The sequence below is a fragment of the Carassius carassius genome, chromosome 2 (assembly GCF_963082965.1).
Source record: "Carassius carassius chromosome 2, fCarCar2.1, whole genome shotgun sequence".
NCBI classification, from domain to species: Eukaryota; Metazoa; Chordata; class Actinopteri; order Cypriniformes; family Cyprinidae; genus Carassius; species Carassius carassius.
In genome coordinates, this window is record NC_081756.1 from 4,140,923 (window position 1) to 4,429,280 (window position 288,358).

Below are 288,358 nucleotides of genomic sequence, written 5' to 3' on the forward strand. Positions count from 1 at the left end.
GCGGCGCGACCTTCCCGCTCAGAGAATTTCAGAAGATGCTAGGTTTCATGGCCTCAGCATCACCAGTTCTTCAGTTGGGCCTGCTACACATGCACCCCTTGCAGTTCTGGCTGAAAGCGTGAGTACCGCGCAGAGTGTGGATATCCGGTCAGTTGCGTCTCAAGGTCAATCAGAGCTGTGTTACAGCCTTGAAACCCTGGACAGCGAGCGGCTGGTACCAATCAGGTGTAAGCCTGGGGACTTCCTCGAAAGTGAAAATGGTGTCGACGGACGCCTCCACTTCGGGATGGGGAGCGCTGCTCGAGGGCAGATCGTTCTTTGGCCTGTGGTCAGAACGGGAAAAGCTCCAACATATCAACTGTCTGGAAATGCTGGCAGTAGAGAACGCGCTGACGCGCTTTTTTCCCCGAATCAAGGGCCACCACGTCTTCGGACAATATGTCTGTGGTGTCCTACATAAATCGCCAGGGCGGTCTCAGGTCCTGAAACCTATACAGGCTGGCGGAACGCCTCCTGGTTTGGTCTCAGCACAACTTGCGCTCGCTGAGAGCAGTTCATGTGCCTGGGCTACAGAATCTGGGTCCAGACAGACTGTCCAGAAACAACATTCCCACGGGCGAATGGTCTCTACACCCACAGACAGTCCAGCTGCTGTGGGAGAGATTTGGCAGGGCGGAAGTGGACCTCTTCGCGTCCCACGAAAACGCTCACTGCCCCGCGTTCTTTTCCAAGAACGAAAGCGCGCTGTCTCAAAGGTGGCCGCGCTGCCCGCTCTATGCTTTTCCCCCTGTCTCCCTCCTTCCGCAGGTGATAGAACGGGTGAGGGAAACAAGATGCTCAGTACTGTTTGTAGCACCACTTTGGAAGAACCAACCATGGTTTCCAGATTTGATGCAGTTATCAGGCACTGCCCCGTGGCCAGTGCAGTTGAGGAGGAACCTCCTCTCGCAGGCCAGGGGCTCGATTTGGCACCCTTAAACCGGTGTTGTGGTCCCTCCATGTGTAGGCGCTCAACGGTTACCCGCTGATCTTTCAGTTGGAGTGCTAAATACTATCACTCAGCACAACTTGCGCTCGCTGAGAGCAGTTCATGTGCCTGGGCTACAGAATCTGGGTCCAGACAGACTGTCCAGAAACAACATTCCAACGGGCGAATGGTCTCTACACCCACAGACAGTCCAGCTGCTGTGGGAGAGATTTGGCAGGGCGGAAGTGGACCTCTTCGCGTCCCACGAAAACGCTCACTGCCCCGCGTTCTTTTCCAAGAACGAAAGCGCGCTGTCTCAAAGGTGGCCGCGCTGCCCGCTCTATGCTTTTCCCCCTGTCTCCCTCCTTCCGCAGGTGATAGAACGGGTGAGGGAAACAAGATGCTCAGTACTGTTTGTAGCACCACTTTGGAAGAACCAACCATGGTTTCCAGATTTGATGCAGTTATCAGGCACTGCCCCGTGGCCAGTGCAGTTGAGGAGGAACCTCCTCTCGCAGGCCAGGGGCTCGATTTGGCACCCTTAAACCGGTGTTGTGGTCCCTCCATGTGTAGGCGCTCAACGGTTACCCGCTGATCTTTCAGTTGGAGTGCTAAATACTATCACTCAGGCTAGAGCTCCGTCGACTCGACGGCTATATGCCTCGAAGTGGTCAGTATTCTCCAGCTGGTGCACAGCTCGGGGAAGTTCACCCCTTAGTTGTGAGGTGACGGAGGTTCTCTCCTTCCTACAGGAGCTGTTGGATAAGGGCAGAGCCCCCTCTTCGCTCAAAGTTTACGTGGCGGCTATCGCAGCGTTTTCTGAGACAACGCTCGGTCAGTCAAAAGGAAGGAACGATTTGGTCATCCGCTTCCTTAGAGGAGCTAGGAGGCTGAATCCTCCCAGACCTCCGTCAGTCCCTGTATGGGACCTCTCGACAGTTTTGGAGGCCATGAAAGGTTCCCCTTTCGAGCCTATCCAAACGATTAGCCTCAAATATCTGTCATTCAAGACAGTGTTCTTGTTGGCTCTCGCTTCAGTGAAGCATGTGGGTGACCTGCACACGCTCTCGGTGAGCCCGACGTGCTTGGAGTTTGGGCCTAATGACTCAAGGGTCATACTCAAACCTAGGCACGGTTATGTGCCGAAATCCCTCAACACGCCGTTTCGGGCTCAGGTTATTTCCCTGTCTGCCCTGTCAGGAGAGGATGGAGACTCGAGTCCTCTTTGCCCCGTTAGGGCTTTAAGAGCTTATGTGTCTCGCTCCGCTGTCTTCAGACAGACTGAGCTGCTGTTTGTCTTGTTCAGTGGACGTTCCAAGGGAATGGCTGTTTCGAGGCAGAGCCTATCCAGATGGATAGTTGATGCTATAGCGTTAGCATATGCTTCCAGGGGCCTTCAGTGCCCACTGGGCGTCAGAGCACACTCCACAAGAGGCGTCGCCTCATCGTGGGCGTGGTCTAGTGGGATCTCCTCACGGGATATATGTATGGCGGCAGGATGGGCCTCGCCGTCTACATTTATCAGGTTCTATAACCTGGAGGTTCCCGCCCTGCAAGCAAAGCTGCTGTCGGTATAGTTGAATCAGGGTCCTGATTGGAACTCTGAGATCGCAAGCGCTATGCGCTGCCGACTGTTATATGGGCAGTATTGCGTAAGACCCACATTACCACATTGGTCAGGCCTTGCCTTGATTATGTGATGTCATATTGCCGCGTCTAAAGACGCTGCTAGATATGGGACGGAGGGTCCCCCCCTCCTGTTCTAGGACTCTCTGTGAGTAAATCCTGGGCGTCGCTTCCAGGTTTATTGGTGTGTGATCCCTGCACTTAGCTAAGCATCTTGTAGCATCTTAGCTAAGACGCAGTACAAGAGAACTCTCGTAAGAGAACTAACGTAACCTCGGTTCTCTTTAGAAGAGGGAACGAGTACTGCGTTCTCTGCCGTGCGTACGATTCACTCTGGTTTGCTTCGGCGATGAAATAAATCAAGTGAGTCAGCCTTTTCGAGCTCCCTTTATAGGGCTAGTCCACACCCGTTTCGGCGGGAAGTGGCATGGAGGGCGCGAAGCACCCTCATTGGTCTGATGTTGCATCAGCCTGCGCTCGATAGGCTTATGCAGTTGCCGCAGAGCAGCCAATAAGCGAGCGAGCCGTCTCGCCTATGGCTGTGTGCTGCGTCAAATGCGCTTTGCAATAATTCTAAATTAAGGATAATTTTTTGCTTCAGTGTATCGTGAAAAGAGACTTTTCCCGTAGCGTCTTAGCTAAGACGCAGTACTCGTTCCCTCTTCTAGAGAGAACCGAGGTTACGTTAGTAACCGAGTACGTTTTACTGTATTGGGGGGGGGCTGATTGTCCAAAAACCAGTCAGTATCTGGTGTGACCCCCATTTCCCTCACACAGTGCAACACATCTCCTTCACATAGAGTCCTGTGGGATGTTGGTCCACTCCTCTTCAATGGCTGTGTGAAGTTGCTGGATATTGGTAGGAACTGGAACACACTGTCATATACGCCAATCCAGAGCATCCCAAACATGCTCAATGGATGACATGTCTAGTGAGTATGCTGGGCATGCAAGAACTGGGATGTTTTCAGCTTCCAGTGATTGTGTACAGATCCTTGCAACATGGGGCCATGCATTATAATGCTGCAACATGAGGTGATGGTCGTGGATGAATGGTACAACAATGGGCCTCAGGATCTCCTCACAGTATCTCTGTGCATTCAAAATGCCATCAATAAAATGCACCTGTGTTCACTGTCCATAACATAAGCCTGCCCATACCATAACCCCATCGCAACCATGGGCCACTCGATTCACAATGTTGACATCAGCAAAACAAGATGCATTAAGAGAAATTTGAAGATCAAAGTAAATTGTACTTAATTTGTGTTTGGGGAAACATACAAGTATCTTCTGTTGCTTATGAAGGGCAGAACTTAATGGAAAAAAATTATATTTCAACAAAATAAGAAAACTTCATTGTTTTCAACTCTTAATGCATCTTGTTTCCTTCTGGAGCATCAGTGAATTTAAAAAATGTATGGTTAAATACTTTTTTTCAAGATGCCATACATTAACATGATACTAACATGAGGATGATGTCATTATTGGGTTTTACTAATAGAGTGAAATTATATTTTAAGATAGGCTGTTTTAAATTTGACTGATTTGGATAACTGTACTGTTATGTTTCTATGGTGTGTGTTTGAATGTAAAAATGCCCAAAATGTTCTGTCGTCATGAAAATTGTATTCTTATAATATCAGGGACCACAATGGAAAAGAGTCTTGTTACTTTATTGTGTTATCCTTGACAAAGAAGTGCAATGCATTTCTATTGTCACTTTTTATGTCTAATAAACTCAAACTCATAACTCAGACATCACTGTTTTCTCTACTAAAGCTGCTTTATAACCAAATTAAAATAATAATTAAATGATGATCTTTACAACGGAACTGAATCAACAAAGACACTATTTTTTCTTGAACTCTATTTGCATTATTGAATCATATTTTCCTGTTGATTACCATATGGGTTAAGGCTTGTACTGTAAATTACAGAGTACAGCTCAATGACTTTTGATACTTTTGGTCGTACAAATATTTTTGATTCATTTGGTCTGCGTAATTTAACATATTTATCTGCTTTTACATGGTGAACATTCTCAATCAAATTTATTGCCATCTCAAAGTTGCAAACGATTGTCCTGATCAAGGCATCATACACCGAATGAGCTTCTTGTGCGGCGTCCAATCCAATGACAAACCCTACAGCTGCTCCTACAAATGGAAACAGTAGAAGAAAGAGAACCAGGAAAACTGGCCCGGCAGCTAATGCTGCTGCTCCTGTAACAAGTGTTCCCATGAAAACACAGATGTTCACACTTTGTGATTTGGATCCACAAATAGAAACCAGAGTTGAAAACAACAGAACTGTAAAGGCCAGACTTCCACCGATCACCATCCCTGCCATCGCTCCTACAGTGTCATGAGATGGTTTGGCTGTTAAAAGAAGACACATGTTATTAGCCAATTGCTAATGTTCCCCATTCATCCTGAGTTTTTACGTATTGATAATGTAACAGCAGACTCAGTATATAGGTGACACTTCACCATACCTGCCATTGTCCTTGTCTGATGGTTATAGACCCTATTCAGCAACCATAAAAATGTAAATGTAAGCCGACAACATCTCATTCTTCTGCTGTCATGTGTTAAATATCAAGAGACTGCGGTGAGGGGAGTTAGACAAGTTTACTTATATACATTTTGTCAACACTTTCACAAACATGCTGTGGAACTGGTGGAAACTGTCCTGGGCAGGTTTTCCAGAAAGCAGTTTACGTGCCATAGGTGAAGTTTAGGTAAATGTGCAGATGCAGATAACTGTAACTTTTAGCTTTTTTACCTTTATTTGGCAAATACGGTAAATATAGTGGCCAAAAGTGATGTACGGAGGGGATTTTTGCTTTTAATGAGACTAGGTTCAGTTAAACAATCAAAAAATACGGAGTAGGAGTATGTTATATTAGGAAAAAAGAAGACACTACATTTGGTTTAAATGACTGGATATTTGGCAATAAAGCAATTTCCAACATATCATGGAATATGGGTTTTATTGCAACAACAAAAAAATGCATAGTATAACAAAGAGCTTACTGAAAATGTAAATGCATTAATATTAATACAATTTAATAAATGTAACTAGCTATTAATATTTAGTTTGTTTCGCCATTGTTTTTGATTACAGCAGCCATTCTTCTAGCTGATATGTCATGATTAACTTCTTTCAGTCCTCCTGAAGTTCTTCCCAAAGTTGAGCATCATTAGAAGACCTGCATGACTTACAACAGTTCAGCTTTAAAATGCCCCACAAGTCTATTAATCTACAACATGTTGGCCATTTTAATATTAATTTTGTCTGTTATGTTGTGACATTAATTTCCAGGCACTTCTCCTAGTGTCTACTATCTGCAAATGCTGACTCTAAAAGTCATAAAACTAAGTAAATCAGTGATATCAGGCCTGTAATATGATCTTTATGTCTTTATCTATAATGCATCTGTGTGATTTGTCAGAGAGGAAAAACCCCTTTCACACATCTGATGCTCAGTAATCAAAAAGGTTGTCCATAGGTTTACTACAGCAGAATTTGTTTAGTATTTAATCTAAAGTTCAAGTATTTTTATGTTATTGTGACATGTATAAAAGAGATTAATTTATTTTTTATTAATAAATATTTCCATTAAGTTCCACCTGGTGATGGCTTTATATCGAAAGTGCATTAGTAATATTTATCTTGATGCTCCCTCTTGTGGCCTTTTCTTCACCCTACTGAAATTATGCATTTTAAATGCGAATGTTAGTACAAAATACAATTTTAGTTTTTCAGCCGTTTCATACACATGCAAAAGAGACAAATTCAAAATGGCCATGTTGTTGTGGTCCAATTCCACACATTCAATTTAAAGACTTTTGGCCCTGTCTGCCTTCCACAACACTTACAGGTAACAAACATGTGCTTCAAGTCACATGAACAGCACAGAGATGTACAGTAGTTTAATACAGCGATGCAGACGTGATACTCCATCATAAGGCAGCAGTGGCACAATCAGAAAATGCACTAATCACATTAAAGATACAATCAATGGTGCACTCAGGTCCTCCTGGGGAGTTCGTATTTATGAGCTAGGAATCATAATTCTGATGTCAGGTGAGTTCAGATCACTTGACAAGATATTGATGATGTTTTCTATGAAAAACAACTCTACCAATGTTTCCAGTACATAAGAAAGATTCTTAATCAGGGAAAATTAAAATTTGAATACCACTTAAAATTGCGTAAATCTGTTTTATTTATTTATTTATTTATTTATTTTTTGTGTGTGAGAGAGAGATAGTTCTACAAAATTAAAAATTAAGAATTTGCATTATTTTATTTTTTTTAATAATTTCATTATATTTCCAATTGCTGTAAAATGAATTGTTAAATATTATATCATAAATGAACAATAAAATACAAGTATTTTGTTCATGCAGCATGACTAGGTTTAATTTAATATAATAGTGTATATATATATATATATATATATATATATATATATATATATATATATATATATATATATATATATATATATATATATATATATATATATATATATATATATATATATATATATATATATATATATATATATATATATATATCAACAAATTTATCATCAATACAGATGCTGCAAATATTGTGTCTGCCATGTCGGAAACTCTTAAAAAATACAGCTTCAAAAAAAATAGCATTTACTAAAACTTAGACTAAATTTGAGAGTTTTTAACTCATAGGATCGTTCTGGCTTGAACACAACATTAATCACTGAAGATTTTCTTTCTGCTCAAGAAACTTGAAATGAAAGCTTGAATTCATTAAAAGCACAGACTGAAAAATCTGTCAGAGATTTCATTAAAGATGCACTGAAAGGATTTTTTTGGGACCGATACCAAACAAGTGTTTTAACAAACACTTATTGACTGATTCTGATACCGATACCGATTCAGGTATAGAAATAAAGTAGACAAATGTAAAATAACACTTCACTGTATAAATAAATACATATTAATCATTCTTTACTGTAACAGACTTTATAATGATTAATCTTCTAATTTGTTTTTTATACATTTTAATATCTTAATATCTGTAAGTTTAAATCTGTATGAGATCTCAGGACTCTTATTTTGATGTGTTTTCTAGTCTACGGCGATATATGGGTAATGAAAGCACACTGTTCTTCAGATTTAAAGTTTGTCAGTTTATTAAGCACCCCCCGAAAAGGCACGAGATCTGTATATATTTGTTAACTCTTAGTTGCAATAAGTGTTTGGTGTAATTCACTGTATGTTGATGATAATGCAACTGAGAGAGCAAGTTTAATGTGCACTTCTCATACTGAGAAGTGTTTAGCTCTTATGCTTTTTTTTTGAGTATAAAGGATGCAATAAACTTAAAACATCAGTAAAGGCAGTAAAACATCATTCAGGTGAGGTCCATTACACTTATGAAAGTTACAAAAGTTATTTAATCAACAATAGTGTGCAATCTTTTGTCTTTTGCTATTTGATTAACATTAAAGTGCAGACAGCAGTGTTAGGATTACACAACAGACATTATACAGCTCAGTGCCTTCAGTTAATTCATAAACCATATGTTTGTTATATCAGCCTTTTCCTTATATAGCCGATATGTCGATGGTTGTATATTGAGGAAAAATCGGCCGATAATTATCGGTGGCCGATACATCGGTGCATCGCTACACTCTCAGAAATAAAGGTACAAAAGCTGCCACTGGGGCATTACCTTTTCAAAAGGCACATTTTGTACCTAATGGGTCCATAAAATGTACATATTAGTACCTAATAGGAACAAAAGTGTGCCTTTTGAAAAGGTAACACCCCAGTGACTGCTTTTGTACCTTTATTTCTGAGAGTGTAGATTTCATCAATGTCTGGGAAATGATGACTGCTTACTCTCTCACTCCTTGACAAACAGCAGTCGGGCAGAATACACCAGGTCTGCCAGGTAGATCAGGAAGTTAAGAGCGGTGAGAACGGCCACGGTGACCAGTTTATTCCATGGACACAAACCATGACTGTTTCAGAAAATTGAAGATTGGCCAAATGATAGTGGCAGTGAGGTACATGACGACCGCCAACAGGCTGTAGGAAGAGAGGAAGCGGTTGAACGACATCCACCCAGTGCATCCAGCGACGCACATCACCACGATGGCTGCCGAAATCATGAAACAGATGCAGTAGACAGCCCTACACCACTTCAGAGCCCAGTGACTGTCATATGAGACGGGGTCGCTGACAAACACGAATATGACACTGGCCACGGGTGGAGAATTCAGCCGGTTGTGCTCGTGTCAGACTCACTTCGATGAAATAAGTCACGGTGGCTATCCGGTGGTCTCGCACCTCGTTCTGCCGCACCTCGTTCTGCCGCACTTCATCCTTCAGGAAATACTCTGCTCTTGATTGTGTTATTAAGACCACATGCTCAAGAGCATCGTTTCAGCCGTTTGTTTGAACATGTGGCCCATTTAAGAGGTCCAATACTTTTACGAGGAGCTATGTGGCCTGTTTGCTGCACTGCATTGGTTTTATTAACGTGTGCAGTGTGCATTCATGCCTTCGTTACAAAAATATTACGTACTGATCCAGAAAACAAGACAAAACATGAAAGATGTGCACTGAGTGGTTTTATTTACTCAGCCGCATGTTGTTCCAAACCTGTAGAAATGCCTTTCTTTTCTGCTGAACTCAAGAGAAAATATTTTGAATGTTGTTAACCAAACATCTCCTGGTAGCCATTTACTTATATTGTTTTTTCCATACTATTGCAGTCAATGGCTACCAGCAACTATTTGGCAAATAAATTAGTACAAATTGAGGGTGAGTAAATGACGACAGAATATTAATTTCAGGGTTAACTATCCCATTAATGTAGCTCAGAAGCAACACAGGTCTGAAAATACTTACTGTAACAAACTCTTTCTCTGATTTAATGAACAAGACGACTTTTAAAGCAAAAGCTCACAAAACAAATCATTATTTACTTAACCTCTTATTGTTTCTAACTCATCCAACTTTAGTCTGTGGAACCCAGTGGAGTTAAGTGTTATTCACACTGAAGGTAACAACTAAATATACAGTTTTAATAATTGTTTTAATAATTGTTTTGATTCTATGACAATCACACAGTTCACAGCTCAGCTAACTGCTCTCAATGGATCTTGGCTGTAAAGGACCAAATTTTAATTGTACAAGTTAATCATGTGCTCTTCCCATCTAAAATAACTCTCAAATCTGATTCAAAATAGTGTGCATGAGCGATTAGTTCAGCAAATGACTTTCTAAATGTAGGTCTACAAAAGTCAGCCAGGACATTCTGCCTATGATCTCCTTTTTAACTTTAAGATCAGTTTGGGTTTGAGTTTAAATTTTTTCACAGGTCACAGTGTTATGGATCAACTGAGAATCGAGATGAGGAATGTGCATGTGAGCTATTTGACGTTTAATTCAAGCAGATTCGTCAAAAGCGACTGTAATGAAAAGACGTTGGCGCATTCTTTATGTTCTTAATAAATGTTGGTGAAATTATTACGCTGTGTTGTTTCTTCAAAAACTGTTTTAATGCATGAGACAGTTTAAGTGTCATTTTAACATGATTTGACGTGGTGATATTGTTCACAAACCACGCACACGTTATCATGGCACATTCACTTCTATGGAAAATGAGAATCACTCAAATAAACTTGTATTTAATGTGTAATGTGTTGTTTGCACTGTGCAAATAGCGATATATTTTATTCACGTTATTTATAAATAGAATTATGTTTGCATTTAAGTGTTGATAGGCAGATAGGCTATATAAAAAGTATGCAGTAGTTGGCGGAAAGAAATCTCATTAATGTCATTTTTGAATTTGCATTAATAATAATAATAATAATAATATATTATATATATATATATATATATATATATATATATATATATATATATATATATATATATATATATATATATATATATATATATATATATATATATTAAACATTAAAAATGTACCAACATATTTTTTCATTACAGCTTTGCTCTGTCGCTTTTGCCGAATCTGCTGGAATGGGACGTAAAACTGCTAGCTCACATGCACGCGCACGTCCCCAGTTGATCCATAACACTGGTCGTGGAGTTGGTGTGATAGTTGTGTTTTATGGCTCTGATGAGATTGAGATTAACTCAAAAGTCATCCTTTATGGGGTTGTGAGGTCCCCTTCATAGCGACGCGATCTCTGAAGTAAACGCATTTAACAGATTCATCACAGAACTTGCGCTTAAAAGTTGCCTGATGTTCAGCTAACTACGAAATATACAAATAGATTTATATCCAGCGCAGACTGAAACTGAGCGGTTTTATTGAATTGAGGCGCATTCCTCAGACTGACGCTTCCTGTCTACAACAATAAACCAATTTTTCTTAATTACTAAATCAAGACCAAAGCAAAGGCAGACCGAACCAACAGAAAATAAGAAATCAATCGAGACTTACTCTGTAATAATTTTTTCCCGCTTTATTCCAGTTGAATGTATGATAAAGGAGATTCGAGCCCCTCTTTGACTCACTTCAGTACTCCACACCCATGTACCCAAATTCACTGCCTTTCTTTCCTTCTCCATCTGACCTCTCCAAGCAGTCTAGAGAAGGGGGTGTAAGAATGTTAATGTGATCAAACTGTTTAAAATAGCTGGATTAAGATACATAACTTGAGATATGTTATGTTGAGATATGTATATGTTTCACAACCCCCCCCCCCCCCCCCCCCCCCAAAAAAAAAAAAAAGATTGATTGTTTCAACGGCTTACTAATGACATATCATTTGGATATTTTCATGACCGGGACGAAATTTGGGATAAAACCAGTTACGTAAGTAGCGTTAAATATTGAGGGCATGGAGCTAAACAATTTGGACAACAATAATAGGACTGTGCACTGACATATAACGAGAATAAAGGGGAGAACTCTCCATTTAGACAATCTAATGATATAAGAGTAGCCGAATCATGGTCACTGGTCGTCTATTCAGTTATGACACGTGCAGACAGCGCTCCCTGGTGGTCTAGTGGTTAGGATTCGGCGCTCTCACCGCCGCGGCCCGGGTTCGATTCCCGGTCAGGGAACAGTTGTTTTTTTTTTACAGTCGATAGAAAGCAAAATATCTGTTTCTTCTTGTCTTATGTATCAAGGGTTACTGAAATGGATTAGCGTGAATACATTGATTTGATTTGTCACTTTGCTAATTACGAACACACAGCACGACACAACATTTGGATATTTTCATGTCCAGGACGAAATTTGTGATTAAACCGGTTACGTAAATAACGTTACATATTGAGGGCATGGCGCTAAACAACTTGGACAACAATAATAGGACTGTGCACTGACATATAATGATAATAAAGGGGAGAATACTCCATTTAGACAATCTAATGAGTATCATAATCATGGTAGGATTTACACAATCAATTTCTTGCGCCTGTAAGTCAAGAGTGTCAGGTCATCTTGAGTTCTAGCGCACAATCACACAGCGCTCCCTGGTGGTCTAGTGGTTAGGATTCGGCGCTCTCACCGCCGCGGCCCGGGTTCGATTCCCGGTCAGGGAACAGTTGCTTTTTAGTCGCTGGAAAACAAAATATCTATTTCTTCTTGTCATATGTATCAAGGGTTACTGAAATGGATTCGCGTGAAATTGAATACATTGATTTTATTCGTCACTGTGATAATTACGAACACACAGCCAAAATAGAAGCAACATGTGTTAAATAGCTGGGCTAAGATATATAACATTTTTTTATGACTGCAGAAATATGTTATTTCTTTAGCCTATACTCATATTATCCTGACCGTAAAATGTTCACCCCCTACCCCCCAAAACAAAAAATAATAATTGATTGATTGTTTTAACGGCTTACTAATGACACATCATTTGGATATTTTCATGTCCTGGACGAAATAAGGGATTAAACCGGTTACATAAATAACGTTACATATTGAGGGCATAGAGCTAAACAACTTAATAAAGGGCAGAATACTCCATTTAGACAATCTAATGACATAAGAGTAGCCAAATCATGGTAAAAACAGGATGTATCCTGCGCCCGTAAGTCAAGTGTGACTGGTCATTTGTTCAGTTATGGCACGCGCACACAGCGCTCCCTGGTGGTCTAGTGGTTAGGATTCGGCGCTCTCACCGCCGGGGCCAGTCGCGGATAGGTGTAGAGCGCTGACTAGCCAATAGCAACGAAGGAAATTCCAGGGAGGCGGGACGAAAAAAATACACAGAATTAGAGGTTCGAATCCCGTCTCGGCCACAAATACCATAAAATGAGTTTGTATTCGTTTTTTCATCTAGATACACTTTAAGTGCGCTTAACATATAATAGACGAACTTTGTGAACAAAGATAAAAATAAATCTTGTAATAATTGTTCTTTTGTATGGTGTACAAAATGTGCAACGATCTTAAGAAACATATACATTATAATAGGGAATAGTTATTTTTAATATAGAAAAAATGTGAATAATTAAAAAGAACACTTTGATAATGTTTCAGGCCTTTATTTATAAAGATACGTCTATTTATATGTGTATAACTGTACAGAAAACCCATATATATGAAATATAACTAAAACTCACAAAAAAGTAAGTTTTTCATTTTATTTATAGTAAAGTAATATACTTATAAAAATTAAAAGAAAAAATAACAAAAATATATAATAATTAAATAAATATACATAAAATAATCATAGGTTATTAAACAACAGCAACAGATATAATAAAAATTAAGATGTGGAGAACAGAAAAAACAATACAAATATGTTTTATATTAAATAATTATGTATGTTTAATGGTAACAGTTATTAACATTCAGTGTTTACATATCTGAGCAAGTAAATAAAATGTAATATCAATTTAAAAGAAAATCAACAAAATGTATACATTTTTTAATCAATAAAACTTAACACACAGTTCAATACAGTTCAAACAAGGCCACATACTTACAGTATTTTAATTAACAAATTGAAATACATGAAAATATTTAAATGTATAGATTCAACAACAACAACAATAATAAAATCTAAAGTTGTGGAGAACACAGAAAAAAAATATATTACACTACCACTTAAATGTTTTTGAACAGTAAGATTTTTAATTCTCACCAAGCCTGCCTTTATTTGGTCCAAAATACAGTAAAAGCAATTATATTGTTGAAATATTTTTACTATTTAAAATAACTGCTTTCAATTTGAACATATAGTAAAATGTATTTTATTTCTGTGATGAGCCGCTGTATTTTCAGCATCATTTCTCCAGTCTTCAGTGTCACATGATCTTCAGAAATCAGAATAATCTGATGATTTACTGATCAAGAAAAAATATTATTATTATCAATATTTTAAACCCCCCAGGGATTCTTTAAATAGAAAGATCCAAAGATCTGCATTTATTTGAAATAAAAAGCTTTCTTAACAATATAGATTGTACCATTATTTTGGGGGGAAAGAAATGACAGAAATTAATGCCTTTTTTTTTAGCAAGGATGATTTAAATTGATTAAAAGTGATGATAAAGATGAAAAATGTTGATGATGAAAATGTAAAAAAAAAAAAATATATATATATATATATATATATATATATATATATATATTTCAGATAAATGCTGTTCTTCTGAACTTTCTATTCATATAAGAAACTGAAAAGATTGTACTCGGCTGTTTTCAACATAACATAACAACAACAGTAATAATAATAATAATAAATTTTTCTTGAGCAGTAAATCATCATATTATTCTGATTTCTGAAGATCGTGTGACACTGAAGACTGGAGGAATGATGCTGAAAATACAGCGGAGCATCACAGAAATACATTACAGTATATATTCAGATATATAGCCTTCCTGATAATGTTCGGGGTTCAGACACACTCTCTCTGTTTAAATCTAGATTAAAAACGCATCTCTTTCGCCAAGCATTCGAATAATGCATCTCTTAAATTGTGAGTGTAGTTGTATCTGATCAAATGTGCATTCTTATTCTTTAGCTTGTGTTAAACTAATTTTACTTTGTTGGAACAGCAGCTATGCTAATGATGTCTCTATATGTGTCTCTGTTTCTGCTGGGATCTTCATCCCGTGGTAACTAGGATTTACACAAGCTCCAGTCTGGATCCAGAACACCTGAGAAGAGATGATGCTGACCCTCAGAGGACCTCAGATGATGCTAACCCTGAATCAACAAACAGAACTAACAAATATTGCTACAAGTGTGACTGCATCATATAATAATTATTAATTATAAATAAAATTAATAATGTTCATCGTCTGGCTGACTACGTCTTGTATGAATTTTTCTACAAATCCTGTCGAACGTGCACAAACTGACAGTCACCACTTATAAGCTACTACTAAATATTGTAGAAACATAATTTTCTGTAAAGTTGCTTTGTAACAATTTGTATTGTAAAAAGCGCTATACAAATAAACTTGAATTGAATTGAAATAGAAAGCAGCTGATTTAAAATAGTAAGAATATTTAAAATGCTACAGTTTTTGCTGTACTTTGGATAAAATAAAGGCAGGCTTGGTGAGCAGAAGAAATTCTCAAAAAACATTAAAAATCTTACTGCTGAAAAACATTTGACTGGTAAGATTATTTTAAATAAAATATTTATTTACGGAGTTTAATAATAGCCGTTACTAACATTTAGTGTTTACAAAACTGAGCAAGATAAAATAAAGCAAGTCAATACAATTAATTAACACACTAAAGTACAGTGTAAACAAGGCCAATACTTCTGATGTTTTATTTAACAAATGGAAATCAATTAAATAATTTAAAATTGTAGATTAAACAACAACAGCTACAATAATATTAATAATAATACAATTTGTGGAAGACACAGAAAAAAAAACAAGCCTTCAACCTGTTTAAGAAGATCCTTGCTCCTATGTTGCGTTGCCAAGAGATGTTCAAGAGAGGCAGTTCTCAACAGATCTGTCCATCTATGGTCCAACACGAAGACCAGCCGTTCTGAGGGGTCCAGTGTGAGCTGAACGAGGGACGCAGTTATGGCAGATGGTGTGGTGTTCTACAGAAGATTAACAGCATTACTTTATTAAAATATTTGTCTTGGTGTTGTGTGCACATATGAGACAGACAGTTTACACACATAAGTGCCTGTATGAATTATTTATTTACCTGCATCCGGAAGAAACCCTTCCCTTCAGTGTCTGGTGTGATGTTATGGTGGAGTGAGACGGGTGGATGGGTCTTGACACAGCATGCATCATCTTAACATTCCTGAAATATAGATTCAAATTAAATATATCAAATGTATTTTATAATTCATTATATATATATATATATATATATGTATGTGTGTGTGTGTGTCTTTATTTTTACAATTTCTTTTTTATATTTGAATATATTTTCTAATCATTGTAATTTATTCCTGTTATGAAAAGCTGAATTTTCTGAATTATTACTCCAGTCTTCAGCATCACGTCAACCTTCCGAAAATAATGTGCTTTCATCATTGTAGTGACAATGATAATATCAACATTGATTACAATAAGAAATGTTTTGTGAGCAAATAATCATATAAATAATGATTTCTGGATCATATGACACACTGAAGAATATATATATAGGAAATAGTTATTTTGAAATTGTACCACAAAGTACATGTTGACAATTATATATATCTATATATATTTATATATTTGCACTAAAGTCTTGAAAATCACATAACATTCAAAACAGTTGCTATAATTAATCACATAAGTATGATTATATGATAATATAATAAGTAATTAATTTTGGTTTAGTTTTTTTAAAAGAAACACAGAATTCACTTTACCTGCTTGTTGGGAGTTTGGCAGCGTATGTTGTTCAAACAAAACAATTTCGTGAAGAAATCTCCGATCGTAAAACGCGTCTCCTCTCCTTCAGAGCGAATGATTGACAGATGAGTATCTGCTGTTTGAATTCCCCGCCACGGAAGAAGCGAAACAGCGCCAGGAAATCTACGTGTGGCCACAAATATATTGCATCCGTAGTGTTAAGCACTACCATAGAGAATGAATGGGAAAAGTTAAGAGACTATTAACTATTTTCGGCTCCCGCGCCGCCGCGGCCCGGGTTCGATTCCCGGTCAGGGAACAGTTGTTGTTTTTTACAGTCGATAGAAAGCAAAATATCTGTTTCTTCTTGTCTTATGTATCAAGGGTTACTGAAATGGATTAGCATGAATACATTGATTTGATTTGTCACTTTGCTATTTACGAACACACAGCACGACACAACATTTGGATATTTTCATGTCCAGGACGAAATTTGTGATTAAACCGGTTACGTAAATAACGTTACATATTGAGGGCATGGAGCTAAACAACTTGGACAACAATAATAGGACTGTGCACTGACATATAATGAGAATAAAGGGAAGAATACTCCATTTAGACAATCTAATGAGTATCATAATCATAGTAGGATTTACACAATCAATTTCTTGCGCCTGTAAGTCAAGAGTGTCAGGTCATGTTGAGTTCTAGCGCACAATCACACAGCGCTCCCTGGTGGTCTAGTGGTTAGGATTCGGCGCTCTCACCGCCGCGGCCCGGGTTCGATTCCCGGTCAGGGAACAGTTGCTTTTTAGTCGCTGGAAAACAAAATATCTATTTCTTCTTGTCATATGTATCAAGGGTTACTGAAATGGATTCGCGTGAAATTGAATACATTGATTTTATTCGTCACTGTGATAATTACGAACACACAGCCAAAATAGAAGCAACATGTGTTAAATAGCTGGGCTAAGATATATAACATTTTTTTATGACTGCAGAAATATGTTATTTCTTTAGCCTATACTCATATTATCCTGACCGTAAAATGTTCACCCCCTACCCTCCAAAACAAAAAATAATAATTGATTGATTGTTTTAACGGCTTACTAATGACACATCATTTGGATATTTTCATGTCCTGGACGAAATAAGGGATTAAACCGGTTACGTAAATAACGTTACATATTGAGGGCATAGAGCTAAACAACTTAATAAAGGGCAGAATACTCCATTTAGACAATCTAATGACATAAGAGTAGCCAAATCATGGTACATTTGTTCAGTTATGGCACGCGCACACAGCGCTCCCTGGTGGTCTAGTGGTTAGGATTCGGCGCTCTCACCGCCGCGGCCCGGGTTCGATTCCCGGTCAGGGAACATTAGCCTTTTACAGTCGATAGAACACTAAATATCTATTTCTTCTTGTCTTATGTTACATTAGCGTGAAATTGAATACATTGATTTGATTGGTCACTGTGAGATTTACGAACACACATTCAAAATAGAAGCTAAATGTGTTTACTGAAAAATACAAACAGTCAGAATTTGTATTATTTCTTTTTACCATGTACAACTACTACAAATGTATGCATATAGCAAGAGGAGTTACCAAAAAGGAACGAAAAACAAATACAATACAGTAAAATAGGTAAATTTAGAATTTACGAGTTGTGTTCTTTAGTATCACTGAGAGATAATATTGTTTTTGTCCATATTTTTAATTAGATGATTCTCTGATTTCATGTTTAAATTTAGTTTCACTGAGAGATAATATTGTTTTTGTCCATATTTTTAATTAGATGATTCTCTGATTTCATGTTTAAATTTAGTTGGTAATTTTATGCTTTTGTCATTATTGTTTTTAGTTTTAGTAGTTTTTAATTATGTTTAGAACTAAATTAAAATTAAAATTGTAGAATTGAAAAACTAATAATTAATTAAATCATACAAATGTTAACATCTTAAAAAACGCTTAAAAATTATATATATATATATATATATATATATATATATATATATATATATATATATATATATATATATATATATAATTAATAACCTATCTTAATTTAATTAATAACCTATCTTACAATCTCAGAGTTATCAAGTAAATAAATTAGTTGGAAATGCATTACATGTAAATAAATGATAATATTAATTTATGCATGATAAAAAATGTCAAAAGTCTACCAAAGACAGTGTATGTACGTCTGCGAGACGTAATTTTCACAATCTGACGTAATACATATCAGATGTAATCAGTCATTGATCTAAAAACCTGATTCTCCTTGTTCATCCAGTTTGACCTGTGCACGAGGTTTACACGCAGTAGCACAATCCAACCGATTGAGGACGAGCGCGAGTCTGTTTGCCTTCCCAGTCGAACATAAACCCGGGATGATGGTGTTATTCCGGAATGGCGAACGCTCGCGCGTTGGGATTACACCACCAATAAAGACCATCAGAGCACACATTTTTGGGAAGCAGTGAGAGGACATCAACGCTAAGCGTGCATACACCGAGATACGGACGCGAGAGACGCGGATCCAAGAGCCTGCGGATCAAATGAATGTCTCTGGCCGCCAAACGAGCGTGTGCGAGTCGCCGAGACACGGACAATAATTGCGCCGCGAAAAGAGAACGTTCCGAGGCGGCTTTGTCGTGCCACGCGTGCAGAAGATCGCGAGCGGATCGAGCGGCTCGCCAGTGTTCTACCGCGCGCGCGTGAAGGTGAACGGCCGTCGGAGTCGCGCTCTGCGTGCGGCGCTTGTCCGGTACGCGGCGGCGGGGATGCGCGCCGTGCGGGCCTCGCGTGCACTGGACCGGCGGATTGTCTCGCTGAAAGCACGGGATCGTGTGTGTTTGCGCGTCGCACGGTATTGTTCAGTGAGTGCGTTGAGCGTCAGATGGTGCATGCATGCTGTCACTTCTGGGAACCTCGCTGCTGATTAATCATTTCTATGCACTTTATTTGCGTCCTATCACTGTGTGTTGAGTAGCTGCTCAGCCTTTGGATCTGCTCCTCTTGCATTGCACTGAACTCAGTAGCTCTAAAGTCCTCGCTAAAAACACAAGCAGCAACTGACTGTGAATCACCCCGAGTCCCAAAACACTGCAGTGAACCCCCAGGATCTCACTCGGACTGATCGAATGGTTTTAAAGCGATCCTAAAGTGGGACGATGACTCAGTCCGCAGGAATCTCTGTACTGAAGCTCCAGAGATTAAACAGAAGTGTGGTGTATTGATCCTGCATGCTCCCCTGAGAGAGTCTAGCTCTTATGAAGCTAACAAACACTACGAAGTGACCTTCACTCGGTGTATGTGCACATTTGGAGCTTGTTTATTAAATGGGACGATGCTGGTAAGGAGGATCACTGTGTTTCCCCGAAAGGAACTTTGACCCCTAAAGAACTGAAAGGACTAAACTCATCTCGAGAAGTGGGAAGAGGAAATAATACTCACTCCACACTAATGAAATGATCTCAGACTGACCGAGAAAACACTAGACTAGTAATCAGACAAACCTGACAGCCATGAGTGTTCGACAGCCGACCTCCACGCTGGATAGGTGAGGCTTTCTGACAATGACCTTTAGACCCACACCGATTCCCCGATAGAACAGAAACATCTCGGAGACGTCTATTTGACGTCTGCAAGACTTATTTTGTAGAGTGTTTGCTCATCTTCTATACGTCTACAGCACGTTTCCTATCAGATGTCAAATAGACGTTTATAAGATGTCTTTAAGATGTTTATGAGTTAGAATGCATGTAAAACTGACATCTTAAAGAGGTCTATCAGATGTTTGTACACCGCAGATCTTGCAGATGCGTGTGTGTGTATTTTCTCTGTGATACCTGACTTTAGTCTATTCCACAATGCAGAATCACTTAAAAACAACTGTTTTCAGTTACCATGCTTTATTTCCCACTAGCCACACAATTTATTTGTTTAGCTAGTGAAATTAGGACTGTAGTGAGTGTGTAGTATCCAGCTGATCACGTCACATCAACATGATGACGGCCCTCGCGAAAAATAATAGGCTACATCAGAAAAAAGTTCTTGGTAGAGCAGTGCCACATTCAACAATTTTAGCATGCATCCCAGTATAATAAAGGGAGAAATATTAAGATTTGAAACATTTTAAATAAGGAGAATTTTACCAAGTTTATGATTACGTTTGAGGATGGTTCTCGCAAAATTATATTTTTGTTTTTAAGATAAATGAAAACGTTTAATTTTTGAAAATGGAGGGAAAAAATTTAATTTATAGTGTTTTTATGCATGTGTAAATAACAAATCAAGCTGCAGTGCCAAACCAGACCACACGGGGGTGCCAACAGAGCACAATACTAGTCACCTTAACCTGACTATATATGGATCCATTCAGAATTATTAAAGTAAAAAACGAATAAAAAAGTAAATATAAACATTCAGAATTTGTTGAATGTGGTGACAGAACAAACGATATCGACTGATATGAGTTTTTCAGTGCCGATTATTACAGAACAAGTAGATTGATATTTCTGGTGTAAAAATATAATTAATATCAAAAGTTAGAGGAACAAATGCTCTGACAAACTTTTTTTAAAATCATATTATCAGCAAATCGATTTTGAAAATGACCGATAACCATAAAAAGCTTAATATCGGTGGCGATAATCGGTCGACCTCTGTTGAGAACGATTGAGAAAAAAGACACCAGATTTATCGGTAGACCTGATATTTGAGTATAAATGTGAGATTATCACAGTTATTGTGCCTCTAGACTATATTTCCCAGACTTTACTGTAGATTTTAGTCGATAGAAGAGGACACACTGGTAAAATCATTGTTTACAGTTAAAACACAGGCTAAATTCAAGGCTTTGTGGGCTTGCAAGGGTAACATTAAGTTCAGACGGTTACTGCCTCCTCAGATCACTGTCTCGTGTCCTCTGTCTAACAATACAGGTTTTTCCATTCGTCCAGTGTGCCTTCGTTTCCTCGTTGCTATTTTTACCGTCTCAGTGCATCAGTTTCTGTCCCAGCTGTGTGTTTGTGTTTAACTGATGAGTTGCTCTGGAGAAGATCACCCATCAGAAGATGCACTTCTTTAATGTCCACTTGTCTGTGTGTGTATTTCTGTTTTGTTCTGTCTCAAGATCTTTTGTTTCTCTTTCCCACTGACTTGTTTTTCCTGTGCATCCACTTCCTGTTTGTGTCATGTGACTGCAGGGCAGCCATTAAGAAACAAACACACCTGCCCAGGTATGACGAGTCAAAGTCAAACCCAACACAAGACATCTGTCAGTCATTAACACAGGTTTCCGCTTGAGTAGTGATGATGATGTTTAACTGTCAATCACACGAGCCTCTTCCACTATGTGCTTATTTGGGAGGAGTTACACGAGCTCTGAACTCTCTCACACGTCTTTCACTTTCTCACTCAGTTTTACAGTCCACCTCATGTTGAGTATTTGCTCTTTGTTTGTATTTCTCGCTCTCTTTCTTCCATCTGTCTCACTGTAATGTCTTCCTTCTCTCTTTCACGCTTCCTTTTAGTCCTTTTGCTGCTTGGTGAGTTTTACGGTTTATTTTCATGCTATAAATAGTGGCATACCGGGATGAAGTCTGTAGATTATGTATGTTTTTTTATTTATTTATTTTTTTTCCCAGTTGTGTAAAAGCAGTTTAAGTAATACTGTATGTGTAAAATGCATTTTTTTTGTCGCTCGATATTTGAGTTCCCTATTGAAAACACAATATTGGTCAACCACTGTTTTCTAATGCCAGCGCTGATGTGAAACTCTGGAACACGTCTGAAGTCTTTTACTTTTTGTTCAGTCTTCAGTCTGGTTAAATTCACCTACTTTCAGTTTTATTTTGCATCATGCATCAATTATGTTGCATGCATCCTTCCCTATTTTGTATTTTTTCTGGTTCTCTGTTCTTTTCTCCTGCTCTCTGGTGCCGTAGTTGTCCATTTCTCGTCTCATTGATTTTAATATGTCGTTGTCTCAGGTTGAGCAGTTTGACGTTGGGAGACTCGGAGCGCAGGTCTTCTCCCGGCCAGCAGAGGGAGACACTGTCTGATCTCCCCTCGGACAGCGCAGGTGAAGCACAGCTCTCGTATGCAAATGACCACGATCACATGACTTGATGTTATTGAAAGGTCCTCTGTTTTTGGTTCATAGGGACGGGTTTAGTCCAAAGATGTGTGGTTGTGCAGAGGGACAATCTGGGGTTTGGCTTCACCGTGTGTGGCGAGAGAATCAAACTAGTGCAGAATGTCCGGCCAGGTAATTAATACCTGTAATCAAGCCCGAGGGTAATGCACCTGTAAATGATAAACCACTTCCAGAATCAAACCTGCTGTCTTTGTCCTCGCAGGTGGAGCAGCGGTCAAGGCTGGAGTCCAGGAAGGAGACCGAATCATTAAGGTACGCTTTGCCATCGTAAAACAAAAGCGATTGTAATTGAATTAATAACTAATCTCATAATTGTCATCTCTGTTTGCGTTTCAGGTCAATGGTTCATTGGTTTCGTCGATGTCTCATCAGGAAGTGGTGAAAATGATCAAATGTGAGTCTGGCAGCTGTGTGTTTAGTTTGTTGTAGTTGTGAGGAGTGTCTTCACTGACGTTTGTTCTCGTCCTCGTACAGCTGGGACGTATGTGGCGTTGACTCTTCAGGGCCCGCCTCCTTCAGCCGCATCCATCCCGCTTCAGCCCCTCCCCACTGACCTCTTGCCCAATCACAGGACAGCTCCTGGCGACGCCCCGCCTCCTCCACAAACTCCACCCACAGGAAGCAGCACCCCGACTCAGAGAATCACAGGACCCAAACCCTTACAGGTGTGCCATGTTTTGAAGCTGTTATTGACTATATTATAGTTTAATAGGGGTCCAATCTGCCTTATGGAGTATTACCAGTGAGTATTAATAGACTCCAGAGCTGTCCTGTGAGTCATTTCACCAGCATTTCATCTTTACATGCGCACAGAAACTTAAAGATCTTCTACAACCCGCCAAAATAAAAGTTTGGTTTTACTTGAAGAAATTATGACAGAAATATATTGTTATTCTACAGCAGAATGTGTTTAAAGTAATAATACATTATTTTTGAAGAAGTATCACACACAATTGTTGTAGCTCTCTTTGCTAATTAAAGGATTGTTAAAATGTTATTTGATTTGAAGTTTTTATTCATTAACGCGCAGAATCCAGATAAAAATAAAACCGACAGCACAGGTTTTGAGAAATGATTGACACCTTTTATTATTAACTGTTTCACTACAGTTTTGATATATGATTAAATTGTTAGTAAAAAAAAAATAAACTGAATATAATTATTAAAACTGAATTTAATTAAACCTTTAATATAGATACCAAAAAATGAAAACAAAACAAAAAGAATAAAAATTAAAAATAAAAACTTAGTATTACATAGGAGTATAGAGTTTTTGTATTGTTCAAATGATTTTTATTTTTATTTTATATAAATTGAGTTGCATTAAACCATTAAAATATAATTTGTATTATTTTTAATATATTTATTTTAATATAATTTTATTATTAATTTCTATGAATTTAAACAGTAAGGCATTCATGTTGATTATTAAAATAATTAAAATGGAATCTAAAAATAAATAAAACAATCAACACAGATTTTGTCAGGGAAAACTATAATTAAAATATAAAAAAATAATAATTATAAAACATTTCATAGGGTACTACTATTGTTAATATTGTAATAAGTGGTTATATTGTCAAAGGTTTATATATTTAATTATCTACAGTTAAATAAAGGGGACGTAACTCACAGTTTCTGACAATCTGATGTAAATCTAGAGTTATACTCTTAACAGTGTAAATAAGTCAGAATGCATGACGGAAAACAGAGAATCTGTGAAATATAAAACAGTTTTTTAAAGAAATGAAATGGAGCAGGTCCCTGATAAGTGAAGTCCATCATTCAGATGTGTCTCTCCTGTTGTCAGGACCCTGAGGTGCAGAAACACGCCACAGAAATCCTGCGGAGGATGCTGGAGCAGGAGGAGGCAGAGCTGCAGGTATCAGTGATGCAGGACCAGCGCTTCTCAGGTGTGTTCAGACACTTCATTAATGATGTTCACCGCTCTCTCTGTGCAGAACCTCCTGGAGGAGCACTCCCGAAACCCCTCGTCTTCATTAGAGGAGCGGATAGAAAGAGCCAGACGAAGAGCCAGCCAAGTCCGAGTGAAGATCCGGCAGGATGTGGTACGAGTGCTGCTTCATACAATCTAACTCACTCACCCTCACATCGTCTAAGATGGAGAAATGGGGACCAGTAGTTGCATGTGTGTCCTTTCTGTGGTGCTTTTTGAGCTTCCTGATGTGATCAGGTACTCTTATAGTCGATCAGTTGAAATCTCTTCTCTGTTTCAGGACGGCACTCGATCAGAAGCGGTCGCTAGCTATCTCACAGCTGGAGAAGGTCACTATACCTTCATTAACTCGTGTCTGAAGAGCTGATGAGATCTTTATGATTCATCGGTGCTCGTGGTGTAATGCTGGTGTGATTTCTCTCTTTGAGCAGGTCGGTTATCGGTGGACTCCAGCGAAGGAGACGTCGAGGTGAGTTACGTTCATTACACCAAAATAAAAGTTGAGAAGGCAAGAACTGTTATAAATTTTCTTTAAATGTTAGTATTGTGATTGTACTGTTGTTCTGTAAAATAAGACAATAATAATAATTACAACCACTTTGTCGATGCATTTATTATAAAGTTCACACATAGTGTTCAAATCAGGATTTTTAAACAGTTTTGAAAGAAGTCTGATTTAACGGTCTCCTGTGTGTCTGTGTTCAGGCATGTGAGAGCCCCTTCTCGTCCCCCTCCATCTTCAGGAACCCTCTGCTCCGCTGGCAGGGGTCCGACACGCTCCCCTTGGACTCGGTAAGACCCTCAGAGGATCTCTGTAGCTCTCTCCTGTGCTCTGTGTTCAGCCTGAGGTCTGAGTGTCCTGTGTCCCGTCAGGGAGGGAAGAGCCAGATCATCGGCCCAGAGGAAGAGGAGGAGGAGGAGGATGGGTACTCCATCAATGAGGTCAGACCGTTCACATTTATCACTGTCTCTCAGAGCTAGTAATTAATTGAATGTAAAAAATTAAAATAAGGGATTTAAAATAGACACATTTGAATACGGTAAATAGTTCACCTGTATGCCGCCTTCAGAAGCATGCAGATGTGTTGTTAAATTATTAAAATAATTGTATAATATATAAATTATATATGTCAACGTTAACGCGTTAACGCATGCGATTAATTTTTGTCTGGTTTAACGTGTCAAAATATTTAACGCAATTAACGCAGCATCCGTATTTTCTGCCATCCGTTGGCTAGCTTTACATTATATGATCACGCTCTTATTCATTTAAATGCTTTTAAACATTTCAAGCGCGGCAAGACAAAAGAGAATGCGCTGTCTGTGAATGCCCTTATGTGACACACACACACAATGCATAGACAGGGCGCCAGAATCCAGTTCTCTTAAGCGCTTGAACTAACAATAAACATCCCAAAGTGCCAGTTTGTCGATTATCCTCATAAGAGCAATCTTAAATGATTTATATAAAGTCTAAAATGAACAAAAAGAGTTGTGAGAGAATGAGGGGAGATCAATAGACAGTGTATAAACGGTGAGATCCGCGTGTCTGTCTGCTCTTAAAGGGACAGCAGCCAATAAAGCTTCCTGTCAGTAAAGTTAAAGAACAAAGGGAACAGAGAAAATGACTCGCTGCTCTTGACTAAATAACTTTTGTAGCTTTAATAAGGATTAACTATTTAATTTATAGTTTATGCAGTGCAGACTGCATATAACTTTGATAACTTTATTAAATTTCTGTATATTTCCTAACTGTTAAGACTGGAAGGGCAGGAGTAAACATGACATTTATTATGGGTTTATGTTAGCATTGTTTTAAGTTTACTTAAATTAAAAACTGTTATATTTTTAAAAGCCTAATAATAAATGTAAAAAATAAAAAAAAATCAGTAGCTGTATTAATATCAGTAATACTGGCCTTCATTCATAAAAAGATGCCATTTAAACAAGTATTTAAAATATACTGTCTTTATGTTGTTTCTACATTAATTTGATTAACTGAAATTATTACATTAAAAAATATATTAAAAACGTACAAAAACATTTCTTTTTTTATTGCGATTAATTGCGATTAATCACAGGAAAATGTGTGATTAATCTAGTTAAAGTTTTTAATCGATTGACAGCACTAATATATATATATATATATATATATATATATATATATATATATATATGTATATATATTAGTAATTGAGTCAGTTGTTTTCTCTGAAATAAATATTTTACACATTCATTTGTATTTCATTTCTGAGTAAAACTATGTTAAATATCTCGGCGAGTGAAGTTGAGCGATGCTTATCTGTTGAGATTGTCTCTTTATAACCAAGACCCTTTCGATTTCTTGCTCTTATTTTATTGATCAGAGATTTGGATATGCACAATTATGCAAAGCGTAGTCATCAGAGTTTTTAATTTAATTTTCATATGCATCTTAAATGCATGCATTAAAGACAATCTGGGCTGAGTTTGGAATAGCATACTACTCTTACTGTTTCTGCCATATCTTTAGTGTGCTGTTCCTAATTCAGTGTTTAAATTCATGTCTTAAAGTTGATTTGGTCGACCTTTGGTATAATAGCACATGTAACTCTTCCTCACTGTTCATGACAGACGGACGGGCCGTTTCAGGACATCGAGCTGCTGAAGAGTCGTCCGGCTCACATGACGGTCTTCATGAGATACGTGTTCAGTCAACTACTGGATCCAAACCCGCTGGTCAGCCCTGCTTTCTCATATGATACAGGGGTGTAATAATAATAATAATAATAATAATTAAGCTATTAACCCCTTGAAGCTGTGGCTTACAGTGAATATATAACAGCTAGGGGGCATTGTTAGGCACAAAGGGAAGCTTTTATATATTCACTGCAAACCACAGCTTCAAGGGGATTATTGCTTTTATAAAACGGTTATTCCATATACGTAGTAAGGTTTCACAAAATAAAACCCAGCTAATAAAGTGTAATGCTATTAATAAGAACAGTATTCTTCTGCCAAACAATGTAGTTCCTCAGAAACAGGTGTGGTTCCAACAAAGTGGTTGCCGAGCAACACACCGAAGTAAACAAAGGTGTGTGTTTGTAGAGTAACAGTTTGGAACTTGGCTCAACCAATCAGAATCAAGGATGGAACTCTGTTTAATTAATTGTTACTTTTGATAAGAAACAAAGTCTCATCTTTCAAATAATGTTTTTTTTTTCAGGAAATTCAAAACCTAAATGCTAAATAGTTTTTGATGTGTCCAAAGATCGCTTTATAAACACCTCAGTTTGCGATCATGCCTCACTCTTTACTACTAGTTACAACACAAAATAAACATGAATGAACATATCCTCAAAATCGCTCAATCAGAGTTTCAACTGCGAAAAGACGGCAATAAAACAGTGAAAATAGTCATAAATAGTAGTTGAATTTAAGTTTGGTCTCTGTGGTTAATTGTAACGTTATAGTAATGTAAAAGGGCTACTGTAAGCCAAGGTAGATTTTTATCCCTAAGAAAAGTTTAATTGTAATTAAATTAATTTAAGGAAAGAGCAGTTTGTTCGGTACATCAGTTTAACTCCTTAACTCTCATCACCCTTTTTGAAACATAAACATGAAAGTGCGCTATTTAAAGTTACATTATTATAATTCATGAACACTTTTGAATACAAAGTTGGTCTCTTTCTAAACAAGACAATCAGCAGATTATTGCAAAAGTGAATCATTAAAAAAATAAATGAAAGTATAAAATAAGTTATAGAAGATTAAATTTACTGTAAAGAAATTTTTCTTTTTTTAACTTTATATAAAATATTTATGAAATCGTTTTTTAATCCAGAATTGCTATAAAGTGTTTCAAGTTTGAAATGTTTGAAGTTGATATCTAAAAATGATGATGTTCCTATGCGATTTAGTGTAGGCGTTATACAAAACCTGGCCACCAGGTGACACCCAAAGTTTTTTGAGATGCATTTTTCTGCCACAAACATTTCAATTTCTCTCTCAATATTACTTCTATCACAAATTGAACCACCAAATATGAACTCTTGAGACTCAGACCTTTCCAATAATGTGTATTTTGTCAAGATTATGCTCAGTACACCAGTTTAATATAAAAAAAGCCTTTTTCCCTTCCTGCTGTACCAAACCGTGATGAAAACCGGGGTACCCTCATGTTTGTGTACCGTTACACTCCTAATCTGAAATCTTAAAGGCCAGTCCGGTGAGCATCAGTGGCTGCCTGAGCACAGATGTGTGTGTGACGTGTGTGTTTGTGTTGATGCAGCTGTTTTATCTGTCTGTGGAGGCGTATCTGGGCTCGAGCCCTAAAGACGCCCGATCGCTCGCCCCTCAGATCTGCTCACACTTCCTGGACCCCGATGCGGTGAGTGTCTGATCTACAGTCCAGCAGCGCTGCATCTCTCACTCGCTCTCTGTGTGACTGTTCTTCTGTGATTCGTTTCAGCCTGTGAAGATTAAAGTCCGGGAGGAGATCCTGACAGACATAGGTGAGCTCTCGTGAACAGAAACCCCGTCTGGAGCGGCTGATAGAGCGGTGGTTAACCGTGTGTGTGGTTTGTTGTGGTGTAGAGGGTCGTCTGCACGCTCAGGAGGACATCAGAGGACCTCTGTCTGAGCTCCAGCAGCAGGTGCTCCCAGACATTCAGGAGCAGCTCCAGGACTACAGGTGCGCCTCCAGATTCACTGCACTATTCATAGTGGAGCAGGTTCATCTGACACTGCTCAGGTGGGATGGAACCATTCACTCAACTCACGAATCGATTCATGTTGTTTTTTTATTGGTTTTTTTTTTTACAAAATTTGATTTAAGACGGATTATTAATTAAATGTGAAATTAAAATATAACACTATAATAATACACTAATATAGCACTTGCTTTTTTGTCGGTTTTGATTGCTTCTATTGTCATCATTTGGATAAAAGCGCTTGCTAAATGACAAAATTGAAATATAATGTAAATGTAAATAACACAACTAAATGTACATATTAAAACAAGCCCCAAATCAAATAAATAAGTAACACAAATAAATGAAATCTCTTCATATAAACAAAGGCTTTGTCTGAGCTCTTTCCATCTAAAACGAGAGGCAACCTCTGCAAATCCTGATCCGAACAAAGATGCTGCATACATGCAACATGAGCAGTTATTAATTTAAATCACCAAAAGCAGAATGATTTGACTTCAGCTGTGTGAAACTATACATAAGAAATATCAGCCTGAAACAGAAACAGCAGACGAGCTGAGCGAGACGCAGATTGACTCTCTGCCAGCAGGTGGAGCTTTAAGCATTTCCCTGGTTTCTGTACTTATGAACTTTAACTAGTGACAATAAAGGGCTACTACTACTTAATATGACATACAGATGGACTCCTACCTCTAACTAAATCGTGGTTTGTTTAGCATCTCAACCGATTTTAATCTTCACATATTGGATGTTTTTTTCAACGGTCTTGTGGTTAACCACACACACACACACACACACACACACACACACCGTTGACGGCCGTCTGTGTGCTGCAGGAGTAAGCAGACGATGGGGCTGGGCTCTCTGTAACACACACACACACACACACACACAAACACACACACTGATGTCTGTGTGCTGCAGGAGTAAGCAGACGATGGGGCTGGACTCTCTGTAACACACACACACACACACACACACACACACACTGATGTCTGTGTGCTGCAGGAGTAAGCAGACGATGGGGCTGGACTCTCTGTAACACACACACACACACACACACACACTGATGTCTGGTGTCTGTGTGCTGCAGGAGTAAGCAGACGATGGGGCTGGACTCTCTGTAACACACACACACACACACACACACACTGATGTCTGGTGTCTGTGTGCTGCAGGAGTAAGCAGACGATGGGGCTGGACTCTCTGTAACACACACACACACACACACACACACTGATGTCTGGTGTCTGTGTGCTGCAGGAGTAAGCAGACGATGGGGCTGGGCTCTCTGTAACACACACACACACACACACACACACACACACTGATGTCTGTGTGCTGCAGGAGTAAGCAGACGATGGGGCTGGACTCTCTGTAACACACACACACACACACACACACACACACACACACTGATGTCTGTGTGCTGCAGGAGTAAGCAGACGATGGGGCTGGGCTCTCTGTAACACACACACACACACACACACACACACACACTGATGTCTGTGTGCTGCAGGAGTAAGCAGACGATGGGGCTGGGCTCTCTGTAACACACACACACACACACACACACACACACACTGATGTCTGTGTGCTGCAGGAGTAAGCAGACGATGGGGCTGGACTCTCTGTAACACACACACACACACACACACACACTGATGTCTGTGTGCTGCAGGAGTAAGCAGACGATGGGGCTGGGGTCTCTGTTTGGAGAGGGTGACCTGCAGCAGTTAGATGGAGACCCAGTGAAGGAGCGGACGGTGGTGGACAGACAGGTGCTGGCGCTCTGGGACATCCTGTGAGTGGAGAAGACCTGCACACACACACACACACACTAATGTGTGACGCATCATTGCACCCGAGTTACTGTCTTTATGATATTACATCAGAAATCTGCTTCTCATTACTTTCTTCTTTGGGGAAAAAAAACAATTAATAGCATTGCAATATTTCTGTTCTTTTTTTTTATACTTATTCTTATTAATCAGTTATTAGTATTATTATATTTACTAAAATTAATAAACACTATTACTATAGTAATACATTTATTTATTAGTTTTGACTTTTAAAAGTTGATAGTAACAACATTTTTAATTAAAACATTTCTTTAAAGGTATTATAATGTTTGCTATTATTTTCTTAATTGTATAATATTATATTATGATTATTAAATACTCAAGTTTTATAATACAACTAAACAGTAGCAGTACAACACTGATAATGATAGTAATAGTTATCATTCATTTATATATATATATATATATATATATATATATACTATTGTAGTGATACTTTTGTAATAAGAATGTTTTTATTATTAATATAATAATTTTGTGCAATAAAATAAAACAGTATAGTAGTATTATCACGATAGTAATGCATATGGATAGTATTCCATTTTATAATTTAATAAACTATTATAGTTATGATTATTTTATAGTACAAAGGCATTACAGTAGCAATACAGTTGTTCATTGGTGTAATTTTTATAATTGAATTACTACACTAGTACTGTTACTCTTTAAATACTAATATTAATTTTACTGTTAAGGTTTAATAAGTTAGAATGGGTTTCATTAAAAAAAAAAAAAAAAAAAAAACATGGATCCTCATGTTAAAATTAACTTATCTTAACTATTTCAAATTCTATTTGAAAACACTTCTTGCCAGGGAAAGTGAAGAGAAAAGGCACACATTATACCCCGTCTGGTTAATATGCTGTAAAACCAACGGGAGAATCTACCATAAACCTGCAGCACGGGTTATAAAGCCGTCAGGTGACAGAAATAAACTGAAAGTGAGCTTGCATGAGATACAAAGGTCCCGGGACACGCCTGGACGCGGAGCAGTCACATGACCCACAGACAGGTCACATGACCGCTGTACACACAGCATGAGGCGTCCGTCACGGGACCCTGTCTCTCTTCAGGTGTGTGTCTGTGTAAATCCAGTCATCTAACACCAGCTTCCTCTCCTTACAGCTCCAAACATGAGGAGGACCGAAGGTATGAGCTTCAATCCTGTGGCTAGCGCTGATTTCTGTGATTATATTAGATTGGATGAGGATAGTGACCGTTGTTCTGCTGTCAGCTCTCCGCTAGCGTCTGCGGTTCATCTCTATCTCAGACACTCGGGCATTAAACTCAGAGACTCCAAAGTGTTCCCCGGCTTGATGTCCGAGAAGGAAAAGTGGCTTCCGTTCTTTCCTAAAGCGAAGAAGGTAATGTGTGATGTGCTGTGATTGGAGCAGCTCTGCTTCTGACTGGATCCTCATGATGCGCTTCACATGTCACACACAGCTGAGCAGCGCCAGACGAGAGAAGGACGGAGACGACAAGAAACGCAATCCCATCCTGAAGTACATCGGCAAACCCAGAAGCACGTCCCAGTCCAGTAAACACACACACAGCACGTGTTTGAGTCGTTCAGTGTTTATTTTCTTTTCTTTATTTTAGTTTGAAATGCTGTCGTTTGTATCATTTTCTGTTCATATTTCTCATGGTTCGTTTATTTCTCCAGCGTTCCATGTTCCTTTGTCCCCGGCTGAAGGTACACATCCTTTACTTTGCATCTTCATTTGTTTGCTACTTTTACAGACCTGATGAAATCACTTTCCTGTCTTTTAGTATTTAATAAAAATATTTCATTTATTATTTGTACATTACATAATTTTTGTGTATATATCCATTTTTTATCATATATATATTTTATTATTATTATTATTTTTGATATACAGGATTTTTGCGGGTCTTAAATAGACTTAATTCACCTTTCCATAAATTAATGCTGTAAATGTCTTAAATCAGAGTAGATAGTCTAGAAGGCATTAAATGTTGTATGCATTGCAAAAAAATAAATCATCTTTAGTGCTTTGTCTTGTTTTCTAATTTAAAAATCTATTCGATTTATTTCTTAACATTTCTTTACTTGGTCTTAAAAACTGTATATTTCCCTTCATAAAACCTGCAGAAACCCTCTATATATCTGACTGAATGATTGTATTTGTAGAGCTCAAGGACACAGTGTCACACAATACACAAGTGTGTTGTTCCTGTTATGGGGAAAAAATTGGAGCAGGAATATTAATGACTCTTTATTTGTGTCCACAGTTCGTCCTGGCAGCGTGAGAAACATCATTCAGCAGTTTGAGAATAATTCAGACTCGGTTGAAGAAGGGGATAGTGAGGGACAGACCCTGTCTTCCAGCAGTTTTGGAGAGGACAGCATGGAAAGGTCACAGATGTTATAAACACAGTTACACGTCATCCAAGACGTGCAGCTTTAATGAGTTGATGCTGATGGCGCTGGTTTATTCTCCTCCTCAGTCCGACCATATCGGTGCGATTGGCTCGCAGCGAGTCTCTGAAGGCTCAGGGGGAGGGGCGTCGGCGAGGAGGCGGGGCGGGGGCGGAGTCTGTCCCTCGTTCTCGTAGTGATGTGGACATGGAGGACGTTGAGGAGAGGGAGGGGCCTGGACTGAGGCTGTTACATCACAGCGCTTCGTCTTCAGCCTCCAGCAGCTCGGCACGGTACACACACACACACACACACACGGGACACAAATACAGCTAGGGCTGCAGCCATCCAAAACAAACTGCATGTTATGAACACACACTGTATGATTAATATACCTCTGTGCTACACATTAATGGTAAAAAAGCATTATAAAGCACAGTTTAAACAGTCAGTTTAATTCCCCATATTAAAAATGGAAATAATAATGGAGGCGGTAAAGAAAAACACAAACTAAAAGTGTTAAAAGATGGGAGGAACATTCTGCATCATTTTACTATCTGTCAGGTGCTAGCTTCATGTCTCAGTGGCTTGTTTTGTTTTGCCCATATTTAAAAAAGGCAGATAGGGATAGATTCCATTTACACTGTTAAAATTGCCATTATTTGCAATAAATTGTATAAAATCTCACTGTTATCTGCACCGCAGTATTGTAGTACATTATAAAACAGTATGCAGTAATAACGTATTGAGGGAAAATTATAATTTTAATTCAAATTATTAAATGGGTGCCACCTTATTGGAACTATAAAGCCCTCTCTACATCTAACCTAACCTTACCTGATACTTTATTTTCAACTGTTTGATTATTTCCTTAATTTTTACTGAAAAGAAATGCATTTCAATGTGATATGAGATTTGAAAAGGGAGAGGAAAAAAAGTGGATTCGAACCCGGGCCAATCGCGTCAAAAAGACTACGGTGTACGCTAGCATCTACGCCACTGAAGCTAATGATTGTTGGCCATCTTTAATAGTGTTGACCCTCCCTTTCACACGTTTGTGGGAGGAGCAAGTGTAAATAGACCATCCATTAAAATAACGTCTAAATATCGGCCGATATATCGGTCGACCACTATTTTCATTAGCGATTTTTATCGATTAGTTGTTGCAGCCCAAGCAACATTCAATAAATAAATCCATTAAATTAAATTACATTTTCTTTTGTGTTGAGTTTCTAACTTTATTAGTATTGTTCTTTCAGATCACTGGAGAACCCGACGCCGCCGTACACGCCTCGCTCTCAGCGCAGGTGAGGTTTATCTGCTCTCGCTCTGCTCTGGTCTGTCTCTGCTCGTGCGTCTCACTCTCTCTCTCCGTCCTCAGGATGGTGGACGCTCCGGTGGCTCTGTTACCGGACGCTCCGGCCCTGGACGAGGACGTGGTTGACTCACACAACTGGCAGGAGACGGTGGAGCCACACGTCCTGACGTCTCTCAGCTCACGAGAGATCGACCGACAGGCCGTCATCTACGGTATACACTTACACAGACACACACTGAAGTCAGGTCTCATCACACACGGTTGCCTGAGCAAAGGCAGGAGACTTGGAAACCTGTTTGAAAACAGTCATTTTGTGGTTACAGTTTGTGGTACAGAAACGACTCGCTTCTATTTAAACATCTGCTTTAAAAGAAACATTTCTAAAATAAATATTTCCGGTTCAGTTCAACTTTACAGCATCTGTGACACGACGTCAGTCACTGCAGCTCATTTTAAGACACTTATAATGGGAAATATTACAGTAAGCACTGATTTAAAGTACCGAGGCATCCTAGGTGTATATGACTTTCTTCTTTCAGACGAATCCAGTCGGAGTTATATTAAAAACGGTCTTTGATCTTTCAAGCTGTTTCATGATGGGTGTTGCATTCCTTCAGTCAAAAAAGAAGAGAAATAAAAAGCACCCTTCTGTAAAGATGTTTTTAAAAAAAGTCTCACTTTTTCCCGGGTGAACAAATGCCTCCTGTAGCAAATTTATGCATTTTTGTAAGAAAAATGTCCACATTCAAATCACTTTAATCTAGTTGGTGTTCACTGCTGTAAACGAAGCAGTTTAAGACTAGGTTGCTGTTGGGAGAGGTGTTAGTGCGGCCAGCAGGGGGCAGGATTGTGAAGCGCTTTATAATATCACATCAACTATCAACAGTTTAATACACTGACTGTGTGTCTGCCACACACTGGACATCTTTAATAAGTGATATTAAGCATGTAAATATGTCATTAGGAATATTAACTGTCCGTTTACAGTGTGAAATCTCAGTGCATGACTTCCTCCAAGTAATAACCAGCTCAGGGTGAAGCATGAACAGTGTAATACGAGAGAGCAGGGTTGTGTTTCATCAGATCCGTCAGGCGTCTGTGTGTCTGTAATGAGCAGTGTTTCTCCTCAGGACGGAGAAATGAGCTTCCTGACAATCTCAGACACGCTGGAGATGTTTAGTTTGTTTTAAGATGATACGTCTGTGAAAATTAATATAATGATTTCACATAGCCTCGAGCCTCAGACTTCAGTGGGTTTATGGGTTATATGGAAGAACATGAACAATTTTAAGAAGATGTAACCCAAATCTCAGGATGTTTTGAGACGCACTCAGCACGGACCGTGAGAACAAACTCAGACAGATCTGAGGAGATTACACTGTCAGAGCCTCGTCAGGTTTGGTGTGTTTTACGTGGAGCCTAGTTAAACATCTTTAACTGTAGCTCAGTGGTTTAACGCTGTTCTGCAGAGCTGTTCACCACGGAGGCGTCTCACCTGCGGACGCTCAGGGTCCTGGACCAGGTGTTTTATCAGAAGATGCAGAGCGTCCTCAGTCCTGAAGAGCTGTCCTGCATCTTCCTGAACCTGCGGCACGTCTACGAGCTCCACGGTCAGTGCTGGTTAAACACAGAGACACTGGGATCGGTTTCTACTGTTGTGTTTGTGCTGAATGCTGTATATTTTGTCTTGTAAGACACTTGTATTCATGCAGGATGGACATGAGACTTAACAAACCTATGAACTGAATGCAGTGCTCTGATGAATGCATGCATGTAGATGTAATACTCGAGGTCTGATGATGTTTTTCTATCCCAGCGAGCTTATGTGAGGCCATGAAGAAGCGCAGGGAATCGCCGGTCGTTCAGGGCATCGGAGACATCATGCTGGCTAGAGTGAGTGCCTCGCTCCTCTTGTCTTAGATGAGTTCAAGGAAAAGGTCATCAAAAAAAATGACATTTTCTGTAAATCTGCTCTCTCTTGGGCCTTCCAAGATGTTTGTTTCTTCATCAGGTTTGGAGAAATGTAGCATTGCATCAGTGTCTCATCAATGGATGCTCTGCAGTGAATGGGTGCCGTCAGAATGAGAGTCCAAACAGCTGATAAAAACATCACAATAATCCACAGCTCTCCAGTCCATCAGTTAATGCCTTCAGAAGACAAAAGCTGCAACAGATCCATTATTAAGTTTTTAACCTTAAACTGCAGCTTCCATAATAACGCTTCCTCTCTTGAAAAGTCATTGTCTGAATCAGGAGAGAAATCTGCACAGATCAAGCCACGTTTACAAGCCAACACAGATAAAGAACTTTTATACTGGAGGAAGCATTATTATGAAGTATAATATCAGCCTTAAACAATTAATTTGGTTAAACGCATCTCGATTATGGATTTGTTTCTCATAAACATGCAGTTTTTCACTTCTCAAGACATTAATTGATGCACTGCATTACTTGTGGATTATTGTGATGTTTTTATCAGCTGTTTGGACTCTCATTCTGACGGCACCCATTCACTGCAGAGCATCCTGAACAAGTGATGCAATGCTACATTTCTCCAAATCTGATGCAGAAACAAACTCGTCCTAATCTTAGATGGCTTGAGGGAGAGGAAACTGTCAGAAATTTTTATTTTTGGGTGAGCTGTTCCTTCAAAAGTGATGGTTTTGCTGTGTGTGTGTGTGTGTGTGTGTGTGTGTGTGTGTGTGTGTGCTGCAGCTGGAGGGAGAGGCTGGAGATCAGTTCGAGGAGCAGGTGTCTCATCTGTGCAGTCAGCAGAGTCAAGCGCTGGAGCTCATCAAGAGCAAACAGCGTAAAGACCCTCGCTTCGCTCACCTCATACAGGTAAGGCCTGCTCCACGGCCCTGTGCTGCTGCTCCAGCCGCCCGTGACTCGTGTGTGTGTGTGTGTGTGTGTGTGTGTGGCAGGAGTGTGAGGCCAGTCCTCACTGCCGCAGGTTACAGCTGAAGGACCTGCTGGTGGCTGAGATGCAGCGCTTGACTAAATACCCTCTTCTGCTGGACAACATCATCAAACACAGCGAGAGTGAGTCGACACACACACACGTCAGGAGCAGGAGAACGTGAAAAGACTCGCACTAATCTTCCTATGTGTGTTATATCTGTGTGCAGCGTCGTCTCCGGACCTGCCGCTGCTTCAGAGAGCTCAGGCCCGCTGTCGTGGTATACTGCAGGCGGTCAATGAGGTGGTCAGAGAGACAGAGCACCGGCATCGGCTCGGACAGTACCAGCGCAGGCTGGACCTGACGCCTCTGGAGCGGCTGGCCAATCCCCTCGCAGCACAGTTCAAGGTAAGAGCGGTTCTCAGTGCTCCACGAGCCCCATCCCATCACTCACTCACAGTCAGTGAGATCTTCATGCTGTCGCTTCTCTCTCAGAGCCTGGATCTCACCACGAAGAGGATGATCCACGAGGGGTCGCTCACCTGGAGGGTCAGCAAGGACAAGGCCATCGGTACAGATGTGTGACGCACACAGACACAGCAGAACAGAAACAAAATTAAACTAACTCAAAATCACCCTTTACCATAGTGTCTGCTAAGATGCATTACTCCATATAGGAGCTTTTGGTACAATCCAGTAATGCACATATTGATTTGCTTTAAGAGTAAAAATGATATTTGTTAGGATTAGTTATTATTTGCTTCTTTAGCCCTTAGCACATATCACATGCCTGATTATTATATTATATAAATTATATTGTATTATATTAAAAAGAAAATATTTGATTGTTAAATTTTAATTAAATGTAATATTAAATACATTTTCTGAATATAATTTAATTATTTTAATATTTTCTTTTTAAGTTTTTTAAATGTACATTTTATTTAAATAATATAATATATTTTTTTAGTTTTTATTAGTGTAGGCAATGCTTTAGTAATTTTGTGGGTTTTTCTTTTTTTTTAAGGTATTTGTTTTATTAATTTTATTAATAAAATCTATTGATTATGAATACATAATTAGTAGTTTAACAATTCATTTTTATTGATAAAATCTCTGTTTCAGGGGTATTTATTTTAGTACATCAAGTGTTGCCTTGGGAAAAAGCTGAAATAAAATAAGTTGTTTCTCATATTTTATTTCAGTTAACATTTATTTTAAGGAAAGTGTTTAATGGTTTGAGTTAAGTGTAATAGCACATATCTGAGCTCAGAGCTTGTAGACGTGAGATAACGTGTGTGATGTTTGGGCCGTCCCAGAGGTGCAGGCGCTGCTGCTCTCAGATCTGCTGGTGCTCCTTCAGAGGGGTGCAGACGAGCGCCTCGTCCTGCGCTGTCCGTCACGCTCGCTGGGCGGAGCTCCAGACCTCAAGATCCCCTTCTGCCCAATCCTGCGCCTCGACTCCGCCCTCGTCCGATTGGTTGCCACCGGTGAGAGTGGAATCTTCATGAGCTTCTTCATGTTTTACGCTCACTGAGTGTAACTCTGAATCTTCTCAATACACCCTTATTATTTAAAGTATTTGATGAACTTATTTCCGTCTTGCAGACAATAAAGCGCTGTACGTGATCAGCACGTCTGAGAGTCAGATCTACGAGCTGGTGGCCGGGACGTCGTCAGAGAAGAACACGTGAGTCTCCGCTCGGCCCTCATTGGCTGCTCATGTGATTGACAGGATTGCAGCCAATCAGGGAGCTTTATTTATTCCTTCATGTTTCCTCACAGTTGGAAAGATCTTCTGGAGAAGACGATCGCTGCTGCCAGTCTAAGAGCAGGATCGAGCAAACAAGGATCGCCACCGCCGTACGTCACACCATCAGCACACAAACACTGACATACACACATATCAACACTAGATCTGATGAACTCACGTCTGCTCTGTTTCAGGTCCTCAGGTGCGCGCTCATCTGCCAATGCTTTAGGTGAGAGCAGTGTGTGAAGTGTGTGTTGTAACTGCCAAAATCAGGAAATTGAAAATATAATGCCAGCATATATACTACCATTCAAATGTTTGCTATCGAGGAAGCATTAAATTTATCAAGTGACATTTATAACACTGTATGTTTCAAATTAATGCTGCTCTTTTAAATGTTCTATTCATTAAAAAATATTGGATGCTCAAATACAATGCATCACCATTTCCACAGAAATGAGAATCAGTGCGTTTTCAACACTGATGATGATCAGAAATGTTTGTTGAGCAGCAAATCAGTATGTTAGAATGATTTCTGAAGATCATGTGACTCTGAAGACTGTGGTCGACCGATATATCGACCGATATTTGTCATTTTTCAAATAATGGCATCAGCCGATAACTTTTTCTGCTTGGGCGACGTGTTCGAGGTGGGATTTTATTTTGACCGAGCTGAGAGCGGAGGTGCCAGACACTTTCGAACAGTAGTACATAATGCAATTTAATACATTCAATAAAAACAACCAATTCCACATGTGCAAATCTGCTGAAATTAAGTTATTTTACATTCAGTTATTCAGTCAAAAGGCTGAAGATTTTAGACACAAGTGATTTTCTTGGAAAGTGCACATTAATCTGAAGGTGTTTGTAATATTTCATGCAGTAATTAGCACAGCTAAGCTCAGACGTTTCCTGTGCTGTTTGATGTAAAATGCCTCAGAGGGTCATGACATGATTTCCCCCGTGTCTGTCAGATGTGCTGGAGTCGTCCGTGTCTCTGGAGCAGGATTCTGTCAGTGATGATGAAGCCGCTCTCACACCGACAGACGGATCGGACACACAACATCATCAGGATGGAGACGGGTTCCCCCAAACCAAAGCTGCTGTCGCCGAAGCTGCTCTCCAGGACGGTGAGCCGTGTTCGCTTCGGAGTTTATCGTAAATTTCATTGTCAAATTTAATGGTACAAGAAAGTCTTAATTATGATTTCAGCAGGTTTTAAATTTGAGGACAGGAAGATGAGAATTATTATGGCTTAATGTGTGATTTCATGAAATAAACATGAGTGCTGCACATTTCAAAGTCAGGGAAAACCGCTGTGTTCACTAAATGTCTGCTGTTCCAAACGCGCCACCTGCTGATAGAGAATGGACTTGCCTTTTCAGTATTTGTTCAGACCGATTGAAAATCAATGTTTTTTAATTAATATAATAATTGATACTTTGATTAATTTTCTTATTAATGGTTTAAAGGCTGAAATGTTAAGTTTATAACACCTGTAGTTTGAAAACTTGCGTATCTGAACTATAAATCATGCTTTACAGTTTAAACGCACAGTATGGAATTTTTGGCCACCAGGGGTCATCAATCAAAATAATAACATAAGACGTACTTTGATGACGTCGGGAAAGAGCGTAGGCTCATGGGAGTTGTTGTTCATTGGAACACGCGCTCTGTCGCTCCCCACATTCCTCACTCATTTTAACTGAGGCCGGCGACACACTGGATGCGTGGCGCAAGCGTCTCAGCTGCGTGGCGTGTCAGTTTAATTCGGCTCCCATGTTAATAGGTTAGAGCTTGCAGACTGCCTGCGTGAGACGCGTGTCTCAGGCGCGGCTCAAGGCGCGCGGAAAACGCGTGCTTGCTAGAAATAGAACCGACGCCTATTTTTCACGCGACACGCACGCGTGTTGGAAGCGTTTCCAGGCAAAATATGTTTATATGTAATTTTGTACACAAATACATATTATTTCATGACATTTTGATGTTTGAAGTCTATAGGTTGACATAAATTCAGATATAAATGTAATTTAAACAATAAATAAATAATTATCGATTTTCAAATATTGCACCTGTCAAACATCGTCTATTTTGCCGTCAATACTGTTGACGGTGTCCTTTATCAGTAGGCTTTATATTTATGTTCAACATGAAGTATAGATATTGTTGTCATGAAGACAAGAGCCTGGTCTGTCAGCGGTCTCCCTTCACCTACAGCAGCAGCAGCAGCCTAGTATTTTGACAATCACGTCTTTTCGAACGGAGAGATATATGAATTATCAGACCCCTATCAAATCAATATTCCATCTAGCTTGTAGTAATATATGTGTAAAACACAATATATGTTATAAAAGCTACTTTATCCAGCTAGATATAGAACACATGTAGATTTACATTATACTCTACATGAGAGCTAGTCCGTCTGCGTTTTACACAAGACATCATCGTTTCACAAAATATACAGATAGATACAGTTAGCTGAATGGATGCATACCTGTTTATTAGAATGCAAGCATCTCTCTGTAGTTTCAGCTTGTCACGAAGCTCTCTCTATCTTGGAAATGCAACTCCAATATTTACCCGTGTCTTGTTTGTTCTCTTGTTATTACAATTACATATTGCGCCTTTAATATGTAACTATACACATTGCCATACTCCACTCATATGGTATTGATTTTATTTGTGCAGGTCTTAGAAATAGTGTTAAAAAGTGTTAAATTTGAAACGCTTGTATGTCAATCTGAAATTGAGTGAGCCCTGAATCAAATCTTTTCATCTAAAGCAAGTTTTTGTCTGAAGGAAACATTAAATGGGTTTCTAAATGGATCTTTTATGCTGTTTCAACTTGTTTCTCGCCATGAAAAGAGCCAAGAAAGCTGGACCCAAACACCTGTTAAATAAATAATAAATAAAAAATAAATTATTAATAATTAAATAAATGTTGACACAAAAACTATTATAAATATATATTTTTAACCGAAATAAAGCTTAAAGTACTAAATGTACATATTAAGCGGAAATGTTGTTTTGCCAACTAACTTAAAATAAGTTGAAGTACTGAAATGACTAGAACTGAAAAATATATTAAAGCTAAATTATTTTAAAAAAGGACTAATTGTAAAACACTTGATGAGAGGAGTTATAATAGTTTTGTGAAGTCCATCCAAAAGTCAGTACAAACTATTTTGCACATATATCTGATAAAAAAAACACACAACACAGTTCAGCTCTTCAATATCTTGTTTACTGGCAACTTACAATGTTTTTCTTGTTTTCTCAGTGGAAACCCTCCGGCAGCTGATCTTCAGAGACCTTGAGGATGGGTGGAGTCAGGATTCAGATGACACGCCCACAAATGAGACGGCCAATGAAAGGAGTCCTTTGACCGACGGAGCGGGGGCGGAGTTCTCTGATCCCGCCCCCAGTGAGAGGCCCAGCCAAGGGGGGGAGGAGTCTGTAGAAGCTCCGCCTGTAGAGGTGCTGCAGTCGCCCATTAAGGTGGTGAGGAAAGGTAAACACAGCGCACCATATTACATGATGATCATAGTTCTGCAGCAAAATACCATACAGTGATTAAAATCATATTTATCATCCAGTGTTTAGATTTAAAGGCATAGTTCACCCAAAAATTTGAATTACCCCATGATTTACTCACCCTCAAGCCATCCTAGGTGTGTATGACATTCCTCTTTCAGACAATTCCACTAGGAGTTTTATGTAAAAAAAATGCCCTGGCTCTTCCAAGCTACATTATGGCAGTGAATGGGTGTTATTTTTCAATGGTCCAAAAGACGTCAAATAAAGCGCATCCATCTATAGTATAAGCACCTCACACAGCTCCGGTTTGTTTACAGGAGTTTGTTTACACTTAAACTATGGATGGATGCGCTTTATTTGATGTCTTTTGGACGATTGAAAAATAACACCCATTCACTTCCATTATAAAGTTTGGAAGAGCCAGAGTGTTTTTTAATATAACTCATATTGGATTCATCTGAAAGAAGAAAATCATACACCCCTAGGATGGCCTGAGTGTGAGTTAATCATGGGTTAATTTTTATTTTTAGGTGAACTGTCCCTTTAAATATTCATTTCAGCTTTATTTTGAATAATGAAAATGTTTTTTGATTTCTCTCTCTCTCTATTTTCAGAGAATTGAAGCGTTTGTCTCCTCTCTCCTCTGTCTCTGTCTGTCTCTCTGCATGTGCTCAGATCTCACTGTGATGAAGCTTATGTGATTTAATACTTCTCTCATCTCTCTTTCTCTCTCTCTCTGCTACTTCTCAACAACACACACTTTCTCTCTCTCTTTCTCTCTCCCATGTACTGCTGCTGTGGTTTCTTTTATTTGTCTGTTTTCTAACTACACGCACACTTCTTTCTGCACTCCTCTCTCTCACACACACACACACACACACACACACACGTCCTCTCGCTGTCTTTCACACACAGTTGTGGGTGCGGGCTGTTCTCTTCCTGATGACATCACCGATGATGTCACTGCTGGCCAGTCCTCTCGGGACGGAGGTGGGGCTAATGTTTATCATGTAATACTCCTGACAGATGCATTCTGGGCCGGTTTCCTGCAAACAATTGTGACTGGTCTCTAACTTCGTGGCTTGTTTTCAGTCTCGGCCGACTGTGAAATATTGAGAAATACTGTGAAATTTTAATGAAATTATTTTATTAGGTTTGACTAGTAGTCGACTAATGTTTTTCATACATTAAATGATATATATGTTAGGGCTGGGCAATATGGCCTAAAAAATAATCTCGTAATTCTTTGACTGAAATGCCATATATGGTATTTGTATAAAAAAAATAATAATTATTATTTTTTTTTCAGTTTGAGTAATTTTACAGGCACCATTTCTAATTAACATTTACTCTGTTTTCAGCTGATATTAAGATTCAGTTTTATAAATTTCTATCAATATTATTTTTCTCCACTTTATTCCAGTTTGATTTCTTTGTACGTTTGTGTTTTAAGTGTTTTGTTGCTGTGCTGCTTCCAGGGAACATGTTTTATCTGGTCATGCCCAAAGAGGCGTCCAGCGCTCTCTCAGACGAGAGCAGCACAGACGAGCTCAAAGACTCTGACGCGTCTCACAGCATCCATCAGACTCCGGACACGTCCTTCATCAACGAGGAAGAGGAGCAGGAGACGCCCTGTCTCTCTCCAGCTGACCAATCACTGACCGAGACCCTGAGTCACAGGGACAGACCCGGCCAATCACCACCGAGCCTCCAGCGTCATGTGATCAGAAACGTGGACGAGATCTTCAGCACCATGGAGGAGTTGATGAGGAAACTGCAGCACCTGCGGGTAACACACACACACACACTGTACGGTCCTTCTGTTGTCTGTTTGTGTGTTTCTATATCTGTATCTCTCTATCTGATATTGCAGGACATTGAAGCTGATCACTATAAACTCCTGAAGAAGTTAAGAAAGCCCCTTCCTGTGGATAAAATGTCCAGTGATTTTGTCTACAAGTCTCCCACAGCGGCCCGAATGCCGTCACTGGACCGCGGAGCTGGAGACGGTGAGGAGAACAGCCTCAAAACTGATGTTTAAAGGCCTTTTCACACTGAACGTGAAAATTCAGCGCGATAACGGTTTGAATCAAACATTAGATCCCTGCTCACACCAGGCATGATCAAAGATTTATTTTTTCAAACCCGTGTTGATTTTTTTTCCCCTGTAGGCATTCAATCCATTATAAAACATACAAAGAGTGCATGTCGGACAATTATAGAACCATTTTTAAACAAATGCATTAATTATAACATACATGTGGCTAATTATACCTCTATTTCTATTTTAAGATATATTCTTGTATATAGATAGTTTGTGTTTCTGGTGTGGAAACAAACTTTATTTGTCTTAATTTATTGTTGGTGAGCAGCAGATGATGTTAAATCCATACAAGCTATGGGTCAAAGGTTTGGGATCAGTAAGACTTGTAATGTTTTTAAAGAAGTCTCATCTGCTCATCAAGGCTGCATTTGATCAAAAATACAGAAAAAAACTGTAATATTTGCAAAATGTTATTACAATATAAAATAATGGTTTCTGTTTAAATATCCTTTAATATAGAATTTATTTCTGCTATGCAAAGCTGAATTTCCATCATCAGTACTGCAGTATAAAGTGTCACATGATCCTTCAGAAATCATTGTATTATGATGATTTAATATTAGATTTATCCATGTTGGCTGCATTTGTGCTTCCAATTTTTTTTTCAGGATTCTTTGATGAATTAAAATTTAAAAAAGAACAGCATTTATTCAAAATGAAATTTAACACATCCTTGCTGAATAACAGTGAAAAGAATTCACTGAACCCAATCTTTTGAACGGTAGCGTATATTGATTATTTGAAATAAATGTTTTTTTCTTTTTATTCATCAAAGAATCCTGAAAAAAAGTATTACAGCTTCCAAATAAATATTAAGCAACACAACAGTTTCAACAGTGATAATAAATCAGCATATTATCATGATTTCTTCAGATCATCTGACACTGCAGTCTGAAGTAATGAAGCTGAAAATTCTGATTTTAATGTATATAAAATTTAAAAAAAAATTATATTACATAATAATATTTCACAATATACATTTTTTTCTGTATTTTTGATCAAATAAACGCAGCATTGATGAGCAGAAGAAACCCCTGTAATAAAACATTAAAAATCGTTGTGATCTCAAAAAAAAAAAAAAAAAAAGGATTGTTAAAGTGTGAATTGGCAGAAAGCGATCAAGCGTTTCGCACTCAGTGTGAATCAGCCTTAAGAGTTAAGTGCAGTTTTTAATGCACTTTAGCATGTTTAAATCAATTTCCCAGAGCAAAAAAATGTTCATAAAGTCTGCAGATTCTGTGTTTAATATTTCTGTGTTGTTCGTTCAGGTAAAGAGGGCGTCTCGACAGAACGAGCTCAGCCCGAAATCCAGTCCACTGGTTTCTGATGGTTTACACTGGACCTGAAAGAGGACTTTCATCTCACACACACAGACTCGCGCAAACACACACACCGCACTCTATGATGTAGCCCCTTCCCAGCATGCCTTGCGCCTGGAAGCACCATCCAGGCTAAATTATGTGTTGTTTGTGTCAATCAGAAATTTGTGTCTGGGGACGGACGACACTTCGGCCAGCGCTGAGAAAAGAAAGGACGAAAAAGAAAGTGAGGATTGAAGTAGCGCATTCGAAAGGGAGAATGAGATGTTTTTGCCGAAGAACGAAATCGTGAAGAGATGCGCGAAGAACAGGAAAAATGCAAGTGGAAAGTGTAATAGTGCGGCTAAAGACATGACTCTGTCCTATGAAGGAAACCGAGCACTTTACCTGCTGTTCGTCTGTTCCTCGTCAGGAAACTCTTGAATCCAAACGGGCGACGTTTTGTCCGCATATATCGCGAGTCGCGTCTGTTTAGGGATAAACTGCGTTGACAGATTCAGGTTCTTTTGCACTGGGACCCCTGTGGAAATACACATGGGTGGGAGGAATAAGGACTTCTCATGAAATTACTGTTCGTTCGTTAATATCGTAGCTTGTTTTTCATTGCGTAACACTATGCGAAGAAAAAAAAAAGGAAGGAAAACGAAAAAAGATGGTTTTATTTTGAAGATTTGTGCTCCAATATTAAACGAACGTACGTTTGTTCGGTTTCTACGCACAGTTTAACACTATCGCACAGTTCGTAACTGGACTCCTGTTTGTATCGCAACGGAAAAAAGGGGCGTGTCTGTGAATTCTGACATCATGTCATGTGACCTGCAAGCTGACACATCTGTATTACGTGTAAATACTGTGAACTTTTGTCGCTCTTTGTTTGCGGTAGTTCATTCGTAGCTCAACGGGTGCTTGAAACACAAATGAAGGGATTGGGAACTCTAACAAAATAAAAAATTACGCGACTTTGCGTTTGAAACACAAGCGTCTTTATAAGTATTTAACTTGTACACCTAACCTGCCAAAGGAGGATTGTTACCTCACCTCCTTTAAAGTTTGTTTCTCTTTCTTATTTTTTATTTTAATTGTTTTTGCGAGTTTATGTGTGAGTGCAGAACGTGTTTAACACGGATTGAATTCGGCGACGGTTGCTTGTACCGATAACTACTGTTAACTCAGGTGGAGAAATGTAGACGTGATTTCTCTCGTTAGCTTTAACTCTTTCCCATCGTGACTTTGGTTCTTCGTTTCATTCCTTCATCGTTCTACATTAATTCATGCGGATTGACTATTTTTACGCTGCACAACGAAGAAACCCATACTCGTGCGAACTACTGAACGTAAAGGTTTGTTTTTATTTTTATTGACATTGACTCATGTAATATAGTTGACGGCCTGTTTTATGTGTTCATTTTCTGTAAAGCTCTAGTCATTTCTTTAATTTTTTTTTTTTTTTGTAGATACGACAAACGAAAAGATGTGTAAATTATTTTCTCTTCCTCTTTTTAAAAATGGCGCGATTGTTAGATGCACAGAAGGAAAATGGAAACCCATGTTAAAACTCATTTGTTTTGTGGAATTAAAAATGTAAAAAAAAAACAAAAAAAAAACAATAAAAATAAATTGTGCAGTGTGTTTTTTGGTGGTGAATTTTAAGAGGTTTCTGGTATTCAAAACCTGTCCGGACCGATTTTCTTCTCACATTCCAGTAACTTTATCTCTTAATGGGGAATGAAAGGCTGCTTTGGAATTTGATATTGCTTTTGAAAACAGATTGAAAGCATGAAAATTGATATCCGTCAATATTGTTGTGACCACTAATGAGATATAGCATGAAAACTTAGCATTTCAGAAGCATTATTTTTTCTTTTCGTTTTTTTTTTTTTTTTTTTATTTTTTTTTTTTTGATAAAGGTTAGTACAGGAATGCAGTTTCTATTAAATTTTCTTGTTTTCCATTTTTGGTGTATGGATATTTTATATAGTATTATTTTTTAAAAGGCTTATGTCAAGACTGGAATTATTTGAGGATTAATTGATATTTTTGAACGGATTTGTTCTCAGGAAGAGAGTCATAAATGTCAGATCAGGGCAAGCCATCGCTTGTTTTATTACAACCTGTAATTTTATACCGTGAATTAATTACTATTTCAGTTGGCCAAAGCACACTTTATATGTTACCTTTTAGATTTTTGCTCTTTCGAGAATCACATTTTGCTTAATTTGTGAAGCTGCTGTTTATATTCTGCTGAGAAGTCTGTGACAGCCCATTATAGGAATAGTATGTTAAATTCATAGAATATATATATACAGTCTACAAATAGCAAAACAATTGACTGGTCAAATCTCGGAGATTTCAAAAGTAAACAAACCCATTTGTTCAAACAAATAACAAATTCTAAATAAAGTTCCAAAAGTGAGGTCATTCCTACATGTTTTCCCAGTAATCTCAGTAATTAATGTGGTTCCCATGACTAAAGTATAGTGTGTGTGTGTGTGTGTGTGTGTGTGTGTGTGTGTGTGTGTGTGTGTGTGTGTGTGTGTGTGAAGGCGGAGCAGGATCGTGGGGGAGGTCGGGTGAGTAGGGCGTCCATTCGGGGCGTGTATCAGCTCAGGTTTGAATGGAGACGGAAATATGTGAGTTTCTGTGAGAGAGAAAAAAAAAAGAAGAAAAAAAGTAAAGCCCGGACGCGGAGTAGAGCCGCAGTCAGAGAACATTTCACATTCACAGATCCGAAGAGATTCAAGAAGAGGATTTACTCACCTGCAAACTGTGAGTTTACGAAGAGAAGAGGGTTGTTTCTTCTTGTTTTGTATCTTGTGGATTATTACTCATGGAAAAGAGATCGAAAGAGGCGAGTGGAAGCGGCTGGTGCATGTATCATTCACGGGATGCAGAGAGTATCATTATACTTCCGTTTTAAATCATGTTCTCATTAATATCTCTTTTGGCTTGGTTTCTACTATAGTCAGTTTAGTGTTGCATGAGAGGTTTAAAGTAAAACAGTTGGCCGTGAATCTATCGTGTACTTTGCATGTAAATGCACGTTGAAGGATCCTGTTTCATTGTTGTGTGCGCTTCTGATGAAGGTTTTCTGGAGCGTTTTGTTTCGTTTATTTCGGACTCTTCTTTGTGTTCAGAGATCCGCAAATTCAGCCGTTTGGAAGAAAATGTACAGCCGGTTGTGGCCTGATACGTGTTGTGTGTTAAATCTCTTTTTGTAACCACAATCGATAGTTTGAAACTGCATGAAAGTAATGTTTTTTTTCTTTTGGGTTGAGTCTCAGTAAAGTGATATTTAGCATAATGATTCATTTTAGTGAATCGATTCGTTCCAGTAACCGCTTCGTTCGGACTCCCTCCTAGAAGTCTTCTTGCGTTTGATTTGTGTTTTTGTGGTTTATCTATATTTAACTAGTTATTTTAACACGTGTTTGTTTGTGATTCCAGCACACCACATATCACGCATTCTAGGGATTTACGAATGTGGAGCTAATCGGTTCATCTGAATGATCACTTTGAATCGGTTCAATAGAATGAATCGTTGTCCAATCAGGCATCGCTGATGATAATTATTCACTGGATGCTGTTAACTTAATGATTCTAGATAGTGTGACTAAAAGGTATAAAACATTCATACAATCACTATTTATAACTTTTTAGATTTTATTTTTTTAATCGTTAGTGTTTTCCTCGAAACTAAACTAATTGCATAGTTTCTCCATCTGAACTTAGTGATTTTCACATTTTGAGTGCATAATCATATAACATAAAACAAAATCGCAAGTTTTAAGTTATTTTTTTGCTTATTGTTTGTATTTCGCTTTCTAAAGCGGTATCGAGACCTCAATAAGAAATGCTCGTTCTACTTAATATGTAATTGCGGGTTTTGTTGTAAATTGTTTTTTATTATTTACGTGCAGAACGTACACAAACTCGACATATTTGTTTCTTAGTTTTGTTTGGTTTCGTTGTATCTAGGTGACGGTGTCACGTCAAGTATGGTCGCATGAAGGCCCGACAGCCTCGGACTCTCGTAGGCGCAGTCGGCGGAGGTGTCGCGCATGTCACGCGGCTGTGATTGACACCGCCAGTCCGAGGCTTTGAGGCCCGCGCGGAGCGATGAGCTCAGATGTCTCATGTGTCGTCTCCCTGGAGACTGTAACCCGAGCACTGCATCGAAACACTCAATGGACGCTCATTTAAAAACAGTTAGACATTCACCATATGCTTTCCATTCTTCATAAACGAAAGTAGAGTGTAGGTGATTTGTTTTAGGCTTAATTTGGTGCTTGCAATGTGTCTTGTGACACTTGAACATGTGTTTGTTCAACTGTGTTGTTGGTTAAATAGGTCAGAGGAGATCAGGAATAACGGGTAACTGTATACGCAGGCCTTATCCACACCTGGGACCGTTGTGTGTTCATAAATCACATCTGCCACGCCTCACCTCTCCTCAACACCCATCACTGCAGCTGCCGAACACGTCCACAGCGAATACCAGATCAACTTCTGCTCCTCTACAGTAAAACTGTCCAGGAGTCATATCACTGAGAGCACACGCACATCTATCTGATGTCTGCATTACATCAAGACAGATTTTGTTTGAATATATCAGGACATTTCCTATCATATGTCAAATAGACATTTAGAAAATGTCTAGATGTTTATGATTTATAATGCATGTAAAACAGACATCTTAAAGACGTCTATCAGATGTTTGTACACCGCAGATGTTTTCCAGATGAAGCGATCTTTAACAGACGTCTTGTATCTGGGAAAGCCCTTTTCTTTTCTAGAACTGGAATAATGTCCATCGTATTACTTATTGGTCATACACAGAGTCATATAGATTTAAGTTTAGCGGACGAGTGTGTGCTTCGAATAAACAGACGATATCTGTGGCATTTTGAGCAGTTTAATGAGTCAACTTTAGGAAGTGTTACCCAATAATTGCCATATTTTCCAAAAGTCACACGTGAATAAGTTGCACGGCTCAAAATTGCATTGAGGAAAAATGTTTATGAAATATTTAAGTTCCCCTCACTTCACAAAATCCTTTCAATTTAATGGTAAGCGGAACAAAATTATAGTTGTTCCTTAATATCCTCATTTACTGTACATGCCAAGTCTAAACGAATTTAAAGTGTGTGCATGTGGAAACTGCACTATATGAATGAATTAAGTGAATTAACGTCGTCAACCAAACTGATTTGTGTTAGTAGTGCAAGAGCTGATATGTTGTGTGTGTGCTACTTCATGCTAATGAGTTCTGAGATAAGTTATAGCATGTTTAAGATGATTAAAATCCTGGCTTGTAGTCTAAAAAGTGTATCGGGAATTCCAGCGGCGCTTGAGGGTCTCCTCAGACTGATGGGTGACACATGTTCAGGATCCGTCCGTCCGGGACAGATGGTGTCTTCAGCTCTGTAAACACCTCCTGACGGCCCACACACACACACACACACACGAGAGACGCGTCTGTCTGTTTCCGTCTCACATGAGTCCTGTTAGGAGACAGACGTGTGAGTGCTGGCTCTTATTTAGATAATCAGATCGAGCTGTTACCTGTTTGCTGATGAAAATAATGCAGAAATAGACCCAAAAACAGTTATTTCTTCACACTGGTGTGCGTTTCATGCATTCATATTCGGTGGATGTGTAAAGGTTAGGGGGCCATAACCCCCCCCCCCGACCCATCACACATTCATTCCCATAGCAACAGCCAAGCTCAGTTGCCGTGGAGATGACAGGCGATGGCTGGGGAATGTGTGTGTGAGTGTAATGGGGTTTTTATGGGGATGCTGAAGTCTTTGTGCGGGACGCTCGGCTGAGATTAGTTAAAAAGTTGTTTTTTATGTTCTTAAAGTGTTTCAGAAATCCCTGTCCAGCTCAACAGCGATCTCTGAAGTTATTTCAGACTGATGAGTGCTGATCGTGTGTGTTTGTGAGGTGTCTGAACACAACGGCCGTCGTTCATTCACACGAGCAGAGCCAGGGTTGTGATGTTTATGTGATTAACTGAATGAGATGGTTTACGTGAGCGTGATTTAAACACATCTTCTGTTTCACAAATGAAGGCCGTGTTTTTACATGGAGGTCAAGTGTTGGGTTTCGGCTGTGAATATGAATGGAAATTAGGGCTGCATTATTACCTACATGCTCGATTTTCAAACTGCTCGAAATACTGGTTGAACTATTCATTTCTCCTTGAAATTTGGTGATTATGTCTGAATTCGGGTCATGAATGTGCATGCAGAGTTTCAACAACCGAGCCGTGTTGGTTTGCATGCAGTTTCACAAAAACCAGTGCTTTAGAAAACACTGAAGAGTCCGGTAAAGCAAACAGAAAACTGGAACTAGACAAACACTAAAATATGAAATGCAAACGTAAGACAGAAAGTTTCCTCAAAACTGAGACTTCTCAATCGTCCAAGAAAAGTTGAGTTTTAAATTTCACAGTCAGAAACAGTATCTGTCAAATGGTTTTGGATCTCAAATAATCTGTTGCAGCAACCGAAAAGTGTCTGAAATGAACGAGAAAAAGAGGAAGTAGAAATATCAATGAATACTAACATAATGCACTGGATATTTGACTTCAGTGTAGATTTCTGGCAAATTACATGGAAACCAGTTTGGATAAATTTGACCCCAAAAGTCTCAGTACTCAATTGTTTGAGTGTAACAGGAAGGTTAAGTCATGGTATATGCAACTCGGTAATGCTTAAGTGTGCAAAATCAATTTAGATTATATTTGAGTTACATTGAGGTTAGATACAAACCATTTTTGAAGCTGTTGCGATGTGCATATTGCAATTTTGTGAAGCGGCGTGTGTTGTGTTCATGCTGAAGCCGTGTGAGATGTTGACGTGTTGAGTGTTGTCCTCACAGGGCCGTCCTCTTCCTCTCCGTCAGCCTCCAAGATAGATTCTCTCAGGAGTAAAGTGGAGCTGCTGAAGCTGCCCTTGAGTCTGTCGTCCAAATCCATCTCGGAGCGCAAGACTCGGCTGGGCGGAGCCTCAGAGCGCTCCAGGGGCGGAGCTGGGGCCCACAAACCCCGCCCACCGGCCCCAGACATGGACAACGAGTCGCAGTACTCGGGCTACTCCTACAAGTCTTCACATTCACGCAGCTCTCGCAAACACAGGTGCATACTGAGCACACACTCAGACCAAATCACAAACACACAGTACACCGATACAGTGAACCCGTGAAATATTATTACAGATTAAATTAATTATTTTCTATGTGAATATCTGTTAAAAAGTGATAAATTTGTGATTTTCAGCATCATTACTCCAGTCTTCAGTGTCACATGATCTTGTCAGAAATCATAATAATATGCCTATTTGGCACTCAAGAAATTATCGAAGTAGATTTTTTATATAATTATTATAGAGAATTATTATATGTTATTATTTCTGATCATTATCAATGTTGAAAACTGTTGAGCTGATTCATATTCCTGTGGAAACGGTGATGCATTTGATTTTTTTCAGGAATTTTTAATGAATAGAAAGTTCTAAAAACAAAAGACCGGAGAGTTTTAGCTCAGTCGTTTAAATGTGTCGTGTGTGTGTGTCTTGTGTGTGTGTGTGTGTGTGTGTGTGGTTCAGGGACCGGAGGGACCGGCATCGCTCTAAGAGCAGAGACGGTAGCAGCAGAGGAGATAAGTCTGTGACCATCCAGGCCCCCGGAGAGCCACTGCTGGACGCCGAGAGCACACGAGGAGATGAGCGGGTCAGTAACACACCACACACTGACCGTGGACCTGAAGGAGAATCACCTCTGACAATAATCAGAAGTACCAAATAAATGATATTCTCAAAGCACTTGGTCAATATCTTGTTTTTAATGGTGCTGTGCATAGATACAGTGTAAAACATCACTGCACACAGATATTGTTTCCTTAGACTTCATTTTATGCTTCAGAATACAATGTTTGGAAGGAAATGTCTTGATGAACAGAAAGGACCAAATCAATATAAAGTACAATTAAAGTGCCATAACATCAGTCCACGTGACCAGTGCTGATTTGATCATGTTTATATAACTTATATTTTTACTTGGCTTTTATTTTTGTTTTTTGAGCTGTAGATATGTGCTTATTTTATTTCAGCTCTTTCAGTTATTTTTAATTATATTTTTTATTTATTTATTTTTTTAGAGGGTGTTTCACTCATTTTATGTTTGTTTTGTTTTTATTTTTTATTTAGCCGTTTTATTAATTTTAGTAATCTAACTTAAAACACTTGCCTGAAACAAGTGCTGTTGTTGTTGTTGTTTTCCTTTAATTTTCTTTTTTTTTCTATGTTATCTGTTTTAGTATTCCATAGTTTTTCATCTAATGTTTTTTTTTTTTATTATTATTTTAGTGGACGTTTCACTCATTTGATATTGTTTTGCCATTGTTGTATTCTTTTTTTCTTTCTTTAAATTTGTAATTAGTTTAGTGATATAACTTAAAGAATAGAAATGTTGCTTTGGTGAGTTTAATCCTCATGTAATCTATCAGGATGATAACTGGGGCGAGACCACGACGGTGGTGACGGGGACGTCGGAGCACAGCGTGTCTAACGAGGACCTGACGCGGGCGTCTAAGGAGCTGGAGGACTCGTCTCCGCTGGAGTGCGGGCGGTTCGTGGGGCCGGTCCTGAGCGGTGTTCTGGGTGTGTTTGCGCTCCTGACGCCCCTGGCCTTCCTGCTGCTGCCCCAGCTGCTGTGGCGGGACGCTCTGGAGCCCTGCGGGACCCCGTGCGAGGGCCTGTACGTCTCTCTGGCCTTCAAGCTGCTGGTGCTGCTCATCTCGTCCTGGGCTCTGTTCCTGCGGCCGCCTCGCTCCACGCTCCCGCGCTTCTTCGTCTTCCGCTGCCTGCTGATGGCGCTGGTCTTCCTCTTCGTGGCCTCGTACTGGCTCTTCTACGGCGTGCGGGTGCTGGAGCCCCGCGAGCGAGACTACAGGGGCATCGTGGGATACGCCGTGTCTCTGGTGGACGCGCTGCTGTTCATCCAGTATCTGGCGCTCGTGCTGCTGGAGGTCAGGCACCTCAGACCTGCCTTCTGCCTCAAAGTGGTGCGCAGCACTGATGGAGCCAGCCGCTTCTACAGCGTGGGACACCTCAGGTACAGAGGGACTGAGCTCACATGTGTGCACCCCTGTAATAAAGCAGAGAGTGATGTGATGACCTGTGTGTGTGTGTGTGTGTGTGTGTGTGTGTCAGCATCCAGCGGGCAGCGGTGTGGCTCCTGGATCACTACTACACTGATTTCCCGGTCTACAACCCTGCTTTACTCAACCTGCCCAAGTCCATCCTGTCCAAGAAGATGTCTGGGTTCAAGGTGTACTCTCTGGGAGAAGGTACTCCTCGTGTTCATCGGGTCAGAGCCGCTCTGGGCGAGTGAGATGTGTTCATGTCCTTTGCTCTCTTCTCCAGAGACCAGCACTAATAACTCGACGGGTCAGTCTCGGGCGATGATCGCCGCCGCCGCACGCAGACGGGACAACTCTCATAACGAGTATTACTACGAGGAGGCCGAGATGGAGCGCAGGGTGCGGAAACGCAAGGCCAGGTCAGAGTCCTGACCACAAACGAAAGAGATCCTGGGTGAATCGCACTGAACTCAAACTGTGAACTATTACTGCTACCTTACTGACAGTCTAATCAAAATAGTCCATGCTGAAAATCTTACATATGCATGTTATTTAATTGTTGTTGTTTTTTTTGTTTTTTTTGTATTTATTCATTTATTCATGAATTTATAAAAAAAATATATATATTAAAAAATAGTTAAAAATATTTTTTTTAATGTTATTGTATTTATTTTGTATTATTTGTTTTCTTAAATTAATATATATTATTTTCAGCTTAATTCACTATTTAATATCAGTATAATCATTAAATATTCATTAAATCATAAACACATTTATCTGCATGATCAACTGATCTGATCTGTTAAAAAATCTTTTTTATGTTTTGTCTTACTTTTTAATTTTTTATATTTGACCAAGTAAGCATTTGTGTATATGGGTAAATAACATTAAAAACATGTGCAAAGTTTTTTTTTTGTAAATAATAATTTAATAATATTTTTTTGATAATAAATTATTTTAAATAATTAGTGTTTTAATAATCAATGCAGAAAAACTGGTGTATAAATATTTTTTTAAGTTTTATTATTTTTGAATTATTTCATTTTTATTTGTATTTATTCAACCTATTTTATTTAATATTATTATTATTTTTTTTTATAAATGTTCCTTTTCTCTTTTCTCTGAACTGTGACCAGCACGTGTTTCCCTGAAGCTCTTCTGTTGTCCTAGACTCTTGTATCCTGCGGTGTTCGTTTGCTCAGAGTTGTGTTTCCTTCTCCAGGCTGGTGGTGGCAGTAGAGGAGGCCTTCACTCACATCAAGAGGCTCCAGGAGGACGAGGCGTCGTCGCCCAAACACCCGCGTGAGGTGATGGACCCTCGAGAGGCGGCCCAGGCCATCTTCGCCCCCATGGCTCGGGCCATGCAGAAGTACCTGCGCACCACGCGCCAGCAGCCGTACCACAGCATGGAGAGCATCATCACACACCTGCAGTTCTGCATCACTCACAACATGACGCCCAAGGTCTGCAGACACAGCCCCCCGAGTGTGTGTGTGTGTGTGTGTGTGTGCTGAGGATCAGTGCAATGCTCCATCTACCCATCACATACTGTACATGCACTTTAAGTAGATCTTATATCCCACAGTGCAGTGTGCTCTGCATGACCTGACATGATTAGGATCGATCTCTTTCTTGACTCAACTGCTGAAACGTAAGATTATTTTTGTCACAGAATTGGATTAAACGAGTAGACCCCTCACGCTGAGTCAGATGTGCAGCAGAGTGAGCTCAAGAGACACAAATACTACATACTGTTCTGTAGGGAATTGTTTTATTTGACTAACATTTTTTTTACAATTCTTTTTGACCTTTAGTTTTTAGCAAAAAAAAAAAAGTTTTTAAAAGTACAAAAATTAATAGTTACAATAAGCACTTTTTGTTATTGCATTTATTTTTTTTGTATTAATATTCTTTAATATAAATGTATAAATATAGAAGCTATGTTTCATTTATTTTTTGTATATGGGTAAATTATGTGTAACATTGATAGCATAACTGTAATTAGCATTAATCATTTTATTTCATATATATTATAATAATCTAATTATTTTAACCTTATTTTCATTGTCACAAACAAACCATTCAGGCCTTTTCTTTAATTGTGTTCATGTCTTTATGATAATGATATATATAGATAATGCATAACGTGGCCAGAGACCTGTTGTAGTTTCTGAATGCATGCTGAAGTGTATATTTTACATCCTTCTCCTGGTCAATATTTCATTTTTTCTCACAAGTTTTAATCCGCTCAGTTCAGTGTAAATGGTCCTGTGGTGTAAAAGAGTCATTTTTCAAGGGGTCATATGATGTGATTTTCAAGTTTTCCTTTCTGTCTGGATTAGCTTCATCTCTTGGTGCATAAAGAAGATCTGTGAAGCTGCAAAGATTAAAGTCTAAAACCCAAAGAGTTATCCTTGATCAAAGTTAAGTCTCCACACCCTCCTAAAACAGCTCATCATATGAGAAAATATCTGCGAAGTGTCGCCCAAATGTTGACACAGAGAGCAGGCGTTGTTTCAGTAACACAGTTAGTGTTGAAACAGTCATGTCAGAGAGATGTGTGTGGATCTAGGAGAAAGAAAAAGCACTTTATTTGTTCTTTCTTCTGAAAGTTGTTGCATTTAGGAATCTTTAAGATTACTTACAACAGAACAGAAACACATTTTATGGACGACCTTTTCATGAACCTCAGAGAGGAGGTCATTCTGACTTTGCTACGACAATCTGAATCAACTACTGAAAGTGTGTTTGGTTATTAGTTTAAGTATTTGCTATTGAATCTTCAAATGTGGAGGTGTGTGTGTGTGTGTGTGTGTGTGTGTGTGTGTGTGTGTGTGTGTGTGTGTGTGTGTGAGAGACAGGGTCACACAGTGTTGTCAGCTGTCTTAACCGTCTGTGGCTTGTGTACCACAAACACATACGAGCTCCATCATCGTGTCAGTGTGTGACTCAGTTTCACCATCAGCTCAAGCTGAAAGAGGAACAAAGGACATTATTAACTGTCTTTACACTTATTTTGAAAGATGAAGCTCATGATTATGGAAAGGGGCGTTACATTCACAATCACAATGCACTGGGTCAGCTGGCCAATCAGAGCAGGCTGAGCTTGTCAGAAGGAGGGGCTTAGTAGAGAGGCGGGGCATAGAGGACCTACAATAATGTACAGTATTTGAAAAATAATGTCTTTTGAACATTAACGCACGTCAACATATTCTGTTACACCAAATAATCACATCATATGACCCCCTTTAAAAACACTTCTACAAGAAGTCCAGTGTAAAGTGCTTTTAGGCAGAGCATAGCATGCAAATAATCAAGCGTGTGACCTCAGGAACACCGATGCAGTCTCTCTGTGTGTCATTCAGGCGTTCCTGGAGCGTTACCTGGCCCCGGGGCCCACCATGCAGTACCAGCGAGAGAAAGCCAGCAGGGGGCGTCAGTGGACGCTGGTGAGCGAGGAGCCCGTGACCTCAGCGCTGCGGCAGGGTCAGGTGTTCTCCCTCCGACGCCTCGACTTCTCTCTGGTGGTCACCGTCACCCCCCTCCCGTTCCTCACCCTGGGGGAGGAGTTCATCGACCCCAAGAGCCACAAGTTCGTGATGCGGCTCCAGTCAGAGACCTCAGTGTGAGAGCACCACGAGAGACGCCGTCACAAGGACCCAACCACTCGACTTCTGTCAGACATCACCGTTTGGATGGTTTGTGTTACACTACTTCGATCTCGAGACGGTCTGGAGGACTCTGGACTGACTAACTCTTATAACACTTGTCTGGATGACTTCAGTGCTGCACAGTATATAAATACAGATGATTTACCAGCAGTCATTTACACTTCAAAACCCCTGACACATTACTCGAAAGTGATGCAAACACTACAAGGATGTAGCTGAGCGATCAAGTGCTTTACTCTTTATAAGAGCTCACGAGAAGCATGTCTGTAACTCGAGCTCTGTATCCGTCGTGAATGTTTTTAAGATGTGGTATGTATCTTTGTTTGAATGGATCGAGGGGCCTTTATATATCATCCGTTTACGTTGTGTTGAAACTCATTCTGTACACCAGCACACTCGCTGTTTTTTGATTTGTGAGTCTGTCATAGATGACCAATCAAATGTGAGCTTTACAGAAAATGCACAAACATGAATGTGTTAGATGTGCCTCAGGACGATGAATCCTTCCTGGTTTGGGTGACTGTTGTCCCCTCCCACTCACTTCTTGTACAGAACTCATTCTTCTTGTATACAGGAGGGATATGAAGCGATGTGGCTCTCTGAGCGTTTCACCTTTAGGCCTGATGCATGTGTGCGATGCAGTTTTGTACTTTTTTTTTTTTTTTTTACTTTTTATCACTTTTGTATGGAAGCTAATCTTTTAACATTTTTTTTTCTCAAGAAATGGTTTGTTGTAAAGAGATTTGTAGATTTTTGGTTATTGTGTGAAGACTTTTTTTGGCATCTGATAATTTTTAGAACTAAAAATGTTGCAGCTTTTTGTAATAAATGATCAACTCGACTCTACTTTTGGAGAGTTTGGCTCGTGTTTATAGACGTATGTATGAAGCTGAGTGTCTGATAACAGGATGTGGGTGGACATGCAGCATGTCTGAGTAGTGTTCTCTGTTTTTCTGGACACCAATTTCCAAAGGCCCCTTCAAATAACAATAGATTTTAAAAACCGTGCTATTAAGGATAAAAAAAAATCCAGTTTCTATCCAGTTAGATATTTGAGAAAGTGCTTGGCATACATTCATTATAAAAAGCCCTTTGTCAAAGTTGATGGGGGTTGAAATTAAATTGAGAAATGTCTTGATTTTTCATTTTAGCTGATTAACCGTCTGGTGCCATTCAGTCTTTTTTGATCCTTTTTTATTTAGTTTTTTTAAGAATTTGTTAATGGTACAAACATTGTTTTTAGCACTTGTGTGAATGAACACACACACACACACACACACAAACATCAACATGATTCAAAAAGGTTAAATAGTAGGCTAAAAAAAAAAAAAAACTTTTTTTATGATATCAACCTCAAATTTGGTACTAATTTGAGATATGTATATATATATATATAATAGATTTGTAATGGATTTAATAGTAAAGCATGTATTTCATATATAACTTGAAAATAATAATTTATTACTATTATTCATTAATTTCACTTATTGAAGTATAGGATTTTTTTTTTACAGCCACCTGAGGAGCCCTAGACGGGTTAAAGCTTGTTTTAAATTATTTTAATCATATTTCTTAGGACTTTTTTTTTTATCTTTTGCTTTTATGGTTGAGCCATCTTATTTTATTTTAACTGGTTTTATTGCCACAGATATGTTTGCTCTGCATCCAAATATAGTTCCTCAAACCAGAATGGCACTGACCTTAATGCCATTCAACATCATGTTTATTTATCACTGACCACATGACGTGATGCTAGAGAAAAGAGGAAGAGTGCTAGAGAACCGCTCATTGTATGATCATGACAGATTAACAATTACTTTGTATGTAGCAAAGCAGCAAACATTCTACAAAACACAGTTTGTGTTCCACAGGTTTGGGTCAACTTTGGGGTGATTCCTTCATAATTTCAATAAAAACTGATCAGGACTTATGCGATGGATGAAGCTCCAGATTCAATCAGAAGTGGGCGGTTGTCGCATAAAATCATCGTGGGTGATAGAGGAAGTGTCTCATGTCTGAGAGGATGTTCATGCGGCCTTTTTATAACTTTTACAGAAATGCTAGCGTCATGACAGACAGTGGCCATCACATTGATTGGGAAGGTCTCTTTATTAGCTTCCCTTGGATCGTTTGCTCAAAAACACAGAAGCTATTTCTTGTACTTTCCACAATTGGCGAAACGTTTATCACAAGATACATGCATGTGTGGCTTTACTTCCTGTTCTCGAACAAGTGAAGTGTTAGTAGCATGACTCTAGAGGAGTCAGAAGGCAAGTAACTTCAAGGACCTCGATGATTTACGCCGGCAAGCCCACGAGCAATGAGTCTGTGTGGAATTGTGCTGCTTTGCGTCGTGTGCATCCATCAAGGTGAGTTTACCAGAATTCACTTTTACATCACGCAGTTTGTTGAGCTAATGTTCTAGAGTTTGGTCTCGTTGGCGAGATTACTGGACAGTTTTTGAGAAGAGAAGAAACTGTCAGTGAGAATCAAATAAAGTTAACCTACATTCTGCATTAGTGGGTATTTCCCTTTCTTGTGAAGCAACAGAAATATTTCCTCTCGCATGTTGGGGTGTTTCATGCAAACCAATGGGTGTTTGTTTAATTTTTCAGTACTTGCCAACGAGGACGTATATATTTTTGGTTACAGTGGCCAATCAGTCGTCCTGGAATCTGGAGCGGACCGCTCATGGAAACTCACCAGAGTTCAGTGGTCCATTTATCAGAACACCACATTCATTGCGAGTCTAAAGGAAGGCCAAGTGATTATATACAAGTTTTGGAGACACCAGGGTCGACTTCAGCTCGACCCCAGTACAGGAGATTTAACAATCTTTAATGTGACGGTGGATGATGGTATGATATATAACGTGGCTTTGGTCACATCAGACCACACACGGAAACAAGTTAAAGTTCATCTCTCAATTCAAGGTAAGCAGTCTTCAGTATAGTCACAATCTACGTAAGTCTTGCTCAATGACTGTCTGAGTAATTTATGTAACGTCCTGCAGAACCTCTCCAGAAACCAGTCATCAAGAAGATGCTTCATTCTCTCAATGACAGCCAATGCTGCGTTGGCCTTGAGTGCACTGCATCTGGCCAAAGTGTCAGTTTGTCCTGGATGCCTGATGGCGAGTTCAACGGATCGTATATTTCAGGAATCCCAAACTCTGTCGACTCATCGCTGGTTCTTTTCGCATCGATTAATGGGAAAATAAGCGTGACGTTCAACTGCACTGCCTCCAGTGATCAACAGACAGTGACCAGACAAATCACAGTGCAATGTTCAGGTGGGTCTCAACAACACTTTACATTGACTTCCACTTCCAAACACTAGCCAGACTCCAATCATTCAGTCCATTTAAACTCCAACCCTGCGGTCAAACTCAAATTTAAATCATTGCCCACATTTCAACCAATTCATACAACCATGATCCCACTCTATATTTTTTTCTTTTTCTATCAAGCTCAAAGTATATTTTAGTTTACGCTAAAAGCACATACACATCTCGGAGATGTATATACAGCATGACATCTGCATTTCCATCTTTTATGTAAGTGTTTACCTATCTGCAATACGGCTATAAGACGTTTCCTTTCAGATGTCAAATAGACATTTATAAGATGTCTATGATTTAGAATGAATGTAAAAATGACATCTTAAAGACGTCTATCAAATGTTTGTACACAGCAGATGCTTTGAAGATCAAGAGATTTTTAACAGACGTCTTGCAGATGTACGTGCACTCTCTGGGAAGTTTTAGATTTTTCTAACCGCTTGTACTCTTGTTGCGTTCAAGTCCATGATAGCACACGTACATCTTAGAGACGTCTATTTGACGTGTGCATTTACATCTGCAAGACGTATTTTTTTTTAGAGTGTTTGCTCATCTGCAATACGTCTGTAGGACGTTTCCTTTTAGATGTCAATTAGATGTCTATAAGATGTTTATGATTTGGAATGTATGCAAAACTGACATCTGAAAGACGTCTGTCAGATGTTTGTAGAGAGCGGATGCTTTCCAGATCAAGAGATCTTTAACAGACTCTTCCAGACGTACGTGTGCTATCTGCGGTCCTCCTGATAACTTTGTATTAACAAGTATATCACATATTCGTCTATTTGACATCTGCAAGATGTCTATGATTTAGAATGAACGTAAAACTGACATCTGAAAGACGTCTGTCAGACGTTTGTAGGTAGCAGATGCTTTCCAGATCAAGAGATCTTTGACAGATGTCTTGCAGATGTACGTGCACTATCTGGGAATAGATTTTCCAACCGCTTGTGCTTTTGTTGCGTTCAAGTCCTCCTGAGAACTTTGTATTAACAAGTTATCCTGATAGCACACATATATCGTGTATGCGTCTATTTGACGTCTGCATTACATCTGCAAGACGTATTTTTTAGAGTGCATCTGCAAAATGTCTATAGAACGTTTCCTACCAAATGTCAAATAGATGTTTATAAGATGTCTTTCAGATGTCAGTTTTACTTGCATTCTAAATCATAAACATCTTAAAGACGTTTGTAGACAGCAGATGCTTTCCAGATGAAGCTATCTTTAACAGACGTGCATGTGCTATCTGGGTAATGTCATAAAAGTTGCATTTAATTTTACATTTATCAGATGCTTTTATCCACAGCGACTTACAGTGCATTCAGGCTATAATTTTATTTTTTTTTTTTTATCAGTATTTGCTTGGGAATTTCCCTGGGAATTGAACCCACAATCTTTTGTGGTTCTAACGCAATGCTCTACCACTAAGCCAAAGGAACACTGTCATGTCAGGCGTATTCAAGTCACTCTGGTCGGAACAAGATGGCAATGTACAAAAAAAAATCATCATGATAAATCTACTTCTCAAACATTATAAATAAAAATGGGCTTAGAGTAGGGGTCGGCAAGTAAGCTTGGCATCAGGCCAAAAAAAAATTTTGCCACTAGATGGTGGGCCAGAACACAGTCAAAAGATAATTGAAGAAATTAATTGATAAAAAATGCAACTAGAATCACCTGTAAGTGGTAGTGAGCTGTTACTCCAGTTAAATCCCGTAGTAGGAAAGTCATAAAACAAAAAGCCAGATTTGTTTGGCGTAATCCTGGTTTTACACTGGATAAATTAATAAAGCAGAGTACTGACACACAACCTTGCAAGTATCTTCATTCACCAATTTGCTACACAGACCGCCTTGCTAAGATAAACATATGTTAGAGATGTGGAATTGATAAAAATAACTCAAAATATAAAAGAGGACTTGAATAAACCTAATAATGGCATCTTTGAGTCATGCTCTTATGTTTTATTTCCTCTTTTCATACGTAAGCGGGGTATTCTGCGTTGTTGTTTTTTATGGAAAGACCAAGCAGACATCAGATGACGGCTCGACTCTTAACATAATATTATTTTAGACTGTGTGGATTCGCCCTTTTTTTTATGTAAGGTGAATTCAGAGTGCAATGAAATAAGCACGTGCTTAAGAGTTCACATCTAACAGAAAAGTGATCAAACTTGATGAAAATATGAAAATAATCAAATACAAAAGTACATTAAAAACAAAAAGATGTAATTAGATTAATCAGAGCTCTTTAGAAACCCACCTCTCACATGCAGAGACAGAGCAGAAAGGGAAGAGGAGGGGCAAAGACAGGAAATTAGGATCAACACTTCAGTCAGAAATTTAAAGGGGAATGTACACACACAGTGAGACAGGCATATCAGGTACACATTTGGACCCTAACTTATTGTAATAATTATTTGGCATAGCCTACTTTTACTCTCAGAATTATTCTTTGGCATCCTCACGTACTAAACTTCATTTTTAATTGTTTGTGTGCTGGAGATACAGGGCATACAAAGAAGAATAGAAAGACAGCTATGCTTTCATCCTACCTAGTTTTGTGAATGTGACATATAAAACAAAGTTGTCACTGTTCGCAAAGAATATAATATTGGGCACGGCAAATTAAAAGCTTTTCAAAATAAAAGCTCTCAATTCATCTCAAAATGTAACATTGCTACAAAAAAGTTATTTTGAAATCACTAAAGATGAAGTGATTGAGTAACTGTTGCTGTCATGATCTATTTCAGAACCAGCTGCTATAAAAATAATCTGACTCCAGATATTATTGCCGGCGGGACAGTTTTGGGGCCGCCTGTTGCTGACCACTGGCTTAGAGTTATATTTTTATGTTTTAAGATTATTTTATTCTTATATTGTATTGTAATATGTTTCCTTTCATAATTATCCACCATTCTGTACATGCAACTTTGTTTTATTGTAAATGAAGAAAAAATATTAAATTTCATTAATTTTAACAAATTTACCAATGCAATTTCCCAAGTATCCCACTCGTAATTACATCTTTGTAGTGGCATTCATGTGCGTTCAAGACATAAATACGATCTATCCGACATGACACTGACCAAGTGTGCAGCACACGGCCTGAAAAGGGAAGCCAATACATTACAAACTTTTGGCTTAACTTTTCTTTAATGGAAGGAAGTGGAGATGCATCTTGCATATGTCTTTTTACAAAATCACATACTTCCTATATAGGCGAAAAACAGTATGTGAGGGTGAAAAAAAAGTCTGTCCAAATTCACTGTACTCATAAAAGTAACTTGACTTACTTCCAGACACTTTAGTAGAAAGGTCATGAATATATTTTGGGGTTGAGGTGTGAAATGTAAACAGTGAAAATAATGAATGCAAAAGATAGCAGAGACTTTGTTTGAGCTAAAAACACATAAAACCTAGGCTTTACGTGTTCCGAAAACTGTTTTTTTTTTTTAATGAACTAAAAAGTAAGGGAGACCAGTTATATATGATTTTTTTTTCTTTGTCCTAAATAGGTTTTAAATTTAACTAGTGGTTTAGTGGTTGAGCAATGCATTAGCAGTGCAAAAGGTTGTGGGTTTGAGTCCCAGGCGAACACTTGTTAGGGTAAAAAAAAAAAGAAAAAACACATTTTAGCCTGATTGTAAGTCGCTTTGGATAAAAGCGTCTGATAAATGTAATGCAATGCATAAATGTAACTTCATAAAGCCTGCAGAAACTGTGATCATATGAAAAGGGCCTCCACTGACAGCAGAGACATTGTTCGTGACAGAAACAGCCTGTAACTTCACCGCACTGGACTCTTGTGACACACGTGTGGATATGAAGAGTTGTTTGATGCTTCTCTTTTTTTTCTAGAGGAGAAGCTGATGTGTGAAGTCTGCATCATCTTCTGCTCATGTGTTTCGTCTGTGATGCTGAGTATCGTGTTTACAGCTGCAGTCGTTTTGTTTTTAGCATATGCATTCAAAAATAAAGGTACAAACATATCTCATAATCCTCTTTACAATACAACTTTTACATGAGTCCTGTTGTGTTAATGAACTGTGCTTGATGTTTTCTAGACACAATTTTTGCTGCCTGCCCTGAAGGCCTCCTCAAGTTTCCTACAATATATACTGTCACACCACGGACAGAGACGTAAAGGACTCAGTTTACCGCAGTACTTGTCCTGGACATTTGTTTTTTTGAAGCACCAGTTTCAGTCCATTTTCCTGTTGAGTTCAAGGGAAAGCAGATGTGGTGTAAGAAAAAGAAAACTTCATTTGCAACCATTACCTGATGGAAAAGAACATATGATGTTATCTTTGACATTTATTTTTTTTTCGCTCTGTTTGACTTTTTTCTTTTTCTGAAGTAGTTTCCTTTGAAAGCAAATAATGAGCGTAGGATGTGACTGTTGGTTTGACCTCATTGGATGCGGTCTATGAAATGTGTCATCAGTCACCTGTGTAAATGATTGTTTCTGCTAATTCAGGCAACCTTTTCAAAGATCTTCAAAATCTGAGTCAAGGATCTCAAGGCTTGAGCTCCTTCAGTTTGAACTAGGGGTTGCACGACTACTGATTTCTACTAGTCGATTTTTTATTTAAAAAATACTCTAGTTACTCGACTACTCATTGTACATGCTACTGTAAATGAATTTTTTTTTTTTTTTTTTTACAATAAATGTTTATTTATTCATAGCCTTATGCAACAATTACATATATAAATTGTCAAAACTATTATGACATTACATATTTAAATTTTCATGTAACAGCCAGTATTTGTATCTGTAACAATCACAACATTTTTCGTATGCATTCAGATACAACGTCGTACAGTACTTGATAAGACCGTTATGGCTATCTTATTTTTCATAGTTATCACTGAACAAGTATGCCGTGTTAAACTAAAATAATTATTAATTTCTAAAATAATATTTATCATGCAAGCAGAGAGATGTCATGACAAACATTCAGTGATCATTTGAACACGACTATCAATTCAATGTGCACATTTTCATTACATTAACTCTTTAAGCGAGTCTTAAAGTTTAGTGAACTTCACTAAACAAATGTGTGTACGCCGCGCAAACCAGGAAAAGATAAAGATGCAAACATGTAGAACAAATAGACAATGTATCCATATCTAAGTTGATTATTAGCCTGCAGTTTTTGAGAGACTGAGACGCGCAGCGTTTGATTGGTGAGCGCGCTGTGCTTATTCCATTAATTTGTATCATATCGTAGTAGCCCAAGGTTTAAAGCATTGCATTTTAAATATTTACAATAGAACGTGTATGATGTATTATTAAAGGTGATATTATTCTTGCCAAGCTCTGATATCTGAGAGATGCATGGAGAGGAACACCAATGCTGTGTTTGATTTGCGCTCTTTTCACTCATAAAGTTTGCATTCATTCACTTCACACTCGTGACTTTAGAGGTCTGTGTATAATATTGCGCTGATCCCCTGACTCACCTGCTATCTAGCAAACTCCTGACTGTGCCAGCTTCAGCCGAGTATTCAGGCAGAATTATTTCTTGTCTGTGATTTGTTTTTGAAGCCATTATCCGTGCCGTTCAGAATAAGGTATTCGGCTTCAGGCACACCCCTATTTACATATTTTAATTTTACATGAAACATAGATAAGGTCATAGAAAGTAACAGCTACACGCAATTTTGTAATCCTAAAATTCACGTCGTACTTGCAAACTCTTTGTAATTATTGCTAATGCATGCTCGAGTAGTCGATTGTTTCCGACAGCGCTTACTAGTGGTTGAAGCAGTCGATCACTCGACTAATCGTCTATGCAAGCCCTAGTTTGAACGGACATGATGCTTCTGGTACTAATGGCCTTTAAATCTTGACTCAGCATGGCAGCTTTTTATTGAACAAATTGTCTAGCTTCTTTGCTCAAAACGTGTGTTAAATATGTTTTCTTTGTGATTTCTGGGTTGTTATCATGAATTGTAGCAGTGTCACTGTATTCTGAGTAATGAAACTTCTGTTTCCGTCTCATCAATGGGAAGTGGTCAACTTATGCAGACATCACATCTATTTCAGCAGAACTGAATTTGAGAAAATACTTCAGAAATGGGTTGCATTAAAAGACATTGCAATTAATCATATTCACACTTGTCCAAAATGCCCAGTGGCTTTACTTCAGAAGCTTTTCTTTGGCTCATTCACAGAAAGAACATAAAAATATAAAAAATTATAAAAATATATAATTAAACAAACAAAATACAAGGGATATCAGAGTAACACGCACACACATACATATACATATATATTGCCCTGTGTCTCATCACCTTTAACCTTGCACTTGTCAGTGAATCATAGCAAATAGCCTTAAACAGTTTGTGCATAGCACTTTACCTTTCATAACATGGCAATTTGGCCAAATGACAGACAAATCTAAGTGCTAACATAGCTCCAGAAAACTTTATAACCATTAAGTTTAAGAAAATGTAATGCAATGCAGTTACTGTCTCAGATGTTTCTGATGGACAAAACACACAGATGTCTGACATTCGCTGGTCAAAACCTTTTAACTCCACTTGAGCTTCACCTGATATGATGTTAATAAAATAAGGCACATGCAAGAGTCTGACCATATATTCAGTCACAATATTAACTGACACCTCAGTGTTTATTTAGTGATTTTTAAAATGCAATGTTTTACCATTTCCTGAAAAGTAGCGGTTTTGTACCTGGTTTCCGTGATGATTTGTGTATTCTGCTGCATAATGCATTATTAACAAGCAGAAAGATACAGCATCATGATACACACAGTCGCATTGTGAATTTGACCTTTTACAGTATTTCAAAGGACAAAAACCATGAACTGTGAAACTATTGGCTTTACATCATCAGGTCAGCTGTTACTGTATTTTGAGTCTTGAAATATCAAGTCCATATATTCTACTTATGAATGTCACCTATAACCACAGCAAAAAATGTATATGTAGTCTTATGACATTAAAAGTTAAATGGAAGTGGGCGTGGCTTATGATTAAGGTGTGCTGAAAGGTAGGGGGCGTGGCTAACAGTCTTTCTAATTGGTTAGATTTAGAGCCGTCACTTATATCTGCATCTCCATAGCAAAACCACACATGAAAACTAGCAACACGCATTTAAAACGTGTCAGACAACTAAATATGTTCACACATCACACAGCATTTTTTTTTTTGTTTGGTCAACACTGCTGAATACTTAAACTGCTGTCTGTCACTCTTGTAAATAATGTGTTTGAACTTAAATACAGGACTGACAGCTTTAATTTGGGGTTAAACCTGGCTTCTCAGTCAGGTTCGCACCACATTTCATTTTTGACAGGAATGAAAACGATTCTGTGACGGACAGAAGTGCCTTCAATACTGTTATAAGATGATGCAAAGAACGAGCACACATGCTTGTGTATCCCATCATGCATCTTGTTCTGGAATTAAATTGTGAGACTTTTTGCAGAGATCTCGTAAAAAGTTACAGAAACCTTTCCAATGCATGTTAAAATTTATCAATAATTTGATATTACATATAATTTGGTAGTAAAACACAGAGTTGCATGTTTTATTGGTGCAAATGAGCAGTGGTGATATTTATTTTGTACAACATTTGCAACTGCTTTTTATCACTTAATTAGAAGCACTTACAAAATTAAAGGTGCCATAGAATGGAAAACTGTATTCAACTTGGCACAGTTGAATAGTGAGAGTTCTGTACATGGAAATGACGCACCGTGAGCCTCAAACATTATTGTTTCCTCTTTTTTATGTCAATCTAATGCATGCAAAAGACCACTGAAAAATAAGCGAATCAGCATCTGATCTTGTAAAAGTGTGTGGTACTGTAAGGACTGCTGCTGTAGTTTACACAGAGCATGTGAGATCGCAAATCTTGAAAGTGAAAAGCGACCTTGCATTTGGAGTTTCAATTCCCCAGATATTAATAGCAGCTTCCTGATGCCCACATTTTTATATAACTGCGAGAGACGATATTGAAAATATAAATTTTACCTATATTTCCTTCCCGCTGTCTGAACTACGGAAATGAGTCGCACTGTGAAACAGCCAATCAGAGCAGAGCTCAACTTAATTATTCATGACCAATTCCATTCCAAATAAGGTAAAAACAGACTGTTTGATTCTAGGGACAAATCCTAGGGTTGTAAATGGACATGTAAAACAGTTTCGGGAGATTTTTTGCTCTTACCTAAACCACATACGGTCTATGCAGATATCTGAGATCAATTTAAAATATCGTACCAGTATGTTCTTCTGTCATAGGGACTACTAAACAAATAATTAGAAGCTGATTTTAAAATAAAAACAAAGCTTTGTAAGAACTTACATTTTAACAACACCATAAGTGGGTCCTATCAGATGAAGAAAAGTTCTACACACACTTGTGGTCTTTAAGCTCTCTTGAGCACTTGGACCAAATACAGGAAATACGTCATAGAAGTAGTCAAGTGGTCAAGTGCAAAGACCACAAGTGTGTGTATTTGGACAAGACAATAAAGGGAACAGACAGTGCTCTGTTTGCACGCAGAATGAGATTACCGTAAAACATCTACTCTGAGCCAAACACGACATTCTGACACAGGTGACACATTTACACACATCAGATAAATATCTAAAGTCATATGATACAATGTCTCTGGTCCCTAAAGAAGGTGCATGGATGTGAAGTTGTGAACGTTTGACACAAACTTGAAAACATGTGATCATCCCCTCCAGGTTCACAAACACAGCAGCCACTCAGAGAGCATTTCCCATTAATGATGTCACAGAATTTACTGCTATTTAGAGACTGATGTGTGAAAGGTACTTTACTGGTTAAAAATAGGGAGTGCATTGCCTGTGTAAACATTGCATCTTTGCATTTACTGGTAGTCGCTCTGGTAATTTCACAGCAATTTACTGGTTTCACTGTTGTTTAAAGTGGTTTTAAGGAAGTAGGTGCGTAAGGTCAAGCGTCAGGCTGATAATTTGGAAGTATTACTCATCTCAGATGGATGGGTGGCAACAACTTGAGGAAGAGAAATAATGGTGCTGATGAAGCAGAGATACTATGTTGAGCTATTAAGTGACCAAGCAGTAAATTCCTGACAGTGTAAATATAAAAAGGAGAAATGACTTTGATTCTACATTCTGCAATCTGAAATCTGAGATCAGCTGACCGATAGCAAAGGCTACATACGCCTACACAGACAGATTATCTATACATGATGAGATGAATGATAGCTGTGGACATGCTAAACGTGTTTAAATATCATTAATAAGCATGCAGAAACAATACATGCTTGGGCCATTGTGTCTTTGGTCTCAATATTATTGCGTCACTTTTGATGCATATCAATAAGTTTAACACATTTTAAGTATTTATTATATACAGACATGTTTGAAGAAAAATACATACATTACCTTTCAAACTTTTGTATTCAACAATGATTTTTAAAGAAATCCTAACTTTTGTTCAGTGAGGATGCATTAAACTGATCAAAAGTCACAGTTAAGATTTAAAATGTTACATTTCTATTTTAAATAAATAGAATGTTCAAAAGAACAGCATTTATCAAATAATCATGAAAAATAAAATGTAGCGCAGATTCCACAAAAATATAATAACGGTTTCCAACATTGATGTTTTTTGATCAGGAATGATTTCTGAAGATCATGTGACACTGAAGACTGGAGTAATGATGCTGAAAATATTTACATTTACATTTACATTTATTCATTTAGCTGACGCTTTTATCCAAAGCGACTTACAATTGCTATATATGTCAGAGGTCGCACGCCTCTGGAGCAACTAGGGGTTAAGTGTCTTGCTCAGGGACACACTGGCAGTTCACAGTGGATTCGAACCCGGGTCTCCCACACCACAGGCATGCGTCTTATCCACTGCGCTAACACCACCCCAGGTGTTAGCAATAAATAACATGACATTGCAAAAATATTTCTCAAAATTTACTGTATTTGTGATCAAATAAATGCAACCTTGCTGAGAAAAATAATCGGAGCCCAATTCAACTTTTGAATGCTAGTGTGCATGAGGTAATACTGAGCTGCATTGTGAATTGTGCATATGCAAAAAAAAAAAATGTGTTAACATGATACACAGCACTTTTAATGCTGTGTTCGAAGGACAAGCGATGCAGCCAGTAATAAATACTGACATCCAGAGTTGAGAGGACGTCTGACTGTCTCACTCACTCACTCACTCACAGGACTTCCTGGTAAGAGTTGGCTGTGCTGGTGCTGGTGTTGCCCGCTGGCTGACGCTGATAGTTGATTTTGTCATACAGGGTTTGAGGCTGCAGGGAAGAGTACGTGAGGTTACCACAGTTACCAGGCAAATGCATCGCAACAGAGCCCCCAACTTCTCCAAACATGCAACAAGGCTCTTACTCTCACAGATTCACTGCACATGATGACTGTGACTGCCATATTCACTTAGCCTACTGTGGTATGTGCAATAAATAGGATAATGGTAGTAAATGCATGATATGAGCCTAGTTTATAAGAAAACAAACGGATGACAGCAATAATGGGTGTGTTTATGAAGCATGCATGCAAGTACTCACCAAGTTTTGTGAGAGTTTTGCATCATCCACCGTTTCATAGATGGTCATGCCGTTTACAACACTTTCAGATCGCTTCTGTAATATAGATTAAATCTTGTTAGCTAGAAGTTTATCACCATTGCTAATCCACAAATGAGGTGTGTCTAGGAAGTAGTGTCGTACACTGTAAAAAAGGTTATATTTTTATTTATTTATTGCAATAGTGGTATATTTTACATGAAAATACAACTGGCATCTTTCTCATTCAAAATCTCATGTTTAATTAATTATTTGTGAAACTTAATAGCACTTTTTAAGAGAAAATATTTAGTACCATTTTTTTCGCTTAGTAAATTACACAACAAATGACAAAGAAACGGCAAACAACACATTGCGTAAAACATGAAAATACTATTTCTATCCCTCTAAATTTCATGGAAAACTTACTCCAGTAATCTTTACTTTAATCACAGCTTCAGAAATGTATTTGAAATCTTTTTGCAGAGCCACAGGAACCTTAAAAAGCTGATTTAACCATTTAGACAGAAACGAGCCGCTCACCTTTGCAGGGGCATCAATGTTCACGTCTTCATACACTGTAATCCCAGCTTCACTCTCTCCTTGTCCTGAACGTGTGAAAACAGCTGTGAGCTTGTGAATGAAACGCTGTATAACTTCAGTAGTGTTTGTGACATTCACACTTATTGAACGCACCTCTGTTCCTCCTCCACCTGCAGCACACAGCGACTGTTCCACCCAGTATGACCACTGCGACGATACCCACGCCAGCCGCGATCAGCACATAATCTGGAACAAAACCGGCTTGTTTGAACAAAGTTGCATATTTCTTAGTGATCTTTATAGATTTCAGAGTAGGCTATAACATGTTTAAATCAGTAGAGAATTTAAGAAATGTTATATTTGATTGCAGAACTGTACCTGATGTCTCTGTGCACACTACAGTCTCAGTAGTGTACTTGATGCTGATGGTGTTGTTGGCTGAGCAGTTGAGTGTAGATTTCTCTCCTAAACGGAGACTGATGTTCAGCTGTGATCCTTGAGTCGTCTGAGGACTGATCCAGCTGTAGGAGGGATTCGGATCACCAGACGCCACACACCAGAGATGAAACATGCAGATGTTTTCTGATGGCAGCCACAAATACTTGTCCTCAATTTTTACATCTCTGATGAGCTCTGTTGGAAAATAATATGGAAATATGAATTATATAAGCATAATAATTCCTTCAATAAGTAGCCATTTATCTTCTTATATATAACCACAAAATATTCAGTATCAGTAATTAAATGTGGTGTTTTAGAATTTGCTATTTACATTCTGACAGAATAAATATCAAATAATTAAACTCACCATGAACACGAAGTACAAAGCCTTTTGTCTTAAGTTGTACAGAAGTGGTTTTATTTTCTGCAACAATAAAGAATCTTCCAGAATCCTGGAGGTTAAGGTCTGTTACTGTTACACTAATACTGTCCTTATTCATCTTTAACCTGTTTTTAAATAATTCAGGTTTCACTTTTTGGAAATCATCATTTCGATAGTCAGCAAATACACTCTGATTATATTTCCACAGCACTTCAAGATCTTTTTTTGGATAATCAGTGATTAATTCCAGCGAGTCTCCCACAGCTCTGTGCAGCTCAACATCTGGATCATCACAGGACCCTACAATACAGAACAAACAACAACACATGATACTGTCACTAATACATGCCATATACAATGGCTGCCGAGTCTGTTCTCACCGGAGCTTATGCTACGTCTACGTCTATGTCATCTGTTGGACGGCATTAGACTCGTTTGAGACGCACCTAGCCTCGGCTGATATATAGACAAGAATACACTGCTGCAGTGAGAGGACAGGTGAAATAAGCCTAAGCACAGTCAAGACGGACAACAGACTAAAAACACTTGCTATTTATTCCATTCGAAAGATGTATTTATCATCCATTTTAACTTTAAAACAAACAGGTATTGTAATATTTGTCAGAAATATGAGAACAATCACATATTTTACTCATCGTGAGATCGTTTGAGAATATTCATGCAGAATTTAAAAACACAATCATGTGATATCAGATAAAAAATAAACCATTCTAGAAGGGAAGGAAACATCACGGCTGTTTGAACCAATGATCATTGTTTCCATCAGCTGTGTATTAACATGGACGTTGTGTTTCTGAAGAGCATTTCTGAATCCTAATGTGAGTGGAGCTGGCCGTCACCATCTTGGCAGCCTTTTAACATGGGGGTCTATGGGATCGCCTCCCTTTTGGAGCCAGTCATCTCAAACGAGCCTACTCTCTCGTGTCCGCTCGTACCAGTCAGCGGAAGCTAGAGATGACCGTTTATAAAGTTTAAATATTAATATTTGTCTTACAAAATCACATAATTTCATGTCAGGAGGCGCTTATTAATTTCCAGAACTGTGCTGAGCACTTTTTTTAAAATTATGGATTGGCGCAGTTTATTGGACTTTTGTTGGACTATTGAATAACACCCATTCACTGCCATTATACACTTAAGAATGACTATGACATTTTTGAATATGACTCTGACTGGATTCATTTGAAACTTCCTACACTCTTAGGATGGCACGAGGGTGAGTAAATTATGGAGTAATTTACATTTTTGGGTGAACTGTCCCTTTAAATTTTCTTCCTTGAAAGCGCAGTTTTCTAACATATTTACTTGAACTTCTTTGGTAATATCAATGGTATGACATTTCAGAACCACACACACTATATATATATATATACACACACACACACACACACACACACACATACACACACACACACACACACACATATCAGGACCATCAGGATGAAGAATAACTTGATTCCTACCAAATCTGGATGATCTGGATACACATGGTCTTTAATGGCATTGATCATTTGTGTTTTTTGGTTATTTGTGCTCATTCGCTCTCTGTAAGGAAGTGTTTTACAGCCGCACTTCCACCCACCACACTGCACTGTTTTTCTTCGTGTGACGCTTTTCATTTTAACATCTTAATTTTATTTTCTCCTGTCCACTTATTTACTTTTCACCACATCCCCTCAACAGCTGCATGTCATGTGTTCATACCAAATGACAAGTCAACATTAAACCATGTTTTTATTTATTTATTTAATCATGGTGAATTCAGGTAAATTGGGACACTTTTTGCCACTGAGATGTCCCAATTAACCTGATTTTAGACTGTAATACTGGTTGCAACATAAAAATGTTCTATTACAACTGGCCACATTCTCTAAAGATAAGGCTTGAGGTTTCCTGAGCCGAACTGCCTTTTTCTCACAGATGAAACACTGATATTACTTAAACGTGCAAGATCATTTCCCTCAAAAAATAAAGTTCAAATACAGTCAAGTAAAATAGCTTTGCATATGCATTGCATTAAACACAATTAGTTTTGCATTTATTAAACACAAACATTTAACTTCATTTACTATGTCATAATGGAATCAAGAGCATTGTAAGTATTAGCATTGCATGTATGGAAGCTAGATGCACATTCATTTCCCATTCATATAAGCGTCTTACAACCTGTGGGTTAAAAGCTCCTTTGACTGCTGTATTTCTGGAGTCACTCACCTTGGAGAAGGAAAACCAGGAGAACTCCTAAGATGGAGCAGCGGGAATCTAGAAAGATGTTCATGTCCAAACGTTTAGACGACAGACTGAGGCATTCGTGACAGCAGATACAGTGAAACAGAAGAGACAGAAACAGACTTCCTCACACCGACTGCTCTGCGTCTCTCAGTTTTTGCATATCTGCACAAATAACAACACACAAAGCACTTTGGTGACGAGACCTTTAAGATGCACCTCCTGAAAGTAGTGCTTGAGGTTTAGGGGCTTTTTTCTGGTCTAAATTCGTTTGCACCTCCCACTAAGTTCTAGTGTAAGAGTGCAGGCATTACATCCACTGTCATGCGGGAAGTGAAGGTTAAGCACTTAGATATGTGCTACTATAAATGACCCAAAGTACTGGCAGTTCATCGGGGAGTTAAAGTGAAGTGAAATCCCAGATGGAATAAGGAAGTTTTACTTAGAAAAGAGACTCTCTTTGTTAAAGGTCCTGATCTGTGAGAGTCCCTGTTCCTGTTTGAGTTAAACGGCAAGATGAATTGGCTGATGGTGCAGTGAAAGTACAACATTAGTTTTTATATGGTGCTTAGGTGAACCACAGCGTACAGACTCATGTAACCACACATCCACAGCGAGCCAGAGCATCATCTCACATCTCATCCAAAATGAGAATGTGTAAAAAAAGTACATTTATTCAGATCACATGCACAAAGACACACTCTCTGTTGCTTCTACATCAGAATCAGTTATTTTAGACTGTGCCGGACATTGCAATGCAACAACAGCAAGTCCATCAGAGGAAGTGAAACTCAGTACACTGAGGTTTTAGTTCTAACCGAAAGTATGAGTCAGACGGTCAACAGAAAAGTCAGAACTGTCAGGAAAAATAACTAAATACAGTACACAAAGCAGTGCAAAACAGGTTTATTCTAGTAACTGTTCAGCAGGCTTTTTTCATAAGTATTACATTTTACTAATTTAAATAATTAATTCATAATAGGTCAATTCTAAACCTTTATTCACACAGCTTAAAAAGCGAAGTGTCATGACTTGTGGCCAATATGGTAACCCAAACTCTGAGCTCACAGCAGTGGGAAGCCATTTTTGCCACAGCTCCCAGGGAGCAGTTGGGTGTTTGTTGTCTTGCTCACGGACACTTCAGATGGGGGAGTGAACGGTTCAATAACATTTCCTGCCAGTACTGAGAATCAAACCTGTGACCTTCGGGTTATGAATCCAACTCTCTAACCAGTAGGCCATAGCTGCCCATTCAATTGGGGTAAACCATTACACCTTTCACATGTGAGTTTAAAATATTCTAGCTGAGCTCGTATGGTGAGTTGTTTTTAGGTGACCGTTATTTTAGAATGTATTGCATTATTGTTTTCATTGTCATGTGCCAATGCAGCCACAATAGCACTGTCTGACACATGGATTGCTTTTATTTAGATTTCCTTTTTATTATTAATATTCATAAACAAACTCACTATATTATGGAATATCTTATATTCCGATTCTGAAATATGTGCATGTATTTGGTAATTAAAACATTTTATATCGACCGTGTTAGTTGATCTATTGCATGATGGGCACAGCTGTGGGATTTTCAACACGCAGATTCATTTTATTTCATCCAAGTAAGTCTCCGGTAACCTAGGAGGAGAGCAGATTAAACTTTATAGTGCACCAATCTGTACATGATATTATTAAAACATATCGTCAGATTATATTTGTAAGAATCGTTATTGATACCATAGACATCAGCTCTATTTTACAAACTATAAATTAGTGATGTGTCATTCGTGAACGAATCATTCTTTTTGAACGAATCTTTTAGGTGAATTAATCGTTCTCGTTCACGTAATCCACTGACTCATATTTCACGTTCACTGAAGTTCCTCCCTCCACAGCAGCATGGCGCTATTAGCAGCGCATGCACAGCTCAGTGAACCGGGTAGCTCTGTGAACTGTTTCATCCTGTCAAAGAGTTACTCATGATAATGAGACAAGCGCTCAGTGTGTCCAATCTGGGACTGCACCAGCAAAAGCAGATTTGAAATCAGCAGTTGATCAAGTGATGCTCTGTACCTTCTAATCACACTGGTGTGATCGTATGCGTCAAAGGGTTAAAGGGCACCTGTTATGCCCCTTTATTGTAATATTGGTCTTGAGTGTCCACAGAATGTGTCTGTGAAGTTTCAGCTCAAAAATTAAATATTGAGGATGTGTCTGAAAGAGCTGTTTTGGTGTGTATCAATTTAAATGCAAATAAGATGCGTTTATTTGCATCAAGGTGTGGCGTATACATCTCTGTGTTTAGCCAAACATGTTTGAATGTCTGACACGGAGACAAACCAGCCATGCCTTTAATTATGAATTTGCTTTATTTTTGCATGCCAAAGTAAATTTCTGCATAGAAATATTAGAATACAATTCAGAGAAGAATCAGAATCAGAAAGAGCTTTATTGCCAAGTATGCTTGCGCATACAAGGAATTTGTTTTAGTGACATAAGCTTCCAGTAAACAGACACACAACAACACAAAAAAAAAAAAAAAAAAAAAAAAAAAAAAAAAAAAAAAAATTACGGGAGAATTACAAATTGGCAAATAAATAAGTGTATAAACAATTGTGCTATAAATGATAATGGAATAGGATTGAGTGAGATGCAGGAATGTTCTAGGATGGAGGGGTAACAAATAAATATAAGGATATTGCACATTTTTGCATAAGCATAAGTTTAAGTGGGAAACATTTAACTGTTCATGAGGTAGATTGCCTGGGGGAAGAAACTATTCTTGTGCCTTGCTGTTCTTGTATTTGCAGCTCTGAGGCGCCGGCCAGATGGCAAAAGTTCAAAGATGGGGTGACTTGGATGTGAGGGATCCAGAGTGATTTTCTGAGTCCTTTTCCTCACTCTGGATGTGTACAGTTCTTGGAGGGTGGGCAGGGGAGCACCAATAATCCTTTCAGCAGTCCGAACAGTTCTCTGTAGTCTTCTGATATCTGATTTTGTAGCTGAACCAAACCAGACAGTAATTGAAGTACACAGGACTGACTCAATGACGGCTGAGTAGAACTGTTTCAGCAGCTCCTGTGGCAGGTTAAACTTCCTCAGCTGGCGAAGGAAGTACAACCTTTGTTGGGCTTTTTTCACAATGGAGCCAATGTGATTGTCCCACTTCAGGTCCTGAGAGATGGTGGTTCCCAGGAATCTGAATGACTCCACTGCAGCCACAGTGCTGTTCATGATGGTGAGTGGGGAAAGTGCAGGGGGGTTTCTCCTAAAGTCCACAGTCATCTCCACTGTTTTGAGCGTGTTCAGCTCCAGGTTGTTAAGACTGCACCAGACAGCCAGCTGCTCAACCTCCTGTCTGTAAGCAGACTCGTCACCGTCCTGGATGAGGCCGATGACTGTAGTGTCGTCTGCAAACTTCAGGAGCTTGACAGAGGGGTCTTTAGAGGTGCAGTCGTTGGTGTACAGGGAGAAGAGCAGAGGGGAGAGAACACATCCCTGAGGGGCACCAGTGTTGGTGGAGCAGCTGTTTGACATGAATTTCCCCAGTCTCACTAACTGTTGCCTATCTGTCAGAAAGCTGGTGATCCACTGACAGATAGAGCTAGGAACAGAGAGCTGGGTCAGTTTGGTCTGGAGGGTTGTTGGGATGATGGTGTTGAAAGCCGAACTAAAGTCCACAAACAGGATCCTCACATAAGTCCCTGTTTTGTCCAGATGTTGCAGGATGAAGTGCAATGCCATGTTGATTGCATCATCCACGGACCTGTTTGCTCGGTACGCAAACTGCAGGGGGTCCAGTAAGGGTCCAGTGATGTCCTTCAGAGAAGCCAGAACCAGTTTTTCAAACGACTTCATGACGACAGACGTTAGAGCCACAGGTCTGTAGTCGTTAAGTCCTGTTATCTTGGGTTTCTTTGGAATGGGGATTATGGTGGAGCGTTTGAAGCAGGAAGGCACTTCACACAACTCCAGAGATCTGTTGAAGATCTGTGAAAAGATGGGGGCCAGCTGGTCAGCACAGGTTTTCAGACAGGCTGGTGTAACGCCATCTGGGCCTGGTGCTTTTCTTCTTTTGTTTTTCTTGAAGACCTGGCGCACATCATCTTCACAGATTTGAAGAGCAGGAGGTATGGAGAGGGGGATTGCAGGAGGTGTTAATGGTTGTGTAGGGAGATGGTCAGAGTGGGTGTTGGGGGTTTCAAATCTACAATAAAACTCATTCAGGTCGTTAGCAAGTCGTTGATTAGCCTCAGTGCAAGGGGATGGTGTCTTGTAGTTTGTGATGGCTCTCAGTCCTCTCCAAACTGAAGTAGAGTCGTTGGAAGTAAACTGGTCTTCCAACTTTTTAGCATAGGTCTTTTTAGCCGCTCTAATCTCTTTGTTCAGTGTGTTCCTGGCCTGATTGTACAAGACCCTGTCCCCATTTCTGTAGGCATCCTCTTTGGCCTGACGAAGGTGTCTGAGTTTTACTGTAAACCATGGCTTATCATTGTTGAATGTTAAATAAGTCCTGGTAGGAATGCATATATCCTCACAGAAACTAATATAGGATGTTACAGTCTCTGTGAGTTCGTCCAGATCGGTGGTAGCAGCTTCAAAAACGCTCCAGTCTGTGATGTCAAAACAAGATTGTAAATCCTGCTCTGTTTCGCTGGTCCATCTCTTCACAGTCTTTACTACAGGTTTAGCAGATTTAAGTTTCTGCTTGTAGGTCGGTATAAGATGAACCAGACAGTGATCAGAACGTCCCAAAGCTGCTCGTGGAACAGAGTGATATGCATCCTTTATTGTGGTGTAACAGTGATCCAGTATATTACTGTCTCTGGTGGGACAGGTAACATGCTGTCTGTATTTTGGCAGTTCACGGGAGAGATTGGCTTTATTAAAGTCCCCAAGAATGATTAAAACAGAGTCCGGGTGTTGTTGTTCTGTGTCTGTGATCTGATCAGCGAGTTTCTGTAAAGCCAGACTTACTTGCGCTTGAGGAGGGATGTAAACACTAACCAGAATGAACGAGTGAAACTCCCGCGGCGAATAGAACGGCTTGCAGTTGATAAACTGCGTTTCTAGATCAGGACAGCACATCTTCTTTAATACAGTTACATCTGTACACCACCGTTCATTGATGTAAAAGCATGTCCCGCCGCCGCGCGATTTCCCCGTTGATTCTGCGTCGCGATCCGCTCTAAACAGCTGAAAGTCCGGCAGATGGAGTGCGCTGTCCGGTATGGCGTCATTCAGCCAGGTTTCCGTGAAACACAGAGCAGCAGAGTGAGAGAAATCCTTATTTGTCCGAGAGAGCAGAAGAAGTTCGTCCGTTTTGTTGGGTAGAGAGCGGAGATTTGCGAGATGGATGCTAGGCAACGGCGTTCGAAATCCGCGCTTCCTGAGTCTGACGAGCACTCCCGCTCGCTTTCCCCGTCTGCGCGTCCTGAAGCGCTTGATCAGCGCCGCTGCTCCTCCGATAACAATGTTCAGTAAAACGTCTGTATAATAGAAATCCGGAAAAATATCATGTGGTGTGTTCTGCCGAATGTTCAGCAGTTCATCCCTGGTGAAACTGATCGTGTTTGTTAAACAAAAAACAGGAAAAACGAACAAAAACAGTACAAACACTGGAGAGCCAAGCACTGAAGCAGCCATGTGCGGCGCCATCTTGGATTTTATTCCAATAGAATTCTAATAGAAGCAGAAAATCATGCTATATGCACTTTCATGAGATCGGGTTAGCCTACAACAATTAATTTGTTGGCTATTTTCGAAATGGGAATACAACAAATTCATGACATGGGATTAAAAAATAATAATAACAAAAAAAAAAAGAAATATGCACAACAGAACAGAAAAAGCAGCTCTACTCTTATAGGGCAAAGTTTTACATAGCCTATATTATATGCCGTTATAATAATAAAATACAATGCTAATTATAATCGTACCTGTTTTAGGCTTTTCCTTATTTTTAGATATCCATCAATGAAAAAAATGACTCCTCATCTTATTGGACGTGCCTTTGAAGAGAAATGCATGGATTACAAAAGAGTTTTTATTTTTATTTTGAATAATTTTGTTTTAAAGAAGGCTAGTAATTTAAGGCTTTCTATATATATTTTTTATCAGGTCTGTGAGCGAATTCACTGTGTTTAGGTTCGTCATTGTGAATCGTTCCTGTTCAAACCCCAGACAGCAGAAAACATGTTTTCTTTATTTTATAAAAGCACAACATTTTGTTGCACACAAATAAAACTAGCCCATTAACAGTTTAGAAATTAGATATTACTTTTACCTTTATGGGCAAAAATGACTGCATATTAAGTTGTTTCCACTGTTAGAAAAAAACTGCCAGTGATCGCGGTGATGTGTCCATGTCCTGCAGAACATGTTTGAATGTCTATATGTAATATGGGCTAGGGCCTATATTTGAGGCCTATGCAGAGCTCTACTCCACTTCATCAAATGCTGTTTTGTGAGCATGCTCTTGTATTTAAAGCCATTTAACTTAACATAAAAAATGTAGAAACATTGTACACAACTATGGGGCACCATTGTGCAGCAGCAAGCATCAAAAGAAAAAAAAGGAACCTCGAGGTTGATCTAAGAAAATGTATAGGGCTCCTTTCCTACATTTTGTCTGGGGCACCCAACTTACTAAATCCGCCCGTCTCTAAGACAACAATAGCTTTAGCCACATTTGTTGTGGAACTGACTAATAGGCACATCGACAGAAATTGTGATTTACAATAAAAACATCATAAAAAATAAACAGTGTAGCACTTACTTCTTCTGGAAGTAAAGCTGGATCACGAACAGTTGGTACAGATCCATGCTTGATTAACAAGCCTGCCGTGTATTGCCCCTCATTCACAAAGCAATCTCCAGTAAAATGATTTGTGAAGACATAAAAAAAAAACAATGGGTTGTCTTTTCAAATCTTCTGTCGCTGGCTTGTGTGGTTTAGCATGTTTAGCACTTTAGATGCTGACGTACTTTCCAGTAAGGGAGCATAGTGCTCTCTACATGTTGCAGTGCATCGTGGGATTCTTTCAGGGAGCAAATGTTCCAGTGCACTGGAAGGATTTTACGATTATGATCAGTGCCCTAACTATGGAGCATATTGAGACGCATCAGTGTCTCAACAGAAGATAGTGTCTACAGCTGAATCATCCATCCATTTAACAAACCACTGATCCAATGAGAGTTAGATCAGCGGTGATATCCTTCAGATATAAATGTATTTTAATTGATTATTAAATAGTTTAATCAGTTTATGCTAGTTTCCATGACAGAGTTCAACATAAATCTTCTCATTGCTACTTGAGCTTCCTATTTGATAATTTTTCAAATGATTACCAAAAAGCACAAACTATACAAAAGCAGCAGCTCTTCCAATTCACTCAGTGTCTTGGACTAATTTAGGGAATAGTGAATGAGGAGGTGGTTTCAAACATAGCAGAAGTAAAATGCGGGAACATCAGAGTTGAAACATCCCACTATAAACCTCATGAGTTTCAACCGATCACACATCACCTTCACATGTTAACCAAATGACGCCAAGGGGGCCAGTGGCTAGAGTGGTCTGTTACCGCTCCGCCAAAAGCTGTGCAGTTTCATAAAACATAAGAAACAGACACTGATCGGAGCTTAGCTTGAACACATCTTAACTGCGCAATTGCAAATTATAACATTCAACATTAGAGTGTGCAAATGCAGAATGGTTTCTTTTTAGTTACTGACTCAATGCACAACAATTCCTCCCCTCCAGCCTTGATATACTCACTTCAAGGTGCACATAATTACATTGAACACAAAGAACATGAAGAACATTGGCATACAAAACAGTCTCTTACTTTTCTTTTAAAAAACAGCGAACAGCTTATTGAGCTATGTCAACAACTATGACCATTATTTTCATATAACTTCACTTGTTTTGTTCATGGCATCTGTCACCGTATATACAATTACAAGTCCAGCATGTTAGGTGGTCTACGGATGCACTCAGGATAACGTCTCGCCTGAGACTCGACATTTTGAGGAAGAGATAGTGTGCTGGACGGTTCAACAATTTCTGTTCTAGTCACCTCAGTGGCTGTTGATGGAGCCTCTGCTGTCATAAGGGAATACTCCTCCGAGCATTGTGAGGTTTCCGCACTCTCTATGGTTTTGTGAGGAAAGTTAACCTGTATTGTTGTTGCATCCAATAGCTGATCAATGTGTCTACGCCAAACCATGATAGTACCCAGTGTACAGTGTAAGTGAGAGGACTAGTCTTAGACAATATTGTACCGGTTGCCACTTTGGGTGTGATTGTGTATAATCTCTAGCAAGCACATTTTGACCAACTTGCAGGGTCCTAATCACAGATCGTTTTAGATTTTGGCTACACTGCTTGAATTGTACATGTCGGCGTAAGACAGGCTTAATTAAGTCTAGACGTGGGCGAAGACTTCTTCCCATAGAGAGTGTGGCTGGAGACTGACCTGTGTTTGAGTGAACTGAGTTCATATAGGCCAAGAGAAAGTTTGCTACTGTTACTCTCTCTCCTCCCATGGCTTTCAGAGACTCTTTCAGGGACTAAATAAAGCGTTCAGCCAGGCCATTCACTGCAGGGTGGTAAGGAGTAGATGTAGTGTGCTTAATTTCATTGCCCTTAACAAATGACTGAAATTTGTCTGAGATAAACTGTTTACCATTATCGCTGACCAAATGCTCTGGTAGGCCAGCCCAGGAGAACAATGTGCGAAGCAGTTCAACAGTCTTTGTGGACATAGCATTTTGATAATACCTAGAATATCAAAATCACCATAAACTGCGGGCGGCAGATCCTTTTCCTTTACGGAGGTCACTGTAGCCACCAGATCCAGTCTGCATCCAGATCAGAGGGTCACTGCAGTCACCCGGATCCAGTACGTATCCAGACCAGATGGTGGATCAGCACCTAGAAAGGACCTCTACATCCCTGAAAGACAGCGGAGACCAGGACAACTAGAGCCCCAGATACAGATCCCCTGTAAAGACCTTGTCTCAGAGGAGCACCAGGACAAGACCACAGGAAACAGATGATTCTTCTGCACAATCTGACTTTGCTGCAGCCTGGAATTAAACTACTGGTTTCGTCTGGTCAGAGGAGAACTGGCCCCCCAACTGAGCCTGGTTTCTCCCAAGGTTTTTTTCTCCATTCTGTCACCGATGGAGTTTCGGTTCCTTGCCGCTGCCGCCTCTGTCTTGCTTAGTTGGGGTCACTTCATCTACAGTGATATCGTTGACTTGATTGCAAATGAATGCACAGACACTATTTAAACTGAACAGAGATGACATCACTGAATTCAAAGATGAACTGCCTTTAACTGTCATTTTGCATTATTGACACACTGTTTTCCTAATGAATGTTGTTCAGTTGCTTTGACACAATGTATTTTGTTTAAAGCGCTATATAAATAAAGGTGACTTGACTTGACTTTTGACAAGAAATATCTCTGGCCATTTTGAATATGCATCCACTAATACAAGGAACATTTTGTCAAGGAAATGACCTGCATAGTCAATGTGTACTCACTGCCAGGGAATATTGGGAAATTCCTACACATGCAAAGGTGCTACTTGTGGCTGTCATTGAATTTGTTCACACCCACAACATGTTTTAGCTAGATCTTCAATTTGGTGGTCTAGGCCAGGCCACCAGACATAGCTTCTAGCCAGGATTTTCATTTTAATGACACCTAAATGTCCTTCATGTAGGGCAGATAGTACCCTGGCACTTAGCTCGGGTGGCATGATCACTCGGGAACCCCACATAATGGTTTGAATAGTTAGGAAGCTGTGGATCACCTTTTTCTGATCAAACACCTTGGCCAATACAGGATCTCGATTTGTCTCCCGTTGAATTTGAGCACTCGTGACAGGCAAGGGCTCCATTTGAGTGATGTGAAACATCTGTGTCATCCTCGACCTCCTCTGGTTTCTGCTGAGGAAGGCGTGACAATCCATCTGCATTGCCATGGTACTTTGTGCCTTTGAACTCAATTGAATAATCATGACCATTAACGCCCAACGCTGTAGTCGTACTGCTGCCATCACTGGAACACTTTTACTAGGGTTAAAAATAGCCACTAAAGGCTGATGATCAGTAATAAGAGTGAAGTGTTTCCCGTACAGGTAATGATTAAACTTCTTCACCCCCGTATCAAGCTTAGAGCCTCTCGATCAATCTGGGCATAGTTGCGTTCTGCAGCAGTCAAGGGCCTAGAAGCAAATGCGATCGGTCTCTAAGATCCATCATTCATTTTGTGAGACAATACAGCGCCTATTCACATTTGCTTTTGTTTGCTCTCAGTCCATACTATTTCAAGAACAGCACTCAAATTTGGTAGGTGGGTATCATCGTCATGGCCAGTGACTATAATATCATCTAAATAGCACTGTGTGCCTGGAATCCCTTGCAAAATTTGATCTATGGCTCTTTGCCACAGCGCTGGTGCTGATGACACCCCAAAAATGAGTCTGTTGTAGCAGAAGAGACCCTTATGCGTATTTAGTGTCAGGTAATGACAATTACAACTAAACAATTGGAACTAGAGGTGTGGCTCATCCAGTCCAGGTTACTTTAGACAGGATTCCTTGGTCTTCAAGTCGCTTTAGCTCAGTGTCCACCTGTGGGCGTAACGAATATGGCACAGGGCTTGCCTTGTGAAATTTGAGCTGCACATCGCTCTCAATAGTGACGTGACATTCAGCCAAGTATGGTGACCCGTACTCGGAATTTGTGCTCTGCATTTAACCCATCCGAAATGCACACACACAGAGCAGTGAACACACACACACACTGTGAGCACACACCCGGAGCAGTGGGCAGCCATTTATGCTGCGGCGCCCGGGGAGCAGTTGGGGGTTCGATGCCTTGCTCAAGGGCACCTAAGTCGTGGTATTGAGGGTGGAGAGAGAACTGTACATGCACTCCCCCCACCCACAATTCCTGCCGGCCCGGGACTCGAACTCACAACCTTTCAATTGGGAGTCCGACTCTCTAACCATTAGGCCACGACTTCCCCTTGCCTTTATGTGCTTCAATGTTCCAAAGCCATCTTGGAAGACCTGTGCAGATTGCTCTAGCACATGCTCTAATTTGTCTTGTACAGAGCACACGGTTACCTTGGGGGTAACTTGCATGGCTTTTATGGACTGCCAATTGAGCTCAATGCTTCTAAACAATTCACGTTCAAATAAGGGTACTCCACCCTTTTTCAGCACATAAATGTCCAGATTGTGCTTTTTGGTTTTCACATTGGATCAATTTTCTCTTCTGTGTAGGTCTTAATCATTATGGAGTGCGCCTCAATTTCAGTTTGCCAAAATGGCCTTTGTAGTCTTTGAATCCTATTAAATTATTGACAGCGCTGATCCTGTGTCAAGTCCCATCTTCAATTTTACTCCTTTAATAATAGGAGTCACCCAGATAACTTTGCGATCTGTCTGTCTAAGAGAATGCAGCTCTATTTATGAAAACGCCTGCCATATCAGAGTTGTCTGAGTCAGGTTCATCCAGTTCATTTATCTTTGCATTTGTTTTTGCAAACGTCCTTCTCTTCTTCTCAGTTGGTTTTAAACATTTTCTGTATGTGTCCCATTCTGTTACATTGTCTGCACTCCTCTTTAAAGCAGCATTCAGCATGGTCATGTGACTTTTTTACCACATCTAAAACATATTTTGTCACATTGCTTTGTTGCAAATTTGTTTACGCAATATCCAGTTGATTATGCTTATGGAAGCGAAAACGCTCCATAACATTGGAACGTTACATAACATTGGAAACAAACACTCTGATCGGAGTGTAACTTGAACACGTCTGTGCAATTGCAGTTATTACATTCAACACTAGAGTGTGCAGATGCAGAATGCTTTCTTTTTAGTTATTGACTCAATACACAACAGTGAGAGAGGTTCAAATATGGCCCTTGGCACAGTCTTGTCACCAAAGATAGTCTACAATAATTTTCTGTCAGTTTCAGAAATCCAGCGTGTTCATCGCACAGTGTGTTTGAAATCACACATGAAATCAATGCGACATGGCACTAAAACATAAAACTGCTTACCTCAAACTATTATTTCTACACATAAAAACTACAATTGTCAAAGTTTGAACTAAGTGTGAGCCGGTTGAAAAACGCTTAAAATATGTGACAAGAGGTTGAGAGGTTAAACAAAGGGAGATTCTATGAATATAAGACTTTATATGAATGCATGTTTGAGGGAAACTTACTGTCTTTAGAGAAGTTTTGATGGTATTTTTTTATTCTCATCTAGCCTCTGAAAAAAAGGGAAGCGCTGTTTTGTTTACAACAGAAACCAGGGAAAGGCTTCAGGCGCCATCTGCTGCATGGTCCGCTGTTTAATGCAGATATTTTCATCTATAGTCAAACCATTCTGTTTTTGCTTCAAAATTTCGAAATTATACAATCTAATTTAGATTAAAAACTGCTTATGTTGCATGCAGCATTTTTGTTTGGATCATGATTAAATTGCAGTGTTTGCCTCTCATTTTAAATGGAAAGAATACAGACAAAGCCTTATTTTGTTTATATGAAGCACTATATATTATTATAGTTATATATCACAAAGAAATGTGCAGCATTTTGTCAAAGCAATAAAAAATGACATATTTAATTTATAATTTACCTTAAATCTATTTTTGTTTAAAATAAAATAAAATCGTGAATTGAATCGAATCATTAGTTGAGTGAATCGTTTCATTAGATTAGATTAGATGTCACTGCACATGTAAGATACAAGGCAACGAAATGCAGTTAGCATCTAACCAGAAGTGCAATAAGCAGTAAGTACAGAATATACAAGGTCTATAATATGTACAATAACTATACAGATAAGTATTATGGACATAATTTACAGATTTTAAATACTATAAGCATGATATACAGGTAGGTGTGCTATGAACATACTATACAGATGGATTATGTAAAAGTGTATGTACACTATAGGCAGAACTATGAACATATGAACATAATTTACACTAGTGCAATGGACAGTAAAGTGCATAGAAAATATTTCAGTGTGCAAATTGATTACTCAGTGTCTCTGGATGAGTAGTGCAAGTAATAACAAGTTTACTGTTTTTTGTTTGTTGTAAATAAATAAATAAATCAGTCAGATGCAGTGGTGAAGAGGGGGAGGAGTCTGTGTGTGTGGTGTGGGGTGGTGTCAGAGGGCAGAGTTCAGTAAGGAGACATTTGTAGGGAAAAAGCTGTTCCTGAGTCTTGTGGTCCTTGTCCGGAGGCTCCTGAAGCGCCTCCCGGAGGGCAGGAGGTTAAACAGTCCATGGTCAGGGTGAGAGGAGTCCTTGAGAATGCTGCAAGCTCGACGTAGACAGCGTTTCCTCTGGATGTCCTCAATAGCAGGAAGTGGTGTCCCTGTGATGCGCTGGGCAGTTTTCACCACCCTCTGCAGTGCCTTGCGGTCAGCCACTGAGCAGTTCCCAAACCAGACTGTGATGCAACTGGTCAGGATGCTCTCGATCGCACACCGGTAGAAGTTCACCAGGATGGCTGAAGACAGCTGGTTTTTCTTCAGTGTCCTGAGGAAGAAGAGGCGCTGGTGAGCCTTCTTGACCAGGCTGGAGGTGTGTGTAGTCCAGGACAGTTCCTCCGAGATGGTGGTTTCCAGGAACTTGAAAGTGGGAGACACGTTCAACAACCATACCATTAATGTGGATGGGGTCATGCGTGCCTCCTTTTTTCTACCTGAAGTCCACAATGAGCTCCTTTGTTTTAGTGGTGTTAAGGAGCAGGTTATTGTCAGCGCACCATGTGGCCAGGTGCTGTACCTCCTCCCTGTAGGCAGTCTCATCGTTGTCTGTGATGAGGCCAATCACCGTGGTGTCGTCTGCAAACTTGATGGAGTTGGATCCATGCACAGGCTTGTAGTCGTGGGTGTAGAGTGAGTAAAGGAATGCGCTCAGCACACAGCCCTGTGGTACGCCAGTGTTAAGTGTGATGGTGGTGGAGCAGGTGTGGCCTGACCTAACATGCTGAGGTCTGTTGGTCAGAAAGTCCATAATCTAGTTGCAGAGGGAGGTGTTAATGTCCAGGTCTCCAAGTTTTGTGGTCAGCTTGGAGGGAATGACGGTGTTAAATGCTGAACTGAAGTCAACAAACAACATCTGTACATATGTGTTGTTATTGTCCAAGTGTGTGAGTGCAGAGTGCAGCACTGCGCATACTGCATCCTCTGTACTCCTATTCCTACGGTAGGCAAATTGGTGTGGGTCCTGTGTGGGTGGGAGGCAGTCTTTGAGGTGTGCTAGGACCAGCCGCTCAAAGCACTTCATGATGATGGGTGTGAGTGCTACGGGGCGATAGTCATTCAGGCACATTGGGGAGGAGTTTTTTGGTACTGGCACAATGGATGTGGACTTAAAACATGTTGGCACAGTTGCTTGGGTGAGGGACAGGTTGAAAATGTCTGTGAAGACCCCTGCAAGCTGCTCAGCACATGCCCTAAGCACACGTCCAGGAATGCCATCCGGGCCAGCAGCTTTGTGTGCTTTGATCTGGCTCAATGCAGTGTGGACATCTGTGGAGGTGAGTTTGAGAGGGTGAGAGGGTCTGCTGAGGGTGAGATTTTGGTGGCCATCTCCTTGCTGTCGCTGTTGAAGCGAGCATAAAAGTCATTTAGCTCGTTCAGGAAGGAGATGTCCGTGACCGTTGGAGCGGAGTTGCTTGACTTGTAGTCACTGATGACCTGGATGCCCTGCCACATGCGTCGGGGGTCAGAGTTAGAAAAATGTTCCTCTTCCTTCAGCTTGTAGCAGTACTTGGCCTTTTTGATGCCCCTTTTCAGGTTAGCCCTGGATTTACTGTAGGCCTGAGCGTCATCTGACCTGAAGGCAGTGTTGCGGGCTTTCAGCAGAAGTCGCACCTCCTTGTTCATCCATGGCTTCTGATTAGAATATGTTGTTATCTGTTTCTCTGTTGTAACACTGTCAATGGTGGTGTTGATGTGATCCAGTACAGAGGAGGTGTAGATATCAATGTCCGTGTGAGAGCCACAAGCAGCCTGAGAAGCAAACAAACTCCAGTCGGTGTGTTGAAACCTGTCCTGAAGTAAAGAGTCTGCTCCAGTTGGCCACACTTTCATCCCACACTCATCCCTAGTGATTCATTATGCTCTTTTTGTTTAGCACTACTAGTGCATGCCAGTGACATTTTATTCTTCGTGCATCATCAATAGGTGTATGCATGTCATACCCAAGTTTATTATGTAGTGTTTTGAGTTTGACCATTCCAGCAAACTTAAAATTTTCCAAGAAATTATTTTTTATTTTTATTTTCATGTTTCACCATACATGTCACTATTAACAAACTTGTAGGACTATACGGAAACTGTGTATTTTGGTTTAAAAATAATGTATAGTATTTTATGTTGTGTGATGTCAGTTCGTTTGGCGTTATTTTTTAGTATATTGTGAGTTTTGTGTTAATGAGCTGTTAATGAGTTGATTCAAGTTACCGCCCGCGCCATTTTTATTGGCGGTATTTTTATGATAACTTTGGTTCTTAAATAAAATAATAAAAGTGGATTATGTTCTTAAAACGTCATGTAAATCTTTCCAGCAATGTAGACACTAGTGAGTATTACTGCCCTCCACAGGTCAAAGTTTGAACTCAATTATTTTATACAATTCTTTATCATGCAATAACTTCCTCAAAGATCAGTTCATGCTCATCACTGTGTCCAAACAAAGAAATAACAGAAAACAATTTAACTTTAACACTTTAATTTGTCAAAAAGTGCTTTTCTTTCTGCATTATACTTAAAAAAAAACAAAAAAACAAATACAAAACATGCCCTACTGTTCCCATATTCTGGCAGCGGTTCTTAACTCTGGACCTCAAGCTCCACTTTCCTTCAGAGTTTATCTCCAACTCTAATCAAACACACCTGAACAAACTAATCAAGCTCTTCAGGATCATTACAGACAGGTGAGTTTGATCAGGTTTGGAGGTAAACTCAGAGCTGAGAGCCCCTGATGTAGATCATACTGCTACTTCAGTATTAAACAATTGCACCTGATGTGACTGCTGTGCCATATTGTAGTTAAAAGTAGTTTGTGGTTTGATGATGAGCACAAAAGTGTTTTAGATTCACTGAGCAGCATGTGACACATGACAAGGTGTTTGCAAGTTCATTTAATCAGAAATAAACAAGTAAATAAGATAAGAGATTTGATATTTAATCATGTCCATGTTGTTTAAATGTACAGATCCTAAAATTGCTTGTGTATATATCATGATGAATTATAATCTAACAAGATCATTTAAGAGCAAATCAACAAATACATATACATCTCCATTCAAATGGATCTCCAAAAATGAGCGGCCCGTTTCTAAGTTTGTCTTTATTTCAAAGAAATCTTTCTGTAAATTGTATAATCCTTTAGCGAAATGAATCATTTAAGTTTTTACACAGAAGCGCTGACCCTCAGATATCTCTGTGCACACTACAGTCTCAGTAGTGTACTTGATGCTGATGGTGTTTTTGGCTGAGCAGTTGAGTGTAGATTTCTCTCCTAAACGGAGACTGATGTTCAGCTGTGATCCTTGAGTCGTCTGAGGACTGATCCAGCTGTAGGAGGGATTCGGATCACCAGACGCCACACACCAGAGATGAAACATGCAGATGTTTTCTGACTGCAGCCAGACATAATTGTACACAATCTGTACATCTCTGATGAGCTCTGTTGGAAATAAATATACAAATGTTAATTAAATAAGTAATTAAGCATACTAGTACCTTCTTTAAGAAACAATTTAACTTCATTTAAATGAACATAAACATATTCAGTATCATTTCTTAAATTTGTTGTTTTAGAATTTGTGATTTACATCCTAACAACATTAACACAATAAATATCAAACAATTAAACTCACCATGAACACGAAGTACAAAGTGTTTTGTCTTAAGTTGTACAGAAGTGGTTTTATTTTCTGCAACAATAACAAATCTTCCAGAATCATGGAGGTTAAGGTCTGTTACTGTTACACTAATATTATTCTTATTCATCTTTAACCTGTTTTTAAATAATTCAGGTTTCACGTTTTGGAAATCATCATTTCGATAGTCAGCAAATACACTCTGATTATATTTCCACAGCACTTCAAGATCTTTTTTTGGATATTCAGTGATTAATTCCAGCGAGTCTCCCACAGCTTTGTGCAGCTCAACATCTGGATCATCACAGGACCCTACAATACAGAACAAACAACAACACATGATACAGTCACTAATACATGCCATATGTTTTCACATTCAACAAATGATTACATGCATCGATTAACACATTTCATTAAATAAATAAATATAATTAAATCAGACATCTGCCCTCGGCTGGCTGGTTATAGACACTAAGTTAGGAGAGACCTGACACTTTGTCAATGTCAAGGTCAACTTTAAAATCACCAAGAGGGCAATTAGTTCCAACTTTAAACAACAAAATAACAGGCTACTTTCATTTGAATTAGTCTAAAGCTGGCTGCAACTGACATAACCGTTGAAAATGACCTCATTCTCTAAAGATGAAGCTTGAGGTTTCCTGAGCTGAACTCTTCTCACAGACGAAACACTGATGTGACATAACTGTTCATGATCATTTGTTTCCATCAGTAAAAAATAAACACACAATACATTTTAATTTTAAAACCCTTTTAAGTATGGATTGCATTAAACACTTTTAGTAATTTAATAAACATAAACATATCCCCAATCTGGACAGTAATAGTTTCTCAGAGTTTTGTGATCAAACACACATGATCACATGACTGTCTGCTGTAAATAACATGTCAAATGCTTTGAATAATAATAGATTCATATTAAATAATATCCTATTCATTAATTATTTAAACTTCCTGTTTTAATATAGGAAGAAAGACGCACTATAGTGGTTTAATTATACAGGATGTAGTTACTGTATATAATAAGGTTACATGTTTTAAAGTTGTATTGCACACACACCTGTTAATAATGACACATTTCAAATATATATTTTAATGCTGTTAAGTAAGCTGTTTACTGGAACAATATTTGATAACTGCTCCACAGCGAGCAGGAGCTGTTAAGAACAAGAAGAAAAGTATGTAAACATTTGAAATGTGTCATTATTAACAGGTGTGTGTGTGCATGTATCTATGTACATTCAGACATCAGTGGAATCACACATCTACACTAACTTTCTGTCTGGATAGGGCTATATTTAATTGATTTAACATTCATATTCATTCCCCATACAGGAATAACTGCTGTATTTCTGGAGTCACTCACCTTGGAGAAGGAAAACCAGGAGAACTCCTAAGATGGAGCGGCGGGATTCTAGAAAGATGTTCATGTCCAGACGTTTAGACGACAGACTGAGGCATTCGTGACAGCAGATACAGTGAAACAGAAGTGACAGAAACAGACTTCCTCAAACTAGCATCACGTGTGAGAGCACAAGCGTTTCATCAACCAGCACAAGTGAAGCTTTTAGACACATGTTGATGCAGATGAGAATCAGAACAACTCTGTGATGATTTACTTGCATTTAGAGGTCTAGATATATGATTTCTTCATATTTGTTATGCACATGCAGTATGGCCAGTTCTCAGTTACTCTTGAAACTCACAAACTGACACAATATTCAGGCCATTTCACTATATATAATATAGTTTATTAATGTTGCTGTGTCATCTGGAAGAAATGGCAGGTTGGTTTTGGCTGAGTATAATTAATAAACACAGATTTCTGAGAAGATGAGAGTAATGTTCATCAGCTTGCACTCATGAAATCTGTTGTTGAAGTTTACTTAAATAAGAAATGTGTAATACAGATGTTTGCTCTGTCCTCCGTCCTTTGTGGAGCAATTTTTCAGATTTCCAGGATTGGAACGTGGAAGTTAACTGTTACAGGATAAACTTGTGCATGAGAGACCACAGATATCAGTTTTGAGTTCCCACAAAATCTTTGGACCTTCTGATGTACCTAATATTTTATTTCAGAGCTGAAAGACTGTGATTATTAAATCTGCTCTCTGCTGGCTGGTGATAGACACTAAGCATGAGAGACCTGACACTTTGTGTCAACTTTACTTTTACCAAGAAGACAATTTGTTTCTCAGCCAGCAGTAAACCATAAAATCAACAAAACCAGCACACACTCCACAACACACAGACACAAACAAAGACTTCCATTAATCATTGACACAAACGTATTTATAATTATTACTGCTGCTGGTATAAAATCTTTTTTAAAATCTATTAGTCCTACATAAAGGCAGGTAATATCTACTAGTCAAATGAAGCATCTGAAAAACATTCTGTGAGGAATCATTCATAATAAACTCAGGCTTCTTTAAGTACACATACCAGCACTAAAAAAATAAATAAAAAATTGACCGATGACAGATTCAATACAAGAAGTATAACACTTTTCATGAAGGTACTGTCTACACTAAAACGCTGATGGGTTATCCTAGTGTAGTGTATCAGAGTGAATCAGACAATTTAAGAATCGATCAGAACATTGCTGAAACACAAAGAGCCAAAGTCCACAAAGAGACCCAAGACAACATGTATGATCGTAAATCAGATCCTAGTGTCAGCGAGTCTGAAGCAAGCCCAGCCAACCAACTCTTTCACAGCTTTGAACAACTTACAGCATTAAAGCAACATATCATTTATCACGCATCAGCATCATGACCATCTCGACTGAAATCACAAGATAAAATCTTCATTACCCACTCAGGACAAAGACCAGACTCATACTCCTTCTAGATCTTTTGATCTTTGTTCCTCACTGAACCTGTCCTCATGTTCCCAGAGCGGCACAGAGAATGCCTTCACACACACACACACACACATTTATATATATGTAAATACTCCAAAATGATCTCAAACAGACTTATGAGCAAATATCAGTCCGTGGCATGACTTGACTTCATGTATGTAAGCCACATATTTGACTATCATGTCATAATCACTCATTGTTTATGTCTTTTTGAATAACTATTGAATGGTTTATAGGTTTATACTCATGTTTGTTATGTAAGAATTTGAAAATATTAACCTTAAAATGTTTCTATAAATCTTCTGAATTCTGAATTCTAAAAATTCTTTGTAAACTGTATCATATTCTGCAAGAGCGTGACAATTTGGCCAATTTATGTTAGCGTGTTGATTTATGTGTTGAGATGAGAAACATAGCAACACCCTGAGCTAATAAATAGTGTTTTCACTATACTTCAGATAGAAATATTCATTGCAGAGTTTATCTTATACGGTCCGTTCAGTAGATCGCTGGCCAGTTCAGCTGATCAGCCATGAAACAGGTGAATCTGTCCAAATTAGCTTTAAAATCATAAATAATTCCCTTTTCCTTAAATTTACCTGTTTTCCTTACACTAGGAACCAAACCCACATGTTTGAGAGACATATATGCCTGCTACAGTGCAGTGAGGCTATATCATTTTCACATTTTCAATTCATTCAGTTAGTATCCTTTTTTTTTGCCTCAGATGTCTCTGAACTCACTTATAGTTTAATCTTGGTAAAGTACAACAAATCTGAAAATAAAACAATGACTGAATTATGATTGCTATCGGTTTCATACTCATAATGTGTATAACTGCTTTCTTTTTACTTATGACATTAAAGAAGAATCTGGAAATACTCAGAAAACACCAGAGAGATGCAGTGAATTATCCAAAATATGGTTGTTTTATTCATAACAATAACTGCATAATCAACAACAACAAAAAAAGGTTGACTAGTTTAGAGCTGATAACCTGGAATAACTTTTACCTTAAGAGGCAGAAGATTAACAATTGTGAAAAACTCAGGCAAATAAAACTTTAAACATAAAACTTTACATTTTTATTTAATATAAATCTCACATTTCATTAATGAAAAAAAATATATTAATGTAAAAAGCAGTAAGTGGATAAGAGAAATCTTTATCCATCCTAATGACTTGGCAAAAAGACAACCATTATTTTATAAGACAATAAACATTTAACTATCAACCAAGTGTCTAACTATACTTTACTATTTTATAATATTTATTCAATATTTTTTGATTATTCATTTAACGGTTGTTCATTACCAATAGAATAATGTATTAATTGTTAGGACAATTAACACTGAATTGTGTCAGACATGAGTGCTCACTGGTAAAACTGTTTTACTATATGTGTAGATAGATTTGATTGCTTGCAATTGTACATATAATACAGTGCATAAATATCTGTAAAGTATTTCAGTCAAGCATGTTCATAATCAGTTCACTCATTATCATTTCTGAAGCAATGCAAGCGTTACTGTGTCTGCTGCTGTGAATCTTTTAGTCGTCTGGTGTCTTCTCTGAACTCAGGGACCTTTAAACAGATCAAAGATGATGATTTATGCAGCTGATGTGAATAATGAACTTATTCATTTGACATTTTATAGTCATCACAAACAACTGAACCAAATAACTTAAAGTTTAAAATGTATAAGAACCAATTCATGCCACGATCTGCAGGAACGAGTGTAAATTATGAGCGTGTTGTCAGTTATTTAAAAATTATTATACAGTTTAACAATTCTTACGCGTTTTATTCTTCTTCCTAATAAGTTGAGCATACGTTGCATCACCAACTCCAGCATCAGCATCTGAAGAACACAACTGATCAATAACAAAAAAATTATAAAATGTCAGATTTATACATTTCTTCAATGAGCCACGTGACTTTAGGAGTCATTCTGATCTGATCTGTAGCAGAACCGGTGCATGATGGTTAATACTATAGTTTACCACCCAAAATGAAAATTATCATAATTTTGCATACGTTTTCTGTTGCATTTCTTTATATTTGCGTGATTTCTGAGTATGTCACATTATTTGACTCTGCCATGGTATCATCTGCCAATTTTTTTTTTTAATTATATATATATATATATATATATATATATATATATATATATATATATATATATATATATATATATAATTTTTTTATTTTTATATATATATATATATATATATATATATATATATAATTTTTTTATTTATATATATATATATATATATATATATATATATATATATATATATATATATAATATTATGCAACATACATAGACACAGCATCAAAGTTACAGGTTAATGATTGATAAGTGAAGAGGGTTTTTTAACCTTTATCCACGGATATATTTTTCTTAAAAATGACTTCTGAATATGTGACCTCCAAAAATGGCTCTGGATCATCTAAAACAAAGTCGACATGAGTGAATGATATTTGCTAATTTTGAACTGTATGTGTTTAGATGATTTAATACTCAACCTTTGTCTCTTTTATTCACTTCAGTCACATCGTCATAAATGTGATCAGAATCTGCTGGACAGCAAACATTTGAGACATTTGAGGAAAAGAGGTAAAAAGCAAAGCAGGCTTGAAGAAGAAGAAACAATATTATGAAGATTAAAGGGATGGTTCAAAAATATATTTTTTATACTTACTGTATATATATATATATATATATATATATATATATATATATGTGTGTGTGTGTGTGTGTGTACTATCCCTTTTAATAATTAGTTACTGAGGCTGACCAGACTGTAGAGGAAAGTTCTCCAGTTGAGATTGTGCAGATTTATTTGGGACTGATGTCTGGTTAATGTTACGCCGCTGATCTATAACAGAAACAAAGAGCATTATGATCACTCGAGAGGATCTGCAGTGACTCTTTAGTCTGATATTTAGATCTTCTCATGATTCTTTACTCAGAAACTTTATTGCTGCTGTTCAGTTGTATTAATCATGTTCTGAAGTGCTCCACACCTTTGTTCTTCTTGTATCTCCACATCAGCAGCAGTGAGAGGAAGAACAACAGACAAACACTCGATCCCACAACCACACCAGTGACCAGAAGAGAAGATGAAGCTGCTGAGACTGGAGAACATGACAAACATGTAAATACAGTTGCATATTAACATATTTTCATAAGCCTCTATTTCAAGGCTTCTAACTTTACCCCCCATGCTCCTGCTGGGTATAACATTAATTTGAACAATTATAGCATTAATATGTACTCAAGTAGAACATCTTTAATAAACGTTATTCCTCCTATTGGTCAAACCTTTAAGCCACACAAAACTGATAATTACTTAATTGTAAATGCATCAGTTCATATATTGTAGTGTCTGGTAATGTTGAAGAACAGCTGAGTGTTTATCACAGTATTTACTCACCATTAACAGATAGATTTATTCGTTCACTCTCCTGTGATGAGTTTGGTCTTTCATCTCTCTGTCCTCTACACGTGTACTGACCCTCATCAGACTCACTAGCTCCTCTGATAGTGAGAGTGTCTCTGTTTACAGTGTAATGCTCAGACGACTGTAACTTTACACTGTTGTTTGCTCTTTTATACCACTCATATCTCCACTCAGTATGATTAGACTCAATCACACACTTCAGTTTGACCCTCTCTCCAGTGAAGACAGGACTGTCTGGAGTCACAGTCAGTTTAGATCTGGGGAAATCTGTAAAACATAAAAGCAGACAAAGATAAAAGAGACTTGCAATGAAGTATTAACAACACAGTAATTGTGTGTTATCTATATTATTTTATATATATAATTAAATTGTTTAAGAATCGACCATTAAAACCCCATAATGGTTGATTTTTAAGTTGAATGTCTATTACATCTCTGGTACTTTGGATCTAAGGGAAAGTGTCATTTTTTGTTTTAAGTTAATCTGTTTCTTACCTTGTGACATTTTTCAGGCAAAAATAGGTGCTTGTTACAGTACATAGGGACCGGAGGCATAGAATGACAGGGAATGATGTTTATTTGACACAAGCAGAGGTAACGGGGAACAATGGTGAGTAAGATTGGAGGTGAAGAGTGAGTAATGGGTGCAGATACTGTCTTGATGTCTTGGAGGAGTGATGATCCGAGAAGTGGAAGCTTGAGACGATGGAGGACGAAGACACACACACACACAAAATGGGAACAGGAGGTAACTGGAGATCGTTGGAAGTAGTAAAGTATAGAACACGGTTAGTCCTTGAAGTTAGCAGGTAGGCTTGACCTAGTTGCTAATGAGACTGGACAGTGACTGCGTGTGTGAGAATGTCTTTTGAGTGCTGGAAGATTGGCAAGTTAATGAGGGGCAGGTGAGTGTGATCAGCACTCTGGTGATGGCGTGCACTGTGATTGGGTGGTGTTCGAGCCTGGCATGTCTGTGACAGTACCCCCCTCCCCACTGCCCGCTCCTGAGGGCCGAGGACCCCGATGTCTTGGTGGTCTTCCTCTTCCCCGCAGGGCAGGTCTGTTGAGGTGATTCGTGTGGAAGGTGTCCAGCAGGTTCGGGTCCAGGATGTTGTAGCATGGAACCCATGAGCGTTCCTCTGGACTGTAACCTTCCCAGTCCACTAGGTACTCAAGTTGTCCACCACGGCGTCGGGAATCCAAGATCTCGCGAACCTCTTAGGCAGCACCATCATCCAGGATGAGTGGAAGGGGGGCTTCGGATGCAGCTACGCCAGGCTCTGTGGAGAGGGAGACAGAAGGGTGGTGAGGTTTGAGGAGTGACTCATGGAATGTGGGGTGGATACGATACTCAGGTGGGAGTTGTAGCTTGTAGGTGACCAGGTTGATCTGCTCTGTGATGGTGAATGGGCCAATGGATCTGGGCACTCATTTTGCGGCATGGTAGACGCAGGCGAATGTCCCTGGTTGACAGCCAGACCTTCTGTCCTGGTTGGTAGGCTGGAGCTTCGGAACGGTGAAGGTCTGCTGTCATCCTGCATCTACGTTTGGCTCGTTGTAGCTGGTGGTGGGCTGAGTCCCAGACCCTCTTGCTCTTTCGGAACCAGTAATCAACGGATGGTACGTCCGAGGGTTCTCCTGACCAGGGAAAGAGCAGGGGCTGGTAGCCAAGCACACACTGTAATGGTGTGAGTCCTGTGGAAGATTGGCGCAGGCAGTTCTGTGTGTACTCGGCCCACCCCAGGAACCTGTTCCAAGAGTCCTGGTTGCCATGACAAAAGGTACGGTGGAAGCGACCGATCTCTTGGATCTTCCTCTCTGTCTGCCCGTTCGAGTGCTATCCTGATGACAGGCTGACGGCCACACCTAGGAGGGAGTGGAAGGCTTTCCAGACTCGGGAGATGAATTGGGGACCTCTGTCGGAAACGATATCCTGAAGGATGGTAGAGTACCGGAAGACGTGGTTGAACATAAGCTCCAAGGTTTCCATGGCCGTGGGTAGTCCCTTTAAAGGAATCAGACGACATGATTTCAAAAATCTATCAGCAATTACAAGAATACAGGTACAGTCTTTAGAAAGTTGCAGGTCCGTGATGAAATCCACCCCTAGGTGTGATGGTTAGGAATGGGCAGAGGAAGGAGTTTGCCGGATGGTGGATGATGTGGACTCTTCGAGATGGCGCATTCCCTGCATCCTTGCACGTACCTTCTGATGTCAGATGCCATGTTGGGCCACCAGAAGCGTTCCTTCAGCAGCGAGAGGGTTTCATTGACCCCTGGGTGGCCAGTGCCAAGTGAGCTGTGAGCAGAGTGAATGAGTGGAGTGCGCCGTGTCCTGGTTATGTATTGCAGGCCTGGTGGGCAACCCGGCGGAGCATTTGGTGGAGGAATTGGAGGAGGGTAGAGTCTCTGTGGACCAAGTGATTGGGCTGACTATTAGTTTTTCAGTGAGTACAGCTTCAGGTTCCTCCAGGTTTTCTTCAGGAGTGTAACAATGGGATAAGGCATCAGCCTTGATATTCTTGGATCTGGGTGATAGGAAATTGAGAAATTAAAGCGGGTAAAGAATAGCACCCATTGAGCTTGCCTGGGGTTAAGCCTCCTGGCCAAGCACAGATACTCAAGGTTATTGTGGTCTGTGAGTACCAGGAAAGGATGTTTGTCTCCCTCCAGCCAATGCCTCCACTCTTCAAGTGCCAACTTGATGGCTAGAAGCTCTTGGTTGCCGATGTCATAGTTTGCCTCCACCGGGTTGAGCTTGCGGGAAAAGAAGGCACATGGATGGAGTCGGCTGGGGTTCCCCTGCTGCTGGGAGAGTACTGCTCCTACCCCTGTGGTGGAGGCGTCGACCTCCACGATGAAAGGCCTGACGGAATCGGGATGGACCAGGAGAGGAGCGGTGGTGAAGGCCTCCTTCAGGGTATTGAACACCTCCATGGTGGCTGGGTCCAGGACAGAGACTTGGGCTTATTACGGAGGAGACTGGTTAGGGGATTGCTGATGGAGCTGTCACCCTGAATGAAGCGGCGGTAGAAGTTTGCGAAACTGAGGAATCATTGAAGTTCTTTAATGGTAGTGGGTGTTGGCCAGTTCCTGATGGCATCAACCTTCCCCTCGTCCATCCGGATGCCACTGCTATCGATATTATAACCAAGGAACTGTACTGAGGGCTGATGGAAGGACCACTTCTTCGCTTTCAGATAGAGTTGGGACTCCCTCAGGCATTTCAGGACCTCTGCAACATGGTGTCAATGTTCCACCAAGCTCCGGGAGTAAATGAGGATGTCATCAATGTAGACCAGGACGAATTTGTGGAGAAACTCCCGGAGCACCTCGTGTATGAAGTCCTGAAATACGGAGGGGGCGTTGACTAGGCCATACGGCATCACAAGGTACTTGTAGTGTCCAGTAGGGGTTATAAAGTCTTTTTTCCACTCGTCCCCTTCACGTATTCGGATGAGGTTATATGGGCTGCGGAGGTCCAACTTGGTGAAGACAGTGGCACCATGGAGATCTTCCAGGGCCACTGGGACGAGAGGAAGTGGGTATCGGAATTTCACGGTGATATTGTTGAGGGAGCGATCAATACATGGCCGCAAGCCTCTGTCCTTTTTCTCCATGAAGAAGAAACAGCAGCAGGTAAAGTTGATGGACGGATGTAGCCTTGGGCCAGCACCTCCTTGATGTATTCCTCCATGGCCTTCTCTTCCAGGATGGAGAGGGGTTAGATCCTTCCCCTTGGCACTGGCTCACCCGGAAGCAGATTTATAGTGCAGTCCCATGGCCGGTGTGGAGGCAGCTTGGAGGCTCGTTTGGGGCAGAAGACGTCACTGAAGGGGGCGTAGCATGATGGGATATTTATGGACCGTTTTTCAACTGGACTCTCAATGGAGGTAGTGCAGACAGACATTTGCTCCGGGAGAGGAGAGGATGGTACCGGAAACCCAGACTGACAGTTCTGGAAACAGGTGTTATCCCACTTCAGGAATTCACCAGTCTTTCACAAGATGACTGGGTTATACTGCTCCAACCACAGGATTCCTCCAGAACCAGTAAATGGATCTTCTAAGATCTTCTTGAGTGCTGGGAGATTGGCAAGTTAACGAGGGGCAGGTGAGTGTGATCAGTACTGTTAAGATGAAGCTTTTAAAGGGTTTATGAAACAGTAAATACAATGTTCTTGATGTTTACACACATGAGTTTACTTTACTATACAAAATACTGTTGTGTTGTTTCAGACATGTGAAAAAATGTTTGTCAACAAATATTTTTCTTCATAGCTTTCACTAGTTCACAACAAGTGAAGCCCAAACAGTTTGATCATCGTCTGATGGCTGCTGTAGTGTTTTCTTATTATGATTTTAAATCTGTATTTAACCTCAGAATAAGGGCTGCACAATTAATCATATTTCTAATCGCGATTATGATTATGGATGCCACAATCATATAATCGTTCAAAGCCGCGATTACAAAAATAAAAATAAAAACATTAAAAATGACCATTTGAATTATTCTTTGTGCTTAAGGGGTGTTTGCAGAGCAGGTTTTAACAACTAAAAAACACTGGATAAATGACATTTTGTCTAACTGATAGTTGTCACTCTGTTGTGCATGATAGAAAATATTTGAGAGATACGGGTTTAATTAACAGGATATTATTTCTGTTTTCTTCCACTCATCGAGGCTTCACACTCATCCCAATAGGTGCCGCAAATGCACCTGAAGCTTGTTTGCCAACCGATAATAAACACAAAAGAAGAAGCACTCGAGTTCCACACAGAGTTCTCCAGTACAAATCATGTCTCTTTAATTTAAAGTAGTTTAAAGCCAAATAAATTGGAGTTGTAATGGTAAAAATGGTCCGGTAGCAGAAATGTAGAATATTCATATTGATATATGTTAAAGGAGTAATGGAATATAATAACATTATTAGGGCCCAAGCACCGAAGGTGTGATCACTTCTCCTTTGCCGAGATAATACATCCACCCCACAGGTGTGGCATATCAAGATGCTGATTAGATAGCTTGATTACTGCAGTCAGGTGGAGACCCCGATGAGGATGACGAGCATGCAGATGTGCTTCCCTGAGACAGTTTCTGACGGTTTGTGGATAAATTCTTTGTTTATACAAACTGTTTGTTGCAGCAGCTGTCCGGGTGGCTGGTCTCAGACGATCTAAGAGGTGAAGAAGCCTAATTAAAAATGTGTTTCGCCAATTCGGTGACGATCAGCTCCACGTGATCAGCGGGAGCTCAGTGCTTATGTATCCGCCAAGAGTAGTCTCACGGTAAACATAAAACCTAACAGTTAATTTTTGGTATTTATTCAATTAATCTATTAATATGTTAAAATAAAAATAAAAAGAGACAATTCTCTTTGATATAATATTTTGTTTCATTGTAATGTAACGTTAGGCTATATACACATTTCCCTGAACTACATTTCTGTGACTATTATTATGTTTAAATAATAAAAAATAAAAACTGTTTGATATCGTATTTCATCTTATTGTAAATAAACAGTGAGGAAAATTGCAGTAGCCAAGGAGAGCTGACTGATGTTATCAAGTACCCTGCTGTTAGCAGATTTACCAGACTTGTGTCATCCCATCCACAGGGAGTTCACACTCCCGAGTGGAAATCGTACGTTCGTAAGTTCAATAACCGAGAATGGAAGTCAGAAATTTGCTTTACTTTGTATCAAGAAACACGCACAGACCTACGTCACCAGACTATATTTATCTTCACAGTACTTTAGGCTGTGGTGGAAATGCAGAAAGCAACAGGTCTCGGGGGGAAAAGTTCCTGTGGAAAAAAAAAATAAATAAGTGGAAATGCGGCTTCTGTTTATCACTTTGCACTTGGCTTCCAATAGCTGCTCACATAAAATATAAGACATTGACGTTTGCCTACAAAACCACCACTGGCTCTGCACTCTATTTATTTACTAAGAGCTTGTTTTCTTTAAAGCTTACCATCATCTGCCAGAATGCTATCGCATACAGCAGTCAGCAGAAGTGAGAGAAAAGTGTTTATTACGTTTAAAATATGGATATTTTCTTACGAAAACACATGGACTTATGAAAACACAGGAGGCCTTTATTCAACCCCCGGAGCAGTGTGAGGCACGTTTTTTTATGTATGCGCGCCTTATTTAAGGTGTTTTAGGCTGTTGAACAGAAACACCCATCCACTGCAATGATAGAGTTTAGAAGTGACAGGAAAATTTTTTATATAACTCTGAATGGATTTGTCTGAATGAAGAAAGTCATATACACATAGGATGCCTCAAGGGTGAGTAAAACACAGGCTAATTTTCATGTTGGGGTGAACTACCCCTTTAAGCTGACTACAAAGTAATGTTTTCTTTAGAGAAATGAACACATAAAAGAACACAGAAACATACATTTTTATATAATACAGTCTGGTATAATGTTTATTTTTGGCCCACGACCCTCAGTCAAGTTTGATGTTTGGCCCTTCATAATAAAAAGTGTGTGTTGCACTCACTGTACATACTCTCTCACTCTACTTCAGTGTTAAACACAGTTTTTGTGACTGTGAACAGAATACAGTTTCTCCAAAAAATGACTGTCTACATTTGCTAAAATATGGAATGCCCAATAATTATTAACCAAAATAATCAACTACAATCATTATTTATAATTTGACCTCCAGTTTGAATTAAATTTGCAAAAGAACCATTTTGGTTGTTGAGCTGAAATCTAAATGCTGTGTGATCATGCAGTAAAGTGAGTTGTTAGATGAATAAAATTCAACTCACCCGTCACAGAGAGAGAAACAGCAGAGCTTGATTGTGATGAGTTTGGTCTTTTATCTCTCTGTCCTCTACACGTGTACTGACCCGCATCAGATGTAGTTACTGCTCTGATAGTGAGTGTGTCTGTGTTTACAGTGTAACGCTCAGACGACTGTAACTTTACACTGTTGTTTCCTCCTTTATACCACTCATATCTCCAGACAGTGTGATCAGACTCAATCACACACGTCAGATTGACTTTCTCTCCTGTGAAGACAGGACTGTCTGGAGTCACAGTCAGTTTAGATCTGGGGAAATCTGTTAAAGATAAAAGCAGACAAAGATAAAGATAAAAAATACTTGCAATGAAGTATTAACAACACAGTAACTGTGTATTATCCATCTTAATTTATATATAAAATGAAATCCTTTGAAAGGGTTCATGGAATAGTAAATCAAATGTTCATGTGTTTAAACATCAAAAGAGTTTACTTTACAATACAAAATACTCATTCCAGTCATGGGAAAAAAAGCTAGTCAACAAACATTTTTCTTGATAGTTTACATTAATGAAATTAATACTAGTTTAGAACAAGTGAAGCCCAAACAGTTTGATCGCCGTGCGATGGCTGCTGCAGTGTTGGTCATAAACCCTGTCCTCTCCATGTAACTGAATGGACGTGAGCCAAAGTAAACATCAATTTACACTTCATAAAAAAAAAAAATCCCCAAAAATGGTTTACATCATTTTGTGTAGTTCAATTGTTTTAAAGTAAACTTTTTCCTTCTACGTTTTCTTTTAGTTCATTATTTGATGCTATAAAAACGGGGTGAGGTGTCTTGATGGTGAGTTTGGGATTTGTTCTGCGAGAGTTTGGATGGGGTTTGATACCACAGTTTCAGCTCATGATCAGTTAATACTCCTACTGACTCCTATCACTGGTGCAAGACAACAGCGGCCATAATGAGGATGTTTTGGCTTCACTTTTCTATAGTGGAAGGATGTAATTAATACTTTTACAAACTAACCTCGCTATAGATCTGAAGCTTCCTTTCATGAGCATCATGACCTGTGATCTGTGTGTGATCGAGTGGATAATAAAGATGGTGTAAGGGGTGAGGGTTATGTATTTATTTTGCCCTATAAATAGCTCAAAGTTTGGCAGGCTGTGTAACTTCCTGACGTTTTGATCTTGATGTTGTGACTCTGAAGCACCAGAGCGAGGTATGAGCTTGGCATTTGTTTAGATGCTGTAAGAGCTTGCAGAAGGACGTATTATTTTTTTAAATGGTCTATTCTATGTTAATTGCCAATAGATAAGCCCCGATGTAAGAGTGTGCATGTGTGGGCTCTATGTAATATTATGCAAGTTGTGGACGTCGTGTTTCGCCTACAGTAATGAGCTGTATCACGCAGTGTTTCTATTCCAGTCTATTATGCAGCATCCACTCTTATTATTGGTTGTGTTGGTTGAGTCCTGTTTGTACCAATCATTAAGGGTCTATATGATGTGTGGAGAAAAGGAGAGTTTTTAACCTGTTCTTCTATATTCTAGGAGCCAGTCTGTACTTTTCTCTGGGCTCATCTGGGTCTTTCCTTCACTGCATGGGTATTGATTTGAGAGTGTAGAGTTATTTGCATTATTCACTACATCTTTTTAAATTTGTTGGTTGGCGCACGTTCTTGAGGTTGTGGGTTCTTGACCCAGTGACTCTTTCTCTTCTTCACGCAGGCTTGGTTGATCTTTCAGGAATTGTGGGTTATGATTTAAATATTTGATTTAAGTGTAGACATCTTAAAATAGTCATTCTCTCCTTTTAGATGGTTATAAATGTGAAGTTGACTGCTTACTCAGATTTCAGTACTGATTGTTAATAAAAGTGCATTGTAACCGAATGGTTGATCTTTTTTTTGTGATCAAATTACCGTATTTAAACTCGCCAAACCCCGTTTTTTGCCATTTGTCCTTAAACCTCTCATTGAATAGAGTGTGTAATGGCAATTAAATCCACTGGATGACACTGCAGCAAAAATACATTGTTGCTGTAAAGCTCCAATAAAACCAGGAATGTATTGATGTAATGCCTCTCTTCAAACACTAGTTGCAAGTAACGTCAGAAATTGAGATTAAAACAATTTATTCAAATTTTTATGTTGTAGACCTCCTAACAGTTAATTTAGTTAAATTGTGAAATGTGCTCGACCGCTCGGTTGTGTTGTCCAGTTATGGGTAAAGTGAACTGGATGCTAGCTATACTCTGCAACACGATCATAACTTGGAATAGCAGTGCACAAGATTATAGATTTTCTTTGTCTGAACAAAAATAATTCAATAATTTGTTCGATTTATATTACATTGATTATTTGCTTTTTACCTTAAATTTTATACAGTACATATTGTCACTACGTAGATCCAATATTGATTATTTTTATTATTTGTAATGTGATTATTATTTTATATTTATTGTTTGTATTATATTTTGATGTATTTGCTTATTTAGTTTACCTTATTTAATTTATATTACTAACTGAATCACTATAACTGAAAGGTTTCTCAGTGTGGTGTCAGGAAAACAATTTTTTTGATTTTTGGTATTTCATAGGAAAACATTTGGGCACCTCTGTTTTAAACGGTGTTCTACATTCACTGTCTCTCAATCTATTTCAGTGTTAAACACTGTTTTTATTTACACACAAAGTTTGTTCATTCACAGACTGACAAATTTATTCTGAACTGAATTTAGCTGCAGTATGTGTTTATGAGATCTGAGGTGTTAGGTTTAGTATAAAACACAACTGTACGACCCTCACTGTCTTCAGTTTATGTGTAAAGTGTGTACAGAACTTCAGCCTCCAACGCCTGAAGTGGACTGTGAACAGAATACAGTTTCTCCAAAGAATGACTATTAATATTTTGCTAAAATATGGCATGCACAATAATTTACCACAATAATCAACCACAATCCTTATTCATAATTTGGCCTCCAGTTTGAATTAAATTTGCGAAAGAACCGTTTTTGTTGTTGAGCTGAAATCTGAACGATGTGTTCATGTAGTAAACGGAGTTGTTAGAAGAAATACAATTTAACTCACCCGTCACAGAGAGAGAAACAGCAGAGCTTGATTGTGATGAGTTTGGTCTTTTATCTCTCTGTCCTCTACACGTGTACTGACCCTCATCAGATGTAGTTACTGCTCTGATAGTGAGTGTGTCTGTGTTTACAGTGTAACGACCAGACGACTGTAACTTTACACTGCCTTTATTCCACTCATATCTCCAGTCAGATGTCCAGTAATATCTCCAGTCTGTCAGGCCATTTCTCTGTCTCCAGACACTGTTAGACTCAATCTCACACTTCAGACTCACTCTCTCTCCAGTGAAGACAGGACTGTCTGGAGTCACAGTCAGAGCAGATCTGGGTGAATCTGTGAAGAAGAAGCAGAGCTCTTTCAGTGAACTAGTCAGAAATATGATCTGATCATCTGAGTTCCTGTATTTGTGTGACACTGATGTTAAAGAGGAGAGATGTGGAGAGGAGACTGATGGTGATGGAAACATTCCACTTTCTTCCAGCTCTATTTTTCTCTGTAATAGTATATATATGTGAACCGTGTTGGTCCCACATAGAAATTAAACATCTGAAAATTTGTTAATTTATAAGTTTTTTTATGCTCACTACTTTTTGTGTTTACCCTCAGCACAAGTTTGGTATTGCTGTACAAGCTCAACAGTCTAAAATTGTGAATATTCATAGCGAATTCTCGATCTCATGTGACCGAACTCCATTTTGTTGCAAATGCAAAAATACTTTGTTTGGTCTTCCAAAAGAGGACACAACTAGAACTCAGTGGTTAAGTTATATTTACACCATTGTTCCAGTTCAAGCCAAATATTCAGATGTGAGCAGCACATTTTATGGAGGACTGTTTCCTGATTCTGGGAGAGAAGACTATAATGCTGGGTGTTCTGACTCACAGTCTGTAAGTACGTTTTCATATTTAAAGGATTTGTCACTGATTATTGAAACATGAGTTTTGAGCAGTGTAGAGTAGTGCTTGTTGTTTCTCTGATCACAAATGCAGACATTGTTTTCGGTTTACACAGCGCAATGCAACACATTATGTTCCCACTGGATGCAACAAATGGCTCATTTATAATGGGTTTTTGTCTCGTTGCACTTGTGTTCTGACTGGGACACACGCCATCACAGTATGATAAGGGGAGTAACATTTCCATCACTCTTTTGAGGCATTCAGTCAATCACAACGCAATGGGTAGGTGGCCAATTAGAGCCCGCATCACTTTCCAGAACAATGAGCTTTGGAATTATAGATGTGTTTCAGAAAGGCGGGCATAGAGGAGAAACAATAAATGTACAGTATGTGGAATTGTTTTTTTTTTTTAACATAGACCACATGAACATCTCATTACACCATTTACACAAAAATGTAATGTTCTTTTAGCAGCAATAGATGACCCTTTAAAAGAACAATTTTCCATAGTGTAAAGAACATTTTACAGAATTAAAAAATTAAGCGCTCAAATGAAGTGTAACAATTATATTTAAGAGTAGCTTGAATATAACATCTGAGAATTTGAATATCTTTTGATTGGATGTGTGATAATTCATGTGTTACAGAAGGACAATGATATTAAACTCACCCGTCACAGAGAGATAAACAGCAGAGCTTGATTGTGATGAGTTTGGTCTTTTATCTCTCTGTCCTCTACACGTGTACTGACCCGCATCAGATGTAGTTACTGCTCTGATAGTGAGTGTGTCTGTGTTTACAGTGAGACGACCAGACGACTGTAACTTTACACTGCCTTTATACCACTCATATCTCCAGTCATATCTCCGGTCTGTCAGGCCATTTCTCTTACTCCAGTCTCTGTAAGACTCAATCACACACTTCAGTCTCACTCTCTCTCCAGTGAATACAGGACTGTCTGGAGTCACAGTCAGAGTAAATATGGGTGAATCTGTGAAAAAAAGAAGACCAAGCTCTTTCAGTGAACTAGTCAGAAAACATGATCTGGGGTGCTTTTCCCAAAAGCATAGTTCGCTAACTATGGTCGCTAGTTCCATTGAACTATATTGGTAATGACTGAACTCACATCCGTAGTTGCTTTTGGGAAATGCACCCATGATCATCTGAGTTCCTGTATTTGTGTGTCACTGGTGTTAAAGAGGAGATATGTGGAGAGAAGAGTGATGGTCTCTTCTCTGAACAATTTCAAAATTAGATAATCTGAAACAGGGTCATTCTACAGAAACGTCCATTTTTCTGTCCCTAGCCTTTACAGGAATATTACAATTGAAAAACACATTGGGGTTACAATTTTTTAGATTTTAGAATAAAACAATGTGTTATTTGAAAAATTAGACATTCTTGCACCATAAATGTGGCAATATTTGTTTTTAGTTAATAATAAAGAACCACAAAACTGCTTTTCCCCACAGCCATGTACACAGAGAACGTGCTTTATTTTGTAGTCAAATCAAGGTTTTCTACCATTTAAATTACAAAAATGTATTCATAACTATCAAATATATGATTTAAATGGCATAAGAAAATAAAATGCTGAATAATTATAAAATATATGGTGAAAACGGTGGTCCCCAGGATTTGTGCCACTGGTGTTACCGTTTGATAAAAATCTGTCATTTTGTAATAAAAATGACACCGATGACATCACTTGACTTCCTCCTTTCTATTTTCTAAAGATCTATGAAAAAGGGCCATGTTAAGTCCACCGTTTCTTTTCAGTTATCAGAAACCTTCTCATTTAACTCACGATTTCATATGAAGCTTTCAGTTGACGTCACTATTGTGAGAAACTATAATAAAAATGGATTAAACTACTAAATTTAGTGAGTATACCTTGATTGATAACATATGGTTTGATACCTTACAGCAGAACTTTTTTTAAAAGGCTTTTTTCATGAAAACATTCACTGGTGTCACCTTCCTTATGGGTAACACCAGTGAAGATCAGTGTATCAGGTCTTATGTCACTGGTGATTCATTCTGTCACCGGTGTTACTGTGCTGTGTTACCGTACTGTTTATTTCTTTCAAATTAAATAAAACATAATCTTCTTATTCCTTGCATTTTCATTACTTTTTCTGTAACTCTGTCTATATGTGCTGAAAAAAATATCAAGAAAAAATATTTCAAAAAATCTTTTTTTATATTAATAAAGAAGGTAGCACCGGTGGCAAAAAATGGTACATGTGGTCTTGAAATAATTGCACAAAAAAGCTAAATAGAAAAATAATTAAGCTGTCATTTATATGTATTCATAAATTCAAAAGGTAATCTAATAATGTGGTCTAAGTTTAAATGTTAGAAAAATAAATACATTTTAAGACATTTTGCCATACCAAAAGTTTCTGTAGAATGACCCAACAACATTCAGACTCACGAGCAGATATTGATCACCAACAGCATCACTGTATCTATCACATCACTGTTATGAACTCAATACCTCCTCACGAGAAAAAAATCTTAGTATTTTAGGCAAATAAACAATTCCAACCATGGGTGCATTTCCATAATTGTCCATAAAACAATTCACATTTGTTAAATCAAATGTACTGCAAGGTGTCACAGTACCTTTAGTGAGTCCAGCTTGGATGAGGAACATCAGCACTAAACGCAGAAGAAACACAGATATGATGCATTTTCAATCATTCAACACAATGCAGTGAGACGTCTATTTTAGTTTATTTTACATGAACTGAAAGTGTCTTTCTGTGTTTTGATGAACATCAACAGACACAATGACGTCACAGGACTCGATGCGAGAGTCGATTCACTGATGGATTCACTGCTGCACAGAGAAGCACTGAGGTTCACAATATACAACAAATGACAACATTCCCCTCAATCAATGTGATGTCAATCTCTGTAGTGCTGTCTGTTCAGCTTTCAATTGCTCCTTTTATTATTTGGCTCGTTTTTATGTATCATACATGTCCCAAATGAATGTTGTATGGTATCCTCTGTTTGCTTCCATGGTTTATTTGCTCATTTTTTCAAAAAACATGAAAGATGCAATTGAAAATATATCAAATGCAGAATCATGTAATTTTCACTCCAGTAACTATAGCATTATATCATAGTACATTGTAGTGATTTTGTGCTCACTGAGCTAGGGAGGCAAAATAGTGATGGATATTCACGTCACCGATGATGTTATGATTTTTGGATCATGTGTCAAAGACTACATCAGATAAGAACGATTGGTGGGATACCTAACTTGAAGTTTTGAGAATTACATAAATATTGGAAATTGGAAAAGTTGCTGCTTAAGTTTTTATAATAGCAATTTGCATATACTCCAGAATGTTATGAAGAGTGTTCAGATGAAATGCATAGTCCTTCTTTGCCATGAAAATTAACTTAATCCCAAAAAAACCTTTCCACTGCATTTAATTGCTGTCATTAAAGGACCTGCTGAGATCATTTCAGTAATTGTCTTGTTAACTCAGGTGAGAATGTTGACGAGCACAAGGCTGGAGATCATTATGTCAGGCTGATTGGGTTAGAATGGCAGACTTGACATGTTAAAAGGAGGGTGATGCTTGAAATCATTGTTCTTCCATTGTTAACCATGGTGACCTGCAAAGAAACGCGTGCAGCCATCATTGTGTTGCATAAAAATGGCTTCACAGGCAAGGATATTGTGGTTACTAAGATTGCACCTAAATCAACAATTTATAGGATCATCAAGAACTCTAAGGAAAGAGGTTCAATTCTTGTAAAGAAGGCTTCAGGGTGTCCAAGAAAGTCCAGCAAGCGCCAGGATGGTCTCCTAAAGAGGATTCAGCTGCGGGATCGGAGTGCCACCAGTGCAGAGCTTGCTCAGGAATGGCAGCAGGCAGGTGTGAGCGCATCTGCACGCACAGTGAGGCGAAGACTTTAGGAAGATGGCCTGGTGTCAAGAAGGGCAGCAAAGAAGCCACTTCTCTCTAAAAAAACATCAGGGACAGATTGATCTTCTGCAGAAAGTATAGTGAATGGACTGCTGAGGACTGGGGCAAAGTCATATTCTCCGATGAAGCCCCTTTCAGATTGTTTGGGGCATCTGGAAAAAGGCTTGTCCGGAGAAGAAAAGGTGAGCGCTACCATCAGTCCTGTGTCATGCCAACAGTAAAGCATCCTGACACCATTCATGTGTGGGGTTGCTTCTCATCCAAGGGAGTGGGCTCACTCACAATTCTGCCCAAAAACACAGCCATGAATAAAGAATGGTACCAAAACACCCTCCAACAGCAACTTCTTCCAACAATCCAGCAACAGTTTGTTGAAGAACAATGCATTTTCCAGCACGATGGAGCACCGTGCCATAAGGCAAAAGTGATAACTAAGTGGCTCGGGGACCAATATGTTGAAATTTTGGGTCTATGGCCTGGAAACTCCCCAGATCTTAACTTGTGGTCAATCCTCAAGAGGCGGGTGGACAAACAAATACCCACTAATTCTGACAAACTCCAAGAAGTGATTATGAAAGAATGGGTTGCTATCAGTCAGGATTTGGCCCAGAAGTTGATTGAGAGCATGCCCATTCGAATTGCAGAGGTCCTGAAAAAGAAGGGCCAACACTGCAAATACTGATTCTTTGCATAAATGTCATGTAATTATCGATAAAAGCCTTTGAAACGTATGAAGTTCTTGTAATTATATTTCAGTACATCACAGAAACAAAGATCTAAAAGCAGTTTTGCAGCAAACGTTTTGAAAACTAATATTTATGTAATTCTCAAAACTTTTGGCCACGACTGTATTACCAACCCAAGGAAGACACAAGTTTAATAAAATCATTTTTATTAAGATTAATCAAAAACTGCTAAATGAATAATGAATGAAGAAGGAATAAAGTAAAACTCTGGACGTACTTCATTTGTTGTTGTCTTGCTGGACGAAGACTCTGAATGCAGGGTACAGTATCTCTTTCCTCACAGGCTGGAGACTCAGAACGAGTGAATCTGCTAATGTCTCTCCTTACAGGACTGAGACTCAACAAGGAGTGTCTTCTGGAAAGGTACCTTTATTCCTTTCTGCTGACGAGGAGATTGCATTTTGGCGCTTCTCCATTTCCGTTTACATAAGAGTCTGGAACACAATGAGGTCAACCCTTCTTTCCTCCTGTGGAACTTATTTGCATTGTCCAAATACACATTTAGAAAACTGCCACTTAAGCTGAAGTAGTGTGTTGTCTTCAAGCCAGTTGTCTTTTCTTATTGACGAGGCTACATATCTGAGCCACAAATCTGCCATGATTTTCAACTTGAAAGTATTCCTGGAGCTGATTGAGCTGGAAAGCCAAAGGGCGGAGAATATAGAAGATGCTCTACTTAACTGTTTGGACACTGCAGGCTTCAGTGAAAAGAGGCTTTAAAAGAACTGGTCTCTTTTGTTTCTGATGGAGAAAGTGTCATGTTAGACAAGAACTCCTGTGTGGCAACCAGACTGACTGCAAGGTACCGTAAACTCTTCTCATGGCACTGCATGAACCACTGTTTGGAACTGACTGTATCTGATGCTGTAGAAGAGGTTCAGGCAGTCAACCACTTCAAAGCATTTATGAAGAAGATCCACAATCTCTTCAGTTAGTCCAATACAGATTCACCCAGCAAGAGCTTCAGGAAGCAGTGCAAGGACTCAGATGTCCTGATACTTGGCAGAGTTTAAGTAAGCGATGGATGGTCAGCAGCTTGTGTTCTGTAAAGACTGAGTGTAGGTCATATAAAGCACTCAACAGACACTTTGAAAATGCTGCAGGAGCCCAAACAAGAAACAGCAAAAGAGATAAACGTACAGAGGTCTTGCACGTTGTGTGCAAAGCAAGGCATTTTTGTGTGTCCTTGGTCTCATGTACGATGCATTGTCTGAACTTGCAAACCGGTCTCAGGAACTCTAGGCCCATTTAAATATACTCCTGAGAGCAGACCAGCTTCTGAAGTGCACCATCAGAGTGCTTGCATCCTTCAAAGATGCCCAAGGAGATTAATAATGCTTTGGGAGATTTTGGATTGGTTCTCCTGGTGTCAAATACAAAGCTCACACCAATCAATGCAAAGAACTTCCTACAAAGTCCAATCAACAACTTGGAAAAGCGCCTCTCATTTGGAGGTGAAATGCTTCATGATCTCAGGATTCTGGATTTAGCAAACTTGCCATCAACACCTGGCATATGGCAAGCAGAGGTGCAAGTGAACTAAATTATAAGTTAGATGGTTATTAACTCTTCCTCCACCAGACATTTTTCCATTATTTATGAGAAAATGCTTCCCTGCCAAAATAGATTATTTCCAAGGATTCTTACAAATCTCCTCAATGAGTCCACAATCTCCCAATCAAAAACACTGACTAGGAAGATGAACTCATATGTAAACAGATGCAAATTAAAAATAATGCAATCATCAACAACAATAGTAGTAGTAGCACTTTATTGTCACTAGTCACAAGTACCAGCAAAATTAGCCATCAACCTGTTCATACACAAAAGCACATACACCATAAACACATGACTTTGCGACTTGGGATGGAAATGTGTGGGGGGTGGGGGTATGGGGGGGTTCCATTCGCCATTAAGTATGGCCATTAGACTGGCCGTACAAAGCGGCGAAGGCGAGGAATGGGGGCTGGGGGAGTGAATGCATATCTGCATTTACGTATGTGTGTGTGTGTGTAAGAGTTTGTGTATTTGTAGGCCTGGAGAGCTGGCATCAGATCTAGTGCCTCAGTCCGCAGATTGTGATAGCGTCACAGCAAGTTGCCATGGAGAAGATGGTCAAAAAGATGGTGTCAATTGCATTGAGAGACCAGTTGATTAAATCCATAATTTCTGTTTAAGAGAGCAGTGCAGAGAGAGTCTCTCAGAATAGACAAGACGAGAGATCAAGCTCTCAAACACTTAACTACATACAAGTGGTGATAAAAAAAGAATGCTTGAAGCTAGAATACATTTTTTTTTAAATGTAATGCTCTGTTCTTTATTTTGATGTATGACATGTTCAGATATTCATACAACAAAATATTCTGGAAGCCATGAAATGATCAAAATGATAAAAAATGCAAGCAGTGGATGGCAACTTTTTTCAAAAACACTGGCGGGAAAATAATTAAATGGTTAGTTCGCTCAAAAATGAAAATTCTGTCATTAATTACTCAACCTCATGTTGTTCCTTCATTCATTTTCATAACACAAATTATAATATTTCAGTTGAAATCTGAGTCTCATAAATTTTGGTTGAACCGCTGATGTGGCACATGGACTTTTTTAACGATGTTCTTACTACATTTCTGGGCCTTTAACGTGCTAATCCCTTTGCTGCCTATGGTGGGTCATAGAGCTGTTGGATTTCATCAAAAATATCTTAATGTGTGTTCTGAAGATGAATGAAGGTCTTACCGGTTTGGAACGACATGAGGGTGAGTAACTAATGACATAATGTTTTTTTTTTTTTTTTTTTTTTTTTGAGTGTATTATCCATTTACCACTAAACAGTGGAAAATCAGTTCAGTCTCCCCAGCTTGTCATTGGCTCTTGAAGTCTTGTGCTGCTAATAATAAATTGACGTGCTGATAACACATAAGCAATCTTTCAGAATGCCCTCAGTTACATGTCGATGCATGCGGCATGCATTAGTTACAGTAGCGGTGCTTATGGGGTGTCGCTCTGGGACGGGTGAGTATGAGGCCCGGAGGCAATGATCACAGTCTACTCACTAAAAAAAACTACACTACACCACTGGTTAGTCCACCAACATCCATTTAAAATGTAGCAAACTTTGTCCACTATTGTGGTCAAAGAAGGGCCCCACAAAAACTGGGCCCTGAAATGTTCTGTTCACTACAACATAGAAAAAAAAAACACTTTTGTATTTAAATATTTGCAAACATGTTATGTGCAGTAATGTGGTTCTACAAAACTCCTAACCAAATGAGGTCAAAGTGTTATACAAAGTGAGATACACACAGCCTCACTTCCTGTTTGACATTGGTACCATCAACTTAATTGTGACTTTACAGTGGCCGCAAAAATAATTTAGACACTTAATTTAGATAAACAAATTATATGTTAAATGAACCAAACTCAGTTCAGTTAAAGTGAACCAGAAAAGAGTACTGTTGCAAGTGACCTCTGTGCTTTTAGTGTTCACAATGTAAATATTTGCAACATAACAAAACAAGTGGCCTTTACTTTAAAGAAATATAGCAAAAGCTCGGTTTTCAATTCAAACATTTAATAAAAAAACATTATAATAAATATGATATATAATAATTATGTTTTTCAAACTGAAGTCCAAAGTCTTTCTGATTGTTAAGCAATAGTGGAACATGTTCCTATGCTAACGTAATGAACTACAGCTGTGGTTTTCTGATAAGAATGTGAAAAGGACTGACTTCACACATCCGCTAAAAATGACACTGAGACAAACTAGTTAAAAATAAGTAAAAACATTATCTCAGAAAACAGAAATTTGTTATAAAATAAGCTTGAGCATCATCTTTTATTGCTATCTGGTTTGAAATGTTGTGTCTAATCCGGGTCCTCACGGCCCCTGCTCAGCACATTTTGTATGTTTCTCTTATCGCTTCATCTGTTTATTCTATTCAACCATAAGCGCCCTGCGAAGTGGACATCATATTCCGCCATAATTCGATTTCGAAAGGAGCATATATGTTCCATTCAAAGGATATTAAAGTGTGCAATACATGACTACTATGCAAATCTTATGATTATGGTTAATTACCGTTATCATCTTCACACTTCCATGTGAATTCACATTTAATTCATAGAGCTCTCTTCTAACAAGCTGGCGATTTAATTCATGTGTATTAAACAAGACAGACATGCAAAATGTGCAGGGGGGGGGGCAATAAAGAATACAATTAGCATTGAGACTAAAGACACAAACCCTTCTACACACAGCACAACCTGTTGAAATATATCTTCAACTGAATACAATATATTAGAAACAGAAAATAGAAGATACTGTAGAAGATGGGAGCTAAACTCAGTTCCTGGAGGTCTGCAGCCCTGTGAATTTGCGCTGATTTGAGAACGACAGGTAACAATGTTGGAAACGCTGCTGGACTGTGGCCTCTTAGGAGCTGAGTTTTGCACTCCTGGTATAGAATATAATAAAGTACTTACAGAGGATTAGAAGCAGTGCACCGGACTCCATACTGACATTAATAAAAATAGCTGCTGCCCTGTGTGCTCATAACCAGAACACTTCCTGTGTTTAAACTGTAATTTCACACCTTAAGAAGAGATGAGAAAGGAGGAAACAAAACTCTTTACAGAAATACATGAAGAGATTCAAAGAAAAAGAGATGCATTCTAAGATGTTTAGCTTATTTTCTCTACTTGAAAAGACTTTCACAGAAAAGTTATTTTAGAATTGTTCTGTTATTTTATTGTTTAACAGTTATTTTACTCAATCACACCCACACAAGATAAGAACAGTTCAGAAAATATCAAGTAAAATCACAAGGTGACATCTAATGTAGACCTTTTCATGTAATTTGAGTTATATTTTGAGCTGTAATATGCAGCTGAATGGCGTTTCATTCTGGTGAGATTGTGAGCTCTCTGGTCTCGGTATGTCGGCCAAAAGCCTTGCCTTCAATATAGACGACAGTAAGTAGCTGCAGTCAAGACGGGTGAAAAAGAGCTGCAGAGAACAAAGCAGAAGAAAACCACAACTATCAGCTCAATGCCACCATTAGACCTCTTAAAGGGATAGTTCAGACAAAATTTAAATTGATGTCATTAATTACTCACCCTCATGTCGTTTCAAACCAGAAAGACCTTTGTTCATCTTCTGAATACAAATTAATGTATTTTTGATGAAATCCAAGAGCTTTCTGACCCTGACAGCAACACAAATCAAAGGCCCAGAAAGGTAGCAAGGACCATTAAAATAGCCCATGTGACATCAGCGATTCAACCGCAGTTTTATGAAGCTATTAGAATACTTTTTGCAGTTTTTTATTTTTGCAAAAAAAAAAAATACATGAAAAAAAGAAAAAATATTTTATTAATCAATTTCTTTTTTATAGAGACTGTGTCTGTTCCCCAAAATAGCAAATACAAAAAAAAAATGTAGAAAACAATTTAAGGGTAACAATTTAATTGATGTTCAACAAATAATAAAAAACCTGATATAATACAGATAAACAAACAATAAAACTTGGCTTAATGAATATTAGATCCCTTTCTACAAAAGCGCTTTTTGTAAATGATATGATCACAGATCATAACTTTGATATTGTAGCAACTCATAATGTAATGTATTACATTATTCTTTTTATAAAATCTTCAAAATGTAGTATTTCTCAAAACGTACTAAAATCTTGAGCTCATAATGTAAAAATGTTTCAATGTAATTTTTCACATGATGTAATAAGTTATTTTCTGAGATATTTGTTACATTATGAGCACACTGTGGCAACTTATAATTTAATCATAGTTCATAAGATTATACCACCCTCCAAGGGAATCCTTCAGGGTGGGCCACGAGGCAATGGCAGAGCAGGCAGGTGGCCCCCCATGGGCATATGACCATATTTAAAGTAAATATGTCAGAAAACTGCGCTCTTTCAAGTATGTGCATTTAATGCATGGCCAAATTAAGAAAATAGAGTGTTTAAAACATGCAAAGTACAATGTAAAAAGTTATTGTGATTTTAACAGTAAAAGACAGTACAGTAAAATTGGTTATCAGTAAGTTTCCAAACTATATACCGTGAATAACTGTAATTACATTTAATGTAATTGGGATCAGCATTTATAGACATTCTGAACTCCATTGGGGTTAGACAACACGTCAAGGCCTACTCATCGTCCTAGTCATACTTTAGATTTAATACTGTCACATGGAATTGATGTTAATTGTGTTGAAATTCGGCAGCAGAGTTATAATATCTCAGATCATTATCTAATCTCATGTAAACTCCATATAGCTAAAGCAGCAAATTCAGGTCCTTGTTACAAATATGGTAGAACCATCACTTCTACCACAAAAGACTGCTTTGTAAATACTCTTCCTGACTTGTCTCAATTCCTCAGCATATCCAATAGATCAGAAAAACCTGATGTTGCAACAGAAACAACTGACTCTCTCTTTTCTAGCACTTTAGATACAGTTTTTCCTTTACACTTAAAGAAGATTAAGGTAAACATCTTGACACCGTGGCATAAAGAGCACACTCGCACCTTAAAGAGAGCAGCCTGGAAAATAGAGCACAGCTGGAACAAAACAAACTTTACACTTTTCACCCTTTACATGTTACCCTTGGGAGATATCATCAAGAAGCATGGTCTCAGCCTTATTGTTAATTTCGTTAACAAAACCTATGACAAAATATGTTGGTGAATTAAGTTTTTTCCCCTGACAAAAAACTAGCCAATGGCAAGCCAATAATAAGGTCATTAAATGGTAACTAAGACTAAATGAACATGCAGAATCGTTGACGAAAAAGACAAAACTAAAATGTATTTAAAAGAACAAAAAATTTACCATGATCTTTTTATTTTTGTTGAGTATTCATGTTTGTGGTTGCCAGATATCAAGAGATGAAATCCCCCAATCCGAGCTTTTCTGTTAACCCTCTGGAGTCTAAGGGTATTTTTAGTTCACAATATGTGAACTAATCCAGTATAATCAATGTGAATCTAGCCATTTATGTATCAAGTTATTCTACTGTTATTATCATGCATTTTTCTGTGGATAGAGGCCTGCATGAGAATGGAATGTGCAGAGAGTGCATGGGTATAGTATATGGTGGAGCTGCACACCCTATTTGGACATAATACAAAATATATGATGAGACTTCCTTGGTGCAGACATTACTAAAGTACAGTATATGGTAAAGTTGCATGTCGTGTTTTGACATAAGGCAAAATATATGATTATGCCTCCTCGTTTCACTTTAAATAAATTCTACATCCTAAAAGCAAGCTGGCAACACTTTTTACAAAAAAGGTAAAAGAGTTGGTAAACAGAACCATATGTATGAAATGTATTGAACATGGCATGCCTTCAGAAGCACTGTATAAAATAGGGAACTGACACAGACTCGAGAGACTGTTCTGCAAAGCTTTCTCGGTTTTATTTTCTCTTGAGAATAAAATCTAAATTCTGGCACCGAAACCCCAAGACTTCGAGAGTGATTCTTCTAGACATGGCAGAAGCCACCACATTATCCAAAGCGATTTACAAATGAGAAGAGAAGTAGAAACAGTTCAGATCAATAGGAGGACAACAGTATACAAATGCTGTAACAAGTCTCAGTTAGTCTAGCACAGTACACATACCGTTTTTCTTTCAGAAAAAGAGACAAATATAATAATAATAATAAAATGTTAGCATTAGTTAGTCAAGTGCTGATGAAAAAAAAATGTGTCTTTAGCCTTTTTTTGAAGATGGCCAAAGACTCATATGCTCATATTGAGGCAGACCATTCCTCCAGCTTAGAACAGTCCAGGTAAAGGTCTGTGAGGGTGATTTTGTGTCTCTTTGGGATGGTACCACGAGGTGTCATTCACTTGCAGAACGAAAGCTTCTGGAGGGGTGGGGGGTGGCGGGAGGTGGTGGCTGCATATGTCTGAACTATTGAGGTAAGGTACTTTGGTGCAGAGCCAGTGGTTGTCTTGTAGGCAAACATCAGTGCCAGTCAAATTGATGTGAGCAGCTATCAGCAGCCAGTGCAAACTGATGAAGAGAGGTGTGATGGGCACTCTTATAATATTTGATAACAGGTTTTTGTTACACCAGTTTTCGTAACGTAGATGGCAAGTGTATATCTAACATCTTGGGTGTTTATTTAGCCTCCAGTTGATAGCCTGTTATATATCTGTACACTACATGAGGTAAAATAAAGCATGCATACAAGCTGATTTGTGCTTATTGGTGAAAGAGCAACTTCTGATGAAATGTAATAATCAATTTCCCAAATGACATCAACCATTGCAATTAACATTGAACAAAATAATATATTTTTAAATAAGTTTGTACTGACAAAAACTAGACTAAAATGCAAAAAAAAAATTGTCGACTAAAACTAAAACAGGACAAGTTGACTAAATATGATAAAACCTAAAAGTTATATTTGACACAGGACTAAGGCTAAGATTACATTAAAAATAGCTGACAAATTTAACAGTAGTTCTTCCAGGACCACCATCACGAAAGATAACTTACAATTAGCATACACTTTAGGTTGAGAGTATGGCTCTGTTCTGGGCAACACTCCCTGCCCATCCATGCGGCCTGTAGCGTATCAGACCCGAACTAGACAAATTAAAGAGTCGATCAGGACCATGGTTGAAACATGAACCGAATTCCTCAGAAAGGCAACAGAACGTTGTAAATCAATTCCTAGTGCCACAAGTCAGAAGCAAGTCCACTAACCAACCAACTCTTTCACAGAAAAGCTTTCAACATAAACACCATTAGAACAATTGTTGACATCTTCAATTCGGAGAAGAGATTGTCAAAAATTCAAAAACTCATGAGAGTAAACAAGATCGTTGGATTGACTTCCCCCCATCAGCAGAGACAGACTGAAATTCCTAAGGGACCTTTTAACCTCTGGTCTCCACAGAAAATCCTTATGTTGGCACAGAATGGCACAGGAACTGTATTTTATAGATGTACATGCACCAAAATGAACTCAAAAGGACTTATAAATGAATATCAGTCCATTGCTTAACTAAATATTCATTTATATGTAACCAACACATTTGACTATCATGTTTATAATCACTTATTTTGTATGTCTTTTAATAACTATTGGATAGCTTAAGGATACATATTCATGTTTTGTATGTATGTGTTTGAATCTGCTTGCTTGAAACATTCCTGACCATCAGTTATTTGTCAAATGTATCATATTCTTATTGTAGGAATCATGTCCAAAATTATACCCTGCAAGAGCGGGAAAATTTGGACCACGTGCTTGATAAGATAACATATGATTTATGATACCCCGAGCAAAGACAATATCTGATTGGTCAAGACAACATTTGAGGTGTGGCCAAAAGGCCAGTTTAAAAACTCAGGACACCATTAAATTTTGCTTTTAGCTTTGCTTCTTAGCTTTTGCTATTAGTCATGCCTGCTTTTAGCCTTTTCTCCTAGCTTTTGCTCTCAGTCATGCTTTTAGTCTTCACTTTTAGCCTTCTTTGAGCGCGGTTCCAGCGTGCGTCGGCCTGCATGCCTGCTGCTACTTAGCCACGATGAGAAGAAACACAACCTAGTCTCGTCAAACTTTACTTCTGTTCTTTTACTTTAGTTTCTTTTCTTTTCCGTTGAGAGTTTTGTGTTCTGAGTTAAGTTTTGTAACGCCGTGTCTCCAAGTCTGACATTGAGTGCCTGTTCAACTTTAACCAGCCCACAACTTAACTTAACCACAGACTACCCAAGACTTCACTTCAATAACTACTGAATTTCCAGCCAATCAGCAACCTCGGGAAACCCCCTTTCAACGACAACAAAGGGAACCCCCTTTACACAGGCAAAGTACCTCCAGACTCACATCTGATATAACTTTAACCTCATTGAGGAACTCAGTGTGAGGGTCAATTAAGTGATTGATGGCTGTTCATGTCTATGAAATAATTTCACATTTTGCTGTAAACTTGGGATTCCACATTTTCATTCTCTTAAACTCATTCTTCCCTAACGTTCTATCTTCCTGCATCTTGTGTGAATGAGTGAGTGCGTGTGCTTATGTGTTAGATTAGCTTATATTTCTTAGATTTACAGGTGCTGGTCATATAAATAGAATATCATCAACAAGTTGATATATTTCACTAATTCTATTCAAAAAGTGAAACTTTATATTCATTCATTACACACAGACTGATATATTTCAAATGTTTATTTCTTTTAATTTTGTTGATTATAACTGACAACCAAGGAAAATCCCAAATTCAGTATCTCAGAAAATTAGAATATTACTTAAGACCATTACAAAGAAAGGATGTTTAGAAATCTTGGCTGACTGAAAAGTATGAACATGAAAAGTATGAGCATGTACAGTTGGGGCACCTTTTGACTGAATTACTGCAGCAATGCAGTGTGGCATGGAGACGATCAGTCTGTGGCACTTTTTGATGTTATTCTAATTATATGACCAGCACCTGTATCTAATAAAGTCTTAATCATATTGAAAAGAGAAGTATCTTGTGTTTTGTCCTTACAAGTTAATGTCTTAAACTGCCAATCTTGTTACTGTGCTAATTAAAAGTGTTTTCACTATACTTTGGACTGTCTAGATTTGATGTTAAACGGCTCGTTCAGTGAATCGCAGGGCGTCTCAGTGATCAGCCATGAAAATTATTCTGTTCAAATTGACGTGTTTCCCTTACAAGCCTGAGAGCATAAATAACCCCCCCCCCCATAGGAATAAGACGCCAATCATAAGGTTCTTTCAGTCATTATTCAGCAGCTATTACTTTGCTCAGGAGCTAATCACCCCAACTCCTCCACTCATCCAGTCAGGGCTTGGCATTGGATATTTCTTCTGCTACATTAATCATTAATGTTGGTTCTGTTCTTTTATTTATTTATTACCTTTATTTAACCAGAATAAAACTCATTGAGATTAAAAATCTCTTTTCCAAGAGTGTCCTGGCCAAGCAGCAGCACAATTAACAAGGTTACAGACATAAAAACATATAACATATAACATCAACATATAACAAATCAGAATTTCACATATTATTGCAAGCAATAAACAACAGCAAGGATCGTCCGTCATAACTGAGTCAGTCATAACATCTACAGCCATTTTGTGTAGCTTCCATGTAATTTAAAAGTAATTTAAAATCAGCCAATGAAACTGGCTCCTTAAGATACAGGACATTTTTACGAGTCAGTCTATTGTTTGTTATCTGGCTCGGCTCGGTGTTCATCCTCAGTTCTCTCTTCACAGCAGTTCAGTCAGTGTACTGTTTGAGTAAATGAATTACTCCGGGATATTGGTTTGTTTGAACTCAGAGGGAGTGTCAGCCACATTAAAAAAGTTAACAGCTTAAGTCATTTGTGGATTAATGCGTATTAGAGACGCGAACCGTTTAAAACGATTCAGTTTGATTTGGTGAACTGGTTCAAAAAAATCCAGTTACATCAAATGATTCGTTCGCGAACCGGATATCACAAACTGCTGTGTTTTGAAATCGCTCACAACAGACACGGAAGAGAAGACAATGCTGAATAAAGTTGTAGTTTTTGCTATTTTTGGACCAAAATGTATTTTCGATGCTTAAAAAAATTCTAACTGACCCTGAGATGTCACATGGACTACTTTGATTATGTTTTTTTTTACCTTTCTGGACATGGACAGTAGACCGTACACACAGCTTCAATGGAGGGACTGAGAGCTCTCTGACTAAATCTAAAATATCTTAAACTGTGTTCAGAAGATGAACGGAGGTCTTACGAGTTTGGAACGACATGAGGGTGAGTTATTAATGACGTAATTTTGATTTTTGGGTGAACTAACCCTTTAAATGTTAGTTAAAAACGCTGTAACAAGGGCACCTTAAAATAAAGTGCAACCATAAGTTCTTGCAGTGATTATGCAGTGCTCTGTTTGTCATTAGGATGATTAAAAAATGGTTTAAAATTATGTTTTAGGCTGGTCAGCAGTCTAACAGCATTTGCCACTGTCAAAGTAATTGAGATGTTTCATAATGCTCTGCAAAGTCACATGCAGTGAACTGTTAAATATATGTGATTTTATTATTATTATTATTATTATTTTAATCGTTTTTCAAGATTCAAAGCAAAAAGCTTGGTGTGTTCATTGCTACTAACATATAACTATTTTAACTTAACATAGAACTACACAAACTATTTAACTTAAAATGATAAAATGTGCTAACAATTGCAAAAAATATTTCACAAAAAACATAAATTATTGTTTTTATGTTTATTTAGGAAATATAAATTTCACCCTTGAAACATATCAGATATATTGCCACGATCACCAGCTGGAGTGCCCATGAATTCCAGTAGAGGGCACTCCACTCAGGACTCTTGCATTTGGTGTCCATTCCCTTCTTCATTTCCCATAATCCTGTGCTTAGGGCTAATCACCACTAGGTGTTCCCCATTACCACTCCCCTATATAAACTGTGTTTGGACTCAGTTTAATTGTGAGATGGCTGGATCCGGCAACACAGGCAACACAACTAGTTTAAAAAAAAAAAAACCCGCAGCAAACTAGTTTCTAGGTTTCCGGGGTGTGTGGTGGGATGCGCCGGTTGGAGAGGACGGAAGTTTTTGGACGAAGCGAAGGCAGATTGCAACCGAACTGTATTGTGAGTGTAACGATGGGAGATAGCTCGGATGGTAGCGATAATTATGGAAGGGTTTCAGATATGGAGATTAGCCAAACAAAAAAGGCAAGGAAAAAATCTTGGTCTGAAGCGAGTAGTGGAGGGGAGGGTAGACAAGTTAACAAAAAGATTAAAGCTAAATCTAAGGGGAACAGTAGACCTGACTTAGATGATAAGCAGGAAGAGTGGAAAGTTATTATCACGCTCAGTAATGATAAAGGTCATTTTCACCCAGTTCAAGTGACCAAAGCAATTGAGAAGGATATGGGGAAAATTAAATACGCTAAACTACTGAATAACAGAAGAATTCTAATTTCAGCAATAAATAAGAAGCAGCAGGAAATGATTTTGAAAATGAGTAATCTTGGTGGTGGAAAGATTAAAGTGCATGTACCAGGAATGGCAGCAAAGCTAAGAGGAGTGATCTCAAATGTTCCACTGGAAATGTCTGTGGACGAGGTAAAGAGTGAGATTAAAGGTGGGAAAGTATTAGAGGTGAAAAGGCTCCAAAGCAATAAAAGTGGTATTAAATCAGACAGTCTATCTGTATTGCTTGTTTTTGAAAAATCCTTACCTTATGAAGTTCAAATAGGCTGGATCAATTAAAAAGTTAGGGAGTATATCCCTCAACCATTGAGATGCTTTAAGTGCCAGAGAATGGGTCATACAGTACAACAATGTAAATGGAGACAAAGATGTGCGAAATGTGGAGGAGACCATGAATATGGAAAATGTAATAAGGATACCAAGCTAAAATGCTGCAACTGTGGAGGTGAGCATAGTGCTGCATATGCTGGATGTGTGGTCCAGAAACAAGCTAAAGAAGTACAAAGGTACAAGGTTGTGAATAAGATGTCATATGCAGAGGCTATTAAAAACATAGGCAACTATGAAACAAAGACAAATAGTCAAATAGAGAGTCATGAAAACCTCAATGAAAATGTAATATATGGAGCAGCAGGCCTACCTCAGAGGTTAAACATAAAGAGATGTCAGCCAGGAAAAGTAGGCCCAATACCCATTGCCATACAGCAACCATGTAAACATAAGTGTATAGTGGAGGAGAACACCTTGATGGTAGAAAAAAAGAGCTTTGTAGCTTTTATATGTAAAGTTGTGAATGTTGCCACACGACAAGAAAGGAAAAGTGACAGGATCAAGACAGTGGTAGAAGCTGCAGAGGAATTCTTGGGTATCAAAGATTTAAAAGCAGAAGATATACATGGCATGCTAAGCACTAATAATGATGGAAGGTCTCAGAGTATTACTTAAATTTATTATGGTATTCCATCTGTTACAATGGAATGCTAGGAGTCTGACTGCAAATGGACAAGAATTTAAGAAGTTTATAGTATAGAGTATAGTATAGAGTCTGAAGTCAAACCTGATACTATTTGCATTCAAGAGACCTGGCTAAGGCCTCACCTTGATTTTATTATACCTGGTTATGAGTCTGTTAGGTTTGATAGAGGTGGGAATCAGGGTGGAGGATGTGCAACATTTGTAAGGAATGGGATACCATTTAGAAGAATAGAAACTACAACAGAAATAGAATGTGTAATTACTGAAATTTATAAATCAGATGGACACTTAGTAGTAATAAACTTATATAACCCTTGTAAATCATTAAACCTAGAAACATTAGAGGGAATAATAAGTAGACAAGGGAACCGGAAAGAAATATGGTGTGGAGACTTCAATGCACACAATAGTCTTTGGGGAAGTAAGCATACAGATAATAATGGAGAAGCAGTGGAGGAAATGATGGATGTTAGGCAATTAGTTTGTTTAAATAATGGGAATGGTACAAGAATTGATATACGTTCTAACACACTGTCTTGTATTGATCTCATTCTGGTCTCTAATAAAATGTCACACTCTTGTGAATGGAAGGTGATAGAAAGTACAAGTATTGGAAGTGACCATTTTCCAATATTTTGCTCTATAAATATTGAAATAGATCTCCAAGAAAGGCCTAATCATAAGAAATGGGAGTTTGAAAAAGCTGATTGGGAAAAATTTAAAAAAATATGTTGTATTTCAGCAGAGACAGTCTCAATGCAGGGTGATATTGAGGAATGTGCATCTGAGGTTACACATTTAATAATGAATGCAGCATTAAAAAGCATACCATTTAAGTCAGTTGGGGGGAATAGGAAAATGGTCCCATGGTGGAATGATACATGTACAAAAGCTATTAAAGAACGAAATCGGGCAATGAGAATGTTAAGAGGTAATTTGAACCAAGATAACTTAATTGATTATCAGAGGAAAAAGGCTCAGGCACGAAGAATAATTAAGAATAGTAAACAAAATGCATGGAAGACCTATTGTTCTACTATAGGGAGGGAAGTTAAAATAGGAGAAGTGTGGTCAATGATGAAGAAAATGAGTGGGAAAAAAGTGTATACTAAAATACCTGTATTAGAGGATGATGGAATACTGGCAATAACAGATAAAGAAAAGGCAAATGCATTGGGAAAGAAGTTTGCCAGTATTCATAGTGGGGATCATTTGGATGATATACATAGATTACATAAAGAGAAGGTTCTTAAAGAAAATAGAGATGTGTTTATTAAAAAAGATTGTGAGGAATGTACTATGGATGCAGAAATAAACTTGAATGAACTAGTGATAGTATTAAATGATATTAAGAATACTGCTACAGGAGAAGATCAACTAAGTTACATCATGTTCCAGAAAATACCTGGGAAAGTATTGCAGATAATATTACAGTTATTTAATAAGATATGGGAAGACGGTAAAATACCAAAAAGCTGGAAAAGAGCATTAATATTGCCATTTAATAAACCTGGGAAAGACCCGAATAATGCTGGTAATTATAGACCTATTGCCCTTACGTCACATCTCTGCAAGTGGATGGAGAAGATACTAGTCAGAAGACTTAACTGGACCCTCGAATATAGAGGATTATTCGCACCATATCAAAGTGGATTCAGGAAAGGGCGTTCCACAATGGATGCGGTGGTGAAAGTAAGCAATGAAATAGAAAAAACTTTTAAAATGAAAGAAATAATGAGTATTGTGTTCTTTGATATTGAAAAAGCTTATGATTCCATGTGGAGGGAAGGGCTGTTAATTAAAATGAACCAAATGGGAATTAGAGGTAGGTTTTATAATTGGGTCTTAGACTTTCTGTCAGAAAGAAGATTTAGAGTTAGAGTGGGATCAGGAATTTCTGAGGAATTTGAAATTGGTAATGGAATTCCACAAGGTAGTGTTATTAGTCCAGTTTTATTTAATGTTATGATCAATGATATTTTTATGAATCTGGACAGAAGGATTGGATCAGCTTTGTATGCAGATGATGGGGCCATCTGGGCAAGAGGACGAGATCCTATAAGGGTAAGAAATAAAATCAAGGAAGCCATAGGAAAGGTAGAACAATGGTCGTATAGCTGGGGCTTTAAGCTTTCTCCAAGTAAGTCTTGCCATATGATATTTACAAGGAAGAAAGGGATAGAAAAACAGAACCTACAGTTATATGGACATAATATGGAAACAGTAGATCATTTTAAATATCTTGGTATGTGGTTAGACCAAAAGGGAACATGGAAAATACACATTGAAAAGGTGGAATCAAAATGCAAGAAAGTCATCAATTTAATGAGAGCAGTAGTGGGGAAAGACTGGGGAGCAAATAAACAATCACCTATATATATTTACAGGGCTTTAATGAGGTCAACAATCGATTATGGATGTTATGTATATGGAGCAGCAGCTAAAACACATTTACTGAAGCTAGATAGAATTAGTAACAAAGCATTGAGGATATGTGCAGGTGTAATGAGATCAACACCAATTAAAGCAATACAGGTTGAGTTAGGAGAAGTGCCGTCAGATCTGAGAAGAGATAAGCTCATGCTTACATATTGGAGTCGCTTAAGTGGATGTGGACATGAAAATCATGCAAAAAGTGTTATTCAAGAATGTTGGGAGTATAGGTCTTTTAAAGGTAATGGCTTTGGATGGGTAACAAAGACAAAATCAGAGGAATATAGAGTGAAAAATATATGGTTCAATTCACCTATACCTATTAGTAATATACCTATATGGTTATTTACCAAAACTGAGATAGACTTAAACATTTTGGAACTAAAAAATGAATGGGAAGAGAGTGAGAAAGGACACCTGGCAAGTCAATATATAAGGAACAAATATTATAGTTACTTAGAAATTTATACAGATGGATCTAAGGATGAGAAGGACAATGTAGGAATAGGAATATATATACCAACAATGAACATAAGTATTGGAAAAAGATTACCTGATCAGGCTTCAGTGTATACGGCAGAGATGATGGCGATTATTGTAGGACTACAGTGGGTTGAGGAAGTAAAACCAGACAGAGTGGTGTGTTGTGTTGATTCTGTAGCAGCTTTATATAGTATTCAAAATATGAAATCTAGTAGAGAAGATCTAATGCTAGAAATCCAACAAAGTTTATTTAGATTACAGAGACTACAGATAGATGTGAGATTATGTTGGGTACCTGCTCATATAGGAATAAAAGGGAATGAGGGAGCAGATAAAATCGCAAAAAAAATCAACCAGGACAAATGATAAAATAAATATACCCCTTGGAAAAGGAGAGGCTAAGGCAATAATCAAAAAAGAAATTATGAAAAAATGGCAGGACAGGTGGGATGTGGATAAAAGTGGAAGGAAATATTACAGATTGCAAAAATCTATTAATGCACAGGGGGTGAATAGAAGTAACAGAAGAGAGGAGAGTGTTTTAACCAGGCTAAGGTTTGATCACACAGGATTAAATAAAACATTGGTTTTAATGGGTAAAAGCCAATCTGATGAATGTATAGAATGTAGGTCCAAGGAAGATGGTGAACACGTATTATTGCATTGTAAGAAATATAGGGATGAGAGGATGAGACTAAATCAAAAGATAAGTCGGGTAGGAAGAAAGTGGAATATTGAAGGTTTGTTAGGCACAACAGGAGATGGGGTAAAGGATGCACAGAAAGCAGTTGTACAATATTTGAAAAACATTGGAATATATAATAGGATTTAGGTAGTATTTTTTTTTTTTTTTTTGATTGATGATATAGCCATGATAATATCTTCTCATGTTACATACTCCTATACAGTAGGTGGCGGTATGCACCTTTATAGTCATGGTTGCAATCTGCCATAAAACAAAAAGAAGAAGAAGTTTAATTGTGAAGTCTTGTTTAGCCCCAACTGACATCTCTGAGTGTTTTTCTTGTGTTTGTTTCCTGCCGTGTCTGATCTTAGATTGTTTATATCGCCTGTGTTTCTCTGCTGCCTGCCCCGACCTCTGCCTGTTACTGTTTTTGATTTTGGATATCCCTTGTCATATTTGACACTGTTCTCTGATTACTGCCTGTCTGACCCTTCTCAATAAATTCTGCAAATGGAATATATATAAGATATGTTCTGTATTGTCAAAAAACAGACACTATTTTATAAGAAAAAGAAAAAAACAGTATAACTATTTTACTCTATTGGTGATGCACAGTGATTATATAATGTAGCAATAAATTTACAGCATTTTCACCTAGAGCTGTGTTAAACAAGTTTGCTTATAAAACATTGGACCCCATTGATATTGAAAAAATAAAACCTGATACAATTTTCTGTGTGTGTGTGTTCCACAGATGTAGATTTGGGTTTAGGTTATTAATTCATGTTTTATATGTTAACTATGCCTTTTAATAATTAGTTACTGAGGCTGATCAGACTGTAGAGGAGAATTCTCCAGTTGAGATTGTGCAGATTGATTTGGGACTGATGTCTGGTTAATGTTACGCTGCTGATCTATAACAGAAACAAAGAGCATTATGATCACTCTAGAGGATCTGCAGTGACTCTTTAGTCTGATATTTAGATATTCTCATGATTCTTTACTCAGAAACTTTATTGCTGCTGTTCAGTTGTATTAATCATGTTCTGAAGTGCTCCACACCTTTGTTCTTCTTGTATCTCCACATCAGCAGCAGTGAGAGGAAGAACAACAGACAAACACTCGATCCCACAACCACACCAGTGACCAGAAGAGAAGATGAAGCTGCTGAGACTGGAGAACATGATCAGATCTGTTCATTAGTGACACACTGTATCATAATATTACAATAACACACGAAATCACTCATGTTATAACATTAATTTAATCAGATAGTATTTATGTTTATGCATCCAGCACATTCTAAAAAACCTTGTTTACTTAAAAAAGGAAGCGTGTTAAAAACAAATAAACAAACAAAACTGATAATTGGTTAATTGTAAATGCATCAGTTCATATATTGTAGTGTCTGGTAATGTTGAACAACAGGTGAGTGTTTATCACAGTATTTACTCACCATTAACAGTGAGATCAATTCGTTCACTCTCCTGTGATGAGTTTGGTCTTTTATCTCTCTGTCCTCTACACGTGTACTGACCCGCATCAGATGTAGTTACTGCTCTGATAGTGAGAGTGTCTCTGTTTACAGTGTAACGATCAGACAACTGTAACATCACACTGTTGTTTCCTCCTTTATACCACTCATATCTCCACTCAGTATGATTAGACTCAATCACACACGTCAGACTCACTCTCTCTCCAGTGAATACAGGACTGTCTGGAGTCACAGTCAGAGTAGATCTGGGTAAATCTGTAGAGAAAAAAAACAAAGTGACTCAAAAAAAAAAAAAAAACTCTTGTATTACAAAGCTTTGGTTCATACAATGTTATGTCATATTTCTTAAAGTTTGTTGTTTTTTTGCTTCTGTGCTGTCGTTAGTTTTCTGATCTCAGTGTTTTCTGGAGGCTCTAAGCAGAGGTAGTCACTCCATCAATCGTGTCGGATGTTTTCTCTTATCTCGGTTTTGTCATAATATGCTGCCACATTACTGCATTAACTGATCATATAAATATATTTCCAGGCTTATGAAAACCATACAATCTTATGACTGCTTGATCAGATGTAATCTAATGATCAGATGTAATTCTGCCTTCACAGCTGCACCTTATCCTAATTAGTGTTCCAGCTCACACACACCTGTCTCTCAATTTCACATTGATTTTCTTCTATACTTATGCATCTCTCTTTCTGTGCTTCTCTGTCAGTGTGTCTTGGCTACCATCCGTTTCACTACTGCCCTTAAAACTATCTTGCTCTAGTTGTGCCTAGTTTTCATGCCCTGTTTGTTTATTTAATCTTGTTTTTTTGTCTTTTTGGTGTACCCAGTTCCCGTACACAGTTCAGTTTTGTATTCCTTACCTGGTTGCTGATTGTCAGCGTTTGTTTTGGACTATTGCCTTTGTTTTGGACTATTGCCTGTTTTTGTTCAATAAATTAGGCAAATTGCGAATCTGCTCTTGGGTCCCTTTTTCTCCCAGAAACCGTAACCGTACACACTGACCAGGATGGATCCAGCAGATCAATCGCAGTTTCGCTCAGCTTTGGAAGCGCAGGGTGTGCTGCTCGGACAGCATCAGGGGAAGCTGGCGGCGGCTCATCATGCCATGGACACATTAGCCAGTCAAGTCTCTGAGCTAACTGAAACCGTTCGACGGATGGATACTGAACGTAACCTACTGTCAACAGCAACTGGACGTTCTTCAGTCATCCCTGAACCACGCATCAACAATCCTCCCAATTACTCCGGTGAGCCTACAGAATGTCGATCATTTATTATCCAATGTGAGGTGATTTTCTCTCTGCAACCCCTCACTTATGCCTCAGATTCAGCCAAGGTGGCGTTTGTCATCCCCCTTCTTACCGGTCGGGCTCGGGAATGGGCCACTGCTGTATGGGCTGCTAAGGCAGCATGTTGTATGGAGTTCGCCAGCTTTAAAGCGGAGTTTGTCAAGATATTCGACCACTCAGCACTCGGTAAAGAGGCATCGCGGCTGTTGGCAGCACTTCATCAGGGGAGGCGTTCGGTGGCGGACTTCGCTATCGAGTTTCGCACTCTTGCTGCGTCTAGTAAGTGGAATGATGCAGCACTGGCAGCCAGGTTCACGGAAGGCCTCGAAGATGAGATAAGGGATGAGATGTATGCTCACGATCTTCCTGAACATCTAGATGAACTTGTTAACCTGGCTATCCATTTGGATAATCGACGGGATCTTCGTCGGAGAGCTCGGGCTTCTACATTCTTGCCTTTTGTAAACCCTGTGTCTGCCTTTTCAGGGTCCGATACTCCCGTTCCCTCATCTGCTCCAGAACCTATGCAGTTGGGCAGGTACCGGTTATATGCAGAGGAGAAACCGAAACGTCTTTCAAAAGGATTATGTCTCTACTGCGGCCGTCATGGACATTTTGCTTCTTCCTGACCGGCAAAAGCCAACGCTCGCTCGTAAGCAAGGGGGTACTGGCGAACGCTACTTCCACCACCCCGTCTACTGGTTCAAGCTCTATGATTCCAGTCTCAGTCACTTATGAAGGTGCAGTTCATCAACTCTCTGCTCTCATCGATCCAGGAGCTGAGGGGAATTTTATAGATTTTTCTTGGGCTTTGAAGAAGGGCATTTCTTTTTAATCTCTCTCTCCTGTCCTTACTGCTCATGCTTTAGATGGCCGCAAACTTACCACCATTTCTCAGGCCACAGTTCCATTAAAATTTAATCACGTCTGGTAATCATAGAGAGGAAATAGTATTCTTTGTCACTCGCTCACCCCTCACTCCGGTGGTCTTAGGTCATTCCTGGTTAACCACTCACAATCCACACATTAATTGGTCTGAAAGCACCATCTTATCATGGAGTCCCTATTGTCATGCCCATTGTCTTGTGTCTGCCTTGTCTTCTGTCTCTTCTTTTCCTTTGTTGCAGGAGGAGCCGATGGATCTCTCCAGTGTTCCTAAGGTCTACCATGATGTGCAGGCGGTTTTCAGTCATTCCCGGGCCGCATCTCTCCCTCCACACCGTCTCTATGATTGTGCCATCAATCTTCTCCCTGGCACTTCTCCTCCTAGGGGGCGATTGTTCTCCTTGTCCGGTCCTGAAAGGGCGGCCATGGAAAGGTATCTGTCTGAGTCTCTGGCGGCCGGTGTTATTCGCCCCTCCTCTTCTCCGGCGGGGGCGGGGTTCTTCGTGAAGAAGAAGGATGGTTCCTTGCGTCCTTGCATTGATTACCGAGGGCTGAATGACATCACCATTAAGAATAGGTATCCCCTACCTTTGATGTCATCAGCCTTCGAGATCCTGCAGGGGGCAAGGTACTTCACGAAGTTGGACCTTCGCAATGCCTATCATCTGGTTCGGATCAGGGAGGGGGATGAATGGAAGACGGCTTCTAATACGCCCACGGGGCATTTTGAGTACAGGGTCCTTCCATTCGGTTTGACTAATGCCCCAGCCGTCTTCCAGGCGCTCGTCAATGACGTGCTGAGAGACATGATCAACAAATTTGTCTTTGTGTATCTGGATGACATCCTGATTTTTTCTCGTTCACTCCAGGTACACATTCAGCACGTCAGACAAGTGCTGCAGCGGTTGGTAGAGAACCAATTGTTTGCTAAGGTGGAGAAGTGTTCCTTCCACAACCAGTCAGTTCCGTTCTTGGGCCACATCATCTCGGTGGAGGGGATCTGCATGGACCCTACAAAGGTAAAGGCCATCTCTGACTGGCCCACACCTGGCAACCGTAAATCTCTGCAAAGTTTTATTGGATTTGCTAATTTCTACTGGCGGTTTATCCGTAATTTCAGCCAGGTGGCGGCTCCTCTGACAGCATTAACCTCCACAAAGAAACCGTTTTGCTGGTCCTTAGCTGCTCAGGCAGCCTTTGATGAACTTAAGAGGTGGTTTTCATCTGCACCTATTTTAATAACTCTGGACCCTTCCCGGCAGTTTATTGTGGAGGTTGATGCGTCAGAGGTAGGTGTTGGAGCGGTTTTATCTCAACGATCCCCTCTTGACAATAAAATACATCCTTGCGCTTATTTTTCACACCGATTGTCCCCCACAGAACGGAACTACGACATCGGCAACCGGGAGTTGCTGGCTGTACGGCTGGCTTTGGGGGAGTAAATTCCAGGCAGGCTTGCTGGGCACTCTTCTTTGGTCGCTTTAATTTTACCCTGTCTTACCGACCAGGCTCCAAAAACATTAAGCCTGATGCGCGCTCCCGTCAATTCACGGCCCCGGAGGACGCAACTCCACCAGACACCATTATTTCACCTGGTTGTGTGGTGGGGTCCATCACCTGGGGTATCGAGGAGCGTGTCAGGCTGGCTCAGTTGGAGGCAGGGGTGCCGGAGGGGGGCCTGGTGGGTCAGCTGTTTGTTCCGGAGTTGGTTCGGCCAGAGGTTCTGGAGTGGGGTCACGCCTCCAAACTGGTCTGTCACCCAGGAGTGAGGAGAACGTTGGCTGCCATTCGTTAGCGTTTTTGGTGGCCAGGCATGGGGGGGGGGGGGGGGGGGGGGGTTCGTGATTTTGTGGTCGCCTGCTCGGTCTGTGCCCAAAACAAGTCCTCTAGTTCTGTACCCGTTGGTTTGCTCCAACCTCTTCCTGTCCCATCTCGCCCCTGGTCTCATATTGCGCTGGACTTTGTGTCTGGTTTACCAGAGTCCAGTGGCAATACGGTTGTCCTCACTGTAGTGGACCGCTTTTCTAAGGCGGTTCACTTTATCCCTCTCCCTAAACTTCCTTCTGTCAGGGAGACTGCTCGGGCGGTCGTGGACCACGTCTTTCGGATCCATGGTCTTCCGGAGGACGTGGTTTCTGACTGGGGACCCCAGTTCGTCTCCCACTTCTGGAGGGAGTTCTGTCGACAGATTGGTGCTACCACTAGCCTGTCATCAGGATTCCACCCACAGACCAATGGCCAGACCGAGCGTGCGAATCAGGACCTTGGGAGGGCCCTTCGTTGTCTGGCTTCACATAATCCCTCATCCTGGTGCCAGCAGCTTACGCGGGTTGAGTATGCGCACAATACATTGCCGGTGTCGTCTACTGGATTATCTCCTTTCTTTCGCTGTCTCGGATATAAACCCCCTCTGTTTCCTTCACAGAGTTCCGAAGCTGCGGTTCCCTCAGTTCAGGCATTTATCAGTCGATGCCGGCGAACCTGGAGGAGGGCCAGGGAAGCGCTTCTGAGAACTAGGGAACGCACCAAGAGATTGGCGGATCGTCGTCGGGCTGAGGCACCCAGATACATCTGTGGGCAAAAGCTATGGCTCTCTACCAAGAACCTGCCTGTTAAGGTGTCCTCCAAGAAGTTGGCACCGCGGTTCATTGGGCCATACCCCATTGTTAAGGTGCTCCGTCCGGTGGCGGTTCGGCTTCGGCTTCCGCCTCCTCTTCGTCGAGTGCATCCAGTGTTTCACGTGTCTTGTGTCAAGCCTTTCATTCATTCTCTCTCTCTCTTCATCATCTTCCCCTAAACCCCTACCCCCTCCCCCCCTGATGGTTGAGGGTGCTCCCGCTTTTACCGTTAGGAGGATTCTTGATTCCAGGCGGCGGGGCAGGGGATACCAGTACCTGGTTGATTGGGAGGGGTACGGTCCAGAGGAGAGATGTTGGGTCCCGACTCGGGACATTCTGGACCGCTCTCTTATTGAGGATTACCATCGATCTGCCCCTCACCCTGGAAAGCCCGGTGGCATTCCTGGGGCGGGGGGTCCTGTCAGGACACTGGTTTGATCATCAGGCCTTCTGTTGTGTTATGTCTTAAGTGGTTAATTCCACTCACTCTGCCTTCACAGCTGCACCTTATCCTAATTAGTGTTCCAGCTCACACACACCTGTCTCTCAATTTCACATTGATTTTCTTCTATACTTATGCTTCTCTCTTTCTGTGCTTCTCTGTCAGTGTGTCTTGGCTACCATCCGTTTCACTACTGCCCTTAAAACTATCTTGCTCTAGTTGTGCCTAGTTTTCATGCCCTGTTTGTTTATTTAATCTTGTTTTTTTGTCTTTTTGGTGTACCCAGTTCCCGTACACATTTCATTTTTGGATTCCTTACCTGGTTGCTGATTGTCAGCGTTTGTTTTGGACTATTGCCTGTTTTTGTTCAATAAATTAGGCAAACTGCGAATCTGCTCTTGGGTCCCTTTTTCTCCCAGCAACCGTAACAGCTACACAACTCAATTTAAAATAATCCCCAAATCATGATTAGCTCTAAACTTTGCTTAATTTAATCTTTATTTGTGTGATAACCCACTTTTTGCATCTAAAAAAAAAAAAAACTGAGCGCTATCGACTGTCATTGTTTTCTTCACTTTTTTTTCTCAATCCTTTTTTATGACCCGGGAACAGAAGGCTATACAGTTTTAGAAAACACAAAGATGAGTAGATGATGGTTCACGGTCAGTGTGGATGTGAGTCCTTGTATCTTCACTTCAGTATAATATGCACTTGTCACTCTTATTAATAACTGAACTGTGTATGAATGTAACTGTATTCAGCTTTCTAAACGCACGTTTTAAAATCATTGATAACTGAACAGTATCTGTCTTATAAAGACAAACTGGGGTTTCTGTGTTAATGAAAAGCTAATCATTAAATCAAAAAATATAACAATCAAATATATATATAAATGTGTTTACAACTTTCAGTATCATTTGTCAAATAGGTTTATTCATGAGGACAATGATATTAAACTCACCCTTCACTGAGAGATAAACAGAGCTTGGGAGTGTAACTGGGAGAGTAAGAGTGATTCTTAGCTCTATTTGATAACTTTCAATAACATCAAATAGGTTTCCTTATGAGGACGATGATATTAAACTCACCCTTCACAGAGAGAGAAACAGCAGAGCTTGATTGTGATGAGACTGATCTTCCTTCTATGTGTCCTCTACACGTGTACTGACCCTCATCAGATGATTCAGATCGTTCAATAGTGAGAGTGTTTCTGTCTACAGTGTGACGCTCAGATGACTGAAATATTGAAGTGTAGTATGTGTTTCCTTTCCACCACTCATATCTCCAGTCAGGTGTCCAGTCATATCTCCAGTCACTGTGATCAGACTCAATCACACACGTCAGAATCACTCTCTCTCCAGTGAATACAGCAGTGTCTGGAGTCACAGTCAGAGTAGATCTGGGTAAATCTGTGAAGAAAGACAAAAATAAACACAGCCCTTTCAGTGGAAAGAATCACTTTGTAAATGTGTTATAAAACAATATAGTTTATACATTAATGTAATTTCATAATGCTGGTGTTTTATGTGTGTATAGTGATACGTTTTCTGATCTCAGTTTATTTGAGGAGGCTGTGGCTCCATCATGAAGTGTCTCAGGATTCTCAATAACAGTCTCTGTGTACTGCGTCAAGAGAGCAACTATACGTCTGTGTTATTATTTTCTTTATTTTTTATGAATGCATAATCATAATAATTCATTAATTATTAAATTTAATAAATTATTAATTTTATTTGATTAGTTTACTTCACCTGCTTTTGCAATGCTTGCTATTGTTGTTTAATCTTATGATCATAATCTTAGTATCAAAAAAACATCTTTGCCTCTGTGAGAAAGAGAACGTCTCCATTTCACGTCATATATTAAAGATGTTTGACATTACAGATTGATAAAGTGACTGGATGGAGATCTGATCTAACAGTCACACGTTCAGACAAACATCTGAATGTAGAGTTAGATCAGGAATGGACTTGAATAAGATCCTCATACAGAGAGCAATAGAGACACAGAACACAAATATTCAGGATTCTGCTTAGTTTAAAATGATTTAATTACTGAATTTTATAAAGTAATGTATTTTTAATTATGTATTTCAATTAATAAACATACATTTTTTTCTAACTGATTCACGAATCAATTCACTGGTCCACAGTAATGAAGTAAAAGTAGAGTTTTTTTCACTAAAAATATACTTTAAGTAAGAGTAAAAGTACCCATGTTTAAATATATTCCAAAAGTATGTAACCCAAAAAAATGTACTCAAGTAAAAATAACGAAGTAAATGTAACTCGTTACTATCCACCTCTGGATGCTGGTAGCACAATCTGATAGGTAACATTTTTCACTACCGATTTGTGCTATCTATCTTTTTTAATGGGAGTTAGCACAATCTGAGCACGTAGCACATATTATAAGAACAACGGCGCCTCACGCACACACAGCACTGCAAATATTACAGCTTGTACATTATCAGAATAAAATAGGCTATAATCAACCAAACATGTGGCTACACTGTTTTAATTTCAGTAGTCCGTTGTACAATACGAGCCGTGCAACCTGAGCTCAGGCCAAGTATATAACTTTCTCAAGTGATGAGGATTTTTATTTTATGTATTTATTTATTTATTTTTTTGCGGAAAATGAGTTAAGTACAAAGCTTATTTTAATAAAATACATTGCAAATTTTTTTGTGGCAAATGAGAGAGGTAGGCTGCGTAAGAACAACACCGTTTGCTGTCAATTTCTCTTTAAATTAGTTTGGGCTTTTTTAAGCAACTTATATTTTTAATTCTTATTCTGTTCTGAATACCGTCAAATTTAAAGGATTTGTTGTGGAGTGAGGACAACTAAAACAGCTTTATAAAGAGAAAACAAATGAGGCGTTTAAACCCTTGATATACTTTATAGATAAGGCCATGCCTATGCCATCTGTTGTGTTACAAACAGCAACCTAATATACATTACATTAAGGCCTACATAAGATACTGGTATCTAAACAAATGTATATGTTAAAGAGCAGTAACTGTAGTGAAAGTAACTCAAAAGTAGTGTAATGCATTACAATTCAGAGACAGTTATATTGTATATCTGGCCTCACTTTCACTACGAGTTTTGGTCTCTGTATTAATACACATATGAGTAAATATTGATTGAAACAGCATTACAGTATCATGATCAATGTTATGAACTCAAAATCCTTTTGAGAAAAATACTGCACTAAATTAAATATATGGGCCTGTATTTATCAAGTCTCTGAGAATTTTACTCTCAAGAACGCTGCTAAGAATTGACTTCTTGGCTTAGATCTCCGCTTAAAAGTTAGTTCACATTCAACACACATTTGACAATAAATCATTTTCAAGTGAATACATTATGGTAAGGAAAAGAACTGTCTTCACAACCTTCAATTTAGGGTTGTTCTGGTAGACGATAGTATTGTGTAAAGACATTAGAGATTTGGCCTGTTGCTGATTTCTTTGATGACAGCTAGACATTATTATTTTTATCCATCAAAAATCCTTTCTTTAGAGAGCTGCTTCAGAAACTGGTGAGTAGCTGTGATTTTCTCCGGTGGCCGTGTGTCGGAGCCGTAACACACCGCAGACGTGTGCAGTGTAAATAAGAGCTAAGAGATTCATTCATGCTTCACTGATTATAACGGGAGTGATTTTAAAGAGCATTTATTACTTGACCTAGACTGAAGTCAGTTACTATGTTCATTGGTAATGTAAATGTTTTGCTCGTTTTCTGTTTTCTGAATTACTGAGGAAATGTAGCTGTTTTATTAACTGCTAAGATTAACACACGTCTCTCTCTCCTCAGCACCATCACAAGCCCTTCTGGCAACTCCTAACCACTCGAGACATCTCTCCAGCTGTCTTAAATAACTGGGAGAGTAAGAGTGATTCTTAGCTCTATTTGATAACTTTCAATAACATCAAATAGGTTTCCTTATGAGGACGATGCTATTAAACTCACCCGTCACTGAGAGAGAAACAGCAGAGCTTGATTGTGATGAGACTGATCTTCCTTCTATGTGTCCTCTACACGTGTACTGACCCTCATCAGATGATTCAGATCGTTCAATAGTGAGAGTGTTTCTGTCTACAGTGTGACGCTCAGATGACTGAAATATTGAAGTGTAGTATGTGTTTCCTTTCCACCACTCATATCTCCAGTCAGGTGTCCAGTCATATCTCCAGTCACTGTGATCAGACTCAATCACACACGTCAGAATCACTCTCTCTCCAGTGAATACAGCAGTGTCTGGAGTCACAGTCAGAGTAGATCTGGGTAAATCTGTGAAGAAAGACAAAAATAAACACAGCCCTTTCAGTGGAAAGAATCACTTTGTAAATGTGTTATAAAACAATATAGTTTATACATTAATGTAATTTCATAATGCTGGTGTTTTATGTGTGTATAGTGATACGTTTTCTGATCTCAGTTTATTTGAGGAGGCTGTGGCTCCATCATGAAGTGTCTCAGGATTCTCAATAACAGTCTCTGTGTACTGCGTCAAGAGAGCAACTATACGTCTGTGTTATTATTTTCTTTATTTTTTATGAATGCATAATCATAATAATTCATTAATTATTAAATTTAATAAATTATTAATTTTATTTGATTAGTTTACTTCACCTGCTTTTGCAATGCTTGCTATTGTTGTTTAATCTTATGATCATAATCTTAGTATCAAAAAAACATCTTTGCCTCTGTGAGAAAGAGAACGTCTCCATTTCACGTCATATATTAAAGATGTTTGACATTACAGATTGATAAAGTGACTGGATGGAGATCTGATCTAACAGTCACACGTTCAGACAAACATCTGAATGTAGAGTTAGATCAGGAATGGACTTGAATAAGATCCTCATACAGAGAGCAATAGAGACACAGAACACAAATATTCAGGATTCTGCTTAGTTTAAAATGATTTAATTACTGAATTTTATAAAGTAATGTATTTTTAATTATGTATTTCAATTAATAAACATACATTTTTTTCTAACTGATTCACGAATCAATTCACTGGTCCACAGTAATGAAGTAAAAGTAGAGTTTTTTTCACTAAAAATATACTTTAAGTAAGAGTAAAAGTACCCATGTTTAAATATATTCCAAAAGTATGTAACCCAAAAAAATGTACTCAAGTAAAAATAACGAAGTAAATGTAACTCGTTACTATCCACCTCTGGATGCTGGTAGCACAATCTGATAGGTAACATTTTTCACTACCGATTTGTGCTATCTATCTTTTTTAATGGGAGTTAGCACAATCTGAGCACGTAGCACATATTATAAGAACAACGGCGCCTCACGCACACACAGCACTGCAAATATTACAGCTTGTACATTATCAGAATAAAATAGGCTATAATCAACCAAACATGTGGCTACACTGTTTTAATTTCAGTAGTCCGTTGTACAATACGAGCCGTGCAACCTGAGCTCAGGCCAAGTATATAACTTTCTCAAGTGATGAGGATTTTTATTTTATGTATTTATTTATTTATTTTTTTGCGGAAAATGAGTTAAGTACAAAGCTTATTTTAATAAAATACATTGCAAATTTTTTTGTGGCAAATGAGAGAGGTAGGCTGCGTAAGAACAACACCGTTTGCTGTCAATTTCTCTTTAAATTAGTTTGGGCTTTTTTAAGCAACTTATATTTTTAATTCTTATTCTGTTCTGAATACCGTCAAATTTAAAGGATTTGTTGTGGAGTGAGGACAACTAAAACAGCTTTATAAAGAGAAAACAAATGAGGCGTTTAAACCCTTGATATACTTTATAGATAAGGCCATGCCTATGCCATCTGTTGTGTTACAAACAGCAACCTAATATACATTACATTAAGGCCTACATAAGATACTGGTATCTAAACAAATGTATATGTTAAAGAGCAGTAACTGTAGTGAAAGTAACTCAAAAGTAGTGTAATGCATTACAATTCAGAGACAGTTATATTGTATATCTGGCCTCACTTTCACTACGAGTTTTGGTCTCTGTATTAATACACATATGAGTAAATATTGATTGAAACAGCATTACAGTATCATGATCAATGTTATGAACTCAAAATCCTTTTGAGAAAAATACTGCACTAAATTAAATATATGGGCCTGTATTTATCAAGTCTCTGAGAATTTTACTCTCAAGAACGCTGCTAAGAATTGACTTCTTGGCTTAGATCTCCGCTTAAAAGTTAGTTCACATTCAACACACATTTGACAATAAATCATTTTCAAGTGAATACATTATGGTAAGGAAAAGAACTGTCTTCACAACCTTCAATTTAGGGTTGTTCTGGTAGACGATAGTATTGTGTAAAGACATTAGAGATTTGGCCTGTTGCTGATTTCTTTGATGACAGCTAGACATTATTATTTTTATCCATCAAAAATCCTTTCTTTAGAGAGCTGCTTCAGAAACTGGTGAGTAGCTGTGATTTTCTCCGGTGGCCGTGTGTCGGAGCCGTAACACACCGCAGACGTGTGCAGTGTAAATAAGAGCTAAGAGATTCATTCATGCTTCACTGATTATAACGGGAGTGATTTTAAAGAGCATTTATTACTTGACCTAGACTGAAGTCAGTTACTATGTTCATTGGTAATGTAAATGTTTTGCTCGTTTTCTGTTTTCTGAATTACTGAGGAAATGTAGCTGTTTTATTAACTGCTAAGATTAACACACGTCTCTCTCTCCTCAGCACCATCACAAGCCCTTCTGGCAACTCCTAACCACTCGAGACATCTCTCCAGCTGTCTTAAATAACTGGGAGAGTAAGAGTGATTCTTAGCTCTATTTGATAACTTTCAATAACATCAAATAGGTTTCCTTATGAGGACGATGCTATTAAACTCACCCGTCACTGAGAGAGAAACAGCAGAGCTTGATTGTGATGAGACTGATCTTCCTTCTATGTGTCCTCTACACGTGTACTGACCCTCATCAGATGATTCAGATCGTTCAATAGTGAGAGTGTTTCTGTCTACAGTGTGACGCTCAGATGACTGAAATATTGAAGTGTAGTATGTGTTTCCTTTCCACCACTCATATCTCCAGTCAGGTGTCCAGTCATATCTCCAGTCACTGTGATCAGACTCAATCACACACGTCAGAATCACTCTCTCTCCAGTGAATACAGCAGTGTCTGGAGTCACAGTCAGAGTAGATCTGGGTAAATCTGTGAAGAAAGACAAAAATAAACACAGCCCTTTCAGTGGAAAGAATCACTTTGTAAATGTGTTATAAAACAATATAGTTTATACATTAATGTAATTTCATAATGCTGGTGTTTTATGTGTGTATAGTGATACGTTTTCTGATCTCAGTTTATTTGAGGAGGCTGTGGCTCCATCATGAAGTGTCTCAGGATTCTCAATAACAGTCTCTGTGTACTGCGTCAAGAGAGCAACTATACGTCTGTGTTATTATTTTCTTTATTTTTTATGAATGCATAATCATAATAATTCATTAATTATTAAATTTAATAAATTATTAATTTTATTTGATTAGTTTACTTCACCTGCTTTTGCAATGCTTGCTATTGTTGTTTAATCTTATGATCATAATCTTAGTATCAAAAAAACATCTTTGCCTCTGTGAGAAAGAGAACGTCTCCATTTCACGTCATATATTAAAGATGTTTGACATTACAGATTGATAAAGTGACTGGATGGAGATCTGATCTAACAGTCACACGTTCAGACAAACATCTGAATGTAGAGTTAGATCAGGAATGGACTTGAATAAGATCCTCATACAGAGAGCAATAGAGACACAGAACACAAATATTCAGGATTCTGCTTAGTTTAAAATGATTTAATTACTGAATTTTATAAAGTAATGTATTTTTAATTATGTATTTCAATTAATAAACATACATTTTTTTCTAACTGATTCACGAATCAATTCACTGGTCCACAGTAATGAAGTAAAAGTAGAGTTTTTTTCACTAAAAATATACTTTAAGTAAGAGTAAAAGTACCCATGTTTAAATATATTCCAAAAGTATGTAACCCAAAAAAATGTACTCAAGTAAAAATAACGAAGTAAATGTAACTCGTTACTATCCACCTCTGGATGCTGGTAGCACAATCTGATAGGTAACATTTTTCACTACCGATTTGTGCTATCTATCTTTTTTAATGGGAGTTAGCACAATCTGAGCACGTAGCACATATTATAAGAACAACGGCGCCTCACGCACACACAGCACTGCAAATATTACAGCTTGTACATTATCAGAATAAAATAGGCTATAATCAACCAAACATGTGGCTACACTGTTTTAATTTCAGTAGTCCGTTGTACAATACGAGCCGTGCAACCTGAGCTCAGGCCAAGTATATAACTTTCTCAAGTGATGAGGATTTTTATTTTATGTATTTATTTATTTATTTTTTTGCGGAAAATGAGTTAAGTACAAAGCTTATTTTAATAAAATACATTGCAAATTTTTTTGTGGCAAATGAGAGAGGTAGGCTGCGTAAGAACAACACCGTTTGCTGTCAATTTCTCTTTAAATTAGTTTGGGCTTTTTTAAGCAACTTATATTTTTAATTCTTATTCTGTTCTGAATACCGTCAAATTTAAAGGATTTGTTGTGGAGTGAGGACAACTAAAACAGCTTTATAAAGAGAAAACAAATGAGGCGTTTAAACCCTTGATATACTTTATAGATAAGGCCATGCCTATGCCATCTGTTGTGTTACAAACAGCAACCTAATATACATTACATTAAGGCCTACATAAGATACTGGTATCTAAACAAATGTATATGTTAAAGAGCAGTAACTGTAGTGAAAGTAACTCAAAAGTAGTGTAATGCATTACAATTCAGAGACAGTTATATTGTATATCTGGCCTCACTTTCACTACGAGTTTTGGTCTCTGTATTAATACACATATGAGTAAATATTGATTGAAACAGCATTACAGTATCATGATCAATGTTATGAACTCAAAATCCTTTTGAGAAAAATACTGCACTAAATTAAATATATGGGCCTGTATTTATCAAGTCTCTGAGAATTTTACTCTCAAGAACGCTGCTAAGAATTGACTTCTTGGCTTAGATCTCCGCTTAAAAGTTAGTTCACATTCAACACACATTTGACAATAAATCATTTTCAAGTGAATACATTATGGTAAGGAAAAGAACTGTCTTCACAACCTTCAATTTAGGGTTGTTCTGGTAGACGATAGTATTGTGTAAAGACATTAGAGATTTGGCCTGTTGCTGATTTCTTTGATGACAGCTAGACATTATTATTTTTATCCATCAAAAATCCTTTCTTTAGAGAGCTGCTTCAGAAACTGGTGAGTAGCTGTGATTTTCTCCGGTGGCCGTGTGTCGGAGCCGTAACACACCGCAGACGTGTGCAGTGTAAATAAGAGCTAAGAGATTCATTCATGCTTCACTGATTATAACGGGAGTGATTTTAAAGAGCATTTATTACTTGACCTAGACTGAAGTCAGTTACTATGTTCATTGGTAATGTAAATGTTTTGCTCGTTTTCTGTTTTCTGAATTACTGAGGAAATGTAGCTGTTTTATTAACTGCTAAGATTAACACACGTCTCTCTCTCCTCAGCACCATCACAAGCCCTTCTGGCAACTCCTAACCACTCGAGACATCTCTCCAGCTGTCTTAAATAACTGGGAGAGTAAGAGTGATTCTTAGCTCTATTTGATAACTTTCAATAACATCAAATAGGTTTCCTTATGAGGACGATGCTATTAAACTCACCCGTCACTGAGAGAGAAACAGCAGAGCTTGATTGTGATGAGACTGATCTTCCTTCTATGTGTCCTCTACACGTGTACTGACCCGCATCAGATGATTCAGATCCTTCAATAGTGAGAGTGTTTCTGTATACAGTGTAACGCTGATACACTTGAATGTTTGAGTTTCCTTTCCACCACTCATATCTCCAGTCTCCGTGATCAGGGTTTATCACACACGTCAGTCTCACTCTCTCTCCAGTGAATACAGGACTGTCTGGAGTCACAGTCAGAGTAGATCTGGGGGAATCTGTGAAGAAAGACAAAAACATGAAGTGACTTAAACAACAGTTCAGAGGACATAATTACTTTTTAAATGTGTTACACAACTATATATATATATGTTGTTTTTTTCAACAGGGCTGCTGTGCTGATAGACTCTCATGAACACTTACTCATGCACGGAGACCAACGGTCAAGGCCAGGATATTCTTATAAAATGTTATTTTTCCATTTGTTTTTCCACCAAACCCCTGAACACGTGGAGTATCTGAATATATGACACGTGTCAGTGAGAGCACTTCTGTGGTGGGTTGCACTATTAAGGATTCATCTTAAATCTAGATTAAATTGAATTTTATCCAATAATTATGTTGCACCAATCCATAAACCTTGTTTAAAGATAAGCAGGTTTACATTTTTAAACCATCATTTTGATCCTGGATTTTATTTATATTAAAGATGTATTTCAATTCCATTGCTCGATAACTTTAAACTCAGATTTTATTAAATCGTTGTTTTATTAGATATTAGAGATTAACTTTAAATGTACAGGTAAAGAGAATTAAATGAAATAAAGTGCAACACCAGCAGCGTGTGAGGTCTGTAAGTTTACACCTGCTGGAGTCTGAACGTGGATCTGTCACTCATCTTGGTGTCGGTCAAAGAAAAGACCACAGGAATATGTACAGTATTTAACAGCAGCTGTGATGATGAAGTGATGCTTTCTCAAACAGAGAAGATGACTCTGTCACGAGCGGAGGTAGTCACTCCATCAATCGTGTCAGCTGTTTTCTCTTATCTCGGTTTTGTCATAATATGCTGCCACATCACTGCATTAACTGATCATATAAATATATTTCCTGTTTTATGAAATCCATGCAATCCTATGCCTGCTTGATCAGATGTAATCAACAGTCTCTACGTAGCTGTTTATAAAGACGCCTGACATTTTACAAGTTTATTTCTTTATCAACGAGCTGCTTCTGTCAGAGAGAGTTTCTAGTCAATAAAGAAGAAATGGAATATTATCATTGTTTCTGTTTATTTAAAATGACGAATCCATCATGATGGAGAAAATTAATCATAGATGGAGGTTTTAATCGCATGTTAGAATTCAATTTTAATCCTAGATTTGTTAATCTGCGTTTAAAATTGTGCAACACAACTCGACTTAATAACCGTTTTGTGTCTTAAAAAATTTTAATAAATTGAGCGCTATGGACTGTCATTTTTTTCTTCATTTATTTATTCATTGAAATCTTTTTTTATGACCCGGGAACAGAAGGCTATACAGTATTAGAAAACACAAAGATGAGTAGATGATGGTTTACTGTCCGTGTGGACAGAGCCGGATTATCCATAAGGGCACTTGGGCCAGTGCCCAGGGGCACCAACCATTCACAACAACTAGGGGGGCACCACATGACACAAGCTTTGTCAGAAAAATTGTTTTATTACTAACTTGAAATTCTTAAAAGACCATACATAACTCGTTTATGAACACTAACGTAACAACAATAATAATAATAATAAATTATAAATAAATAAAGATTACATGACCACTATCAGTCCCCCCCTTCAGTCCCCAATCTGTCAGAGTTGAGTTGGTCCACAACAAGTACGCGCAAATGTGTCATTTTTTTTAAGGCTACAGAAAATGAATCAAAATGGACAGGCGTCAATTGAGTCGTTTTGCAAAAAGAAAGTTAAAGAAAGACAAGGACGCTAAACGTTTAGCTACAATTCAAAATGTTCCAGGCATCGAAAGTTTTTTTTAAAACGAGTGAAGAATGATCTCAGGACGACAATGACACAGAAGCGATTGACTGCACTCTCGCTTTCTCTCCCTGTTTACCATTGAAGTTAAAGTTAAAACATTTGAGGTATAGTGCCCAGGGGCACCACACTGTCTTAATACGGCCCTGAGTGTGGATGTGAGTCCTTGTATCTTCACTTCAGTATAATATGCACTTGTCACTCTTATTAATAACTGAACTGTGTATGAATGTAACTGTATTCAGCTTTCTAAACGCACGTTTTAAAATCATTGATAACTGAACAGTATCTGTCTTATAAAGAAGGATTTCCAAACTGGGGTTTCTGAGTGAAAAGCTAATAATTAAATCAGAAAATATAACATTCAAATATATATATATTAATAAAACACGTAAATAATAATAATAATAATAATAAAGCACAATGTTAACAACTTTCAATATGATTAGTCAAGAGCTATGAACTGAACTGAGTGAGTCAGATAAAGGAGACATTAATGTTCAGATCGAGTCTCCAGCAGCAGGATAAGAAGCTGTAATAACTGACCTGAGGTTTGTGAGAGAACTGCAGGAGGTTGTGAGTTGCTGAAAAGCTAATAATTATCATAAAACTAAAACAAATAATTTAAAAAGAAAAACAATCAAAATAAAACGTAAAAAACATGAAATGTTGAATTTGTTTATCTGCATGTCATGTGGACATGAACAATAAAAACTGACAGCAAATCTAAATTGCGATTTTAGAGATCTCAGAGCATTTAAAGTGGCAGATGACAAAACGGCATTGTAAATATATAAAATCTACTGAGCTAAACATATAGATTTAATGATCATTAAACCGAATCTGCAGACTGACCTGATACAGTCAGTGTAAGAGCAGCACTGATGTCTGATCTCTCTCCTCTACATCTGTATTCACCGCTGTCAGACACATCAGCTGTGAAACTGATCTCTGCTGTTCTTCTGTATGGATAGCTAGTGTCTCCATCTTTAAACCAGCTGCATGTCCACTGAATGTGTCCTCCTCTCTGTATGTCACATGTGAGAGTGACTGTCTCTCCTCTGAACACACGCTGATCTGGAGACACCTTCACTACAGCTTCTGGTCTCTCTGTATTAATACACAGATGAGGAAATATTGTAGAAAAAAACATCACTGTATCATGATCAATGTTACTGCACTGTTAAGACATTTTATGTAATTTCTACAGTTATTTACTGTATATCACCCAGTATGATACTGCACATTCCCTTTACAGCAAATAACTGTAATTCCCTTCGCATCTTGGGAGTTTTCTGTGATGTCAAACACCACATACAGAGACTTACTGTATTTTTTCAATTGTTATATACTACTGTATTTGTTTTGCCTCTTTGGCACCACTCCATTGAAAGTTTTAATTTTCTTAATTTCTTATCTTTGGATTGTCAGGGTTTGTCTTACAGTGTGTCTGAACAGCACAGATACAGAGCGAGTGCTTGAAGTACTAGAAATACAACGGGCATCTATTATAGTTATTATCACTGATTATAATGGGTTCAGTATTGTCTTTTAACACGTCGCGCAGCGGGTTTTGTCTGGGAATTAAACTCATGAGTGAAAGAGATCTGCAGAACATCTGCGCTGTGAGTCGATGATCCTCACGAGAGAAACAAGCAGGTACTGTATATGATTGTAGCTGTGTGTTTTTTGTCTTTTTATGCACACCAGTTTGTAACATTTACTCATTAACAAAATTAAATAAGATGTAAAATGGCCAGTAGCTTATTGAGAAAAATAAAAATCGTATGTTATAGGTTAAGCAAAAGTTTTATGACTGCCTTTAAACTCTTAGCATTGGTTTGTTATATATAGATTCATGGACATAAATATTGGCACCCTTGGTAAATATAATCAAAGAAGGCTGTGAAAATGAATCTGCTTTGTTAATCCTATTGATCTTTTATTTAAAAAAATCTTAAAAATCTAACCTTTCATAGGATAATAATAATTTAAAATGGGGGGAAATATCATTATGAAAGAATTTTTTTTTTCTATAATACACACTGGACACAATTAATGGCACCCTTTTATTCAATACTTTTTCAATCCACCATTTGCCAGTATAACAGCTCTACATTTTCTCCTATAATTCCTGATGAGGTTAGAGAACACCTGACAAGAGATCAGAGACCATTCCTTCATCCAGAATCTACCCAGACCCTTTAGATTCACAGCTCCATGTTTGTGCCTCTCCTCTTCAGTTCACTCCTCTCATTTTCTGTAGGGTTCAGGTCAGAGGACTGGAATGGCTATAGCAGAAGCTTGGTTTTGTGCTCAGTGACCCATTTCTGTGTTGTTTTTGAGGTTTGTGTTTGGGTTATTGTACGGTTGGAGGATCCAAACATGGTCCATTATAAGATTTCTAGTCAGTCACTTACTGATTTTTTGATCTGTTGGTATTTCATAAAATCAAAGATGCCATTTGTCTAAACAAGATGTCCAGGACCTCCAGCAGAAATATAGGCCCACATCAATACTGCTGTATATTTCATTGTACACATGGGGTACTTTTTATCTCTGTGTTCATCAAACCCATCTTGAGTGTTTGCTGTTAAACAGCTCATTTTTAATTTCATCTGACCATAGAAGCCAGTCTCATTTGAAGTTCCAGTCATGTCTGATAACTGAATATGCTGGAGTTTGTTTTCGGATGAACTAGGAGAATTTTTCTTGTAACCCTCCCAAACAACATGTTGATGTTGGTTCTGTTTGACCTATTTTCTGCAAGTCTCCAGCTGTGGTCTTTTGAGAGTTTTCAGCCACTCAAACTCTCCTCCTCACCGCACATTAGGACGATATAGACACATCCTCTTCCAGGCAGTTTCGTAACATTTTCTGTTTTTTGGAAACTTTTAATTATTGCCCTGATGGTCAAAATTGTGAATATGAATGGGAATATACTTCAGAGATATTTTACTCAAAAGTATTTCTAGGGGGGAGATAATTGTGTCCATTGTGTATTTGAGAAAAACACTCATTTCATAATGATATTTCCACCCATTTTAAATTCTTAATATCCAGTGGAAGTTTAGATTTGTGTGATTTTTTTTTAAATAAAAGATCAGAAGGATTAATAATGCAGATTGATTTTCACAGACTCCTTTGACCATATTTACCAAGGGTGCTGATATTTCTGGCCATGTATAAAAATTCCATTAAGATATATATATATATATATATATATATATATATATATATATATATATATATATATATATATATATCTTAATGGAATTTAAGATTTACTACATTTGTTGTGTGTGTTTTAAAGGTAACTGCACTGAAGCATCAAGAAACACATGAGATTCTGTCAGTCACACTGAGACTGATAATAAGAGAATAACTTAACTATGATTTTGAGAGGTTTGTGTATTTCATATTGTATTCAGTATCTTAATGGTATAATCTAATTACAGTAACTTATTGTCAACAGTGTCAACCCCTTGAAATGTCTAATAGTGTGCCTTAAATTTTAAGATTTGGTTTGCTTGTCATTGATATTATTTAAAATAAAAAATATTTTTAAATATTGATGTAAAATAAAACATTGATATTCATATCCAGCATGTTCTGTTGTATTCACAAATCTTACAATTGCAGACTATACAACGTTTACATCATTTAAGAGTTTAAAAAGTGTGCTGAAATAAAAGTGCAATATAATGAGGTCACTCGATGTATGATGTGATTACAGTAGTTTCACAAGAAGAAAAAGACAGAATAGAGTTTATACTGAGCTGAATTTGGTAAACAGTAAGAGTTTTACATTTTGATCAAAACCACAGTCTCTCAGTTGGACATGTGATCATATTAGAGAGAGTTTATGAGGACAATGATATTCAACTCACCCGTCACAGAGAGAGAAACAGCAGAGCTTGATTGTGATGAGTTTGGTCTTTTATCTCTCTGTCCTCTACACGTGTACTGACCCGCATCAGATGTAGTTACTGCTGTGATAGTGAGTGTGTCTGTGTTTACAGTGTAATGCTCAGACGACTGTAACTTTACACTGCCTTTATACCACTCATATCTCCAGTCATAAATCTTGTCATTTCTCTGTCTCCAGTCTCTGTTAGACTCAATCACACACTTCAGACTCACTCTCTCTCCAGTGAATACAGGACTGTCTGGAGTCACAGTCAGAGCAGATCTGGGAGAATCTGTGAAGAAAGACAAAAATATGAAGTGACGGAAACAGCATCTCAAAGGAAAGAATTTGTAATTGTGTTACACAACTACTGTATATAGTTGTATGGTTCAACCATCCCCTGAACACGTGGAGTATCTGAGTATATGACACATGCCAGTGAGAGCACTTCTGTGGTGGGTTGCACTATTAAGGATTCATCTTAAATCTAGATTAAATTGAATTTTATCCAATAATTATGTTGCACCAATCCATAAACCTTGTTTAAAGATAAGCAGGTGTAAGTTTACAACTGCTGGAGTCTGAACGTGGATCTGTCGCTCATCTTGGTGTCGGTCAAAGAAAAGACCGCAGGAATATGTACAGTATTTAACAGCAGCTGTGATGATGAAGTGATGCTTTCTCAAACAGAGAAGATGACTCTGTCACGAGCGGAGGTAGTCACTCCATCAATCGTGTCAGCTGTTTTCTCTTATCTCGGTTTTGTCATAATATGCTGCCACATCACTGCATTAACTGATCATATAGATATATTTCCAGGCTTATGAAATCCATGCAATCCTATGCCTGCTTGATCAGATGTAATCTAACAGTCTCAACGCAGCTGTTTATAAAGACGCCTGACATTTTACAAGTTTATTTCTTTATCACCAAGAGCTGCTTCTGTCAGAGAGGGTTTCTAGTCAATAAAGAAGAAATGGAATATTATCATTGTTTCTGTTTAATTAAAATGACGAATCCATCATGATGGAGAAAATTAATCATAGATGGAGGTTTTAATCACATGTTAGAATTCAATTCTAATCCTAGATTTGTTAATCTGCGTTTAAAATTGTGCAACACAACTCGACTTAATAACCGTTTTGTGTCTTAAAAAAATAAAATAAATTGAGCGCTATGGACTGTCATTTTTTTCTTCATTTATTTATTCATTGAAATCTTTTTTTATGACCCGGGAACAGAAGGCTATACAGTTTTAGAAAACACAAAGATGAGTAGATGATGGTTTACTGTCCGTGTGGATGTGAGTCCTTGTATCTTCACTTCAGTATAATATGCACTTGTCACTCTTATTAATAACTGAACTGTGTATGAATGTAAATGCATTCAGCTTTATAAACACACGTTTTAAAATCATGAATAACTGAACAGTATCTGTCTTATAAAGACAAACTGGGGTTTCTGTGTTAATGAAAAGCTAATAATTAAATCAGAAAATATAACATTCAAAAATTTTGTAAAAATAAAACAATAAGCATAAATCCCAATTTTTTTTTCAACTGTTAATATGATTAGTCAAATAGGTTTATTTATGAGGACAATGATATTAAACTCACCCTTCACAGAGAGAGAAACAGAGCTTGATTGTGATGAGTTTGGTCTTTTATCTCTCTGTCCTCTACACGTGTACTGACCCTCATCAGATGTAGTTACTGCTCTGATAGTGAGTGTGTCTGTGTTTACAGTGTAACGCTCAGACGACTGTAACTTTACACTGCCTTTATACCACTCATATCTCCAGTCACTGTAAGACTCAATCACACATGTCAGTCTCACTCTCTCTCCAGTGAATACAGCAGTGTCTGGAGTCACAGTCAGAGTAGATCTGGGGGAATCTGTGAAGAAAGACAAAAATATGAAGTGACTCAAAACTGCTCTTTCAGGGAAAATACATTGTAAATGTTTTATAACTTTTATTTATAAACTATATTTTACACATTTGTATAATATACTCAAAAGATGAACCCGAAGACTTCAGTCAGATAAGAGGTGAGGTGAACTAATCATAGACTGAAGACCCAGGTAAACAATGAACTCATCTTTTCTGTTTATTATAGCATTATAGTTTTGTATTGTTTGTAGTGTGATCAACATTTGTGTAAGTAATACTAGACATGCTAGGGAAATAACACGAAACATTTTAATTAAATTTTGCTAAAATAAAGGAAATGAATGAAATGACTAAGATAAGAAAAGATAAGGTCAGAGTCAGTAAAATGATCCGAACTTCCCGTCACTAGTTTTAATCATTTATATCGGTCATATGATGTGATTTCAGTTTTTTCTTTCTCTTTTGAGTGTAACAAGCTCTTGGTGCAGAAAAAAAGATCTTTAAAGTTGCAAAGACTTAAGTCTCAAATCCAAAAAGATATTCTTTATAAAAGACTCATCCACACCCCCCGAAAACGACTCGTTCTAACACGCCCCCACATGTCTACATCACAATGTGGGAAGATTTGCATAACGCTACCCAGTTGTTCATGCAAATATTGCCCATGTGGGAATCTATTATGTGTTTTTGATTTAGATAAAGCTTTAAAACTGTATAAAGTTAGGTTAAAATATATTGTAGAAAAATGTGCTTGGAGATAACCTAAACTGCTGGATCTTTCATTTTTATTTTCTTTATAATGTGATTGGGCAATTGGTGAAGAATAAGACGAGAGGGAGAGAGAGAAAGAGAGAAAGAGAGAGAGAGAGAGAGCAGGTGGGAGATGCCGGCAAGACAACTTTCCGAAAGTGTGAATTGTGTATAGAAATGTGTGTTTTATAGTTCATCTCGAGGATATTAGAGCGGACTTTGAACTGAGTTACTGCTGGCTAAGTGTGACTGCAAAGTCCGAGATTATTTTAACCTGTTAGCCAGCACTTCAGTGTGTTACAAACATAATTTTTATCAACCAGATTTGATAATGTTCAAAAATATTAAAAGTTATAGACACTGAAGTGCCTTGAAATTTGTTTACCACATTTAATTTTTTTTTTATTTGATATAAAAATACATGAAATGAGTCTAGAAAAGTAATGTGTTGAAAGCCACATGTCTCATGAGTTTCTATTTCAAATCTGAATAAGATATCATGAAAAATGAGACTCCTGCAAATATTTTAATGAGACTATGTATAGACCCCCCACCCCCCAAATATAAGAAAATATATTTCCTAGTATTGAAGGCTTCTACAAACTATTTAGTCAGTAAACATACCACCGCATAGTTTTTTCAATTATAAAACACTAGACAGAAACTTAGACATCATATAAATGATTTATTTGAACAAATACAATAAGAATAACAAGAAAAATAAAAAAACATTTAACTTTGTTTGCCAATTTCAGAAAATGGTGAGATTAAAGGTAAATATGCGGCCCTTCTGAGGAATAGAGTCGGCCAGAAGTTCGATAAGGCAGTCTGAAGGTCTGTGAGGAGACAGTTGTGAGGCCTTGGTTTTGCTCAATGCTTCACTTAGATCATGATAAACACTGGGTAACCCTGGGTGGTCATTCTCATTTACATTTACCTCACAACCTTAGTCCAAGGCCATGAATGATTTAATTTAGGAGGAACTGGCTAAAGGCTTCATCCAGCCCTCAACCATCTTTGTAAAGAATAAGGAGGCCGGAATCCATCCTTGCATCGATTACTGGGGCCTCAATGGAACGACTGTGAAATTTCGTTACCCACTACCCTTAGTACCTTCTGCACTGGAACAACTGAGAACTGCTAAAAATTTTATTATAATACATTATATAAAGTTATATATTCACTTCAGTTATAATATGCACCATTCACTCTTATTAATAACTGAACTGTGTATGAATGATTTTTTTTTTTTTTTTTATAAAACAAGTTTTAAAATCATTGATAACTGCACAGTATCTGTCCTATAAAGGAGGGTTTGTGAGTCAATGAAAAGCTAACAATTAAATCAGAAAAAATAACATTGAAATAATTGTTTTTAAATAAAAAAACATAAACAATAATAAAAAAGTGAGAAAAAAAAACTTAATGTGTTTACACTTTAATATAACCTGTCAAATAGGTTTATTTATGCGGATAATGATATTCAACTAACCCTTCACTGAGAGAGAACCAGAGCTTGATTGTGATGGCAATGGTAATTTTATTTACTTAGCACTATTTACTACAACCAGAGTTGCTAATGTGCTTTACAACAGAATAGCTAAAAACATCAATAACACAATGAAAAATAAAAACAGTAAAACCAAGAACTAGGAGAGAAAAATATATTGACCAAAGATAAAAAAGAGTGCTTCAACCAGAATTAAAAGCCTTATCAAACAGATAGGTTTTTAAATTATACTTAAAAATAGCCACAGATGAAGCCATTCTAATAAAAATGGGCAGATCATTCCTCTTGGTGCAATTGAAGCAAAAGCAAGATCACCCCTGAACTTCAGCCTCGTCTTGGGGATAAACAAGAGGCTCTGGTTAGAGGAACGGAGAGATCTAGTTACATTGTCCTCAATCAATATCTCAGATATATACTGTACAATAGAGTCATACCATGTAGAGACTTATAGACAATTAGCAAAATTAAAAAATCTACTCTGTAATGCACAGGCAGCCAGTGTAAAGACTGTAGAACTGGAGTAATATGATCCATTTATGAATCCCGGTCAAAAGTCTAGCTGAACCTGTTGTAATTGAGATAAAGCTATTTGACTAATCCCAGAACACAGTGAGTTACAGTAATCTAATCTAGAGGTAATAAAAGCATGAATCGCTTTCTCAAAGTAAAAAAAAAAAAGTATTTGCTTTAGACAGGAGCCGCAACTGAAAAAAAAAATGATTTGACCACAGAATTTATATACCTATTAAAAATGTTTTACATACTGTATGCTTAACACATGATGACAACCCACCAAGGTTTGGATTGAGGGCAGTCAAGGGATCTGAGGGTTTAAAAACAATCATTTCTGTTTTTTCCTCATGAAATTTTAGAAAGTTTAGCAACAACCATGCCTTTAAATCTGTCAAACAGGCCAAGAGAGCATCCAATCCATCCAAATACCGTTTTATAGGCAGATAAACTTGTGTGTCGTCAGCAGAACAATCAATGACAGCCCGTATTCTCTAAAAATGGAACCAAGTGGAAGCATATATAAAGACAAAAGGATGGGAGCCAAAATGGATCTTTAGGGAACCCCACAGGTTACTAAAGTTTTACTAGAGGTATGATCTATTATAGGGTCTAGAGATATGATGCATTATAAGGTTTATGTTAGCCTATTCTGTTGAAGCCACTAGAAAAAAAGAGAACATCAATGTGGAGAAGATCTTGTTTACATCAAAACTGAAACCAAGCCGTTCACACAGAACACATATTTCGCACATTTTCTAGAGGGACACTGTTGGACTCGCATCTCGCTCAAGAGAGCTCCATGTTTGGAAAGATATGTAAAATGAATGTAAGTTCAACTTACAAAGTCTTAAACATATCTTGACACTTTACGGTGGGTTTTTGTTCCCCATCCCACTGCTTCTCATGTTTTTTAAATTAAAAAATGTATTCTGTGTGACTGACTTTCCACCCTTTGTATTTTAACTATGCATGCATACATGACACTGTTTTGTTTATAGTTGTTTAAGCAACTTAATTATAATTGCTTTATAAACATTATCTTAAATATTATATATATATATTTTTTTTTTCCAAAGTTATGTTTATCACACACTTCAGACTCACTCTCTCTCCAGTGAATACACTTTCTTTCTTCTTTTTTTTAAATTCATCTATAATCTAAATAATTAATCATTTAATAATTCAATTTAAATAAGTATTCATTTTTATAAATTTACTTACTTTATCTGCTTTTTCAATGCTTGCTATTGTTGTTTAATCTTATGATCGTAATCTTAGTATCAAAAATATTTGCCTCAGATAAAGAGAACATCTCCATTTCAAGGTTTTTAACATCACAGATTGATGAAGTAACTGAATACAATATTTATTATGGAGATCTGATCTAACAGTCACACGCTCAGACAAACATCTAAATGTTTTTTTTTTTTCTTCTTTTTTTTTGTGGTAAGCAATTTTTATTTATATAGTAAATTTAAACACAGCGTAGCTGACCAAAGTGCTGAACAGAGTATTTAAAAAAAAACTATAATAATAAATACAAATAAAATAAGAATAAAACAACATAGAAGAAAATATACTAAAAAACACAGTACTAAGATTAGATTAAAACGCCTGGGAGAAATGATATGTTTTCAGCCTCTTTTTAAAAATGATAATAGAAGGTGCAAGGCGAAAATCCAGTGGCAGCTGATTCCATAGCGAGGGGCAGCAACTGAAGAAGCTCTGTCGCCCTTGATGTTTAAACGTGTTCGAGGGACATATAAAAGATACTGATCAGGAGACCTTAAGGTCTTAAGAGGGGGCTTGATCATTATATCATTTATACAAAATAATTTTCAACTGAATTCTGAAATGGACTGGGAGCCATTGGAGCGATGTTAAGATCGGGGGGTGACATGGTCAAATTTCTTTGCTCTGGTTAACATCCTTGCAGCTGCATTTTGAACCATCTGGAGGCGAGAAATGGTTGACTGAGGAAGGCCTAAATAATCTAAACGCAATTTGATAAAAGCATGAATGACCTTCTCCAAATCTTGAAATGACAACAATGTTAGAAAGGTTAGAAATAATCTGTAGTTGATAAAAACTATTTTTAACAACAAATTTATTTGCTTGGTTAAGCATAATTCAGAGTCCAAGATGACACCTAGGTTCCTGACCTGAGAAGAAACTGAGGGGAAATGATTGCCAAGATCCTTAATAAGCCTGTTTCTCAATTTCGGGGGACCAAACACAATAATTTCAGTTTTGGCTTCATTAATTTGGAGAAAGTTATTATTATTTGTATCTATTTATTTTAATAATAAATTAACATAGAATTATTTAATTTTAAAATAAAATAACATAGAATTACAACTCCAACCACTAGATGGGTGCAATGATCACTCAATGGCAATAAAAAAAAGGTTGAAACTTTGTTTGTTTGTTATTGTTATGAATTATTATGAGTTACACATTGTGGATGTGTCACCGATTAAATATGTTATTGTTATTGATCCTATAGAAAACAACTGTAGAAATACTTTGAATATTATAAAAGCCAGTTGTGTTTTAATGCCTCATGGCCTACAAGACACATGAGAAATAAAAACACACTGAATAATAATTTAGTGACATGTTTTGGCAGGCTAGTTGGCAGTCTGCCACTCTTTCAAGACAGATACAGTCAGATAATGAGAAAACCATGGGAAAGGAAGTCTAGTAAAGTCTAATGTTATCTTCTATAACTGACTTTGAATATTTTGGCAAGACTTAGAAAAATTTTTCTCCACTACACCACTTGATTTCTGTGTATCTGTTTTCTGCTTTGTGGCTGATTTAGTAATGCAGGAATGTTTTAGAAATGTGAGGATCTACACACACAAATGATGATGAGTGAAGATGAACGACTGCAAAATAAGGACATGAATTATCAGCAAAGAGACAAATGTAATCAATGTTTACAAATAGACTACTATGACACAATTCACATTTGTGTAAAAATCAAATATACTACAGTACGGCACAGTACCTTGAGTGAGTCCAGAGCTGATGAGGGACATGAGCACTGAAAGGAGAAGAAACAGATATGAATCATTTCCGTTCATTCAACAAAATGCAGATCACAGAAACACCCTTTAGTTTGTCAGCTGAAAGTGATTTTCTGTGTTTTAAAGCTCTTCCCGATGAAAGTGACCCAATGAAGGATATTCTCCACTACACCACTGATTTCCAGGTAGTTCCCCCAAACCCCACCTCACAATCCAACCATTTTAAAATAATCTAACATGACCAGCTCTAAAACCAGATTAGAATTAATCCAGGAGATCATTCTCCCACAAAAATCGGGTAATTTGAGTAAGAAGTACCTTTTCTAAAACGTTAGTTAAAAATTGAAGTTTTGAAATAGGACAGAAATTGTTCAACTCTGTAACCTGGTTTTCTGGTAGGCCAGGTTTTTTAATTAAAGGAGAAACCACTGCTTGTTTAAAATGAGATGGAACACAACCCTTGGATGAGGAACTATTCACAGTGGAAAGTATACTGGTGTCCATGGTGTCAAACAAATCTTTTAAAAACTGTTGTGGAACGGTATCCAGTAAAGAGGAAGATGATTCTAGATTAATCTAGATTAAAGTCTCTCTTTGGCCAAGCATTCAAATAATGCATGTCATAATCTTGTATTACAGTTATATCTGATCAAATGCACATTATTATTCTTTATCTTGGGTTAAACAAATCAATCTTGCTTGATTGGAACAGCAGCTATGTTAATTATGTTTCTATTTGTTTTGCTGTTTTTGCCTACCCAAAACCTAGCCAAAAAGCCACATGTTGACTATGAAACACAGTAGACTAATAATATCAATTTATTGTCAAAGTACAAAATTTCAGTGTCAATCCATGTTATTTTTTACCGCAAACAATGGACGGTCACTTTAATTCAGTGCATGCAGCACAGCAAAAATAGACTCAAGTGCATAAATGATCACTGCAGATGTATCACTCCCAGAACACACTGCAACTGTGTAAGTAGTCTACAGTATAAGACCTCCTAGGATGACATACAATATTTGTACAAATGTGTGACTGTGTCAGAGCAGTGACAGAAGACGAATGACCTGCAACGAATGAAGCCGGATGAGTGTTCAGTAAACAGTAACTGAGCACTGCAAAGGAAATTATTAGTTATTTATTAGGAGTTTATTAGTAGACACATAACCACCAGCAATTTAATACACATAAGTTATACAGTAAGGGTTACATACTCACCCACCCTCCTGTTCTGGAGCCCCACTAAAGGGGCGCCTCTTTTAGGCCGGACCATCAGTAAGGTGGTTGCTATGAACATAGAACCATCCAAAAACATCATAGGTCCAGCATAGGATACTGTTATGCAAGAGGTTTCCACCTAAGAGCTGGTGGTTACAGGGGAATTAGGAAGGGGAGGGTTAAAAATCTGATTCCCCTCACGCTCTGATTCGGACGAGAACGCTGCCTCATCTGGATCACATCCCTCAGTTTCTGCTTACCTCCTCGTGGACCATGATTCCTCTTACCCCTGCCCGCAGGAGACACTAGCCTTCTGTGCCCATCCTTAATCCTCAGATCGAGACAGGCCAGGACCCCTATGTTGTTCGGGCTCAGACCTGGATCTTCGTGGATCGAAGGATATGAAAGCAACAGAGCACGCCTTCGTCTCTCTAAACTTTTCAGTCACCATCTCAACAGGAATACTGAAAAGTTCAGAAACCTGATCATCGAGAAGAAAGCCTTTTCTTTCTTCCTGATATCTGCCAGGTTCATCCACAGATGTCTCTCTGCTACCACCATGGCCGCCATTTTCCTGCCCATGGCGGAGGCGGTCTGCTTGGTAGCATGTAGAGAGGTCCTTGGTGCGGCACAGCTCGGCTACCTGATCAGGAGAAAGGCCCTCACTTCTTTCCAGGTCTCTTAGCAGATCAGTCTGATATGCTTGAAGCACCATCATTGTGTGTACTAAAGCCACAGCTTGACCTCCTACTGCGTATGCCTGGCCATTTAAGCGAGATGATTTTCTGAAGGGGCTTAGATGGCAAGGAGGGAGCTTAAGAGAGGATGTCTCCCCCGTAGAAAAAAAAACTCTTTCTACAGGGGGCATGCTCTCATAGCTGCCTTCGTGCATTGCCTTGATGTCAGCTTAACTCTTATTCCGGAACTGATGGATGCGAGAAGAAATGGCCTCCATTTCTTTTCGATCTTTGTATGGAGATCAGGCAGGAATGGAAAGCTCACCTGAGCTGGGGGGCTGTAGTCAGAAAGATATCGCTCATCGAGGTGGCCTCATGGCGTCACCTTGTTAGTGCACTTTCATGGCAAGTCCAACTTTGCCGTGGAGTGATCCATAACCTCCAACAGCTCTACATATGTAGGGCAGGAGGATTGAGATGGATCAGCCTCAGATTCTTCACCATCCTCAAATATCTTCTGCTTTTCCTGGGTAAAAACCCAGCAGAGCACTAAACTCAGTATCAGAAAGTGTCAAAGATATAACATCATCCTCCCGAGGCTATCTCTCGTCCGCTGCTGACAACTGCTAAAGGGAAAGTCCCTCTCTAAACCACTCAGACAGATCCACCTGTACTCTCACGAGCTCATTCTCCTCCGTGCCTCAGCAGCAGTGGGTCCTGAACCGTGGGAAGCAGATGGCTGCCTTTTTTCCCTTTTTTTCTCGGAAAGAGAGACAAACGAAAGCAGAGCTTTTTCATAGACATTGTGTGTGTCATGGGGTGTCAAATAATGCAGACATGGATGCACGCATTGTCTAAACGCTTGCTAGTAGTCGCCATGATAGACAGCGAAAGAGCGCTCCTACCAGTTCTTTCAGATGCGCGCTTCAAACAGAACAGTCAGTGAAGACGAAGAAAAGAATGACGTGTTCTTCCGGTGACTGTTTATAGTTGTGCCTGTAGTGACATCAGAGGCTGTCGCCAGTCAATGCGTTGGTGTTTTTTCAGTGTATGCTTTCACATCGAGGTGTTCCCCATAGCGCCCCCTAGAGGACGCAGTTCGAAGTTCCCTTGAAAGGGAACTAGTTAATTTCCCTTTTCTGTCCAAGATACTAGAAAAGGTAGTATGCTCACAATTATATTCCTTCTTAGAGAAAAATGGTATCTGAGAGGATTTCCAATCAGGATTTAGCCTGCTCTCCTTAGAATTACAAATGACTTGCTCTTATCATCTATTGCCGGCAGCCATATCACCCTGGAGCCCAAGACCGGTTTCCCACTGAAGCAAAGCAGGGTTGAGCCTGGTCAGTACCTGGATGGGAGACCTCCTGAGAAAACTAGGTTGCTGCTGGAAGAGGTGCTAGGTAGGCCAGCAGGGGGTGCTTACCCTGTGGTCTGTGTGGGTCCTAGCGCCCCAGTGTAGTGATAGAGACACTATACTGTTAACAAGCACTGTCCTTCAGATGAGATGTTAAACCGAGGTCCTGACTCTCTGTGGTCATTATAAATCCCAGGGTGTCTTTCGAAAAGAGTAGAGGTGTGACCTCGGCATAGTGGCTAAATTCGCCCATTGGCCTCTGACCATCATGGCCTCCTAACAATTCCCATATCTTCTGATTTGCTTCATCACAGCTGGTGTGTGGTGGGCGTTCTGGTGAACTATGGCTGCCGTCGCATCATCCAGGTGGATGCTGCACACTGGTGGTGGATGAAGAGATACCCCCTGTCTATGTAAAGCGCTTTGTGTCACGTACGGGAACACAGGAGACGGAAGATCCAAGTGCATTAGATCCAAGACCCTATTATGTGAGCTTTAATATGGTAATCCAAAATAAGAACTAAAACAAGCAGGGGTCATAACCAAACATCAGTCCAAAACAAACAAACAGGGAACAAGAAACTAGAACACAAGGAATGTCGAGGAAACTTGGTGATGGAAAGTAAGGACTCCATGAAAACAAATGGAAACAGACCGGATAATATAGGCAGGGTAATGACTATCAAGTGAGACACCTGAGTGCAATTAACAGGAGTGCAATTAGTGTGATGAAGGGACAAGGCTTTGTGGGAATTGTAGTGCCTGCGGTGAGGTGCCTATGGGGAAGTGAGACCACTAGTGGTCTCAGAGGTCAGTTAATTCACAGAGGTCAGTTAATTCTCAGCACATAGAGACTTTTTCACCTAGATATCACACTATAGAGACTGTGTCTGTTCCCCGAACTAGAAAAAACAAAAAAACGTCCAAACCAAGTTAAGATTAACAATTTAATTGAGGTTCAACAAATAAAAAACAGAAGCAATATGGATAAACAAATGATAAAGCTTGGCTTATTGAATATCAGATCCCTTTCTATGAAAACACTTTTTGTAAATAATATAATCACTGATCATAATATAGATGTACTCTGTTTCACAGAAACCTGGCTAAAACCTTATGATTACATTATTTTAAATGAGTCCACCCCCCAAGATTACTGTTATAAACATGAGTCGCATCTAAAAGGCAGAGGTGGAGGTGTTGCTTCAATTTATAACAACGTTTTCAGGATTTCTCAGAGGGCAGGCTTCAAGTATAACTCGTTTGAAGTAATGGTGCTTCATATAACATTATCCAGAGAAACAAATGTTAATGATAAATCCCCTGTTATGTTTGTACTGGCTGCTGTATAGAGGCCACCAGGGCACCATACAGACTTTTTTAAAGAGTTTGGTGATTTTTACATCCGAGTTAGTTCTGGCTGCAGATAAAGTTTTAATAGTTGGTGATTTTAATATCCATGTTGATAATGAAAAAGATGCATTGGGATCAGCATTTATAGACATTCTGAACTCTACTGGGGTTAGACAACACGTTTCAGGACCTACTCATTGTCGAAATCATACTCTAGATTTAATACTGTCACATGGAATTGATGTTGATGGTGTTGAAATTATTGAGCCAAGGGATGATATCTCAGATCATTATTTAGTTCTGTGCAAACTTCATATAGCCAAATTGTAAATTCTACTTCTTGTTACAAGTATGGAAGGACCATCACTTCTAACACAAAAGACTGCTTTTTAAGTTATCTTCCTGATGTAACCAAATTCCTTAGCATATCCAAAACCTCAGAACAACTTGATGATGTAACAGAAACTATGGACTTTCTCTGTTCTAGCACTTTAAATAAAGTTGCTCCTTTACGCTTAAGGAAGGTTAAGGAAAACAGTTTGACACCATGGTATAATGAGCATACTCGAACCCTAAAAAGAGCAGCCCGAAAAATGGAGCGCAGCTGGAGGAAAACAAAACTAGAGGTATTTCGTATTGCTTGGCGGGAAAGTAACATATTCTTCAGAAAAGCATTAAAAACTGCTAGATCCGATTACTTTTCTTCTCTTTTAGAAGAAAACAAACATAACCCCAGGTATTTATTCAATACAGTGGCTAAATTAACGAAAAATAAAGCCTCAACAGGTGTTGACATTTCCCAACACCACAGCAGTAATGACTTTATGAACTACTTTACTTCTAAAATCGATACTATTAGAGATAAAATTGCAACCATTCAGCCGTCAGCTACTGTATCACATCAGACAGTGCACTATAGACCCCCTGAGGAACAGTTCCACTCATTCTCTACTATAGGAGAGGAAGAATTGTATAAACTTGTTAAATCATCTAAACCAACAACATGTATGTTAGACCCTATACCATCTAAGCTCCTAAAAGAGGTGCTTCCAGAAGTCATAAATCCTCTTCTGACTATTATTAATTCCTCATTGTCATTAGGATATGTCCCCAAAACTTTCAAACTGGCTGTTATTAAGCCTCTCATCAAAAAACCACAACTTGACCCCAAAGAACTAGTTAATTATAGACCAATCTCGAATCTCACTTTTCTGTCCAAGATACTAGAAAAGGTGGTATCCTCACAATTATATTCCTTCTTAGAGAAAAATGGTATATGTGAGGATTTTCAGTCAGGATTTAGACCGTATCATAGTACTGAGACTGCTCTCCTTAGAGTTACAAATGATCTGCTCTTATCATCTGATCGTGGGTGTATCTCTCTATTAGTTTTATTGGATCTTAGTGCTGCGTTTGACACCATTGACCACAACATTCTTTTGCATAGACTTGAACACTTTGTTGGCATCAGTGGAAGTGCATTATCATGTTTTAAATCATACTTATATGACTGCCATCAGTTCGTAGCAGTGAATGAAGATGTATCCTATCGATCACAAGTGCAGTATGGAGTACCTCAAGGCTCAGTACTAGGGCCGCTACTCTTCACACTTTATATGTTACCCCTGGGAGATATCATCAGGAAACATGGTGTTAGCTTTTACTGTTATGCTGATGATACTCAGCTCTATATTTCTTCGCAGCCCGGTGAAACACACCAATTTGAAAAACTAATGGATTGCATAGTCGATATAAAAAACTGGATGACAAGTAATTTCTTACTGCTAAATTCTGAAAAAACAGAGGTGTTAATTATAGGACCTAAAAACTCCGCTTGTAATAACCTACAACACTGTCTAAGACTTGATGGTTGCTCTGTCAATTCTTCATCATCAGTTAGGAACCTAGGTGTGCTATTTGATCGCAATCTTTCCTTAGAAAGCCACGTTTCTAGCATTTGTAAAGCTGCATTTTTCCATCTCAAAAATATATCTAAATTACGGCCTATGCTCTCAATGTCAAATGCAGAAATGTTAATCCATGCATTTATGACCTCAAGGTTAGATTATTGTAATGCTTTATTGGGTGGTTGTTCTGCACGCTTAGTAAACAAACTACAGCTAGTCCAAAATGCAGCAGCAAGAGTTCTTACTAGAACCAGGAAGTATGACCATATTAGCCCGGTCCTGTCAACACTGTACTGGCTCCCTATCAAGCATCGTATAGATTTTAAAATATTGCTTATTACTTATAAAACCCTGAATGGTTTAGCACCTTAGTATTTGAATGAGCTCCTTTTACATTATAATCCTCTACGTCCGCTACGTTCTCAAAACTCAGGCAATTTGATAATACGTAGAATATCAAAATCAACTGTGGGCGGCAGATCCTTTTCCTATTTGGCGCCTAAACTCTGGAATAACCTACCTAACATTGTTCGGGAGGCAGACACACTCTTGCAGTTTAAATCTAGATTAAAGACCCATCTCTTTAACCTGGCATACACATAAAATACTAATATGCTTTTATTATCCAAATCCGTTAAAGGATTTTTAGGCTGCATTAATTAGATACACCAGAACAAGAAACACTTCCCATAACACCCTATGTACTTGCTACATCATTAGAAGAATGGCATCTACGCTAATATTTGTCTGTTTCTCTCTTGTTCCGAGGTCACCGTGGCCACCAGATCCGTCTGTGTCCAGATCAGAGGGTCACTGCAGTTACCCGGATCCAGTACGTATCCAGACCAGATGGTGGATTAGCACCTAGAAAGGACCTCTACATCCCTGAAAGACAGCGGAGACCAGGACAACTAGAGCCCCAGATACAGATCCCCTGTAAAGACCTTGTCTCAGAGGAGCACCAGGACAAGACCACAGGAAACAGATGATTCTTCTGCACAATCTGACTTTGCTGCAGCCTGGAATTGAACTACTGGTTTCGTCTGGTCAGAGGAGAACTGGCCCCCCAACTGAGCCTGGTTTCTCCCAAGGTTTTTTTCTCCATTATGTCACCGATGGAGTTTCGGTTCCTTGCCGCTGTCGCCTCTGGCTTGCTTAGTTGGGGACATCTACAGCGATATCGTTTACTTGATTGCAAATAAATGCACAGACACTATTTAACTGAACAGAGATGACATAACTGAATCCAATGATGAACTGCCTTTAACTATAATTTTTGCATTATTGACACTGTTTTCCTAATGAATGTTGTTCAGTTGCTTTGATGCAATGTATTTTGTTTAAAGCGCTATATAAATAAAGGTGACTTGACTTGACTTGACTTGTGAAGTGACATTAAAAAGTGAAGTGACATTCAGCCAAGTATGGTGACCCATACTCAGAATTTGTACTCTGCATTTAACCCATCCGAAATGCACACACACAGAGCAGTGAACACACACACACACTGTGAGCACACACCCGGAGCAGTGGGCAGCCATTTATGCTGCGGCGCCCGGGGAAACAGAGACCAGACACCGTGACATTACCCCCTCCTCCATGGAGCAGCTACCAGATGCTCCACCCGAACCCAAGAACAGATCAAGGAACACAGAGACCAGGAAGGAGGTGGACCGGCGGAGGGCCAGGTAATATAGAGAAAAAGAGACAAGAAGTGCAAAAAACAAAAACAGGGAGAGCAGGAGGGAGGTGGACCAGCGGAGGACCAGGGGGAGGGACGGAGGGCCAGGTAATAGAGGGTAACAGAGACAGTAAGTGCCAAAAAACAAAACAACAACAAGGAGACCAGAAGGGAGGTGGACCGGCAGAGGACCAGGGGGAGGGACGGAGGGCCAGGTCCATAGAGGGAAACAGAGAGAAAACAAAAAACTAAAACAAAACAACAACAAAACACAAGTCCAGGAGAGAACAGAAAGTTCAGTGGACCAGGGCCGAACCGACAGGGCAGGAATCCTGGGTGAAGCAAGGTGGAATTGGAGCCATGCGGTTGAGTCAGAAACCCACCAGGGCGGCGCAGAAGACCACCATATCCGTGCAGACAGAAGCCCACCAGGGCGGCGCAGAAGACCACCACAACCGCGCGGTCGAGACAGAAGCCCACCAGGGCAGCGCAGAAGACCACCACAACCGTGCGGTCGAGACAGAAGCCAACCAGGGCGGCGCAGAAGACCACCACATCCGTGCGGTTGAGACAGAAGCCCACCAGGGGGGCACAGAAGACCACCACAGCCGTGCGGTCGAGACAGGAGCCCACTAGGGCAGCGCCGAGGACCACCACAGTGGGATCGATGGCACAGGAGAGCAAGTCTGGATAGGCAAGTCTGAAACAGAGAACATGAACAAGTTAAGGGTGGCCTCCGTGGCCATGACAGGATCAGTTGAGCGCTCAGAGAGTTCGGCTGAGATGTGACGAGGCTCTGGAAGTTCCGCAGAGACGAGGAGAGGCTCTGGTAGTTCAGCAGAGACGTGGAGAGGCTTCGGTAGTTCAGCAGAGACGTGGAGAGACTCTGTTAGTTCAGCAGAGACGTGGAGAGGCTCTGTTAGTTCAGCAGAGACGTGGAGAGACTCTGGTAGTTCAGCAGAGACGTGGAGAGGCTCTGGTAGTTCAGCAGAGATCTGGAGAGACTCTGGTAGTTCCGCAGAGTTTAGACTGGATTCAGGAAGATCAATGGTGACTTGACTCTGCTCATGAAGATCATTGGTGACCTGACTCTGCTCATGAAGATCAATGGTGACTTGCATTTGCTCATGAAGATCAATGGTGACTTGCCTTTGCCCATGAAGATAGTCAGTGACTTGATTTTGCACATGAAGATCAATGGTGACTTGACTTTGCCCATGAAGATCAATGGTGACTTGACTTTGCCCATGAAGATCAATAGTGATTTGACTTTGCACATGAAGAACACCGGTGACTTGAGTTTGTCCTTGAAGATCACCGGTGTAAACGGTGACTTGACCTGACTCTGTAGTGTCAACAGTGACTTGACCTGACTCTGGAGTGTCAACAGTGACTTGACCTGACTCTGGAGTGTCAACGGTGACTTGACCTGACTCTGGAGTGTCAACGGTGACCTAACCTGACTCTGCATTGTCAACGGTGACCTGACCTGACTCTGGAGTTTCAACAGTGACCTGACCTGACTCTGGAGTGTCAACAGTGACATGTCCTGACTGTCCTGACTCTGGAAAGTCAACGGTGACCTGACCTGACTCTGGAGGGTCAACGGTGACTTGACCTGACTCTAGAGGGTCAACGGGAAACTGACTCGACTCTGGAGGGTCAACGGGAACCTGACTCGATTCTGGAGGGTCAACGGAAACCTGACTCGACTCTGGAGGGTCAACGGGAACCTGACTCGACTCCGGAGGGTCAACTGTGGCGGCCATCTTGTGCCATAGCTCTGGACCGACGGCCATCTTGTGCAGTGGCGCTGGGCCGGTGGCCAACTTGTGCTGTGTAAGCTCATCATTGTGTAAGCTCATCATTGTACCCCAATCCTACCGCCAACGTCCAGAACTCCTGTGCTACACCACCCACCTCATTCCCCCTTTGACGGAGGGTGGTTAATTTACCAAATCTTCTCCTTCGCTCCTCCATGCTGGCTGGGGAACGGAGAAAAAAATCCCACACCGCTGGATCTGATCTGATAGAGTCCTTCTGTCACATACGGGAACACAGGAGACGGAAGATCCAAGTGCAGTGTGAGCTTTAAAAGGGTAATCCAAAATCAGAACTAAAACAAGCAGGGGTCATTACCAAACATCAGTCCAAAACAAACAAACAGGGAACAAGAAACTAGAACACAAAGAACGTGAGGAAACTTGGTGACGGAAAGTAATGACTCCATGAAAACAAATGGAAACAGACCGGATAATATAGGTAGAGTAATGACTATCAAGTGAAGACACCTGAGTGCAATTAACAGGAGTGCAATTAGTGTGATGAAGGGACAAGGCTTTGTGGGAATTGTAGTGCCTGCGGTGAGGTGCCTATTGGGAAGTGAGACCACTAGTGGACACCCAGGGAAACAGAGACCAGACACCTTGACACTTTGAGTGCCTAGAAAAGCACTATATTAATGTAATGAATTATAATTATTATTATTGTCTGATAGTGGTTCTATCTCTCTATTAGTGCTAATGGATCTTAGTGCTGCGTTTGACACTATTGACCATGACATTCTTTTGCATAGACTAGAAACACTTTGTTACTGGCAAAGGCTACTGCTCTTAAACCTTCTGAATGCTCTTGATTTAACACCTCTCCCAATCAATTCCCACTTGCATCTACATGTAATATATATTGTTTGTTTGGTTCCACGACATATAGAACAGTAGCATTTGTGAGGCAGTGGAGTATCCTATTAATTGCCTCAGAACATGTGTGATCCCACCTTGCACCAATAGGCTCAAATTCCTTGAATTAACATGGTGACTTGTCTGTTGCAAGTTTTCTTTTACATTGGGTAACCTTTTGTCACAATAGCAGAATAATTGGTAAAAAAAATATGTGGTAATTCCTACCAAAACCAAGAAAGGATCTCAAAATTTTAAGATCAATTGGCTGCTTCCAGGGTTTCAGCGCCACAACCTTCTCCTGATTTGTGGCAATGCCAGCTTCAGACACCATATGCCCTACATACGTCACTTGAGGTTGGCAAAACTGACATTTGGCTATGGAGATCTTCAAGCCAACCTTCTCCAGTCAGTTGAGAAACTTCAGAAGGTGTTCTTCATGTTATTCTAAGCTCTTTCTGAATATAATTATGTCATCCACATGGAAAGGCTCTGAAACATAGAAGGGGGCGCCAGTAATGCCTTGAAGTATACACTCAAATTGGAAAATCCCAAGGGGACGTATAAAAGCTGTCTTCTCCTTGTCTTGTTCTCCCATCACTTTTTGGTAGTATCCACTTTGGAAATCGAGGACAAAGAACCATTAACTTCCTGATAATCATATACTGATCAGGAGTAATGTATTTGATTAATGTGCAGTAATCAACGCATATTTGAACACTACCATTTTTCTTCCTTGCTATGACATTAGGAGAGGCTTATGGATTGCAAGACTCCTTCACAATACCAGATGCCATTGGCTCTTGAATGTGGCAGTGTACATCATCAATGTCAGCTGGGGTTAAATGACACAACATATCCCTGAATAGACAAGTTTCGCTGTTGCGGATCTAATGTCCGACACCATTAGCCAGACCTACATTCCATTCATGTAGAGAAAAAACATTCTCTCGTTCTGCCAGCTTATGGCTTAGTCTATTTTCCCACTTCTCAGAAATAGGTGAGTCACCAAAGTTGAAGAGCTTGGGGTCCAAAAAAAACTGTATTTTCCTCATCCTTCTGTGCCACTGTCACTGTATCAGTAGCATACATTATGAGCAAGGCAGGGAGATTTCTATTAAATACTTATTCTGCATCAACACAGGGAATATTTTCTCATCCACCGTGAGGAAGGGAGCACAAAGGACCGCACTAACATACCAGCTAGCAATGCAAGAGAGCAAGGTCCCTCAAGAAGGATATATTTGTCTGTCTGGGAAAATTTCGTAACTTTACAGGTAGCCAAACACTCTTTCCTAGGAGCCATGGTGAGTGGACCCAGGCCTAGCCATTTCACTTGTCATACAGCATCATCTCTTACTTTCTCCGGGATGGACAGTTGTTTCTGTTGCTTGCTTGCAAAATCATGGGCTGTAGCTAAAGACATTGACCTGACATGGTATCTGGTATCTGGGCACTATTCTGATCTGCTTTGTCTGAATTCTACTACTACTTTCCAAAGCAGTTTGCATAGAGCTCCTTTTGGTAGACAACTCTCTTACCATTGAACACAAATCTTTATTTTAGTGCATAAATTGGAGAGTTCTCATTGTTCCAATTTTACATCTTGACTGATCTCTGTAATTCTAACATGATGTCTCCTCACAGGCGCACTGAGCTTGTGCCTGGCTGCATCCTATTTTTCATCCTCACGACTTTTGTAAAGGAGCTGCAAAAAGGTAGGAGGATGGCTCTTTGATTCTGTAGCCCCTCTGATGAGCTGCTCCTAGGCCTCCTTTCTACAGGATCTTGGTTAGAGATCGCTCCACCCCTCTCAAAAATGCAAATAACAGCTTACCAGTTCTGGTGCAGCATTCAAATGGTGAAGTACAGATCTTCATCTGAAGCATCTGTTCCAAACGCACTTTCCAAAGCCTGTATGTATTTAATAGGACTTGCATCTGCATGTGCCATTCTCACAGCTTGAATGATCTCCAATGCTGGATTTTCAACAATCATTCTCCTCTCTTCTTTGTTTGAGCAGTCACACTCTTCTAGTCTGGCTTGATTTCTCCAGCTGTCTAAAGTCTCTGCCCCTACAGGAGTAGGCATAGGCGGAGTATGTGTAAGGTTGAAAAGTGAAAATGAACAGACAGTGTCGATTGTGGCATCAAATAAAGATCTGCTCATGTTGCACCATATTTCTTTTTAGCGTTTTTACAGTGTTGCACATTTGAACCAATCACATGCAATTCTGTTGAGGTTAGGAATGCAATGACCAATCACAGGTGTTCAGATTTTTGTCATCATCAGTCATCATTTTTGAGTGTGTGCGTGTTTTCTGACTGAATTCCGCAAGTTCTCTGATCATAAACAACAAAGCGCAGATGTATGTACAATGTACGTATTAGATTAAATTTACAGTGTATACAGCCTTAGTAACTATAACGATTTTTTTTGAGAGTGCTTAAAACTCGCATTAGATCACTTAGTGATAATGTCACTTTCTCTATATAATGTATTAGCTGTTCAAATAACAGTGTAAAGGAAACATTATATAGCCTTATTATCAATTTCGATAGTTTTTTATTAAATTGTAATCATGTTAAATACAAATTCAGCCCCATTAAACATATTCTATTAGCCTACATGACATCCATGTCTGGTTGTTGGCTAAAAAGACGGGCTTATGATGTTTAATACGTTTGGCTGCTTTTAGCCTTACCCTGGAGTTGGTTCACCCTCTGCCAATAGACAATGATAAGCACTGCTTTCTTGGGTGGTTCTTGCTGTTTTTTTCTAACTGTTCCTAAACAGTTCTGGCGATAGACTCAGGGCTATTTTCTGATGTTAGGTTAGAGGCTTTGACAGATCGAATATCCTCCCAAGTGTTTCCTTCATCTTTTAGGAATCTAGAGAATTTATCTGTGAAACTGTGACAATGATTGAGTCTCGAGATCCAAGTGTGAGGGCAAAAATGGTTTATTTGCATAACTATGATAGCCAGCAAAGAGAAAAGTAGGAAGACGATGGCATAACCCCAGATGAATAACATCCAGACCGGTCAAGCTGCAGTAACTCAAACCCAGCGCAGGAATCCCAGGTGGGCAAGGAATAAGAATGCCAACTGGAGGAACAGGAGCAACAACTAGACATGAGAGACAGACGAGAATCAACAAACCAACAACACAAACAGGATTGCCAGGCAAACTTAAAGGCAGCACAAATTAGTTGCAGCTGGTGCTCATAGACCGCAGCTGGTGCTAGTTAACAGACGCACACAATCAGACAGAGACGCAGGGTGAACGCACTGACCCATGAACCCTGACACTATCAGGATCATTAGTCTCAATCTCCTGACCTTGCACTGTTAATGGGTAAATTCACCCAAAAATGAAAATTACCCAATTAATTTCTCATCCTCAAGTCATCCTAGGTGTATTTGACTCTCTTCTACTAAACCTCACTCCCCTGACTCAGCGACTGACTGTCTGTCGCTAGTGCGTCTCTTTATATCGAGGAGTGAGGTTTAACTGGTATAACTGTGTAATCACAGTTATCAACAAAAACGTGGTCTATATGAATAATGTGTGATTATTGACTATATGACACATCTGTATGATTACCATCTGTTTAACCGGCATCAACATGATTATTGACTATATAGGCATCTATCGGGGTGAATGCTGTATTTATAGCAATCTCAGGATGTACTGTAATTGGCATACATAGTTCATTCTTTTTTTTTTCTTATTTATTTTTATTACTCAAATTATTCTTATTGTATTTTTCAAGTGCTCAAATAAATCACTTATACAATATCTAAGATTCTGTATATCATTTTATTATTGAAAACTATGCAGTGGTATCTTCAATGACTAAAATAGTTTGTAGAACCCTTCAATACATTGGTAAATATTTTTCTTCAAAAATGCTGAATCAACTAGTTCACGTACTTTCCCTTTCTCTACCAAGAGCGCTGATCACATCAATGGTCTCCTCAATGTGTGCCACATTAGATTCTTCTGGTACTCTGGATATCACAACTGCATTAGCTAGACCTTCACCCCCTACACCAATTACAGGGTTCAGCAATAATTGTAGTACTCGCTGTGGCAGCCATGGCTGCTCTGTTTTTCCTCAAATAAACATTTTCATTTTCAAATTTACATTTTCATTTTACATTAATATTAGGACTGCCTATGAACAGGGCCCGGGATCTTATGCAGCGCCCCTGCATGTGAGGATCCTGCAAGTGGCGGTCCGTTTAAAGCCTTTTCTCACAGCATCTAGAATAATTACATTTATGAGTGCTTTCACATCTCTAGTTCGGTTCATTTGGTCCGAAACAAGGGCAAACAATTACACATTGTGGCACTTTTCAGCTTTTTTGGTTCCTTTTTACACCACACTGATTGCTTTGGTCCGAGCCAGTTGAAACGTACCAAAATGCAGTCACATGACAACATCCACATCACTCATTGGCCATGACATATTTCCTAAACTGCTTTTCGATTGGTCAGAATTTATGTGCAGGATAATTCTAACATAAGAGGAAAAGCCAGCAAACAACACGGAGACAACACAACTATGGAGAGACGACTGCACGGGCTGGTTTTGTCCCGGCAAACAATACATATATTGGAAACAATACATTTCTATAATGAAGCGCGGATGCGGCTTGAAAACAACGTTCTAATGCACTGCAAACGGCGAGCGGGCATCGCTCGTAACTTCAAGCGGAGGCGGGCATTAATTCTTCTTAACTCTTCTTAACATGCTCATGGTCATCAGACCAAATTTCTATGAAGCTCCGCACTTCCTCACTACTACAAGTTTGTCCACGAGCTGATGTGCAAACTGTCAACAAACACTTCCTCATCCCATAATGCATAGCGCAGCTGACTATGGCAGCTGGTTTAGTCCAAAAATGATCAGTACTTTTTGCAGTTGGGTCTGTTCGAGGTCAGTTCACGTTCTCACAACAAACGAACCGCTCCAGAGTTCGTTTGAAAGCGTACCGAGACCACCTCTTCAAGCAGGTCTCAGTACGCTTGTTTGGTCCGCTTTTGATGCACACCTGAGTTCGATTAATATGAATATATATTCCAATATTTTTATCAGTTGGCCAGAACAAACGTGTCAGACTTGTTACTTACTTGTACAGATGACAATATCTGGTGAAAAATTCTTATTTGGGTCATATATTCCAAGACATAGGCTAAAATCTGTGATTGCGAAGTACAGTAAATATCTACTCTGGTGGATACTCTTACTCCTAAAAACATTAGATTCAGCCACGCTGGAGCCGCGCCACTGCACAACCCACGCAAAGAAGATAATTCCACACACAGCTGCAATTGAAATGCATTTTGTAAGGCTTTGTAAGATTAATAAAAACAGAAGTAAATAATAAAGGGGCAAGCAAGACAGAAGCAATTTAAGAGACAGCTTTACAGTTTATTAAGGGTTCTGATAACCTCCAGATAGAAACAGTTTTTCAGCCTGCTGGTTCTGGACTGAATGCTCCGTTATCATGTGCCTGATGACAGTTTGATAAACAGACTGTGTGCTGGGTGACTCGGGTCAGAGACATTGCAGATGAAAAATGTCCTGTAGGGATAGAAGTTTGTTGCCGATGAGTCTTCACAACTCTCTGAAGGACCTTGCGGTCGAGGAGCGAGCAGCTGCTATACCATACAGTAAGGCACCCAGTCAGGATGCTCTCGGTGGTACGTCTGTAATAGTTAGTAAGTATACTGGGAAGGAGACCAAAGCTTTTGAGCTGCTGTAGGAAGTAGAGCCGCCGGCGTGTAGATTTAACAACTGATGTGATGTGCAGAGACCAGGATAGGTCATTGGAGAGGTGCACACCAAGGAACTTGATGCTCTTAACTCCTGTGTCCTCCTGTAGATGAGAGTTCAGTCCTAGATCTCTGAGCTTTGTGAAAAGTTTTGATGTGATGATGGTGTTAAACACAGACATGTAATCAATAAACAGCATCTGCACATAAGTGTTTTTTTTGTCCAAATGTGTGAGGGCTTTGTGCGGAGCAATGGTGTCATAGGGTTGATCTGTTTTTCCTATATGCAAACTGGCAATGGTCCATGGTGTCTGGCAAGAAGGAACAGATGTGGTCTTTAATGAGCTGCTCTAAAAACTTGTGCCACGGGTCAGTAGTCATTCAGGCAGGTCACAACAGACTTCTTAGGGACAGGGACGATGGTGGTTTTCTGAAAGCAGGTGGGTATCACAGACAGTCTAAGGGAAAGATTGAAGATGTCTGTAAGCACCTCCGCTTGCTGGTTGGCACATGATATGAGGACACAGCCATCAACACCGTCAGGACCAGGTGCTTTGTGTGGGTTGACCACTCTAAGTGATCTGGTTACATCAGGCAAGGAGAAGGTAAGAGAACAGCTATTATTATTATCTGCTGGCAGTTTTACTGTAGGGAAGGTGTTACTATCCTCAAACCGTGCATAGAAGGCATTCAACTCATCTGGCAGAGATGTGGATAGAACTATGTTGTAGGTTTTTCCATCCTTTTTGTCCAATGTGGTCCATGATTGAGTGTAAGCCATTTCACAAGAGCTTGAGATTAGATCCCTGAGAGTTTTCCACCATCTTGTCCTTATAGTCTCTTTTAGCAGACATGATAGCTCTCTGAAGATCATATCGGGCCTTTCTGTATGCCTCAGTATCACCAGAGTTGTAAGCTGAAGTACGATCTTTGAGTTTGGCCCTTATATGAGCATTCATCCAAGGTTTCCGGTTTGGAAAGGTTTTAACAGATTTTTATGATAATGTTTTCAGTGCAAATTGTTGTAATCAGTGACAGAGTTTGTATATTCCTCAATGTCTGAGCCAGCTGCATCCCGAAAGATCTGCCAGTCTGTTGTGTGAAAGCAGTCCTGAAGTGTGACGATGATTTCCTCCCTCCATTGATGGATTGTGCTAATAACTGTTTTTTCCTGTTTTAGCTTTTGTTTTTATGCAGGCAGAAGAAGAATGGACATGTGATCTGCTTTAACGAAGGAAGGACGGGGAGGGGTTTGCAACTGTTTTTGAGTGCTGTGTAGCAATGTTTGGCAGCAATCGAAACATCCCTTCAGCAGCAAGAGTTCACTGGAATGCAAACACCGCCTCCTTTGCAATTAAAAGAGTACGTTTTCTGTCCTGGCGTTAGATTGTAAAACCAGGCTGTGAAACTCTTTTGTCTGGAACAGTAGCATGTCTCAGTAAATGTAAATAGACAGCAGTTCCTGATGTTGCCCTGAAACATAATCAGAGCATTCAGCTAGCTCATCCACCTAGCTGACCAGCGAATGAACATTTATAAGAAGAACACTCGGCAGAGCAGGATTAATAGTTATTTTGCGAGTTCTGCACAAAATGCTGGCACAGCTGCCCCCACTGTGTTTTTTCCTCTTTCACCGGCACTGGTTTAACAAAGTGGTAGATGCTCAGTGGAGAAGCTGCAGTAGCTCGTATTCACGTTCTAACTGTGCAGAGAGTCCCAATTGAGTGCCGATATAATATTTAGAAGTGTTCGAAGATCATACTGGATGGTCAAGGAAGAGACATTTACAGAAAGACACACAAAAACAGTAAAAAGGCAAAAAAAGCTGTAGACTTTGCCTGGAGCACGCAACAGCACAGCCAGCTTTAGGCCCTCCGGAACCGGAAACCAGAAATGCAACAAAAAGGCAAAACGTATTAACGCACCTTTAACGAGCTTCAGTGACCGCAACAAGCTCCGATTTGGTCAGGCTCCAGGGATTTTGTTGCAGACTGTGGAAATATGTCCACGACAGCAAAATCCAGCCAAAAATCCTGTAATGTGAGCCCTATAGTATATATTATATATTCAGCGCCACAGCGCATCGAAATATATATATATATATATAAGAAATATATATATAAAAAAAATATATATATATAAGAAAAACTAATGTGGATAGCAAGTTCCTTTTACTTTCTCCTAGCAAACTGTAAGTGAGAAAGTATCTCCTAAACCCCACCCACTCATAAACAGTAAACACTGAAAATAACCCAGTCAGAGACCAGTAAAATAAAGATGAGCAGGTATTCTAGTGTAACAATATAGGGTGTATAAGCACATGTAAATTTCAGTACCTTTAAACCAGAAAAATAGCACATTGTTTACGACCTGAAAAAGGGGACTATAGGAACAACTACGGGTCTAGCTGCAATTCCAAACGGGACCACACGGAGAACCCAACGACTCAATATACCTATCCATTCTGAATTATTTAACAGAGCAAAACACAGATTTAATAAGTAAATAAAAACATTCTGAATTTGTTGAATATGATGATCTGTATGCAGCTCGACACATGACCAGTGAACAGTTCCTCTGTCCAAGTGTCCATATGTATACAAACACCATTGAGCTTCGCAAACTCCTATAATAACATGCTTCTTCAGCGAGTTTTCATTAAAAAACACTTGCCAGATAAGCGACCATATGGAAATGTCTTTGTACAAAAAGCTACCAGAGCTAGCGCGCATACACGGTCTGTTTGTTTGCACATTAATAATAACGAGTGTCTAATAATATTTGACTTATGTCACTGTCATCATCTTTACTTCCATTACAATCGTCATCCATCTAAACTTCTCTGGTTTGCTTTGTTCAGCCCATACAGTTTAGTCCTGACTTTTTTTATTTATTTATTGAAATGCAGTGATTTTGTGACCAGTGGCCATTATATGGACAATTCATTTTCAATAAGAGGGCCAGAGAGTATGAAAAGCTATCGAGAAATTCATGTTCTCTGAAACTCTGTATCTGAACCACATCATATCAAATTTCAACAGCAAAGAGAACAATAAACAGATAGTGGATTCATAGACCCTCCTACATACAGCACAACCATTCTTTTATTTTCAGCTAAACACACTGTATTAAAAACTAAATAAACAGAAGATAGTGTAGAATATAATGAAATACTCACAGAGTGTAAGAGAAAGTGCACTGGACCCCATACTGACACATTAACAGACTGTTTTAACAGTGCTGTGTGCACTAAACAAATACTGAGGGAGATGAGGGAGGAGACAAAACTCTACACAGAAATACATGAAAAAAAAGACATTAATTGCATGCAAGTTGTTAAAGCACAGAGAAAGTCTTCAGCAATTGTTCTCACACTGCATTGCACACAGCCAAAGCCTCGCACATTATGGTCAGATCAGTCAATACATGAGACGACTACTAGTGGAGAAGAAAATATGCAGATTGCATAAAATGTGTGAAGAGAAAACAGTGTCGACGACAGAAGGACTACACAGTCTATATATGTATGAAAATAAAACAAAATGTAAATGTTTTAGAACATTTAAAAAATTGTAAAAATACCAACCTGGTATGTTTTAGGTAGTCAATAAATAAATAAACAATAATAATCATATAAAAGTCACATTTGTCTGCTACAAAAACAGAACTAGACTATTATTTTATAATAATTATACTGCATTCTAATTACTTGCTTGAACTAAAACTAATGCTTACATTTAAAAAAAAAAATTCTCCAACACATGCATTTAAATCTTTACAAGTAATCCCTCGGGTCTTTAAGTACTTAGTTGTTCTACCTCCACAAGTACATCTATGTCGACTTGTTGATCAAAAAGTGAACTTTTCCTTGTTTTAAACCTAACCATAAATCAATTTGTTGTGAAATTACTGCGCGCAGAACAGCAAAAATAGACTCAAGTGTATCAACGATGCACTGTTGCAGACGCACTGCTCCTGGACTGCACTGAAAGGCCGCAGCTGCTTGCAGTGTGAATGCGCTTACCTGTTAACATAGGTGCGGAAAAATACCGCATTCACACTGCAGATGGAGAATGTGTGAAACAGCTCTATTATGTGCGCCCACAACTTCGCATTGCATAATCTTCCAGCTGCACTGCTGGCAGAGACCTAAAACAACAATATAAAACTAAGATGTTAGAATATATCATGCTCTCTTTCAGAATATTTCTGTAAATTTGCCTGCTTGCGTTCCCTCCTCCCTTCTCTTCTCTCTGTCTCTATATTATATGCATGCACAGATGTTTATGGGTCTTTGTGGTGTTCAAGATAAGCAGGGAGTTGAGGTCCTGGAAAGGGGGCCCATTGAGTTTGGTCTGCTCGTTTTACAGGTTTCATCTGGGAGACATTATCTTTCTGCCAGATATACTCCTAATATGTCCAGATCTTCCCACCCATATTCCCAATTTATATAACACACACATGTAAACTATATTCTTATTGTATAAACCACTACACCACACCTTACAATGTGTCTATATATTCTACTGAAGTAAAAATAAACTGAAGAAGTCTGTAGACAGAGACATGAACATGACTCTTCCCATGGTCCCATGCATTTATGGGTGCTGGGATTTAACTCTCGATTGAGACCTTGTTGCAACATCCTCATTGCCAATGTTATGAACTCTCTGGATATTTCAGATCGAACCACACAGACACCATATTGAATTTGGCACTCCTTTTACTCCCCACTTTGGTACGTGATGAAGTCACATCAATACACAATATCCCCCCTCTTAAATATGAACCTACCCCACTTAATTTCTCATTCACAATCTTTTATAACTTAAGACAGTTTAAAACATGCTAGTCACATGTAACATATTCTGTCTTTTGTTGTTTTTACAACTTCATAGAACATAAGGCCTAAGCCATGACACTCCATCTCACTTCTCTTTAGTGATACTTTTGAACTTCATCAGTCATTCAATAACATTCTCTAAACCTTTCAGGGAATTTGGTTTGTCTCTGGTGCCTGTATGTTTTAGGAATCTGTTCCTCTCTCTCTGTACTGTTTGGTGATTCATTTTGGGCTCCTCTGCAACTCCCTTTTGTTTCCCTCAACTTGGCTCTTGAGCACATTTCATTGCACAATTTACTGTAAGCACTTCCACTGGATGAAGTCAAATCAGTTTTTGTCACAAATAAATAAGTTAATTGACTTAAGACATAACACATAAGACACTCTTTTTTGCCACTGTGGCGTATTTGTGTAATATGAAGAAATGGTCACTGAACGAATCAGTGAACAAATCTAAACAAATTCATTTTGGTGAATGAACTAAAAATCAACGAATCTGTTGAAAGAATCAAAATTTCCACCACTAAATTCCACGCACCGTAAATATATATATTTTTTATTTTGTTTTTAGTGACCCGCCCCACAAAAAGTGGCAATTTCTTAACCCGACACGCGGTTTACCTGTTCATCAGTGTTTTATTATAATATTGGGGAAGTGCTTAGAGAGTTTGACTCCTAACCCTAGGGTTGTGGGTTCGAGTCTTAGGCCGGAAATACGATTTATGTGCACTTGAGCAACAGACAGAACCCCCAACTGCTTGGGTGCCGCAGCATAAATTGTTGCCCACTGCTCCGGGTGTGTGTGCACTTTGGATGGGTTAAATGCAGAGCATGAATGTCTGGCTGTCATAATATGTGATACATTGATCATAATGAATTAATTTATCAGGATTGAAAATTAGTCACACACAAAAAAAAAATGTTAAGAACATAGTCTGCTCTTTAGTCGAGTATGTTTCTTTTTATTTGTAGTCACATTAGCCTCATACATCACATTTAGAAAAAATTATCATTTCTACATTTTTATAAAAGATCTCAAACAAAAAATGTTATTATATTTTTATGACTACGCGGAGCTATACTCTCGAGATGAGACTTATAACAGATAAAATATGTTACTAAATAAATACATGATCGTGATAGAGAATAAAAAGCTTTCGTCTGATTTCTCCTGTGTCATATTTACCATGTTTATATGGAGCCAAAAGAGTCTCAATAAAGATAAATGCACACACTACATTCACATATGCACACACAGGATTCATACATGCACACACATGATTCATAAATACAAACAGAGGATACACAAATGAGCACAAAATTCACAAATGCACACACAAAATTTAAAAAGCACAGAAGATTCAGAAATGCACACAAAATTCAGAAATACACACACAATTCAGAAATGCAAACAACATTTACAAATGCACTCAAGATTCACAAATGCACAGGACAAGATTCAGAAATGTATTTCTGATGCACACACAAATATATCTTGATTTACAAACTGCTTGCGGTCTGTGAACTTCACTGCATTTGTGTGTGAATTTTGAGACTCCCCTGACTTGACTCGACACACAAATGCCTTTTTTTAAACAGGGAATGATCTGCAACCAATCAGATATCTCCTTTCTTTTAGCCAATCACAAGAACACACTCCACGTGGGGGATTGTTTACTTATAAGCCAATCACTTGAACGAGTTAACACAGCGCGATATGCCTGTGGTGCAGCATATTATAGCCTACTTATTTATGAAACTGTATGAAAATACAGATGTTTAGATTACAATTCAGGTTTATTTTTTATTATTTTTTACAAAATATAAATTTAAAAATGTCTCAATACATATAGCCCAGTGACTGCAGAAAAAAAGTTAACCATGGATTCATAAATTTGCAATGGGCAATTATTTCATTTTATTGAAATATTTAATGAAAGTAAAAAAATAATGTACACCTTTTTGAATATTTAAATATATCTAAATATTCTTTTGGATGCAATATAGAAGTCACTTTAATTATAATATTCGGTCCCTACATGAAGAGAGAGTCAGTGGTCCGCTGCGAGAGGAAAGTGACTCTCCGACTGCGAAAAGTGGGTCTCCGGCTGCGTGAGGAAAGTGAGTCGTTCGCTTACCCCCAATTTCCACCAGATGCGTAACGGCTGCGTTACGGATCCGGCACGGCGGCGGAGTCAATAGGTTTCCATTAAAGTCAATGAGTGTATTTCCACTGAATGCGGTACAGCTGCGTTCTGACTCCGGCGATCCGCAGCCCTCCGGAGCAGATACGCAGAGCTTCTATTTTTGCCGGATGCCGGAGCTCTCCGCAGCACTACAGGGCAGAGTACGCAGGACAGGAAGTCGAGTGACAAAACAGAACAGCCAGAAACAAAATAAAAGATCCGTTTAATTTTCAAAATAAAATACACCGCGCTCATATTTCCCTACACTACACCTTGAAAACGTCATAATGGGCGGAGACAGGCTTGTTGAAGTTTTAACCCCGTTGACAAGATGGATGAAGAAATGAAAAGAGAAAAGAAAAGAGTTCTATCCTATACTCCTCCGGATGGAAAACTGTTCCTGGTTTGGTAGTTCAATTTATAGAAACTACATATCGCGCGATCACACCAGAATTCGCGAGATTACATGGGGCCTCGTGACGTCAGCTGTCAGTCATGACCGCAGCCATTCCGCAACAAATCCGGACCTGGTGGGTATTGACGGACGACGGAACACGGAGCTGTCACGCAGCGGAGCCGTTCCGCAGCCGTTACACATCTGGTGGAAATTGGAGGTTACGAAAGTGAGTTGATCGCTGCGTGACTCGTGAGGAAAGTGAATCGTTCGCTGAGGAAAGTGAGTTGCTCTCTGCGTGACTCGTGAGGAAAGTGAATCGTTCGCTGAGGAAAGTGAGTTGCTCTCTGCGTGACTCGTGAGGAAAGTGAATCGTTCGCTGCGTGAGGAAAATGAGTCGTTCGCTGCGAGAGGAAAGTGAGTTGATCGCTGCATGACTCGTGAGGAAAGTGAATCGTTCGCTGCGTGAGGAAAGTGAATCGTTCGCTGCGTGAGGAAAGTGAGTCATTCGCTGCGAGAGGAAAGTGACTCTCCGGCTGCGGAAAATGAGTCTCCTGCTGCGCAAAGTGGGTGTCCGGCTGCGCAAAGTGGGTCGCCGGCTGAGTGAGGTAAGTGAGTCGTTCGCTGAGGAAAGCGAGTCGTTCGCTGCGTGAGGAAAGTGAATCGTTCGCTGAGGAAAGAGAGTCGTTCGCTGCGTAAGGAAAGTGAGTTGTTCGCTGAGGAAAGTGAGTCATTCGCTGATTGGCTTATAAGTAAACAATCCCCGACGTGGGGTGCATTCTTGTGATTGGCTAAAACAAGGGAGATATCTGATTGGTTGCAGATCATTCCCTGTTTAAAAAAAGGCATTTGTGTGTCGAGCCAAGTCAGGGGAGTCTCAAAATTCACACACAAATGCAGTGAAGTTCACAGACCGCAAGCAGTTTGTAAATCAAAATATATGTGTGTGTGCATCAGAAATACATTTCTGAATCTTGTCCTGTGCATTTGTGAATCTTGAGCGCATTTGTAAATTTTGTTTGCATTTCTGAATTGTGTGTGTATTTCTGAATTTTGTGTGCATTTCTGAATTTTGTATGCATTTTTGAATCTACTGTGCTTTTTAAATTTTGTGTGTGCATTTGTGAATTTTGTGCGCATTTGTGTATCCTGTGTGTGTATTTATGTTATAGTTGTTGTTTACACACGCCGATTGCTTTGGGCCGGACCTAGTCAAAGTCCAGGGCCGTCTTTTAGTCCCAGTCCGTCCCTGGCCTGAGGAAGCACTGACGAGGTACGGTCAAGCACCAGAAATGACAGTGGAAATGCAACTGGCCCTGGCACACACTAGCACGCCCGGTTTTAGCCAGACAGCGGAAACGCGGCTAGTCAAGGTAATTAAGGCTATTAAAATGTTCTTCAGAATAAGAAAAAAACTATTTTTTTCACTTTGCTTTTAGTCTTCTGTTCCGTTTCCTGATTTAATGTTTATATATTTTAATAATATATATAATTAACATAATTTCTACAGTTTTCCTAATTGTCAGGACACAGTAGGTGATTTGTTTCAAGCAATGCAATTTGTGATGCAGACTTTAAGATATTATTTGCAAATAGTTATGCTATTTTTATGCTAGAATTAGACATGGCATTTGTTCACTCTATTCCTTTATGCTTTAAGATAAATTAATTAGTGATGAATAAGTAAATAAATAAAATGTAACAAATACAAATAAATACATAAAAGGCAAAAAATAAGTAATAGATAAAAAGTAGTGAAGATTATTACATTTATAATTTTTAAATAAATGATTAAAATTGAAATTATACATTATCATAAAATATCAACAGCTGTTTTAGATGAATGATCAAGATCATTATCAGCATTTTAAATACTTCCTATTATGTGGCTTCATTACACAGTAACACCGCAGATTATATTCTTAATGTATCAGGGATCTGGCAAGCCCAGCCTCCACCAATCATCAATGCTCATAGTCCCCTGATTATTAACCAGCCACACCTGCCCCGCATCACAGAGCCAATCACTGACACTATAAAAGCACTCACCCGTACCTCAGTTCCCCGTCAAGCCTCCAACAGGAACAGTCTCCTCGTACTTGTCTCCTGAGCTCCTGCAAGCCAGATGTAACGTATACTCACATTTGTGTTACACTAACCTGTGTCCTTGTGTTACACTAACCTGTGTCCTACACTAACCTGTGTCCAACTCCCACGTTGGTGTATATGGCAAGCTCGATATCCCAACCAGCGATAGGGAGGAAGATTGCAATGGGTTTTTACTACAATGGTCACTTGAACTTGAGCAGCACGCACACCAGTACCCTACGGAGAGATCAAAAATCTTGTTTATCATACAGCAATTGTCCGGACCAGCACTGAGTTGGGCCGAAGCGCTATGGTTCCAAGAATCCACAATCACCTCCTCCTTACAGAATTTCATCGGCCATTTCAAGGAAGTGTTTGGACGTCCGGTGCGGGATTCTTCGGTCAGTGATCAGCTCTTAAACCTGTGACAGGGCAAACGGACCGTCTCAGAGTATTCCCTTGAGTTTCGCACTTCGGCCACAGCAAGTGGATGGAATGAAAAGGCCCTGCTAACTGTGTATCGACGAGGACTAAATCCTGCACTCCGACTCCAACTCGCCATATATGATGATAATCTGGGATTTGGAAAAATTCATGCAGCAAGCTCTCCGAGTTCACCTGAGGTCACAGTCCTGCTATCGAGAAGCACATCCAGTGGATAATGTTCCTCTCCGAAACGTTCCTGAGAAAATTCCTGAGCCACCACCAGAAAAGATGCAAGTAGATTCCCAACGATTATCCCCAGAGGAACGAAATCGTCATAGAGAACAAAAAATGTGCCTTTACTGCGGGAGAGTGGACCATTTCATATGCACCTGTCCATCTCGTCCTCCACGGTTAGTGGTGAGTTCGGTCCTTCCTCAACCCTCTGTTTCCCTCTGTACGTGACATCTCAAATTTCACCAATCACTCTCTGTGTTGAACCTGAACACCAAGAACTATTCACACCATTCATACTTCCCAATAGCCATGCAGAACTGATACTAGGCCACCCTTGGCTGATTCAGCCCCAGCCCTTTATAGATTGGACCACGGGGAAAATACTTAAGTGGGGCTGTAACTGTTAAAACGCCCAAGTAAGTCATTCCATGCCCTATGTTGATAACCAGCCTGTCTCTATGTCATTTAATTCCATGTCCATTGAGAGTCCCAATGAGTCTGTCAATGTCCCACCTTGTTATGCCTCCTTTGCAGATGTTTTCAACCCCCTAGCAGCCTCCAAGCTTCTGCCACACCGCTCTTGGGATTGCGCTATCGATCTGGTTCCAGGAGAGACCATTCCTAAGGGGCGAATTTACTCGCTATCCATCCCAGAACAGGAGGCCATGAAGGAATATGTGGAAGAAGCCCTAAGGCAAAGGTTCATCCGGCCATCCACTTCCCGCAGCGGCTAGTTTCTTCTTCGTTCCTTGTTCCGAAGAAGGATGGAGGGTTGAGACCATGCATCGACTACAGAGCCCTAAATAAAATAACGGTAAAGTTCAGCTATCCTCTTCCACTAATCCCATCTTCTCTCGAACAGCTCCGGGATTGTCCGTGTCTTCACCAAATTAGACTTATGGAGTGCATACAACCTGGTCAGGATTAGAGAGGGAGATGAGTGGGAAACTGCTTTAATCACCCCTGCTGGACACTACGAATACTTGGTGATGCCTAAGGCCTAGTAAACGCCACCTCCATCTTCCAAAGCTTCATGGATGAAGTCCTCTGTGAGTACCTGAACCATTTTGCTCTTGTCTATATAGATGACATCCTCATTTACTCACCCAATGAAAAGGATCAACAGTATCATGTTGCCAAAGTACTCCAGCGTCTCAGAGAATTCTCTCTCTTTGTCAAAGCTGAGAAGTGTGTCTTTCACCAGCAATCCATTGAGTTCCTAGGGTACAGTATCCACAAGGAAGGGGTGAAGATGGATGATCGAAAGACCCAAGCCATTACATCGTGGCCAACACCCAAGACCATCAAGGAGCTACAAAGGTTCCTGGGTTTTGCTAACTTCTAACGCAGATTTATTAATCAATACAGTATGATTACTGCACCCCTTACCTCTCTCTTAAAGGGAAAGCCCAAGACTCTGCAATGGAACCGCGAAGCTGAACAAGCATTCCAAGCTTTGAAAACTGCTTTTACCACAGCCACTGCTTCAACATCCAGATCCTGAGAAGTTCATAGTAGAGGTGGATGCCTCCACAACTGGCGTCAGCGCCATCCTGTACCAATATTCAGATAACGCAGCTAAACCTATGCCCTATGCCTATTTCTCTAGGAAGTTGTCTCCTGCTGAGAGAAATTTTGGTATAGGCAACAGAGAACTCCTAGCAGTGAAACTAGCATTGGAAGAGTGGAGACACTGGCTGGAGGGGGCCAGACAACCGTTTCTTGTGCTGACGGATCATAAGAACCTCCAATATCTGAAGGAAGCCAAGGGAACCCTCGTCAAGCCAGGTGGGCTTTATTCTTCACCAGATTTCATTTTCAGATAGCTTATCATCCCGGATCAAAGAACACCAGAGCTGATACTCTGTCTCGTCTACACGCCCTTGAGGAAACCCCTGAGGAGCCAGAGCCCCTCTTGCCCACCAAATTGTTTATCCCATTTAATAGGACTTAGATGAAATGCTCTGCAAACAAGCTCAAAACAACACATTCCACCCGCATGCCCACCTGGAAAGACATTCTTATACGAGGATCATCGCAGAGCTCTTATCTCCCAGGTACACTCCTCAGTGGGAACAGTTCACCCCGGTGTAAATAAAACTCTTGCTTCTTTGCAGCACAAGCACTGGTGGCCAGGAATGCACGAGGACGTCCAAGAGTTCATCCGGGGATAGGTCCTCTGAGCCATGACCAAAGTCCCACGACAGCTACCCACAGGAAAGTTAGTTCCCTTACCTATTCCACACCGCCCTTGGTCCCACATCGGGGTAGACTTTGTTACTGACCTCCCTCTTTCTGATGATAAAACATGTATCTTAGTAGCCATTGACAGATTTTCTAATGCTTGCGAACTAATCCCATTACGAGCTCTTCCCACAGCTTCTGAGAATGTTGAACTTTTCGAACATGTGTTTCGGAACTTTGGAATCCCAGAAGACATCGTGTCAGATCGAGGACCACAATTCATTTTACAAATATGGCGGGCATTCTTCTCTCTACTCAATGTCACTGTCAGTCTCCCTTCTGGCTATCATCCCCAGGCCAATGGACAAACTGAACACAAGATTCAGGACATCAGTCCCTTCCTTCGGACCTTTTACCATCAGAATCAAAACCTCTGGTACTGTTACCTAATCTGGGCAGAATATGCACAAAACTCACTCCGTCATTCATCCACTAACCTAAACCTGTTTCAATGTGTCCTAGGCTATCAGCCTCCGTTGTTTCCCTGGTCCGGTGAGCCTTCGGAAGTCCTTGCTGTTAACACCTGGTTCCAAAACAGTGAGAGGGTATGGGACCAGGCCCACCATCTCAAACAGGCCGTGATTCGTCACCAGCGCTTTGCCGATACTCACCGAAGGCCGAACTCCACATACCAACCTGGACAACTGGTGTGGCTCTCAACTCGAGACATCCGATTAAAACAACCTTGCAGAAAACTCAGGCCTAAGTAAATAGGACCTTTCCCAGTAAAATGACAAATTAACCCTATCACTTATCGTCTTCGCCTACCTGCTCAATATCGGATACACCCCACCTTTCACGTTTCCCTGTTAAAGCCCCATCACGCTCCTGTTTCTGTTCCTTCCACAGACCCAGTCCCTGACGACGACGCCCTGTTGCCACCCATTTACGCTGAACCCATCTACACTGTACAAGAGATTCGCGGACCATGGGGGGGGGGGGGGGGGGGGTCTAGTGTCCGGGATCTGGCAAGCCCAGTCTCCACCAATCCTCAACGCTCACAGTCCCCTGATTATTAACCAGCCACCTGCATCTCATCACAGAGCCAATCACTGACACTATAAAAGCACTCACCCATACCTCAGTTCTCCGTCAAGCCTCCAAAAGGAACAGTCTCCTCGTACTTGTCTCCTGAGCTCCTGCAAGCCAGATGTAACGTATACTCAACTTTGTGTTAGACTAACCTGTGTCCTTTTTCTGCTGCCCTCAGGACCGCAGATCACCGTTTAGTGTCCAGTGATTCGACGGTCGCTGTAGTTTCCTGTGATTTTTCCCGAGCTGGTACTGTCTTCTGCATCTAAGAAGGAAGAGAACATTAGTGAGAGATCTGTGACTGTGGCTTTTACACCTATGTACCGTGCAAACTCACCTGTTTGCTATCCCGTTCCATGTGATTACCATACAGCCCGCACTTGAATAACAGAGCTTTTACCGTGCACCTGAGGACTAAGGATTCACAGAGCACTTGTACCTTTTAAATAAATACACTGTTCTGAATTCACCTACCTCTGTGTTCCGAGTCTATCCTGACATAATGTTCTGGTTTAGGATGTTTATCATGCATCTCATTTTAAGAATTTCAGTTTCAAAGTCTTCTTAAAAGAAACATCCTCCCCTTACCTCTAACTTCTATTGCTGCGTTCCAGGGAGATTTTTGAGCCCTTAAGTCACGACTTCAAACCACGATTTTGTAACATTACAGGGAAGTCACGCCAAACTTCCTGGACACAAGGAATTGTTGTTAGATAATTTATTTTATTGCAACGTTTTATTGTCCTAAAATAGTTTTTTCAACGTGTACCACTTGCATAAACACTGGACCCGTAGGCAATATTACCCTTAGGGGGATGCCATGGGTCTTTCGCATGCTGTGTGACGTCCGAACTCGGAGTACATAGATCTAGTATGAGTTCATGGGTGGGAAGTTACGGGTTTAACGACTGTTACAGTGCACTTTCAAAAATCACGGGTTACGGTTTGCCTGGAACGTGGCATTATATTCCTCTTTTTATAGGAACAAGATGACACTGATCATCTTCCCGTGAACAATGTCATCACACAGTCAGTCACTGATCACACTATAGGAATCTCTCTGCAATCTGCTGGACTGAGACTGACAGCAGACAGCAGTCAATCTCACACACGTGAAATGACCTTCATGAGTCTCAGGTGTGTCTTGATCTGGATTTTTCAACTTTCAAAGCAAGATGCTGATTTGTTTATTGTAACTAACCTGGACTTACCTTTACCTTTGGTTAAAATAATGCTAAATGTGAAACCAAATCATGCAAAGGAAACGTGGAAATGTTTGTTATTTTGTGTTTATTAAGCAAATATAAATCTATGACTTCATTAACTGTAGCACAGCAAAAAAAAAAAAAAAAAAACGGCATGAAAGAGGCCAATATATTAATGTAAAAAGCAATATTTATGAATATACTGTATATGCAAGAAAAATTATGTTTGCCACACATTCTTGGCAAAAACACAGATATTATTTTATTAGAACATGTTATATTTAACTATCAGACAAGTACCCAATTACTGTTTAATTGCTGTACAGCATCAGTCGAATCATCTAATAATGTAATAACTTGAAGAGCAGTTTCACTTAAAGCTGTTAAACAAAAGTGCTCAAATGAAATGATTTAAAATATATTACAGATAGATATGTTTATCTACATAATGTGTACAGATAATATGATAATATCTGTAAAGTATTTCAATCAAGCATGTGCATAATCAGTTCACTCATTATCATTTCTGAAGCAATGCAAGCGTTACTGTGTCTGCTGCTGTGAATCTTTTAGTCGTCTTGTGTCTTCTCTGAACTCAGGGACCTTTAAACAGATCAAAGATGATGATTTATGCAGCTGATGTGAATAATGAGCTCATTCATTTGACATTTTATAGTCATCACAAACAACTGAACCAAATAACTTAAAGTTTAAAATGTATAAGAACCAATTCATGCCACGATCGGCAGGAACGAGTGTAAATTATGAGCGTGTTGTCAGTTATTGTAAAATCATTGAACATTTAACAGAATACTTACATGTTTTATTAATCTTCTTGTGACCCTTTTTCCAAAAAGCTAGAGCAGAAGTTGCATCACCAACTCCAGCATCAGCATCTGAAGAACACAAATGATCAATAACAATAAAATAATGATACAATATGCATGATGGTTATTTTGTAATGTCAGTGGTTTGTCTGTAATAGTGTTTCTCTCACCTCTATCTGTGTTCTGCTTCAGTTCAGAGTACAAAGTGTCTCCAGACTCACTGATCTTCCCTGACAGACAACAACAGAGAGACAACGAATCAACATAATGATATACATCTGCAACACTAATAAATGATAATCCATGATCACATCAAACCACAAAGAAACAGAAGTGTATATTAATAAATAATGTTAGCACCGATCATGAAAAACAACAGGAAGTTATCTGACTCTACAACAACACACAGGCGTGACTGACGCAGTACATTATGAAAAAGTTGCATGATTTGGCTCTATTAGTGCAGTTTATGACTGTAAAGAGTTTATTTTCCTGATATTATAACATCATTACATCTGAGTTAAATGTGACGAATCGTTCAGACAGTTGTGTTTAGATGCAGTTTGTCGTGTGTTAACCTTTGCCTTTGGTTTTCTTCTTGTCCTGTATATTGATCTCTGCGTAAGTCAAATCACTGGGTCCTGCAGGATTAATATCTACAAAACAGAAGATCAATCAGATTATTCAGAACATTCTGGAAATATTGTACTTCAGGAAAAACTCAATCTCACCTTTACTTTTGCATTTCTTTCCTCTTTTTCCGACTTCTGAGTATGTCACATAATTTGACTCTGATTTAGCTGGAAAAATAGAAATGATATTATTTTGAAATAAATATGCACTTTTGTATTTGTTTAAATTGAAATGAAATAATGTGGTTAAAGATTGATTATATTGTACAGGTGAAGTTAAGAGTGTTTTTTAACCTTTGTCCATCTTTTTCTTAACAGTGACCTCTGAATATGTGACATCTGTCCAGGGCTCTGAATCATCTGAAACAAACAAGTCAAGCCAACGTGACTGAACAATATCTGTTGAATTTTTAATTATGTGTGTATAAATAAAGTATAAGACTCAACCTTTGACTCTCTTATTCACTTCAGTCACATTGTTATAAATGTGATCAGAATCTGCTGGACAGAAAACACACATTTGAGGAACCTAGGTGTGCTATTTGATCGCAATCTTTCCTTAGAAAGCCACGTTTCTAGCATTTTTAAAACTGCATTTTTCCATCTCAAAAATATATCTAAATTACGGCCTATGCTCTCAATGTCAAATGCAGAAATGTTAATCCATGCATTTATGACCTCAAGGTTAGATTATTGTAATGCTTTATTGGGTGGTTGTTCTGCACGCTTAGTAAACAAACTACAGCTAGTCCAAAATGCAGCAGCAAGAGTTCTTACTAGAACCAGGAAGTATGACCATATTAGCCCGGTCCTGTCAACACTGCACTGGCTCCCTATCAAACATCGTATAGATTTTAAAATATTGCTTATTACTTATTAAAGCCCTGAATGGTTTAGCACCTCAGTATTTGAATGAGCTCCTTTTACATTATAATCCTCTACGTCCGTTACGTTCTCAAAACTCAGGCAATTTGATAATACCTAGAATATCAAAATCAACTGCGGGCGGCAGATCCTTTTCCTATTTGGCGCCTAAACTCTGGAATAACCTACCTAACATTGTTCGGGAGGCAGACACACTCTTGCAGTTTAAATCTAGATTAAAGACCCATCTCTTTAACCTGGCATACACATAACATACTAATATGCTTTTAATATCCAAATCCGTTAAAGGATTTTTAGGCTGCATTAATTAGGTAAACCGGAACCGTAAACACTTCCCATAACACCCTATGTACTTGCTACATCATTAGAAGAATGGCATCTACGCTAATATTTGTCTGTTTCTCTCTTGTTCCGAGGTCACCGTGGCCACCAGATCCAGTCTGTGTCCAGATCAGAGGGTCACTGCAGTCACCCGGATCCAGTACGTATCCAGACCAGATGGTGGATCAGCACCTAGAAAGGACCTCTACATCCCTGAAAGACAGCGGAGACCAGGACAACTAGAGCCCCAGATACAGATCCCCTGTAAAGAGCTTGTCTCAGAGGACCACCAGGACAAGACCACAGGAAACAGATGATTCTTCTGCACAATCTGACTTTGCTGCAGCCTGGAATTGAACTACTGGTTTCGTCTGGTCAGAGGAGAACTGGCCCCCCAACTGAGCCTGGTTTCTCTCAAGGTTTTTTTCTCCATTCTGTCACCGATGGAGTTTCGGTTCCTTGCCGCTGTCGCCTCTGGCTTGCTTAGTTGGGGACACTTCATCTACAGCGATATCGTTGAATGCACAGACACTATTTAAACTGAACAAAGATGACATCACTGAATTCAATGATGAACAGCCTTTGACTATCATTTTTTTCATTATTGACACTGTTTTCCTAATGAATGTTGTTCAGTTGCTTTGACGCAATGTATTTTGTTTAAAGCGCTATATAAATAAAGGTGACATTGACTTTGAGGATAAAAAGCAAATATTATATGAAGCTTAAACTGATGGTTCAAATTAATGAAAATATCTTTCTTTGTGTGCTCCACAGATGACAGAAAGTCATACAGACTTGGAAAGACATGAATAATTATTTGTTGTATGTGAACTATCTCTTTTAATAATGAGTTATTGAGGCTGACCAGACTGTAGAGGAAAGTTATCCAGTTGAGATTGTGCAGATTGATTTGGGACTGATGTCTGGTTAATGTTACGCGGCTGATCTATAACAGAAACAAAGAGCATTATGATCACTCGAGAGGATCTGCAGTGACTCTTTAGTCTGATATTTAGATCTTCTCATGATTCTTTACTCAGAAACTTTATTGCTGCTGTTCAGTTGTATTAATCATGTTCTGAAGTGCTCCACACCTTTGTTCTTCTTGTATCTCCACATCAGCAGCAGTGAGAGGAAGAACAACAGACAAACACTCGATCCCACAACCACACCAGTGACCAGAAGAGAAGATGAAGCTGCTGAGACTGGAGAACATGATCAGATCTGTTCATTAGTGACACACTGTATCATAATATTACAATAAGACATGAAATCACTCATTATTTCCAGACCTCTGACTGAGATCCAGCTGTGCAGTGACTGTCCTTTCTCTGTTTTACAGTAGTAGAAACCCTCGTCTGACTCTGAGACAGTCGTGATGTTCATCTCTCCTGTCGTCTGATTCTGGACGAGTGATCCGTCTTTATAGAAATCAGCTCTGAGGATCGAGGAGATTGTAGATCGATGTAAACAGTGTAGAGTCAGAGTATGTCCCTCAATCACAGGATCAACAGAACTCTCCAGAATCACATCACCATCTACACAACACAAGACACATCTGCTTACTGATGATGTATCAACACAATTCATCTTATGAACTGAACTGTACTTTAATTATGCTTCTTATGTGATGTTTGTACTAGTTTCATGCAGTCCAACGCTATCTCATATTAGGTGCTAAATTTGTATGAATTTAAATGACTTTATGCTGATATGTTTTATGTGGCAGTCGTCTGTGATTGTCATTTATTTATTAAAGTTTTATTTTTAAATGTTCGCCGATTCACTTCTTCTTCTCGATCTATGAACTTTGTTACACCATAATTTCACCACATTGTAAAATAGTTATGAAGTGCCATGTGAGTATGTTTTGTGTAGTCAGACTTTTAACAGCTGGCATGAAACTGAGTCCAATTTGCTGCTTAATCAGACCAAAAACTGTCCATTTAAATGAGAAGAGACTGTCTGATGAATGTGGACAGGTTTAACTCCACTTTAATAGAAACAATGTATTCAAGTAATTGTACAGCAGTGTCAGTCTACTCTACACTCGTGTGTAGACTTTGTCATTACAATTCAGATCAGAATCTGTGTAGATGTGATCAGAAACAGGACTCACTGTGTACAGTGATGTTTAGAGGATGACGTTTCTCTCCAGATTCAGACTGACACCAGTAAACTCCAGAGTCAGATGTGCTGAGAGAGACGAGTCGACATGTAGATCCTGTTAGTTTTGAACAATCTTCTGTGTTTCTGTCTGTGTATCTTCTCACTGTCCATCCAGAAGAGTTCGTCTGATCCTCACAGCTCAGAGAGAGAGAGTCAGATGAGAAGTGTTGACTTCTGCTGGGACGGACCACCAGAGACACTGAAGGAGAAACACCTGAGACAGACCAAAACCACACTTAAAAACATGTTTGCATAATAAAATGTGTAATTAAAATTATGATGAAATTTAGAACCAAAGTTTTAAATAAGAAGGGTCTTATGCATATATTATGAGTTTGTATTTGATAGTGTTTCTGATCTGGTTTAGATTGAGAATCAGAGGGAAGTGAGAGCAGGTTTTTGAGGTTTGCATTGGTTTCAGATGGTTTTGTCCCCCAGAGACTGTAATAAAACACAAATACAGATGAGTTCAAGTATAAATACAGTCTCACAGACTCACCAGTGATCCACAGGGGCTGTGTGTTACTGGTCTTTGTGTAATAGGCCGGTCGTCCTCTCTCTGCTCTGCACGTATAAACTCCTGTGTGCTGTAGAGCAGCAGGACTGAGAGTGTAAGAGCCTCCAGCTCCTCTGCTGCTGTCAGACAGATGATCATCATCTCTGAACCAGCTGAACGTCCAGCCTGTAGAGGAGACTGTAACCTCACAGATCAGAGTCACTGAGTCTCCTTCAGTCAGCCACGGCTGTGGAGACACTCGCACTGCTGCCTGAGCTTCAGCTGAACAACACATGAGATGAGTTATAGAGAGAGAAGCTGTTCACACTGATGATAATGAACACACACACAAACTCACATGATACATTCAGTGTAACAGCATCACTGCGCTGAGAGCTTTGTGTTCCCATCTGTCCTGTACAGGTGTATTTACCACGGTGAAAGACTTCAACACTGCTGATGTTCAGCTCTTGTGTTGAGGTTCGGCTGACAGAGGTTTTATGTTGGTAGTTAGTTCCCTCTGTTTCCCATCTGTACGTCCACTCAGTGTCTCCTCCCCACTTTATATCACATCTGAGAGAGACTGTTTCTCCTCTGAACACTTGTTCATCCGGTCGTACCGTCACCACAGCTTTAGGACTCACTGTACAAACACAGAGTATTACATTAATTATAGATTAAAAGTGTTAGATGTTCTGTAGATATTGTCTCTGATCTGTGTGTTGTGTCAGATACTATGTTCTCTCTCACCTGTAACATTTACCCACAGTGCATCACTGTATTGTGTGTAGTAGACTGGTTTCCCTCTTCCAGCTCTACACCAGTACTGGCCTCCATCAGACACTGAATCAATCTTCACACTGTAGGAGTTTGTTTCTGTCTTTGTCTCAGAGTTCAGTGTGTGTTTGTACCAGTAAAAGTCCCATCCAGGAGACAGATTCATGCGACAGGTCAAAGTCACTGTGTTTCCTGTCAGTGCAGCTCCTGCAGGATCTGATGTGAGTTCAGGCTTTGGCTCCAGATCTGCAGGAGAACAAGAACAGATTCAGAGTTCAGCTGTGAGGCAGATCACTGAGTATAAGCCTCATGTAAGATTTGAAGAGTCTTTTCCACTGCATGGTACGGCTCGGCTCTGTTTCTTCTTCTTCTGGTTTTTGGCATGTTGCATCCTTCGTGTATATATCGCCACCTACTTTTGCTGTTATGCAGTCATGGTTTATATACAGTTATACTACAGGGCAGTAAAATGCTTGAATCTGATTGGCTGACGAACGTTCTAAGATGTGTAATTATTTTCAGACAAACGCTCAGTGAATGTTTTTCTAGTCAGCTCTGGACTGCATGTCCATATCACTTCAAAAGTCTTGCAACACAACAATAACCAAAACCCCCAAAACACCAGACAAATAAATATGGTAAGCAATATGATAAAAATGACAGATCATTTCTCACTTTTCTTTTTTTCACTTTGTTTTGCCACACAGAGCCGATCCTCTCTATACACAAAATATGAAAGCTGTGTAGGGCCCCGAAACACCAGGGCCCCCCTTGCTTTCAAAGATTATTTAATTTTAGTTTTTGAATTTGGCCAGCGGCTATGAAAACATGAATGATAATTTATTTTAATGTGGTGCACGGTTGCCCTTTCTACTTAAAAATCTGTCAGATCATGTAATGGGAATGTCGTACAGTTTTGCCCGAGACTAAAAAACGAGTTCCAAGGCACAGAAGAAACACGTGCTGCATCCCAATTCACATACTATCTGTCCTAAATAGTATTTGAAAATATAATTAGTATGTCCCAAATCATAGTATGTTTATAAAAGTATGCCTAACATTCCCGGATGGTCTCTACTTCCTGTTAGAATTCGAAGTGCGGATCAATGCACTCTAACGGCTAATATTCCCCACAACACATTGTGCGGTGGACAAGGATTCGATTTGAACTACAAACACATAAAACAGTGTTAAAAAAACTATTCAATGTATAACCTGATAAAAAATATTAATGTTATCCACGTTATATTTCATCGGCAGCAACACTGTTAACTTTTATAATACATTTGGTCATTAACTTTTAATTGTGTCATTACGCAAACACACGAGTTCTTGACATGATGGTCCCACGACTAGCAGATCAACATGTCTCTTCATTTCTCTCCAGTATGGTAGGAAATTTAATTAAACAAAATGTGGATGCTGTTAAAGGTGACAAGATGATTGACAGGTCAGTTTAAACAGTGATATGGAAGCCTGGGTGAATGACGCCATACCAGACAGCGTGCTCCATCTGCCGGACTGTTTTAGCTGTTTAGAGCGGATCGCGACGCAGAATCAATGGGGAAATCGTGCGGCGGCGGGACATGCTTTTACATCAATGAATGCTGGTGTACAGATGTAACTGTGTTAAAGAAGATGTACTGTCCTGATCTAGAAATGCTGTTGTTCAATTGCAAGCCGTTCTATTCGCCGCGGGAGTTTCACTCGTTCATTGTGGTGAGTGTTTACATTCCTCCGCAACCGCATGTGAGCTCAGCTTTACAGAAACTCACTGATCAGATCACAGACACAGAACAACACCCGGACTCTGTTTTAATCATTCTTGGGCACTTTAATAAAGCCAATCTCTCCTGTGAAAGTGATCACTAAGTGGCATCTGTACTTGCCGGTCAGAGAGCACCTGTCCATTAAAAGCTCACTATCCAATCAGAGTAGATCACTGTTAACCCCGCCCCCACAAGAGGTTTGTGTCAAAACACCAAACGAAAAACTGTGAAACGTAAGCGAAATCTGTGGCAATGAATTCAGAATCCACGATTAGCAAAAAACAAATCTTTTAAAAACATTAACAAAGAATGAAGCATATTTGAAGAGCCGGTTAAATTTGTGCGACTCTTTTTTCTTTTCTTTTTTTCGTTTTAATTTTTCATTTTGTAATGGTATATTTTTGATAGTTTCTGAAAACTTTACGTTCAGTTTTATAAAGTTTTGTTCATTAATATTAAAACAAATGTAATTCCATAGATGTGGAGGAGATCACAATTTTGGAAAATGGAAAATTTAATATGGGAGAAGTAGAAAGAGCGTTAGCTAAAACTAAACAAACCACACCAGGAAAAGATGAAATAAGCTATATCATGTTACAACATTGAAAGGAGCAGTAATTATCCCGATAAGGAAGCCAGGAAAAGATGCTAGTAAGCCATCAAACTAGACCTATAGCATTAACATAAGTGATTCATGTATTTTTTCTTTTTTGAAAGTGTGTTTAGGAGAGGAAGAGGCACAATGGATGCAGTGCTGTGTTTAGAGGACGATGTAAGAAAAGCTCAAATAAATAAAGAATCTGTGGTAGCAGTGTTTTTGACGTTGAGAAGTCGGATGATATGTTATGGAGAGAGGGATTGATTAATGATTAAACTACACAAAATGGGAGTAAGAGGTAAAGTTTTTAATTGACTTTTTAAAAGGAAGATCAATTCAAGTTAAAACAGGAACAGATATTTCAAATAAGCATAAAGTAGAAAATGGACCACACAAGGGAGTGTTATAAGACCTACACTTTTTTCTGTTATGATAAATGATATATATTTAATAATGTACCTAATGACATTAATAGATCATTGTTTGCAGATGATGGGGCGCTTTGGAAACGTGGGAAAAACGTGGAATATGTAGAAAATACAGGTAGGAATACATCAGATTGAAATGTGGGGAATGGAATTGGGTTTTACATTTTCTGCAGAAAAATCAAAAGTGATGGTTTTCTCTGGAAAGAAAAATAAAGATGTTGAACTGAAATTATATCTGATTAATCTGGAAAGAGTTGAGAGTTTAAATGTTTTAGGGGTGTGGTTTGATTCACAAGTAACATGGAGATCACACATTAAACAAGTAGAAGATAAATGTAAAAAAGTAATGAACAGTATGAGGTGCTTACAGGAGTGGAGTGGGGAGCAGATTTTAAGTCATTAATATATATATATATATTTCACTAATAAGATCTAGGGTGGATCATGGGAGTCAGCAGCACAGTCAGTATTAGTGAGTCTGGACCGTATTCAGACACAGACATTGATCAAGTTTAATCAAGTTTTTACAGATAACAGGAGTTACAGGAGCTGCAGTTTTAATTCCCAGCCAGAAGTGTGAGATGAGCAAGAGAACATCAGATCACTTAAGTGTGTGCTGTTGAGATGTGTGATGACATTAGAACGGAGAGAATACACAAAGTCAAACAGAAGTTTAATTTGCAGCGACTCTGTCTCTGTACTGAGAGTCTAAAGACAGCAGGTTTTTATGATATTATGTCTGCCTATTTAATAATAATAATAAAAAATGATAAAGGACAATGATATTAAACTCACCCGTCACAGAGAGAGAAACAGAGCTTGATTGTGATGAGTTTGGTCTTTTATCTCTCTGTCCTCTACACGTGTACTGACCCTCATCAGATGTAGTTACTGCTGTGATAGTGAGAGTGTCTGTGTTTACAGTGTAACGACCAGACGACTGTAACTTTACACTGCCTTCATTCCACTTATATCTCCAGTCAGATGTCCAGTAATATGTCCAGTCATATCTCCGGTCTGTCAGGCCATTTCTCCATCTCCAGTCACTGTTAGACTCAATCACACACTTCAGACTCACTCTCTCTCCAGTGAATACAGGACTGTCTGGAGTCACAGTCAGAGTAGATCTGGGAGAATCTGTGAAGAAAGACAAAAATATGAAGTGACTCAAACAGCTCTTTCAGGGAACAAATATTTTGTAAATGTATTATAAATCTAAAAAATTATTATTTATGTCATATTTCATAATATTGGCTCTGTTTTATTTTTTGTACTATCATTATTTTTAGCATTTCAGTTTTTTGAGGAGGCTCTGGTTAAGTCTTGAATGATCTCAGGAATCTCAATCCATCTTATTTTTCTTGTAAGAGTGATTTATGAGTTTAATGTGTCTGGTTTAGGGTGTCATTCACTTCTATTTTTGCTTCTAAACAGCTTGTTTTGCTGCTTGATATTGTAAACTGGTGTCACCATATTATATTAAAGGTGCAATGTGTAATATTTACAAAGATCTATTGACAGAAATGCAACATAATGTACATTACTATTTTTTCAGAAGTGTATCAAGATCTTAATAAATCGTAATGTTTTTATTACTTTAGATTGATCAGTTTCTATCTACATACAGCACGCGTCCCGTTACATGTTTCTACAGGAGCCCGAAACACACAAACTGCTCTACAGACGCGTTTGTCACTTTGTTGTTTTGTGAATAAAACACTGACACAATTATGAACAAGTACATTAATATTCACAATAACATTGATTTATTGAATAAATAAGTAAATATAATTCCTGAATTGACCTTTGTAAGAGATCTCAGTGGTGTCTGCTGTGTTTATGGAGGACATCTTTACCTGCATCAGCCACCGTAGTTTCTCTAAAGAGAGATGTGAGCGGAGGACTGAGCAACTTCACTAGATAGCGCTAAAATACACACTGCACCTTTAATACATGATCTGAATCATGAACACACTGCTTTGTAGTGCACACAGTTTTACTGTTTCCTGCACTTTGTTATTCTTCTGGTTATTTCTCTACAGTGTCTAATGAACCAGACGTCTCACACATTCACAGAAAACCACTTCTGCGTCGAAAAATAAGATTCATAACATCCTCTGTGTGTTTCTTCAGGAGAGCATCTATTATATATCTGTGAGTATTTTCTTTGTTGTTTTTTATGAATGTGTAATCATAATCATTAATCATTTCATTGTTACAATTAATCAAAAAATCATTTATTAATTTTTATTATTTAGTATTTGGCTTATTTTACTTGCTCTTACAGTGCTTTTGAATTTTATTTAAACTAATTACAATTAATAAACAAAGAAGTTTGAATGTGTGATCTGGATTCATATATGATGTCAAATTAAATCTGTCTAAACTTTCATTGATCTACAGATGATACATACAGCAACTTTCTACATTAATTGTTGTATTTTTGTATTGTGATATATTGTGACTAAACATATTTGTACAAAAGGCTGAGATTTAATGACGCTGGTGTCTTCTGTTGGACATTTAATTTGTTGCACTTTAGGACATAGATATTATTTCTGAATCACCTGACTATCATTCCTGCACAGACATGTAACTATGTTGCTGAATCCCATGGTAGTTTTGTAGTGATCTCTGTGCTGATCTGCTCCGATTTCTAGCGGATTTTCGTTCATACTGTGTGCGGACATCTTAAAAGTAAGTAGTTATTTACTCTTTCATGTATATATTGGTAGATTTAGTTGCTGCTACGTTATATTGCAATTCTAAAAGTTTGTGTATTCCTTTGAGGTCGTCAATGCACACATGAGCTCGATCGCACATTCATTTCAGCATAAAACACGCTGATCTAGACTTTGAATGTTACTTTTTGAATATTATGTAATGTAATATTATGTGAGTTTATTTAAATGTACAGCTGCTTGACTGCTTGACTTGTAGAAATATGTCCTTATCTTTATGCTATCGCATTACTTTATTTTGTTCAGTAATGTTTCTGCCTCACTGTATCTATTGTATATTCATTATTGTTATTATTGATCATTTATAGAACCATTTAGTCTCGATGGAAATAGGGGTCCAGGTGCACCCCCCTGCTTTTTTATGCCACCTGATTTTTTTAAATCATTAAAGTGTCTATTTTCAGAGTCTGCCAGCCAGGTACCAAGCTGAAATAATGTCCCAAAGGGTTATGTTTTTAACCCTGTGCTGCACCCGACCAGAACCCGAAAAAAAAATGATATAGAAAGTGGCATAACATTAAGTAAAAAACATACAGAGACAAATGAACACATTTTCCCATAAAATTCTGACCCCAGGAATTTAATAGAATGGTTATTTTTGACATTTGACAACATATTGACCTTATTTCTGGACAAAAATAGCAAAAAATGGCCAAAGATGTGTAGAGGATTAACTATTTTTTGGTTTTCTCAAGCGCATAGGGTGATTTTTTTCCACAACCTGTTATTTCTTTATCATTCAAGTGTTTATTTTTAAGATTAAATTGGGTACCAAGCTGAAATAATGTGCAAAATGCTTTCATTTTTAACCCTTTGCACCAAACACAAGCAATCTAAATATGATATAAGGTGGCATAACTTTTGATGTAAACAACTCACAGAGACACATGAACACATTTTTCAATACATTTCTGACCCCAGAATTGGTTATTTGTCATGTTTTACAACATCTTGACTATCTGTGGTCAAAAAGAGCAAAAAAAAAAGTTCATTTGACAGCGTTTTTATACTTAGCAGCCTGAAATGGGGTTTATTTTAACCTTTTACTTCACCTATCCTGAACCTGAAGATATTAAAAATAGCTTTACTTTTGCTCTTTATCACAAGGTGCAGGACAAGGACCTTTTTGCAATGGAAGCTAAGTATCATCCATCATGCAGAAACAACTTCAACACAGAGTACCAAACCCATGAGCGTGGAAGGGAGAGAGTAGAAAAGGCAGCAGACAACACTGACAGCCTGCAGGCCCAGAAGATAGCAGCACATAACAAGTCATATTGTGTGGTAAAGGATTACATTCTTAGGAATGTGATTGAATGCAAAGAGGTTGCCCAGCTAAGATCCATGTGCAACTTGTACATGAAGACATTGGAAAATCAAGGTTTTCCTAATCCTGAATACCGCAGTGAGAAATTGGCAAGACGGTTACAGGGAGACAAAGACATCTCTCATGAACTCACATTCTCCAAGGTGCAACAATATGGGTGTATGTCGAACCTCAGTTTCAGTTTAGTTTAGTTTATTTCAGTTTCAGTTTCAGATTATTTATTTATTTTCCACAATTTCTAACGCATTCTCATCCCAAGGCGTCATATACTGACCCTCTTGACATTTCGTCAACATCCTACGCATATGGCACCCTCTAGCGTCAATAAGAGACACAGATTATGGGTTAAGGTTAGGGTTAGGGTTAGGGTTAGACCGCTAGGAGGCGCCTTCTGGCCCATTTTTATCTGCTTCTAATATTGACGCTAGAGGGTGCCATGTGCGTAGGATGTTGACGAAATGGCAAAAGGGTCAGTATATGACGCCTTGGGATGAGAACGGTCTGCAATTTCACACATAGCATTTGTAACTACATCAGAGAGAACAATAGTACTCTATTGTGAAAGAAAAAAAAACTGTAACTGGACTCCCAAGAAGCAATAGCTTATAAATAGGGGCAGTTTACGTCTAGTGTAGTGTGTGTGAGAAGATGTATATAATGGAATGAGCTCACATAATCTAATGTTTAACCTGTTAACAACATTGTACATTGTACATGCATTATGATAAAAGTTACATTCAGGAAGCTTTAGTAGGCCATGTCTATGGAAGAGAGCATTTGTATGAGAGTTACGTGTGGACCATGAAATAGCTCTTATGGCTTTCTTTTGTAATCTCAAGAGTTGCTCAGTATAAGTAGGATAAGTGTTATTCCAAATAATATTACAATAAATCAGATGAGGCTCAAACAGAGTCTTATACAATGCAAAGCACGTCTAATGGGAGCACATGTCTCACTTTAAAGAACAAACCCACAATTTTAGATAATTTTTTAACCAGCTCATTAATATGTTCCTTAAAGTTTATAAATTGATCTATATGTATTCCAAGAAATTTTGTTGCGTTCACTCTTTGAATAGTTTTACCATCTATGTTTAAATTAATGTCACAATCACTTAATTTATGACTACTTGATCAAAAAACAATATAAAAGGTTTTACTAATGTTTAGTGATAGTTTATTACATTTAAACCAGGTATCTATTTCTGTTAGTCTATCATTTAAGAGTTTTTCAAGATGATTCAAATATTTGTGGGATACAAACAAATTTGTGTCATCAGCAAAGAGTATTTTATGAACATCACAGGAACAATGTACAAAATCGTTAATATAAACAATGAACAAAACTGGCCCCAAAATAGATCCTTGGGGAACTCCATATCCTATGTTCTCCAATCCAGAATCAATACCATTTGAGGTCACATATTGCCGTCTTCCGATAACATTATCACTGAACCACTGAAGAGCCACACCCCTGACCCCGTAATGCGACAGTTTTCCAAGTAAGATTTGAAAATCAATAGTGTCGAATGCTTTTGAAAGGTCGAGAAAGACCCCAATACCGACTTCTTTTCTTTCAAAAGCATCATTTATTTTCTCTACAAGATCTAAAATAGCCATACTTGTGCTGCTGTTCTTCCTAAAGCCATATTGTGAGGATACTAATATGTTATTTTTATTTAAGTAATCTACAAGTCGTGAATAAAACACCCTTTCTAATACTTTAGACAACGTTGGTAGAATTGATATGGGTCTATAGTTCTGAAGATCACTTTTATCCACAGATTTGTATACTGGTATTATATTTGCCACCTTAGTTTGTTTAGGAACTATGCCATGCTGTAGTGATAAATTAATTATATAGGCTAAAGGCTCAGCTATTTCATTCACTATAGCTTTGAGGATCAAACTACAGATTCCATCAGCATCAGCTGTGTAAGAGCATTTAATTGTATTAATAATGTTAGTAACTTCCATTTTACAGGTAGGTCTAAAGTAGCAAGAATTGGGATAATTATTCCTCAAGTATGTTCTATAATTGACACCCCCTGGTGGACCAAATTGTTGAGACAGTTTCTTTCCAACAGAGGCAAAATATCTATTGAACAAATCTGGTAGTGAATCTTGTATTGTAGAATTATTTGAATGGGTTGGCACAACAGTGTCAGGGATGACTGAGGATATATTACTACGGCCAAGTGTCTCATTCAACACCTTCCAAGATTTCTTCTGATCCCCCGAGGCAGTTTTGAGACGATCAGAGAAGTAGCTTGCTTTGTTGTCTCGTATTAAACTAGTCAGTTTATTCTTATACTGTTTATATAAGGTTTTATTAGTACTATTTGGATTCTTCCTGTATTTTTTGTAGAGTTTGTCCTTCTTCTGGATAGAATTTAGAATTCCTTTGGTGATCCATGGATGAGTTTCCTTTGTATGTTTAATTATCCTTTCTGGAATAGTCAAGTTGATAGCTTCGATTATTACATCAATTAAGAAATTATAAGCATAATTGGGGTCTGTGACATTGTATATTTCATCCCAGCTTTTACTTTGAAGGTGTTGAATTAGATTTGCAAGTGTTTTATTATTAAGAACTTTTACCTTCCTATTAGTACATGGATCAGATACTCTTTTTATCCAGTTTGTAAAGAATACAACAGGGTAATGATCAGAAATGTCAGAAAATATTACACCCGATTTACAACCAGTATTTTGCAAATTAGTTATGATATTGTCAATTGTGGACATACTTCTCTCTGTAACACGTGTGTGTTTATCAATAGTAGGATAGAATGATGAGGAGTAGAGGATGTTTAAAAAATCAGTTCCCTTTATATCTTTTTTAGAAATGTCAATATTAAAGTCACCCATAATAATACTGTTTTTATTCATCTGGTTTATACTGATAAGGAGATTATCAAAGTGGTTTCTAAATGTTTCATAGTCAGAGTTTGGTGGTCGATATATTACTCCAATGATGATACATGCACCACTCGCCAATTTAACTTCTAGGAATAATGAATCAATGTGGTCATCATCAATTGTCAAATCATGACGCTCCTTCACAGAATAGTGAGAGTTTACATACATGCATACCCCTCCTCCAATTCTACCCTGCCTATTAACACAATACAATGAGTATCCATCGATTGTATAAATATCTAAGAGGGTTTGTTCACACATCCATGTTTCACTACAACCGATGATATCAAAACTTTTTCCTGTGCTAGCAAGAAGAGCAACAAGATCGTCATGATGCTTTTTAAGACTTCTTATATTTAAATGCATTACAGAAAAGGAAAAGTCATTTTGTTTCAGATCTTCAAGGTTGTAATAATCACAGCTTGTATTAGTAGAGGTACTGAGGTAATGTTCAAATTTCTCATATTCAGTACTACAATTTATGTCTATCACACCCATTGTTGTAAGCGAAAATTATATTTCGGTTGCAGAAATACATGCCATACAGAAAAGCTAGGACCATACTTTTTGAGGCACCCTGTGTATATAAAGAAAAACAAAAACAAAAAAAAGAACAAAAAAATAAATAAAAATAAAATAAACAAATAAATAAATAACCATCCATCCAAACATTCACATATACAACAACAACCTCATATACAGCTCTAGCATTAATGTAGATGAAGCAGTTGGATGTGCGTACAAACTTGGAACAGCTCACCAACTTCAAGAAGCAGCACTCACCCTCCATTCTCACATTATAAAGGCATTCAAAGAGTCAAAGGAGCTAACATGGCCCCCGACAGCACAGGAGCTAGATGCTGTGAAGATGGACGTGCTTCTTCCAGAGCATCTTGTACAATTTCCGAGCTCATTGGTGACTGGGACACTTGATGGCCAAAAGTGCGAGAAGACACAGAGGCTGGTCTATTCGATTACACAAGATGTGTGTCGAGCAGCAACTAACAGCAAATGGAAACTCCCAAAGCACATCCTCCTTGTGCTACACTTCAACACCTCTATCGAAGCAAACAGGTGAGTTATAAGTTAATTTATTGCTTTCGAGGTCCTACATTGTCAATGCTGAACTCTTTTTGATACAAGCATTTGATTCTGATATTTACTAAAGCATTTTTCTGTCTTTGTAGCTCACAACCATCCGTTCACGACTAGGACACTCAGAAACATATGACTTCAGTATGGAACAATATTGTTGTACTTCTAGAAGTCTCTCTGTAATGAAGCGGCTGATGAAAGGTGCTCTGTGTTTTGGAGCAGCTCCTGGGTTTTAAAAATTATTAATAATTCAAAAATTATCTGGAAATTAAAGTAGATTTTACTATGCATGAGTTGTTAGTAATTGTGTAAAACCTCTAGTCACAGAGTCTCTGAGCAGAAACATGAATGTCAAGCTCTGTGTGTAATCATAGAGACAGAGACTACAGTAAAAGTAAAGAGAGAGACTGTCTCTCCTCTGAACACACACTGATCTGATCTGATCTCAGCTTCACTACAGCTTCTGATCTCCATCTATTAATACACTTATGAGGAAATATTGATAGAAACAGCATCACAGTATCATGATCACTGTAATGAACTCAAAATCATTATGAGAAAAATACTGCACTAAATTAAATATCTGGTTTGCTTGTAGTTTGTGTTGATTACTAAAAATGTTTCCAATTTTCCAATCATATACTGATTTCTATATTCAGTCAACATTTCTGTTCTTTAATTCACATATTACAGTGTACAACATTTACATAAACAATTTTTTTTATGAGGACAATGATATTAAACTCACCCTTCACAGAGAGAGAAACATAGTTTGATTGTGAAGAGTTTGGTCGCCCTTTTCTCTGTCCTCTACACGTGTACTGACCCGCATCAGATGATTCAGATCCTTCAATAGTGAGAGTGTTTCTGTTTACAGTGTGACGCTCAGACGACTGTAATATTACACTGTCTTTATTCCACTCATATCTCCAGTCAGTGTAATAAGGTGTTATCACACACTTCAGACTCACTCTCTCTCCAGTGAAGACAGCAGTGTCTGGAGTCACAGTCAGAGTAGATCTGGGTAAAGCTGTGACAAAGACAAAAACATGAAGTGACTCAAACAGCAGTTCAGATGACATAATTACTTTGTAAATGTGTTAAAAAACCATATAGTTTTGTAAAAAAAAAAAAAAAAAAAAAAAGTGACAACACTTCCAGTAAAAAGTAAAAAAAAAAAAAAAAGTAAATGGTTTACACTATGATACAGTTCATATATTATGTCATTTTTGATAACATCGGTCACGTTCTGGTTTGTTGTGGTCAGTTTTGTGCTCTCAGTGTTTTCTGGAGGCTCTGGCTCCGTCTCGTCCTCAGACAAACACCTCTGACTCGTCATAGAAAGCAGAATGAAGCTCCTGCTGAAGGAGAGCTGAACACCTCCAACTACAACCTCATATGAGGAGACACTGAATCTCAATCAACTTCAGCAGACGATCTGAAGACTTCAGCAACTCATTTAACATCATCATCTGGAAGTCACTTCACTCTCTCTGACTTCAGGACTAAACTCATCTCTATTGAACTCTGTGACTAAAGTAATCATTAGGTGTGTAACGATACACTCATGTCACCATTCACTTCAACACATGACACTGATCTCACTATATACTCGAAACAAGACCGAAACAGAGTTCAAATGACAAGTTTTATATAAACTGTTTCTATCCATGATACTGACATGATGATGCTCTTGTGTTTCTGTTTTGTGTTTAAGGACTTTTATGTTGAAGTGTTTTTCTCATTGTTTCTATGTTCACTTCCTGTTTCCCTTGTTGCCTTGCCTACCTTGTTTGTTTCCATAGTTACTCTCCTCTGTTCCCATGGCTACTCCTACAGGTCTACACCTGTCTCTTCTTGTCTCTATGATCCAGTGTTTCTCTTCTTTATTGTCTGGTATGGATGTGTGCTGCACATTTGTTTCAGTTCCTGTATGTGGTTTCTCTTGTTCATTGCTGGATTTACTGTTGTCTTGTTTAAATCAGCTTTAAACTGCACTTGGATCCAACATTTTGTTTTACTGAAACAGCCACGTTACAGAAACAGCAGAGCATTGATAGATCTAGTCGTATTAATTCAGCTTCAGCAAGAAACTCATTCACTCGAGGACCATCGAAGACTTTCTGGACATTTCTGATCTAACTGAGCTGCCTGACTTTCCTCTCATTGATTTCTTCTGCCATGAATCAACAAGCGTTACAATCTACACTGATCTGTGATGATCCTCGAGGATCTCTGAGTCAGTTTCTAGAATGACACTCTTACACTCTTTGTGTGACACTGATGTTAAAGAGGAGAGATGTGGAGAGGAGACTGATGTCTCTCCTCGTCTGATTCACTGCAGGTTTAAAGAGGTCATAAGATGCTGCTAAAAACAACATTATTTTGTGTATTTGGTGTAACGACGTATTTATGTGGTTTAAGGTTCAAAAAACACATTCCACATAATGCCTTCTGAAACACATACATTTTTACAAGGCTCCTCTTCTGAAAAGCGAGGTGTGCTCTGATTGGCCAGCTACACAGTGTGCTGTGATTGGCCGAATACTTCAAGCGTGTGATGTAAATGTTAAGTTAACAAGAGGACACAACTTTACTATAAAACTCTTCACATGTACTGTCCCTGTAAGTCTTTTCTCTCATAATTTAAGTTGGGCATCTCTTCACAATGCACATTCTGTCTTTCTAATTTGGAAACAATAACACACTTATTTTTTGCGATTTTGCAAATTATTTTTGGAAAGAAATGTCATGGCTTGTTTTCTCAGCTTACAACAAACTTTTTAGGTTTGAGAGAATTAATGTACGTAATAAGAAAGCTGCTAAAACTACTGTATTAATGGGGGAAAACATGAATTTAATGTAAGGGTTAACAGTATGTATTCTTTGAAGTTGACATTTTATGTGTATTTTTACATTTAAATTATTCTTTATTTTAATTTTTGATTAAAAAAAAGTTTAACTTTTCATTGTTTTTCTATTTACATTTAATTTGTACTTTTCTTTGTATTCTGGTAGAGTATGACTCTCTTCCTTATCTCCTCTTTCCTTCTGCTGATAACTGAAAAGATCCACCACAAACAAACAAAGTGAAAAAAAAACATGAACGTAAACTGAAAGGATGCTGTGGCACATCGTTTTCTCTTCCACAGATGAAGAAAAGTTTATAAATCATGAAGCTTGTGTCAGAATATCAGTCTGTGAGTCAAATCTGAATCAAGAAAACTCAAATATTATAACAACTTCATCTCAGACGGCTGATAAAAGTAAAAGATGAATGAATGAGTGATCGTTACAAACATGAATCAAATACACTGAACACGTGTGTGACGCGCTAGAACAGACACACTTTCTCTCTCACGTCACACACACACACACACACACACACACACACACACACACACACATTTGAGCATCTCTTTTCTTTTTAATGTCAGTTACATCCCTAAATGTAAATGTGTTTATTTTATTTACTCACCATTAACAGCGAGATCAATTCGTTCACTCTCCTGTGATGAGTTTGGTCTCTCATCTCTCTGTCCTCTACACGTGTACTGACCCTCATCAGATTTAGTAGCTCCTCTGATAGTGAGTGTGTCTCTGTTTACAGTGTAACTGTTCTTTACTCTGTCTGTGCCTTTATACCACTCATATCTCCAGTCACTGTAAGACTCAATCACACACTTCAGATCGACCGTCTCTCCAGTGAAGACAGGACTCTTTGGATCTACAGTCAGTTCAGGTTTGGGTAAGTCTGTTAAGATAAAAACATAAAGTGACTCAAACAGTTCAAAGAAGAAGAAAAAAAAATGTCTGACAGTATTATATACTTTTACAGTATGAATATTATACATAGACTGTCATATTTCATAAGGCTCTGGCTCTGTCTCATTTTTTCTTAGTAACTGTAACTGATTACTGTTACATTTATTTTGTAATTAAATTACGTAACGCCGTTACATGTAACTAGTTACTCCCCAACACTGAGTATAACTGCTGACCGGAGATCTCCAAATGGGGGCGGGAACTCCAAAACAGGGCGTGGTCTCCTCACCTTGACTGACAGCGCGCTAAAGTGACAGATGGCAAGTTAAAGAAAGGGAGAATGGCGGTTCAGGTAAACAGTCGGTCATAAGATAATATAGCAGATAGACTAGATAGAAGTTAATTTTGACTTTAATGAAAAATAATATATAAACGTAGCTTTGTTGTGTCAGGTGTGAAGTTTAATATTAAAGGATTTTTACTCTTTTGATGAATCTGCGGCTATATTGATGCAGTTTGTACCGTCTGTGTGTGTTTAGCACATAAGGAATGTAAAGTAACGTTATGTAGTATGTGTTGTTAATAGTGAGTAATAAATGTATATAAAAATTCAAAGAATGTCAAAGAATCACATATGATGAATATTTACCATCTCAAGTACTACACTTATCTTATTTTGCAATGTGCTGCAAACCCTTTTTTTAACCCCTGTGTAGTTTCAGAATATACAAATGCCACCAAAATTACAGGGTGTCCCCATTTCCATTGCCCAGGCTGTAAAAACAAGGATTTCTTTAGTCATTTGTTGTATTGATGTTTTTAAAGTATATGTGCAATTTTAACTTGATAGGTATATAATACGAAACATGCTATTTTTTCTAGTTTAGACGGCATATTCCCTGCATGAAGGTGATGAGATCTCGACAGAGAGAGTTGCTCTTTCTGGACTCTATGTACCTTAAAACTGCAGGAGAATTTGGAGACATGTCCTGACAAAATGTCCTAAGGTTACTTAATGAAGACGTGTGTTTTGGGAGCCACGTTCCCCTGGCCAGCCTCTGTTTGTTTCATTTGGTGATCATGTTCTCTGACCGGGGAACACTTTATGTGTGACTTTAGTGAATGAACTGTTCATGCTTCAGGTCAAGATTATGGGAATGACTGCGGTCTCTTCATGATCATGGTGTGAGTTAACAGTTAAATTGACAAAAGATTAAATTGACAACATTGTTAAAAAATAAATAAATAAATAAAAGTACACATTCATTTTTAACAGTTGTATGCTGTTCAGCTATACTGCATGACAAACATGTTATTGAAAATATATATTTAATATGCAGTACCTCTGGTTTATGGCAATGGAGGCTTATTTTGATTTCCCTGTGGTAAGTGTTGATTAAAATTGACATTATACACCTTTCTGAAACAAGATAACCTCTCAATCATTTCACATACCTCACGTTAGGTGTAATCTTGTAGTTACTGACTTGCTGAATTGTGGTTTTGTGATTAACTGATTTGAGTCTTACTCCTGTGTCTGAATTAGTTTATATGAATTGTTTTAGAGGAGAAATGTAAAATGAATTGTTTTCCTGTTTAGAAGGACATGCCAGATCTTAGAAGATGGTTTATAGTTCTGATGGAGAACGTTCATCTAGTAGAGTAATCTTTACTTAAATGCTTTTAATGCAGCTGTTAAAATAAAACCAAAAAGTCTTATTTTCATTAATGTGCATTTGCAGTCACAGGAAAAGATTGCACATTGGACTGAAGATGAGAAACAAACTCTTAAAGGAACTTTTACAACATTAAAATGTTAATTGTGCAAGAAAACCTTGTGCTTTGTTTATCTGAACAGCTTCTTTAGACTTTTTATTTAATGTGATTATGCACACATTTTAGTAAACCCAAATCAGTTTTTATAACAAGTGAATATGTTTGTTGACTTGAGACATAACACATATGACACTCTTTTTCGACATCTGCTGCCGTATTTGTGTAATATGAAGAAATGGTCACTGAACGAATCCATGAATGAATCTGAATAAATCCTAATGAACAAACTGAAAATGAATGAATCTTTTGAAACAATCAAAAAAGGTAGGCATTCGAAAACTGAAAAATGGAGGACGCATTCCTAGGAAGGAAGGCATCAAGGCACACCCAAATTCAGTGTTAGCTTCAGATCCTGTCTCCTGAGATGTCTTCATCTGGCCGATTTTACAAGGGAGCATAGATGTATTCACTGCCTTTGATATCCCACAATCCTGTGCGTTCCATTCTGTGACAAATGACAGCCAAAAAATAAAGTTGTCTTCTGAAAGTTGCGGTCGGTGGTCAGTTGGTGTGTAAATGTATGTTTTTGATCAATGTTTTCCACTTTTCTTATGTAATTTCTAGCGAGAAATTAATATTGCAGTAATGAAATATCCACTTAGTTATCACCAAAGCTCTCTATATTTCGCTGTAGATCATTTAACCATTACTCTGCCTCAGTTTCAGGTGCCTTCGTGCAAAAACGCTGCATGCAAAGTCATTGCCTGATTAGACAGCGAGGCAGCAGGTCAGCTTCCTAAGTTTTTGGATGCAGCCTACTGTACACAGACATTTACTATAATAGACATTTTCAACAGATTTTGTGGTCACAATTATGAATATGGTACTACGGGACATAAACTTGTGTCTCCAGTGAAGACAGGACTGTTTGGATCTACAGTCAGTTCAGTTTTGGCTGTTAAGATAAAAACATAAAGTTTCAATGGAAGGTAAAACCGGTTCAGTTTATCACTAGATCCCACACACTCCACACAGAACACAAGTCTGCGCTGATGAGAGAAAAGATTTAACACAACCCACTGGAATCACCTGACTAAACCATATATATATATATATATATATATATATATATATATATATATATATAGTAGTTAGTATAGTATAATATAGTATAGTATAGTTTTGCATTTTCCATTAGTTTTTAGTTTTATTTCTTTTTGACTTTTTGTTTTCAAATTCAGTTTAGTTTATTTTTTTATATATAAAGTGAGTTTGCTAGTATAGTTTAATTATATTTTTTTGAAAATGCTTCGTTTTAGTTTAGTTTTTATTCGTTTTAGTGTTAGTTTTTCGCAATTTGGGTTATTTGTCAGGGGCCAGATTCAAAAAGGTCAAAAAAAGTATTGTGTAATAATAACTCAACAAAAACATCATACAATTTTAGAAAATATTAATTCAAAAATAAAACCAGTACATAAAATGTACATATGGGCACAAATATGTAAACAGTCTCAACATTCCGCAGTAGGCTATGTGGAAAATGTGTAAGAGACGTGTGCCAGTAAAAAAATAAAGAGCCAACAGACTAAAGAAGACATACATGAACCGCGTATGTTCAACCCATTTTTGAGCCACAACAAGACTTTTCTGTCAGATTGTCAGGGAGCTCAATCTGATAAAAGAACATAACAAATAATAATAATTAAAAAAAAACTTTAAATACAGCTTTTAAATTTTTTAAGTGTGTGTGTGTGTGTGTGTGTGCCGTGATTTTGTGAGTGTGCATAGGTGAGAGAGAGAGATGACTTAACTTCAGTCAAGCAATACTTTTCTATACAGAATTCACACCCTATACAAATACCACAGCTTAGGTGTGGGCAATATGGAAAAAAATATATTATATCACAGTTTCTTTTAGAAATATCACGATTCACGGTTAATATCACAATTCTTTGTCATGTTGGTTTTACTATTTTCCAAGTTGTCTGAGCAACTAATTAGCCAAACTAATTTCCCTATTGTAAAGACAAAGCCTTTTATGGTAAAAAAAAAAAAAAAGATTGGCAGATATACACATTACAACTACACATAATATACTATTAAAACAAACAGTGCTTTACTTTCAGGTACAATAGGTGTATTTAGCAAAGCGTTCAAGAAACTGAATGAACAAATATAAAAATAAAACACTTTATAAACTGATTCCTAAAGTAACTGTATTACATTTCTTCAGTCAAGAGCAGCGAGTGATTTTTCTCTGTTTTTTGTTGTTTTATTAACGTTAAAGGAATATTTCGCCCAAAAATAAAAATTCTGTCAGCTGCTATTAAATTAAATAAATGCTATTTTGAAGAACAAGGGTGCTGGTCCAAAGTTACTTCCAAAGGTTTTTTTTTGCTACTAACAAATTCCCACATTCTTCAAAATATCTTATTTTGTGTTCAGCATGAGAAAAAAATAAGTACAGGTATGGGACAATGTGACAGTGAGTAAATAATGTCAGACATGAAATTTTAGGGTGATCTATCCCTTTAATGACAGTCGTATGTTCAATAGGCCTACTGTCCCTTTAAGACCTGCATGCATCTAATATAAAGCCTGTATTAGTATAATATAATACAGAAATTAGTATACAAATAATACAGTATTAGTATAATACAGGCACATATATGTTTTTCTCTCAACTGTTTACCTTCATTTTAGACATAACCTACTGAGTCTACATGTAAACATTGTGTGTTTTGACAGTTTTATCGCAAGAGATAACTTAATAATCAGTAATCAGGTGCTGTATGACAAGCTTTAGCGCACGTGCTTCGGGTGTATGCAGTGCTCAGAAAAGGCACAGGTCAGAGCACCGCGTGAATGAAACATTTAAAAGCACATGCAGATAATGAGAGAGTAGCTCTACCACAGAGTTAACACTGCTGTGATTGCATGTGGCGTAGTACAGTATATGACGGAGGCGCCAGAACTGCAGCTAATATAATGACAATGACATAACACATTGTTTAATACAACCCGAATTCCGGAAAAGTTGGGACGTTTTTTAAATTTTAATAAAATGAAAACTAAAAGACTTTCAAATCACATGAGCCAATATTTTATTCACAATAGAACATAGATAACATAGCAAATGTTTAAACTGAGAAAGTTTACAATTTTATGCACAAAATGAGCTCATTTCAATTTTGATTTCTGCTACAGGTCTCAAAATAGTTGGGACGGGGCATGTTTACCATGGTGTAGCATCTCCTTTTCTTTTCAAAACAGTTTGAAGACGTCTGGGCATTAAGGCTATGAGTTGCTGGAGTTTCGCTGCTGGAATTTGGTCCCATTCTTGCCTTATATAGATTTCCAGCTGCTGAAGAGTTCGTGGTCGTCTTTGACGTATTTTTCGTTTAATGATGTGCCAAATGTTCTCTATAGGTGAAAGATCTGGACTGCAGGCAGGCCAGGTTAGCACCCGGACTCTTCTACGACGAAGCCATGCTGTTGTTATAGCTGCAGTATGTGGTTTTGCATTGTCCTGCTGAAATAAACAAGGCCTTCCCTGAAATAGACGTTGTTTGGAGGGAAGCATATGTTGCTCTAAAACCTTTATATACCTTTCAGCCGTACCGTATGCACTTATGCACCCCCATACCATCAGAGATGCTGGCTTTTGAACTGAACGCTGATAACATGCTGGAAGGTCTCGCTCCTCTTTAGCCCGGAGGACACGGCGTCCGTGATTTCCAACAAGAATGTCAAATTTGGACTCTTCTGACCATAAAACACTATTCCACTTTGAAATAATCCATTTTAAATGAGCCTTGGCCCACAGGACACGACGGCGCTTCTGGACCATGTTCACATATGGCTTCTTTTTTGCATGATAGAGCTTTAGTTGGCATCTGCTGATGGCACGGCGGATTGTGTTTACCGACAGTGGTTTCTGAAAGTATTCCTGGGCCCATTTAGTAATGTCATTGACACAATCATGCCGATGAGTGATGCAGTGTCGTCTGAGAGCCTGAAGACCACGGGCATCCAATAAAGGTCTCCGGCCTTGTCCCTTACGCACAGAGATTTCTCCAGTTTCTCTGAATCTTTTGATGATGTTATGCACTGTAGATGATGAGATTTGCAAAGCCTTTGCAATTTGACGTTGAAGAACATTGTTTTTAAAGTTTTCCACATTTTTTTTACGCAGTCTTTCACAGATTGGAGAGCCTCTGCCCATCTTTACTTCTGAGAGACTCTGCTTCTCTAAGACAAAGCTTTTATAGCTAATCATGTTACAGACCTGATATCAATTAACTTAATTAATCACTAGATGTTCTCCCAGCTGAATCTTTTCAAAACTGCTTGCTTTTTTAGCCATTTGTTGCCCCCGTGCCAACTTTTTTGAGACCTGTAGCAGGCATTAAATTTTAAATGAGCTAATTAAGTGGATAAAAGTGTAAAATTTAACTCAGTTTAAACATTTGCTACGTTATCTATGTTCTATTGTGAATAAAATATTGGCTCATGTGATTTGAAATTCCTTTAGTTTTCATTTTATTAAAATTTAAAAAACGTCCCAACTTTTCCGGAATTCGGGTTGTATTTGAATCACCGCTTATATTTTGTTTTGACATCGACAACCCAAGTGCATTTTACATTAAACTTGCGACTAGTTAACTAAGTAGCAATCGCTTTTCGGGTCGACATTAACACACTGACAAAATTATATTCAGAATTAAAAATATTTTTATACCACTTTTTAAAGTTTGATTGTGTAAAGGTGATCACAAACAAGGGCGTAATTTTGGGTCTACCATTTGTGGGGGGTTAAACACGCGGCATATTTATTAATTTATTTATTTATTGAATAATTTTATTGTGTAAAAGGTAAAATGCTAATTTGCATGTTCATGTATTAGAAATACATTGTGATATTTTTACAGATTTAGGCTACTTAACGTAAATCCAGCTGTTCATTTGAGTATTTATGCCATAATGACACAGTAGTTAAATTAAGAGTTTAAGCACTAGCCAGCAGTGGCAGCGTCCACTTAATTGATTTTTTATAAGTTTTCAATATCTTATGAAAAAAAAAAAATAGAACTTAAAGATTAATCAATTGCATCACTGTATTAGCACCTACGTTCAACAAATGTATTATTCCCAATTCAACTCTCAATACATTACACAATACAGGGTGGCACACAGCATTTAAAATTTATACAGTAAATAGAGAAAATGAAAGTGCAATTATATTATCACTTTGCATGAAATAAGACTCAAAAGTTGATAAAAAAAAATTGTTTGCATTTAGCCTCTGATAACATCAAATTCAGAAACTGAGAAAATACAAGTGTAGACTAACGTTAACGTTAGTTGTGCTTTGATTCATTTTGTCACTTTGCAAACTTCCATTGTGGCTGCGGTGTGACAAGCAAAGAAGACACGCATCTCCATGGGAACCATAAAGTGATACTATGATCAATAACGGTCGCCTTGAAAAACTTTCAAACTTAAGTGTGAAAAGGCTTACATTTAAATGTTTTGTTTTGAGTGTATGGTCAATAAATAAAGGAATTAAAAAGATGTCATGTCTCCACCTGTCATGTCTCTATTCCCCACCAGTGGGCCGCACCCGCACCCCACACTTTGAAAAAATGCTGAGCTAACTTAACAGCTAACTTAACAATAGGGGTACCTCCGTTTAGTCAGGATTTTCATTTTTTTTTTTTTTCTTCTGGTGTCGACCAACAAAGAAAAATCGCTGTCTGGCTGCCTTTCAGTGTCCTTTTTTTATCTTTCCGTCAGCTTTCTCCAACCATTCATCCCATCGACTGCACAAAATAGCGAACAAACTTGGTCGAGAAAGCGGGTTGGGTAATACCATGTAGTCGGTGCGGTGGGCGGGGGGTACATTACAGATTATTTAAAATATGATACTATCTTTCTTGCTGGTAAATGAGAATAATAAAGAAAACAAACAAAATATTAATTAAGAATATTTCATATTTATTTGAATCTGAATGATGTGATGATATTGGGGGGTTATATTACCTGGATCTGATTTTTGAGGGGGTCATGACCCCCATAATCCCCGTGCAAATTACACACATGATCACAAGATACCAACCTTTCACGAACTTGCTTTCAACGTCGAACACTCGTCGTTCTTGGTGTGCATGGAGGGGAAGGGCTGTGTGTGTGTCTGTGTGCGCGCGCATGTACGTGAGAGAGACGCGTGAGTGAGAGACGCAGGGAAAGGAAATGCAGCTGAATGTTATTTGCTCTATGAAAGACATTGAAAAAGATGAAAAGGACATTTAATCAATAATTTTATTTTATTTTAGTTAGTTTTGCCAAACAGACATTACAGTTTTAGTTAGTTATCGTTTTTTTGTAATGACTCGTGTTTATTTTTATTTCAGTTAACTTCAATGTTTTTTCGCACCTAGTTTTCGTATTTTCGTTCGTTTTTCGCTTATAACCTTGATATATACACTCACCTAAAGGATTATTAGGAACACCTGCTCAATTTCTCATTAATGCAATTATCTAATCAACCAATCACATGGCAGTTGCTTCAATGCATTTAGGGGTGTGTTCCTGGTCAAGACAATCTCCCGAACTCATAACTGAATGTCAGAATGGGAAAGAAAGGTGATTTAAGCAATTTTGAGACGGGCCGGTCAGACGGGCCGGTCTGAGTATTTCATAATCTGCTCAGTTACTGGGATTTTCACGCACAACCATTTCTAGGGTTTACAAAGGATGGTGTGAAAAGGGAAAAACATCCAGTATGTGGCAGTCCTGTAGGCGAAAATGCCTTGTTGATGCTAGAGGTCAGAGGAGAATGGGCCAACTGATTCAAGCTGATAGAAGACCAACTTTGACTGAAATAACCACTCGTTACAACCAAGGTATGCAGCAAAGCATTTGTGAAGCCACAACATGCACAAACTTGAGGCGGATGGGCTAAAACAGCAGAAGACCCCACCGGGTACCACTCATGCTGTACAGTACAACAAAGCGGGACAGGTGGTCACTTTATTCACGCCAGTTATTCAGCCAATAAAGTGTAGGCCTATGTATTTCAAAATTGTGTCTAGTACTATATAAATTACAAATGTATTTCTAAAGACCCGACCGACCGCGACCCGAATATCATTAAAAATATTTTTGGATGACTCGTAACTGCGGGTAACCGCGGGTGACCGCAGGCACCTGCTCATTTCGGATCAACCCGCGCATCACTGATCTCCACTACAAATAGGAAAAAGAGACTACAATTTGCACAAGCTCACCAAAAATGGAAAGTTGAAGACTGGAAAAATGTTGCCTGGTCTGATGAGTCGATTTCTGTTGAGACATTCAGATGGTAGAGTCAGAATTTGGCGTAAACAGAATGAGAACATGGATCCATCATGCCTTGTTACCACTGTGCAGGCTGCTGGTGGTGGTGGTGTAATGGTGTGGGGGATGTTTTCTTGGCACACTTTAGGCCCCTTAGTGCCAATTGGGCATCATTTAAATGCCACGGACTACCTGAGCATTGTTTCTGACCATGTCCATCCCTTTATGACCACCATAGGGAAGTCAGGAAGTCGTGGGAAGTCGTGGCCTAATGGTTAGAGAGTCGGACTGGCAATCGAAAGTTTGTGAGTTCGAGTCCCGGGCCGGCAGGAATTGTGGGTGGGGGGAGTGCATGTACAGTTCTCTCTCCACCTTCAATACCACGACTTAGGTGCCCTTGAGCAAGGCATCGAACCCCCAACTGCTCCCTGGGCGCCGCAGCATAAATGGCTGCCCACTGCTCTGGGTGTGTGTTCACAGTGTGTGTGTGTGTGTGTTCACTGCTCTGTGTGTGTGCACTTCGGATGGGTTAAATGCAGAGCACAAATTCTGAGTATGGGTCACCATACTTGGCTGAATGTCACTTCACTTTCACTTTCATGTCAGGGAACTACACTGCCACCAAAATGGTCGCATATGCGACCTTATGAAATGCCATTGTGACCCTAATTTTTATGAGGTCGCAAATGTATCACTGATTATTTTTTTACCTGCCTCATTTTTTAGGCAATATGCTATGATTTACTATGAACATTTATTAAAACAGAAATGTGTATTTTAAGAATACGTTTTATAACGTTCTCTGAGCATTCAACACATCAAGTTGGCTTCAGCCCCGCGGCTCATTTTCAGACGTTTTTAAACCTTGCCAATTTAAACATTCAAAAGAGTTTAAAGCATCCAAACACAAGATGCGGTCAAGCTGAACTGAGCAGCTGGTTACTCGCGCGCTGTGTTCGGTGGCACGAGAGAGCCGCGTCTCACAGACAGCAACAATGAACCGAGCTCTCCTTCAGGACGTTCGCGTCCTCCTGCACCCGAACGAACAAATACAAATCAGAGTTTAAATAAAAAGAAAAGATGCGAAAGAGCTCAATTCAGCACCGTGGTGTTCTGGTGTTCAGGGCGCACGCAGAGACGTGTCTCAAAGTCTTCTTCCTTTTGTACCAACAAATACATACAAAATGTGTCAAAATACCCATCTTGGAAAGTGTGTTCGAAAAAGTCTAAGGTTATGTCTTAAGTGAAAGTAAAGAGTTGAGAAAGAAATCGGATGTGTATCATTATAATAGATGCATTGTCTCTTAAAGTGACTGCGCCTAATTTACTAGCTCTGCTGTCAGTGTCTTTAATGTATGAAAATGAAAAGTAAATCACTCACTGCTCTTGACTGCATTACTTTGTAGTTTTAACAAGAATTTATCCACAGTCAAACCAAAAATCAGATATAATTTATTATATTTTTTACTAGTGGGTGCAGGACACTAATTAATTTATGTAAGTGAGTAAAGCAAAATACAGCGAACTGTGAAATATTATACCCAAAAATTCTTAATACTGTAGACTACCAGTGAAAGTGATTATTTATATATATATATACAGTACAGACCAAAAGTTTGGACACACCTTCTCATTCAAAGAGTTTTCTTTATTTTCATGACTATGAAAATTGTAGATTCACACTGAAGGCATCAAAACTATGAATTAACACATGTGGAATTATATACATAACAAAAAAGTGTGAAACAACTGAAAATATGTCATATTGTAGGTTCTTCAAAGTAGCCACCTTTTGCTTTGATTACTGCTTTGCACACTCTTGGCATTCTCTTGATGAACTTCAAGAGGTAGTCACCTGAAATGGTCTTTCAACAGTCTTGAAGGAGTTCCCCGAGAGATGCTTAGCACTTGTTGGCCCTTTTGCCTTCTGTCTGCGGTCCAGCTCACCCCTAAACCATCTCGATTGGGTTCAGGTCCGGTGACTGTGGAGGCCAGGTCATCTGGCGCAGCACCCCATCACTCTCCTTCTTGGTCAAATAGCCCTTGATGCCTTCAGTGTGACTCTACAATTTTCATAGTCATGAAAATAAAGAAAACTCTTTGAATGAGAAGGTGTGTCCAAACTTTTGGTCTGTACTGTGTGTGTGTATATATATATATATATATATATATATATATATATATATATATATATATATATATATATATATATATATATATATATATATAACATTAGGGACCTGACCATGTTTTGCTAATGCAACCTTTTCACACCATAGACTGAACAAAATTAAGCATTGCTTGCTTGGTAACTGTTCAACAAAGTATTGATATTTGTGTAAATATTGTCATACTGACAGTTGTCTGAGGTTTTGGTTGATTCCATTACATATCTTTCTATCAAAGTTATCTGACGGAATTTGTTCTGACAGTTTAACTGTCAAATGTTGAAGGTGTCTGAATACAGTTTGGTTTGACTGTGTATTTTTATTACAGTGAAGACTATGCAGTGCTATTTTAAATTTGTTTCTGGACACCTACAAACTTAAAAAATGTAACCATTGTGTAAATAGCACAAATAAATAAATATAACGAATAGGGATGCACCGGTTGACTGGCCATAAATCGGAACTGGACGGTTTTTTATTAAAATACGCGATCGACAATCGGCCGGTTTTTGGTCTTTTTTCGGCCGATTTTTCCGGAAGTGCGCTCGGGTGCAGAGAATACATTGTAATGGTCCGCTATGTCATTTGTGTGGAAGTATTTCGAAATCTGTGCGCAGGACACGAGCAGCCATTCAGCACTGGAAATGCATAGCTTCATGGCTGCATCCGAAAACTGAAAAATGCTGCCTTCTGAGGTCGCATTTCAAGGTAGGAAGGCATCAAGGCACGTCCGAAATCAATGTCAGCTTCATTTCCTGTCTCCTGAGATGTCTTCATCTGGCCAGTTTTTGAAGGCAGCATAGATATATCCTTCGCTGCCTTTGATATCCCACAATCCTGAGCGTTCCATTGACAGTTAAGCCAAAAAATAAAGATGGTGTCTGAAAGTTGCGGTCCTTGGTCAGTTGGTGTGTAAATATTTCTGAACAACGTTTTCCACTTTTTATGTAATTTCTAGCGAGAAATTAATATTGCAGTAATTAAATATACACATAGCTATCACCAAAGCTCTCTATATTTTGCTGTAGATCATTAAACCATTACTCCGCATCAGAAGCCTGTCCAAAATTCGTTTCATGAGGTGCCTTCAAAAACGCTGCCTGCAAAGTCATTGCCTGATTAGACAGCAAGGCAGCAAGTCACTTGCCTAAGTTTTCGGATGCAGCCCATGTCTGAGGCACAGATAACAGGAAGCGATCAGCAGCTGGTGTACTGGCACACAAATAAGAGCCCCTTTTCTGCACGCACTAAAGCTGTACCGGTTTTTATTTATTTTTTTGTAAAGTAGATTTTGCATACAAGTTTGAAAAGCCAGAAGTAAACGTCAGCTCTGCATTAGGATGATTATTTTTATTTTACCTTGAAATTACATATACTTAATTTGATTTATAAATCACCTGCTGTAGCACACTGAAAAAAAGTGTTTCATTCATCCAATTAAATTTTTTTAGGGTAATGATTCACATCTCTATTTTTTTTTCTTGAGACAATAAATTATTTTTCATTGGCTCAAGTAAAAAATATAGATGTGAATCATTATCCTAATTTTTTTTTTTTTTTTTTGGATGAATGAAATATTTTTTGCATCTTTGTTTTATTCGCACCAACATTATTTGATTTTAACATTTTGGAAAATGTATTTATATAGCATACTTTTATTTAATCTCGCTGGTAAAGACCTTTTTTTTTTAAGCAAATTTAAAAACTAAAACAAATACTGAATGCTGATTAAGAAACATCTTATTGAATGTGTGTTGATTGTGTTGTTTGGACTGTAGAACTATGCAGTTGTTGTCTTTAATTTCACATGGTTACAGTTAATCTTTTAATTAAAGGCCAGTTCTCTGTAGTTTCAACCCAATTAAAAAACCAAAGCTAAATGCTGATGTATGTATCATCTATGTTTGTATTGAATGTAGGCTGCTTATGTGCAGTTACTGCCATTCATTTTAGATGGTTACGTTTTTTTTTAATAGCCAAAAGCCAGTTTGGCCTATTAAATACCAAATAAACATTTTGTTTATGCACACTTTCCTTCTTTCTTGTTTGTTGCTTAAAGATAATAAAAAAAATCGGAAATCGGTATCGGAATCGGCCATGAAAAATCATGATTGTGCATCCCTAATAATGAACATACAGTACAAATTAAACCATTTCAGACAGGGCCCACTGTACAACCTGCACCAGGGCCCCTCTAACCCAGCTGCGGTCCTGGGTTAAGGTACCAAGACGGAGCAATGCACTGTGTGTACTGTAAGAAATAAAACAAGAAGGCATGTGGTCTAAAAGATGGCAAGTAAAATAAAACGCACATCATCAATTTCATTACTGTTCATTATTATCCAGAGCGGCTTACTATAAATAATTTGTGCGATCAAATCATGCTTTGCGCCAGTAACTGAAAAAGTTAGTAGCGCTAGTGTAACCAGTGGAAAAGGTTAGTGTAGTTCCCTGCATGTACCCATCCTCTGATGGCTACTTCCAGCAGGATAATGCACAATGTCACAAAACTCGAATCATTTCAGATTGGTTTCTTGAACATGACAATAAGCTCACTGTACTAAAATAGCCCCCACAGTCACCAGATCTCAACCCAATAGAGCATCTTTGGGATGTGGTGGAACGGGAGCTTCATGCCCTGGATGTGCATCCCACAAATCTCCATCAACTGCAAGATGCTATCCTATCAATATAGGCCAACATTTCTAAAGAATGCTTTCAGCACCTTGTTGAATCAATGCCACGTATAATTAAGACAGATCTGAAGGCGAAAGGGAGTCAAACACAGTATTAGTATGGTGTTCCTAATAATCCTTTAGGTGAGTGTATATCAATGTTTTATGTATATATATATACATATATATATATATATATATATATACACATATATATATACTGTATATATATATATATATATATATACATATATATATATACTGTATATATATATATATATATATATACATATATATATATATATATATATACACATATATATATATACTGTATATATATATATATATATATATATATGTGTGTGTGTGTGTGCGTGTATAGGTTTATCCACTTTAAAACAAATAAATTACTCTTCTTAAAAATAGTGCTTTAGCACATCTGCATGTTTGTGCTTTTGAACAAACACCAGCTTACAACTTATAATTATGAACAAACACACAAACTCACCTGATACATTCAGTGTTACAGCATCACTGCGCTGAGAGCTTTGTGTTCCTGTCTGTCCTGTACAGGTGTATTTACCACGGTGAAAGACTTCAACACTGCTGATGTTCAGCTCTTGTGTTGAGATTGAGTTATATTGGTAGTTAGTTCCCTCTGTTTCCCATCTGTACGTCCACTCAGTGTCTCCTCCCCACTTTATATCACATCTGAGAGAGACTGTTTCTCCTCTGAACACTTGTTCATCCGGTCGTACCGTTACCACAGCTTTAGGACTCACTGTACAAACACAGAGTATTGTGTTAATTATAGATTCAAAGTGTTAGATGTTCTGTGGATATTGTCTCTGATCTGTGTGTTGTGTCAGATACTATGTTCTCTCTCACCTGTAACATTTACCCACAGTGCATCACTGTATTGTGTGTAGTAGACTGGTTTCCCTCTTCCAGCTCTACACCAATACTGACCTCCATCAGACACTGAATCAATCTTCACACTGTAGGAGTTTGTTTCTGTCTTTGTCTCAGAGTTCAGTGTGTGTTTGTACCAGTAAAAGTCCCATCCAGGAGACAGATTCATGCGACAGGTCAAAGTCACTGTGTTTCCTGTCAGTGCAGCTCCTGCAGGATCTGATGTGAGTTCAGGCTTTGGCTTCAGATCTGCAGGAAAACAAGAACAGATTCAGATCCCGAAGAGACGTGTTAGATGTGTTAGACAAGTAGCATTGACATTTATGCATGTTTTTATTCTATATACAATTGTTTTTTTTATTATAAAAAATAATAATAATAATAATTAGAAGAACTTGACCCTCTAAATGTAGCTCTCACTATTTTTTTTTTTTTTTAATTACGTCTCTTTTGTTGGTTTTATTGCTATTGTCTTCATTTGTAAGTTGCCAATAAAAACATCTGCTAAATGATTAAATGTAATGTAGAAATCCCAATTGTCCCAACAGAGCCATTGAATATTGGGTGAGGGATGGAAATCAAATTCAACACAATCGGATTGAACAAATTGAAACAAGCTAACAAAGACATGAGCGATGAGGGCAGCGGCGGACGATTCTTCTCCATTTGGTGTCACTTTTAGCCTCTCCTGGACTCTTTCTGCAGACAAACGACTCGCAAGTGAACACAGCCATTGAATATTGAGTATCTGCTGATATTGAGCTGATATTGAGTATCAATCCAATACTTGAATGTATGTTTCGTGCACACTTCAAGTACAGTAAAGTTATTAAAATCAATCCCATGTTTACAGAGTTGTGCAAAGAGCAAAAGGAATATACTGTATGATGCATGTGTATACACACACACACACACACACACACACAAACACACACACATATAATATATATATTGCACATAGTGTATACAGATATTGTATGAAGTAGGCTACTGCAAATTTGTTGGTAGACATGGTAAACAGACTTTGTGATCACAATTATGAATATGGTACTACTTGATATAAACTTGTATTTTATATGTATAATAAGCAGAGTAAGTGCAACACAAAGTGAAGATAAGGTTAGAAATCAAGAAATCTGTCAGTCAAATCTGAATTGAGAAAAATGGTCTCAGATGGCACAAACTGTACCCAAATTCTTAATCGCCTCAGAGTCAGTCCCTTAAATTTCATATGAAAACAGCTTCAGACCGGTCTCCTCTCTGTCTTTCAGCACGTTCTTCAACCCGCAGACCGTGAGCGGAGCAGCGCATGCGCACTTAAACACAAACAGTGGACACAAGGTGTGTGTTTATCGATAGTTTGTCTGAATATCCGTATCTGCGCAGTTTTTTGTCATAAATACTGTTTACAAAGGGTCAAGAGGGAACAGTCGGTTTCCCATCTACTGTAAAGTTTTCGCTTGTCACACCACAAGTGTTTCCTCCAGCAAAAATCTAGCCCTTAACACATATGAACGAACACATACAGTACTTTAATTACACTTATTTAAATATACTTAATCTAATCATACATACTTTATACATACACTACTGTGCAAAAGTCTTGGTCACATTAGTATTTTCACCCAAAAGAATGGTGTTCGGCCAGTTATTTATATATTTTGCTGTAGTGTGTCAGTATAAAATATCAGTTTACATTTCCAAACATTCATTTCGCCGTTGTCAGACTGCTTGTGCATTCAGAATCGCACTAGATTATTATTAAAATTAATGGCAAACTGATATTTCCTACTGACACACTACAACAAAAGATATAATTAACTGGCTTAAAACCCTTTTTTGGGGTGAAAATACTAATGTATCTAAGACTTTTGCACAGTACTGTACTTTACAAACGACATTGTTGCTACTTTATAAAGAATGAGCATACAGTAATTCACAGAACTGATTAAAGACCTTGACAGACAGCACTCATCTTAACTAAATATCAGAGTGAGTGACAGAGATACAGTAGAAAAATTATGTGTGGTTTTGTATTAAAAAATGACCCAGATTGTGAAATACATTTATTAGCCTTAGAGTAAGGGAAGCACAACTTGGGAAATTAGAGATTTTAAATATTTGTAATGTTCTTTAATGTTATCCATAGTTTTTTTGTGGCTCTTTTTTTTAAGTATCGGTTCAGGCACCCGTAGCATTTTAAAAGTATCGAAATGACACTGGACCCTACGTAAAAGTTATTATTTTTCACTGGCTCATTTAATTCAATATTCACATAATTCAAATGGGTGGTTTCTTTTCATCCTCCACAAATTAAGCTACTGTAGGTAGTTCGGTAGTGAGACGTTTGAATAAATTAGTGTCACCCCCCACCCACACTGGACATAGCAGACGTATGTAGCGAATATCAATCAGGTATCAATCAAGAAGGTATCAGGATTATGAGTTATTTTTAATTTTTAGTTTTTGATTAATCACTTGGATTAATCATTCATTTTGATAGCACCATAATGTTTGTTGTAAATAAACAACGATACAAGAGTAATTGTTACTAAGCCTGCACTAATGTTCTTGTCCATTGCCCTCGCAGATTCCTGCAGCTAAGCTTGGATGTACATTTACATTCCATTAAAGGTTATTGATGACATGCCTCTGAAGTTTGACTTTTTGCACCATAACAATACTTATAGGCAAGTAGTCATCATATCTCTAGTTCTTTAATGTATCTGTTTTGTACTAAAGTGCGTTCATTTTCAATGGGCATATATGCGGCTGAAACAGGTAGCCTAGTGTATCCCAAATTTTTCAACATGAACATTTTAATATAACATTATAGTCATTATGGCCTATGGCCTTTAGAAAAAATGTTTTTTGAGGTGGTGGGGTAGTGCACAATAGGCCCCTGTAGCGTGACCTAAGCTTTTGTTCTTAATGGCATTTTTTTCCTTACATTACTTTTACTTTCATACTTTAAGTAGTTTTTGAGTAAAAAGCTTGAGTTGATACTTCAACTTCTACAAAAGTATTTTTAAACCCTAGTATCTATACGTCTACTTGAGTAATGAATGCCAATACTTTTGAATCCAGTGGTTGGAAGTGGTACTTGATAATGTTTGTCATGTCTTGGTTTGTTCCTGTGGTCAGTTTTGTGCTCTCAGTGTTTTCTGGAGGCTCTGGCTCCGTCTCGTCCTCAGATAAACACCTCTGACTCGTCATAGAAAGCAGAATGAAGCTCCTGCTGAAGGAGAGCTGAACACCTCCAACTACAACCTCATATGAGGAGACACTGAATCTCAATCAACTTCAGCAACTCATTTAACACCATCATCTGGAAGTCACTTCACTCTCTCTGACTTCAGGACTAAACTCATCTCTATTGAACTCTGTGACTAAAGTAATCATTAGGTGTGTAACGATACACTCATGTCACCATTCACTTCAACACATGACACTGATCTCACTATATACTCGATACAAGACTGAAACAGAGTTAAAATATCAAGTTTTATATTTAATTATTGTATCTAAGGCATAGAAATAGTTTTTTGTTATATCAGGAATGGAGTTGAAAAGGCTTTGTTTGGTGCTTCTAGAGCACAATAGAGACACCAGAATAGAAATATTGATGATTCTGCAAATAAAAATTAGTTTTATATTACAAACATATGCTTTCACTTTGACTGCATACATATACGATGTATTAAATATTGCATTTTCTTAAATAATTTATTTGTATTCAAATTAATAAACATGGAAGCTCAAGTGTGTGTCCTTCTGCGTTCATTACATTTTCTGCACCATATGTGATGCTAAATTAAATCTATTTAAATGTCTGGTTAATCTACAAATGATTCACTGTTTCTATCCATGATACTGACATGATGATGCTCTGGTGTTTCTGTTTTGTGTTTAAGGACTTTTATGTTTAAGTGTTTTTCTGTTCCCATTGTTTCAGTGTTCACATCAAGTTTAAAGGCGGTCACACACCGGACGAGAAGCGCCGCGTCGCGCCACATGTAGGACAACTCGAGGGCTGCATCCAAAAACTTAGGCAGGTGACTTGCTGCCTCGCTGTCTAATCAGGCAATGACTTTGCAGGCAGCGTTTTTGCACGAAGGCACCTAAAACTGAGGGAGAGTAATGGTTAAATGATCTACAGCGAAATATAGAGAGCTTTGGTGATAACTAAGTGGATATTTAATTACTGAAATATTAATTTCTCGCTAGAAATTACATGAAAAGTGGAAAACGTTGTTCAGAAACACACATTTACACACCAACTGACCACTGACCGCAACTTTCAGACGCCATCTTTATTTTTTGGCTTAACTCTCACAGAATGGAGCGCAAAGGATTGTGGGATATCATTTTACCATTTACACTTTATCGCTTTGCTTTGAATGCACGTGCGGGCGTTTCGAGTCCTGCTCGAGAAGTGTCAGTCAAACCCTCTCACTCAATGAACCCTGCAATCATCAGACACAGTGGGCATTTTTTAATTGTCTGAAATCCAATTAAATTCATCATTATCTGATAGCATTCAGTTATTGGCCTGTGTCGAACTCACGTGACATAGGCTACTTACGTTGAATTCTTTACAAGATAATTGCCGTTTATTCTAATGATGACAATAACCAATCTAATAGCTAATCTAATGTGACAGTAATGTCTCATAAATATGAAAGTGGTTCACAAAAAATAAAAATAGCACAAGATAAAGTAGAACGTCAGAACAGTTTGTTAAAAAAAATTCCGAAACTAACATCAGATTTTAACGCAGGTCCAGGGAAAGATGAAGATGCAGATAATGGTGAAGGGGAAAGGGATTCACCGCCATTTACAGGTTGGTTGTGATATACTAGCAGGCTGGCAGCAGTAGCTAGATATGATAGTCTATCAAAATAATTAACTCCTTTTAAACCTAACAACTTAGTTGAGCTCCCAGTACTTAGTTAGCCACCACACTAGAGCTGTGGATTATAATAATTTTTATGAATTGCAGTGTTGATGTGAACGATTCTGCATATATGTAATTAAATAGGCCTTATCATATTAACATAATGATTTAAATAAAGCACTCTTGTTACTATTAACGTTGCGTATGCCTTCAGAAGCAAACATTAATTACGCTTGATGTTCGTATCACTTCTTTAAAGCAAGATATTTGGGCACATTTCGTTTTTTACTTAAAGAAAATGCATGAATGAGAAAATCGTGTAGGACGTGCTTGATGTTAAAACTACTGTTTAATCGCAATAATGATAATGAAAAAGATCTCTGTACTCCTGTAGACTGACACACCCTAAGCGTGTGTGCAGAAACCCCTCACAGACATCATGCAATACTGAATTAATTGTTGTGGCGCAATTCGGAAAAAATCTGATGTGTTACATCATATTATATCCGTGATTTAGGTCTTAATGAGCATGCTGCTCTATATGTCATTAATGGTAATCAAAAAAAGAAAAGACAATGAGAGAATCACTGCTCTTGACTAAACTTTTGTATCATTAATATATTTATTTGTAATGTTTTTTAATGATGAAAATTTAAAACGTTAAATACTGTGGAAATATTAAAAAAATGAAGACACTTTAAACCTGAAATTAAACCTGCCAGTAGGTGGCAGCGAATCACTGTTAATGAGCAAATCATTGAGATTCAAACGATTCATTCAAGCGGCTGATTCACTCGGGACCATTTTCGTTGGCGAAATACAGCGAAACAGACGATTTGGTGTCTTAAATGTAAGTCACTTGATATTAAGTTCTTGTTCATTAAACTGTACGCTAAATAAAATAATCACATTTGTAATCATGCTAATATTTGGAGAAAACGGCACTCTTTGTGTAATATTGGTTAACATAGATATTAAATTATATAAATATGAAATATATACAGGGGCATATCTGAATTCTGAGGCATTAAGACTAAATCACGTGCACAAGTCTAATCTACTGGAATACGTCACGTAGTGCATGCCTGCACAGAATGGGTGTGTTTTTGTTTGTTTTTTTGTAAAGTGAGATGCATACTCGATAATATCAGCAATTACGATATCATAGACTACATATAACGCACACCCTACAGCACTGGCCCGATCGGGCAAGTGACCGTTCCTTCTACTGTCATGAGCGTCATTCACACTAGCCTCGGGTAATCGGGCAGTCCTTATTGTCTAGCACTGGAAGGGCCCCTCAAGAGGTAAAGCCCAGGCCCCTTATAGTCTTAATGCGGCCCTGGGTGCATGCCACTTTCTCAAATAACCTTACACAGTTTTGATAACGTAAAAAATGAACACAATGTTAACGTAGCCTGCCTGTGATGAAAGGCAGACTGCACACACACATGCTTAGTCTTGGGATTCCACCTTTCCATTCTACCCGGTCAGCAAAACAGCAAATTTCAGCAATTATTTTTTTTTTTGCTTTATTTGGTAGTATTTCGAATTAATGGTTTTTAAATAGTAGCTTATTATAATAAAAAACTCTCGTTCACTCATTCTGGCGCCCCTATGGCCTATGCCGCGGGCCGGCCCTGAAACGACAGTGCCCCCCCGCCGATGATCCAATGCCCCTCCAGTAGATCTGCTCTGACGCCGACTCTGGTGTGGCGTTAACTTAACGTGAGTCGGCGTGTAGCATTATTTTAATGCGTGGAGGCGTCTGGCGTTAACTTATCGCGTAACGGCGCTTATTTAATGCCTGGCAGCATTATGAAAATGATGTTTTAATATTGATACAACGATGAAAAGCACGCAAATTATGAGCCATTTGGCATTCCATGTTTTTTTGCCTTATTGCAACTCTCTGTTCTGGACTTGCACAATGTTTCATCAGTTTGCTTATCTTGTTTTGACGTCAAAGATCACTCTGGCCGCTCTGATGACAACCTGCAGAAAGATTTGTGGATGCACTGACTTTCTGATGTAGATCGAATCATTATCTTGTATTTAAAGCGGCCGCAAAGCAAACAAGCTTGATGATCTTGTGCAGATTAACTTATAAATTAACCTCATTAAATATTGTTGTAGACGAAGTATTAAGATGCTTTACCTAATAATGTATAAAGCACTGTTAAAATACTCTGATGCAAGTAAAGGTCCTGCATTGAAAACGTTACTTAAGTTCATATAATTTAATCAAGTATCAACATTACTTTATTTAAGTATAATCAGGGAAATTTGTTTAAAAGTAAACTGGGACTACAGTACTATTATTTATTATATCCAGGGCAACTAATGCAAGTATAACTGCAGACCGGAGATCTCCAAATGGGGGCTGGGACTCCAAAACAGGGCGTGGTCTCCTCACCTTGACTGACAGTGTGCTCGACAGAGGGAGTTGCTCTTTCTGGACTGAAAAAAAAATGATTATGGCCCCAATTTAATTAAGCGTAATTCAATTTTGCTAGTTTAATCCATTTACATTTTTTTTTTTTTAAATTTTAATTAATAAATATTAATTGGTTTTATATGAATTACATGTGTTTTAAATCCAAGTCATGTGTATTAATTCAAGTCAGATTGAAAATATTAAGTTGATTCTGTGATGCACAAATGTCTTATAATGTGGTTAAACATGAAATCTAAATTGTTTTGGACGGGTAATCTTTAATATTCTTAATTATTTGTTCTAGAGCAGTTTTTTGGGCGGTGGGTAAGGGAAGTTAGATGATTTTGTGATGAAGTAAATACTATACAAACAAAAGTAATTTCTACATGAAATAATTTAGGTAAGTAAATTCTATGTTAGTACTCAATTCAGGGCTGGACTGGGACAAAAAAATCGGCCCGGACATTTTTGCCCAGACCGGCCCACTATATGATCATAAACACCACCCATCTTTGCACGCCCTTAATTATATGCATACCAACTCCTATTCATTAAAACCACTAATGCCATGTAATGAGTGAGTATAGGAACGAGTGAGAGTTAATAGATGAAATAAGTCAAAATGTTATATTTATTAATACAGTTGAACTATACTCCACAGCGGTGAATCCCAAAACAAGCTATAAGCGGCTCTGGCATAGCAATACCAGTGTTTCTTACAGGATTTTTGTTAAAACTATGGTGGTGTGTCCTCGGTCCTTCTAGGGGGGTTCGGGGACATGCCCCCCCGTGAGAAAATTTTGTGAATTTTAATGTTAAATTCATTAATCTGGTGCACTTTGAGAGTTCAAAATTAAAAGCTCCAACCCATATTCAGTGTGCAAATTAAACAAAGAAAAATTCAAACCTCTTTTAGTTACAGTGTCTATTTACATTACACCTATACATAATAATAGTTATAATATTAATCCAATGACAGTAATAGCCATATTTTGTAAAACAAATGCACAAAAAAATAAAGGAAACTTTCTTAATTAGTTGTACCAATTTCTATACTTGAAAGAGATAAGCACATGATCTTTTATTTTGACGCAAACTGCATCAAGCTTTTATTTTGGCGGAAAACATGGTTTACAAACGCCTCTTATTAAATTTCTAGTGAATTGCGGTAATCGTCAACTATGCAGATGTGGAAATAATCTACACTCATGACATGGCCTAAGTGTCTTGAAAGTAGTTATGCTTACCGCAGGCTCTACACTTTCTCATCTCTCTCCTGATCCTCCGTCCTCACTATCATCATCTGCCACAGGAGCTGATGAAGGTCAGAAAACATATATTTTGACACAGTTTACAGTGTCTGCTTTAAGAGCCTGGTTCTATTTTTTCACGCTATTTATCTGCACATTCCTTGCGTTTCTTCTCCATCTTTTGTTACAGATACACACCGTCACTGCTGCCGCTCGCTCACTCGTTTAAAGTTGTGATTGGGCCAGCCCAGTGTCAATCAAGAAAAGAGCCAATGGGCCGCTGATCTACGTGTTTCATGGGCTGGTCTGTCAGAAAAAAAAAACTAACACTAACTTTGACCAATGCATTACACCGGCACAAACCCAGCGCCGCCAATTAAGCAAAACAAAGCAAAACGAATGGGCCACCGATGTACAAATTTTATGGGCCGTTTAAAATAAAAAAATAAAAAGAATTATGAGTATGAGATATCGGGCCAAAAAGCACATCGGCCCACCTGGCAAATGCCCGGTATGCCCAATGGCCAGTCCAGCCATGACTCAATCTAAGCTTGTAGAAATTAAAGTTGGCACTCATAAGTATATTTTACTTGGAACAGTTTGTTATGTTTACAAGGATTCTTTAACTAAATATCAAAGTTATGATCCCATACACTGAAAAAAAAAAATTATACATTGAATTTACTAAAATGTTTTATAGTAAACATTTAAATAAACAAGTTTTGCTGAAAGTTAATCAGCTAAATTAGTTTATTTCAATATAGCTAAAATAAATTGATTACAACCACTTACCATAAAATGTTTTTGTAAATTCAATGAATCATTTGTTTCAGTGTATTTCCCATCATGCACTGGGCCATGAATAATTAAAAATGTTACATTTTTCACAGTTTTCGAGTTGTATTTACACTGTTTTATGGCTGATTTTGATGTTAGGTTTAGTAACATACTTTTTGTGAGACCCATTCATACTCAAACACTGAATGTTATCGTCATTGTGTGTTGTGTACCATGTATTGAGGTCTCTGAGAAATGGTGACTACTGAGTTGCATTACTGGGACTCTTTTTTGGGAGAGAAAAAATCTCTTGAATCAGAAAAATAAAGTTAGAGTTGTTAATATTGGGTTTGCTTTATTTGTCTGAATATTAATGAGGGATACAATAAGAGACTCAAAAACTATTGGATTGAAATAAATTTTAGTAAGTAGAAATTAAATGATTAAGTTGATCTCGTTGCACATAATTAATTCTAGTAAATTCTACTCAAAATAGTTTAGCTGAAATTATGAGTATAATTAATTTGCACTTACTGAAAGGGATTAATAAACTCAATTTATAAAATATAAGTAAAACCAATTTATAAAGTATAAGTACACTCAACTTAAAAAATATATCTGGATTTAGATACATTTATTTTGTGCAACCCCTTGACATAATAAAATTAAGTAAAGTCAACATAACATTGTTTTCAGTCTGGACTCTATGTACCTTAAAACTGCAGGAGAATTTGGAGACATGTCCTACCAAGATGTCCTAAGGTTACTTAATGAAGACGTGTGTTTTGGGAGCCACGTTCCCCTGGCCAGCCTCAGTTTGTGATCATGTTCTCTGGCCGGGGAACACTTTATGTGTGACTTTAGTGAATGAACTGTTCATGCTTCAGGTCTAGCGCTCCAAGCATGATCAAACAAAACAGAGGACCTCATTCTCCATCCTCTTTTTATTTTTATTTTAGTAAACCTGCACAGAACTGTGTCCCTGGAAAATGGTTAGAAAAAACTGGAAGTGATTTAAAGGTAAATGTACTGTAACTTCATTTATTTCTTTGTGTGTGATTATGAACTATTCTTTATCTCATATTATCACTGAATAAGTAACGATAAAATCATCTATTTAAACAGAGAGTTCCTGTGCAAGATTATGGGAATGACTGCGGTATCTTCATGATCATGGTGTGAGTTAACAGTTGTACCTTAAACAAATTACAAGATTAAATTGACAAAATTATGCAAAAAAAAAAAAAAAGTAATAGGGCTCCCAAAAAGTGAACATTCATTTTTAACAGTTGTATGCTGTTCAGCTATACTGCATGACAAACATGTTATTGAAAATATATATTTAATATGCAGTACCTCTGGTTTATGGTAATGGAGGCTTATTTTGATTTCCCTGTGGTAAGTGTTGATTAAAATTGACGTTATACACCTTTCTGAAACAAGATAACCTCTCAATCATTTCACATACCTCACGTAGGTGTAATCTTGTAGTTACTGACTTGCTGAATTGTGGTTTTGTGATCAACTGATTTGAGTCTTACTCCTGTGTCTGAATTAGTTTATATGAATTGTTTTAGAGAAATGTAAAATGAATTGTTTTCCTGTTTAGAAGAACATGCCAGATCTTAGAAGATGGTGGTTTATAGTTCTGATGGAGAACGTTCATCTAGTAGAGTAATCTTTTTAAATTGACTTAAATGCTTTTAATGCAACTGTTAAAATAAAACCCAAAAGTCTTATTTTCAATAATGTGTATTTGCAGTCACGGGAAAAATTCTTAAAGGAACTTTTACACCCGTCTTCTGCATACCAAGGAATATAAATATTACTGTCTCAATTGTTTAGATTTTTTTGTTTGCTGCTTTAAAACATGAGTTGATATTTGCACGGATCTGACCCGGTAACGGCTGAACACAAAGCAGCTTCACGCTCACAGGTGAAATGACAAAAATAACAACGACACGTTTCTGAGGAGAGTCGGTTCCCTTCAGATACATTCAATTAAAGACATCTGCGACTCGTTTTGATGAAACATGCAGCGCTCGTGTTTATTCAGTGACATCATCGCCCTTTAAAGTTTAATCCAGCCGTATCACGACTCTTGTCTTTCGATTATAATCTAGACATTTCTTATACTATTGAACATATTCAAATCTTTCCAAGGCCTTAAGTTTGACACTACTCACTTCAGGAGTTTTAAGGACCCATCAGAGATCTGCTTTAGCCCGAGTCCTGATACACTTCTGACCCGACTGAAAACACAAAAGCCCTGGGACGTCAGGCTAGTGATTCTGAGAGCCCTGCAGCTAGAAAACACACAATCTACCCGAGAGAAGACGTCTTTCACTGTTGTAAGTTAAGTGGATGTTGTTAAATAGAGAAACACAATTATATATATTTTAACTTCTAGCTCTTAAACTTGGACCTCATTATTGAAAGCCAAATTCAAGCAGCAAAAGCAGCCCACACTGCAGGTTATTTGTTCTCTTTCATAAAAATAAATAAATAATAATAAATCATTTTCATGCATTCATAGGCTTCATGGTTGCAATTAAATTTCAGTTCAGATTTTTAAGTGCCATTATTTTAAAATGCTTTATTGACTGATGTTCATAGATGGTCAGTTGTGTTTTCAGATGTTATGTCATATTGTATGTTTGTAATATCACAGTAAATCCGTCTCCTAAATTATTACACCTATGTGCAGTCACAGCTCATCACCCTAAAGTTGCCTGATTTCAGCTCGACGCCGGCTCACAGTGAAAGCGAAGGTCTTCTGGTCACTTTGAGTCTCTGGACGCTGGCGATGTGAACACACAGTTACTGTTCATGATGCTCAAACTACTGGAAGAAAATCCTCAATATTGATCTGGAGTTTATATGAATGTGTTTCTGAGGAGAGCTGACTGCTTTCTGAGAAGTTTATGTGGAATAATTTCACAAAGCTTGTCCGAACATTCGGTTTTTGCTTCAAATTGATTATTCAATCAAATTATGTCTATGATTATTATTGTATAACTAAACAATATGAAATTAGATAAATTATATGTATATGAATTATATAACTAAAATAAAGATAACTGTAATTAGATTTAGATTTAGGTTAAATAAAGATGTCAGTCTTCATCTTTTTATTTTAAAGAAGAAAAAAAGATTTACCCAGTCATTTAAAAACAACACATTTCAGAGCTGTAACAATAAAACCATGATATTTTTGCTTAAGGTTATCATACCGTCAAAATATAATCCCGGCCCATGTCTAGTCACAACTGAATCTTATTCTGATGTAGTAGAGAGAGTTTAGGAAGATGATGATATTAAACTCACCCTTCACTGAGAGATAAACAGAGCTTGATTGTGATGAGTTTGGTCTTTCATCTCTCCATCCTCTACACGTGTACTGACCCGCATCAGATGATTCAGATCCTTTAATAGTGAGAGTGTTTCCATTTACAGTGTAACGCTGAGACGGCAGATACACTTGAATGTATCCTTTCCACCACTCATATCTCCAGTCTCTGTAATAAGATGTTATCTCACACGTCAGAATCACTCTCTCTCCAGTGAATACTGTTTTGTCTGGAGTCACAGTCAGAGTAGATCTGGGTAAATCTGTGAACAGAAGAAAATAAACTCTGAATATCTGACTTCATGTAGTTGATAGTGATACAGTTGTGATTAAAATTTACTGTTATGATTAAAGTTGCAATAAAATATTTATTTATTTGTTTTGTCAATTCAGCTTTATTCTGAAATGAGAAAGTTATTAAAACATTATTGAACAGTTCTTGTTCTGGTCGGTAGGTGGCGCTGTTTTCAGTCAGAGGTTTCAATAAAGCATTTATTTTAGTTTAGTTTATTTTTTGGTGCACGAGATCTGATCCCTGAGTCATATGAATTTATTTTATTTATTTTTCTCTCAACAGTAATCAGTTCATGTCTATGGTACACAGTCGTCCAGTGCTGCTCTTCGAGAATTTGATTTAGTTTGAACACTTTTAATGTAAATCCTATCTTTTACTCCTGGAGATAACATGCTCAGTGTGTTATTGTTTAGTGGGAGATTGCTGTTCTTCAATAATTACATAAAATAACATGAAATCACATCTACATCCTCTAGATGTCTGCAGTGATCACTCAGTGTCTCGTCAGATTGATGTGGAGACATTCAAACATCATCATTATAACAAAACAATGAACCTTTTTCTAAGTTTAACTTGTTTTGTGCCATTTTTGCAGTCATGTTACAATATTCTGTTAAATTATGTAACAGAGGAATTATTATTATTATTATTATTATTATTATTATTATTATTCTCATTTGTTTATGTAGTAATATTCATCTCAGATGTGTGTCCTCATGAACCATCATCCAGATCACAGTTACACACTGAGGATTAACCTGAACATCACAAAAGAGTTAATGACACGCTGTCATTTATGCAATAGACTACAATAAGCTTTTTATTTAATTTCATTTTTTTATTTAACTTTCATCATAAACTGCAGAAACAGCAGTGTTTTAGCAGCATGAGGAGCTGCACATATAAATGATGCTGAGTGAAGATGAACAACAGCAAAATATGGACATGAATTATCAGCAAAGAGACAAATGTGTGATCCTCATGTGATCCATGTAGACAAATAAACTACTACAACACTATTCATATTTAATAAATCAAATGTAAATCAGTAGAGCACAATACCTTGAGTGAGTCCAGAGTGGATGAAGGACATCAGCACTAAACACAGAAGAAACAGATATGAATCATTTCCATTGGTTCAACACAATGCAGATCACAGAAACATGTCTAGAGTTTCAGCTGAAAGTGTTTCTCTGTTTTGATGCTCCATGAGAACCGATGGAGGATATTCTCCATCATTTAACACACACAATGTCATCACAGCATGGGTCTAGAATACACTGAACCTGTCCCTCGACTCCACATACTTTTATTAAAATCTACATTTGTCTCACACATGTTTTCAGTCAAGTGTGTTCAGATCGAGGTTTTCAAGAGACAGTGTGAAAAAGTCTAGATTTAAATTCAAAGAGACAAAATAGTTTATGAATGACCCGGCTTCTTAATTGTATCAGAAATGAGCCGATGTGAACATTATAGAGCACTAGGGATACGCCGGTATCACATTTTCCTGTTGCGATTAATTGCTCATGCTTTTACCACGGTATACGGCATTATTAAATATTGGAAGACCCAAGATTAATGTGAATGAATGTTCAGAAGATTTTTTTCATTGGCAGTTTATGTTGACTAATGACTATTACTCACTACTTGTTCCAAAAAGTAACTGAGTTAGTAACTGAATTACTCTATAATAAAAGTAACTCGTTACCAGGGAAAGTAACTATATGCGTTACTGTAAAAAAAAAAAAAAAAACGTTGCTACTGTAACTATATGTCAAATAATTTTTTTTTTTAGCAGTTTTCACAAGTGAGTTGAAATAAGTAGAACAGACAGGTGTTCGTACATAACTTTCGAGATTTATTGCACGTCAACAGAAAGCAAGAGTTTTATCCTTTTGGGGCAGACCTGACCTGTTTAAAAGAGATGGTCTTCATCCCTCCTGGGGTGGCGCCACTCTTCTCTCTAGAAATATGGCAAATAGTCTTAGTGTTTATACTTGACTAACTGGGGCCCAGGTCAGGAAGCAGACAGACTGGCTAAACCGACCGTCTGCTAGCTGTCTCCCGTCACAGAGGTCAGTTAATTCTCAGCACATAGAGACTTTTTCACCTAGATATCACACTATAGAGACTGTGTCTGTTCCCCGAACTAGAAAAAACAAAAAACGTCCAAACCAAGTTAAGATTAACAATTTAATTGAGGTTTAACAAATAAAAAACAGAAGCAATATGGATAAACAAATGATAAAGCTTGGCTTATTGAATATCAGATCCCTTTCTACGAAAACACTTTTTGTAAATAATATGATCACTGATCATAATATAGATGTACTCTGTTTCACAGAAACCTGGCTAAAACCTGATGATTACATTATTTTAAATGAGTCCACCCCCCAAGATTACTGTTATAAACATGAGTCGCATCTAAAAGGCAGAGGTGGAGGTGTTGCTTCAATTTATAACAACGTTTTCAGGATTTCTCAGAGGGCAGGCTACAAGTATAACTCGTTTGAAGTAATGGTACTTCATATAACATTATCCAAAGAAACAAATGTTAATGATAAATCCCCTGTTATGTTTGTACTGGCTACTGTATACAGGCCACCAGGGCACCATACAGACTTTATTAAAGAGTTTGGTGATTTTACATCTGAGTTAGTTCTGGCTGCAGATAAAGTTTTAATAGTTGGTGATTTTAATATCCATGTTGATAATGAAAACGATGCATTGGGATCAGCATTTATAGACATTCTGAACTCTATTGGTGTTAGACAACACGTTTCAGGACCTACTCATTGTCGAAATCATACTCTAGATTTAATACTGTCACATGGAATTGATGTTGATGGTGTTGAAATTATTCAGCCAAGTGATGATATCTCAGATCATTATTTAGTTCTTTGCAAAATTCATATAGCCAAAATTGTAAATTCTACTTCTTGTCACAAGTATGGAAGAACCATCACTTCTAACACAAAAGACTGCTTTTTAAGTAATCTTCCTGATGTATCCAAATTCCTTAGCATATCCAAAACCTCAGAACAACTTGATGATGTAACAGAAACTATGGACTCTCTCTTTTCTAGCACTTTAAATAAAGTTGCTCCTTTACGCTTAAGGAAGGTTAAGGAAAACAGTTTGACACCATGGTATAATGAGCATACTCGCACCCTAAAGAGAGCAGCCCGAAAAATGGAGCGCAGCTGGAGGAAAACAAAACTAGAGGTATTTCGTATTGCTTGGCGGGAAAGTAACATATCCTACAGAAAAGCATTAAAAACTGCTAGATCTGATTACTTTTCTTCTCTTTTAGAAGAAAACAAACATAACCCCAGGTATTTATTCAATACAGTGGCTAAATTAACGAAAAATAAAGCCTCAACAAGTGTTGACATTTCCCAACACCACAGCAGTAATGAGTTTATGAACTACTTTACTTCTAAAATCGATACTATTAGAGATAAAATTGCAACCATTCAGCCGTCAGCTACAGTATCACATCAGACAGTGCACTATAGACCCCCTGAGGAACAGTTCCACTCATTCTCTACCATAGGAGAGGAAGAATTGTATAAAATTGTTAAATCATCTAAACCAACAACATGTATGTTAGACCCTATACCATCTAAGCTCCTGAAAGAGGTGCTTCCAGAAGTCATAGATCCTCTTCTGACTATTATTAATTCCTCATTGTCATTAGGACATGTCCCCAAAACCTTCAAACTGGCTGTTATTAAGCCTCTCATCAAAAAACCACAACTTGACCCCAAAGAACTAGTTAATTATAGACCAATCTCGAATCTCCCTTTTCTGTCCAAGATACTAGAAAAGGTGGTATCCTCACAATTATATTCCTTCTTAGAGAAAAATGGTATATGTGAGGATTTCCAGTCAGGATTCAGACCGTATCATAGTACTGAGACTGCTCTTCTTAGAGTTACAAATGATCTGCTCTTATCATCTGATCGTGGGTGTATCTCTCTATTAGTTTTATTGGATCTTAGTGCTGCGTTTGACACAATTGACCACAACATTCTTTTGCATAGACTTGAATACTTTGTTGGCATCAGTGGAAGTGCATTAGCATGGTTTAAATCGTACTTATATGACCGCCATCAGTTCGTAGCAGTGAATGAAAATGTATCCTATCGATCACAAGTGCAGTATAGAGTACCTCAAGGCTCAGTACTAGGGCCGCTACTCTTCACGCTTTATATGTTACCCTTGGGAGATATCATCAGGAAACATGGTGTTAGCTTTCACTGTTATGCTGATGATACTCAGCTCTATATTTCTTCGCAGCCCGGTGAAACACACCAATTTGAAAAACTAATGGATTGCATAGTCGATATAAAAAACTGGATGACGAGTAATTTCTTACTGCTAAATTCTGAAAAAACAGAGGTGTTAATTATAGGACCTAAAAACTCTGCTTGTAATAACCTAGAACACTGTCTAAGACTTGATGGTTGCTCTGTCAATTCTTCGTCATCAGTTAGGAACCTAGGTGTGCTACTTGATCGCAATCTTTCCTTAGAAAGCCACGTTTCTAGCATTTGTAAAACTGCATTTTTCCATCTCAAAAATATATCTAAATTACGGCCTATGCTCTCAATGTCAAACGCAGAAATGTTAATCCATGCATTTATGACCTCAAGGTTAGATTATTGTAATGCTTTATTGGGTGGTTGTTCTGCACGATTAGTAAACAAACTACAGCTAGTCCAAAATGCAGCAGCAAGAGTTCTTACTAGAACCAGGAAGTATGACCATATTAGCCCGGTCCTGTCAACACTGCACTGGCTCCCTATCAAGCATCGCATAGATTTTAAAATATTGCTTATTACTTATAAAGCCCTGAATGGTTTAGCACCTCAGTATTTGAATGAGCTCCTTTTACATTATAATCCTCTACGTCCGCTACGTTCTCAAAACTCAGGCAATTTGATAATACCTAGAATATCAAAATCAACTGCAGGCGGCAGATCCTTTTCCTATTTGGCGCCCAAACTCTGGAATAACCTACCTAACATTGTTCGGGAGGCAGACACACTCTTGCAGTTTAAATCTAGATTAAAGACCCATCTCTTTAACCTGGCATACACATAACATACTAATATGCTTTTATTATCCAAATCCGTTAAAGGATTTTTAGGCTGCATTAATTAGGTAAACCGGAACCGGAAACACTTCCCATAACAACCTATGTACTTGCTACATCATTAGAAGAATGGCATCTACGCTAATATTTGTCTGTTTCTCTCTTGTTCCGAGGTCACCGTGGCCACCAGATCCAGTCTGTGTCCAGATCAGAGGGTCACTGCAGTCACCCGGATCCAGTACGTATCCAGACCAGATGCTGGATCAGCACCTAGAAAGGACCTCTACATCCCTGGAAGACAGCAGAGACCAGGACAACTAGAGCCCCAGATACAGATCCCCTGTAAAGACCTTGTCTCAGAGGAGCACCAGGACAAGACCACAGGAAACAGATGATTCTTCTGCACAATCTGACTTTGCTGCAGCCTGGAATTGAACTACTGGTTTCGTCTGGTCAGAGGAGAACTGGCCCCCCAACTGAGCCTGGTTTCTCCCAAGGTTTTTTTCTCCATTCTGTCACCGATGGAGTTTCGGTTCCTTGCCGCTGTCGCCTCTGGCTTGCTTAGTTGGGGACACTTCATCTACAGCGATATCGTTGACTTGATTGCAAATAAATGCACAGACACTATTTAACTAAACAGAGATGACATAACTGAATCCAATGATGAACTGCCTTTAACTATCATTTTTGCATTATTGACACTGTTTTCCTAATGAATGTTGTTCAGTTGCTTTGACGCAATGAATTTTGTTTAAAGCGCTATATAAATAAAGGTGACATTGACATCCTGCACTCTTTGTAAGAAAAGTGTTTTTGGCCACAAGCTTTGTAGATGCGTGTGTCACACTACATGTACACATTACATGCACGTTCTTGCCTTTGACTACAATGAATTTGAAGTAGTGCTTATATCTCCACCTTGAAAATGCCAACTTTTCATCAGAATGCTCCTGACTCGCCATTTCTCCTGCTGCTGCGAATCTCTGTGTAGCTGTTGCGTCTTGCGTGTGTGTGACTGTGTGTGTTTTTGGTGCCGCTGGCGCGTGTGTGTAAAAACGCTGGCACGTGTGTGTACAAACACTGGCTCTGATTGGCTACCATGAAACACATGACTCTGCCTTAGCCAATCATAATCGCTTATCTCGTTATTAACCCACCTGCTCACTCGCTGTGTGAGCCAGGGGTGCGTTTGGATTGCATATTAAATCAATGCATAGTAACGCACCGCATATAACGTTCAGTAACGTTAACGGCGTTGTAACGACGGGAAAAGTAATTAGTTAGATTACCCCGTTACTGAAAAAATAACGTCGTTACCTAACGCCGTTCTTTTAAACGTTATTCCAAACACTGATTGTGAGTAGGACTATTTCTAACGCATCTCATCCGTCTTTTGTTGGTACCAAAACGTCGTTTTAAAGCCGATAACGGAGGCTTGAGCTGTTGATAGCATTCTAATGCAGTTATTACTTGAGTTATTAGAAAGAGAGAGAGAGAGAGAGAGAGAGAGAGAGAGAGAGAGCGTTTGTGTGAATTAGGCTAACGTACCTCTGTGCGTCTCTAAACTCTCTAGACCCTATACCATCTAAGCTCCTGAAAGAGGTGCTTCCAGAAGTCATAGATCCTCTTCTGACTATTATTAATTCCTCATTGTCATTAGGACATGTCCCCAAAACCTTCAAACTGGCTGTTATTAAGCCTCTCATCAAAAAACCACAACTTGACCCCAAAGAACTAGTTAATTATAGACCAATCTCGAATCTCCCTTTTCTGTCCAAGATACTAGAAAAGGTGGTATCCTCACAATTATATTCCTTCTTAGAGAAAAATGGTATATGTGAGGATTTCCAGTCAGGATTCAGACCGTATCATAGTACTGAGACTGCTCTTCTTAGAGTTACAAATGATCTGCTCTTATCATCTGATCGTGGGTGTATCTCTCTATTAGTTTTATTGGATCTTAGTGCTGCGTTTGACACAATTGACTCTGCCTTAGCCAATCATAATCGCTTATCTCGTTATTAACCCACCTGCTCACTCGCTGTGTGAGCCAGGGGTGCGTTTGGATTGCATATTAAATCAATGCATAGTAACGCACCGCATATAACGTTCAGTAACGTTAACGGCGTTGTAACGACGTTCTTTTAAACGTTATTCCAAACACTGATTGTGAGTAGGACTATTTCTAACGCATCTCATCCGTCTTTTGTTGGTACCAAAACGTCGTTTTAAAGCCGATAACGGAGGCTTGAGCTGTTGATAGCATTCTAATGCAGTTATTACTTGAGTTATTAGAAAGAGAGAGAGAGAGAGAGAGAGAGAGAGAGAGAGAGAGAGAGCGTTTGTGTGAATTAGGCTAACGTACCTCTGTGCGTCTCTAAACTCTCTTCTACTGCAACTTCTGTAAACAGCGCTGTTATTACCTCTCTAGTGATGTGTCGCTCTTGAAAGATTCGTTAATTTTGAACGAATCTTTAATGTGACTCGGGAAGAACGAGTCGTCTCGGGGGATGATTCGTTCAGTCGCGCATGCGCAGTATTCTATAGGTTCTGTTCTGCTAGTAGTAATTCACCTGTGTCAGGCAATGCAATCTGAGCCGGAAAGAGAACTGGGCCCGGTTCCCCAAAACGTTCTTATCGCTAAGTAGTTCTTAATCTATTCCTTAACCTCTCTCTTAACCTTATGGCACGATTCCCGACACGTTCGTACGCTAAGCATATCTTCTGTAAGTCACACTTTCGTAAGGTTGGTCTGGACCTTTCGTAGACTCTCTCTTAGCGTTGTTTGAGCTCAAGACGCTAGTCGTCATCACTGTGCAGCAGTCTTTAGAAATCAGCGCAGCGCAGTACAAGTCAAACTATGGTATGTTGACAATGTTATGGCTCAACAAGGATTTTATGTTATGGACATTTTAAGACTCATAATAAATTATGTTCGCAATGGATACAGGCCTATTTATGAAGTTGACTTTATGTGGTATCAGAACTAATATGGTGGTAATTAGCCTAGGCTATTTCGTAATGTTATTAAAGCATTTAAATTGGCAATCACTTTTGATAATTAAAATCTGGCAAACAATTTGGCTCTAAATGGCTAAGATCTATAAATGGGTAAGCGTGGTGGTGTCCAGTAAGTGACCAACTATGGCAGCGATCCAACGTGTCCTTGTATTGAATCAAAGACGGAGCCGTTTAGTCCATGTCAATTTTTTATTCGGCAAAACTTAAGTCCTTTTGACATTTTGCCTGACGGCTATATATAAAAAATTTGCCTCCCAAGACAGCTGCTGGACCTTCTCAGACCTGCGCTTGCCAGACTAACGCTGCGGAATTTTGCTTTAAGCCCTGAAGTCCAGCTGCTTGCAGCGCTACGTTTTTTTGTTTTTTTTTGCTACAAAGAGATTCATCGAGGTCGAGGGAGAGGGCTACGGCCTGATCAAGACTCGGTGTGGAGGTGTGTCCACACTGTCACCAACGCCCTTCTGCGCCATGCCGGGATTACACCCTGGTGTATGGCACACTCATCCCTATCGCCAATTCATCAGTGATTGATCAGGCATAGGCTACTTATCGCGAAAGAGATATGCGGCCATAAACGTGCAGGTTATAGTGGGCCATAGGGGTGTGATCTCTGACCTGGTGGCAAGGTCCAGCAAAACTTCAAGTTCCTCTGACGAGAGCCTTGGTGCCCTTTTTTACGTTGCTTCCCCAGCATATTTTGTATCTAACCCTCTCTCTCTCTGTTCATTGTAGATAGGTTGCTTTTAATTGAAAACATAAACCAATTGCAATCAATACCGCATTAAACAGAAGTAACTGCAGCTGCTTGCCAATCAATTCTGATTGTAAAGTACCTTACCATTAATATACAAGTGTATTATATAATTTTTATGAGTCGTTAAACCCATGTCAAGAAAGGCGCACAAACGGGATATGGAGGGTGGATGATTAGCGAGGGATTCACAACATATCGTGTGAACATATTACTGACCATTTGATAATTTAATTTATAGTCTATATTCTACTGATAACGTAAACTATGTTAAAATAAATGTTACTGTAATAATTTAATGAATGTTTTATTTACATAGAACGTGTTGTAGTTCTTAACGCTGTAATGCACCTTCGCGTGAAGTGGAAAATTGATTCCTGAGCAATCGATGCCAACTAATTCAGCACCTTCACTCGGGACAGCGCTCTTGTAACGTCGGACGTAAGAGGCAGCGTGCTAAGAATCTTCCTAAGGGACACTTCAGGGAACACACTTAGGAACATAAACAACTTTGGTAAGATATATCTTTCGAGGTCTTCTTAGCGCGCTAAGAGTGAGCGTTATCGGGGAACCGGGCCCTGATTAGTTCATCTTTCGGGTCTTCGGGTTGTTCGTTCTTTTGTCACGTGACGTGACAACATTGGCTAGAGTAATTAATTAATTTACAACCTTCCTTACAATTGGGTGCATAGTACTTACTATTATTTTTTATTATAATTATTGTTTATGCTTTAAATGTGATATATGATGGCATATGATGGCGAAATCACTTTGATAAAGAAGAGATTATTTTTCCGTTTTTGTTTGTTTTGTTTTTTTTACAGTGGATTCTAATCTTCAAAAATGACCTTGTTGTATGATTTATGTCTTTTGAGTTCACCCTTCAGATGCTTATTTTTTAGGTACTAGTGCTTATTCTTTAGGTAATAGTGTCTTTTGTAAAGTTACTAGTACTTATCCATTAGATACTAGTAGCTACTTAATCATTAGATACTAGTACTTATTCATTAGATACTAGTGCTTATTTATTAGGTACTAGTACTTATTCATTAGATACTAGTACGTATTTATTAGGTACTAGTATTTATTAGTACTTATTTATTAAATACTAGTACTTATTTATTAGATACTAGTATTTATTTATTAGACACTAGTACTTATTCATTAGATACTAGTACTTAATTCAATAGTGACTAGTAACTTTTATATTGTTACTAGTCACAAATTCAAAATTTTTGCTATTGAATTCTATGGAAAGTGAAAGTGACGTGACATTCAGCCAAGTATGCTGACCCATACTCAGAATTTGTGCTCTGCATTTAACCCATCCGAAGTGCACACACACAGAGCAGTGAACACACACACACACTGTGAGCACACACCCGGAGCAGTGGGCAGCCATTTATGCTGCGGCGCCCGGGGAGCAGTTGGGGGTTCGATGCCTTGCTCAAGGGCACCTAAGTCGTGGTATTGAGATATTGGGGATCCGTCATTGAGATATCAACTACTGAGTTTTGACTAGTATGTATTCCACTAGTGACTAGTACTTAATTTTTATGTACTAGTATGTATTTTTTAGATACTAGTACTCATACATTAGATACTAGTACTCATTCATTAGATACTAGTACCTATTAAATAGACACTAGTACTTATTGATTAGATACTAGTACTTATTATTAGATACTAGTACTTATTTTTAGATACTGGTACTTATTTTTAGATACTGGTACTTATTTTTAGATACTGGTACTTATTCATTAGATACAAGTGCTTATTTATTAAAAACTAGTTCTCATTCATTAGATTAATTAGATGAATTAGGGATCCCTATCAAAGCGCCATGGGGGTTGCCCCTTCCAGTGTGTTCCGCCGTGTCCAGCTGCTTAGGGAAATGGAGGATCTCAACAGGGTCTACAGTACGGACACTCTGGAGCGGTTTAAGCAAGCCGACACTAACCGGGGCCTCTCAGTGCCACTACCCGTTTGAGGTGAGAACACAGGAGGATACCGGCTCTACATGAAGGCTCTAAGGCTCTAAGGAACCTGACGATGAGGTCATGCTTACCCAGAGACTTCCCATTCACAGGGTCATGGTACGCAGCAATAGCGGCAACCTGGACTTTGAGGGTGGAGGGAGACAGCCTTCGCTCCAACCCTTGCTGCAGAAAGGATAAGGATGGGGTGTGTGACCATCACTCGTTGCCAGGTAACGACTGCACCCAGAAACGCACGGGTGAAACGGCATCCTTACAAGGACGATCCATCATCTTTACGAAGACGCACCCGTGAAGCTCTTTTAGAGAAATTTGCTCTTTAGGAAATGCTCTTTTAGTGCTGAGGCGCACAGGGGAATTGGCCGCATGCAACACGACAGGGATAGTGCAGCCTGAAGTGTGCAATCCACTCGACACAGGAACAACCGCTGCTGAAGCGCTGTCTCGCCAACACACGAAGCTTCCGAGAGCGTGCTGAACTCGTAGTTCACAGCAGACACAGTTGAGCAGAGCGATACTAACGCTCGACTCCGAAGCGAAAAGCTGGTATGCATTGCACCTGCTGCCCTCTTATACTCACGCAGTGATCAGCGGCAGCTGGATGCAATAATTGCATGCCAATGTGCATTGGCTTGTTTAGTTTACACTCGAAGTAGATTGGTCTATCGAAGCGATATCCCATATTTGTCGGTCACCTACGTGGCGTCGAGAGTGACCGACTGAAAGGGAACAGAATAACTCAGAGTCCCTGTTCGTTTGGAGATATCTTCAACCTCATTAAGAACTAGTAAGAACGCATTTGGAGATATCTTCATTTAAACAGATCACTACATAAACATGAGTACCTCTCCACCGTCCAATCAGAGTCCACATGGTAATACAACACGCAGAATAAATTTGCATTAGGATTGCATTTTAAACTTTATTCGCATAAAAATTTGCGCGATGGTTTGAAGAGCAGAGATAAAAGCATATATTGTCGCAGTCAGTGTTTATTTTCATCAACTTTCATCAGTAAAACGTCTATCTGAATGTTATTCAGCTACATCTACAGCGAAAGCTGAGTTTCCTGGAACTTCATCAGTGAGTCTCACTTGTGGAGTTTCTGCGCGAGGGCGCCCTCCGGCGACGAGTATGAATTAAAAATAAATTCATTGAGTAGTCATTATTGCTTGCAAAACCCTAATTTGAGTAAAAATAGCTAAAATAATTAAGAACTTTGAAGTAAAAATTGACAATATGGACACATTGGGAAATATGATCAAAGAAGGCTGTGAAAATTAATCTACATTGTTAATCATTTTGATCTTTTATTTAAAAAATGCAAAAAATTCTAACCTTTCATTGAATAATAATAATTTGAAATGGGGGGACATATCATTATGAAATAAATGTTTTTCTCTAATAACCATTGGCCATCCAGAATCACTCCAGACCCTTCAGATTCCCAGCTTCTCCTCTTCAGTTCACTCCTCTCACTTTCTATAGGGTTCAGGTCAGAGGACTGGAAGGGCTATAGCAGAAGCTTGGTTTTGTACCCAGTAACCCATTTTTGTGTTGTTTTTGAGGTTTGTGTTTGGATTATTGTACGGTTGGAGGATCCAAACATGGTCCATTATAAGATTTCTAACAGAGTAAGTCACTTTTAGATTTTTTATCTGTTGGTATTTGATAGAATCAAAGATGCCATGTATCTAAACAAGATGTCCAGGACCTCCAGCAGAAATATAGGCCCACAACATAAAAAAACAGCTGTATATTTCATTGTACACATGGGATACTTTTTATCCCTGTGTTCATCAAACCCATCTTGAGTGTTTGCTGCTAAACAGCTCATTTTTAATTTCATCTGACCATAGAAGCCAGTCCCATTTGAAGTTCCAGCTGTGTCTGATACATTAATATGCTGGAGTTTGTTTTCGGATGAGCTAGGATAATTTTTCTTGTAACCCTTCTAAACAACATGTGGTGATGTAGGTGCTGTTTGACAATTTTTTTTAAGGTTTTCTGAGCCAGAGACTCAACTATTTTCTGCAGTTCACCAGCTGTGATCCTTGGAGAGTCTTTAGCCACTCAAACTCTCCTCCTCACCGTGCATTAGGACGATAAAGACACATGTCCTCTTCCAGACAGATTCATAACATTTTCTGTTGATTTTAAATTCTTAATTATTGCCCTGATGATGGAAATGGGAATTTTCACTGCTCTAGCTCATTTGTTAAAGTCACTTTCTAATTTGTGAAGCTCAATTATCTTTTACTGGATATCAGAAATATATTCTTTGGTTTTTCTCATTGTGATGGATGATTAAGGACATTTGGGCTTTGTTTTCCCTCCTCTTTATATTTCTGTGAAACAGGAAGCAATGGCTGGATAATTTCATGTTTATAATAATGCTGGAGTGCTCAAAATTGTGAATATGAATGGGAATATACTTTAGAGTTATTTTACTCATAAGAATTTCTAGGGGTGTTCTTAATTGTGGCCAATGTGTATTCGAGAAAAAACATTTTTTTCATAATAATATTTCCCCCCATTCTTATTATCCAATGAAAGGTTAGATTTTTTTGTGAATTTTTATAATAAAAGATCAAAAGGACTAACAATGCAGATTCATTTTCACAGTCTTCTTTGATCATATTTACCAAGGGTGTCCATATTTTTGGGCATGACTGTATATGAAAAAAAAAATAATAATAAAGTTAACATACAGCTCGTGTATGATATTTATTGTTTTTACTGGAGGAAAAATAGGAAAAATAACAGCTAATACAATTGGTGTCGTATCTCCATCCTGCCAGCAGAGGTCACTCAAAGACCAACAAACACATTAGGCTATATATTTACGAAATTACAGTTAAAAAACTGACAAAAATATGTTTTCTATGTGCTTGTGTACAAATAATTGTTTCTTTTCTATTTGGTTTTCTAACAAAAAGTACATCCATCTCCTTTTTTCTGTTTCCTTTTTAATCTCTCTCCTATATGTTGCTGGCTCATTAATATTCAACATACAATTACCATACTGGACAGAAATGCAAATTTAAAAAGTACTAGTATCTATTAAGTTCAGGATATCTCTGGTCTAAAAAGTTACTAGTAACTAAAAATTAAGTACTAGTTCTATTTTTTGTGAACACGAATAGTTTAATTAAATACTAGTCATTATTGGAATAAGTACTAGTGTCTAATTATTAAGTACTAGTATCTAATGAATAAGTACTAGTCACTTTACAAAAGACACTAGTACCTAAAGAATAAACACTAGTAGTTAATGAAAATATACTAGTGTCTAAAAAATAAGTTCTAGGTAACTTGAAAAAAGATACTAGTACAGTTTATAGATTAAACGTTAAAAAGGCTTTCCATACAAGATGAACTAATCAATTCTCTTTCCGGCTCAGACTGCATTGGTTTAGCGTATGGGTCTGTCACGTGATTAAGGAATGACTTGAAACCGAAGACTTGTCAGAAAAGAGATGAGGTGAGCTAATCACAGGCAAAAAAATGAATTAATCTTTTCTTTATCTTATAGCATTTTAGTTTTGTATTGTTTGTAGTGTGATCAATGTTTGCGTAAGTACTAGATGTGTTGGGGAAGTAACACGTAACATTTTTATTACATTTTGCTAAAATGAACGAAATGACTTGAAAAAGGTTCGTTCATTTTGCTAAAGGAGACTCAAAAGTCAGAGTCTGTAAAATGATCCGAACTTCCCATCTCTATTGAGAAATGTCATGTGTAGCCTTTAAGTTGCTAACTGATAACATCGTCAGGGCAGCGCTGACAACACCTTCTTGTGCAAACTGCGTGACCGTTATTACTGTTAACTATGTGAAGTGATCTGGAACTGTAATGCGGTCAGAGAGCTGCCTGGAACTACATTCACTGTGCATTTCCCAGAAAATAATGTCACACCTCAGAACGTTCATCAGCCAATCAGATTCAAGCATTCAACCGCCCATAGTATAACTAATGTTAACTAGTGAAGCCCTAATGTAAATTGTGAACGAATAATAAAGAATCAAAACTCTAGGGCAGTGGTTCCCAACCTTTTTCAACTGGCGGCCCACACAACCAAACATATATGTTTGCGCGGCCCACTGCAAAAAAGATGAACTGACCCCGCTATTGTTGGGTTAATAACTTAGTACTCAGAAGCTAGATTGTTAACTGTATTTAATGAATGAACTAGGGCTGTGTGATATGGACAGAAAAACTATCGTGATTTCTTTGATAAATTTTGCTATTTCACACATATATGCTTTATAGTCATAAATGCATTTAGGATGAATTTGAAACATATTTCCAAAAGAAAACCAATTAGAGCTTTATCAAAAAGTTGTAACGTCTCTAGAACAGACATAAGTCAAAATAATCACTACACTCAGGTGTTGAATTAGATTTGTTATACATTATACAGGTTCACACATTTGCAGTGTGTATACAGTATGTGTATGCAATGCAGAAGCAGCATAGAGAGCACATTATTGTAACGCGAAAGCACATTAAAATAATGCACGAGCGCGAATCTTTCCGCTCACACGCAGATTTCTTTTGCTCTGTCACAAAACCAGACGTGCTTGCTCAGATACACGCTGCTCTCGCGCGAAGAGTGTGCTCCCTTAAAACGAGTCTCCTCTCACTTAAACTCACAACTCTCTCTATGCTCATGTGCTAGATATTAATTATTTTCAGATGTTTTTATTTCTAGCCTTTTACCGCGTGCAGTTAGAACCAGGGTTAGCCTATTAAGTCTAAATATTTATGTATTTGGCGCTGTGATGAACACCATAGCAGATCCACAAACTTGAATGTCTATTTAAATATGTTTTAGAAAGTAGTGCAGCTGCTTTATTTATGGGGTTTCCAGGGTAACAGCTGCATTTCATTATTTAGCACCATCTGCTGTCAGAGAGTGAATGTGCTTTCATTCAGCGCGTCTCTCACGTGTTCCTCATGTGTTTGATTACATCAGAACACACGCTCTTTCAAGCAGTAAATGGTGTTGTTGTGTATTTTGACCAGTTGATGGGAATAGTATTCTTAAAATGCATTCCAAATTATGAATAATTTTTTTATATATAATTATTCATGGTATTTAGAAGTGCCCACGATAAAAATATAGTGCATATTAATTACAGTGATATATCACATTACTGAATACCGCATATGTCTATAGGAGCGTTAATAACTCTCATGCAGTTTATATTTAATTCATACTGGAAGCTGGATTGTGTTCTCGTACAGAAAGTCAAATACAGTAATTAATTGTTGTTCAGAAGAAATAACACAATATTGATGTGCGATGTTTCCCTTCTAGCAAACTATCCAGCTATCAAAGCTAAACTGAATAAAAAACAAACGTTTAGACTGATGAAACATGAAGACAACAAATATGTGATGATATAATAATAATATATGACAAATAATATATGGTTTATATGTGTGTAATCTTCAGGTAGGCTAAAAAAATAATAAAATGTGAAAAATGCAGTGCTAATTTATCTATTATATTCAGGGGTGCACATAATTTTTTCAGCCTGGTTCTCATAAGAGAACCTGGAGATTTGGTTTGGTCCTCACACTGCATATAGCGTGACCCATTAAATCCAACTATAAAACATTTATTAATAATATTTATAATATTATTACACTTTATTTTTTTTATTAAATAATAGTAAATAAACTAAATAATAGTGTGTCGTAATATTATTAAAAAATAAAAAGCAGTCTTAGTATTAAATACAAATGCATTTATTTTATAGTAAATAAACTTAAAAATAAAATGCTAATATTTACTACTACTTTGTTTGATTGCCTCTTTCAGGAGAATCGATTTATGTATTCCCCAATTTTAAGTCGCTGTGGAAAAAAGCATCTAAAAATAATATACAAAAGCATTTTCATCATATTCAAGCTTAAAATCAGCCGACTTTTATTTTGGCGGATTGCCTGTCTATGATCATAGACAGTAAAAGAAATGGACACAGCGACCCCATTGGAACTCAATTGAGACAAGTGAAGCCAGAGGTGGGGACAAGTCACACATGGCGAAGTCTAAGGAAGTCTCAAGTCTTAACCATCAAGTCTCGAGTCAAGTCTCAAGTCACAGTTCAGATAAATCAAGCAAGTCAAGTCAATTCAAGGGTTCACCCTAAGCAAGTCAAGTCGAGTCCTGATAAGTTTCAAGTCAAGTCAAGTCACAGTACTAAAATAAAAAAATGTTGATACATATTTATTTTTTGCAAAGAAAAGATGAAATTGTAAACATATATAATGTATCTTATTCATTATACATTTGCAATATATATGAATCACATGTATATCTGTGCTACATTAATATCTGAAAATAAAATAAAATTGTGATTACACAAAACATTTAGAGTCTAAGATGCATAATCCAATCTGTCTAATTCAGTTTAATTGAAACAGTCTAAAATGTGGCCGCATAATAATCCCCCCATGACTGAACACACGTTCGACAGGTGCGCTTGAAGCAGGCACAGCTAATACCCTCTTTGCGATTTGGAACAGTGAAGGCATTTTCTCCCTGTTCATTCCCCAAAACAAAAGGCAGTTCTGGCCATCACAATTGTCCAGGTAATGGTTGAGCTGGGCCGCAGGGCTGAAATGAGTGGATTTCTTCTGCTTTTTGTGGTATAAGAACAGCCCAGTTTCATCACCTTTGATTTGCTCTTCTTCATCTCCATCACCTGTCTGTTACATATTGGTATTCTATGCCTCCCGGAGAATCAGATCTAAAACACAAAAATGTAAAAAAACAAATAAACCTACACAACATTCTAGAGAATTTACTAAATGTTCTGACAAAATGTTAATTGCTCTAGTTTATTTAAAAATATTCAATTTTAAAGATTTTTTTAAGCAGTCAGAAACTGAATAAATGATTCAATGTCTCATTTTAATACTTATACATGATAACTGCTCTCTCTGGGCCAGCAGCAGTGCCAATGCAGAATTTAATGTTTGCTGTGATCGTACTTTGAACATTGTCATTTAGGAATAAGATTACTTGGGTGTTTAAATCAAGATTGCAAACTTTTAATGGTTTATTATGCAGCACTTCCAATTTCTGAAAATAAATAAATAAAATACTACTAATAAATGTAATATTTACAAGTATGGGGTCTCATTATAGAATTAGCCTATAACTTACTTTTTACTTCCATGGTCAACTGCTCCTTCAGCTTGTCATCAACCAATACATCATGCTCTATCCACATAACCCCAAAGGCTGGATCAAGAACAGCTGCTTTGACATAAACAGGATCAGAGAATGGCAGGATTCCTTCATTGGTCTCTGGCTGAGACATGTTTACACTGACAAAGATTCCTTTGAATCTTCTCTGCAGTGATCTTTGAAGACTGTGGATTAGGTTGACCAAGTATTGTGTTCCTTCTTTCTGATTTTCCAAGTGATTTTTGAGGGAGAGAACACAGGGAATCACAGCACTTATGGTTACAACTTTCTCTCCTTGAGTGAGATCAGTGGCATCAGCAAAGGGCTTCAGAATGTTGACCAGTTCTTTAATCTGAGCCCACTCTCTTAGAGTAAAAATAGTCTCTCTGTGCCCAACATCCAAGACCTTGCACAAAGTTTGGTAGTCACAGCTAAGCAAGGACTTCAACTGTCGGAAAGTCGAATTCCATCGAGTAACAACAGAAGCAGGCACTCCACGTTGGCCAAATTCTTTCTCAAATTCCTCCTTAAAAGAAGTACTTGTGTGGAGCAGAGAACTGATCCGCGATGCTTTGGCCAGAGCCGAACTGACAGCCCTGGTCTCTTTAAGACCATCACCAACAACCAATTGTAGTGTGTGTGCAAAGCACTGCAGTCTATGCTGACTTTTGGAGGTCAAGGTCTCATTCAGCCTCTCCTCTTCATCCACTGGAAGGGCACTCCAAAGTTCTGCATCATCAAGGCAGTCATCATCATCCTCATCTGCTTCAAGGGAACTGGGAAAACATGTGGTGAATGCCTTCTTCATATTTGGTGCATTGTCACAAATTATATGATCAATCTTTTGTTTGATTTTATACTGATCACATATTTGTTCAAATTCTTCACAATTTCTCTCTCCCGTATGTGACCCCTTGAAGCGGTTGCAAGCTAGTAGATGAGATTTCAAAGTTATAGCATCTGCTGCAGTGTTCATCCAGTGAGCGGTGACACCAAGGTAGCCTCTCATTCTTCTGTCTGACCAGATGTCCACAGTGACAGACAGATTTTCAACTGTGGCCATTTCAATTATTAGTTTTGATTGTCTCTCAGACACCACTGTGTCAAGTCTTGAGGTGATGGTTCTGCGGCTCACTGCAGTATATTTTGGGTCCATAATGGAGAGAAAGTGAATGAAATGCTTGTTGTCAGTGATAGACAGGGGCATGTTGCAATTAATGATCAGATCAGATATTATTGCTTCTGTAATGGCTTTTTGTCGAGGATGGTTGACTGGATATGTAGTAGTCTGGGGCACAATGAACTGTGACATGGATGGCTGCTGTAGATCGCTACAGTGTATCTTGGATTTGAGATATTCATCATATCTGCATGGATAAAAAAAACAATCAGGGTAAACATTAACATTAACTGTTAACATTAAAACAAATTTATTTTCGTATGCACAAACATTCTTTACATTTTTTAAAATACTGTAATTTAAGGAAAATCTAAATATAAATTAATTTAAGTGATGATCATTTACTGATGTATTCACGTAAAGATTGGTTCCAGCATTCACACATTATCATATGTTTACACAGAAATGTAAATACTTGTAAGTTACTGATAGAATGTAAAACTTAAGCATGTATAAGGACTAATAATCTTATAAACTAATTATTGTGACTGAAAAACTGCCTAATATGTAATTGCGCTGAAATTATTCTTGTCTGTGTGACCAAAAAAAAAAAAAAAAAAAAAAAAGAAACTTGTAGGTGCTAGTGATCACATCGGCGCCTCCATGTTAGCCTGTCATGCAATATGGTATCAGCACAATGCTTTTTAGTTTCCACACGCAGTCCACTAACACTTGAAAATGCGCACATTTAATACAGACATTATAGCCTACATGTAATATATGGAGCGTCCCGCTCATTTTAAGATGCCAATCAAAATCAAAATTCAGGCTACAGCACTGTTATAGCCAAATACCCCAAATAACTATTCCAAATAACATCTATTTACGAAACGTATCATAATGATAATGGTCACATTTCTAATAAGAAAAAAACATAATATGCATCAAGGCCAAATTATACCAAACATAAAAGATTAATTCATTACATTATCGTTATAGATCTTAGTGACACTGACTGACAAGAAAGAGATTACTTTCTTACCTTTCCTTGTGGTTCTTGAAATGTCGAATGAAATTTGACGTCGTGGTTGTCGTGTCGGATATTTTTGCGTTGCATATTTTGCATCTGGCAAATCTTTTTTTATTGGCATGGTCCAGTTCAAAGTCCTTATAGCCAAACAAGACTATTTGTGGAGCTCGACTAACATTACTGTCTTCCATGTTTGGCGCGGTTTGAATTGTGCAGCGTTAAAGGCACAGACGCTGATTAGTGGTGCTGACGTCACAATAAGTATATATATTTTTTTAAATTAATTTTATTGCTGTTTGATTATTATAATTTCAAGTTATTGTCGAGTATTCCACTTCAAGTCAAGTTAAGTCTCAAGTAACTTGTTCTCAAGTCAAAGTCAAGTCAAGTCATTTTCATACTTTAATCAAGCAAGTCGCAAGTCCTGAAAATTGTGACTCGATTGAGTTCTTTAGCGTGAGTGAGGAGGAGTAAGTATTCTGATTAATTATTTTGTATAGTACTTTAAAATGTAACGCCAGGGCTTGTATCTATGGGCTTCTCTCTTGACCTCTCCCCGATTGCCTGCGAGGTTCTCCTCCTGTCTGTAATTTCTCTACTGTGCGACAGAGAGTCGAGTGGTTATGACGCAATCGTTAGCTTATTTCTACAAAAACTGTTTCTACGGGGTCATAATGTAACATAGAAGGTAATGGAGCCCTTTATACATTGTCGTGTATCTTTAGAAATAAATAATGGACAAACGGAGTCTTTAAACGACTCAGATGTAAAGTTATTCGCTGTCAAAGTGACGCCAAAATGAATGGGAGTCAATTGGATGCTAATGCAAGTGAAGTTCTGCTACGTCAGTGGATGAATGTCACAGTTTTTAATTGTGCTTTGAAACGGTAGGCATAGCCTAGATTTATGCTTTCAGGTTGAAAATAAAACTTATATAGTACAGTTTGTGATCTAAAATGGTAATTGTGCATTAACAGTTGTCAACCATGTGGGTACGCAAATGCGCTGTCAGAACATATTTATATTACACATTTTTTATTTTGGTCGCGGATGCGGACCTGCGGACCACTTATGTGCACCCCTGATTATAGTATTGAAATGATAAAATATATTTCATATATATAAAAGTATATAATCCACTATATAGAGAAAATATAGAGAAAAAATATAGAACACAAATGTTTGGTTATTGTCCAGCAGTATATTTGATTTAACCAATTAAAAGAGATAAAACAGCAATATAATAATAACCTGTCCATTAGATAAAAAAGTACTATATTATATATATATATATATATATATATATATATATATATATATATATATATATATATATATATATATATATATATTATTATATATATATATATATATATATATATATATATATATATATTATTATATACATATATATAATTTCTGTAGTAAAACAGTTGCACACTTGTAAACACACATTACAAGCAGATATGAACATTAATGTGATGATTGTTTCTCATCACTGACTCTTCACTGGAACAGAAGACCAAACCACATCAGGTCAAAGTGTTTGAGAACACAGCCTCACTTCCTGTTTGACTCTGATATCATCGACTCCACCCTCATCTTGTGTTCAGGACATTCTGAACCAGAGAGAATTTATAATATATATATTTTTTTTTTTCAAAAACTACAAGTTAATGTTATCACATTGGACTAAAACCTACTGACTTTGCTCAGAGAGTAACAACTTCACAACATTTTTTGTATGTTGTGAAGTCTCCCCCAACTTGTTACACTTTCTGTGTTCCGGGTCAAAAATTACCGGCCTACAAAAAATTCTTATAAATCTCTCATTATGCTCTATATCACTAAATATTAAATTCAATATTTTTGTCAGCTTGTTTTCTTTCAATTGGGACAGGGTTTGAATTTTTTTTATAAACTGATCGATTGCAGACATCATTGATCTGAGCCTAAAACACACTATAGTGTGATAAACAGTGCAAATTATTTTCATATTTTATTGCTTAGTGACAAAATGATCCACAAATAATGATTTTTTCCTCTCAATCACTGAGGTGCTTAAGCTCAATATAAATAACACCTAATTTACAATCACTTTTTAAAAGGGCTGCCTTTCAAAGTGTTATAGGGTTTTCAGCAGCACAAGGGTTAATTGTGACACTATAGTGGCTGTGAAAGAATCTGAACACTTAGTGTGTTTTCACATGAAGTATTTTTTAAATGAACCAAACTCAGTTCAGTTAAAGAACCAGCGGTGAGTATGTATATGAAGTATATTAAGAAACAATAAATATGTTGTTCAAAATGAAGAGCGAACACACTTTCTGACTGTCAAGTGTTAGAGGAACATGTTCATAAGTTAATGATGAACTACAGCTGTGGTTTTTCTGCTGAGAACCGACATCACACATCTGCTAAAAATGATGTTGAGATAAACTGATGAAAAATAAGAGAAAAGGTGTCTCAGAAAACAGAAGTTCGTTCAGAGAAACATTTGAGCATAATTTTTGGGCAAATGTGACGTGTTTGATAGACTGTGTTTTCTGCAATGAAATTCAGTCATTTTAAAGAGTGATTTAACGAACTAACATTTTTTTTTGGGGGGGGGGGACTATATGCACAATTCATTTTCAATAAGAGTAGCAGAAAGAATTAAAAGTGATGAAAACTTGTGTTTGGTCACTGTTCTCAAACTCTGATGGAAAGTCTATTTGAAGATAAAATATCATACAACACCAAACTCATATTAAACAAATACATCTGAATTAGCTGAACTACCTGAAATATGAAGAACATGTATTATAACAAAACCAAGCAAAAGCACACGTCCACAGAGCCTCCATCTTTCACAAGCAGCACAGATAAAAACATGTTCTCTGAAGTCTGGATCTGATCCACACGTAACATATCATCACATTAATCTGAACAATAAAGAATATGATAAACAGCAAGATGGTGGATTCATAGACCCTCCTACACACAGCACAAGCATTAATCTTCAGCTGAATACTGTATTTAAAACAGAAGATAGTGTAGAATATAATGAAATACTCACAGAGTGTGAGAGACAGTGCACTGGAGCCCATACTGACACATTAACAGACTGTTTTAACTAAATCAGACACTTCCTGCTTTTCACACTTCAAGAAGAGATGAGGGAGGAGACAAACTCTACACACAAATACATGAAGAAATAGGAAGAAAACCAGACCCATTCTTAGATATTTACTCTTTTATTAAAGTTGTCAAAGCTGCTTTTCTCCTTGAAAAGAGAAAGTCTTCAGTAATTGTTCTCACACTGCTTTGTTTTGTTCGTTCACAGCCAAAGCCTCACAGATTATGGACAGATCAGAGAATAGCAAGTAAATCATGAGCTGACTTCTAATGTAGTTCTGTTCATGTAAGACCCGCTCTTATCTGAGTTATTCTCTCATCAACAATTGCAATTACAATGTATGCAAGATGGCAACGCGTCCACACGCAGGGGCTTCCCTCTGTCCTGTCAGAACGGTGTTTTCGTGTTTTTTGTCTTGTGAGTCACAGTTTTTTTGTATGTCTTCATTGTGTCTACCTGTCTTTAAGTGTGCATACAGTCGTGAGTTTTTGCTGGATGTTGGCAGAACCACATTTTTAGAGTTTAACTCTGCGCACGTGGAAGAGCAGTGGGACCTCTGTCTGCTCCTGAGGCCTTCACCATCATCGACTCCCAACTACTGCATCTCGCCCAATAAGTGGTGTGAGAGGAAACAGTAGAGGGGTTAGCGTGGAGGTATTTGTGTTTACATCAATGATGCGTGGTTCCACGATGCTGTTTGATGCTTGTGATCTGCAAACACTGCTCACCCCTGCTGGAGTTTATGATTATTAAGTGCCGATCGTTCTATCTGCCGAGGGAATATACAGCCATACTGCTCGTTGCTGTATACATTCCTACGAACCACAACAACAGCAACAGGAACGATGCACTAAATTAACTGAACCAGCTCATCAGTGAGAAGCAGACAGCACACCCTGAGGCTTTTCTCATCATAGCTGGGGATTTCAACCATGCAGACTTAAAGAGTGTGTTTCCAAAAACACACCAACACATTAACCTTCCAACACGAGGTAATACAATTTTAGACCTTGTTTACACAACACAGAGAGGAGCCTACAAAGCCCTCCCCCACCCCCACCTCGGAGCCTCAGACCACATCCCTGTCATGCTAATGCCTGCTGTAACAGACCGCTCATTAAAGTCACCAAACCAGTTCACAAACAAATTCAAGTGTGGCCTGAAGGGTTGTCAGAGGGTCTTCAAGACTGTTTTGACACCACTGACTGGAATATGTTTAAGCAGGCTGCCACATACAATAGCACCACTGACCTCCAAGAGTACTCAGAGACTGTCACTGCCTACATCAACAAGTGTATTGATGATGTAACGGCCACATACACCATCACTGTCCGGGCCAACCAGAAGCCGTGGATGGCAGGAGAGGTCTACAGTCTCCTGAAGACGTGGAGCGCTGCCTTCAAAGCTGGAGATGAGGTGGGCCTGAGGACAGCTAGGGCCAACCTATCCCGCGGCATCAGAGAGGCTAAAGCCCCTTTCACACTACACGTTGGACCCTGCAAATTGCAGGAACATTGCCGGGTGGCCTTCTGTGTGAAAGCAAACACGTCCCGGGATTGATTCCGGCATTGAACCCGGTCGGGGACCTAGTAACATTGCCGGGTTTAATCCCGGGACGAGCGCTGTGTGAACAAAAGCCAGATCTAATGCCGTGTCATAGTGATGACGCATGTTATCGAGCGACTCTTTTACCGGCTGTTTTGAAGGAAGATCAATGTTTGCAACAAAAAAATATGTGCAAACTGTAATGAAGCAGAGATCAGTTAGTTCCTCACTTTCCGCGCTGACGCCGAGATCGTTTGCCAGCTTCAGTGAAAGTATAACGTGCCTAAAGTTTTCGTCATGCCCTGATGTCACCTGTCATTACGAGACCTTTACGGGTTGTGTGTGAAAGCACGGACATATCCCGGGTAATAACTGGCAGTGTGAAAGTGCAAAATCTAGCGACCCGGGAACAATTGCCGGAACACTTTACCCGTGTATTTGCCAGAATCGCAGTGTGAAAGGGTCTTAAGAGACAGAACTCCAGGAGGATAGCCAATTGTTTCAGCAACAGAAGAGACACTCAGAGCCTGTGGCAGGGGATACAGACCATTACGGACTACAAGCCCCCACCGCAGACCTGTGACAGCAACATCTCCCTGCTGAACAAGCTGAACGCCTTCTTTGCTTGCTTTGAGGAACAAAACAGCACCACTCACACATATAGACAAAAAGGACTCAGAATGCTGTTCATAGACTTCAGTTTAGCATTCAACACAATCATCCATAAACAGCTCATTCACAAACTGATCCAGCTGGGGCTCAACACTTCACTGTGCAACTGGCTGTTGGACTTTCTGACTGGAAGACCTCAGGTAGTACGAGTCGGCAGTAACACATCCAGCACCATCACACTGTACACTGGGCCCCCCCAAGGATGTGTGCTGAGCCCGCTCCTCTTCACTCTGCTGACACATGACTACACACCGTCACACAACTCCAACCTCTTCATTAAGTTTGCGGATGACACGACTGTGGTGGGTCTCATTAGCAGATGATTCTGCAGCCAGATGACCCCAAAAGGGAATTTCCATGTAGGTCAATTGGATGTTGTTAGACCAGCCTTAGACCTGACCTGAGTAGATCATTGCAGTCTTGGTACAATATTTATAATGTTTAGGATTAATTACATATATTTTACATGTATTCTGTTATGAACAATGCTTTGGCAATACAGTGTGTACCCAAGTATGTCATGCCAATAAAGCAATATGAATTTAAACTAATATAAATTTAAGAAAACAGAGATTCTTCAATGTGACATTGAACATGTTTTCTAAGAAGGGAAGTAAATGAAAATGACATGAACATGTTGCTGGGAATCTTTTGCTCTTGTGGTAATATTTTGAGGTTTATGAAACTAGAGATGCAGAATAAGAATAACTATCTTCCCCGCTTTGGTTAAAACTATAGAGCAGAAACAGAGCAGAAGTCAAACCACAACCATCAGCTCAACCTTTATTAGGCCTATTTTAACACTTCTGTCATTTTCTCACTTCAAGCAGCTTCTAAAGTCATCAACGCACAAATAAAGATGTGTCTTCAGTGATGAGCTAAAGAAGACAATGCAACACATGAAAATGTGAGGTGTATTGTAACAGTATTTTCCACATGGCTGCAGAAAAATTAGGCCCACAATAGAAACAACCCACAAAATGTTGTGACTTCCACTACAAGGTACATCACCTACCAAACCACAACACTGAGAGAAGCATCTGCAGAACTCACTTTGACTGTGAACATTGATGCTATGATTATATTAGAGATGTTACCATTTTTTATGGTTATCGTATTTCTACAAACATTATCTAATTATAATAATTGAGACACATAATTATTGCATATTTATAAATATGTACTTCAGAAACACTTGCAAGAAGATCAGACATGATTCTGCAGCCAGATGAGCCCAAAAGGGTCGACTGGATGTTGTTCAACCAGCCTTAATTTGGGTGAGCCTTACCTCTGTTTACTGTAATATTACTCCAGCTAAGTGAGAAACCATGGTATGATTAAAACCAAAACCATTATCAGAGAAAGTAATGTTGGTCTTGGCTACGATGTGGAGAAGAACAACTCTCGCGTCAAGATCGCTGTTAAGAGTCTGGGGCCGGATTCATGAAACTGTAATTTTCTTCCTATTTTTTAACTTAAAGAAAAAAAGTTCAGAATATTTTGTATTCCCAAAAATTATTCTTAAAAATATATTTTATATAGAATAAAGTAAAAGACAAAACTAAAAAAGAATCTTCTTAAAAATCATTGTGAATAACTTTTTTAATTTAGGACAACCCCAGACTTGTCTTAAATCCCAAAGAATAAGAATTACTGAATGAAGTTATTGGGTTATTTCAAATTAACTGTTATATTTAAGAAATACAACAACACTAGCAACGTATACATAAACAGCAGGACTATTAATAGGGATGTGCACAAGTTTTCTGAAGTAACAGATGACTGATAGTGTAAACAATGATCGGTCATGATTAGCCTATGTGTGTGTGACACTACTTTTTGCTGACTTAAAAACTCAGTAGCATCTCTACAAAATCGAGTCAGATATGAAAGCGCAAAAACACACCACAAAAATGAATGAAACAGATCGCTGCAGCTTGAGACAGGCTATTTTAAAAGTAACTTCAAAACGCATTAAAAAACATGAAGCTGAGTGCCAGTCAAAGTTGCGACGAAAAGAGTGTGCTTATTATGATTATTAGCAGTGTTGCCAAGTCCGCTTATTATAAGCAACTTTGGGCTTGTTTTTCTGTAAAGTCTGATGGCAACGAGTACTAGCCAATCAGAGGCGGAGCAGGGCAATCTGTTTTCTTTTTCTGGTTAGGAAATGTCGTCATTGTGTGACGTAAACTTTAAATGAAAGCGCACGAGTTGCGACTGACTGGACTGTAGGAGAGTTTTTTGGAGGAACAAATGTCTGGGACAAAGTGGGCAAAATACGGTTATAAATAAAACAAAGAATGGAAGAAAGAGAAAGGAGTAAAGAATGGATTAAACCCCATCGTGGGGGAAACTCAAAAGCAATGTGCAGAGTAAGTGTGAAATATGTGCGGATCATGCGGACCTCATACAACATGCTAACACAGAGAAACAAAAAAAATGCAGCACCGTTCTCCTCAATGAGGCTTACGGTCCTTGGGTTTCGCGGTCTCCAAACAGAACGAGTCAAGACAGAGAGCTGAGCTGATGTAGCTTGTCACACATCCATTAAATCAGTGGATCACCTTGGGGAGTTAATGTGCTCAACTTGTGATAAAGACATCAAAATGCAAGGCATTAATAAACCATGCCATTGCTCCGTGTATGTTCACAGAACTTCAGAGGGACATTGGAGGTGCTGATTACTCAATTGTTATTGATGAAAGCAAAGACATTTCATCTGTCAAGCAACTGTGTGTGGTAATCCGCTACTTTAGTATAACACTGAACAAAGTTGTGTCCACCTTTTTGGGTTTATTAAACTTGGAGGGTGAAATAGCAGAGGTATTGCCTCCACTCTGACCTGTTTTCTACAGAGTATTGGACTGGAAATCAAAAGGTGCATTGGATTAGGTAAAGATGACTGCAGTGTCATGGTAGGGAAGAGGAATTCAGTGTACACTCAACTTCTACAGAAAAACCCAAATCTCCAGCTGCTCAAGTGCTTGTGCCATTTCATACAGCTGTGTGTAAGCAAGGCAGTGGAGATCCTCCCACACAACCTTGAATACTTGGTCTCTCATTCTCACAAACAGTGCTCTTTGCCGCCGTGAGTATGCAAAGATCTACAGTCTCGTCAATCCTGGTGAAATCCCTTTGATCCTTGTTCAGATGTCAGGTACACGGTGGCTTTCCATCCATGATTGCTGTTCACTCATACTCAATCAGTGGGATGGATTGAAGCTTCACTTTCAGCTAACCAAAGACCACCAGAGATGTTATGATGCTGAAATCCTGCACCAGGGCCCCGTTCTTCGTATGTCGCTAACTCAGTTAGCTGGATTTGAATGTTGACGATTTGGCGTGATCTTGGATCGTTTGGTTCTTCGAAGCTCATCCCAGAGCTGCTGTCATAGCAACAGGTCCGTAAGCTTAAACCTGCTCGGGAGCAGCTTATTTCATGTAAACAGGATTAGATCGCTTCTTTTCAACCAGAACTGATACTCAAAATATGTCTGTTACCACCGCTACGTTATTACAAGAGTATCGTACCGATCCAGGGACAATAATTTAAAATAATAATCATTTAAAAAATTATTTAAAAATAATATAAAAATGCTGTGTAGTCCATAACAACCTACTATAGACAGCCAGTTTTACTCACTGAAATATTTATTTGTCATAAAATTATTACTTCATAACTGTATTAGAGTCTTACACACATGCTATACAGATAATAGAGTCGTGCATTATTTTGAGTGATGACTGCTATTATAAGAGTGGCTTGATGGAGCGCAGGAGATGCAGATAACATGATATTGACCCTTAAGAAACTTTCATTAATGCTGTCAAGTAACAAATCTGTCCAAATATAAAATGAAATGAATAGATAATTTCTACATTGAAATAAAAATGTAAAGACTGCACAACTATTATAAATTGTGAATATAAATAATTGGGAATCATGAAAAAAATTCTAATAAAATAAAAACATGCATCTATTATCTGTTTCATGTATCTATTATAACATTTATGTAGTTTTGTTTGCTTGGCTGTTTCCTTATGAAAGTCCAGAAATTTGTAAAGTTTTTTGTCGGGTGTCATTTTAAATTATATGACATCATTACATTGCCGTCTTGCCACCAGCCAATCGCTGCACTGCTGATCATGGTTTCGAGTATCGATACATATCCCCTTTTAAGCCAACACATGAACGCGCAATTATCTCAACCCAGCGATACTAATCATACACAACAGGTGTGTTCGAAGAACCCAATTAGCCGGATCATGATTAGCACGATGATATCATCTTGGATGTGTCATTTGATCTCGGATGTAATAAGCGACGTACGAAGAACGGGCCCCAGATGTACAGTGATCCTGTTAACAAACTGTACCTGCTGTTTTTAATGCCTTTTCTACAAGAATTCAACAGGATCAACAAGCTGTTCCAGCAGGACAGGGGCAATCCATTCAAGATGTTGGAGTGTCTGCTTCTTTTCTTTCGCTGCCTCATCTCCAGAGTGGTGAGACCTGGAATGATCCCCACATCAGATGAACAACTGCTTGCAATTGACATTACAGAGCCCTGTGTTTTGTTACCTGTGGGTGCAGTCAATAATGGGGTCACCTTCATGATGGCATTGGATGAAGCAAGAATGGAGAGCACGGCTGAGAGAAATATGAAGAGCAGGTGCCGTGACTTCTTGGTGGAGGCGGGCAGACAAGTGCAACAGAGACTCCCAGCTAACATCCAGATATGGAAATCTATGACTGTGTTCAGTACGACTGCCATCCTGTCACAAACTAAACCACAGCTCAGCTCAGTCTCAATACTGAAGCTCTACTCTGGTGATCTCGCAGCTCTTGAAACACAGTATCAGGCTGTTGCATATCTCCCATGGACAAACAAGGAGGACAGCCAGGCAGAGGCCTTTTGGGTTGAGGTGCTCAATTACAAAGACAGCAGTGGAGACCACACTCACAGATGAGCCTGGTCAAGTCCAAACTGAGGAACAGAATGGGACAAGAAACTCTCAGCAGCATACTCCACATAAAATACAGACTGAGAAGAGAAGGCTTATGCTGCAAGCCAAGAGATGTTCCAGTGTTTCAATAGTTGCATGTACTCTGTGAGTGGAGCATCAGAGAGCAGGGAGACGGATGCAGATGAAGACAGTGAAGATGAATTTTAATTAAGGTAAGCACTGTTACTGTATCTTTTTTTATTAGAGCCAGGATATGATGCTAAGAAGGAAAGTTGTTTTTGATGAATGATGATGATCCTCAAAGTACTGTAATGTTTAATAGGATTTAGGGAATCCTAGATATAGTGTTATAGCTGAAGTATAATTTGACCGTATCCCTTATTAGAAAATCTTACCTTTTCTTTCTGCAGCACAAGCTCTGGCCTCTACACATGAAGGAAACAGCAGTGAAGGTATGAAGAAACACCTGAAGACATCAGTACAAGGCCATGATCTACAGAGAGTGACACTGCCTCCTCTGTCCCTGTCCTGTGGCGTCTTAATCTCATACGCACTTTGACATTTGACTTTGATTGGCCTTCTTTGGGTCCCCCAACCCATTCTCACCCCAAAGGCGTCAAAAACCGAAGAATGGTCAAGCGCCCCTAGCGTCACTTTACTGACGCCAAATGTGCCCTACGACCTTCATTGCTTTCAGTGGGAAACTTTTGGCGTCAGAGCTTCGACGCGAGGACATGAGATGTTTATCGCTATGAAATCACGTTCAAGAAGTCTCATTCAGCACACATCGCGATACTTGCCGTCAGTTCCATAGTTTGGGTGAGTAGTCGTAAATACGCTCTTTTAATGCCTTTTATAAAATGTATTCTGTCTTCTTTATTAATCAGATTAGCGCCATATGTTTAATCGCTGTATTATAACGGTCATCCGCGGCTGTCTGTGAGTTTCATTGCATTTAAATAAATGAACAGCTGCTAACTGGGGTGATTAAACTCTATCGGTCACGTGACTTGCCATAGACCTTCGATCCGATTTATATTAATTTCAGGTTCAATGATGTTGTATTTGTAGTAAAATCATGGTAATCACGACACTTACAGTAGTAATAAATGAAATGTGAAGTCAAAACACAGTAAACGGGACATTTACCATGTTTTTACCACAGTAACTGTAGTTTTACCATGGTATATTAGTAATCAATACAACAATACAATAATCACTAAACCAGCTATGTTTGTATCACTGTAATGTTAGTGTTTTTATGTGCTCTTATATGACAGATATCATAGTAATCATATGTTCTGTACCATGCTTTTAATACATTTTAATGTAAATCCAAAAAAAATAAAACATTATAAATAAATAATAAAAAAATGTATTTTTCCATCTTGCAGTTCATTCATATCAGTTTATATCTAAATATTTTGCTCACAGATCATTATTAACATTCTGTATATTATTCAATTTTATTTTCTCTCCCCTTTTTTATTATTTTTATTTTTAGGTGAAAAGACGTAAAGGCAGTCAGTCCAGTGGTGTTTCTGGAGAGGTATTCCTCTAGAAATGGAGAAGACAGAAAGCTGCGGAGGCAGACATTTGCAGCAGTAAGTCTGTGATAGTTTGTCTCTTTTATCAAACATTCTTGCTGTTATCATTTGTACAGCATTTGTTGTTTCTTAAACTGTTGCACTGTCCAAATATCCACACTTGCCATCTTTGCACTTGACCACTTGATTACTTATTTGACGTCTTTCCTGTATTTGGCCTAGTGTTCGAGTGAGCATGATGACCACAAGTGTGTGTCGAACTTTTCATGACCTGATGACTGTGTTTCCCAATCCTGATCCTGGAGAACCCCAACACTGCATGGTTTTGGTGTCTCTCTTATCTGACAAACACAATTTTGAGGTCTTGGAGTCTTCACTGATGAGCTGATGAGCTGAATCAGCTGTGGTTGATCAGGGAGACATCACAAATGTGCAGTGTTGGGGTTCTCCAGGACCAGGATAGGGAGCCACTTCCTTATGGGACACACTTATGTGTTTACAGAGATTTTTAATATCTAATAATTATCAATATTTCACATACTGTACATTGATCTGGGTAAAAAGTCTGACGATTTACTCCAAAACATGATGCATGATGGGATACACTAAGCGTTGTATAGTGTTCCGGAGCAGTATTGGAGAGGTTTAGTGTGTGTTAAGGACGCTGTGCTTTGACATTATTAAGACATTATTATATTAATTGTATAATTAATATAAATCGGATCGAAGGTCTATGGCACGTCACGTGATCGATAGAGTTTAATCACCCCAGTTAGCAGCTGTTCATTTATTTAAACGCAATGAAACTCAAAGACAGCCGCGGATGACCGATATAATACAGCGATTAAACATATGGCGCTAATCTGATTAATAAAGAAGACAGAATACATTTTATAAAAGGCATTAAAAGAGCGTATTGACGACTACTCACCCAAACTGTGGAACTGACGGCAAGTATCGCGATGTGTGCTGAATGAGACTTCTTGAACGTGATTTCATAGCGATAAACATCTCATGTCCTCGCGTCGAAGCTCTGACGCCAAAAGTTTCCCACTGAAAGCAATGAAGGTGGTAGTGCGTCGATATTTCGACGCCAATAGGCACATTTGGCGTCAGTAAAGTGACGCTAGGGGCGCTTGACCATTCTTCGGTTTTTGACGCCTTTGGGGTGAGAATGGGTTGGGTCCCCACACTCTCCGCAACTAAACAAGACGATAGTTACATTCTCATTTCACACAAGTTTTTGTTATGTTCGTTTTGATTATTTATATGGTTTTATTATGTCCTTGTTTGAATGTGGGCCATCAAGAATGTCTGGATGTAGAAGTAAAACATGTTGAGGATATTCAAGATATTTTCAGATATTTCATGGGTTCAGCTCAGACAAATTGTTAAGCTGTTAAATATGTTTAATTTGCACCTTTTTACCTAAAGCAACCTGAAAGATAATGGTGGTGTTATTCTTCATATATATGAGGCTAAAGTGTTATGAGTCTTAAGAAAAATGTTTTAGACCAAGCCTCATCCTCAACTTTTCAAATGGTTTGACTAGAATGGTTTTAAAACCAGTTTATTTTATTTAAGTCTTTTCTAAATCACTTATTTGTTCATCAGAGCAGGAGCCACGTTATTTCAGGACACTAAGATCATCAATACTTTCTCCTGTTTCTGGGTTATAGTTATATAACATTGGATCTTCTGCAGTCCTTGTAATAATAAATAAAGAATTTGTGAATTCAGGATGATATTTATTTGTGTGTGTAAATTGTAATTATCAGATGTTTACTGTGTATAAAATGAACTTGGTACATCAGTCTATATTTGATATCCCATCAGTTTTCTAATGTTAAATAATGTTAAAAGGTGGTTTAACTCCCTCTTGTGGTCATTGTCCTGAAGCTCAGGGGGAGAAAAATAAATAAACTATGTGTGCAGTTTTGTAAATTGAAGGATGCAAATTGAAAACCTGTACCCACAGTTTAAAATCGTCCCCATGGATTGTAAAACTTATTTATTTTAATAAATTTATTTTTCTCTTTCCAGAACCTGGGGGGGGGGGGGGGGGGGGGGGGCTTATGGCGTTATATTTTAGTCAAAAGTTATGAGCGTGTAAGACACAGGCATTATGTTATTTCACTCGCGCAAAAATGAACCTTCATCTGGCATGATAAAAGTACTCGCGCACAAATTCATCAACCGAGAGGTGTACAGGTAGCTGTGAGCGAGCGCCTGGCTTACTCTCATAGGTTAACTCTGCTTGTACAGTGGAATCCTGCTCGCGCAGTGGATTTCTGCTCCCTCGAGTCTACATGACTTTTGACAATTTGGGGGCGGAAACCAAGGAGGGCACTGACCCTCTTATGATTGGTCACTTTCACACAGGGACATCCTTGTACCTTGATTGACAGCTCTCATTACAGGAAGCACGGAGTTGGGTTAAGTTACCAACGACATCTTCGAGCGCATCTCCGGTGAGTCGTCTCGTCTCGTCTCGTCTCGTCTCGTCTCGTCTCGTGTCGTGTCTCTCCAGCATCACATCGAGAGAGATCCAGACCGCCGTGCGTCTGCTGCTGCCGGAGAACTGGACAAACACGCCGTGTCTGAGGAACAAAGACCGGGACCAAATACACCAACATCATCAACGAACCCGAAGACTCTTGAAGAGCACCACATCATCTGGAGAAGAGGTCTTTCTGTTAAATCAGAAGAATTTCTATAACTGATAATTCATAATGTGATGTTTTTCTATATATTTTCTTCAGATCATGTACATTTGCGGTCATGGTAGAACATTATATATATATATATATATGAGATTAGGATAAATCACTTTTTTATATATATGATAGTTTATTGAACATTTTTATAAACAAGGAAATGTTTAAAAAAAAAAAAATACTCCAAGGCCCAAACGAAGCAAAAATGTAATTTGCTGCAGATGATAATAGTTATATGGAGATATAATTCTGAAAGCTGATAATGTAAATCAATGAGGTCTTTAGAACAGTGTAACAGAATATTTACATAAATGATATTTAAATACTTATAATGTTGAAGATATAACACAACACAATGATAATTGAGAGAAGAACAAATACAGTTATGTTTGGATAATCAGGTAAATATAAGCTGCTTCAGTCCAGTAAGTGTTTGACTTGAAATATTACTAACACTGTAAAAGTTACTTTTACCTTAAATTCAGTAAAGATTTAACAGCAAAGAGACATTTATAGAATTACACTCAAACTCCTTTTACTCCGACGACAGAAAGCATCTAGCATCATAAAAACAGCATGTTGTTCAGGTGTAATTTGACATTATAATTGTTGTTTGTGGTATTTAAAGGGTAACTTTCAGTAGCTTCCAGTGAATCTGACACACATGAAGAAACTGGTTTTGGAGTCGATGATGAGCAGGAGCTCTTTCTGTGTGGAGTTAGTTCTCTTGTTCTCCATGTGTTGTGTTCACAATCTAATCTACAGCGCAGGTGAATCAGAGACACTGGATTGAGTGAGAGTGTGAATGTGTGTGTGTGTTAGTCTTGTGATGGACTGCTCGTGTCCAGTGTGTTTCCAGCCTTCAGCCTGAGACTCCAGCATCCTGTGACTCTGAGCTTTGGAGAAGAGACGATTATTCCTCTGTTACAGCCGACTGCCTTTGGGCTTCACTAGATTTAACTGTCAAACACACACACATAAAACATTTATATTCAGCTCAATTTGACACTTTCTGTTTTGCTTCCACTGCAGGTATTGATTTATGAATCAAATAATATTTACAGATAAATATGAATCTATGCAGACAGAAGTGTTACCTCTCGCTCTGTAGCATTTGTAAAGCAGCACGACTGTCACCAGCAGATACGGACAAGCTGCCAGAAGAAAACTGAGGATGATGAAGAATGAAATCTGATCTGAAGATGACCCTGAAAAACAGAGACACAAGCACATTATTGAGAACATTACAGAGCTCCTAAAGACTTTCAGCAAGTTTACTGGGGAAAACACAACATTTTTGTAAACACAAAAACATGAATTCATGAGATTGAGTAAATGACCATTTATTTTGGTATAGAGTTTATTCTAATGCTGTAGTTAATGCGCTCTTCATTTCATTGAATTGTAGGATGTTGATGAGGTGTGTACATGTCAGTATCTGTGAAGTGTTAGTTATACTTCAGTTCATGTGAGTTTTCTGAAAGAATAAACACATCTGTCAATAACTAACTGAATGAAATCAAATCAGCGGACAGAGACTGATCTCCACAGACTCTCACCTCTGACTGAGATCCAGCTGTGCAGTGACTGTCCTCTCTCTGTTTTACAGTAGTAGAAACCCTCGTCTGACTCTGAGACAGTCGTGATGATCATCTCTCCTGTCGTCTGATTCTGGACGAGTGATCCGTCTTTATAGAAATCAGCTCTGAGGATCGAGGAGTTTGTAGATCGATGTAAACAGTGTAGAGTCAGAGTATGTCCCTCAATCACAGGATCAACAGAACTCTCCAGAATCACATCACCATCTACACGACACAAGACACATCTGCTTACTGATGATGTATCAACACAATTCATCTTATGAACTGAACTGTACTTTAATTATGCTTCTTATGTGATGTTTGTACTAGTTTCATGCAGTCCAACCCAATCTCATATTAGGTGCCAAATTTGTATGAATTTAAATGACTTTATGTTGATATGTTTCATGTGGCAGTCGTCTGTGATTGGCTGGCACTTTAACTTTAGTTTTGTGTTCATTTATTTATTAAAGTTTTATGTTTAAATGTTCACTGTTTCCCGCCTCCTTCTCCATCAATTCACCACATTGTAAAATAGTTACGAAGAGTCATGTGAGTATGTTTTGTGTAGTCAGACTTTTAACAGCTGGCATGAAACTTTTGCTGCTTAATCAGACCAAAAACTGTCCATTTAAATGAGAGGAGACTGTCTGATGAATGTGGACAGGTTTAGCTTCACTATAATAGAAACAATTTATTCAAATAATTGTACAGCATTGTCATTCTCATGACTTTGTCATTAGAATTCAGATCAGAATCTGTGTAGATGTGATTAGAAACAGGACTCACAGTGTACAGTGATGTTTAGAGGATGACGTTTCTCTCCAGATTCAGACTGACACCAGTAAACTCCAGAGTCAGATGTGCTGAGAGAGACGAGTCGACATGTAGATCCTGTTAGTTTTGAACAATCTTCTGTGTTTCTGTCTGTGTATCTTCTCACTGTCCATCCAAAAGAGTTCGTCTGATCCTCACAGCTCAGAGAGAGAGAGTCATATTAGAAGTGTTGACTTCTGCTGGGACGGACCACCAGAAACACTGAAGGAGAAACACCTGAGACAGACCAAAACCACACTCAAAAACGTGTTTGAATAATAAAATGTGTAATTAAAATTATGATGAAATTTAGAACCAAAGTTTTAAATAAGAAAGGTCTTATGCATATTTTATGCATATGTTTCTGATCTGGTTTAAATTGAGAATTGGAGAGCAGGTTTTTGAGGTTTGCATTGGTTTCAGATGGTTTTGTCCCCCAGAGACTGTAATAAAACACAAATACAGATGAGTTCAAGTATAAATACAGTCTCACAGACTCACCAGTGATCCACAGGGGCTGTGTGTTACTGGTCTTTGTGTAATAGGCCGGTCGTCCTCTCTCTGCTCTGCACGTATAAACTCCTGTGTGCTGTAGAGCAGCAGGACTGAGAGTGTAAGAGCCTCCAGCTCCTCTGCTGCTGTCGGACAGATGATCATCATCTCTGAACCAGCTGAACGTCCAGCCTGTAGAGGAGACTGTAACCTCACAGATCAGAGTCACTGAGTCTCCTTCAGTCAGCCACGGCTGTGGAGACACTCGCACTGCTGCCTGAGCTTCAGCTGAACAACACATGAGATGAGTTATAGAGAGAGAAGCTGTTCACACTGATGATAATGAACACACACACAAACTCACCTGATACATTCAGTGTAACAGCATCACTGCGCTGAGAGCTTTGTGTTCCCATCTGTCCTGTACAGGTGTATTTACCACGGTGAAAGTCTTCAACACTGCTGATGTTCAGCTCTTGTGTTGAGGTTCGGTTGACAGAGGTTTTATGTTGGTAGTTTGTTCCCTCTGTTTCCCATCTGTACGTCCACTCAGTGTCTCCTCTCCACTTTATATCACATCTGAGAGAGACTGTTTCTCCTCTGAACACTTGTTCATCCGGTCGTACCGTCACCACAGCTTTAGGACTCACTGTACAAACACAGAGTATTACATTAATTATAGATTAAAAGTGTTAGATGTTCTGTAGATATTGTCTCTGATCTGTGTGTTGTGTCAGATACTATGTTCTCTCTCACCTGTAACATTTACCCACAGTGCATCACTGTATTGTGTGTAGTAGACTGGTTTCCCTCTTCCAGCTCTACACCAGTACTGACCTCCATCAGACACTGAATCAATCTTCACTCTGTAGGAGTTTGTTTCTGTCTTTGTCTCAGAGTTCAGTGTGTGTTTGTACCAGTAAAAGTCCCATCCATCTCCCATCTCTCTCTCTCTCTCTCTCTCTCTCTCTCTCTCTCTCTCTCTCTCTCTCTTTCTCTCTCTCTCTCTCTCTCTCTCTCATAACTTAATTTATATCTTCATTAGTCTGCTATCAACAGATCAAGCCTCTGTTACTAGATCTAATATTACGGTTTGACAATGGAGGCGTTGGATGAGATGCGGAAGAAATGAATCCTACTCACAATAGCGTTTTAAGAACAAAAACCAGAAGAATGCCTTGAAATATATCATCTGATCAATGTCCTGAGGTTTATCGACCGTAGTATGAGCAGAATAATTGACTCGAGCCGTTGAATTATTAGAGAAATAATGCACACCTGAGGTGGTGATGTGGCCACGACGTGATTAATAATGTTTTTCATTTTACTGTATTCAGCTGTTTCTCATTTAAGCCTGTATGCCCATAATATATAGCCTTAGCTAAACTTTAGCTAACTTATTACATTGTTGCTCATGAGTCATGGATGTTATCAGACAAATTAACTATTTGTGTACCTAGCCCACCTAGCCTTATCTCCAAATGACTACAGCCCCATTGACTCCCTCTACCAATGCATTGATGAAATTAATAGTTGGATGTGCCAGAACTTTCTTCAGTTAAACAAGGAAAAAACTGAAGTCATTGCATTTGGAAACAAAGATGAAGTGTTCAAGGTGAATGCATACCTTGACTCTAGGGGTCAAACAACTAAAAATCAAGTCAGCAATCTTGGTGTGATTCTGGAGACAGACCGTAGTTTCAGTAGTCATGTCAAAGCAGTAACTAAATCAGCATACTATCATTTAAAAAACATTGCAAGAATTAGATGTTTTGTTTCAAGTCAAGACTTGGAGAAACTATTTCATGCCTCTATCACCAGCAGGGTGGACTATTGTAATGGGCTCCTCACCGGCCTTCCCAAAAAGACCATTAGACAGCTGCAGCTCATCCAGAACATCTGAGCATATCACACCAGTCCTCAGGTCCTTACACTGGCTTCCAGTTACATTTAGGATTGATTTTAAAGTACTTTTACTCGTATATAAGTCACTAAATGACCTAGGACCGAAATATATTTCAGATATGCTCACTCAATACAAACCTAACAGACCACTGAGATCATTAGGATCGAGTCAGTTAGAAATACTAAGGGTTCACACAAAACAAGGGGAGTCCTCCTTTAGTTACTATGCTGCACGCAGCTGGAATCAGCTTCCAAAAGAGATCAGATGTGCTAAAACACTAGTCACATTTAAATCTAGACTCAAAACTCATCTGTTTAGCTGTGCATTTATTGAATGAGCAGTGTGTGATGTCCAAACCTGATTTCACTGTATTTTACGTATTCAGTGTATTTCATGTAAAATCATTTTCTATTTTAAACTGTTTTAAATTCATTTTAAATAAGTACATTTTTAAATCATTTCCAAAGTTTTACAATTTCTTGTTTTTATTTTTGTTATTATTTTTCTTCATGATTATCTTACTTTCTTTTATGTAAACTACTTTGAATTATCATTGTGTACTATGAATAAACTTGCCTTGCTTTGCCTATATTTGCCTCTTGTCTTTTGGATAATTAGCTGTAAATTCGAGGTAGCGGTAGTTTAGTCTTTTGTTCATCAGCACTCACATCCACACAAGACAAACACATCTGGAAAAGGAGGGAGGGCTTCACTTCTGCAGCTCTCTGTCTGTCTGTGATCTGATTATCAATGTGTGCCACACTGATGTGCTGCAGAGACGCGGAGGGAGAAAGGCATCAGAACTCGAGTCGATTGTTTTTTTATTTGTATTTGTTTGACAAGAAAAGCTGTGCTCAAACAGATAGGCTACGCAGACATAATACATATATTCATTTAATAAAAAAAAAGCTCTAAGGGCACTTGGAGAAAGAAAAGGGCAGGTTCTCAAGCCCCGTCTGATGTCTTTGTGTGCACGTGCCTGAAAATTACCATCTGCCCCCAAAAGGTGTAAACTCTCCATGTCAAGGCCTCCATCAATGCAAATTCTAATTGTTATTTCCAGTCTGTGATTTGAAGATGTTTGTCTTGGTCTGAGTATTTAAGGAAATGTTGCAAGAAGATCAGCGTGATTCTGAGCCTGTAGTGTGGATTGTGTCTATACTCCATACTATGTATTTTTATAAAGTCGGGTGCATCTTTTACTCTCAGATTTATCTTTGAGAATTTGATGTCTTGTATTATGATTGCCTCTGTCTAATGACCAAGACTGACGAGTTTGTGAGTATGAGATCCATTATATATCCATTTGATACGAGACTGTTATATGAATTAGATTAATACGATTAAAGAGTTAAATAAAATAATCAGATGTCTAGATACATTATACTATGAATGATCAATAATAATTGGCATTTCTAACCTAAATTAGAAATAAGAATTAAACTGAAATCAAATGACTTTGTGCACTGAAAAGACTACATATGCAGGAAACCTTCAGCCCCCAGTGGACACCTTCATTTGGCCAGTTGGGTGGACTTTACAGTCATTTTATAAAAAGGAGGAATGTTTGCCCAAAAAAAGAAGATGCACGTGGCACAGCACTATATCACAGCATAAACTGTGATCGATTACGTTTGTGAAAGCAGCTTGTTTGTGCAAAATATAGATGAAATGCTAAACCAGTGAACTTCTGCATCCAAACATAATAATGACTAAAGTGAATTGTTTCAGTCCTGTATGAGAACAGATGTGGCTGATACAGAAGAGTATAAGAGAAGTGTTGATCCACAAATATAGATTTAAAGAGCATTAAACAGAATCTGCAGACTGACCTGATACAGTCAGTGTAAGAGCAGCACTGGTGTGTGATCTCTGTGAGTCTGATCTCTCTCCTCTACATCTGTATTCACCGCTGTCAGACACTTCAGCTGTGAAACTGAACTCTGCTGTTCTTCTGTATGGATAGCGAGTGTCTCCATCTTTAAACCAGCTGTATGTCCACTGAATGTGTCCTCCTCTCTGTATGTCACATGTGAGAGTGACTGTCTCTCCTCTGAACACACGCTGATCTGGAGACACCTTCACTACAGCTTCTGGTTTCTCTGTATTAATACACAGATGAGGAGATATTGAAGAAACAGCATCACTGTATCATGATCAATGTTATGAACTCAAAACCTCTTTATGAGAGAGATAGAAAAAAACATTAATTATTTAGTTTGCTTTTCATTATTAATTGCATCAAACATATTTGTAAATAATGGTAAAAAAAATGAAACATTAATATTCATATCCGGTCTACATCTCTTTGTTTCATACAACTGCAGACTCTACAACATTTACATAATGTAAGAGTGTAAAAAGTGTGCTGGGATAAACTTGCAGTGTGCTGGTATCATGTGACAATTTAAATAGTCTATTGCTCCATAATTTAGTCTTATCATGTTATATTAAGTCTAATTAACTAATATATTGAACAAAATACTGTGCTGAATTTCATAAGAAGAAAGATGCATTCTCAAAAAAATAAAAAAATAAAACTTGATGTGTGACAGTAGAGTGTGTTTATGAGGAAGATGATATTAAACTCACCCGTCACAGAGAGAGAAACAGCAGAGCTTGATTGTGATGAGTTTGGTCTTTTATCTCTCTGTCCTCTACACGTGTACTGACCCGCATCAGATGTAGTTACTGCTGTGATAGTGAGTGTGTCTGTGTTTACAGTGTAACGCTCAGACGACTGTAACTTTACACTGCCTTTATACCACTCATATCTCCAGTCAGGTGTCCAGTCATATCTCTGGTTATAAATCTTGTCAGTTCTCTGTCTCCAGTCTCTGTTAGGCTCAATCTCACACATCAGACTCACTCTCTCTCCAGTGAATACAGGACTGTCTGGAGTCACAGTCAGAGTAGATCTGGGGGAATCTGTGAAGAAAGACAAAAATATAAAGTGACTCAAACAGTTCTTTCAGGGAACAGATATTTTGTAAATGTATTATAAATTTACAAAATAATTATTTACAAAATAATTACGGGGTGGTGTTGGCGCAGTGGATAAGACACATGCCATTGGTGTGAGAGACCTGGGTTCGAATCCTCTGTGAGACACCAATGTGTCCCTGAGCAAGACACTTAGACCCCTAGTTGCTCCAGAGGCGTGCGACCTCTGACATATATAGCAATTGTAAGTCGCTTTGGATAAAAGCGTCAGCTAAATGAAAAAATTTAATATCATAATACTGGTTCTGTTTTATTTGTGTACTATCATTAGTTTTCTCATTTCAGTTTTTTGAGGAGGATCTGGTTAAATCTTGAAGGATCTCAGGAATCTCAATCCATCTTATTTTTCTTGTAAGAGCCATTTATGAGTTTAATGTGTCTGGTTTAGGGTGTCATTCACTTCTATTTTTGCTAAACAGCTTGTTTTGCTGCTTGATATTGTAAACTGGTGTCACCATATTATATTAAAGGTGCAATGTGTAATATTTACAAAGATATATTGACAGAAATGCAACATAATGTACATTACTATTATTTCAGAAGTGTATCAAGATCTTAATAAACCGTTATGTTTTTATTACTTTAGATTGGTCAGTTTCTATCTACATACAGCACGCGTCCCGTTACATGTTTCTACAGGAGCCCGAAACACACAAACTGCTCTACAGACGCGTTTGTCACTTTGTTGTTTTGTGAATAAAACACTGACACAATTATGAACAAGTACATTAATATTCACAATAACATCGATTTATTGAATAAATAAGTACATATAATTCCTGAATTGACCTTTGTAAAGAGATCTCAGTGGTGTCTGCTGTGTTTATGGAGGACATCTTTACCTGCATCAGCCACCGTAGTTTCTCTAAAGACAGATGTGAGCGGAGGACTGAGCAACTTCACTAGATAGCGCTAAAATACACACTGCACCTTTAATACATGATCTGAATCATGAACACACTGGTTTGTAGTGCACACAGTTTTACTGTCTCCTGCACTTTGTTATTCTTCTGGTTATTTCTCTACAGTGTCTAATGAACCAGACGTCTCACACATTCACAGAAAACCACTTCTGCGTCGAAAAATAAGGTTCATAACATCCTCTGTGTGTTTCTTCAGGAGAGCATCCATTATATATCTGTTATTATTTTATTTGTTTTTTATTAATGTGTAATCGTAATCATTAATCATCATTGTTCCATTTAATCAAATAATCATTTATTATGTTTTATTATTTAGTATTTTACTTATTTGACTTATTTTTCTTGCTCTTGCGGTGCTTTCAGTTGTTGTTTAACATGCACTGTAAAAAATTTTACGCCAGTACAACAAAAAAAATCGTAGTACCAATTTCCTTCAGCTTTTTTTGTTCTGAGCAAATAAAACTTTTGTAAATATCAGTTATACTGACTGAAATTAATTTGTCAGTCATACAAAAAATATTTAATTGGGTCAACTTAAGATTGTTAGTTTTGTGAAGAGGTGCAACTATTTTTTAACAAACCTTTTTAAGTTGCGCCAATTCAACATTTTTGGTCTGTAGAACTCAATGTCTGAAGTTGAGTGAACAAAAAAATTCTATTGGAAATTGGTACTAAGTAATAATATGTTACGACTGGAAACTACAATAACATTGTCCAAGTCAAAAACTGAAAACTGTGAGTCAATGTTAACAAAACATTTGTCAATGTCAATGTCAATGTCACCTTTATTTATATAGCGCTTTAAACAAAATACATTGCGTCAAAGCAACTGAACAACATTCATTAGGAAAACAGTGTCAATAATGCAAAAATGAGAGTTAAAGGCAGTTCATCATTGGATTCAGTTATGTCATCTCTGTTCAGTTAAATAGTGTCTGTCCATTTATTTGCAATCAAGTCAACGATATCGCTGTAGATGAAGTGTCCCCAACTAAGCAAGCCAGAGGCGACAGCGGCAAGGAACCGAAACTCCATCGGTGACAGAATGGAGAAAAAAACCTTGGGAGAAACCAGGCTCAGTTGGGGGGCCAGTTCTCCTCTGACCAGACGAAACCAGTAGTTCAATTCCAGGCTGCAGCAAAGTCAGATTGTGCAGAAGAATCATCTGTTTCCTGTGGTCTTGTCCTGGTGACAAAACATTTATTTTTGTTGGAGGCAAAAGTTGGTTGGTAAGTGTAATTTGCAACACTGCAAATTGAAATACTGCAATACAGTAAAACAGTTTTACAAAACACTGCCAATGCACATGAGAAACACAAACTTTACAAATACTTTTCAAATTTAAAAGAGCATCCATCTACAAAGTAATGGCGCACCTAAACATGAAACATTTAAATATCAATTGTATCAAAAAATATCAAATAAATGAATAAGCATTTGGCTCTTTAGATAATTCAACCCAGTACAAGTCTTAAAAATTCAAAATATTTAAGCCAAAGCGATTCAAAAATGAAAATTGAAATACTGCAATACTGCAAGTAAAACTCCTCACTGCTGTTAAAACAGCATTACAAAGCACCAACTCTGGATATCAATTCAACAATGAAAATTGAAATACTGCAATACTGCAAGTAAAACTCAACACTGCCACTGAATATCTATTCAACAATGAA

The 288,358-nt window shown here is 38.4% G+C and overlaps 6 protein-coding genes, 2 long non-coding RNA genes, 4 other non-coding genes and 1 pseudogene across 21 annotated transcripts; 7 read left to right on the forward strand and 6 right to left on the reverse strand.

Annotated features, from left to right (window-relative positions):
• Positions 1–11,634: 11,634 nt before the first annotated feature.
• trnae-cuc (transfer RNA glutamic acid (anticodon CUC)) lies at positions 11,635–11,706 on the forward strand. Its single transcript has one exon. It is a non-coding gene; the product is annotated as a tRNA-Glu (tRNA).
• A 411-nt stretch (positions 11,707–12,117) lies between these two features.
• trnae-cuc (transfer RNA glutamic acid (anticodon CUC)) lies at positions 12,118–12,189 on the forward strand. Its single transcript has one exon. It is a non-coding gene; the product is annotated as a tRNA-Glu (tRNA).
• Positions 12,190–17,158: 4,969 nt separating this feature from the next.
• Positions 17,159–17,230, forward strand: trnae-cuc (transfer RNA glutamic acid (anticodon CUC)). The gene has a single exon. It is a non-coding gene; the product is annotated as a tRNA-Glu (tRNA).
• A 507-nt stretch (positions 17,231–17,737) lies between these two features.
• trnae-cuc (transfer RNA glutamic acid (anticodon CUC)) lies at positions 17,738–17,809 on the forward strand. Its single transcript has one exon. It is a non-coding gene; the product is annotated as a tRNA-Glu (tRNA).
• A 959-nt stretch (positions 17,810–18,768) lies between these two features.
• arhgef11 (Rho guanine nucleotide exchange factor (GEF) 11) lies at positions 18,769–47,838 on the forward strand. Of its 9 annotated transcripts, none has more exons than XM_059505809.1 (43): positions 18,770–20,001; positions 21,650–21,682; positions 21,977–21,991; positions 22,436–22,527; positions 22,609–22,713; positions 22,805–22,854; positions 22,939–22,996; positions 23,077–23,267; positions 24,413–24,484; positions 24,564–24,671; positions 24,840–24,888; positions 24,991–25,028; positions 25,265–25,351; positions 25,433–25,501; positions 27,173–27,277; positions 28,830–28,928; positions 29,010–29,052; positions 29,135–29,231; positions 30,932–31,054; positions 32,238–32,261; positions 32,347–32,476; positions 32,556–32,634; positions 32,776–32,805; positions 33,366–33,489; positions 33,582–33,785; positions 34,752–34,799; positions 34,874–35,022; positions 36,280–36,420; positions 36,627–36,703; positions 37,526–37,651; positions 37,735–37,852; positions 37,939–38,117; positions 38,205–38,280; positions 39,029–39,199; positions 39,318–39,399; positions 39,495–39,572; positions 39,657–39,691; positions 40,437–40,592; positions 42,743–42,973; positions 43,915–43,989; positions 44,478–44,788; positions 44,873–45,008; positions 46,372–47,838. In XM_059505809.1, the coding sequence occupies exons 1-43, from the start codon at positions 19,967–19,969 to the stop codon at positions 46,428–46,430; spliced, it is 4,308 nt and encodes a 1,435-aa protein (XP_059361792.1). In that variant the 5' UTR covers positions 18,770–19,966; the 3' UTR covers positions 46,431–47,838. The 9 variants fall into 9 exon arrangements, with proteins under 9 accessions (XP_059361799.1, XP_059361798.1, XP_059361792.1 ...); XM_059505808.1 differs by having other exon boundaries at positions 18,771–20,001; positions 32,556–32,649; XM_059505814.1 differs by lacking the exon at positions 43,915–43,989 and having other exon boundaries at positions 18,771–20,001; positions 32,556–32,649.
• Positions 47,839–48,989: 1,151 nt separating this feature from the next.
• On the forward strand, positions 48,990–59,249 carry LOC132100538 (vang-like protein 2). 2 transcript variants are annotated; one of them, XM_059505818.1, is made up of 8 exons: positions 48,990–49,188; positions 53,308–53,563; positions 54,033–54,156; positions 54,932–55,539; positions 55,638–55,774; positions 55,851–55,986; positions 56,790–57,030; positions 58,933–59,249. In XM_059505818.1, the coding sequence occupies exons 2-8, from the start codon at positions 53,493–53,495 to the stop codon at positions 59,194–59,196; spliced, it is 1,581 nt and encodes a 526-aa protein (XP_059361801.1). In that variant the 5' UTR covers positions 48,990–49,188; positions 53,308–53,492; the 3' UTR covers positions 59,197–59,249. The 2 variants fall into 2 exon arrangements, with proteins under 2 accessions (XP_059361801.1, XP_059361800.1); XM_059505817.1 differs by lacking the exon at positions 48,990–49,188 and having other exon boundaries at positions 53,350–53,563; positions 54,042–54,156.
• A 2,114-nt stretch (positions 59,250–61,363) lies between these two features.
• On the forward strand, positions 61,364–67,162 carry LOC132096293 (uncharacterized). Its single transcript, XM_059501565.1, has 5 exons — positions 61,364–61,607; positions 61,854–62,171; positions 62,252–62,530; positions 66,442–66,561; positions 66,648–67,162. Exons 1-5 carry the CDS (start codon positions 61,559–61,561, stop codon positions 66,725–66,727), a joined length of 846 nt encoding a protein of 281 aa, XP_059357548.1. The 5' UTR covers positions 61,364–61,558; the 3' UTR covers positions 66,728–67,162.
• A 5,629-nt stretch (positions 67,163–72,791) lies between these two features.
• LOC132096300 (uncharacterized) lies at positions 72,792–77,135 on the reverse strand. The gene is made up of 7 exons (XM_059501579.1): positions 76,759–77,135; positions 74,509–74,823; positions 74,079–74,333; positions 73,854–73,946; positions 73,701–73,765; positions 73,161–73,235; positions 72,792–72,890 (listed from the first exon to the last, which is right to left on the reverse strand). The coding sequence occupies exons 1-7, from the start codon at positions 76,820–76,822 to the stop codon at positions 72,798–72,800; spliced, it is 960 nt and encodes a 319-aa protein (XP_059357562.1). The 5' UTR covers positions 76,823–77,135; the 3' UTR covers positions 72,792–72,797.
• A 16,026-nt stretch (positions 77,136–93,161) lies between these two features.
• On the reverse strand, positions 93,162–95,309 carry LOC132096308 (uncharacterized). The gene is made up of 3 exons (XM_059501592.1): positions 95,096–95,309; positions 93,709–94,023; positions 93,162–93,515 (listed from the first exon to the last, which is right to left on the reverse strand). Exons 1-3 carry the CDS (start codon positions 95,157–95,159, stop codon positions 93,232–93,234), a joined length of 663 nt encoding a protein of 220 aa, XP_059357575.1. The 5' UTR covers positions 95,160–95,309; the 3' UTR covers positions 93,162–93,231.
• A 2,661-nt stretch (positions 95,310–97,970) lies between these two features.
• On the reverse strand, positions 97,971–213,357 carry LOC132095979 (Fc receptor-like protein 5). Its single transcript, XM_059501089.1, has 16 exons — positions 213,321–213,357; positions 212,281–212,562; positions 200,627–200,899; positions 200,235–200,519; positions 199,880–200,158; positions 199,331–199,594; positions 198,504–198,749; positions 198,306–198,416; positions 198,077–198,157; positions 196,450–196,503; positions 196,297–196,362; positions 196,102–196,170; positions 195,949–196,026; positions 195,541–195,600; positions 195,362–195,439; positions 97,971–98,180 (listed from the first exon to the last, which is right to left on the reverse strand). The coding sequence occupies exons 1-16, from the start codon at positions 213,355–213,357 to the stop codon at positions 98,173–98,175; spliced, it is 2,271 nt and encodes a 756-aa protein (XP_059357072.1). The 3' UTR covers positions 97,971–98,172.
• LOC132100797 (uncharacterized) lies at positions 111,712–120,560 on the reverse strand. Its single transcript, XR_009423123.1, has 4 exons — positions 120,363–120,560; positions 120,002–120,111; positions 113,449–113,484; positions 111,712–111,811 (listed from the first exon to the last, which is right to left on the reverse strand). It is a non-coding gene; the product is annotated as an uncharacterized LOC132100797 (long non-coding RNA).
• LOC132100742 (uncharacterized) lies at positions 133,697–134,850 on the reverse strand. Its single transcript, XR_009423117.1, has 3 exons — positions 134,720–134,850; positions 134,166–134,276; positions 133,697–134,017 (listed from the first exon to the last, which is right to left on the reverse strand). It is a non-coding gene; the product is annotated as an uncharacterized LOC132100742 (long non-coding RNA).
• Positions 213,358–278,552: 65,195 nt separating the features above from the next.
• Positions 278,553–281,796, reverse strand: LOC132095989 (Fc receptor-like protein 5; annotated as a pseudogene).
• Between the last annotated feature and the right edge of the window lie 6,562 nt (positions 281,797–288,358).

What these genes read in the sequence shown, in the direction of transcription:
- LOC132096293 (XM_059501565.1), top strand. Translation starts at nt 61,559, where the DNA reads ATGAGTCTGTGTGGAATTGTGCTGCTTTGCGTCGTGTGCATCCATCAA. An exon ending in AGTTCATCTCTCAATTCAAG is followed by an intron (nt 62,172 to 62,251) that starts GTAAGCAGTCTT and finishes AACGTCCTGCAG; the next exon opens with AACCTCTCCAGAAACCAGTC. An exon ending in ATATGCATTCAAAAATAAAG is followed by an intron (nt 66,562 to 66,647) that starts GTACAAACATAT and finishes GATGTTTTCTAG; the next exon opens with ACACAATTTTTGCTGCCTGC.
- LOC132100538 (XM_059505818.1), top strand. Translation starts at nt 53,493, where the DNA reads ATGGACAACGAGTCGCAGTACTCGGGCTACTCCTACAAGTCTTCACAT. An exon ending in CGCAGCTCTCGCAAACACAG is followed by an intron (nt 53,564 to 54,032) that starts GTGCATACTGAG and finishes TGTGTGGTTCAG; the next exon opens with GGACCGGAGGGACCGGCATC. An exon ending in TACAGCGTGGGACACCTCAG is followed by an intron (nt 55,540 to 55,637) that starts GTACAGAGGGAC and finishes TGTGTGTGTCAG; the next exon opens with CATCCAGCGGGCAGCGGTGT.
- LOC132096300 (XM_059501579.1), bottom strand. Translation starts at nt 76,822, where the DNA reads ATGAACATCTTTCTAGATTCCCGCTGCTCCATCTTAGGAGTTCTCCTG. An exon ending in AGTGTGCACAGAGACATCAG is followed by an intron (nt 73,947 to 74,078) that starts GTACAGTTCTGC and finishes GTTTTGTTCCAG; the next exon opens with ATTATGTGCTGATCGCGGCT. An exon ending in CAAAACTCTCACAAAACTTG is followed by an intron (nt 72,891 to 73,160) that starts GTGAGTACTTGC and finishes TCTTCCCTGCAG; the next exon opens with CCTCAAACCCTGTATGACAA.
- LOC132096308 (XM_059501592.1), bottom strand. Translation starts at nt 95,159, where the DNA reads ATGAACATCTTTCTAGAATCCCGCCGCTCCATCTTAGGAGTTCTCCTG. An exon ending in CCTGGTTTTCCTTCTCCAAG is followed by an intron (nt 94,024 to 95,095) that starts GTGAGTGACTCC and finishes TCTGTATTGTAG; the next exon opens with GGTCCTGTGATGATCCAGAT. An exon ending in CTTTGTACTTCGTGTTCATG is followed by an intron (nt 93,516 to 93,708) that starts GTGAGTTTAATT and finishes TATTTCCAACAG; the next exon opens with AGCTCATCAGAGATGTACAG.
- LOC132095979 (XM_059501089.1), bottom strand. Translation starts at nt 213,357, where the DNA reads ATGGGAACAGAGGAGAGTAACTATGGAAACAAACAAG. An exon ending in TAACTATGGAAACAAACAAG is followed by an intron (nt 212,563 to 213,320) that starts GTAGGCAAGGCA and finishes TCTTTGTCACAG; the next exon opens with CTTTACCCAGATCTACTCTG. An exon ending in TGTTTCTCTCTCTGTGAAGG is followed by an intron (nt 200,900 to 212,280) that starts GTGAGTTTAATA and finishes GTTCTCCTGCAG; the next exon opens with ATCTGGAGCCAAAGCCTGAA.
- arhgef11 (XM_059505808.1), top strand. Translation starts at nt 19,967, where the DNA reads ATGAGTGTTCGACAGCCGACCTCCACGCTGGATAG. An exon ending in CCGACAGGCCGTCATCTACG is followed by an intron (nt 35,023 to 36,279) that starts GTATACACTTAC and finishes GCTGTTCTGCAG; the next exon opens with AGCTGTTCACCACGGAGGCG. An exon ending in GGAAACTGCAGCACCTGCGG is followed by an intron (nt 44,789 to 44,872) that starts GTAACACACACA and finishes CTGATATTGCAG; the next exon opens with GACATTGAAGCTGATCACTA.